Source organism: Metopolophium dirhodum, chromosome 4, assembly GCF_019925205.1.
Source record: "Metopolophium dirhodum isolate CAU chromosome 4, ASM1992520v1, whole genome shotgun sequence".
NCBI lineage: Eukaryota > Metazoa > Arthropoda > Insecta > Hemiptera > Aphididae > Metopolophium > Metopolophium dirhodum.
The window spans coordinates 29,335,875-29,593,744 of NC_083563.1; the positions used below are offsets into that span (position 1 = coordinate 29,335,875).

A 257,870-nucleotide genomic window follows, 5' to 3' on the forward strand; every position below is an offset into this window, starting at 1 on the left:
AGTAGGTTACTAGGTTATACGTACTCTTTTTATCTATCCCACACTGCAATTAAAAATTAAATAATTTTTCAAGGGAACGAACAAAAATGATTGGTCGTTTGAGTTGCCCATCTCTTATTATTGTATACCTATGGACTATGAATACCTATCAATATACCTAATATTAAATAAGAAACACATTAGAATAAATAGAATAAGTAGAAAATATATGTAATTACCGATAAGAACAGCTAATTTAAAATATAATATAATATATACATCTATAAAACATAAGGTATGGGCCTAATTGATCGTACTTGCACTTGAAACCGAAATATGTGCCGTATGCCTGTATATACCGCCCACGCCTAATGAGTAATGACTAATACCTTCATTATATTAATATATTATGCCACTATACAGGTATTTAAATATTTTAATTTATATTTTATTATATATAGGTACCGGATGACTGAGACATGTGACAATCGTATTGGTGCGACGCAGAGGTCTGACAAATTCGGTGCCGATTAATCGGTATGGCGATGTAATACCCGTCCCAGCGGCACCGTACTATTTTAATTTTTAATAGAGTTTATTAGAGTTCGAATGACATCAGTTGGTGTGCACCCTGCAGCCTGGTTGCTGGTTGGTACATAGCAGGTTGGTACATGTACACTAAATTACAGACTAATAAAAAAAATATTTTAATTCGTAGACAACCACAACTATTATAGTATTATTATTATCGTCTACCATCATAGTAATAGTTATTTTAAAAAACGCAATTGCCTACCTTACACGACTGCATCTGTAATCTGTACCGGTATCATAATCAGCTCCTTTGAACTATAAGTATTTATATCTATATCCTATTACAAAAGAGAAGAGTAGAAAACACCAAATTTACATAGCAAACCGGGTTTTGCCCGTAGCTGCATGCGCGACGTCTTCTCTTTTGGAACATGGTATAGTATTCTAGTATATCTACTATGTATATTATATTTTCAGTGGAGAGGTCTGACAAATTTGGCGCCATTGCTGCTACTGGAATCCACGCAAACTTTTCATTGACTGCTTACACTGTAAACATACGAATACTACTAATGTAGTGTCGTAGAAAAAATTAATATATTAATTGTCCCAAGGCAATGTGGAGTCATGATTTTCTAATTTATTTATTTATTTAGTTATATAGTCGGTGAATATTACCAAATGTTTTAATGTTTTAATATATACCTAAGTACTTTATTTAATATATCATGCAGAAATTACTACACATTTTTCACAAATTAATAATATAAACCATATTTTATAACTGTAAGTATATGTGTCAGTTTACCATTTGGAAGTCTAATACGTCCAAATACGATTAATTTACGTAAATGTAGAATGACGTAAATTGCATACAGGCAGAGATAGCTGTAAAATCGTATTCTTTAAATACGTGTCTATGAATAATTATTGTTTTTTTAAATAATAAAATGTGTTAAAATAACAAGAATAATTAATTCAGAAACTAAAATTCTTATGTTATTTACACAGTATTATTTACTAGATAGGTAGTCAAAACTCAAAATATTTAATGTTATATTAGATAGTCAATTCTGAACATTATATCTACAAAAACAAATAAACAATAAACATATTACAGAAAACAAAGAAAATAATATACCTAACATAATATAATATTATTTACTGAAAAATTATTTCCTCTGGAGATATTATACACAACTAGCTGATCCCGCTGGCACTTCGTTACCCGTTAAATGCACCAATTCTATATGACTCAAACTTTGTTCAATTCGTTATTTAATATTCGGTGTATGGTGTATGGTATTCAAAATTTATCTTAACTTTTCTGTTGCCCAGAATAAAAATTCTGATTCGCAGCAGTATATTATCAGGTAGGCAGTCTAACCTAGTCTAGCAACTATCAAGTTCCGATAAAAAAAAAAAATAAATAGCTTACACATTAAATAGCATATAGACGTTTGTTTGTATGTTCGGGATAAACTCCGAAACTACTAACTGATTTCGAAAATTCTTTCACCAATATAAAGCCACATTCTTTGTGAGTGTCATAGGCTAATTTAAAAAGGGAAGTGATCACCCCCGGTAGGTGCTCAAACAGGAATTTTGAGATTTACGATAGAAATTTTTGTTTTTTAATGGTTGCTATGAGTTATATGTATAGATAAAAATAATTGTATAGACGTTGTTGTTGTTTTTGGCCATGTCGCCAGGTGTGCACTTAAGAGACCATAACTCCGGAACAACTTATCCCATAGCGTACAAACTCCACAAAAACCATCTACATATCAATCTTAATATGTCCTGAAATTTTTATCGAAATCGGTTTCGTGGATCTTGAGTTATAAAATTTATTCAAAATGTACACTTATTTATATATATATATTATACATACACAATAACTACTCATAAATAAATAAATGGCAAATAAAAATTGATGCACAAGCAATATTATTTTGAATACTGAGTGAGAACTGAGAACATTTCATGCTGTGACAAACCTGACTATCTATAAATTGTTATACCATGCATTACTTCAAATTCATTAGTACATGTCACATGATGGTTTTACTTTTTTTTATGCTTTAGTCCATTGTGCAGGTTATCATGATTCATGCCTATCGGTGACGTAGACAAGGGGGGGGGGGGTCCGATTCCCTCCCATTGGCTTTGGAGTGGATAAATGTAAATCTTTAAAAATCTTTTAAATTTATTAATTTAAGTAAAGTTTGTACTTTGTAATTTAATCATAGGTCATAGTTAAATACCGGGAAAGATAATATTGTAACAAAATGTTGATAATTAAATAAATATTCTGACTGAATAATTTTATTCTGCTCAAAATCAACAATTTTGTCGCATTGTAACTTTTAAATAACAAATTTGACAGTCCTATATAATACATAATATATACAAACATACGATAAGACTATTATTTTAATTTAATTCGAAAAATGTCAATTTATAGTACCTAACCAGAATAGTATTTGATTATATTTTATTATAATAATAAACAGGAATAATCGATTTTTGGACTAAGTGTGTTATGCATGAACCGGGACGATATTTTGTTGTAAATAATTTTTTTCTAATGGTAGGAGAGTTCGAAAAACTATCTAAACAATAAATAGTTTTTTATCACGAATATAACGACTTTTGACCACAATACGAATAAGATAATAATACAATTTATAATATAAATAAGATAAAAATTGTTTAGAATGACCAAAAAACGTCAAATATTTTGGTTCCGTACATTCTCAATTTACTTAAAATATCTATGTTTACGAAGTGGCTTATATTAAAATATGTGATATGATTCATACAACGATACATACCAGTTTATACAACCACATTTTAAACGCACCGAAAATACAATTGGAAATAAACTTTAATAAACATAGTCGACTAAAAATTAAATCATAATTATTTATTATAATAACAAATACGACGTTGCATTAATATTTTAATATACATCATTATGTTTTATTATTGTAATTACGTATACTTTTCATCACGGTTTAATCTTTGTTAACATTTTACATCATTGAAATAAATTTAATAATTTCACGTAAATTCTAAATTATTACTTTTTAGGAATAAAAAATTGAGTTTAATCAGGTGGTACATAATAATTTAATGTGTGTACCTACAAGTAACAACGACTACTTTTTTACATTATTAGGTAAAAACTAAGGTTTTTAAAATAATTTTCCAAGGTTAACTAATAATATGTACAAATTCTACCGAATTTCAAATTGTCTATCAAAATATTTAGTTTATTACTTTGAAATTGTTATTTTTGTCTGTATTATATTAATATAAGATATCATTATTACAATAATATCAATAGTAATTTCAATAAGTGTATTATTTATTTGATCATGATATCGTTTTTATCTTCAAAATATTAATATTTTAGATGTCTGTATCTAATCAAGATCGCATTTGTTGAACAGTGAAAGGGCTTAAGTTTTGTAAAACGTCCATTCAACAATTTGGATGTTATTTCTAATTGAATAAAATTTATTAAACCATAATATTGGGTTTTTTTAAAAAATATATTGATTGTTTTTCTTTTACATATGATTTACAATTAGATGGTTAGCTGCTTAAATTCAAAACCACTCATAATAAAATAAAATTGTATTTCATGTCTGATTAGTAATAACTATAATAACACTTTCAAATTTAACCTACGGCTACAAGCCTACTACTCGCTGTTACAAACAGAACATATCGCTGACTGCGGTTAGCCAAATGACAAATACCGAGATATGTAGCAGCAAACAGGTGGCCGGTGGGTATAAAGTATGTATACTAAATTTATTATAATAATGCGATGTAATAGGCAATGGCTAAAATTGCACACGGTAAAACGTGTATTCCGAGAAGTGATGTTTTCATTATACTGCAAAAAAATAAATTAGTAAAACAGATTAAATCGCATCAGAGGTGTTCCCCAACCGTCACCTGTTAATAATAGAACAGGTCAACAGGAAGAAAAAAAGAACGTAATAACAATCAGACATACAATTAATCATTATTATATGGATAAGGTATTCGTGAGCTGTGATGAAAATGTTATAAAATATCCATGTTCATAAATATTATAAAATAATAGTCCTTTGTTTAAAATTAAATTATTTAGTATCTAATGTCTATATATTGTGTAATGTGTATATTCTAAACAAACAAAAGAATTGAAAATTTTTGGAGTAAAACAACAAATTAACTTTACTAGTTTAAACATAAATTGATAAATCTGTTTTAAAATCCAAAATTTATTTTTGAAACCTACAATAGATGTAGGTAGGTAGTAGGTACGTATAAAATATATTGTTTCAGATGAAATATTTTCTGTTGTTTTATTTTTAGTGTACCTATACATATTATATTATTCGAACTAAATACGGTTCTGATGTACTATTTTTCGGATTAAATACGGTTAGGAAAATATATTTTTCTTTTTTAGGATGAAATATTGTTGGTTATTTTATGCATTCTTGTTAATTTGTAGTTTTCACTATTTTTTTTCTCACAAAATATTACCCGATAAACCATTAATATAAAATTTTGCACATAGCAAATATAAATTCTTAGCAAATATTGTTTGTAAGCGATGAAAAATAATTGGAAGTTTGGAACATTTTTTTATAACAACTATAGGTTCTTTAGGGCCTTGATCGCCCCCCCCCCCCAAAAAAAAAAAAATCCCTGGAGCCAACCTAACCTAACCTCACCTGATATATTACTGACTATCACCTGCAGCCACTGTTCGCAAACGTTATTTGAAATTTGTAATAAAAAGAGTTAAGAGATGTCAGCACACTATTTGTTTTCTCTCTCTGGCCCACGCGCCACATGTACAAAACGCATTAACGCAGAATCATTTTTTCTATGTTTTTAAGTAATCTTAGAGTAAAATAACCTATTACAAAAAAGATACAGAATAATATTTTTAAAGGAATGACATATTGATTTTATATTTTGTTGTTCTTTGATTTTGTATTCGACTTTCAAAATAAACAAAGAATGTTGTAAATTTAAATTATGTTAAACTGTTTTGAGACAATATTTAGACAAATCGATATTTCATTCCCTTAAAAATATTATTCTCTATCTTTTTTGTAATAGGTAATTTTACTCTAAGATTACTTAAAAACATAGAAAAAATGATTCTTCGTAAATGCGTTTTGTATATGTTGCGCGTGGGCCAGAGATAGAAAACAAATACTGCGCTGACATCCTCTTAAGCGATAAACGTTAGACGCTATTGGTTATATATATTGTTGTGTTGAAAATGAAATTACCGTGAGGAATTCGATCTCTCTAAACGTCTATTACGATGATTGTCGAGTTTCTAGATCCATATGATAAACCACGGCTTTCGGGAACATTATTGTTAAATATAGTTTCCCTCTATTATAGACTACAGTTAATGATCTGCATTCTGCAAAGTTACTGACGTGATGGCGATGACAATTATCGCATTCTTAAGTATAAGTGTCTAACGCTGTAGTTGCTATAGTCTGTACACTGCGGGGTAGTCTTGACCGAACTTAAAACTTTTCAGATAATACATTCTACTATCGTTCAATTTGCAACACACAACATCTCTATACAGTATTTAAAAGCGACGGTTATATTATATGCTTCATACACTGTTTCCCCTAAACAGAGTGTAGGTACATACATACATACATACATACATAGTACATACATACATACATAGTACATACATAGTACATACATATTATGTTATTTTTATATTAACTACAATAGTAGGTATATAATATACTATGTGTGTATATGTCTTGTACACTGTAAAAAACTATAAACTATATTATTTTATACTACGCATGATCACCCTAATTTTTTTCCTTTATAATGAACTTATTCAATTTCTGATTTTTCGAATTTTTAAAACTATATTTATTATCAAACTTTTGAGATATTTTTATACTATGTAGTGCTATGTGGTGATACAAACTTCTGTTTTTCCACTCCCCCTTTTTACTGTAATATATTTAGTAGATCAACTTTATGATTTTTATAATGATGTACCTACTTAATTTCTTAATGCAATATTCGAAAGAGAAGTTTCTCAGTTATTAAAATGTTTAGGTATACTAAAAATAATATTCCTTATATTCCTATATGTAATATTAATCTAGTATTAATTATACTTGGACCATTTTCACAAATTATAAAATAATGTTGATAGATTGATATAAATTATTAAAATGGTTAAATGACCTAAATGATCTCCCTATCTTTTTAACCTATTAACACAAACCAATTATCATCAGTACTTACACAAAGTTAAATATCTCAAAAACAAAAATCGTTCAAATTTGTAATTTGGTACGTCAAAAATTTCAGAAAATTATCCATTAAATAATATACAGGAAAAGAGAGGTTCTCGTTTGAAAAACAGGAGTTTTTTTCCAAACCGGACACTCCTTAAGTAATACAAAAACATCTAAAAAAATGTAAAAATATGGTCTTAATGTGTATTTAAAAGTTCCAAAATTCATAATTTGAATAAAATTATTATTAAAGAAGAAATAATGGAATGAGCATAGAGCATGTGTGGTGAATCTATTCCTGTTTATTTATCATAGGTCAATCCAAGTGCAAAGCCTCCCCATGAAAACACAACAAACATTTTATTATGTATGTTATTAAATATAGCCTAATAGTTATAGCACGTTCAAAATACTCGACACCGCATAGACAGTTGAGACAATAGTCGCGTGGTATTGTAATATTAGTATTGCATAAAGTGTTAAATAAATACTTTTTATGGTTTCAAAGTGATTTTTAATATATTTCAAGTTTAATATTTATAACTTGTATCAATTAAGCTATAGGGAAATTTAGATAAATATAAAAACAATTTCGTAAAAATATCAGCCAGCACTTCCTGAACAAGTGATCTGCAGCCTATAGTGTCTACTGTCTATGATATTTAATGTGTAAGCTATTTTTTTTTCTTTTTATCAGAACTTGCTAGTTGTTAGACGTTCTTTTAGAAAACTCACGCGATATATATCTAATATATAAAATTCTCGTGTCACAATGTTTGCTACCATACTCCTCTAAAATGGCTTGACCGATTTTTATGAAATTTTATATGCATATTCAGTAGGTCTGAGAATCAGCTACTATCTATTTTTCATACCCCTAAGTGATAAGGGATAAATAATAATAGTGTATTATATATTGGTTGGTATTAGTTAATCGGGCATGTTTGTTGATATGTATTATTATTTTTTGTCAATATATCTATACTACTATATAAAATGAAGTCGGTTTTTTTTGTTCGGGATAAACTCCGAAACTACTGAACCGATTTGGTTGATTCTTTTTTTGTTGTGTTCGTAATTGTCAAGACAAGGTTCTTATAAAAGAATACTTTAAGAAAATCTACCAGAAAAGTAGAAAATAGGGATGTCAAAAATACAAGTGGCGCCATCTTTTCAGAAAAAAATAAACTAAATAATAAAAATTTTAGTTTATTGTTGCAGATTAAAATAATAATAGTGTACTATATACCTATTGGTTGCTGTTGGTTAATCCGGCATTTTTGTTGATTTGTATTATTATTTTTCGTCAATGTATATAATATATATATAGGTATATATAAATGAATGTTTGTGTGTAGATTAGACCTCTGGGAAGAAGATGGATTAATTTAAAAAGAGTTAAATTTGGTTTTTTTTATTTATCGGATTTTAGTACGGTTAGGTTAGGTTAGGATATTGTATTAATTGATTATATTAATCCACCGTAGGTGGAATTAAGTAAAAACGACAAACTTGGTGTAACTTTGATACTTTAGAGTTAAATCATACACTTATGTACAAACAGCACAGGGTCCGCGATCTACCGCAGGTAGATTGCCTATCTGATTATATACTGCTGCGAATCAGAATTTTTATTCCAGGCAACAGAAAAGTTAAGATAAATCTAGAACATCATACACCGAATATTAAATAACGCATTGAACGAAGTTTGAGTCATATACAGTTCGTACATTTAACGGGTAACTAAGTGCACGCGCGGGATCAGCTAGTTATATTATAATATATTCATTTCATCACTCATAATTAATTGAATTAAGTACTTAACGGCAATTGTATGCCTTAGAGCTTACATCGTGTATTAGTAAAATTATGGTCAATATCAAATAAAATGTATACATAATATAATATAGTAGGTATGTAATAACATTGAGTATATAATATTATATACTGAATGGCGATAATAATATTCTGGAAAAAAGTGATTGGAATTTGACAAAAATAAAAAAAAAAACCGTTAATAACAAGTTACCTACTTTAAGTTAATTTTACTTAAAGTAACTTTCGATTGCCTATGACGAGATCGTCTTTTAAAAATATTGAGAAAATATAAATATGGCTGCCCGCGGATATAATATATGATAATAATGCGACTTTGCTCTTTTTCATTGTTTGCAAGTGTTCTAATCAAGGCCGTATCTGGGGGGGGGGTTTTGGGGGTTCAAACCCCCCCCGAAATTGTTCGCGTTATTTTATGTCGTAATAAAATAACTATTTCAGTCTAGAATAATCGATAAACATTGATACGTGCATATACGAATGACAGCTATGGTCTACATTATAAACTTAAAAATAACAATTTGTACCAGATAAATTCACTTCGGGTATATCAGCCGGATTTCTTGATAATATTATAGGTACATACTGCATAGGTATATATATGTATAATACATTACCACCAGAATGTGTAATCGACAAAGAACTATTTCTTAGTATTTTAGTAATCTTATCTTAATAGTCTTTGATGATAGTTAAAACTTTTTCACGGGCAATATTCATTTCCAATATTTAGTTGACATTTGGTTTACGTTCTGTCGTTTTATTGTGCTACGATTTACGAAGTGTTTAATTTATTTATTTGAAATGGCAAAAAGACAAAACACTATGATGAATAATTTTTTTATAAAAAAGCCTAAATTAAATTTATTGGAAAATGAAGTCGAAGACACACCACATACATCAAGTTTATGTCCAGAGTTGAACAATGAAACATCTACCTCAAACGTTAATATTTATGATATTGGGAAATATTTGAATCAAACTGTAAGTAACGAATTGAAGTATAAATTATTAGTAAATAAATGGACACCCGATGAAACTTATAAATTTCCCATAGTTGGAAAAAGAAATTTAAAATTCCAGTTTAATTGGTTTAAACGATTTTCTTGGCTTGCTTACACAACAATAGGCGAACAAGGAGCAATGTGCACGTTTTGTGTTTTATTTGCCAGGGATTTCGGAGGAAAGGGAAATCATCAACAATTAGGAATCTTAGTTAATAAGCCATTTAATAATTGGAAAAAAGCTATTGAAACTTTATCCCATCATAGCACAACACAGTTTCATAAAAATAGTGTAATATTTGGTGAAAATTTTATTAACACGTATACCAAACTTCAACCAGATATTCGACAACAACTCGATTCCGCAAGAGCTCTACAAATTTCTGAAAATAGAAAAAAACTCATTTTTATTAAAAGTTTTGGCAACTTTACCAGTAACTACGGCGACACCGGAAAGAACTTTTTCGACGCTGAAAAGAATAAAAAATTACCTAAGGAATGCAACTGGAGAAGACCGATTGACTGGCCTAGCATTACTCAGTGTACATAGGAATATTGTTGTAGATCCAGAAGAAGTAATCAATCGTTTTTCAAATGAAAAACAAAGAAATATAGAGTTTGTCATATAAAATATAAACCATTTTTCAAACTAAATGTATAGAATTAAGTTAAATAATCTAATTAATATTAAGTCTAAAAATGTTTTAATGTGAATTTCATTAATAAATACTATTTATAATTCTACAATATTATGAATTTTTAACCATATTTAATTACCTACACAATATTATAATACAATTAGAACACACATTTTTGGATTAAAACCCCCCCCGAAATTAATTTCCAGTTACGGCCTTGGTTCTAATGCAGAATTTTATACGTATTTATTTTTCATCTGTTTCCCGTCGTAGGTAGTTATTACAAATATATATTATATAGGTACTACATAACATGCATGTACATTTATATAGAAATATAATATAATAAGGTAATCCGTTAACGAGTTACACTAATTTTCTCGGATGAATTTTACAGTTTAAAAAAAAAATAATACACATTTTTACAAAAAACCAATTGCAATTATTTATGCATACTACGGAACGGGGAGTCATATTATAAACATTGAGAGAGAAACGGAACTAACACGAAACGGACTGCACCGTCGCGGATGCGTTGTACGTCGGGTCGGTACAGTGTAAAGTTTTACAATAATTAAACTTGTCACGGGGATGACGAGCCGGATAATTGCGTGTTTATATATTGTGATTGCAATGTGGAACTCCGTCGGACCGTACTCGTACAGCATCAACACCCTTATAACAGCCCCTCTAACTGGCTCTATAATAGCATCACATAGATGTGTTTATAGGCAAATATACTTATGCACCTACCTATTATAATATATAACGCGCTGGGACTTTTGTGCCCCGTCCTTACTACATATGTATTTATCGTCCAGCGAGGCTATAATATGTACTATATATTTTATATGCCCCTATTATATTATTATATACAAATATAGGTGGGTACAACATTGTTTAAAAGCCAAATAGTTTGATGGCCGATGGATGATGTGTGTGAGAGCCTGCACTTGTGAGGAGGAGAGGTTGTATAGAACTAAATAATAGATAGCTATAGTCCTACAATAAATGATGATACCAATATAAAAATGTTATATAATATCATATAATATTTCTGAGCGTTGCGACAAAATAAACGCTCACCTACAGGACCGCTGCAAATTGCAATATATTATAGTAATTACAAATTTACGATGACACGTTTAAGTGGCGCGTATAATCGTATGGCAATAATAGAGGGTGCATAGGCGTAGAATGGGGGGATCTAAGGGGGTTATAGCCCCCCTGGATAAATTCATCACGCTACGCCTATGAGAGGGTGGTAAGAGCGAAATCCGTTCGGTCATATACCCGATAATATAATATAAAAAACTGCTCGGTACGCCTGTATAAGCAGATTATTGTACATTGAATCGATGCTGCAGGATCGTCAGAATTTGCGGTTCTTCGATCACATCACAATAGGTACAATAATAATAACAATAATAATAATAACTAATATCATCGGCTCGCGGGACCATATAGGTATATGATGAGGAAAAAAATACGCAAAATAACACGACGTCGACGACGCGCGATATACGCGTAATATATTATGCATATAGCTGCGGGGTCCGCCGGCAGACCGTTTCGCCGCCACTGACGATGGTGCACAGTCACGGCGGGATAAAAGCATAACGGGACATCGAACCCACACCCACGGCGGCCACTGCCATTGCCGTCGAAGAAACCCACAACACACAATATGTTATATACAGAGTGTTTCCTTTTAAAGGTAACACGAACTATTTCTGCCCAGCTGCGTGACATCGAATTGAAATGGAGTTTTTGAGAAAAGATGGGCATACCTACTGAAATACACATCATTAGTTGACGATTTTCAAATGTTTAGCCCTTTCATTGCAGGCGCAACAGAAATTGCATTTTTTTAATAGAGCTAACATATAATGTAATTGGGCTCGTCCCGTATTTTATATAAATATATGTATTGAAAACACCTGCTTTGGGTAGACAAAATGTTTTCAAGTAGGTAATTATACAGTTTTACCATGGCTCTGAAACCAAAATTAACTCAATTACAACGAGTTAAATTAATATTAAAACTACACGAATTTCTATGAAAATGTGTAAAAACCATAGAATATAATCGTTGTAAATGTCAATAATTTTGTCATTTGAATCGAAAATCGAAAAAATGTGCCACCGCTGAGTGGCTTCTTTTTATCAGTAAATTCATGTTAACCGTACAATCCGCTCATACGCTTATTGTACACGCTTATTACACTCTACGCCAGCACACTCTCACCGCTCCCGCCGTTTTTCCTGTGCGATTACGAGTCTTATATTATGTCGTATAATTGAAGTGAAATAGTAGAAATATTCAAATATAGTACGCGATTAAAACATGTTATATTGTGTTACGGTGTGTTTCACTTGGATACGAATCATCGTCACCGCCCATACACACGAGTATATATAAAAATATTATATATATTTTGCCGGACAGATATATAATATATTATATTATTATGTATATATTATTTTAGTCCTCGATATAATGCAAACACTGTAGTGTAGTGTAGTTTCGTGGTATATAGTTCAACATGTCTCCTAAACAAGTGATTATTTTTTCAACAAGAAAATTATAATCAGCTGTGGGGTACACATTTTGTTCACCAAAAACCTACATTTACGAGATCTGTTTAAAAAAATATACCTTTTTTAAGTTTAAACAATATTTCAAAAAGTATTATATTACATGGAGTTTTTAAATTCAAATATATTATATTATGTATACGATGGTGATATTACAACTATACGAGACACTATTATGTTCGAGTTACAACTATACAATTATTGGCCAATCGCCAATGGGAAATTGGAACGAAGTATGAATGACTCTTTATACCTATAAAGAATTGTCACATATTTAACAAATTTATAAGTAGGGCAAATGCAAATTAATATATATTAGTTATAGACACTTGATACATAATATATATATAGTCACTACTCACAACTATATCCTATACCTAGTTAGTACTCTCTTCTATTTAACATCATAAATTATTCTCATTTTTTATTATTGTTTACGTGTATATTATATAATATACCTATATTATTTCTAATATCTAATATAACGTGGCGAACGTGCGATATTTTAGAAACAGTCCAATCCATGATATATTTAATATTTTTGAAAAACTTGCTTGATTCTTGCACAGATTACTTTCAGACAAATAAAACATTCAAAACCGAACAAATTATTAAAATTGATCATATTGATCATGACATGTAAAATTTATTTTTATTGTGTATTGTGAAATTCAATTATTTAGCGATGATGATTCCGTGCTGATTATTGTGCTATTATATAGATAACTTCTGAATAAATTATAGCATTGCATTATGTATATTATATATTTATATATTATAATTTATATAATTTATAATAATAAGTTAATCGTCAGATACTTGGATAGGTACTACCTACACTACGTAGCGCGTAATTCAATTGTCAAACGCGATATAAAATTCACACGATTATTCGTTAAATAAAAAACACCCAACAATAATAAACATGAGAATGATTTCTTCACATTACACAAAATACTGATATGGGTACTTATAAAAAGTACATGTCAATTAACGTGACGAATAATACCTGTACAATCGTTATTTTAGAATTTAAACGGACACGTTTTTTATTTTTTCCGGCACCCGATCGTTTTAGGATTTACGTATATATAGTGTCACGTTTTCTATATTATGGTATATAACAAATATAACGTATTATTATCATACACCAATAGTTATCTTAAAAGCGCGCGCAGGAAATAATTAATAATACACACGACGGTCGTAAGTTTATATACATATTATACTATAATATTACAATAACGGAAATACCTATACTGCGTATATAACGTGCCACCGTGATTTTTTTTTAAAAATAAATTCGAGTATAAAAAAACATATCGAAAACGATCTTTGCTGACTGTATATAATATGGAGAGGAAATAACACATCGCAACACCATAATATTATATACATACGTGGTACCTAGGTGGTTTTTACGAGACCCAAAAATTAGTAACGCTGACGTACTCTGCGTCGGTCAAGTATAATATTATATACATATACACAGACGAAAATTAGACCAAATCATCGGAAAGCGAAAAACCAAAACGCGTTTCCCACGCGAATACACGTAGGGAAATGATATATTATATATACTTAATATATATTCGAGTCATGTCGTAGGCCTGCACCGCCGGCTCGTCCTTAAGGCTTAGGCTTTTAATCGTACTCACTCCGGAGTCCGAACGCATGTTAACTACACTATAACTCATAAGTACCTATTTTTTAGTGTTAACACCGTCAGGAAAAGAATTCAGGTAAAATTGGGTTCGTGTACAAACTCCACTAGGAAAAAAAATTAGGTGACAATATAGAAACTTACCTAAAATTGTTATAAAATATTCATAATAATTGCCCATAAATTAAATATTTCATAATAAATTACGCGTATTACTTAGTATGCCAAAACAATTATAAAAATTTAAATGAAGAAATCAGTTAAAAATTAAAAATTATGTTCGTCAAAGTTTAAGTACTATATGGGTACTAGTACAGTAGTACCTGATATTGGTAATACTGTTTTTCAGATAAATTATTTTTAAATAGCGATATAAATGAAACGATTCTACGCATTTCACTGATAGCAATTTTAGCAATTTTGACGCACTTACGTCACCGTAACGGATGTATTTAGTGTGGGAATATGTATTACACTGGTGGATTTTCCATGTGTTAAGCCGATTACAGGTAACTAGTAAGAAAATAAAACTGTGGTTCATATAAAAATAAAATTAAAAATAACGTTAACAATAATATTTCGTATAATAGGTTTGATCAAACTCTGTTTTACCTGGATGGCTGGTTTAGCTTATCGCCCATTTTAATACTTCGCCACATTTATTTAGCCATTGTGTATACAATGCCCGAATAATATATAGACATTTTCCTACTTTTATCATAACATATACATACCTATCATAAGCTATAGATATATTAGACGTTCGGGTAGACGCCACATCAGAAGTGTTTCAACTTTAAATGGCTTTATAGATAATATTACGTACATCATAGAGCTCTAACCTGGCACGTAGACTCGTAGCGATGAGAACACTCCACCACATCCCTCTACCATTTTGGACAAATTAAATCAGACGCAAGTATACAATGCATATATATACCACATACAGTTTACACCCCTAAAAATAGCCCCTCCTCACTTACAACCAGTGATAATTCTTATATTGAATACTTACTGCAGTTCACTCACGCCGATCAGCTGATCTGTATAATTGGTGACTGGTGGCCGGCGAGGATGATGGAAATAAAAGAGATGGGGCTCTAGATCTTAACATAAGTAATAAATCAGCTGTGCGTGTGAATTGTCGTCTTATGTATAGTACCTATCCTCGTGTTATAAGCATCAGTCGGCATATTATGATTATGCGGGGCAAACACTTTTACTCGACCCCGCACGCATCGTCGATTTACGCAATTTTATTTTTTACACGGTACCTATATTATCGTCGTAGATAAGCGCACTGGTGGGTGCGTTGTGCGTATACTGTGTTCACGTATATAATATATATAGCTGACATGAGTGGCATCGGGTGGTATACCGCGAACATCACGACCGACTGTTAAATTAATAGGTAATACAACTATTACCTAATATGTATACCTACCTATATAAGCGCAATCGTTTGATATTAATATTATATTACTTTGATCTCGCGCGTCCTCTTCTCATTTGAACGGTGCAATATATACTCCGTTTCTTAATTCCACTATGGTAATTTGTGTCTAGCGTTATTTAAATAAATACCTATAATTAATCATATTTTATCTTATCTAAATCAAAAAAAAAATTGTTACCTGATGAATATTATTCTATAAATAAATAATTCATAATTGTATTATCTCAACTAATTTATCTAAAATCTAAATAAATAAATGCTAAGTATATTTTTTTGCGAAAAAAAGAATGTGAAAGTTGAGAAACATATTATTATAATAGTCTCACTAGGTACCTATTCTTTGAGCTACAGATGTACAGAACAAAGTACCTATTAGGTAATAATAATTTTTCACATGGCTTATTAACGTAATTTATCTAACCTCTTTCGCTTTTGATTTTTATAGTACGAGTATATAGAATAATTATTGGACGAATACATCAACACATTTTCTATTCCAATAAACTGTACTCGCGGCTGCGGCAAGCGACGGCGTTTATATGTAGAATTAAAAAGATATAATATTAATATGATATAGAACAGCGTTTCTCAATCTTTTTAACGTCGTGACTTCCAAAATAGGTGAAAAATAAAATCAGTCACATCACGCCCCTCCCCTTATAATAAAAAATTGAATATAAACCAATCTCAAATATCACACACTTTTATACTATATTTATGCTTTTTACTTTATTATTCATAGTTTATAGTGTATTCCGTCCTCATTCATACAAAGCGCACCAAGCCCAAAAACATGATTTTTGAGAATCAGCTTTGGTAATTTTTTCAAACTTTAAATGTATGCCAAATGTAACCGAATTTTGCTTTTGCATGTTTTAATTGATTTTTTTTAAGCAAAGTAGTTATTTATGAACGTTTGTAAATAATATGACACTGTGAGAGAAGTACTTATTAAAGTAAAAATACAAATTATGAGGTTCGACTTAGTGACTTTTGCATAGTTTACATGGACTAACTGTGTGTTTTGCATGTTTGTAATTGGTGACCTGGCACAACCTAAATGTATCAAAATCAATTAAATTCCATACAATTAGTACTATTTTAATATAATTGTATTTTTAATGTAAATAAAAGGTTGTTTTTCTACATCAGCGTTTAATTATTTCTGACCGATGCGACCCTTCATTTATGGGTTTGCGACCCCCAGGTTGAGAAACGCTGATGTAGAACATATTATTATTATACATCGTCATTCGTGACTTTGTTGTTAACAGATATTTGTGCCCGCATCATGGGATAAACATGCAGCAGTTCCGTTGAAGTTCCGTTTACCATTGAAAACCATCACAAGAGATTACGGTTTGTTCGTCTCGGCAGCCGTCATAGTCACGTCCGTTTTATCGATTAAACACGAAGCAGTTCCGTATATTGGAAGAGATAATTTTTAGTAGCATAATATCACACAATAGGTACAAATTTTACTTTAAAATAAGTACGTTTAATATGGATAATTCAGAGTTTTAAACGATTTAGGCTCAATTGACAAATCATCTGGTGTGTCTCTAAACCATTCGTTGGCCCAAATCACGAAGGTCGTAACTCCATTTTTTATTTTATTTTGGGATGATTAAAATTAAGAAAAAAAAACTGCATCCATGAAATTGATGATTAGAAATGGTCAGATCTCCGGATGTGATAATTTTAAGACATAGAAAAAATCGTATCTCCAAATTACCATTGAAATTTTGCAAATTAGGAAACTAGGCCGACGAAATATTTGAAAAGTTTTTTTCCTCCTGTAAAATTTACCATTTCGGACTACGATCTCTGCGATTCAGGCCGGCGCGTTGCTCATACGCGATTCATTGTTTCCGATTGATGTACCTATATATTATGAATATACCCCATATATAAACTACCGCCTTTGCAACTATAGTTACCTACTATTAATATTACTACTACAACTAGGTGCTATTACTTTTACTATACTAAAACTAGGTAGTAGGTACTATTACTATTACTACTACTACTGCCTATTACTACTAAATACTAATACTACTGCTACTACTACTATTACTACTACTACTACTACTACTACTACTACTACTACTACTATTACTACTACTTCTAATACTACCATAGTACTACTACTATAGTATACGCTGCGTAATGAAAAAAGAGAAGTTGCATGCATGGCGTACGTGTAAAAGAGAGGGAGGGGACGTCTGACTGGGTCAACATCGTGTGCCCGTCCAGGGTGAAAGGTGAACAACCTCACACGCCATCGCGTCACGAGCCACTGTGCTACTCTCTCGGACGACTTATATTTTGTTTCGATTTTTTCCAATTTTTTTCGTCATGTTTCACTTGTTGTATCGTTATATAGACTCACGGAGACCGCGATATACCAACGATTTAATGTAAATCCGTAGATGTGTATATTATAGTAGTGTTTAGGCCGCGGTCTTTCCGTTTTCCAGCGCGTTTTCGATTTTTTTTTCATTTCATGCGAAAAAAATGATTTCCGAAAATCGATTCCGAGAACCGGCATTACTAGGCCGCGGCGCGCCGGCATCCAAACCCGTTCAACGTCGAATACCGGAGAGGGGGGGAGCGGACGGTATACCGTTTTTGATTTCTAGGTCAGCATAACGACCAGCTGACGGTCCAATTTAATAATAGTATATTCTGTACTTATGTATAGGCCATTGGTTGGTATACGCTAGGCAGGTACGACACAAAGACTGCGGTGTGCGCGTGTGTGTTTATACAGCCGTCACTTTTACTGCCGATTTTACCAGCACTCGGCTTAACGTTTAGTCAGTCATATTTTTGGGGTGAACGCTGTGCGATATTTGACCTCTGAAGGGATTTGAAGATAACCTGAAAACAGAAATTGCGAAAAACCATATCAGTTATAATTTTTTTTGCGGTCTTCGAGAGTAAACACCAAACCGTCATGATGAAATATTTTTGATTTTTACTTCACTTGGATAAACTATATGTACCTACCATTCATGTAAATATCCTACATGACATTCTGATGGGCCCCGAAAATATCCTAAATTCATAAGGTGGCAATCCAAAAATATTATTTGATGATCCCTGCAAAAAGGTATTACCTATGCAAAATTGTACAAAACGTATAGCCGATTCAGTTAATCAAACAATATTAAGATTCAGTTATTCGATTATTTCGATCGATCGACTATAATGTTATATTATTAAACAATTTTCAAATAATTGATCGATTTTTAAATTATAAGGTTATATACTTATACACGCTTATACGCAAACGCTATTATTATTGCTGAAAGTGACATATTGACGTAAATTATTTCAGTTTTTATTTTATGAACCATGCGTTACCACCAGTACAGAGGTTTTGTTTAAATATCGATTTATTATCTATATACATACAAGCCGTCGATTCAAGTTAAATTTCAACTCCAAGTCGGGCAAGAGTGCGAATGATTCTAGGATTTAAAAAGATTATATATATACCTATGATATACTATTAAAAGCTTTGAATATAATATTATAGTATTATATTGTGATTAAAAGGAAACAATAAACGAGCAACCCAATTCAAGAAATCTACAATAATTCACTTACGTTTTTATTTTTATATCAATAAATTAATGTTCAATTTACCATCATTTTCTAATAACTGTAATATATTATAGTCCAGTCGAATTAGGAAAAACATTGGAACTAATTCCTCGAAAGCTGAACTTTGGTACACAATCAGTCCATAGCTTATTGGTTGACATACTAAAAGTCCCCAGACGTACCTCTTGTACATACCTCTCCATCCCTTGAAAAGAGGGTGCTACCCTCTTTCAATTTTACACTATAACTTGTTTAATTTTGGACTTACGACTAAAAAGTATAGAACAAAAATTAAAGGCCGTAAAATTTTCCATAGAAATATATCATTTTTTATACTTAAGCAATCACGGAATAGCGGTAAGTAAAATTTTTTTTTGTTTTTTTAGTTTTTATCTAAAACTACTATTCGTACGTCAAAATGACCTATTCAAAAAATTGAAGACCTGATAATTTTACTTAAGATTACAATTTTATTTTTTTTTTATGTACATTACCGTAGTGTCAAAAATGTTTGATATTTGTGGCGATGTGCTATAGTTAATGCGATAATTCAGCTTTCGAGGAATTAGTTCAAATCATTGTAGGTTTTTTGTCTAATTTGACTGGACATGGAATATCATCTATTTTTTTTTTCGATGAGTTTTGCTGTACTTTTTGTTTCAAATAGGTACCTATTCTAAAAGTTATGTATATATTTACCGTCACTAGTCACAACCCAGCGATCACGCAGCACACACTACGACTACACGAATGAAGACACGAGAAATATTATTGTTTTTATAAAGGGTACTTTTTCTCTTTAATTCCTGAGATCTACGCATAATAAATATACACTCATAATATTATCATTATGTATATATTTTATGCATAACCAATTATTTTTAGTTGCATGTAAAAATAATAATAGTTCTTACAAAAGCGTTTCAATTATCAACACTTATTTTATGTATGTACTGTTATACCTGATACTATTATATACTTTCGACATACTTTGTTTGTGAACAATAATACTGCCATTTATTCAAGATTTTTGTCTTGTTTTATATGATGTAGAAACACAGGATTTAAATTATCTTTAATCAATTTTATTCAATTCTCGATGAGCAATGTACAAACACGCATATACATAACTAGTTTTTACGCAATATTATGAAATATTAAAATCATTTAACTAATCGTTTTAATATAATATTGATATCTTGATGATTTAAAAGTTTGATAGTGTAAAAATGGTAAACAAATTCAGTAAAAACTAAAAGTTACTAAGAAAGGTGGATATTTCTTTCAAAACCACTATAAATACATTTTTAAACCAAGTTAAAAGCTTATTCGAAATGTATGCAACGCTATAACTAGGTATGTAGTTACAAATACACAATACTGGATTACAGTTTATGTGTTGATTAAAAATAAGAAATGACACAGTGTACCTACAATTCAATAAAACATGATAATAATACTTATTATTCCTAGTCATTTCCATCGTCGAAACAAATTAAGTAGATTTCAAATCTAGAATAATTAGGTCTATGATTGGTTATAGGTTATATTTCTTTGTAGGTACGTAACCGGTTAGGACCACGAGAGTATAAGAAATCGTTCAAATATATATAATACACGGGTATAATAATTTAATATATATATATATATATACATACATATATTATACATGAATAAAACTCACTCAAATAGCTGTTCCGAATGAAAATAGAAAATTCTAAATCACGAACTAATTTGGTTTTTGTCCAAATTCTTGAATGTAATTATTTTTTATTTTATACTCGGCCGTCAAATCTAACGCACCCTCGTGAAGTCGTGGGCATTTATTTGCGCTATACGTGTACTAGGGATCCACAAAACTTTCTGCAGATTAAAAATAAATAAATGAAAAAAAAAAACCATTTACCAAGATTTACGAGTACATAAAAACAGATATGAAACCTGTGTTAATATGTAAATATTATTATATTTCTGTTTTACTAGATCGTTTCGAATACTATAATTGGACGCAAAAAATAATTAAATCTTATAAAAACGCACAATCGCCGAAAACCGGGAATTCAGCAATAACAGAAAAAAAAGAAGGCACATTATAATATATAAATGCGTACTAAAACGGCAGAACGTAATTACGACTCGAAGATAATGACGAGAAATACAGTGAATTTATGTGGCTTGTTATTAGATATTAGATTATTATATATTATAATAATATAATATATTAACACATTTAATATACAAAATGGAACAAGATTGGGCGACAACGAGGTTACGCGATGATTTTTGCAGCTATATAGTGTACCTACATAATAATACGCTATGTGTATGTGAGTTTAAGACAGAGATTTTTGTATACCCACATTATTTGTGTCTTGTGTGTAGGTACATAATATTATAATATGTATACTTACGGAACTTAATCATCACGCGACATGTTAGTAACTCCTAGACGGCAACGGACGTTGAGAGTTTGAACAATTTACTAATAACCATGGCTAAATATATAGGTATGATCGCACTGAGACGCATTTTCGTCATGGGCTGCGCACGTACAATTATTGCATGTTTTAGCATGGAAAGGAATCTCAGCTGGCAGTGATTTTTGGATTTATTTAGCCAAGAAATTAATAATTTGTATGGTTTTGTTAACAAATAAATCGAAGTGATAATATTCACTGCCAGTGGCGGCCATGACACCTGCGTATCGCAAAGTTGCGATCATAACTATATATTTAGCCATGCTAATAACCATGGCCACAGTGGTCGTAAAGAAACATTTCAGAAATATAAATCTGACAACGTTAATAAATAAGATGATCTTTGAACTATAATATAGTTGTAAAGTTAATTAGTTGTGAAAGTGATATAAAAACTAAAACGAAATCCTTAATATATTATATAGGTGTAACATTTTATACTAATAAGTAATAACTCATAAGTAATAAGTAGATATTTATAATAACGAAAGAACAAATAGACAACTATAAAATCACGCGTTATGCCCCAAATCGTTATTTATTTATATGGCCTGAAGCAAGACCCAACGCAGAAATGTGCCATATATATATATTGAGTGTGCCTACTGCCTAGGCATACCCTAAAATTAGTTTGAAAGCCGAAGGGTCTAATCTTATTGATTTATATTTTATAAAATATTATTGTATTATGGTTCCTAAAACATTTTCTTTTCAGGCACGAAGACAGATTTAATTTTACCCACCTGTCGTCCTCTAAAATTAGAGTTGGTTAAACTTTTTTTTTTATTCATTTAATTACTTCAGTAACTATTTAAATTGTTAGAAATTAAAATCAGTTATGAACTAATGAACATTGTACATGCGTTGAATACATTGAATGGTATATATCTTTTTAGCCTAATTAATAATTATACAATATCATTTAAATTGATTTTAGCCTTATCATATCTCATAACTCATAAGTAAATAACATAATCAAATTAATTTGTTTCACTTCACCTACACAACCAATAAATAAATATTATGCTAATCTAATTCAAATTGTAATGTTTAAAAATTATAATACAACAATTACCTAGCATTGGTTATGAATACTAGTATAAATAATAATAAGTATAAGTATAATTAGTATAATACTAGTATTTATAATCAAAGCAATTAGTAATAACATAAAAATATACACTACAATCATGAATAAAAAAAAAAAAATTAAGAGTTCTGGGCCTTCTTGACCTTTTTTATCATTTTTGAACAATAAATAATAATTAATTTTTGCTATCGAATTTGTACAATCCTACAGCTGACAGAGATGATTTAAATTTTTCATCAATAATTGTAGTTATGGGGTCTATTGACTGCTCGCCGGTTTAACTTTAGGGCACTACCTGCAGCTTTGATACTCTGCGCACGCAATAATATATGAGTGTATCAAATACCAGTGCCATTACACGTGGATAGGTACCGTTAACCTCTACATTGGTATAAAATAAACCTCAACTAACGATCCGACAGTAATATCTGAGGTCGATACGCTTATCTATATATATATATATATAGACACAATACACCCCAAGTAAATAATAATAAGGGTGTACAAGTACAAAATGGCCCACTTATCTGTGTGGCTCATTCGGTCTACCGTGAAAATCGAACTCCCGTACTATACGTACACACACACATATATTAATATAATATGTAAGTCCTATTAATACTACTAAAAGCTTAAAAAAGAATAAACTATGTGGGGGTAAGGGGTGGAACAAAAAGGTACAAATTGTTTTTCCTCCATCAAACTTTTTTGTAGCATTCAAAACAATATTATATATAGGTACAAGTGTGGGTAAAGTTTAATATATTATATTATTTGCCTATACAAGTAGAAACGTCCGCATACTCACGTTCTGTGGTACAAAATTAATCTGGACCTATACCTCCTATTCTAGCAGGAAAATATGATTTATTAATCTCCCTCGATGACCAGATAATGCAGTTACTCCAATTGTTATACCAATTTAAAACAACCATTATTGATATTTGTACGTTTTGAGCCCAAATATTATATTGAAAATCATATTATTATCAATATGCCCGTATAAATCCTTGTTTTATTTTTTAACAATTATTATTAGCCCTGTTTGGATTTATGAACCATTTGAATTGGATGACAACGAGACAATAATTATCATCATTTTTCGTCTATACCTATTTCTCTTCTTTTTGGTGTTTACGTAATTGTTTACGAATTGTACAAAACAATATAGTATGCATTGGGTTAGTTTGTAAATTTAATATGAGTATAACCCTCATTGTATAGTCTTTCTAGACGGCACATTTTAGAGAGTATAATTTGTTATTATAATAAGGGAACGTGGCTTGTGATGGGACAACCGGTATCCTCCAGAGTTGGGGATATGATCACGTATATAAAACCATTTTGGAATAGTTCTAGGTACCTATTAAATTAGATTTTTTTGAAAATATATCAATGATAACTGATCACTGATGTTAAATATTAATAGAAAACATAAAAAATATGTTTTTCATATTTCGTCTGCCAGTGACTTGTTATTATTATATTATATTATGAGAAAAGCTAATAAATTTTAAATTAAGAATCATCAATTATTTTTTAATTTATGAATTTTAAAATATATTAATGTACTTGGTTTAGCTTTTTTAAATTGTACTCAAAATAAATACAGTGCAGATTCAGTTCAAAATAACTAGGCTATTATGAGGCGTAATGGGACAATTCATATGGGATATAATGGCAAAGTCTCGTTGTAATTATATATTTAGAAAAAACTAAAACATAAACAAAAACAATTTATACATAATTTTTAATAACTGTGACCAAAGATTGGCTATACAACTAAACAGTATAATAACATAAAAGGTATGTTTTATAGATTCTATATAAGCGAAGCAAAGAATGCATTTATTGTTAACGTATTTGTTTTACATTTATGTGTTTATTTTATGTGTCTAACCTCAACTTTAGGTGTTGAAAAAAGCTTAAATTTATCACGTTGATGGCAATTTCTAGTATAAAAATGGATCTGGTTGGTACTTGCGATATGGTGTCAAAAGTAAACGCCAAGTAACGACAATATTTAGAAGATGCTTGTCATTTTTTCCATACTAAATTTATGTATATATTTTTAGGCGTCATATAAATAATATAATTATCAATACATCAGTACATTTTCATTTTTTTAGCTATTTATATGAATATTTTAAATGTTTTATTTTTAGTTTTTTTATAAATTATGATAAAAATTTATTTTTTAGTCAAAAAGACTAAAAGTCTATTACAATGTTTCTCAATGTAACAATCCTTATTTGTAACTAATGGCCTTTGTTGTCGACGTTATTTTTTTGAGATCAATAAAAAAAAAAAAAAAAATGTTTCTCAAAATATGTAAAATTATCAATTTAAAATTTAAAAAAAGCGGGTAAGTGGATGTCACTCTGCTGTGCAGTAGGTTACAAGTAGGTCATGTATTGTATTAAACTTGAATTCAATGATATAATATCATTGTATAAGAAAAATGATTCTGAGCGGGGACGGTTTGTCAGTCTGGATATTTTATATTGTTATTATTTATTATATCATGTAAGTTGAATTAATATTTTAATATTATTATTTTGTATTCGTTTCTATGGTGATAAACAAAGCGTTAGAAATTAAAATCCCATTTTTAGCGGTTTTTCGTAATTTTTCGGTGGTTTTTCCTGTGGCATTAAATAACTATTGATAAAATCGAAAAATTACCAGTCTAAAGTACCATCTTGATCCAATTTTCTAAAAGATAATAAGTACTATATGTTGAAATCGAAGCACTCCTTCGGTAGACATTTTGTATACAGGATATAAAAAAAAATAATAATAATAAACACCATTGTAAAATCACTAGCTTTCTTGCTCCACTCAGAATCTAAAATGACATGGGCATAATTTTTTTTTATAAGCATTTTAAATTTAAATTTCATCAAAATCACTAAAAAGTAAAAATTATTTTGTATTTTAAAATGTGTACAATTTTCAATATTAATAGCTAGTTACTTGAAAATCTAGTATACGATTCATCATGAATTGTTTTAACAACAATTTAAAATACTGAAAATGTATAAGTATACTCAATTTTTCTTATAGACATTAGACATAAGGGGTTATTTACAGTGACCTACCTACTCAATGGCAAAAATGACACTCTAGAGCAGTGGTTCTCAATCTTCTTTGATTTTTGTCACTTTTATTCATTAGAATCAAACACTGCGTTACCTTAACATCAAAATAATAAACAATCTTAACTGTATATTTTCAAATTATTTATTTATCAAGAAAAAACAAAGTACGTAGAAAAATAACAAGTTATAACACTTTGTTTGAGTTGCTGGGTTCAATAAACGTTAACACTTTAAACTTTAAATTGGTTAAATGTTGTTAATGGTCAATATGTTAAGGTTTCCACTGTTTAGATGAAATAATAATGTGACTTTGGTTTTGATTATTATTTGTTAGTATTACCTATATTAGTAAAATTTACTTACGACGTTTATCCTTAGTTAATAAAAGTATAAAAAGCTTTTATTGCTAAGTAATAACATAAAAGTAACTTTTATTCGTATAACAAACGAATAATACTTTTAAATTATTATTTCATTGCATTCCTCGTCAAAAAAACTATAAAGGTGGATATGTTTTATAATAAATCAAATAGACCAACAAATAATAAAGGTATACTAAAATGAAAAATACAGATACGAACTTTGATGTATGCTATTTACATGACAGTGGGGGTAATAAATAACGATATGATTTTTTTTTTTAAAAATGAATTATTATTTATTTTTTTACTTTTCCCGTGGAGATTTTGTGTCATCCCTAAGCTGGGTCCATGTCACCCGGTTGAGAACCACTGCTCTAGAGTCTAGACCAGTCTAAACCTACTAAGCAGCATGATTTTCTCGGTTTTGTTTTTGTTTTTGATAATTATACATCATTTGATTATTATTATATATTATTAAATTATGTTTAACAACATATTAAAGATGATAGAAACAAAAATGTTATTTAAGATTTTACCTATGTAGGTAACATGTAAGAATAAACTGGAATATAAAAAGGTATATTAATATTTAAAATTATACGTTATGATTTTTATATTTATTCATTCTACCCCCACTGTGTAAGTAAGACGGGATATTTTTAACTGTTAAAAATTTATTTTATTATTTTATTTATGCAAATTAAGTCTACTGAAGAATTTTTTTTTTAATTTTTAATACATAACAATTTTATCTTTTGAATGACATAATAATAGAATATTGATAATGTAGAACCAAATATTACGTGACCCATCATCATGCCCCAACCAACAGTACCTGTATACTTTATGTTTACGAGCTAGCTTAAATCTGTGTCCTGTGATGACAGGTTTTATGAACTACTGCTATAAATCTCGGTGCTCTGAACTGAATAATAAAATGTAATTCTTTTAAAGCCAACCAAAGTTCAACACTTAAAAAATTATAATTTTAAATTTTAAGTATTTACATGTTTTTGTTGAGTGACAACTATTCACCAAGCGGTAGTTAACTAACCACTTTATATTCAATATTGTATCTAAAAGTATTAAATATGTCACTATACAGTTTTATACTGCATGGTATACCTACTATTGAATATTAATATAATATATTGATAAATAAATCGAAAGAATTATTTATATTTTTCGATCATAATAATAAAATATAGACAACATTATTTTGAAAAACCAGACCATTCACCAAAATAATGAAATCTGCTATAGTGATTAATTGTGGTAAAAAAATCACCTGTATATGTTGTTTTGCTCTTATTAACATTAAACGAATAAATATAGACGATCTGTGTGTTTAAACCCTATAACAATAAAAACAAACAAATAACGCGTAAAATATTCAACTAATGAGAAAATCTCAGATAAAATCATGTTTGTTACAAAATATTTTTCTACACCATTGGCTTGAATAAATGTTTAAATTATCAATAAATTCAAAAAGCTAATATTATTTTTTTCAGAAAATATATAAGTATCTACAGAGGTACACATTACTGTTTCGCATTATCCGGCCAGATGTGCACTCTGCAAAAATAGCCACTCAACCAATTATAGAGGTTAGATTTTTTAAGCTATCGAAATAATATATGTAGGTAGTAGGTACACGTGTATCAGATGGCTGGCGTCCAGCTTTCTTTAATAATGTTACAATACACAACACTGTCAACTGCAAGGACAATAGAGTTCGACAAAATCATTAAATGCAGAAATCTCACCGATCGCAAAACCCGTACGATACTATAACCCAGGCCATTTTTTGAGGAAGTTTTCTGTACTTTCTGTCCATATTGACAAACAGTGAAGTCTAATACTCTAATGGATACCCATTGGACCCCCAGCAGTGGACGTATATTTTACTTACCTACTGCGTTTCTAATATAATAATTATTAAATGGTAAGTTTTTGATACCTATACCAAAAAAATCGATATATAGGTGTTATTGAGTTTTGGTTCTAAGTGGAGCGATGGATGTGTTGGTTTTGCCATGATATGTATATTATTTTTTATTTGTGTCCATCGGTTTTTAGAGGAGGTAGTAAAAATGATTCAATTTTCAACTTTGAGAGAGATTTCTGGTGGAATATAGGATCAAAAGTCAAAATTCCCAGTATTTTTTTAAATAATTTGGACAAGCAAAAAACATTTAGATGAAACGGGAATATTTACGCAGCACCAGTTTTTGACAAAATTTATCAAGTTTTTTATGTTGTAATTTAAAAATTAATAACCCTACTACCACAGATTTGAAATGTTCACCCTTGCAATATGTATATATTTTGCATTTTTTAGATGTTGTTTAATTTTTGTATCCAAAATATTTTAACTATATTTTGATAAATTTATAAATTTTCTCCTACAGCAATTTAAAAGTATCAAAAATACATGTACCCAGTAATCTTTTTAATATACATTTTAAGTTCAAATCTCGAAAATATTGAATAACCAAATTGTACGTTTAAAATAATTAATTTTACTTTGTTTTTTTTTTAATATTAGTTTAAACTTACTGATTATGAAAATTAATAGTAAGAATATTATCTGGGGTCACGTAGACTTGATATTATTTAATTTTGATATTTTGAAGCAAAGTTATGAGCATTTTTAAATATTTTAATTATTGTTTAAATTTAATGTAATTTATATGAATGCAGAATTCAGATGGTCATTGATCATAGTTTATTAAACGGTAATAATATAGTTACGCAGGTACGCTCCAAAAATACTAACGTTAAGAATAGCATTTTAATGGTGAAATAATGTTTGAATTTTTTTGTAATAGTTATTTGAAGACGATTTTCTAAATAACTCAGCATTTAAGAGAAAAGACTAATAACGAAAAATACAACTCTATCACATATTTTGATAGGTATTCACATTAACACGATAACAATATACTACGCCCTAAAATTCCATTTTTTTAGAATCGAAGGATGACTGATATTATAAAGATACCTATTATTTGAGTATTTCATGGAATGTCTAGACGTTTTAATAGCATTTTAATGTTACATTTTTTTTTTTTGATTTTTTTTTTAAATGTTATCTGAAGACGAATTCCAAAATAATACAACATTCAACAGAAAAGAACTTAAAAATATTAACAAAAGATATAATACTCTAAATGTCTCCATCACATATTCTGATATAAACATTAACACGATAACAATATTATATACTACGCCCTAAAATTCCAACTTTTAGTATCGAACGGCGACTGATATTAAAAAGATATTAGTTGAGTATTTCATGGAATGTCTAGACGTTTTAATAACATTTTAATGTTATATTATTTTTTTGAATTTTCTTTATGATATTTATCTCAAGACGAATTCCAAAATGATGCAACACTAAACAGAAAAGAATAATAACGAAAAATACAATTCCACGTCATGTTTCCATAATCCCATCACATAGTATAATATTCACAATTTACATTAGGTATGTTATTACTTATTAGTTATTAGTGTTATTACCGATTATAATAATATTGTTTATATAAGCAAAAGTGACACTATGAGAATACAATCTAAAATTAATATATTGAATCATTACATTAATACATTATCAAATTAAAAATAAAATATAAGACAATTAATGATAATCGCTCGTGAATCGGATTATAGTTTCGCCGTCGACATTCTGTGCAGCGTGCGCTCCGCGACACATATATTGTACAATGTTATCTACGTACCTACTCAAGTCATAATAATTACATGTTTACTTGTACATGGTGATTCACCGCCACTTATCAGGCCTGTTCAGTGCTCCCCCACCCCAATACACACATTTTTACTTTAATAATGCATTTATTCAAATTCTGACTTATGAAATTTTTTAGTACCTATATAGTATATACTAGTGAGAAATTACTAAAACACTGTATATTATTTCAACTACTAAAATTCCTTATACTATTTAAGGAGTGTCCTGCGGCGATAACAAGCTTTTGCTTGAACCACCCTCTTATACTGTAAATTATTCAGCAGATGATTTTTTTGGACATTTTTATGGCGTATCTAAACAGATATTCGATAAAGTAATTTTTAGTTCTTTGACTTTGTGTATTGAGGCTTAAGGATAATAGGTCTATGATAATAGGAGATAGGATAGATAAGGAATATAGGAATAAAAAGGGAAGCTATATGGTGATTTGAACATTTTAATAATTATGATAGGTACCAATCTAATATCTATCAATAGACAATATTTATAATTTTTAAAAATGGTCCAAGTATTATAACAATAAACATTAGATCCATTATTTCATCTATTTTGTATTTTTGTAAAATAATTTTTAAGGCTTATTATTCTTAGTATAAGCTTTTTAATAACTTATAAAATACCTGTTCGTTCAAAACATGATTTAACTAAATCATTTAGATAATTATGTACTTAACAATTTACTGTAAAAAGGGAAGGTTCTCATTTTAAAAACAGAAGTTTGTACAGGACACTCCTCAGTGGCGTAGCCTGCAGCCCCCCCCCCCTCCGAAATGTTGAGAAAATTAAAAAATTATTTTGATGGTCTATGATAGTCGCTCAAAAAGTCTTAAATTGTATTTAAAATATTTAAAAATGTACCATAAGTATTAACACTTTTCAGCTAGGTATCTATCTGTGCTAGTATACGTATTTAATGTGTAAAAGTGTAAAAGTTGATCATTCCCCGCCGAAAAAAAATCCTGGCTACGCCACTGACACTCCTGATATGGTACAAAAACTTAAAGTATTTAAAAATATAGCCTTAAAGTAAAATTAAAAATTCCAAAAATTTTAATGAAAAATATTAGAGGTGGTGAACATGTTTGGCAAATAATCCTTTATATGTATAAAATAAAGTATTTAAGTATTAAGTATCACAATTCAGAATAGACTATGTACAGACCCCGTGAGGAGGCTTTTTGTGTATACTCTACATAAGATCAATTTCAAATTTCAAAATTATTTTTGCGCCTTATGTTTATTAATGGCTCACAGAAAATAACCGTTTAACGCAGAAAACTGACTATAAGATGTCTAATTTACGTATCGAGGGACAAGGGGCGAGGGCTAATGCCCCCTTTAGTGCCCACCCACAAGGCCGCCTACGTGCGTACCAATGTATTTATATACGTATTGTATACAGGGTCGTGTAAAAAACATAAAAAAAAAAATAAAAGGTCAAGTCCAAAAATATAATAATTATATTCAGCCCACGAATTTATTCGACTTGCACGCGCGTATAATATGATGCACGCGGTCGTTTATGATGATGATAATATTACTATTACTAATAAATAATAATAATAATAATAATAATAGTATAATATAATACGTTTATAATATCGAACGCCAAACGAGTTCATCGAGGTGAACGTTTCGCGGCGGAATCGCGCGCACACATATATATAGCCGCCGTAGCCGCGACGACCCACTGGCAGTATTGACTTAACAATGGACACACTTTTTAAGGCTCGTACAATGGCACACGCCTACGTCGGCAGATATATTATGATTATGCATGTATACACATATATATACACACACACACACACACACACACACATCGCACGCACAAACCGACGTTTAATTCGGATTTCAAAAGACGTCTCGTACAGTGTTATAAGTCGGTTACAATGTTACACATATATTGTATGTATAATATATTATTATATGGTACCTACAGAGCCGGTCGTATCATGTTATCGTACACAGTTCACAAACGAAAAATAAATAATCCGGCGCCGATTCGCGTTCCGCATCATGCGGTTACCACGGGCCGAACTGACACTTTGAAACGAGTATAGTTGCATAATAATTATAACGGCGTTATTGTTATTACTGCTTGCAACCCCTTGGTATTATGCAGCAGGTGCAAAGATATGCAGATTTCGCACCGGCAATACTCGGCTGACTCTAATCCTATTAAAATAATATGCTACTGCTGTAGGTAGGTGTACTATACCGTCTCGTTGTTTTGTTAACATTTTTTGATAAAAAATATCACAACTGAGCGAATAATAAAATAACGTTTTATAATAGTAAATTCTGTTATCGTACTTCTAAATTATAGCCGTGTTATTATCATAGACTAATATAATATTATAGACTACATTTTAATGAAATACAATTTTTTCAATATTTACATTTCATTTTTATGTGCATATTTTTAATATTTTACAGTGTTTGAAATGTACAGATTATGCAGGAAATTATTTTTATATTTGTACATAGGCAATAAATATAAAAATAGCGCCATATTTAAATATGACTTAAATGTATGACTTAAAACGGACGAATGGAATTTTTACTCCTGCTGAAATTTAACGGAATTAAATCAATGTGAGTATAGAAACATATATATAATGCGTGTGAACAGTGCGCTCTCTAATCGTCTCTATAGTCGAACCTCGAACGTGTTTGAAATTTTCGATTGTTGGATTTAATGAGTCCGAAAACAGTTTCAGTTTTTTTTCGAGTACACCGCATGTTTTGAACTTTCAAACGCGTTCTGACGACTCCCCGTAATATACTAATATTGTTATTTGTTGGTGTATCTATACAATACACCAAACGCCTAATCCAACCTATAATATAGCCCAAACAAAAATACAGTAATGACGGTAAGTACATCTAAATATCTAAGATCAATGACCTTATATATACTGAAATACGGTTTTCTTTGTAATATCTTTGGTACCATACATTTTGGGAAAATTTCACATTCACAAATCAAAATAATATCTAGCTATTCCAATTTCTGTAACTAAGTTGATTTTAGATTTAGGATGTATAACGTACCTAATGGATCAAATATTTATAAATATATTTATACCTCGTAACAAAATTGACGGTTGAAATTTAAAAAAAAATAGTAGGATCAGTCAGTTTGTATCTTCTTAGAACACTTGACTGTTTAACTCTCCTTAAATGTTATAAATAAAAATAAAAATAAATAAAAATATGGCCTAACCTAACATAATTTAACCTCACCTAACCTATAGGTACTTAAAAATTTCAAAAATCAGAATCTGAAAAATACATTAATCATTGTTAAGGAAAAAAAATGGAGAAGAACATGCTTGGTGAATTATCCTGTATAATATTAATACGTGGTAAGCCTACAAATATACAACCGTATAGACTAAACAGACTAGACTAGGTACAATATTATCACATTAGTATACGTGGAAGCAATTCGGTTTGGCAAAAAAAATATATAATATAAAGACCGTAATATAACATTAAAATGTATAACTTACAGTTACAATAGTCATTGAGTCGTAGAAACTGGTTATAATAAATAAGTGTTATAATTGATAGAGAATAGAGATATTTTAACTATATTAACATTGTAGGTACAGACACCTTACTGCTGAACGGAATAGTTATTATTATTATTCTGTTTACCATTTTGATGTGCTACGTTCAAAATCGTATTTATTATTATGTTTACGATCGAACACCGCTTATTTAAACTCAGCAGTGCCCATATCGCGAACCATATTATAATAAACATCGTGGGAGGAGGGAGAACACGAACGCAGCTATTATAAAGTGTAATAATAATAGTATACATTAGCATTATTATAGCTTTGCGTTATTTCATGTATGCACCGCACTCATATACGTGCGAACGGAAAAAAAAATATCCATTTGAATAAATTATACTCGTTACCGTTAATCGTCTCCTTAGACTGCAAATAACTATTATAGTAAGGCATGTAGCCAAATTAGTTCAAGATTTAACTACCCATCCCCTCGACAGTCTTACGAAACAGATGTGAAAATATTATATATAATAAAATATCGATGGGATGAACTTTGCATCCTGGTAAATATTTTTGGGGAGATTAAACTTTTAACGTCTAACAGATTTACAGATCACAGATCATTATTATAAAGATCTAACTATTTACTTACGACCTAAACTCCTACTTTATACCTATATTCAGGGATCACAATTTATATTGTAACAATTATAAATATAAATATGTTACATGACACCTATGTATATAATACGAACTCTACCGTATGTACGATTAACTGCTGACCGATAAATTAATATTAAAACACACACATAATATTGTAAGGCCAACACACACAATGTATTAGTAAGTTAGTTCGCTGTACACCTTAGACCTCAATACACACTACGATTACCGGACTCCGTATGACTACGATACAGTTACATAGTATAATAGAACATATAGTTGATATATTTGTGAGTATTAATATTTGTAAGTGTTTAGTAGACAATAAAACATAATTATAACTGAAAAGAAATCCTAGTAATTTAAATATATTTAAGATACAGATATCTACATATCTGCCCGACTGCCCCTGGCTACGGTATTTATATCTATAGGATCCTACGATTCTCCCTGGATATCTTTATATTTAACTGGTCGTCCCCCGACCACGTTACAATATTTTTGTAGGGCCTCTTTAGTCTATAAGTAATCAGTAAGTTTTCAGAGGGCATAAAAATTGAATGTATATAGATGATTATCGGAAGAAAGTAAAGGTTAACTAGGTAAAGCCAATACCAAAAAAGATAGGCAAGTGGGAACCACTCTGCTGTACATTAGGTGTCGAGTGGGTCGCTGTAAACGATTCTAAGTGACGACGATTAGCCTATATTCCTAAATATATTTTATGATACTATTGCTAATAAAGTAATTTTTCTACTATTATTAAATAGTAGTTAATACAGTTGATTGAATTAATTTTTGGAAAAACATATCGTTTTAAAATGTCACTGTGTACAAAATGTAATAATATAACTACGTAATACGTAAAGCTATACTTTAAAAGTTTCAAGTAAGTACCTACCCACGAATAATATTTTTAAATTACAACAAAATAATTAAAATTATTAGGTATTCTTTGTTTAAATATCTTAGTTTGTCTACATTTGAACTTAAAATATCAAAAAAAAAATCTATATTCTTATATTTTTTAGAATTTTTGGTTACGGTATGGAACTACTTATAAACAACCTTGTTTTAAATATAAATGATCATAAAAAAAAAATCGTGTCTATGTATTTTTTAATATTTTTAAGCTGATTATATCAACAATTTATGAAAACCTTGTATACAATTTCCAAAATATTTAACCAAGTGAACAAATTTTTATTGACATTTCCAAAAAAAAATGAAAATTTCAAGTGTCTATAAATAGATCAAAAAGAGACAAAATATTTCTCATTAGAATAATAGAAGTTTGTATCACAACAGGACACACCTAAAGTAGTACGAAAAGTTCAGAGATTTGAAAATATGCCTTTAAATAGGTAGGTATACAAAAAAAATCCAAAAACCAGTTTCAATTAATTCATTATTAAATTAAAAAAAATTATAGGATCATGCTTAGTGAATCATACTGTAAAATTATATTATATTCATATAAAATTAAAAACATGTATAAATCAGTATACTGTAGTAATAGCCCTCGAGACTATACACTGGCATTGTACGATAACACTATGGACATATTAAACAAAAGGAGAAGATTATTATCGCAGGGTTTTGCTCAACGCAGCTGCTTAAATGTGGGGGAGCCGAGGGGGGGAGGGGGAAATTCAGTATACTAACTCCGTAGTCTATACTATACCGCCTATTGCATAGTATACATATAATACCATATTACCATATTAATAATTTATATGTTTTCCATTTTGTGTTTTGGTGTTATCGTTAAAAAATGTTGTATTGTATGACCAAATACAAACCAATCAACTGTGGAAATCATGGCGAGGGAAGGGGGAATTAGAACCCGAGACCATAGTATAAGGAATAAGTATATATACCATGCTCAAGACGGCGAGACCAACCACCTGCATACAAATCACACATCGCGCACGGCATGGCGATTGCCGATAGGGGAGACTAGATTTGTGATCAAATAAAACTTATCAGGTATAATGTTCTTTCAAATCAATTTTTTGGTTCACAGAGAAAGTTTTATACGAACAGATCATAATTCATAATATCAGATTGTTTTATTTATACGTTTCATCTGAATATCTGATGTACCTTTGTCCAGGTATACTATACCTACTGATATTATAGGATTTTTTTTGTAAACCTATTCAATAACAGACTCAAAGTCCAAAAGCATCGACGTGGCTTGCCCCTACTGCCAGCACCCGATGGATACGGCCGAACACACAATTTTCGACTGTCCTCACTGGGAATCAATGCGGCTGACAGTGAACAGGTTCATAGGCAACCGAAAAGTCACTCCAAGTGATGTACAGGATCTGCTGTATGGTCCCACCGATGTCACGATCTTCATTAACAATCGAATACAGACTGCCTCGCAGGCCTTTTATGAAATGGTTGAAGGCATACTTAGCTGCAAGGAACAGAATGCGAGGCTAGCTGAGATTGAAGCAAGAGCCGCTCAAAATCAGCAGAACGAGATTCCAGGTCAACGGGTGCGTGCAACACCGGGCCGAGAATAGGAGCGAAAAATTAGTCGACTATTTCCTTGATAATTATTAGTGTTATGTATATTATATGTATGTGAATTATTGTGTGTGATAGTTGTTATTCACCAATAAACGATGGCACCAGAGGAGTAGTATTGTGTAAATAACAGATCCTCCTCTGCTACGGAAAAAAAAAAGTCCAAAAGCATAATTTATGATTTATTATGATGTATTATTAATAATTGAACTCAAAAAATGTTTGAGGTAGGTACCTACTCGACTCCTACACTCGGTACCTCATCATTCAGTAGGGCAGGCGCGTACTGGCCCACCGGGATACCAGGGAAATCCCGAAAGGCCCTCTTAAAAATTATAGGACCTGGGCCCCTAACAAATAGGTACATAAAATTTCAGTCAAATTCAGTAATTTTATTATTTTTTAAAATAAATAATTATTATTTTAAAATTATTTTAATTGAATAATTATTGAACAATTAAAAACAGAAAATTACATAAAGGACAAATAACGAATTTCATTGGTTAGTTACTGATAATGAATTTTTGGTATACCTACTACTAACTGTACTAGCTTTGATCATATTATACTAATAAGTAATAACTAATACGTAATATATTCGTCGAAAAACAAATAATTTTTATTTAGAATGCTAGTGAACATTAGACGTCTAGACGGCATATGGGTACACGGTATACTGCGTCTGTTTCTGCTTATAATAAAGTTATTTATAAATATTGCTTAGATTAATAATAATTATCAACGATCATATTATTATTAACATAGTATTATTATACGTAGTTTATTTCATTCATTTGAATTCTTCGTCGGGTTTAGACGGTTTAGTTGTTGTCTTAAGTCTAGAATTCAACATTTTTGACTGATTGCCATACAGCCCAAACAGTTGTTTCTGATTTTTTTTTTTTAATTTCTAGAATAATACATTTCTGTATTCTTTAGTAATACAAACTATTAAAATAATAATTTGAATAAATTAAAAATAGTTAATAATGTTAAAATTATTTTATTATTTAGATTTGTGTGTTGAACCTAATTAGCGTTATACATATACTTATATATTATAAAAAAATAATAATATTAAGACTGGACTTTGAAATCAATACACAGAGAAGTCAATGTTAAAGTCACCTAATATTGGAACAATGAGATATCGATATGAGTGGGAAAAGTACAACTGTCTATTATTCAGCATTGATCATAATAAATAATAATATAATAAGATGCTCGTCGTCGGCTATATAGTATGAACAATATTTGGCTATTTATTAAGCCACATTTGAGTGCGTGCGGCTGACATAATTTACTTATAAATAAACCCATATCGAATTTAATTTTCATATAAAATCAAGGAGGTATAATATTATTATCTTAAATTGAACTAATCCATATGAATACTCAGAAGTTACTACATTTTTCTTTATTTTAATTATTTCGGTTAAAAAATATAGTTAGTTAAGTCAATAGGAAATGTCACTACTGGGTGGCTTCTTTCATCAATCCCAGTCATGTTAATGTAATATATTCTATATTAGCCTATATTCTTATTGTGCCCCCAGGATACCAGATTGTATATTTCATTAAAAAATAAAAAAAAAATTTTAATTATTTCATTCAATCAGATCAAAATATCATATTAATATATTATCACCAACTGACACTACGCAATCAAGATCACTTAAATAAAAATAATTATCTTAATATTGTTGTGTATTTATTTATTTTTACAGAACTTAAAATTAAAATGTAGATTTGGTTTATTATTTAGGTTCATGTTAATTGTATAGTTTTTTCTTAGTGTAAGAAATTGGTAGACAATCTGGCTATTGTTATAGGTATACATGGGACCCATTGCTATTAGTACATAGGCGTAGGGTGGTCGATTTTTTGGGGGGCTTAGCCCCTCTTAAATACACCTATGTATTAGTAAGTATATTGAATATACTAAGTGAGCCCTAATTATATCCAGTTTCCCGAGAGGGAAAATGGACCCAGTACGCGCCTGCTTTAGTATTGAAGAAGTTGATATTTCTAAAACATTCTTTGACCCTTCTTTAGAGAACGTGTTAATAATTGTCAGGATTGTTACAGAATCAAAATCACACCAACCTAAGTCTCACAATTTTGTCACAGCCGAGGTATGTTTTACTCGAAAAAGTAACCGTATACTTTTTTCTAATTTAATATATATTAACATGTACCTGCGAGTGCGAGAATGCCGGTTCTTAGAATGTGGATACGGATCGCGATGCGTTGACGTGCACTGCGGTGTGCCCACCATACACACTAATGTTAATTTACACTCGCACACATTGACATGGCCCGGTTGTACTTGCCACATAATTGCCTAATTCTTACTCAATAGAAAATGACCGACTTGAACCCCATTATTTTTTAAATTTAAACAGGACACTTGACTTGAATCAATGACTATATCCTATACATGAGGCCCCTATTTCTAGTACTAAATTGATATTTTTCAATAACTTAGTAAATTAATTTTATATTTAATTAATTTGCATATTTAAATAAAACGTATTATAAAATAAACTTATTATTGTTAGGTATGTTTAAAATAAAACAAATTATTCAGTTTACAACGTTATTTACATCTCTCAAAAAATAATAAAATACAATATTCCATGGTTCATTAATTATTTTTACATTTCATATTTAATTCGTCCCAAAACATGGACACGGTGAGATTATTTTTATCAACAATGAATTTAATATTATTAGTATCTATAAAATAATCATATATAAATTCAATATTTTTATTGAATGAATAGTAAAAATGGTCTATTTGTTGAAATTTTTTGATTGAAACATAAGGATACGGCAGCTCTTCTGCATGGACATTCGCTATATCAGTAAAGTTTTTGATACTTTCTTCATCTATTGTTTTATTTTCAAAGTAATCTATGTAAATGTTAATGAAATATAGTACAATTCTTGTTAAATATGTTGAAAATGTAAGACTTTGCTGGAGTTTTTTAAAAACTTCTTTTATAAAAACAATTTGTTCATTTGATGGTAGCCTATTTTTAATTCTGAACATACACAATACTTTTGTGTATGCTTGATATAAGTACCATTCCAAAACAGTCAATTGAAAAGTATAATCTATCTGATGATTGTCCGGTGTTTTAAAATTTTGGTATAAATCTTGACACATATTTAAAACTTGTTTTTTATATACATACCAATAAAAGTGAGTTCTATCCGAATCCACCTCATCTAGAGATTTTATTGTATCGATATACGTGTGTCCTATTTGTACTTCGGAAGCACCATCGTAGAGGTGACCTGTTATTCTACAAATTATCTGCATTGAAAAATCTATTTCTTCCTGAATATAGGAAAAAGGGAACTTACTTGAGCACATTAATTCTGCATGAAGTGTATTATTTTCTTCAGTTGCTTTACAATTGTTTAGTTGTTGATAATCCATTGTAATAACTGTGCTCAATATTAACTGTTTTAATATAACGAATTCTGAAGAATTGATATTTGCAAGTGATTGAGATGTTGAATCTTTGACATGATTTAATAAATTTAACAACGTGTTTTTAATCATTGACTCGAGATCTTTAAATTCATATAAATAAGTAACGTTTTTAAATATAGTTAATAAATATGAATCTAAAGGTTTCTTTAATTCTTTATCTGGCATTCTATCTAGCATCACCCATATCCAAATAAATCCAATCCGAATTTGAGACACAATCGAACACACATTACTTATCTCATTTGAAGCTTTTGTTATATTCTCGTAGTGAATTTCGTCAAGTAAATAGTAATCTTTCAACATATCTGGCTCTTGTAATAAAATTTCAAACGTTTGTTTGAACGATAGAAAATATGGACTTACTTTGATATTTGTAATCAAATTAGTTATTGATATAATAGTCATACTATTGTTTTTTTTTGTTTCCAAGTGAATTATTGATGATGTGCTTAATATATTATTTAGTATACCATTCAATGATTCAAAATTATCCTTATCTGATTGACGGTAATCAGTCAAAGCATTTTTAATATCATGTATGAAATTTAAAAAATCTGGTGGATAATTATCGGGTATGAAATCCATGTATTTATTGAATCCATCGTATAACTTATCAAGTTTGGATAATTTCTCATTAGGATCATAACTAATATTTTGTAGTACATCCATAATTTGTTGAGAAAATAGGCTCCTTAATGATTCAATTAAAAATATTTGGTAAATTAACACATTTTTTATGTCATAACTTGTTATTAATGATTTGAAAATGTTCATTGTTTTTTTTGGAACCGATGGACATTCAATCATTAAATCGTAAAATCCAATATCATTTGTGTAGTCATACATCAAAAAATTATACGGTTTGTACATATCCGAATTAATATATTTATCGTCGTATAAACCTATTTCACTTAATTTTTTCAACTGTGATAAATATTTATTCAGAGAATAGCTGTTTAGATTTTTTTTTTCCGTTGACATAATATCTAATTCCGCAAATTCGAAGAAACACATTTTACAAATGAATATCTCTATTAAAGAAATCATTTGATGAATCCATTTTGTTAGTAAAGTGTTTGCATATTTTTTAGGATTAATGCCGTTCTTATACAGGAACACATGGATACTCAATAACGATATTGTTAATGTTTGGTCACTAGATTTTAGATCTGAAGATAACTCTTTAAAGTTAAATAAATTGAAAATTACTTTGCCCAAATATATTTGTAAATCTTTAAGACTTTCAAATGTTTTTTTAGGTTCATGATATAAATATTTTAAGATATCACGAATCAAATATGCATACTCACATTTAAGAGCTGTGTACATAAAATTCAAAGTTTGTAGTACATTTGGTTTGGAAACGAAATATTTTGTTTGTGACGATGAAGTGCTGGGTTTCAATTGTTTAGGTAACTGTGTCAAATACATCTCTATCGTTTGAAATTCATGGTTGATTAATATTTTGCGACGAGGAATAATAACAGACATCCAATTTTCATTTGTATTGATCATATAATTTACTATAAGACTTAAATTGTCAGTTTCGTCGTATCTAATCGTTTCAGATACATTGATTAAGAGACACAAAACAAAAAATAAAAATATCTTTAAGTACTTCATTGCACACGCGAAACAAAGGCTAGTAAAAAATGTAATACTATACTGAAATTATAGTTGTTATAATGCTAATGGCATTAATGTTATTATTGAAGATATATTTTTAAACTGAAATAACACTTGTGATTACACAAGTGAATGTTCTCACATACATTTCGATTTATAAGACCTAGGCTTGTTCTCGATCGTTTTGAAAATGCGATTTATCTTTGCATAGAATTCAGTTCATATTTGATTTGCAGCACAAAATAACAAAATATGAATAAACGAATTAAGAAAGTGTGCATCCATAAATTATTTTCTCCTGTTGATTTATCTCCACCACATATACCAAGTTAGATTAATGAACAGAAAAAGTGTGTTGACCTAATTATACTTTATTTAAAAAAAAAATAAAATAATTAGAGCTAATTGTGTAACTGTACATTTTTTTGTAATTTAAAAATATTATTCGTGGATATCTACAAAAAACTTTTAAAGTATAACAAATTAAATGTTTTCGAGGAAATCACATGTAGAAATCGCGTTTTCTAGTGTTAGGGGTGATGTACAAAATTGTATAAAATAAAGTACATAATACTGTACGAGTTACATTTTGATTTGATAATAATTGGTCATGGGCAGTGCTAGGGTAACGTTACCGCAGCACAGACATGGGGAAATCGCGTTTTCTCATATTAGGGGTGGTGTACAACATTTTATTTTAGATGTTCAAAATTGTACAAAATTAAGTACATAATACTGGATAATTTTGATATTCAGTTTCAAACTTGGCAGTGCTGGGGTAACGGACCTTGGAAAAATATTATTATTATTGTTGATTATTATTGTTGCCTATTAGTAAGTTATTCTTCTATACCTATCCAGTAATCCTTATCTGATAATTGTTTCCGAGAATCGCCGTCACGAGTCGGGCAACCATGCCGGAAGCAACTCTCACACGCGCATATGCACATGTCAAAACATCGCAAAAAATGAAATATATTCATGTTTGCATAACTATAAAAACTACTAAAAGCGGTGGTGAATTAATCATACTTCCCGAAGTTCGATTGTAATTTCGAAAAAATGGTTGAATTTATAAATTTCTGGACTACGATTCTTAGGAATCACTTTTAGATTCTGAGCGAAGTAATGAATGTATTGATTTTACAATGATGTGTTTTTTTTTTATTTTTTTTTTGTGCCTGTCGTCACCTTATAGGACAGTAAAAGTGCTTGGATTTTCTTCAACAGTAACATTTCTGATAGGAAAGGGAATCTAGTTGTATACACGATAAAATTTTGAAAATAATTTGACTCTTTTTGAGTTGTTTACGGACATTTTCAGTTTCCTTTTTTTTCAGTTTTTTTTTCTACAAATATCAATAAAATTTTATTTGTTGGGTAAAAAAGCTTGAAATTTTAATAGAAGGCTCCTGCTATATTGTTACAATGACATTTGAAAAATATTAAAAATCCTTAGTCACCATTTTTATTTATAAACATTTAAAGTTCAAATATTGACAAAATACGAAAAAATTACGAAAATTAGCAAATTATTTTGAGTTGAAATTTCATAAAAATTTTTCTTTTTCAATCTAAGGTTTGAAAATGTATTACAAGATTAGTTTGTCTACCTTTATCAAAAAAAAACGTCTACAAGAAAGTTAAATTAAATTTTTATGAGCGTTTGAAATTCATATTTTTACAACATTTGATATTCACTCGATATCTCATGTAACGATTTTCTTAATTTGTTGAAATTAAAAAACGTATGACTGTCGATACTTGAAAATTTACTTGAAAATGTTTGTATTAGCATTTTCTATACACCATACAATTTTGAAAATAATTTGACTCTTTTTGAGCTTTAATATATACTTGGTAATATTATAGGCTGACTGACCGTTTTCGCTCAGAATCGTTTTTTTTATACAATGATATTATAGCATTGAATTCAAATTTAACACCATCCATTAAAATTACCCACTTGTAACCTACAGTACAGCAGAACGATATCCATTGCGCATTAACAGTTTTCAAAAAAATTTTATTTTTTTACCGTAAAAATGGTAGATCATTTTACAAAATATTATTTATTATAATAATATTTTCTAAGCATAATAGAATTTTCAAAATTTATTTTTGTATTTTTAGCTATTTATAAAATTATGAAATATTTTATTATTTAAATTTTTTTCTTAAATTAATAAAAATGTATTTTTTACATAAAAAAGAGTGAAAAATTAACACAAGATCCCGCATTAGTTGTTCAATTTACTTCTTAGAATTTTAAAATAAAAATTAGGTACCATGTAGGCGTGTAGCCACATTATTTTTTATGAGCTTAAAAATGTTGATGAAACTTGATATTCAAACGTAAAATATCAATTTAATCTCAAACGATTTTTGTTATTTTAATGTATTTCAAAAAGTATATTAATCGTAAAAACTTGGAATATTCTACTATTTCTAATAATACTTAGATAATCTATACTCTATGAAATTTTGAAATATTTAAACTAACAATTTTAAATTATTTATACTTGGAATCTTAGAATTTGTTTTATATTATTTTTTGTATGCCTAAGTGCTAATACATATTTTTTTCTCTATAAAAAAGTGACAATTTTGTATAAGGCACTACTTTATGTAATTGCGGTCTTACATCATTCTAAAAATATCGAATTACACGTAGTCACAATTTCTTTTTTTTAGACATTTAATTAATGTTAAAATGTTGATAGATATTCAAACGAAATTTAAAAAAATTAGTTATTTTATTGTTATTTAAAAAACTTTACCTTTACGTAGGCATATTATATTTGTACGAACACAATGAAATCAAAATATTATTTACTATTTAGACTAACTTTAAACTTTTAGTCTTTCACAAACCTATTCATGCCGTTCAGCGGTACGTACCTATTGAGTATTGACATAGGTATATAAATGAATAACAAAAATATATGATGAGTAGTAAGTTTCGGCCTTTTGGGTGTTCTGGGTCCCCAGCAAATCTCAAGAATCCTATTAGATACATTCTATATTATAGTCCTTTAAATCATGAACATAATATTATAGAAAAATATGAAACTGATACACTCCCAGCTATTGTACGGGATCATTCAAAAAATAATCTACTGGCTCAATCTAGTAGCCAATTTTTAAAACAATGTGAAACTTGAAAGACTAACAATAGTATAATTTAGTTGTAACTTATAAGTTATAGATAATAAATATTATCTTTGAAGTTAGTGGTAGAGATGGAAATATCGAAAGAGTTACGCTACCTATTTAAAACATCGAAAAAAAAAATAAAATTACAAGCAACTGGCAATAAACAGTAATTATATTTTTACTATTCGTTAAAATGAAATCTACAATTTTTTCTACTTAATAAGTTTCTTATAAGGCTAGGCCTGACTCTTGAACTTTTCACCAAATATATTGGTTTAAATAATAAAAACATTACAACACCGACACTTAATTCTAAATTCTAATTTATTATAACTGAATGTTCAAAGTTGATTGAAAGTTATTAAAATGTATCCTTTAGGACTTAGGCTTTAGGCTTTAGCCCTATAGGATTAGGATAATATTATGTAGAATGGTATGTAATAGGTACTTACCTATATGGATAAGTTGAATAAGTTAATGTAGAATGAAGTTAATATACAAATACTACCGAGCTAAATATTAACATGAATATATTTTATTATATAGGTTTAATATAGGTAGCAAATATTTAAAAAAAAAACTGTCAATAATTCAATAAATAATTTTAAAATGTTTGTTATAAGCACGGTTGTAGAATTGTAGATATAGTACCATGGTTATTACTTATTAGGCATTTTAGCATAGACATATTATACTTATACACTGTCTGATATACAATCTATTAGGTATATACCTACTTATATAGTTATATCACAGATTATCAGCCAGTTTTTGTTTACATCACAAATTTCTATGAGTCTGTGATTTACCTATATCTAAGTGCACAATCTGTGCTTATATTATATCTCTTATTACGTTTCAACTTTCAAGTTTCAACCGTGGCCCACGGGGGAATTGCTTTGCATTGCTTCCACCCAACCACACATCGTTTATTTTATAACAATAAAATGTACATCGCATTGGTCTCTCTAGTGGTTGGCCGCGCGATATCACAAGAAAAATCCTTTCCCGGGAGAGCTGCGACGGCGCTACAATTAAATAAATTTGATTTTAAGCAATTCAAATTTGAATAGGTATTATAATATTATATCTATGTTTATAACTGATAACTCTTGATAATTATGGAGTGATAAAAATTACTATCATTACCTCGGGGATGGCGTCTTTATATTACATGGTGCATGCTTATCAGTTATCACAAAGTGGCAGCGGTGGCCAGTGGCAGTCAAATGTCAATGACGGCCCGTCATAAGTCATAAGCACGGTTATTAACAAGCATATTATAATAAGCATGTTAACCATCATGGCTACTTGACCATTCATGCGACATGGACTACACTTTTATCGTGGTCATAATATCAATGTTTAATGTGACAAATTCAATAATTAAAAATTAAAATCATGGTTGTTACTTACAAATAATTATTACTTATTACTTGTTACCTACTTATTAGTTATTATTATAATTTTGTTTTAAATAAATCATTGTAAACGCCTAACGATATTTATATTTAGTTAATATGGAGGGTTTTAATTTAAAAAATACTTTTTTCTCGTGTATAACAATTATAGTATTAATATTGTCTATGCTCTTTTTCTATGAACCCGCTCAAAACTTACTGTGTAGCTTCGCGATTTTTGAACGATTCTTAATTAACACACCAAAAGTGTGTTCTCTTTTCGATACAACGCGATTAAGTCGATATAAAGGTGTTGATGGAGGCAAAATATATTTATCCATTCTGGGTATTGTATTTGACGTGACAGAGGGTAGAAGATTCTATGGACCTGGTGGTTCGTATAGTGGATTTTCCGGTAAGTAACTGGGCAGTAGGCACCTATTAAAAATAAGTTTAAATAATTTATTCTTTATATTATTTTGTTTATTTTTGTGTGAAACAATATATTTTTAGGTCGTGATGCCAGTCGTTCATTTATAACTGGCTTATTTGATGAAGAAAATCTAACTGATCATGTCAGTGATATGAATCCAAATGATTTAATAGGACTGGAAACTTGGATCAATACTTATAAGAAAAAATACAAAGAAATTGGTACTTGCATCTAATATTTTTATATCACCTACCAATTCAATATTAAGGGGATGTTGCGTGTGGATGAGAGAGAGTAAACAAATACAACGTAACATCCTCTTAAGTATATTAATAAGCCATCCAAGTTATGTTCTATTTATTTAATTTGTATATTATATCATTCTGTTGTTTTAGGAAAATTAATTGGACGTTATTACGATTCATCTGGTAAAGAAACTGATTACAGTAAATTGGTGTTTGAAAAAATACAATCAAGTAAAATGGCTAAAGTAGCTAAAAATGAAGAAATGGCACGATATCCAAGTTGTAATATAGAATATGTTCAAGAAAATCAAAAAAGTAAAGTCTGGTGTACTAAATTGAGGTAAGGTCAATAGGAATAAAGACATTGTCTAATTATTTAAGATTTTAATATAATGTTGGTTGTTTATATATATATATATATATATATAGTGGTGGCATTCAAAGAAATTGGATTGGAGTACCTCGTAAATTACAATCATTGGATGAAAATGGAAAGTTGTCTATACGCTGTGCATGTGTACAACTAGATACCCTAAGTAAAGCTGAACTAATGCATATCAATGAGTATGAGGATTGTGATGTTAACGCGACAACTTGTTATGTAAAAATTAGTTAACCTGACTTGATCTACAAATATGCGTCATTTCTTGTTTTTGTTATGCCATATTGCTATTGTAGTATGATTTAAATGCAAAATGTTCTCTCTGTGATAAACTCCCATATAGTATCAAAATCGTTAACCCCAGTGAACAATAGGAAATGCTATATTATACCGTTGAATAATATAGTTTAGAATAAGTTTAATTAATGTGCCTACAAACTATACTATGTACCAATTATGTTATGATGTTTACAATTTTTATACAAAAATATTCTTAAGAAAAAATTACTCAATGATTTGTGTGTTGTTGTTTTATAACACATCTTGATTATAACTTATAAATTTTAATATTATAATAATTATTGTCTTAAAAAATTTAATAGTCATACAAATAATGATAAATTAATATAGTTTTTTTTTTTAAATTGTATACAAAATATAAAAAAAAGCATTGAACATTAAACCAGGTGTTAATTGTTATAATACATTATGTTTTGAGGCTTTATATTATGAAAATTATTTACACATATTTAATCTGTGCCTAAACTATCAAAAAAAATGGAATTTAGTAACTTTTAATTAATAATGTTTATTAGTTATTTTAACTATAATTAGCTTATAATAATAAACGTAGCGCGCAACATAATATTAAGTAATACGTATATAGATTATAATGATGTTTTGCCAAGCCAAATTATGTTTAAGCTACCTTTTATTTTATATATTTTTATTAGTTTTAATTTGTAAAAATTAGCACAATAAGTTTATATGATAAGAGTAGTATATAACATATTAACATAAAAGCAATGATTATAAATATTAGTATTTATAATCAATGATAAAAGGTATGATTAAAGTAGCCATTAGTGAGTACATCATCTAGTGGGATAATTTCCATATTATATTTTGTGTAAACAACTAAATATTAATAATAATATCCTAGTTCCTAGATATGAGTCTAGATAATAATATAGTATGTCATATAAACACATATAAACATGTTTTGACATTTTGTCGAAATTTACAATAGTTGATAATTTGTTTTTAGAAAAAAAATTGAACAAAATTGAATGCATTTTAGAATATACTTAATTATAAATTGTTATAAATATTGGAAAAAAATTCATGGGGAGGGATCTATGCCCCCCCCCCCCGTTTGACCACCACTGTATCTAACAAATAAATCATTTTTTGAAAACTTATATTTTTAATACTTTTACTATACCTATGTATAACATTGAGTAAGTATTAAACTTTTTGCAGGTCAAAAAATAAATCGATGTTTTTTAAATTTGGCAGAAAGCTGAATCGGTCCAAAAGGGAAGGGTACAATAAATAAATAAATAAAAATAAATAAATATTACGTACAAAATATATATGATACATGCATAGGCGCAACTAGACCTCTAAAACGTGGGGTGCTATAATATAATATTTTAAAACATACAATTTATGGTATTTCAATATAATAATGATAGTTAGACCTAAAAAAACAAAAGGTGCTAAATTAGAACTTGGGGGCGCTAAAGACCCTTTTGCACCCCCCCTAGTTGCGTCAATGGATATATGTATATATATTTAATATTTATACTAAATGGACTGATTCAGCACACACGAGTAAACGACTATCATTGTATTTGCCATTTAGTAGGTACCTAAAGGATGGACTGGTCTAAACATAATATATAAAGGTCTACGGTTGTAACTATATTGTAACTGAACAAAACAATCGTATTACTATTTAATATTTATTATGAATATTATTTAGTAGGTATTAATTATTATATTTATTAACCAATGATATTAAATGTACACATATCAACATAAGGATAATAATATGTGTCCAGGTGACCTAAATATATAATATAATATCATATATTATCATATAATATTGTTCTATGATAATATCTGCTAAATATAAATATATAGGTAGGTAATATACTAACATGTATGAGTATAACAGATACCTAGGTACATATTATATAGAATTATAATTTATATAGGTGTACAGTACACCAGACACCAGTGTCCATATGTATAAAATATAAGTATAATTTATATACTATACAATATTTAGGTATATCTCTAAACTAGTAAAATTAATGTTAATTGTCAGTGACAGAACAAGTAACAACATAATATATTATCTCAATTATTTATCATATATATATACCATATGGTCGTTTCAATGAAAATTGTTGAAAATATACATACCTTATCATGCATTTAAATTTATTTCTGAAGATATTTTTCAACAACGACAAGCCAAGATTTAACTTTAACTATTTATCTTGTAAATATATATGAATTATAAATTATAATCATGCAATATATCTTCTATTCTTTTATTATGAACGAGGTATGTAAATATTTGAATGTGACATCAAGACGCGTGCGTGTTGACGTGTTGTTCATAATATTGAGTTTGTATTTTAGATTAATAATAATATTATAATCTTGTAGATTCTTGAAATATAATATATTTATATATGCATTAAAACTTAAAAGCTTGGCTATGAGATTACAAATCATTTTAATATTTAATGATATTTTAACAACTATTCAGTCGTACCTAAGTTATAAGAGTTTAAGTAGGTACCAGGTACGTTTAACTCGTTGAAGTATGAATGTATATCCACTATAATTTAATGTTTAGTTATTAGTTTACCAATGTAAAAAAAAGAATTATCGTTTCTTAAAGAAATAGTTGCACTTAAAATAATGGTAACCCTAAATGGATTAAATTAATATAATAATATGAACTGAAACAGATGAAATTATTATTTATTAAATATTATGATTTAATATAAATTATAATATATATAGTAATCAAAATATTAAAGAAATATTATTTTTAATTAATTCTATTTTGCATTTACCCGTTGGCCGCTAGTGTTGGTAATCGTAATTGGTATACAGTATACACTAATACACAAAGTTACGAATAAATGTACAATGCCAAGTGAAATTATAGTGTCTAAATGTCTAACGAATCATAATTTATTTTCCAAGTTGTAAGTCTCAAATGTTTGGTGTGAATGATAATTTGGTTTTTAAATTGACATGTAATAATATAATAGATAAATAAATGAATTGTACATCCCCCCCTTGAAAAAATCCTAGATACGCTACTGATACCTCTGTGTATTACTTATTGTATTGTGCCATTGGAATATCGCATGGTTTTATGAGTCTTTATGTACACATGCAATAGTTATTGTTTGCACAACTAATTGTTATATTTAAAGGCAATGGCAAAAAATAAAATACGTTTATATACCTATTTATTTTTTTCTTCGCTATTATTTAAAATCATAGTTGTAGGTTTATTATTTCTGTGTTGTAGCTATTGTAGCCTGTGGCTATCTACAATATTTATATTTTATATAGGTATACATACAACATACTACATGTCTACATACATAACATTATTATTGTAACCGCAATTGTATAATAATTGTAGTTCATACAATATATATATATATCTACGTATAGCCGTATAGGTATTAGGTACTACGTGTCTCCGTACTGTATATATATTATTATATTATGTTCAACCGTAATATAGCCTATAGGTATATTATGTTTTGCGTACAATGCACTGACAACTGTCAAGTGCAAAACACATAAATAATAGATATTAATATTTAATATAATTAATGTTTAACCTTATCGATGTTTGATAAACCGGCAACTGTGCACTGTAGTAATTAAATAATAATACTATTGGCAATTTTCACGCTAGTCTATGTTTGACACGTATTTCGTTTTCATTGTGTACCCATTACCTATATAGGTATCTACCACGTGTATTATATTATTTATATGTATGATCTCTAAATATATTTGGTAATTTTTGCCTTTTGATGATTTTAGATTATTTCTAAAATCTAAGTTCAAGCACTCTTGCTACAGCTGTGTACCTACTATACCTATAGTGTCCAAGTCCTAAAGAAATTCCTGAAGTGTGGCTTGTTTATAACAATCGAAATAGGAACATTTTTATTTCCTTATACGATGCCCCATTATAATATGTACGTTATATATCCAATATGCTATATATTTTATTGATCACCCTGTTTAGATACCTACATATACATTTTGCTCAGGAACACTAATTTTTTTCTATATTTTATTCTGTCTATAGATAACCGTCATTATTAGATTCCTATTGGCTATATTGTTTAAAAACAACGATTGGAACGATTTTTTAAATCTAATAATTTAATTATTATAAATTATAATTTTTTATTGATCATATCAAAACTTTGGCAACTATAGAGTCATTATTGTCACATAGGTAATAACTACATGGCAGGTATATATAACTAACATATAAATTGTTTGGTGCTAATTCGGTATGCGCTCTACCAGTGTTGGCGTTCTACACTCGGTCTACGTTCGGTACGCTATATTGTTTAAAAGCAACGATTGGAACGATTTTTTAAATCTAATAATTTAATTATTATAAATTATAATTTTTTACTGATCAATTTACCAAACTACTATATCTTTGGCCCCCCAATAAAATCCTCCTCGGTACGCCCCTGCTGAATACTGATATAGTTATTATTTACCTACTAATTATTATAGTGTTATAAACTTATAAGTATTAGCATTGATATTTGGTCTGTATGGTATTAGCAGCTACTACTAAAATAGTCCATAATAATGTAATAATGTAGTACTATACCAACAGGATAATATATAATATCTATATCTTTAGGCCTACAACCAGTAAATTAAATGAAGACTGCAAAATAAATAACAATTAGAGTTCTGCCAGACAGATATTAAAATATAATAGTTTGAGTCAATGTAAAATACGATTATTTTTAAAGAAAACGTTCGAGAATATTTTTAAACTTCAATAATTCAGTACAAAAACTGTAGACATCAGATAGTTTTTAAAATAGATTTTCGGACCCAAAAAATTGCTGGTTTACTATTAATTTTTATACTTCGTTACAATTATTGTTAAATGTTACCATAGCCCTAACACCTAAGAGATCTTTGTTTAACGCTGGGGAAAAATAAAATGTATAAAATATAACTATTTAATATAATAGCGTTTTCCACCATACCGCACTGTTGCACCTAGGTTGCACTGATAATCGTCCTGGGTGCAGGCTGGTGCAAGTGTAGATGAAACATAAAATCAATACTTATCACCGATATATTATAATATAATAAAGATAATTAAATATTTGATGGATACTTTCACGGCCTTTAGACTATAGTACTTTGGTACTTATCAGGAAAATGATAAAGCCCACCGTCGACTGGAGCTCGTGCAACTATCAATGCACTCAGTGCAAAAAATTGGCCGAGCGTATTATAGTGAGGTGAAACATAAAAAATGTCAACCAGTGCGCACCAGTATTCCAGATGGAACATACATTATGTGCACCAGACGCCAACAGTGCAGTCGGTGCAGTGTGGTGGAAAAAGCTATAAGAATACATCGTTATCAGCGTCACTGATAAAAGTGTTACGGTGATAACACAAGATTCAAGACATAAAGACATTAGACAATTAAATAATTCCAGATGGAAATATTTTGATGTCGAATTGCTTTTAATTTTTAGTTCTAAGTAGTAGTTTAGCCTCAATTAAGTGAAAATAATACACGAATCAATTTTAAATGAAGTCTTCATCAAACTGGCATAATATTATAATAATATACTAATTTGTTTCACCGTCAGTAGTTTTGAATGTGGTGCACTGGTGCACACTATACTAATACAGTAGAGATATTTTTTTATTGAAATATTTATATCCTCTAGATCATTATGAGTAACTCTAGTCCTAATGTTGAGTCACTTTACAATAAGTCATTAAATCAGTTTTGTGATTCCATGAACGAAGACATCCTGCAAAATGTGTTAAAGTGGTTACCACCATCAATCAGTTTACAAATGATATGGAAGGTTAGAAATACTTGAGTAAAAGAAATTATATTTTAAAAATAAAATTGTCAATTTTTTTTATAGATCTTACGTGTAAACGACGGCTGCGAAAAGTTTGTGTATAATCATATGATCAAAGATAGTGAGCTTTCTTCAATTAATCGAGGACGTGAAATTGCTCAAATGTCATTACAAAATTCAGGCTATGTAGCGCCTGTCTCTTATAGACAGATGAGTTCTGAAACTCATGAAGGATTTGCCACCATACAACAAGTGACTAACACATTTTTTTATTGTGCCTATCTAATTATTGTAGTGTTGTGTTATTCTATTCCTCATAAACTAGGTCAGTATATGGTACTTTGTTAGTATCTATTGAAACAAAAGTAAAAATCATAAGAACTTAAAATTATAATATTAACTTATGTATCAGCTATCAATTTCAAATTCAATACAAAAAATATCGACAAGATAAACATTTGTGTTATAATAATCTGTATAGATTTAAATCGGAAGAAAATTTTTTTTTGTATAAAACATCTAATAAATAATAATTATCTAATATTACTTACTTATTAACTGGTTGCTAGTCGCACTGTGGTCAAAAAACCCATACTTAATTAATATCATCTATTAAGCATATATTTTCACACCAGATATTTAAGCCTCAACATACCTTATAATCAGGTCATTATAAGTAATTTATTAAATATGATAAGAGATTTAAATATAAAATCATCCATAGGAAAAAATAAAACTTTAATACCCATAATATTGTGGTTACATCTACCAATATGTTTCTAATCAATTTATAACTTAAAATCAAAAAAATATAGATTAAATATTTTATTGTGGAGGCCAAATTGTAGCAATGTCTTCTAAAAGATTTGAAATGAGTATCTGGCATGTTTGAATTAATCTAAAATAAGAATAGTTATCAAAATAAATATTTAAAATACTATTAAATGTACAAATTTGTTCCTAATTCAGTTTAAATTAAAAAAAATTATATAATGTAATTTTGATATTCATTTAATACTATACAAGTATTTATTTAGTGGAATTTTTAAAATGTTTTACAACAAGATGTGTCCAATGTCCATAAATAGAGGTTACACAGAATCAATAAAAATAATACATCCATTAAATTATTACATATTATATAAATATATTGTAGTTAAACCGTTTAATAAGTGTACTATTATTCATGAATATTTTACAAAAACTGCCAATTGCCATGTATAGGACCTAGCCTATATTTATCATAGATGTTCTATACTCACTGTAGATTCTTGATAGTTTAAACAAAATTGTTATATCAGTATAACACCTACATACAGTCAATAATCAGTTATAGATTATTATTTGTCAAAATGTCACCTAACTTAATGTTTCTTATTTCTTAATAACTTGAAGTTAAGTCGTTGAATCAATAGTTTGAATATTTTAAGTCATAATATGAAAGTTATTTGTCATTAATCTAAAAAATAAAAATAGTATTGAAAAATATTTTATCATAAAAGAACAAGGAATATGTAAACCATATTCTTAAAATATAAGGTTAACATGTGGTGAGTACCTACATTATTTTTCTAACAAAATGTAAATATTAATGTAATTTTGTTTATAAGTTATTTATGTTTTTTTCGATTTTTTGTTCAAATTAAGAATTATATCTTCTAATTTAAATTAATTTTTATAGTAAAACAGCAAAACTATTATTGGTTTTTTTGTAAACTTTGTAAAATTAAAGTCAAAAACTTGTTAATTTTGTTTTTGGAATTAAAAAAGTTAAACACAATAAAATGTATTTTTATGATTGAATATTGTACATTTTTAAATTTAATTAAAAAATGTATAATATGATTTATATAATATTAGATAATACTTAAGTGTTTAACTTTTTTTAATTTAACTAAAAATGTTATGATATTTCAAAAATAATTTTAGAACTAAAAGTTTAATTGTTATTTTTAATTTTTTTAGACCAAATTTGTTGATTGTTATAATTTTTCTAATTATTTCAACTTAACTTTGTTTTCAAAATTGGTAGATGTCACCAATTATCGAAGTCAGCTGTTCACTATTTTCCAGGTAATATATGAATAAAACAAAACTAAAACAATTAGCTGTAGTTATATAAATGATACTACATATATTAAATATTTATTATTATTTTTTTAGATTTGTGTACAAATTAATGGATTTAAATTTCCCCAACATTTGGCTGATGAATGGATAAAAATAGAAATAGAAGATGACAATGACAATATAAATGTTCATCATATTGAACAAGGTCTCAAATTAGGTTTGTAGAATTAGATTTTTTTTTAAATTTTGAAAATCTATTGAAATTGTGTTTGAAAAATAGGATTTTTTCTTGGTGATGCCGGCTGGTTCAGTGAATGTGCTCTAGTCTTATCGCATACATACAAAATAATAACTACAAAATGGGTGTGTCTTGATCGAAATTTAGAACTGGTCAAAATTATTCAATGTCTAACCAAGTTAAAAAAAATCTTGAATTAAAAATTAATTAATTTTAAATAATAGTTGATTTAACAAAAATAATTTTTATCTCTAGGTGGTTATTAGTAGTGTCAAACTACCATAATTTTGATGAAGCTAAAATAGTATTACAACATATGCTACAGACCATCAATATCATTGAAAAAATAGAAGGAAGAACATTGTGTATAGCGTATGCATATGTGGCCGTTTCACAATACTACTATGTATTAATGGAATTTAATGAGGTATGACACTTTTTTATGAAGATTTATTTTTTTCACATTTTTATAATAAATGTGATTATTTAGGCTTGGTCATGGGCAGTTAAATCTGTCTATGAACTTCGGGATAAGAGTGCTGATATCTTGAAACTGCTGGTTATAAGTCATGCCATTAGGGTTTGTTCTGTTTTGAACAAATTGAGTACAGCAAAAAAATTGATAAATCAATTGCATACTTACGAAAAAGAAATTGATCAGAACATTCATGTTGATATGTTACTGAATGAAGCATGCTACTCATTAAAAGCTGATTTAGCAAAAGATAGTATTAACAGTTACTATGTAAGAATTGTTTGTGATGGACTTATGATAAAAGAATACTATTAATTATCATTATTACATTATAGATTGCATTAGACTCTAGAAGAAATTTATTTGGGTATTACAATTTACATACTGCAATTGTTTTTGTTGATTATGCATACGCTAGATATGTTTGTGATTATTCAACAACTGACTTTAATGAAGCTATGTAAGACATTATACATTTTTTTACTGTTGGGTAATGATCTAATAAAAATTTTTAACTTAATCCAACGATCATGACTACCTTTAGGCGAAGCATTTTACAAGGCATATTTATTATGGAAAAAATTGGTTTGCCAAATGATAATATGTTATTAGTTAATGCTGGACGGATAAAGGCATTGATACTAGAAGAAAAAGCATTGGACATAATGGATAGAGGTATCGATATTTACATTCATGATAGTATACGAGGTCTGTGCATTTATTTTTTTATTATTTTATTATTTTATTATTTATTTATTTTTTGTTTGTTTATTAATTTATATAATATCCTCAGAGGGGTAAATGAACAATGGTTAACTGAAATACAAACACTGAAACACTACAAAACATTAAATCGATAAATGTGTAGATGAGAAATCTTATACACATGGTTACTAATTATTAATTTACATTATTTTCACCAAGAATTATATTCTCTATTTAAAAATATAATTAAAGTTGAAATCGATTTTATGGTCCTTATGACCTTATTACTACTATGTGTCTAAGTACTAGCTAGGTTCAAGTTTTCGATTTAATGCTCTTATTGTTTTAATAATTATAGCGTCTAAGTGAAATGAAATATTAGCTGTAACATTGTAAGATGGGCATTTTAATTCCACTAATGCAAACATTTTTCTACCATCAATTTAAATAGAAATAAAATATGAAATTTGTGAGGGATAAAATACCAGATAGAAAAGCAAGTTACTCAGAAATTCATCAACTAAACTTAAAAGTCAATTTCTGTTCAGCATCTAGATTCTAGACGCGTCGGTCAGTGGTCACTTCATATCTAGAAGTTGACCATGTTCAGACCGGTAGTTAACTCTAGACAATGCAGGAAAACTGTACTTCTGTAGATATATGAAAACTTAAAATGTTTTAAAATACCTTCTTTGAATCTTATCTGAACTGCCTATACAATTTTTTGGGATAGGCACCAATGATTCATATTCTAAAATAGGTAAAACTCATAAGAAATTAAATATTTTTAAATAAATTAGATTGTTAGAACCCCAAAATACTGATTTATATTAATTTTATTAATCATATAATGGAAAATTGCTGGGTACTTCTGTTGACAAATATAAACATTAAAACTAATTTAATGTTAAGGACTTAAGGTATATTGTTCATAATACAGTCAACTCGCGGTATAACAAAGTTCGATATAACAAAAATCTTGGTATAACGAATAAAACTGTCGTTCCCTTGAAAATCTCGTGATATAACGAAAAATTAAATGCATTTTTGTCCCCTCTATATAACGAAGTTTTTTTAGGCAAAAGTTCTCGCAATGTAACGAATTGTTATAATTTTGGAGATTGATGTTACAAATTATACGAGTTTGTTTCGGCTATTATTATGCGATAAGATAATGTTCATGTCGTTGCTTATAAGATACACGTCAATATAAATTAAGCTATAACGGAGTTTATTTCAGCGATTATCATGCGATAAAATAAATGACTCTACAAAGTTATTGTAACCTCTACGTTATGTCGTTAACGTTTTAGTTTAGTTTTGTTGTTGTGTCAAATTTGGAGAACACTATTGACCGCATAAGCGCAAGTAACAAACAAAAAAAAAAATTACCGATTTTTAAAAAAAATAAATATGTCTATATATGTAATAAACTAAAAATAAATTGTAATTAATTAATAAATAATATGTATGTATGTATCTAATAAAATATGTGATAATATCTAGGTAATATGTATGTATGTAATTATACAAATCTAATAAAACCTAGATTTATTTTCTTTTAAATCTCGTTTAAACGAATTTTGTTGATATATGCTTTTGATATAACGAATTTCGGTGTAACGAACTTTCGATATACCAAACTTTTTTCTCAGTCCCTTGAAATTCGTTATATCGCGAGTTAACTGTATTCTCAAAATATAATTTAATATTGCTTGTAGTTTATTAGTATTGTTATTAATTACTAGAACTACTTTGCTTATATTATATTTTCATATCAGCAAAGATTTATTTGCATGACTAAAAAACACTAGTTATACATTAGTTTAAAATGAATTAATAAATACTATAAACAAATTAAAACAGAATATAACCTTTAGGTATTCCTGATACACTACTTTACAAATAGATAGTAGTTTAAAAACTAGGGATTAGTTAGATAAGTGTGATGAAAACAGTCCACCTAGACATATTTATCAAGTCTGTATTAAAATATTTCATGTTTGAATCAAGTATTCCTATGGGCTATGATTGATTTTTAATTACTCAAACTCATACATTTTCAATAATGCAATAATGCAATTATTTACATTAAGATAATTAATTAAACACTAAGATATTAGTTACCATGGATTTACCAGAGATCAAGGCTGTACATGTATTTGTATATTTATTCACAATACACATTGGAATATTGTGTTTAACAAAAACAAAATGATTAAATAATTATTTTGAGCATATTTTAATGATTTTAAGTGCGTAAAACCGCTAGTTATGAATCTATGATAATTTATTTTCAATATTGTACTTAATAAGTTCTTTAATATGTTGATAATTAAGGAATGGTGTCAAATTGTTTTATAGAATGTATTAAAAATACATTTATGTACCAAGAAACTGTAAACTTTATAAGTTTAATCAACTTCTCATACATAATTTACTGTAGGTTATCATCCGGTATTGTGTTTAAATTTGCATTTGATGGCTATAAGTAGAGAATTATTTATGAAAATAATAAATTTAGTTAAGAAATGCCTATACTATGTCCATCGAGAGAATATGACTACTTCACGCATACAACTATGAGTCGCTCTCTCATCTCCATTCTATTCTCATTCTCATTCTTCAGTCAGTTATCATTGGGGTTTGGATTTAAAGACAAATGCCTTTTATTTTGGATAAAGATAGAAAAATAATTCTTATATAAAAATGTGTTTGATTTAATTTCTATGCTAATGGTATGCTAGTAATTACATTTGCTTTATTTTGCCTTTTTTGATTTTTTTGCCTTTTATATTTTGTGTTAAATTATCTATTGATCACAATAATTATACTTATTTTTATAGTGCAAATCGATAAAAGCTTGTGTGGACTACGCTTTTGTTTGATGATATGGTTAAAAATACTTGTAATGACTAGAAAGTTCGCATAGTCAAGTCACATGGGTGTGTTATTTTCTATGCACAAAAATATTTTAAATTCAAACCATCAATGCTTTACTGAACACAGTTTGTTCAACTATAATAATATGGTAGTACATTTTTTTTCCCACACAAATTAGGCACTGGTGAAAAAACCTATTACATTTTTTAATTGTTCTTTATTTATAAATCATAAATATAAAATGCCTTTAGCATTTTAAGTACTTTTTTATTCTTTATAATATTAATGCCTTCAATTTTGAACCCTAGTTATTATCGATGGTGCTACGGTCGAGAACGGCTTTTTCTAGTTTGTGTGCTCTTATATTTTCTCTGTGAAGAGAATATACTATAGGTATTTTCTACCTCAAATATTCTCAAACCTTTTTTCCCCGTACCGCATATTGTGTACCACCAATGACTAAAAATAGAACTGTTCAAAATTTCAATACATATTTTATAATAACAATATTTAAAAATAATAATTTAGGTACATTTAACAGTATAATTAGTAGCTATTGGCTATTTATACAAAACATAAAATAATATTAGATTTGTTACAACCATATAAGTAAAAATATTAATTTATTAACTTTCCATACTGCCATCACAGTGTTTCCATGTACCACAATTTACAAATCACTGGTTTACCACATTAAAAAGAAAAATATAAATAGTAAAAATACGAAAGTCACTTTTGTCAGCAATTTTGGTTGAGTTATCAGAGTGTATTCTATTATAATATTTACTTATTAGTAGACCTAATTTTTTATTATTATTTATTATTATTCAATTTATTATTAAAAACCTCAAGAAAGTATGCATATTTTAGATTCTGAGTGAAACGATGAATGTATTGATTTTACAATGATGTGTGTTTTTTTTTTTATTTTTTTTTTTTTTTATTTTTTTATTTTTGTGTCTGTGTACACGATAAGTAGTCGAAATAATGCTTCGATTTTCGACTTCAGTATCTTGTTCGATGGGAAAGTGAATATCGTTGGTGCATTGGGGAGGTCAAAATTTTAATTTCCCAGTAGTTTTCAAAAGCGATGTGAAAAACAAAAGAAAAATTAAGGAAAAACGGGAATTTTTACGCAAAATCGATTTTTAACAAAATCGATTTTGGTTATTGGTGTAACTCTAAAACAAATGACCGTAGATGCATGAAATTTTCACTGGTTGTTTATATTTGCATTTTCTATACACAATACAATTTTGAAAATAATTTGACTTTTTTTGAACTGTTTACGGACATTGTCAGTTTTCAGTTTTTTTAAATTTTTTTTCTATAAATATCAATAAAATTTTATTTGTTGGGTAAAAAAGCTTGAAAATTTAATAGAAGGCTCCTAGGTTATTGTTTCAAAGGCAGATGAAAAAAATTAAAAATCCTTAGTCACAGTTTTTTTTTATACACGTTTAAAGTTCAAATCTTGAAAAAATACGGAAAAATCACGAAAATTTGCAAATTATTTTGAGTTAGAAATTCATAAAAAATTTTCTTTTTAAATCTAAGATTTTAAAATCTAATACAAGATTCCTCATAAGTTTGTCTAACTTTATCAAAAAAAAAATTTCTACAAGAAAGTCAAATTAAATTTTTATGAGCGTTTTAAATTCATATTTTTACAACATTAGATATTCACTCGATTTCTCATGTACCGATTTCCTTATTTTCTTGTAATTCAAAAACGAATAACTGTAGATACATGAAAATTTCACTGAATGTTTATATTAGCATTTCCTATACACCATACAATTTTGAAAATATTTTGACACTTTTTGAGCTGTTAACGGGCATTTTCAGTTTTCAATTTTTTTAGTTTTTTTTTCTATAAATATCAATAAAGTTTTATCTGTTGGGCCAAAAAGTGTAAAAATTTAATACAAGACTCCTGATATATTTTTACAATAGCAGTTGAAAAATATTGAAAATACATAGGCACAGTTTTTTTTTATAAGCATTTAAAGATCAAATTTGGACAGAATTTATCAAAATCTCGAAAATTATCAACCATTGTAATTAATAAATTATAAAATGTTCAGTTTTTATAGCTAAGGATTGAAAATTTAAAACAAGATTCCATGTAAATAGATAATTCGGTTACCAAAAAATCTAAAAAATACACAAGCACAGTTTATTTGTATAGTCATTTTAAGTTCAAATTTGGACGAAATTACATAAAAACCTAGAATAACTATTTTAGTTATTTTGTTGTGATTGTATAATATTATTCGTGGGCACTTGAAACTTCTAATTTGTAATATTTTCATCGATATATTATGATGAATGATGATAGTATCACGGTTTGTTGTTGATGTATAACGCGTTATATGTACCTAATGGATATTGTGATATGATTAATTTGGAATTTATTATAGGTCAATTTTTTTTTTAATACCATAGATAAGTGTATAATATGTCTTATACCTAGACTGACATATCGTCTCCACTCAGAATCGTTTTTCTTATACAATGATATATCATTGAATTCAAATTTAATACCATCCATTATACAGTGACCCACTTGTAACCTACAGTACAGCAGAGCGACATCCACTTGCCCACCTTTTTAATAAGATACTTTTCATATGTTTAGTATACATTTAAATAGTTAATGTTGCATTATTTAGATAATTGAATTATGATTATAATGCCTTTAAAAATAAATTATGGTTTTTCAGATTTACAAGCTGATGGAATAAAGCGTTTGTTGGAAAGAATGAAGAAGAACATGTTAAATGAAGCTGAAGCCCTCCATTTAAAAGCGTTAAAAGTTTCTTTACAAGCAGTTGGAGTGAAAGCCCTGCTTACAGCAAAATCATACTGCAATCTAGGAAGACTTTATCAAAGCCAGGAAAAATATACCGTAATATTTAAATTCTTTTTATCTTTAAATTACTGAATTTTAAATTGTTAATGTTTACAGCAATCTGAACAAATGCATTTAAAAGCTATTGAAATCAAAGAATCAATTTTAGGTAAAGACAACCCTGAAGTGGCTCTATCTTTAGGTCACTTGGCTAGTTTATACACATATCAGTTAAAAAAATATCAAGATGCCGAAGAACTTTATTTACGTTCAAAAACTATATGTAAGTTATAATAAGTTAAACCAAATCTTATAATTATATAAAAATATCGAAATATATAAGGAAAATTATTTTAATGTAGATGAAACTACCTATGGTCGCCAGTACACAGGATTACTGTATGATTTCCAAGGATTAGTAGAAGTTTATCGTGAACTAAATAATACTGAAAAGTTAAATCAATACAATGAAAATTTATTAAGGTTTCATGAAACACGTGAAGCTTGGTTACATCAGGTGCACACTGCAATTGATGAAAACTGTACTAAAGACGATTTAAGTTTAGAAAAATTTAAATGCATACTTAATGAATGCGCTTGTGACAAGTAATAAATTTAAATGTAAAAATAATTAGAAAACTAAAAAAAAAAATTCTATTTATAAATATAATATTGATTAATATTTAATTTTGTGTCTACAAGAGTAATATTAATAATATTTTATTCTGAGTGTTCAATTATTCTTTTTTTATCATGTTAATATTGCTTGTGCATTACTATTATTTTTAAATTAATAGAAATACAAATTTGTATTTATTAATTTATGCTATCAGATAATTGTTAATTTATTATTATTATTTGATATTCAAATTAATACCCTGTACAATATACTTGTTGTCATTACTTAAGGCCAGAGAACATTTACCTGAGGTCCTAATGAAGGATTTTTAAGATGACCCATGACAAGTATATTTATTGGTTATATTACCTATATTTTTTATATTCATCCAATAGTAATGTTTTTAAATTATAATATTTGTGTTTGGTCTACATACATACAAATATTCTATATTGTTGAATATCATTGATGCATACATAATATTTTTTAATCACATTTTTTTATGGTTATTAACAATATTTTCAGAGTATAGTGGAGTTATTTTTTATTTAGACTTACTTAATTATCTGCAAACTGTATCCAGTTTTGCAATTGATTAATTAATATTATCTATGAATAAATTAAAGTAATTCCACATATTTTTAATAAGAAATGTATAATTATTAAAAACATAATAATATGTGTTAATAATTTTAAATTAAAAATGTTTTTAAATTTTATTTTGTTTAATTTTAATATTAATAATTAATTGATATATTTAATGTAATTATTTAAATAAGTAAAATTAATTATTATAAGCAAGCAATAATGCGTATATAATTTGACAATTAATTGTGTCAAAAGACTATACTTGCATACTAGTTGCATAGTACAATTTATATCATTATTTAATATTTATAGATAAGAAGTTTTTATGTACCCACTACCTATAACATTTTTAGAATAAATGTATTTTCTGATAACATAAAAATAAATTTAATGGTACCTAACTCATTGTCTTAAATTATTAGATGAATTTTATTCTAAATATGAAATATGTTTGAAATGTTTATATTATGCAAATATGTTAAAATGTAAACTCTTTACTCGTTTGGTAGATATATTTAGCATATTATTATCAAAGCATAGCTTAAAATTAATGATTTATTTTGAATAGTAATCTTAGAATATTAGTATATACTCACATTTAAAAGGTTCTAAATTTGATCACATGTGTAATTAATATGTTATAATATTACAAACATCATCAATCTTCATTATATTCATCCATAGCGTCACAAAAAACATGCATTTTATACATAATATATGTATGTGCATTTAAAATGCAAGTGTGAAGTGGTTTTCATTTGACTTGTAATCCACTGATTGCAATTACATCAATAAATTATCATAGAGACAACTAGTTTTTGACACAATTTATATATATACAGGTTAGTAGTCACTGCTTATAGGGCTGACTTCGGGACCAGATTATTTGAGTATTATAAGTCAAAAGGTCCAATAATTAAAATATATACTTATGCTTCATAAATTCATAATACATAAATTGAATTTTGGTATGTACTAATAAATATTTATTATTATGTGTTTCAAATGTATGCTGTCCTTCATAAAGAAAAAATCACGAAAATGATATAATAATAATTATTACCAAAATAGAAAATGTGTTTTTTTTCTTCAAAAATGTCGATTTTTAATGACTTCAAACTATGTAAAATAAAATATTTCCAAAAACTTGAATACGTTTTGATGTTGTGAGTTGAGGAAATAGTATTAATTGTCAAAATATACGTTATGAAATCAGGTTAAGAAATCTTATACTATAGTGTATGTATATACAAGTTACTCTTACTGTATTTTTGTTTAGAATTTTACAACTTGTTTCTTGCTCTTTCTGGACACTTGTTGACTGTGGTGTTCAGTTGGTTTGAGAATGACATTTTTAAATAACGTAATTTTAGTACAACTTAAAACTGGTCAAAAAAAATGAAGGTAATTAAAAGAATACAGTTTATTATTTATTTAATCTTGGTAGTTGGGTACCTAGTATCAACATTATTTGACGTCATGCAATCAAATAAAAACTCATAGCATTATAGGTACCTAAGTACTTTAATTGTATATACTATACACGGTGACGTATTCACAGGGGGGAATCGCCACTCCAACTGCCTATGGAGTAAGGACTAATAAGTGTGCGTGTTATAATTATCTATTTTTATTAAAGGCAATAAAACTATTTTTCAAGTTTTTACTGTTATTATTTATTTTATGTTTTTTACACATAAATTATTACTTAAAAAAAGGAAGGAATTACCTATAAAAGCTAAGATATAACTGAGTTAAATATAATACTTTTCTTCAAATATTTCTTAAAATAAATTATCTTCCATAGGCGCAAAAAGCGTTTGAGATTTGGGGAGGCTGAAGCCTATTATAATATTGAATAAGCTTAAAAAAAGCTTCAAAAATATTTTGGAGGGCTGTTAAAACTGATGATGGTGGAGACTGGAGGCTTGGCCCCCAAATCCCCCCCCCCTATTTGCGCGTATTGTAGGTAGGTACGTAAGATTTTATGAGTCTCTTTGTGAAAAAACTGTGGTAAAACTAATCGACACCTAGATTCTAGATTGTACGAAAAAATTAAAATCAGTAGATAACTATTATAGGTACGTCTTTATTTATCACGGTGTTCTCATATTACGTTATTCGTTATTCCTTAACCCAGAATAGATATTCCAGTATTTTTAGAATAAAGTTGTTTTATCTCACGATAGTTTCAAAATGCCTAGAACATGCAATAATGTCCGTATGAATCAATATATTATATTTGAATTAGTAAACCCGTGTACAAATTATGTTTAGTACCGTTTATGTACCTACTTATTTTTGAGTTTTTTATTTCCAAAATTGTTATATGTTTTATGTATTTTTTTAAAGTAATATAAAAATTTAGCTGCATATTTCGATCATTTTTGTGCAACAATTAGTCCCAAACGACCCAAACTCTACTCATATGTATTTTTATAATATTATACACTTACTTATTTTTTAGATAATGGTAGAAACTATAAGTGGTAGTTAGATAAAATATTTCGTACATATTATTACATTATTTCTGAAATCGCAATACAAATTTGGTACAAAGATTAGTAGTGCACAGATAGGTATGCACTATAATAAATCTTGCAATAAACTATTGTATTATTAATATCTGTGGACTAGTGTTGACCATTGGCACAACTATACCTATAGGAATATTCTGAGGGGACTTGTGCACCCTCTGATTTAAAATGAGCACCCCCAAAAGATAAAAGACTACATTATACATTACTTCAATGTACTCGATGTACAGCAGTGGCGTACGCAGGATTTTTCAATGGGGGGAGGGGGAGGGGGGACTTGAAAATTAGTTACAATTTTATTTTTATTTTGTCCAGTCTAATAATTGGAGACGTTTATTTGAGGTATTTTAAAATGTTTGTAACTAATGTAACTTCTCAACTTTTCTAGTAGAAAAAATGCTCGATTAGAGCAAAAACTTTGATGCCCGATGAATGTTTTTGGAAGCAAACTGTACTTTTAGAGGTCGAATTTGAAAATGCTCAGTGCTTTTTAGAATAATTGCAGAAAAAAATGAAAATTTATTAATATTGTTTGGTAACCAGCTTGGTTATACCGTCCGCACTTGGATTGTATTTGATTAATTAAAATTATTTTTTTTCTGTAAATATCAATAAAAAATTATTTATCCGGTCAAAAAGCTTAAAAATGTTATACGTAAGTTTTTATTATAACTAAAATATTAACGTAGGCATCATGGTTATTTTTTATAAGCATTTAAAGTTCAAATTTCGTCAAAACCACAGTTAATTTGTAGTTCAAAACTTATAAAATATTAAATGTGTATAAGCTAAGACTAGAAAATTGAATATAAGGTCTTTCATACAAGTAGTTCATACTTTTTCCGAAAAATTACAGATAACTTTAAGAAAATTGGTATGCAAATACAATGTTTTTTCAAAAATGAATTCATTCTGGTAAGACGTTTATGTAATTTACGTCTTGCTTACTATAGTCGACAGTTGAAACTTGATAAATATTTATTTTTTTTAAGTAATAATAATACGTCAATGAGGGGGGGGGCTTCAGCCCGTTACCCCCCCCCCCCCCCTGCAGACGCCGCTGATGTACAGGATGATTGCAGTGTCGTGTAAGTTTCCGCACCACATATATGCTTGTTAAACGACATTATATCAAATCGTGCATGTTGTTCAAAAGCATGAGGTATTACACGTGGCGCGTTTTTTTTATTGTGGTGTCCCCTGTAGGCCTAATCCACATTGCAAGCGAGAACACACGAACGCCGGTCGACTACAATATAATATTGTAATTTACATAGATCGGTACAGCAAAAACTGCACTACTACTCTTGTACAACATTTTTCATTATTTATATACATCAATATAACATTATATCGAATTTAACGTTGAATGGGTTTTAATTTTGTCGCAGCACGGCATTCGCACATTTTCGGCTTACTATAGCGTTGAATTTTAGTGTGTTTCAGCCACTGGAAAGGCGAGCTAGGCTGCTGGTTCCGGGGGATTTATATTTTTGCAACATAGAATTATAAGTCCATAAGAGGAGTAAAAATACAGTAGTTTTAAATTAATAGGATAATATCCCCCGATTCTTATTTAAAATTCAACACTGTCCTAATATTATAATTTATAACTATAACTATATTATCATTACTATTATTATTATATTTATCATATTTTTATTATATATATTATATATATAATTTATTTATTATTATTTGGAGATTACCAAAGTCCTGTTTCTAAGTCTCCTAACTCTCATTCTTATTGGACCTCTTTATTCAACCTGTTTTAAATGTGAAAATCATTCATAAACATTTTTTTACGGTCCTGGAACAAAGTGTTGATTTTATGTGTGTGACGACGGCCGGCAATATAGTGAGTGATATGTTTAGTGTGGAGATAAAATGATGAGGGGACTACAATATTAAATAAATACATTTTACAAAAAATATATATTGGGGATAAATATGGGCCCCCAAAATCAATGGGCCCCGGGATCATGCCCCCCTTGTCCCCCTTTATCCGGGCTTGATAAATACGTACTAACATTGTCTTGTACTCAAATTGGATGTGAAAGAAGTTTTTCAACTTAAACATTTATAAAAACTCGATTAATAAATCGTTTATCGATGGATAATTTGGATGCCTGGATGAAGATGAATTTAAACAAGGATATTTTAGAATCTCTTTCATTTGAAAACATAACTAATGAAGTTGTTCAACAAAGTTCAGTATTAAAAAGTATATTAGTAGTATAAAATTAATAAACACAATACATTTTTTTAAGTTTTTCTTTTTTTTTAAATATATTTATATATGTATAAAGAAGCCAAGTACTAGATAAAAAGAATTTATGTTATCTTTTTGAAAGTTAAGTTTAATTATTTTCTATGGTGTACCTATTAAGATATTATTCATTATTCAATTTTTTTGAATCAAAACAAAATAAATAGGTTATTGACTTACTAAATATTATATTATGCAAACATTTAAGGTATAACATTAAATCCGAAAATATTCAAATGTACCTATGTATATATTGTTTATTGAGTTATGAAGATACATTTTCAGTTAACAAACATTTGATTAGGTACCTACATATTTATAAAGTTTCATTGAGGCCGTTCAAAATTATTTTCCCGGGCCGTGCTATAGACCTAGTCCAACCTTGACGTAGTCTTAGAGTTTATATATATACCTATATACATAGTCACAACAAATAAATTAACGTGTCAACATTGAAAGTTTATGTTATTGTTATATATTTGTGCCTTGTGGGTATAATTATAATGACATACAAACGTTTAATTTTTTTTTTGGTTATTTATATTATTGTTTGAATTTTATTACAATGAAATGTAATAGGTATATAGCATCTAATAATTTATTCTACAAAAGCAAATATTATTTATCATTATAAAATCATGTTTGATTAAAGTGATGTATATTTATCACTTTAATATTCGAATATAAATTATTATGATTTAAAAATGTTCAATACGTTTCTAGTCTAAATATTAATAATATTTTAATAATTGATTGTTAATCATTTTGAATATAATATAAATAATGTATAATAAGACTTACATACTATTTTAATATATTAATTATAAGGTACCTATATAATTATATAATTATATATTAATTTCACATTATTATATATACACGATTTTTTTTATGCTCGTATCGTTAACATTTTGTTGATTCAGACTGTTTTATAATTATTTATAAATAATACAAATAAGTAGTACATTAATAAAACCTTAACAATATATCGATTAATATAAAAACCAATGACTAAAAAAACTACTGTTTCATTACATATTTCAACAAATATTTTATTTTTTACTTAACTATCGTTAACTAGTACCTAGGTAATTAACTACTACAAATATAATATAGGTATATGCCTACCCACTAACTACTAACATACATTATTCAATTTATAAAAGTTTGACTATTCTACAACTAAGATTGGTGTCAGCCAAAATTCTTAACACAACGCTATTCGCTGTATGTAACTTAATTCCAAATTATCTTTAAATTATCAATCAATAACATGATTATATTTTTCTACCTAGCATACATTTGTCTAAACGTTTCTATGCATCTTGAAAATGTGTTTTTTGAATATAATATGTTTTATGGTATGTAATAGGCAATAGGTACTATAACGGTATATTATTTCGTATCGCATTTGTGCAACCTATTAGTAGGTACCTACTACCTACACTTATATAAGTTAAAGATCATCAGTGAACAGAGTTTTGAATATTAAATTATTACCTATCTACGCAGATCAGAAAAATTTAGATTGTTCCAGACGGTGTTTTTTTAAAAAAAAAAACCGATAAAAGTGAATTATTTGGCCCCGATTTCAACCAATTCGATTTATCATTCGAGTATTAGATTACGGTTCGAACTACATAACTTTAAACTTCACATGTACAACTTTTGAAGGAGTGAAAGAGTGATTTTGTTACATTTAAGAACGACTAGAATATAATTTATTTATGTACTTATACTAACGTGTTGAATACCTAGGCAACTATCGTCTATCAGTTATCACTAATTAGTATTGTACTTTTACAGCGTACTATATAGTAACTTCGATATTGGAATATACAATATTATTGTATTATTAGTCTAAAACAAAAAACTTAGATGAAAAGTTATTTTCAAACACGAATATCACTGATTGTTTACATTTAATACACTCAATACATTCATTGTACACATTTTGTACATTACAAAAACAAAAGTTTAGTAATTAGGTAAGATAACATTTAAGTTACCAGCTGAGGTACTATAGCTATAGTCTAATTGGTACCAAAATTTATTATTTATCAAAAAGCGTTAGGTTTCTATTGTAAAACTTCTATTGTGGTACCTACACTTATATATACTATTCGTTAAAAAAACACGATTAAAGATAAGTTTAATCATGTTAAAAAAGTTTTTTTTCCCAAAACTAGATTGTTTTATCAAAAAACCAACAGTTTAGCTCTTCATTTTTTTTTTTGTTATACATAATATTTTTAAAGCTATTATAATACGCCACATTCAATATAGTTTTCATTGGAATTATTTAGGCATGTTTAAATTTTATCAAAATAAAACAAAAATGGTAAACCACCTACTATAGATTACACAATATACCTATATTAACTGTTCATTCAATTTCAGATTTAATACTATTGTAAGACTTTTACTCCCCAAAAAATAGCCACTAATTAAAGATGTTATATAAAAGGTACTATTCTAATAATAATTAATAAAAAGAAAAATTAATTAAAAATTATGTACCAATATATGTAGTGTACATTATGATGGGATCTTTATCACGGTTATCTGCACCGGTAGATTACCGTCGTTTTTATTATTTGATATTACATTTTAACATTATGTATGTACTGCAGCTTTCGATACTAAAACTTACAGTGCTATTGATTATTATTAATTATCAAAATACAAGTTAGAAGTTAATGACGATTTGTTATAATTATTTTATTCGAGACTGAGATCATCGTAATTTATATAAGTATTCGTTGTCATTGACCCAAACAAAACAAATATATTTTCAGTTTAATCATCAACTTTGCAACTTTTCATATTTAAAATCTAAGAATGATTAAATATACTTATAATAAAATTAATATATTATAAAAGTTTTAATTACCTACTCTGTATATAATGTATTATTACGATAGTTACCTACAACTATTTTATAACCAATTAAGCATAATTTCGAAATGACCGTTTGATTTTCACACACAAGCACTTTTGGTGGCAGCACTTATTTCATTAGGCAAATTAAAATTATGAATGCAATCTTTTAAATTAAAATAACTAATGTAAATACTAGTGTTTAGACGACTGACGATATCAGCTGTTCACTCGCTCAAGGTCAATAAACCATTGGACTTCACTATTTCAGCAAGTATAATATTATTATGACATTTCGATTGGACCTCAAACGTCTACGGATGCAACTGGACTGGTCAATCTCACTTGCGCTGGATCGGAGAGTATATGCAGTCCGTTTATAGAAATCGGATCGTCGTCGTGTTCGTCACGCCAAGGTGTAGTCAGAATTTTCAATCTCTGGAGAAATTATTAATTTAAACGTTAGTGTCCAATTTCCATATAGGTAGGTGCGTGTACTTATAACAACAGCGAAACTGATATTATTTGAAAAAATTACTTGTAAATGCGTTCCCGATGTGTTGAAATATTGATAAAGGGCCACTGCTGGAATCATTGCGACACTACTGCCAGCGATTATCCAACCGAGCACATTTGCCCAAGCCGGATACACGTAACCTTCGTAAGTCAACGGTTCGTAACCCAACAGTCCGTACACTATAATAAACTATTGAAAAAACAATTAAAACAAAGAATTCGGATGCAGAAGGTTTTTATTTTCAATTGCATAATATGAAACGTTTATGCCGGGTCGCATATACAAATTGATTCATTTTATTGTTCACTATAATTTAATGGGCCGATCACTGGCCACTGCCCACTAGATATATGATTAAGTAACATGTAGCTCACTATTGATGGCTGTAGTCAATTTGCACCAAAATTGACCCAAAATATATACAACATGTGTAATTTGCACCATTTTTTTTAAAATGCATTTGTAATTTGCACCATCCTCATGTAGTAAGAAATAGGAATTGTAATTTGCACCAAAATTAAAATCGATTATTTTTTCGATAGTATATCGATATAGTACCAACTTACAAGTTGTTGTACATATTGTTGTAAGTTTATATAAAATCGTATTGTTATGAATATAAAAAAAAGTTGACCAATTAAAATAATTTTACATATAATTAGTTGTATAAACTTACAACAATATGTGTATAAGCTCAGCTATTTTATAAATAAAAACTAAGCTTAAGTTTTATAGGATTATAGACATTTTTATCGAAAACTATATTGTATACATTTGTTTTTTTTAATCTTACATATAATTATTTTAATTGGCTAACTTTTTTTTATATTCATAATTATACAATTTTATATAAACTTACAACAATATGTGTATAAGCTCAGCTATTTTATAAATAAAAACTAAGCTAAATTTATATTAGGATTTAGAAACTTGTAAGTTGGTACCATCAAGAATCGAGATACTATCGAAAAAATAATCGTTTTTAATTTTGGTGCAAATTACAATTCCTATTTTGGACTACCTGAGGGTGGTGCAAATTACATAACCTTATTTTGGTGCAAATTACAAACACTACTTTCGACTACCTGCAATGGTGCAAATTACATATCTTTAATTTGGTGTAAATTACAAACTCCCCTATTGATCCGTTAAATGCTTAGTGATTGTTTAATGTTTATGTGACCGGACAATGTTTTACTTTACTCACAACTAAGAACAGAGGAGCAGCAAAACGCCAACAAAATCTCCAGTAAACGCCAGGACTATGGCCCATCATGTCTTTGATGTCGTCACAAAATCTATCGACACCTATATATTACAATTTTAAAACAAATTTATTATTGAAACATTGTTGATTTATGTTAAACTTTCGCCATTAAACATAAAATATTATTGTTTTATGTGCAACCATACAGTAATACATTTATGCGGTGTTCATAAATAAAATGTAAAATGTCTTGCTATACTCATATGTGCAGTACATTATACATAGTATAATATATCTATTAGTATTGTGTATATACTACAGTATACCTATATTATAATAGATTTTTAGCGTTCTCACAACCTATAGGCCACGAATCTTCGTGTATGGGTCGCTAACAAATTATGTATAGTTTTTTTATTTTTAAACTATGTATAATATCTAGTTAGAAAAAATTCCTTTTTTTATCGACACTGATGAGGAGGTAAATTTTGAACATAGAATTATAGAACTCGGTAGTCAAAAGTATTTAAATTGTCGTTGTTATATAAAAACACTTGTACCTATCTAGAAAACAGGTATTGTGGTCTTGTTTAGGTATACGTTTTCCCGGTAAGGTATCTTATAGCAGGTACACCAGGTATTAATGTTAACATTTTACATTTTATATTTTTCATATAATGCGATAATAATTGACTGTATTTAACTATTTGAAAATAATAATGGTAGGTACAAAGAATGCAGTGAGCCCAGTTATACATTACTATTGTGCTTGGGTACCTATAGTTCCGTCAATTCGCCTCTCAATAAGATGTAATCTAATTGGAAAACTGTTCATCCGTACTTCTATCCCTCTATTGTGTAACTCGGAAAACTACCCACTATACACACGCCTAACAGTGTTAAAACAAACAATGAACAGATTTATCGATGTTCCGATTGAAGTACATCCAAAAGACTACTTAGTTTGAACATAATATATTTTATATTCTGGTTTTACGAATAAATCTTTTCGTAAAAAAGCTTGTTTTTTCTGGTGGATTAGCCGATTAGCGTTTAAATAATATTTACTTTATGGTTGAAACACAATGAGCACTAAACCTATACTGTGCTTTGTTAAAAATATATGTTCGTACCGTAGATCCACGATACGGCAATAGTTTCAAATAACACGGCGATGAGCATCGAGTAACCGGCGGCGTAACGATCGAGTAAATTAAAGAAGTAAAATCCTCCTTGAGCACATGATGCGAGACCGACCACAAAATAGAGAAGAAACAATAACGCCACAAACACTTCCCGATTGCGTCTGATCAATGGAAATTCGTCGCTCATCGCAGTTATGATTGCTTCGGATCCTCCAAACTGAAACGGATCATAATGGTAATTATACTTAAATAATATACTCACACACTTATAATAATATATTATATTATAATGTCTGTAAATTGTAATAATTTTCTTTAATACTTAAACATAAACTGATTCAGCTTGTACAATTAATCATGATTGACGACGATGTGAAAAATATACCTACTATATTGTTGTTATTACAATTTGTTATCGTACCGAACTGTCGAGACCTAAGTTGAGTAACATCATGAAGAATATCAAAGCCCAAAACACTGATCCTGGCATGGCTGCTATGGCTGCAGGATAAACGATAAACACTAGCCCAGGTCCTTCGGTTGCCACATGTTGAATTTGTCGACCAGAAACATGAGACATATAACCCAGGACAGTGAAAATAACGAAACCGGATAAAAAGCTCGTTATTGAATTGCACATAATTGCCAAATATGCATCTCTAAACAATCATACATATAAAACACACATATAGTAATATTCATGGATAGTGGACATATAATAATATTATAGTACAGTGGTGGCCAAACCGTGGCTCCCGTATTATTACAAAACGCAAAACCTTTTTTCTGATATAGTAACAATTAATAGGTGGAGACAAAATTAACCATGCAAAATTTAATCTGACATTGTTGTACGTGGGACGTGCATGAAAGTTGTTATGTAGTATGTGTGTATTAAGTTCTATATTACCGTCAAACATCTGATTTGATAATTAATGGACATTTTTCATTAAATATTGGAAAATAACTTTCCAAATATTATAAATTTTAGTGTTTGTAAAAATAAAAAGAAGTAACACTTACCTCAAAACGTTGTTATGATATTTGTTATATGAAGCATATGCTAATAATACTCCAAATCCAGGACCTAGTGAAAAGAATACTTGTGTAGCCGCATCAACCCAAACCTAACACAAATTAATGTTATTAAAGACAAAAAAATGTAATCAACATTGTCAACGACAAATTAAAATGATAGAATTGTATCGAATAATCTTAATGTAAGTAAAATTAAAATATAAGAATTTTTATCGTAACAAAAAATGTATAACTCAAAAAGAAAATTTTAATATACAATTTAAAAAGTCTATAACTATAACACAAATTTGCAACGAAATTAAGTCATCAACTAATAAAATGTTTTGGTCACTTTTTACTGATTTTACTCATATAAAATAAAATACAAAAGTATATAACTTGAGCCCTATATATTATCAGAAATTATCTTAGATCTGACCACTTAAAAATATTACAAAGAAAATAATAATTTTCAGAAATACTTAAGTATGAAATATATCTTTCATTTCATACAATCGATGTGCAGATCGATGTACCTTTATAATTTTCCAATTTTTAAAGTCTTAACACTAAAATTAAATCAATAAATTAATTACCTACTCAAATATATATATATTTAGTGTGAAATTCAAGTACTTGGCTAAAATACGAAAGTAAATTTTAATTCCCTATTACACTTAATACACTTACATATTTTTAACTCGACTACATATTTTATTTGATAAATATAGCAACGAAACTTTTAAATATGTTCGAAGAAAGACGCTAGACTTCATACTTGTATAATATAATATATTTACTTATATGCGGCACGTACGGTGTTATGTTTATATTATGTATAATGCGACTATATATATTTAGACATGAGTCACATGACACACAATATAAAATAATATATAATATCGTGATATATCTGGTACGTGAGTGTGTATGTGTGTGTGTGTGTGTGTGTGTGTGTGTGTGTGCGTGTGTGTGTGTGTGTGTGTGTGTGTGTACCTACATACATTATAGTGTCTGATTTATTTTGATGTCAGTGGTTCATAATAAAATTCAGTTAGTATAAGTAAGGTACGCATTTCAAATTGTCGAAAGGTTTAGTGTACGTATAATGCATGTATACTTAGGCCACTGCTTATAGTGGTCAATATAAGATTCAGCAAGAAAATGAAATCTCATTTTGACACGACAATTCCATTTCCTCAATGGGGGTGTTCATAATGGACACTACTTTATCCGTCGCAATGTTAGGGGAATACGTAAACAGCTGTATAATTTCAATCATAAAAATATGTGGTGAATATAATACTATTAGTATAATATGGTGTGCCATGTGGAGGTTTTTGATGTGAAATTGTTTTTATTTTCTTCAAATTCTAGTTTTCAACTAGTAAGATATTTGCGGAATTAGATCGACTATAATATATTCAGTATATAAATCGGTTCATATTACTAAGTATAAATTGTTAATGTTAAGTCAAAAATAATCGATTATAAGTATATAATATAAGTGTAGCACAATTAAAGAATCAAAGTCTAATAAGCAGAATAATAATTGTATGTCTGAAAACGGACTTAATTATAATAATAGTATTTATAGGTACTTTTCGAATATTTGGTTTTTATAGTTGGGTGCCTATCCGGAATCTAGATTTAATGTCGATATATTATACCTCATCATTTTTATCCTTAAATTATGCATTTACTAAAACTATGATTTTTGCAATTTTCAAGTTCACTTATAAAAATCATATTATTTTCAAAACACTTAGATAAAGATGTTGAATACAATTTAACGAGTATCCTGCTGTACTTCCAGGGCAGTACAGAACCATCTGTATTTTAAATTTTTAATGCAATTTGACATCATAACGATTAGACGCTAACTCTTCTAAACCTTTTTTCATAGACTGTTTACAGACCTATACTTTATACTTTAGATTTAGAATAAATAAATAATCTTACCTCTGGTTTAGCAATCATGGAAAAGTTCGGATACAAGTAATAACGGACGCCTTGTGCTGAACCGGGTAAAGTGATTCCTCTGATGAGTAAGAAAATTAATACTACGTATGGAAACAATGCAGTAAACCAAACAACCTATGTAAAAATATTGTTTTATGAATTATTAGAATGTATCTATGTATAAAAATAATAATAAGCAAAATGTCCAACTTTTCCTGAAGTAGATATTCCTTTCCATAAACTAAAGTAGCATATAAGGTAAACCAAAAACAAACATCCTGCCATATCCCATTTAATGTATCCCAAATCATGAATACCTTCACTGTGGTTTAATTCGAGCACTCTCCGTCTGAAAAATAAACCATTTTTATTTTGTATATTAAGTTAAAACAAATTAGGTACTTACAACCAGTACTCTGAAGATGCAGATGCTAAGCGGGAATCATTTGCTAATACTGTAACGTTGTCTATTGAGTTTAAACTTGAATCATTTGACCATATCGTTAACTAATGTTTATTAAAAATTCATGTAAAAAAATATACGTTAGTCAAAAATACTATTAATAATCATAAAACTCATTTACGGTATAAATATTTAATAATAGTAATAAATATACCATTATAAGAACAGTATTTTCATTTTTATCTTTAATAATCATAGTTTAACAAAACTTAATGAAATGTATTGTTGTAAGTACAACCAAATTTGTTAACAATTAACTAAATATTTATAAATAGAAGTAAAAAGAACAGAAAGAGTTTTTAAATAAGTATCCGTAAATAGATTTAGAGAAATAAAACACAATTTACCGGTTGGCAGAAATCTGTATTCCAGTCGTTGTCACAGGTGGTCCAAGGTAAAATGTTCGTAAACGAAGCCAGAAAAAATCGTAATGCCCATGCTATGATTACGTTGTAATAGAAGTCCACATAAAACGCAATCAAGACGACTGAGTAACCAATGCCTAAATTATTCATAAATAATTCGGATTATTGAAAATGTTGTCTTAATGTTCAATAAACTGTCAAAATTATGAAAACTTACCTTTGAACAGCGGAACTAGCCTACCCCAGCATGTTATTGCCCCAGTTTGATAAAATTGCCCGAGGGCCAATTCCATATAGAACAAAGGAATTCCACCAACCAACAACATGGTACAATAAGGTATTAAAAAAGCCCCTTGAAAAAATAACATGAGTATTAAAAACGATAAAAAAATACTTGAGCGTTTTCATTTTTACTTTAAAATAAAATATTACAACATATAATAGAATATATGCATGGTAAACATTTAAATTCAATATTTACAAAAAATCTTAACAGTTTAAAATTAAAGCATAACGACTAATGAGTAAAGATTATATAATGATAAAGTTCGTAATATTATTATCTATCTCGTATTTGATTTTCAATAACAACTTTTCAGTACTCGATATCCAATTGTCTTTCAATAGTATTATTCTCACACACGTTTTACAATATTTGGTAACAAGTTTGATGAAAATAAATTAATATTTTTAATAATATTGTATTATTACATGTCGTGAGTCGTAATTATTATTGCGGTGATGAGGACTACAGCTATAGGTAATAATAGTATCAAATAGGTTAGCTGCAGGTAGATACTTAATGTATCTGGTGGGCCACATTAATTTTTATTATTATTAATTTCCTATTATGATTTAAATATTTATATCCATATTTTATTTTTTTTAAAGCTTTACTGACACAATTTTTCAACTAAAATTCTAAACTATTAATAATTTGTATGAATATAGACTACATAATATATAGGTTCATATATTTATTGAATGCAGTGGTATTAGAGTGGATATCAAATATGACAAAAATAATTAAATAATAACTATTTAATATAGTTAACAACAATTATTTCATAAATAAATATACCCATACAGTATACAGATGCTACGGACTACAGCTATACCATTAATATTGTATTACAATACTGCTTACCTATCTATTTATTTAATTTAATTTAAATTATTGAGATTGCATCTTTTGTAAAACTCCTTTTTTTAAAAGAGCTGTATTGATCGAAATAACATAAACAGAATAATATTTAAAAAATTGAATTTGAGGATTTTTTTTTTTTAATATTAATACTTATTCGCAATGATACATTTCAGGTGTTTTATCACCTATAAATTGTATTATATAAAAGATTTTTTTATAATAATATTGGTCTTTGGACTTGTTCGTTTACTGTCACAGATAAATAAATAAGTAAAATTACATGTGCCGAAAATAATTTGATTTGTATACCTTATACATTTCCTATATAGATAATGTAAATCCAGAATGTAAAGGCCCTTTGATCTGTATGACAAAGTGGTTTGAAATTCAATATAGTACATCATACATTATTATTAAAGACATTTTAGGTGTAAAACGAGTGATGGCAGTAAAGGAAACTTCGTAATAATTAAGGTTAAATCAGTAATGATAAATGGAAGATGACAAAGTGCATGTGAATATTGCATTAAAACTAATAACTATTAACGCTATAATAATATCATCATCCGGTTTAGTAGTAAAATTTGGCGAATCAATTAACTAACTAAATTTAGTGTATAGTTTATATGAAATTAATCATTTATTAAATATAAAAATCAAGAAAGTCGCTATACTCACTACTATAAAGTTAAAGTAGATGTCGACTGTCGAGTAGGTCACTGTAATTACTGTACTGTCACAGTAATTTTGTTAAATTCGAACAGGTATTCAATTTATTATGTACTTTAAATAAAAATTATGAATGCGTATTTTCAATATGATTTAAATTGTAATTGCTATAAGAAAAACGTATGAGGAACCTGTATTAAATATTCAAGCCTAGGTATTTATTAATAACAAAATTGTTTAGAAAATTATTGTGGAATTTTTCTTTTGACCCCAACAAGCGCATTGACAAGACCTAATATTTGCTTAGTTTTCTACCACAACAAGTGTTTAGACACAAAAAATTAAGATAACCAAAAATTTAAAAACACATCATTGTATACCTAACCTAACTAATACAGTCTTCGCTCCACTTAGAATCTAAAAAATTAACAATTTAATTATTTAAATTTATAATCGTTATTGTTTATGACGTAGTTATATGAAATGTAATTGCTATTTTGTCACAAGTCACATAATTTTAATATTTTATTAACAACAATTTTAGTATACCTACCTACTTGAAAACTCGTGATAAAATTAGGAATAAAGATAAGTAGTGCAGTGACTTTCTGTAACAATCAAATCACTATAAATTTAATAAAAATACAATTTTATAGTAAATGTGTTTGTAGATTATATAGTACAGATTTGTACAAATTAATTTTCCGAGACTATTACGTTCTACAAAGAAGTATTATCTGCCGCAATTTCATTTCATAAATACAATAATTCCACGCCGGTAAGAGGTTTATCATAATGTTGAAAGTACCTTATACCTTATACCTACACGGTGTAAGAAAGTCAATGGAATCACTTATGTGCAGAATATAGGTACGGATAGTAATTGTTCAATAGATTATTTTTCATTTCCTACCAAGAAGAATGAGACGGATATCAAACTCAGGGTTTTATTTATTATATTATATTATGAACGCATTATTCCAATAACTTATAATTTTAAATCTAAAAACCCAAAACGTATTTTATTTTTCAAAGAATAAAATTGGAATCAAGTCAATAAATTAAAAAATATTGAGTCCAATAATTCTATATTCTTAAAACAGTTACATTTGGTACTGTATTACCAATGAGTGGATATGCTAGAAAACATATGCATTGAAATATGCATTATTTAACTTGTAAATAAAAAATTTTTATTGAGTAGAATCAAAGTGATCTTGTAATTTTTTTTTTTTATCGAACAAAACGCTTCAACGGTTATGGTTATTAGCATACAGTTAATTATGTAATAACATTTTTTTTTTAAATGTTTTACTAAATTAAATTATATAATTCTGACATTTTCAAAAAGTGTTATACTTCGAAGTTCAATATTTTTTCATTCGATAAAATTTTTTTTTTTATCTTAATTTACCTGTATTTATAGCCCTTATTATACAGTCTAAATGTGTTTTTGAGTTTAAGTTTAAATTTCTTCGTAATTATAAATTATAATCGTACAAAAAACGCAAATAAATTCACAACAAATCATCAACATTTTAATGTGATTATGATGTAAAAATCTAGGTAGTATTACCTACATAAAAATGTTAAATATATTTTAGACGTTCTAATATACCGTTTTACAGACTAAGGAAAATTTTAAACTGTGCCTGTATGAATACACCTATCCGTAAAGCTTACCAAGATATAGTGCTGTATAATCTGAAAACCGTGATTTAAGTTTACACCTTTTGATTCTCGATATGCCTAAAGGTGTATAATATATACGAGTAGACTGTGCGATTTATCTGCAGTAATGAACCATTTCCGTGTGTTCGAACATTATTTCCTGTCGGTAACAAAATTTTCTCATTTCCCGTAGGAAGTTCCCTTTGATCAGCTGTATACGAACCACTACTGATCTGTATACGAATCACTGGCTGCAAGAGTTTTGCATATAATTTCCATGTACTCTGCCACCAATTTTTTTCTTCGATTTTTCGAAAGAAGATAATCACAAAATATTATGATTTTGCTGGGTTTTTGTTTATTGCAGCCCTTTGTATAATTTGCAACCTCCCCCGTTCGGTGCATATAGTATATACTTTATAATATAATAAATAAAACGAATAAAATACGTCCACACGTGCACGGGTACACCGTGTCCGGGCACTTATGGTTAAAAACATCAATAATGGTTATACTATATTATTATTTTCCAGAGAGTGTCCCCTACGGCCCTAACCTATACTCATATAATAAAATCCCATACGCTGTATCTTTTCGTAATTCTGATGCAAGTGAAATGAACAAAGTGGACCAAAAGTCATGGTCTGACAAGCACATTATGGATATGTCATGTACCGCGCTGTTCATAAATCACTTTTGTCACATGTATTACTCAGGGCGCCTATTGTTTTAAAATATTTCCGGTATACTTACCCACTTTATACTCGCTACTACGGGTTGTATTAGCTATTTTTGGCGGGAGGAAATAAAAATGATGTGACGGCTAATTAACGTATATTCGTTTGAAAAATAAAAATGTGCTGAGTAATAATACTCTCGTTACGGCCTGCACCCTTTCAATGATGGGAAAAACTAACCCCTATACCTATATACATGTATACACCATCTATTATCAAATGTGGGCAATAACTAGTTTGCAAGTTAAAGCTAGGTTAAAAAATTAATACGTTTAAACTTTTAAACTTTACTAGTTAATTTATTTTCTAATTTAACTACATAAAGAATCCATATTGTAACAACTTAGATACTTCCAGTTAATTTGAAAAATAGTACGGTAGGTTAAAATCATACTTAGGTATACCGTGTACATTATCTATAAATGCAGTTTAAACTAATAATAGTTCATAATTTTTTTGTTTAATTACTGTAAATGAAATTATTTTTTATACATAAAAACAAATAAAATGTATTTATTTAATATTCCTTGATTTCTAAATTTAGTTGACACAAATGTCTGATTACGTAAACAGCTGCTAGTGTGTAATAAGAAGGAATAGTATAGGATGCATTTTTAACAAAATATTTGGTTGTAATAAAAAAGTAATTGAAAGATACACAATGACTAAGTGTGAACTAGGTGGTGATTAAAAAAAAAGAGATTGAACTTCTTATTGACAGAGTTAAGTTCATATTTTCTTCTTAACCAAAAAATGTACAGTTGAATACGGAATGTATTGTTTGATAACAATTAACTTATAGACAAACGTTCTTAACGTTGATTTAACTTCACTAGCTCAAGTTAAGTATTTTCATTAACTATCTCAACTTTAGCTATTATTATGATATTGTATTATACGAGTCGTGGCATATACTACACGTCATCAGAAGAGTTAAGAGTAAATCGGACCATGTCATATGTATTACTATATGTATTATATATCGTGAATAAATCGAGAACAGATGTGTAGCCTATATGTATTGGTGATTAGAATTTAAACATGCAATACCTAACGTTCAAAACAAGCAAAACTGCACACAATAGGCTGTAAATCCGTCATATATTATACATTATTGTGTCGTGAAAACGATTATCTCGAACACGTGCAAATTAACAAAATATATAACGTTGGGCGTAAAACAATAAAAAAAAAAAACATTACAATTAACATAACACTCGTTTATACGGATGATGAAAATACGAAAGTACGATGACGAATGAATTTAGCAAACAAACTTTAATTACTAAAATTAGTATAATATTTAAAAAAAAAAGCATCTACGTAGGTATACAATTAAACCGCGAATACTCCACGGTACAACAGTTTCATGTACCTAACAATATATAGGTACGAGTTTAGTCGTTTTTTTTTTTATTTGATACAAAACCAAAACTGTAGGTATATACGATGATGATGAGATTGATAAGTGATGACGTGATGTGTACAAGCGTTTTGGTGGGTTTTATTAGTAAAACGTCAATCTAGTTTTGAATAAATAAAAATCGAACTCATGTCAATAAAATAACATGTAAATGTAATGGTTCTTCTTTGAATACGCGTAGTATAGGTATGTACACCTGATGAATAAACTATATACGTAGGTATTGTTTGTTTATACAATGCCATAGTCAGCTTGCTATTTTTTTTTTAAGGGAGAGAGAATGATCGTTAAGCCTATTACCCACATCAACTAATAAATTATTTTCGGTTTTAATAATAATTATGATAGAGTGACTCTGTGTGGACGGATTAATTGGAAAATTATGTATACTGGTGTCGCTTATAGTGTGTATATAAAAACAAATAAGTCATAAATCATATATTTGTCTCAAAACCAAATTCACCATTTCCATCATTTTCAAAAATCATGATACACACCTACACACATACCCCTAACACAAGTTTAAAATTATCATTTAAATCTGTAAGTAGGAACCTCCTACGGTTCACTGTACAGTTTTACATTATTAATTCAGTTCTTATAATATATCAAATATTTTCAATCCTGAATAGTTACAATTTTACTTTTACAATAAAATTGATTTAAATGTATAGATTTACTTTCCTAGTTTACAAAATTAAAAATTAAACTAAATAAATGAAAATCAAAATATACTTCATTTATAATATTTCATATTTCATAAATGAATAAATTCACTAATGAAAAAAATTACCTTCCTCTTGTCTGTACAACTAAAAAGTAAAAGGTAATGGTTTTTTATTTGAAAATACTCAATCGCATAAACTTTTTCGTCTTGATAAATAATAATAATGAAAGAGGTGTAAATGCATTTTAACATTTCAAAACCTTTTTACTGAAATGCGCCAGTCAATGAAATACGTGTTGGAGAAGGCGATCAAGAGAGAAAATTGTCATCAGTTCCGGTGCACTCGCCCTACTGATGTTCATTCTTCTTTTTATTTTGTATTACATCTTAAACGGTTCAGATTTTACTTCCCCTTCTCCGAGTATTTTATACTTAACCGTTGCAAGATTCGTGGAAAGAAGCTTACAATAAAGAGCCCCTCTTTTTCACCCAGGTCACAAAAGTAAGGGTTTCCGTTCAATTTTTATTATTCCATTTTAACAAGCAAAATAATGTTTCATATTCATATAGTATCTGTTGATAAATTAAACATTCGTTGAAACGTGATTTGTACTTTTCCTAATAGCTGTCTATACAACTTGATTGTATATAAGTACATTTTAAAATAACTTACTCTACAATATACAAAGATTAAATGTAAATTCCTAAGGCTTTAAAAAATACAATCTCTGTTCAGTTTTCCTTTCACAAAAAAGTTATTACACCAGACATCACCAAATAGTTAATTTTTATTTAAATTCGAGAATTATTTAGCAATAAAAGATAATTTTAATTATTAGATAATAATATATTATTATGTTTTTTAAAATATTATTTTCAATCCGCCATAAAAATATTGATATTATTACCGATTGCATGTTTTAATTAATTTAAATTATATTTATCACCCAAATTCTTTTAGTCCAAATATTCCAAACATAATATTATGCTTTTTTTGTTTTTATATAGAAATCAAACTGATACTTCCGTAAAAAAGTTCTCTGTCGTTCTCATACTATTTACAATGAATGTATTAAAAAAAACAAAAAAGACCAAATTTTGGAATTGAAATCTAAGAATAACACTGAAGCTATATAGCGACGGGTGACTGGAATAATATATAGGTAAGGTAAACGATAGTCTCATAATTTCATTTAAGTCTCATACATTTAATTAAACTTGGGCTATAGCTTATAGTTATAATTATTATTTCTTGCTTAAGATGTAATTATTTTTGTCCGTTGTATATGGGTACATAATTAATTATTATATAATGTAAATTATAATTAATTCTTATATGCGACATATGCGTACAAAATATATAGCTTTATATAATTCACACAGTATCGACAATAGGACTCATGTTTTGAGGGTATAGCATTTTAATTATAATATACTAATAATAATTATAATATTTATAATAATATAAATTGTATTAGGTACTGTATAAGGTACAATCTTTCATTTTAATATCGCACAGTGCCGTAGTCACGTATTATTAGGGCACGTGCCCCTCTCCTAAGATATTATTTTTTTAACTATTAGCTATGTAGATTATAATAACAACATAAGGTACCTATAACTATGAATTATGATATCTACATTAAAAATGATCATCTCTACCACAGTTATAGATAACGTTTCACACCAGCTGTAGTTGTCTTAAAAAATTTAAGAAAACAATATATTAGAATATAGAGTTTTTGATTTTACTAGCAGTAAGTTATTGCAGTAAGGTGTCTTTCCTATACACAGTTCCAAGAATAGAAGAATAGTAGGAACTCAAAATAACAAAGGTAATTATAATATTCAATAATAATTGTTGCACTTAATACATGGTTTCCATTTGTTTTATCCATATTTTGATGATTTGATTTCTTCTTTTAATGAAAGGGTTAAATCAAATTCAGACATTTGAACTTCACTGTCTTGTTTATTACTTTCTAAAGTATGCAGTAGATAATTTTATAATGTTAAATTAGCTTATGATTTTTATAAAGACAATTTAAATGAAAGTGTATAATATGCTTCCATATTAAAAGGAGAGTTCAAGTTATGGAAAATAAAACGGAAAACAGTAAAAAAAAACATCGCTAGCTAACCCACTGAGTGTTTTAATGTCCTGAATATATATTTTTCTTTAGTTAAAACAATAAAAAAAATGGACAACTATAGATAATCGCTGTACATACTGTACAGTGTACATGTAGGTGTACATATTATTAGGTGTCTAATTGTTGAGTGCGCCTCGTCATTGATAGGGTCATTGCAATGGATATCATTGACGAGTACCTATCACGAGTATCGACGTATACGATTATACGAAAAACGATTCTGAGTGGAGATGGTTAAACTTTTTGGTGACCATGGTAGATTTGAACTCCTGTAAATTCCTAAGAACGATCCTGTGAAGGAATATTCCATTCCCAGAAATTCCCAACAATGGCTAGATAGGAAATTCCTGGGAATACCAAAAACTGTGTAAAAATTACAATTTTGTTCAGTTATTATTTTTTGTTATTATAATATTAAACAGTGACATAATATTTTAATTTATGTATTTTTATATTAGGTAGATATGTATAAAAAAAAATTTATGTCATAAGTATACGTGATAGTAACCGACAAAATAATCGATTAGCCATAAGTGATAGCAAATATTTTTTGTGGGCACGTGAAAATAATGAACGTTTTCTTCGTCAATTATTGTCTACACCAAGCCAAGAAAAAAAATTTTAAAATTTAGTTCATCATTCAATCAATAAATCTATTTTATTATTTTATAATTTATTAGAACAGTATTGTTTTTCTAGTACAAATATTTAGTAGATACAATTATACAACATTTTAACATAAATATTACCTCGAATATTACTGAGGTTTGATTATATTTATAATTGTACCTATTACAGTGAAACTTACATATTACGAAGTCTCATAGAGCATAAAAAAAATTCGTACTATAGAGAATTTAGTTTAATAGAATTGAATAAATTTGGTTCTCAAAAATATTTCGTTAAACGGAAAATTTTGTTAAAAGGAAGTTTCACTGTATTAATACAAGTTATAAAATCTTCGTTGGATTAAATTGTTATATTTAGTACTTACCTACAATGTTCACGGTTTGTTTATTTATTTTTATGCGTATTACCTAATGTAATAAAAAAAATCAAAGAATTGTAATGGGAGTATATGGGACCCATTGATTCAGCAACAGCAGATACCAATTAAACCTATAGACTTTTGTTTTTATAATTATACACTGCAGTATAAATGATTTTGACGTTGAAATTTAGCATAAAAATTTGAATATACAAATAAAATACACCATTATTTAGCCTTATGATTCTCACAAATTCCCGACAATTCAAATGGTTTCTCAGCTAGATTTACCCATCCTTATGTTTACCAAATAATTATTGTTTTAATGGTAATATTAAAATTTTAAACACTATACTATATCTGTATAATATACGCATTACGCGTGTTCAAAAGTGCTCACCTCCGCCGTTCTTATAGCACAGGTATGGAAATCGCCATACGTTGGCCAAGTCCACGGCGAATCCAATGACCGACATCAGGAAATCCGTTTTGTTTGACCACTGTTCCCTGCCCGGTCGCCTACGCCGCTCCAGCGGGTCAGCCGGCGGCGTGTTGGCTCCGGCACCGCCGTCCTCGTCGTCCGTGCCCATGTCACGCGATTGCCCCCCCCAATCTGCGTCTCCGAACTATCCGCCCGCTTTCCTGCAGAATACAAATTTTGACTTATCGTATCGCAGACAATATAATGTATGAACTACGAACGAGAATATTGAAATTATTAAATTCGTGGGCTGGCAATCGATTTTAATTTTTTACGCCGATGAACGAATTCCGATTGCGGTACGCACCGCAATAACTGAACAATGTATACAACATACATTATGCATTATAATATAATACGTTTTTTTTTTCAACGACGGGAGGGTATACAGCAGTAATAATATAGTAATCTATGCAGCGGGATGATACATGAAGGCTTTAGCCAGCGTGATTGAACTGTCGTCGACACATTATATTATGAGTAGGTATACTGGACCCGGTGCCCGCGTTCACTGCAATTTAATTAACCAGCAATTATCAAACAACAAAGCCCTTTGCCAAAGTAGGAAAACATAAAGCCTATTGTACACACACTCACAACGCATATTATTATGTTTGTTCGTTTTTCATTCGTTAAGTTCGACGTGGTAGCTGTTAAACCTATCTATATTACCTAATACACCGAACATACAAATATAATAATAATATAATATGATATAAACACGGGCGATATGAGAGTGTCTGACTAAATCAGTTATTGAGTGGTTCCTCAACGCGTTTTATTGACACACAAAAAAAATGTTATGTGCTAATCAAACGTAAAAATAATGAATTGTCCACCACTGTAATGTACAATATATATTATATTACTATATATATATATATATCAGAGAATCGATGAATTTTAAAGTATTGTGATATAAATATATGTAGTTTTATAAATAATACAAGAAACCTGAGAATAAAATATGTAATGCGTGTGTAAAGAAGTATTTCTCTGATTTCTGAAGAATGTTTTTACTTCAGTAAATCCAAAGTCCGTGTTACCGACTACCGTAGTAGAACTATTACGATTGAAAAATATTGTTAGGCATTCTTTTGTCAAAATTTGTATAATGTTACTTATTGATACACTGATGCACACGTTACGTTAAAGATAACGATATTTCTAATACATCGAACCAACTAAAGTTATAACATGGTAAACTTATGAATATTAAAATCAAATTTAACGAATACTTTTAACACAAATGAAAAAATAAACAAGATATAATTTGAACGATTATTATGGAAATTGCATACACACTTTAAGAATTAAACATTTTTTTTAATTGGTTACATTTTCCAAATTTTAAGAGCAAGAAATTAAAATAAAATATATTGTTACACCTAGTATGATTTTTGTTCGTTTATCTACAAAGCCAAAATATATTCTGTTCTGTTTCATATTATAATTATATAGTTACTGTGCATTTTAAAATAACTAATAAGCAATACAATACAAGACATATCTAATTTAATTTTAATATATAATATTGAAAATATTATATCAATGTATTTATTTACAATATAAATTAGTTATAACATGTACTCGGAATATTTTTTAAATTTTAGTACTGGTATTATTTATTTGTATTTTCATTAGACATTTTAAAATATGTCACATCACATGAGTAAGGAAATTAATTATCTTATATTATTTTAATCGAAAATATCATTATAAATTACCAATTTATATCATTTCCAAACGAAAATTAATGAAAACATGAGCAATATCGACGCCCTGAACGCCAGTTTATTGCGTTTATAATTGAATTACACAAATAATCTAACAGATACGCTCCATCCACGTACTCATTTAATATTGTTGAACATGTACGTAATACTCCGTGACTAACTAATTACCTATTTCGAAACTTATTCATTTTTTAATTAAACAACCATGAAATGTTATCGAATAGCCGTTAAATAAACAGGGAATAACACAAGTATAATTAAATAGTGCGATAGTATGAAATTTTGGAAATCACTTTTACCCGATCTTCTAAATTTATTTGTAAAAATAATATAGAAATATGGTTATAAAGCTTACATACTAAAATACAAAATGTAAAAGACAGAAATATTATAACACTCAATATCGTTTGAAAGTATTTTATTCCGATACACTGGTTAAAATGTTGTAAATATTTCCAAATATTATTAATAATTTAAAAGTACTTTTATTTCATTTTAAATAAAAAATTAAAAGACTGATAGGTTACCTTAATATTTTGGAGAAATTAAATAAATAGTAAAAAATAAATCACTTTTTTCACAAAAGGGCAGTATCATCAAATATTGAAATATATACAAATACAATATTCATAGAATCGAATATGCTTATAACTCAATAAAATGGATTTAACTGAACAATAATGTATCTTTAGATTTAGATATTATTTTATGGTTGCTGAATTTTCATCCCTCCAGTACTCACTACTTATTGGCTATTACCTAACAGCTAATCGTTTAATATTTTTTACTATATTATTTATTTTTATCGTATAGTTTTAATTATTGAAAAATTACAAGATGTAGATTATTTGTTAAACAATGATCCAAACACACGAAATAAGAAATATTTACTTTAAAAAAAAATCTAAATAATAAAAGATTAATTGAAGTGTTTAAAAAGGTAGCAGATTTAAGAACATTAGTAAGTATACAACGCCAGTTAATATTATCATAAAATAATTTTGTATATTATGTACAATTTATAAAATTACCTAAAGTTTACATTGTATTAATAGATAAATTTATTTTTCATCATACAAAATATAAAGTTTATTTTAAACATCCTGAGTTTCTTTTGATACGATAAATAAAACTGATATACCAACTGATATCTTAATATGAATTATCGTGCAGTCTTACAATATTGTTATGCAAATACTTAATTCATATAATATTAATTGTATTGTTATACATGCATAATGCAAATTGCATTTGAATAACGAACGTATTATACAGACGTAAAATCATAAGTAAAGTAGGTAGGTGCCTATATTATCAACATTAATTTATTTAAACGTACAAAATGTATAATATTATACCTGGTGCCTTTCGGCTGGTTGGATACCCGTCCCCGAAGCATCAGCACACCCGCGTAAATTGGACGTCGTATGATTGTGAAGATCAAATAAGGCGCGCGATCTGACAAAATAATATTGTCGGTGGTTTCGTGCATTTTCACAACGCGTCGACCAATCGGAGCTGTATCTTCTGCGGCGCTTGCGTGTTGTTTCGCTAACATTTTAGGCTGACGGGATGTTTTTTTTTTTTTTACAGAGCAAAATTACACGTATACAAATAATTTTTAATTGTAGAAATAATAGCATAACATTGGATTCGTTCAGTTTTCCGATATTTTCCGACAAATACAATAGTCTGTTGCATTTTTTTGACAAGTTTTTCAATTTTAAGGTAATCTTCCGTTTTAGAATTTTAACCATATTAGAATATATTTATCTATTCTATACCTATCTTATAATAGTATAATATTAATGCTATTTTCGTTTTTATATTTTATTTCAATGTTAAATAAAAAGCATATGACTATAAATTAAGTATATATAATATATTATAATATATAGATATTATATTACAGAGTGCCTACATTTAGGTAATTACAATAAGTAAATATCATCATTAGAAGCTGAATCTTAAGAATATTGTTTTTGCGTTACACGGATCAGCAATATTGGTGAATTTAATAAAAACGTAAACCTCTCTTCAAAGTTCAAAGTTCAATTATATGTTTATGTTTTTATAAATGAAGTGTAAAATTGTATATGTATAATATATATATCAAATTTTGAAAATTATAAATACTAATAAAATTATCTTAATTATTTTAAGTTATAATTAATGATAGTTATACTGTAACAACTAATTAATAACTCATAATCATAATATTAGTCTTCTATAAAGTTAGTTACTTATTAGTTGTAATAACTGTATAGGTAATCTATACCCATTATAACCTATCAGCTATAATAATATAATAAAGTAATTATGCCCATTATGGAGTAGATTCCTATATACTTAAAAAATGACAAACAAAATTAAATTATCCATTTAAATATTTTAATTTCAAAATTTCAAATTATTATGCTTGGATGATAGAAATCTATAAAACTAGAAGGTAATGAATTTTAGCTTTACCCAACTACGTGTTAATAATATATTTCATAATAGCCAACTTAACATAATTTACTATTTAGCCTATACCTAACCTACATAAATATTACAATTTTATTCTCAACCTATAATAACTGTTAGTAAATAATTGCATCATTCAATATACGAATAAGCATAGCTTTATTCAAAAATTGGTCAACAATTATTAATAATCAACGTTTTTCACACAAATTGAAAAATTACAAATTTATATTTTAAATTCGTGTTAAGTTTTCAATTTAATAATCAATATTGGACGTAGGTCAGTGACATATTTATTTGTACATTTATGATGATGTGGTGTGTAAGTGTGGACGAACGTATATATTATGTGTTCACTGTCCACTACGGCGCTATGATACCTATATCTTAAATGGCTACGTATAGGTTGTTGGTAATAGATACTTAAACGTACTATATACGTAGTAGGTATAACTATATACAATATAGATTAAACTGTTCAAGCCCATATACTTTCCCGGAAACAGAGTCCAAATAAAAGAAAATTTAAAAAGCTCACATTATAAAACTATAGCTGGTAAGTGGTTATATATAAAACAAATTCACGCCAAATCAGAACAGTAGGAATAGACGTTTAATGATTTTGATTTTTTTGTATCTATAAAATCAACATTTGACTAAACAATATATTGAAAGTATGAAAACTAAGTAATACATTTATTATAATTTAAAGAATCGTACTAATGTAATAATGTAATATTCATTACGTACATAGTAGGTATATGACTATGAGTATATTATATAAATAATAACATTAACATGTTTAATGTTATGTATTATACAATATCTATGTCAATAAATTTATTTTACTTTTGTATAATTGTATAGCGTTCACAGCTCACTAATTGACTAAAGTAATTACATTTACATACCTACATATATGTTTATTGTATAGTAAATACCTACATCTTAAACGTCATCTTAATGACTTAATTTACATTAACTCTTAAGACTCGTGGAGTCATTGGTGAATTAATATTTATGTTATATTAATATGTAAAATAAATAAGTTTTAAAATATTTGTAACGTCCGACATTTCTTTAGATAAATAAAACTAAAATAAAATTAGCTTTTAGTTTTTAAGTTCTACTCAGATTTAAAATGGATCCTATTAATGCAATATTCAATTAAAATGTACCTACATAATATGTTTTACATTCGAATTATTAATTATGCATGACATTATTTAAATACATTATTTTATAATACAAAAAAAATGTTCGATTGAATTTCGATCAATATCTATTTTTCCTTTCGATGCGTTTGAGAACTTTTTAGGCTCGTAGAATATAAAATCTGGGGTGAATTTTACTCTACAAAATCGAAATGTAGTAATACATTAATATGCATTAATATGTGTGTCGTACATTTTGTTGGTATAACTATAGGTAAGTGTTATAAGTAGGGTTCTGTTTTGAAGGCAAATTTTTTTTTTAATAACAGTAGAAAAAAATTTTTAAATTAAAATGTGTTTCATTTAATTTCTTAGATAATTTTTTTTGGCCTTTTTTCACATTTTAAATGCTTTTTTATTGAATATATAGCCTTCATATCCGAACCCTAGAGCAGTGCTCGAATTGAGAAAAATTGAGTGGGGGAGCTTCCTATTATTCAAAAACTCAGTTCCAAGTTTAATATTATTTAACACAGACTCGTGGGGGGCTTTGTCTAAGTTCCTAAATGTTGAATATTACATTTCAGTTTGGTTATGATATTTTAGCTTTATTATACTCTAAATAATATAATATATTAATATGTAACTATATGTAACATACTAACATGTAAGTGAATGTGGATTTATATTCACCCAATTTTTCCAAATTTTTCCCATTTACATTTCATACATTCAGTCACTTAAAAAAGACTGGTTTACAAAAACAGGTTTTGCGTAAATAATCCCGTTTTTGATGATTTTCAAAGCTTTCTAGAATAATTTTGAAATGTACTGATAATTTTGTACTTATGACTCCTCAAAGTACAATCTAAATCCAATTTGTTACCGGAAACCATATTAAAGATTGAATCATATATTGTTTCAGATACAAACAGTATCTTCAGACACAAAAAAAACACACACATAATTGCGTATAAAATTATTACATTCACCGATCCTCTCAGAATCTAAAAAGTAAAAACAATTTAAAATAAGTATTAGTTATTGTTAGAAACTAATTATTTACTTAAGTTTTTATTTTATATATTTTTATATTTAGTTGCCACTAGCTTGCCATTAATAAATTACCTACTGTGTTACCTAATAGTTAATACCTACTTAGGTAATACAATTAATTTAATGGATGAGGTTTAGTTTGCTAATTTATTTTTTGGTTATTTCGAATAGTTCGAATAATTTGTTTAATTGTTTCTTTAGTAGGTATGTATTGTTTTAGGACATAAGTAGATATACAATTATACGTGACTTACACACGTACCTACTTAGTACTTGGTTCATATACAGAGTGATTTTTTAAGCATGCTCAATGCTCATACTATGTTTTATCCTTAAAATATGCATCTATTCAAATTCTGTCTTTTGGAATTTTTAAATACACTTTAAGAGCATAGTTTTGAATCCTTTAGTTTTTTGTACCACAGGAATGATCTGCTGAGCGTAAATTTTCTATGTTATGCACTTGTAAGACGGAGACAACTATTATCTATGTAGCGTCCTCTTTATTCAACTTACCGGCTACCGTATTAATAATAATTAGATAATAATTAATAAGTAATAACAATATAAAATATCCACACTGACAAACCATCTCCGATCAGAATCGTTTTTCAGATACAAATACAATGATATAAGATATTATATCATTATTAATTCAAATTTAATACCATCTATTATACAGTGACCCACTTGTAACCAACTGTACAGCAGAGCGAAATCCACTTACCCGCTTTTTTTATAAAACCATTTTTAAGGATTATTTATATCCTAGGTATAAATATTTTAAAAACTCAGAAACTAATACAGTGGTAAATGTAATCACTTTGCTATGGGATATAACTGATAACATAATCCGATTAATAACACTAAACAAAAGTTGAAAAAATAATAAAACATACATTAAATCAAAAAAAAGGTGGATAAGTGGATGTCGCTCTGCTGTACAGTAGGTTACAAGTGGGTCACTGTAATGGATGGTGTTAAATTTGAATTCAATGATATAATATCATTGTATAAGAAAAACGATTCTGAGCGAAAACGGTCAGTCAGCCTATGATATTACCAAGTATATTTGATGATATTATTGTGAATAAAGTAATTTATAAATAACCTATTTACGTGGAGCCTTGTTTTCAATTTTCAATCCTTAGCTATAAAAGTTGAACATTTTATAAATTTTTAACTACAAAATAATTATTAAATTATAAATTTGATAAATTCTGTCCAAATTTGATCTTTAAATGCTTATAAAAAAAAACTGTGCCTATGTATTTTCAATATTTTTCAACTGCTATTGTAAAAATATATCAGGAGTCTTGTATTAAATTTTTACACTTTTTGGCCCAACAGATAAAACTTTATTGATATTTATAGAAAAAAAAACTAAAAAAATTGAAAACTGAAAATGCCCGTTAACAGCTCAAAAAGTGTCAAAATATTTTCAAAATTGTATGGTGTATAGGAAATGCTAATATAAACATTCAGTGAAATTTTCATGTATCTACAGTTATTCGTTTTTGAATTACAAGAAAATAAGGAAATCGGTACATGAGAAATCGAGTGAATATCTAATGTTGTAAAAATATGAATTTAAAACGCTCATAAAAATTTAATTTGACTTTCTTGTAGAAATTTTTTTTTTGATAAAGTTAGACAAACTTATGAGGAATCTTGTATTAGATTTTAAAATCTTAGATTTAAAAAGAAAATTTTTTATGAATTTCTAACTCAAAATAATTTGCAAATTTTCGTGATTTTTCCGTATTTTTTCAAGATTTGAACTTTAAACGTGTATAAAAAAAAACTGTGACTAAGGATTTTTAATTTTTTTCATCTGCCTTTGAAACAATAACCTAGGAGCCTTCTATTAAATTTTCAAGCTTTTTTACCCAACAAATAAAATTTTATTGATATTTATAGAAAAAAAATTTAAAAAAACTGAAAACTGACAATGTCCGTAAACAGTTCAAAAAAAGTCAAATTATTTTCAAAATTGTATTGTGTATAGAAAATGCAAATATAAACAACCAGTGAAAATTTCATGCATCTACGGTCATTTGTTTTAGAGTTACACCAATAACCAAAATCGATTTTGTTAAAAATCGATTTTGCGTAAAAATTCCCGTTTTTCCTTAATTTTTCTTTTGTTTTTCACATCGCTTTTGAAAACTACTGGGAAATTAAAATTTTGACCTCCCCAATGCACCAACGATATTCACTTTCCCATCGAACAAGATACTGAAGTCGAAAATCGAAGCATTATTTCGACTACTTATCGTGTACACAGACACAAAAATAAAAAAATAAAAAAAAAATAAAAAAAAAAATAAAAAAAAAATAAAAAAAAAAACACACATCATTGTAAAATCAATACATTCATCGTTTCACTCAGAATCTAAAAAAAATAATATAACGTTGCATCAAATTTAATACACACATAAATACATAATTATTAAAAAAATTTACCATGTAAAGTAATTTATGTCTGTTTTTTTTTGTATCGTTAAAAGATCATTGATACATTTTACGTATTTGTAATGTAGTTCAAAATTTGACGAGTGATGTTGCACTCCTCTTTGTAATACTCGTATAGGGCCTCTCTTTCAAAAGGTTTTTCAGTATTCGTTTGTGCCTTGTGGCTCGAGCTCAATCTCTTAAATTTCAATTTCTCCGGGTTCATTTGTTTGTGATAAAACATGTAATAATAATTAAAAATAACTGATGTCATCCAAGCATTTGTGTTGGCGTAATAATCAACCGGTAAACATTTTACTGATTTAAATAACGAGAATTTTTACTTTTCCCTATAACCAAAAGTTTTTGTTTTTTACCTGATACATTCACACAACATAGGACGGTGATACACTATTTTGATATCTTACAGCCTTTTGTGTTTTCATTTTTGAATAAATAAGTATGGCTCAGGTAAGGCACGCGTTTTTTCCAGCGATGGAACCAATATGGAGGTGATGGAGGCAATACAGTTTTCTATACCCATTTTTTTTCAAGGTCTTCTGCTTGACGCAATATTGGATCAACGTACAAGCATAATTTTTTCTAATAAACCATAATGATAATACTGATTCAACCGGTTTTTCTTTCCCACTGCGTTCCGTTTTATGCTTAGATTTTTATTAAGTGTTGCTGAATTTTCCATTTCAATTCGCTTTTTTAATAACTTACACAATAATGGTTGGGAAATTTGTAGTTTTATAGCTGCTTCTCGATGTCCCATTTTTGGTGGACCGTCTTAACGTTGTAGTATTGTTCACTAATTGTCAAGTCTTTTCTTTTTCGTTTTTCACTCAATTTTTACACACACGCGACACCGATGCGTGCAAACATACTGGCCGACGGGCAACGACAGTCTTGATGGTGTACCGTGTACGAATAAAAGGTAGATAAACAATATGTACATTTTTATCTTTATTATGAGCCATTTGACGAAAACTTTGATCGTGTGTTAAATATATTCGTACATATAATGTTGTTTTTATGACCTCGAACTGATAACATTATGCGGAGTATTGATTACAAAAACCGACATAATTACACATATAACTATATAAATATTAATAAGTATACATCCGGCCTGTGATTATAATAAGTATATTATATTAACTGTGATTATAATAAACGGTAACCACTGTATATAGTTAGAATTTTGATTTAGACACATCAACATATTTTAAGAAAATCATCAGTTAAATAATTTATAGTAGAAAAGTATAGCGTTCTCATTTGAAAAATAGAAGTTTATATTGCCACAGGTACTCTTTAAGTAGTAGTCACGAATTAAAATATAGTATATTTTAATTTGTGGTAGTAGGTTCAAAAAATATCAAAAATTTGAAAATATGGTATTTAGGTGTACTTAAAAATTCGAAAAATCTGGATAGATCCTCCTTTACCTTTTTTTTTCGTATAGTTAAGTTTCTCATTTTCTGTATTTCTCAATATGATATTACTTTTAAGTATGTCTGTTTTTCAGTCAGTTGGTCTGTCAGACAATTTCATGATATTTTTTAAATAATAGGTATAATACACTTTAACAATATTATCTTAATTTACTATAATAATAATAATAATAATAATTAATAACAAAAATTATACGCAAATGTATAACTTTATCAAGCATATAGGTACCATTGTACCAATATATTAAACAGGTTGGATGCCACAAATTACGATACATCTATAATATAACGAATATTTTGATCTTCATTGACAGCTATGCAGGATATATCCTAGTTCTGAGGGGGGGTGAATTTCAAATCCACAGAGGTAATGACGTTCAACCCCTCCCATTATTTTATATTGTAATAATGTATAGTGGTGGTGAAAATCCCAAGGGGGGGAGGCGGTCCACCAATTACCCCCTCCCCCGATATCCACCACTGCAGCTATCTGCAGGCTGTCTCTTGGTCAAGGTGTACACTGTACACTTTCAAATTGCATCTAAGGTTATGAATTTTTATAATGTTCTTGTGTACCTATGATTTATTTTATTTTATTAAGTTTGATAAATATATTATTCAAAGTTATACTTACAAATTAACCATAAAAAAATCTATTTATTTTAAAAATGGGAAATAGCCGGCCAATAGGTAACCGCTCTGGCGCTCTGCTGCACTATAAGTTTCTAGCACGATTAAATAATTGAAATATAATATAATATGTGTTTTATTGTGATTTCTAGGGTACCCCATCATTGAGTAAGGCACTGTAATGTTTATTGTACTGAATTTGAATTCAATAATAAATCATTACATACGAAAAACGATTCTGAGTGAAGACAATCTGGACATAAATCTAGTTTAGCACCCACGCTAATTTTTCAATTTTTTTTTTCGAAAACCTATGCATCACATCGAGTTATGTATGGTGCTGAAATTAATTATCGCAAATCATTCAATTTTTATGTTATAGCCTTACGAAGTCCGCGATTTTTTGTGTCTTACGCATGCGCACAGCGCTAGAATTAAACTCATTCGTCGCGATCTCTCCGTTCAAAATCTAAAATGTGTATTGACTATTGACCGTTTGTAGTATTGTGGTGATTGGTGAATGATGATGTCATGATGATACTGTAGTAGGTAATACTTTGATACCTAAATCTTTGTAGTAAGAATAAGTTAGTAGGTAAGTACAAACGCGAAAGGCTATATTATAATATTAGACATAGTCGTGGATATATTTAAATTATATTTCGATAGACTTTAAAATTTTCCTAATTTGTAGACATAGGCCACTGCACGTAGACGCCTGCACTGAGTCGATATTCAGTTTTTCGAAAAACGCGATAATGACTAGAAATATAATATAATACAGCAAAGCTTACTTATTATAATATTCTACCTATATTATAATATTGCGTTTGGTCCCAAGTGTGGAACACCAATGCCCCATTGCCCCCCACCTTCCCAAATTAATAAATTTTATTAGCAAGTGAACGGTGTACACGTATGAGGTTTTATTATTTTTCGGCATATTGTTATTGATGTTTTAATATTTATCGGCATAAAGAAAAAATGAATACTATGTTGGCATGTTGCCCACCATATTTATGTTGTAGGTACACAGACCATAGAATAGGTGTAAACGCAGACAATGTTTTATCAGCTGGTCGAGCCACAGTTCACCAGGTTTAAAAGATAATAATATTATGATTGTTATCTTTGTTACAACTGTTACAAATTGTAGCACTTTAGTGTAATACCCATAATATTGATGGTGCTAGGTTTCTACCACCACTAGTCGTGTTTACAATGTTTACATTCGGGCATCGTTAATTAATAATTATTGTTAAATTATTATACTAATATACTATATTACTATTATAATATAGTGATTAGTCCAGTCTGTCGTGGCTCTGTTGAGTATTTAAGATAGACATTAATTATTAGATATTATTGTTATTTGTTTTTAATAAAGCGCATTAATACATCTTATTAAACGCGTAATTATTACCTGACTACCGGTTTTATAGTAGTCGCAGCCGATATTCTAATTGCAATAACTCGGACTATTTCTGTTTGCAATACTACAGGTAACGTCATGTACCTATAATATACGCGTAACATTGCCAACATTTGCGACTTGTGTTGTCGGCGAATTTGGAAAATGGGTACATCGCAGTGAGTGGCCGGGGTAGCTAAAATTTCTATAATATGCTTTCAGATAAAGTTGGTTTTGAAGTTAGCATTTTTACCATGAGCGATAACGACCCGTGCGAATGTTTTTGGAATCATGAGCTATCTATGCAACGACTGCTGTCACTGGTAAGTAAACAATGTATTGTTATTTAAAAACAATACTTTAAAGAGTATCTGTTCAAGTACTTCCTATATTATAACAAACAAACATTGGCCGATAACAAATTATACCTAATACCTTTATACTTAGTTAATTTATTTTTGATTTATCTCACATTAAATAGGCTATTAATTAATATTAAATATATAAAATTCAATCAATATAATGTCACATACTTATCTGTAATATTCTGTCTCTGTGAATTCCACCTTAATATTTAATATTGTTATATGTTAATACAAAACAATATGTCATGACTCATGATACTTAAATTTATTGTTTTAACATAATTTATGTTCTAAATAGTTACTTGATTTAAGTACACATAAAAACTAGATTTTTTTCAAACAATTCCATTGTGTACCTACGCTTAATGAAATATAGTCTATAGATATTCTAGTAAAATTAATAATAAAATACTTTTATCGTAAATATTGCTGAATATAAATAGATACATACCTAAGTAGTAATGATTATTGAGGTCACATATGGAATGTTCAATTTATTCATAGTTACTAAATTCAACTGTATAAGATAATTTTTGTTGTCAGTGATGTATATAAAGATCATAATATGACCTTTAACTGATATATTTTCTACTCTTGATCCACGAACTACAAGTTTTCATCAAAATATTTCTCTACTTTAACTGGCTAATTGAGACTTAAAATTCTACAAAAATCTGTCGCTGCTATTATAAGTATACTATCCGAGCAATGAAGTAAATAATATTCAAGACAGTAAATAGTGACCTAATGAAGACTGAAATAATATTTTACTAAGATAAGTTTATAAATTATTAACTAATAATGGTGGCTGTCAGTTTTAAACTGCCTAAAATTATATTGATTGTTAACCTGTTAGTAGAGAGACTATTTAATGATTATTCAATTTTGGTTTTTGACTACTTTTATAATGTAAATAAGTAAATATTTAATTTATTTTAATGTAAGTATGTTTAAGGCCTGTCACACTTGTAGATATTTTCTGTGGAATTTCCGCATTATCGAAACATGCAAAACATTTTGCCTGCTCTGAATTTCCGCTCTAGTATATGTACATGTATTTAAAACAACGTGTTTTGATATTAGCTTAAATTAAAAAAATAATCCATATAATAAAGTAATAAAAAAAAATTGTTGTAGCTACGTCAGTCACAGTCGGCATGCACGGATATTGATTGCTTGGAACCAGGTAAATTTAGATTTTAAGTTAGATGATTTACTAAAAACTTTTATATTTGTTGTATTAGAAAATATCATAAAAAATTTTCAGTTTTTAATTTTTAATTTTAAATGTTTTTTTTATCAAGCAATTTATTTATTCTTAAAATGTATTTGTTTACAATTTAATGAAAATTTGTTGTTTTTTTAAATAACAGAGTATTAATACTTAATATCAGTTAATTTTAATGAGAAAATGTTGTTTTTGATATTTGGTATTCTTGCACAAACTTAAAATTTAATTATTTTAAAATTATTATGTATTCAGTAGTACAGTAGACCTATATGGCTGTACTTATTCTGTTTGATAATGCTTATGACTATTATATAACCTATCTAAATTATAATTTAAAATTTAATTTTTATAGTGCAAAGATTGGATGGACCATTGGCATCAAATAGTGAAGATACTAATTTCATCTTATTAACCGGAATTTGGGTTGTTGTTGCTTTGGCTTTGTACTTTATGCGTCCTAATCAGGCTCGTGCACAAGAGGAAACTATAAAAAAATTACCATTTGGTGGATCTGACAATAGTGGATCAGATGTATGGATTACATTAAAACTCATTAAGAATATTTCAAATATTAATAAGAATATTTTTATTTTCAGGATCCACCATCGCCACCTCCTCCATCAACGGGAGCCCAGTGATAATATAATATTTTGACGATACATTCTACAAGAATTTTGAGCTCGCTCAATCTAAAATTCCCTTCCATTATTCCACAGATAATCATTATAATCACATAGATTTAAGAACTTAAAAATTTTAATTAAAATTTCCCACTTGACTGACAAAATCCACTGCACTAAAATTAAACATCTATTCATTGTTTTTAAATAACAAAAAAAAATATACCTTAACTTTAAACATGATAAAATGTTATTATATACGCACACATAAGATAATACGTTTTCTTTTTCGTCTATTATGACTAGAGACCAGAATAATTGTATGCATTATCATATTAATACTGCGTGTATGCACAACTATGAGAGTTCTAATGTGGGCTTTTCAAATCAAGCCGATTCCGTAGACGAAATTTTATTTTGTGATTAAAGCATATAATTTGTATATTTTATACACTTTTCATAAAAAAAACTTTTTAATCTTTCCTTCCTCCTCTTTAAAATAAAAACGAGGATTATTATGTTGATCAACAGTGATTAAATAATCACGGAAATCTTTTTGATAATTGAAATTTATATTTTTTTTGTTGCTTGACATAGTTTTGTTTTCAAGACTGTATTTATAATAACTATGCTCCTTACAGAAAAAAAAGAAATAAAAACATTTTTACTACCGCAGTTTACAATGAATCTTTGACCACTGAACTAAATATAATAAAAATATAAAATGAATACATGTATAATTTTTGGGTTAAAATTCTAAACATTTTTTAATGAATAATAAATGTGATTTACTTAAAGTTTTTATTACAAAGATAATTTGATTATCTATACAGTCTACTTAAGATATTCTGTATTAAAAATACTCTGTATCATAGACTTAAAAAAAAACTATTAACTTCTTTTTTATTTTGGTCCAAATGTTTAATGAATATACTGCATATTTTGTCATTTTCATTATATTTAACATTTTTTAGTGCATATAATTCCGGTCTCTAATTATGACAAACAATGAAGTTATATTGGTGATGTGTGTTAGTTGAGTGGAAAATATTATTATTAATTATTATACATTATAATACTATATATTACTTTTATCATATGCAATAATAAGGAGAGGAAATGTACAGAAATGTATTTAGTATTTGAGTGTGTGAATTGATTGATTTATTATAGCTGTTTTATTTTTAATTTAAATCTTATTTTATTGTTATTTTGTTAAATTAATATTTTAATATATTTACAAGAACCGATAAAGCATAATATTGTTAATGATGGGAATGAATTAAAATTTTCCATAATATGTATTCAATTAAGTTTTTACATTTTCTTAAACTAATGTTTAAAAATAAAACTGGAAAGTCACTCTGTTGTATAGTAGGTGTGTTGAGTGCACCCAAGCCCAGATTAATGATCCATTGAGCCCTGGAACACCTGACACTTTTGGCCCCCTTTTACACTCATACTTCAAACCAAGTGTTTCAACATTTTCACTAAAAAAAATTTAAATTACTATTTTTACTTTTAACTATATATTTAGTTTTTGAACGGATGTAAATGTAATGACTAATGATTTTATAATAATAAGTATTTTTTTTTTGTGTCCATCTACATTTTTATAGTAGAAAAAATGCTTTGATCATGGTATATGATAGCAAATTAAATCTAGTTGGTATTTTAATGAGGTCAAAATTTAAAATTATCAGTACTTATCAAAACAAAAGGGAAAATAGGTAACCACTCTGGCCTCTTACGTTATAAGGTGTGGAGTGTACCTCGTCATTAAGTCACTGTAATATATGCGTTAAATAAACTTAAATTAATTTCTATGATAAATCATTTCATATTTGTATACAAAAAATTATTCTGAGCAAAGTCTTGATGAGCATTAGCCTTTATTACTAAGGATCTTATAAACTATGATATTATATTTATATTACTATTAAAGTAATATATTTTACTAGATATTAGTAATACAGTAGGTTAAATCATTTTTTGCCAAAAACATTGCACTATATAGTAAATGTCATCGTGTACCTACATAAAATATTATAACATTGGTACATATACTTCCGAGTGTAGCATACAAATTACAAATTAACAACTGTGTATGTGATATTGTGAGTTGGTACATAGCCACCGGACAGTGCCTGACCTCCCATGTGATGGCTATTCGTTCTGTGATTGGCCGACAGTCATTGCTGGCCGTTTTCGATCGCTGGTGCTGGCCGCCGTGCATACGCTCCCACCGGTGTCTGGAATGCGCGATAAAAACATGTTTTGGTCGTGTGAGCAGTTCAATATTAATTTGCACAGAGTATATTTAGCATCTACATGGCCGTTTTTTAGGTAGGAAGCAAACTTGTCTTTAAGGATATCACGAGCATGGTGCAATAAGAACAATCATCACAATAATATTAATTATTATTATAATATCTTACGACAACGTCACAATGATATCCACCAAAGTACCAAAATTAATAAACTTCACGCTTCTATATAATATTCTAGAAACTTGAGTAGGTACTAGGTACCTACAACCTACTATATATTATGGTAGTTGGAAAAAAATCGTCAAAAGTATAAAAATAAAGCAATAATGCGACTAAATTTATTTAAATATAAATAATTTATAATAATTTTTTTACAAATTATAAAATAATATACTATTATAAACACCTAAAATTAATATAAATTTATTATTATAATTGTATCTAACGCGATTACACACATAGCATGTTAATATTTAAGTTGATTTTAATTATTTAAGTAAGAATTAAGAAAATAATATAAGTGATGGTTATATATTAGACTTATGTTATGAGCAATTGATTTTGACAATTGATTGACAGTTGGAGTTACAAATTTAGACCCTGAAAAAATAACACTACCTATAATTAAAACGTATGTGTTACACATATATTCACGAGATTTCAATGTCAGTCTATGTGTGATTAAAAGACAAACATAAATAGATATTCGATTGTTACTCATAGTACATTTATATAATCTTAATTTTTAAATCCATTATAAATCTATGTATATATAAAAAAAAATGTTTGTCTGTCTATTTGTGTGTGTGTCCTTTATGCATTCCTAAATGGCTGGACTGATGTTGATGAATTTAGGGTATAGAGATAGATTAGATCTCTCCGCAGAAAATAGGAAAATTTAAAAAGGGAGAGGACCAACCCCGAAAGGTGCTCAAACAGGGATTTAGAGATTTCCGATGGAAATTTTTGTTTATAAATGGTTGCCATGGATTATTTTGTAAATAAAAATGTATAAAATGGAGTATAAAATAACAATTTTTGTTCCTCGGTCAAAAAGCTTAATTTCAATTTCAGGTCACTCATTTAAATTTTTTTTAAAGCAGTCACAAAAAACAGAAATTACTAGTCACAATATGTTTATATGCTATAAATTAATTTTACATAGCGTTTTGGCGTTTACTAATAATACATAAAAAAGAAACCAATTGAATTATTCAACGAAAATATATATATTTGTGCTAAATTAATACAATTTACAGTAGGTTAGGTTACCTATTTAATTTACTTTTTATATGAAATTACAATCATTCAATCTCATCCAATCTACACATCATTTGATAATTTTATTAAGCTTTGTCAATATATAATTGTATGATAAATGATAGGTAATATTGTACAAAATGTCAAAATGAGGTACAATGTTAAATTAATAATTTGAATCATACACATCTACTTAACATTATTTATATTTAAACTATTTGTAATATGTTTACGTACCTACCTGTTACATATATTATATTATATAATTTATTGTACATATTATAATAATATATTATATTTATATTATAATTTCGATACATATTCTTGTATGTAAAAGTATTTAAAATAATTATATAAATATATAAACAAACATATATACATAATATATCAATATACCTATACAATATAATATAATACACATAATAGTATTATAAATAGAAAATATGTTCGAATGCCGCATTAATTTAACATTATACATCGTTGTGGTAATTTATAAGATTATTTCAAATATTTTTACATAATATACAGAGATATTTATCAAAAGTGTAACTTATACATAATAATATACCTCTAATATAGGTAGGTAGATAGATTATAAAACTCTAATTGTAATCACATTTATTCTTATTTTCTTGAACACTATGTTTCAAAAATTATTAATTAATATATAATTAATTGTTATAGTATTTATAAATTATTGATATAAAATAAACATACCTGTTATAATAATTAATTAGTAATAGGAATAAATCCACGTATAAACTATTAAAATACAATTTACAAACGAATAAACATTAAAGAGTATGATATTTTCCGGTAGTCGAGTTCTAGTAAAGGTCAAAAGCAAATAGAGTTAAAAACATTTGTTGCTGTTCGTAACTTAACTTTGAAACAAAGCTTGGTATCTTGCAAAAGCATTCGGTAGCAGCATGATCTCTCTCTGTTCTCAAAGTGATAATTAACATATCCAATCCTGCAAATGTATTTTAATTAAGTCTAAGTTGTAATCTTTAGTTCAATGAAATTTACCTTCAAATAATTGATCAAGTCTACAAAACGTTGTTACAACTTGTGTGATTTCTTGGTTTGAACTCTATAAACAATTATTAGTTCTGTTTCCTAAATATGCATGGATAATTCATAATTATAAATTTTAACAGTTTTGACTTGAGTTAAATACCTAATGTCTTATATTTTGAAAATATACAACCCATTCGTCTTTAATTGTAAACTTATCTTACCAACTTATCTCCTATAACATTAGGTCGCACACATATCATCACAGGGCAATTCGAACGATATAAACTAAATGTATTAATGTATCGACAAAATATTTAGATTGTTAAAAAATGTTAAAAAATATATGTTGTAGTTAGTGCCTCATAATATTATTTTACATTAGATCTACTTTTATATTGACCTCCTTGAACACATATAATTGACATGAGCATATTCCAATTCTGGATTCAAATTCCTCTTCAACCCTTTTCATTTGACACCTTTGATTGTCCAGTGTCCTCGTGTTGAATTAAAATAAATTGCAGTTTTCACTGGTTTCAAATTTCTTATGACCTCCTCTAAATGTACCAAATTACAAAACTCATCACCTATTTTTTAATATTTTTCGCAATTAGATTGAGTATCTTCTGCCATAACTTATGATTATAATATTATATTCACTAATAACAATATGATTGACACAACATTTCAATAGTTCACTCAAATATAATAAAACAGACTATAACAGACTATATATCTCTGTACTGTCTTGAAAATAGGAAAATAATTTTTACAAGAATAATTTTCTTATCTGTGGGGTTATCCACTGAGGAATATATCCGGTTTAAGATGTATATTTTATAAATAATAATTTATCTTAAATTGCACATCCGCTTTAAGACATTATACATTATGACCCAAATTAAGACGTAATATTTTTATGAAAATAATAGGCCAACTGAAAAAGTATATTATATCTAATAACATAATAAATATAAATAATTATATTATTTGCACAAATTATATACATAATAATTAATCTTAAACTTAAATTAAGGCGGTAAAAATCAGCAATGATAAGATGATAATAAAATGTTATCAATATTTAGACCAATCACAGCGAGAACATAAGATGCATAAAACAAAAAAATTAAAATATCCCTTGACTTGTTGTGCAACACCGTCCACCACAAGTCATTTTAGTACAAGACAAGTGCTTATCACTCAGTGAAATCAAGTTTTATCGAAAATCGAAATAATATAATATAATATTAGGTATTTAAGTAATTTTAAGTAATTTACAAGTGTATTCAATATTCATCTTAAATAATATTTTTCCTAACTACTAGGCATAATGCAACTCAGTATTTTCACTTTAAATATATGGTATTTACTATTTTGCTATTTTGATTTTTGCTTTATTACTTAGGTACTTATTATATTATTTTGATAAGAGACAAATATATTTTAGGGGTTTGAAACTTACATCCAAAGATCGTAATGCTCGAGTAAGGGCATTAGCTGACAGTTTAACAAACAATGGATATGATGTTGTATGCTTACAGGAACTATGGTGTGAAGATGATTACAAACATCTAAAAGCATCTTGTAACAATGTATTTAAATACATACATTATTTCCACAGGTATTACGTTGGATAAAATGCTTAAACTAATAATTGATACCTAATTTAAAATAGTTAAGATAACAATTAAATGCATCAACAGCTTCTACAAATGATTAAGAAAAATGGAACATCTTTGATGGTAAACAGTCAAAACAGTACTATTTGACTTACGATGATGTAACACTGGCATTTGTTGTCTCCTTACAAGTGCGTAACATTGTAAATTTACGCTCAGTAGATCATGTTTAGCTTTGTTAGTTTAAAATATTGTGTGAATCGACCTATTAAATAACTTGATGGTAAGAACAGTATCTGTGTTTGTATGTGAGTTTTTTACGATAATTCAGTTTTTAAGAGAATTAAGATCGTTTATAATTTATGCTAAATTATTTACTCAAAACTTACTAAGAAATTGCTAACTATCATAAAAATTTGACATACAAACACAGATAATGTTCTTGTCATCAAGTTTCATAATTGGTTGATTCACTCAAATTTTTTAACCAACGAAGCTAAACATGATCTGCTGAGTCTAAATTTTCCATGTTACGCATTTGTAAGACGGAGACAACAAATGCCAGTGTTAAATCCTCTCAATGTAAATTTCTTAAGAATTTTTTGAACTCTGTATACTATATACGATTGTAGACCATATATATAAACTGTTTGAAAATCCTCAAAATGTTACTGGTCGTCACAAATTTTTACTTTCGAAGATTAATAAATTATAATGTAATTAGGTTTTTACAGCATTTCATCAACAGATTTCCGACGTCATTCGATTGACTTACATTTCCTAATTATTGCAAGATGTGTATAGTCTGTATTAGCTTATATATATAGTTTTCATTAATCTTGCAATGTTAAATATGGAGATAACTATCACAAAAATAGTTAAAAATCACTTACAATGGATACCTATATTATATTCATGATTCATCATATAAATATTTAATTTCAATCAATTAGTTCCCAACATTTTGATACCAGTTTTTTTGCTTCTTCCACACTCGTAGTACATCTTACCAGATCACAATCTCCTTAAAACTTCCTTCATAACAAAGACAGGCCTTTTAATAATTATTTTCAAAAATTCCTATTATTATTAGTACTTAATACCAGTGTACTATAATAATTGTTTTGATAAAATATTTTATAAATAAAATCGATTTACTATTTTATGACCCATCTGTAAATACGGTTCTATTATGGTCTCCCTACCAGACAGGAAAAAAAACAAGATTGGAAAAAGTACAGCACAAATTTTTACGCTACATCTCATTTAAATGCTCCATACCTAGAGAACCTCACACATCTTACAATCCACTCCTATCTTTATTAAACCTCCAGACGTTGGAACACATACGTTAAGTCTTGACTTATGTTTCCTGTATAAGCTTTTGAATGGTAATGTTGACTGTCCTGATTTTTTAAGCCGTTTAAGCATACAAGTTACTAACTATGCAAATAACACTCCCTGCAATAGATTAATGTAAACTGTTAATAAATTTAAAATTGATATGTTAAGCTCACCAAATTAGACTCATTCAACAAATCGTATTGTAATTATTTAATTCTTAACACTTTAAAACACTATGTTTATTTCAATAATTATTGTACTTTGTTTATTATTTTTACCAATTTCCATAGACATATTTACTTAAATGTCTATGATTAATACTCTTAATACTATTATTATTATTATCATTAATTTTATATTCCTATTTTGTTATACATTATCATAATGATTGTAATTTTGTTGTCTATTGTAACAGGGCCTTGCCCGTTTAATACTTAATAAATAAATAAATAAATATAAGCAGTAAACCACATAAAAAATAAAAATCTAAAGTTTAATATGACATTTAATATTGTTATTTTTTTTTTAAAGTGGCATGTTAGGATCAGGAATGTGCATCATGTCACGTTATCCAATAATTGATCACCTTTACCATTCATTTATTTTAAATGGTTATTTACATATGTTTTGGCACGGAGATTGGTTTGGTGGAAAAGGCATTGGCCTGTGCCGTATCAATGTCAAAGGCTTTATTGTAGATGTATACACTACACATGTAATTTATGTTTTTTTAATTATTGTTAAATAAGAAACTAAATTTTATAAACGATTAATATTTAACTTAAAAATAAATAACTTTTTAAGATTTCTTTACTTCATTAATATCATAGGACCTAATTAAAAACAATTCAAATTGTGACATGCCAAAAAGCATTTGTAAGGCATTTATTCATATTTTTTAGTTAAATAGCTTACATTTAAAATATATATAGTCTACAGTCATCAATTATAACTGAATATTTTATATGGTGTCATAGTTTGAATTACATTTTACTACCTATGGCTTACACACTATGGCACAACACAAAACTAGGTGTGTGGTAGAATTTTAATAATTTGTTTCAGCCTTAAAAAAAGTTTGACATGTCATAGTTTGTACTGTTAGATGGTATTTCAAATTTCTTGGTACTCAAATTAAAAATATGCATGTTTAATTTAATTTTAATTTCAGTTACATGCTTGTTATAATGCATCAAACGATAAATACACAAATCACAGAATAATACAGGCTTTTGAAACTGCAAATTTCATTCGTGTTACATCGTCTGGTTCTGATTTAGCAGTCTTAGCTGGTGACCTTAATTCTAATCCAAATGACATTTGTTATAAGTTAATATGTTTGGGTGCAAACATGATCGACTCTTATTCAGCGGTAATTTAAAAACATGCATTTTTAGATCCAATATTAAACCACTGTGGTATAATATTTTTTAAAAAACTGTTATAACTACAGACTATAGTAAACTCTTGATTATCCACAGAATTAAAGGAATTATATAAAAAAAAAACAGCAATGATTAATAAACACGTGTAAATGGCTGTGCACAAACTTATATAATTTAATGTTCAACGGAAACTGTCATCTCTACGGTTAGTTCCATAAATTGGTATAGTCTGGTGAACATGTAATAAAAACTTCTAGCTGTACGAATATTTTGTTTTTTAAGTCATAGTTGTATGTCGTTTGTGTAGGTCCCATACTATTAATTAAAAATGTTTAATAGCATTCATGTGTTGATTTGTATCTTTTTACGTCGGATTAACCACGTTTACCACGGCACTCAAATTTACAGATTCTAAGGATAATTGGGTGTTTACTGTACAATAATAATAATAATAAAAGTTGATATAAATTATTAGTTATTGCTTTTTTAAATTTTTATTGATAATATCATAATTATATATTATATTATGTTTTAGTGTTTAAACAATAGTATTGAGTATACTTACAGTCATCCTGAAAATTCATACAAAGATGCTAATGAAATAAATGATCGTATTGATTATATATTGTACAAATTTAATGAAAAGAATTTAGTAAGTTTATTTTTTATTTCTTATCCATTTGTACCCATGAATATGAAAATATCAAGATAAACATAGTATAGAAAATTAAAATTCTTTTGTACTTGTGTGTATTGTTTAGACTTTACTTTTTGCACATTTATAAGGTATAAAATGTCTAATTTTTAAGTATAGGTGCAATTAGGGTGGCTTGACGGGCATAGCCCCACAGTTTTATCCATAGCCCCCCCCCCCCCAACCAACTTTTTAATCATATTTTAGTTTAACACGTTGACTGCCATGTGACCGCCGGCGGTCAGCTGTAATTCTAAAATTGTATACGTTTTTGACCGCCGGCATCCATAGATGATCATTACTACCACGTCACATGACCACCGGCGACCATAAGTGAATATGGTTTTATGTTATTAACTTTTCCATGGCGCTAAAATAAAAAAGCACCGTGGCGGGAATCATTAAAAATTTTTTGATATAATAAACATACTTTTTACAATTCTTTTCAAATACAATAGTATAAAAAATTAGGAATAACTCTAAAATATATATTTGGCAATGCCAAGACCAATGTTTTTAATGCCTATGCTGCTGATACAATTCTAGCCCCCCAGAAAAATTTGGTTTCGACTAGGATAAAAACATAATTGCCAATTGGTATCATTAAAAATAAAAAAATGTACTGAAATTGAACAATCCTGTGTTATTATATAATAGAATGCTACATTTTTTAATGTTGAACCTTTAAGGCTTAAACTATTCATAAATAAAATACTACAATAAAGAAAATATATGTATAGATTTGATTAATAAAAAGTTACACAAAATATTTAGGTTGTTGTAAAGGAACATAGACATTCATTACCACATCGCGTTCCTGGACAAAATTTTAGTTACTCAGATCATGAACCAATCGAAGCGGTATTTGAAATATCAACAAATACATTAAGTTTTGAAAGAAATATTAAAAAGAATTCCGGTAAAAAATATTTTATATTTTTACAAAATATTTATACTTAATTTTTATTATATTTTCAGGTTTAATATTTGAAAATGAATTTTTAAGTGTTTTAAATATTTCTTTGAACATCTGCAATGAAAAATCTATAATAAACCCACTAATATCATGGAATTTTATAATATGTGTATTAATATGTATAATACTGAGTATATATTTGCAACTTGTCTCATATACTAATACCATTGTTATTATTACTTTACTTATTTTTTTTATCATGTATATTTATAACTTAGTTATAAAATGGACAGAAAAAAATTGTGTTCGCGGATTTTGTAATCATATTGAAACATTATTTTCTAATCAATAAGACAAATTTTTGCTTTCATAAGATACTGAGTGTAACAGATAGAACTGACAGATGTAATTAACTAACTATGTAATATATTTTATTCCAATCAATTCTCTTAAAATTAAATTATGATTATTTGTTAATTACCTACATTTAAAAAAACGAATGTTAATATTTATAAGAACAAAAGAACAAAGTATGTTATTACATAATTAATTACACAATCAGTTATTTCTGTTACATCCTGTTTACTTATAATTTTTCTTTTTTTTAAATGCTTCAAGCAAAATTTTAGGATTATTAACATTTAACATTACCTATAAAGTCATAGGAGACCTAAATACCTCCTAAATACTCAGAAATGTATTTAATCAATGATATCTTAAATCTAAATCATTATCATTCCTTAGCTCTTAATTTACATTGGTTATTTATTTATTAGTTAGTTAACTCAATATAATGTTTTTCAAGACAAAATGTCAGTTTAATTTAAATATTAAATTGTATTACAATAAATATGTAGGTAGTTTCTATAATTAATAAAGCTAGATTTAAATAAAAGTTATTTACTTTTATTCAAAAATGAATATAGTAGGTATATTTATTTATTTCTTAATTTTTTTTTTTATTAATTAACACGCTGCAACTCAGGCCATTGGGTGGTTTTTAACTGTGGGGGAGGGTACTGTAAGGTATAAACATGTATGTGTTGTTTTGGCAGATTTTCAAGTGGATACCTGTAGGTATCTGCCATGCCCAAATAGGGGATGGCAGCACTTGTTTTCCGGACACCGTGACTTGCCTGAAGAAAAATGCCGCCCGCAGCCAAGGTATCAAACCGGTGCTGGTGTGCATCGCAACCAACGCCTTAGTCCGTCGGCCACTCCATCCACCTATATTTATTCTATTATAGTTAATATTGATTGTATGATTAGTAATTTATAATTTTTCATCTATTTTGCTAGTATTGAATAATACCATTATACTTATTTATACCAATTACTAATACATGTGCATCAACAAAGTATTACCTAATGTTCAATATTTTTTAATGTTAATTGTTTGCTCTTATTAACATTAAGTTCATGTTTTAGTAGATTAATAAATATATTTTAAAATAGAATTATCATATTATAGTTATCAATTATTATATTATTAGATTATTTTTTTTTCTATATTTACTATAGCCAAATCACTGAATCTGTTTTGGGTCGTAGTGGACCTGATGTTTGTTTTGATTTCCCTTATACATATTTTTCCTTATAAATTCATACTAGGTATATCCACAATATTAATATATTTTATATAGGTACATAATATATAATTATTAAATATCTTACACATTGAACCCATAATAGTTTTCTTTATGCAATTATTTGAATTTTAATCAGGAGGTGCAAAAAGTAAAAGTGGGGGTTAAAAATATCTATGTGGAGCTAAGCTCCCTCTAGACCCCCTATCCTAGTTACACTGATTCCTATATAGCAGTTACCTGTATATATAGGGTGTCCTGTGAGAATATATCCATTAGCCATAGAAAAGTACTCGCTGCCCGGACAAAAACCGGTTTTTCGCTGTTTTACCTATAAATAAACAAAAAAAATTATATAGGAAATATCACTATGAGGAAATACTATAGACATATAACAGAATATTCTATTCTATGGTAAATCCTCGCAAGACACTCTGTATATAAGTATTTTTTATAATTCCGGATGATAGTGTCATAAAAAGATGATGAAAAAAAATAAACATAAAAACATATTTGTATTGTAGACATCAAATTATTCAAAAAAAATTAATATTTTTCGAAAAATTAAGTGTTTTTACCTATAAAAAAATCATCTCTGTATATAATAAAAATAATATATATTATTATAATTATTATTAAAATGTAAAATATATTTTTTAAATTTTAGTTTCAACCAATAAGTGTAATTATTTGTATTTTAAAACAAACAACATTTACTATGTAATTATACATATGTCATATGTGGTGGGATATGTTCACAAATAATCATTTTTATTAGTATTAAGCAAGGAAATATATATGTATATTTTCTGTGTCAAACTTTAACCAGAAAATCTGACAAATGGACAATCCACCATGTTTCTCTCCCACAGAAGAATGTTTTAACTTTTAGTTGACGTACAAATTTATAATTATAAAAACCAAATCAGAAAATTTTTCATTGTGAAATATTTTATTAATAGCTATTAATTATCTAGATATCCAGACAAATAATTAATGAAGTACTTACCTATGTACCTTTTTTTTTGAAATTCCTAAATTTTAATTTTATTTAATTTTATAAAATAAGTTAGTATAATAATGAATATCATTTGATGCCAAAAAAAAAATGTTTTTCCCGTATTAAGGAATGATAAACTCTTGTCAAATAAAACAATTACATTTTCTAGAACTGTTACTTGCGCCTTACCAGATAGGTAGCTACAATTTACAAATGTTTTTATTGGTCTGGAATTCGCAGACTCTAATGAATGTTCTTGATAAATATTCGAATACCTAAATATCGAATTTGAATGAATAGTTAGTTATATTATAATTTATAGGTACCTATTCGAAATTTAGTTTTGGTACAAGCAAAATGTTGATTACTATAATTTTTTTCATCTTATAAGTCTATGGCTATCCGGCAGTATTTTTATGCATTCTGGTATTCAAATGTTTCTTTTTCTGCAATCAAAATTATTAGTTATCAGTTATGTGTATGTCTATAATTTGGCTCGTTTTGATAGTTGGACTTTTTTTTTTTGCGATCAATATCCATAACAGCATAAGTATTTCAAGTATTTGACACATTGATCACAAAATTCTCGAATGGCACTAGCCAGTAGCGACTACCTTTTTACCGTATGGCATATACGAATACGACTATCGAACGATTTTTTATTGTTTTCTATTCTTTTACCAAATTTCATACAAATCGCTCGGTTCCGGGACATTTGCGGTCGGGACATTTGCGGTCGGCACCTTTTGCGTGCCATTTGCGGTCAATTTATTTCTATCTACCTGACTATAAGATTTGGGTGCTATATATAATATTTTATATACTATATACTTAATTTATGCTAATAGGTATAATATAATACTTTTTTACTATAATTGATATAGGTAATTATATACTTGTCAATCACAATTCACTGTAATTACATAAAGAACATACCCTAATTTTTTTTTAAATCTAATGACAAACACAAAAATAAAAATTAAATTAAAAAAAAAAAAATTATAAATTAAAAAATTAAAAAAAACACACACATTGTAAAATTGTAAAATCAATACATTCATCGCTCCGCTCAGAATCTAAAATGCACATAATAATAATATTTTTGTCAATCACAATTCACCTACTTACACGTTATACGCCATACTGCCATAGTATGAAAATGTGTTAGCCGTGATATTTATTTATACTGGATAAACCAATTTGTGATACAGCCGTTTGGTTGATTGTGGATATTCGATGTCATTATCATTTATCGAGTTTAAATATGTAATGAATTATAGTAATAAAGTATTATATTATACCTATTAGCATAAATTAAGTATATAGTATATAAAATATTATATTTAGCACCCAAATCTTATAGTCAGGTAGATAGAAATAAATTGACCGCAAATGGCACGCAAAAGGTGCCGACCGCAAATGTCCCGACCGCATCGGTGCCGACACCAAATCGCTCGATAAAAGTCGTAGGTATGACTTCAAATCGTTTGGCTACAACCACTTGTCAAGAAATAGTCGTATACTACATCGTATTCCTCCGTGGATAATATTTTCATACAATTTATTTTCCAGATCAGATTAGGTTTCTAGTTTTGGCGGTAGTAAAGTCTCTCGATTGTATTATAAACTCTCAATTTTTAAAACTAGTGAGCTCTCCCGGGTTAACTTTATGCTGATAGACCAGATATAGGGACGGTCCAACGTGTTACCCGTAATCCTAACTGGGAGGAGCAATTAGCGGTGATCACGCTTATCTGCGAAGCGGAATCGACAAAGACACGTACGGTATGCAACACACCGCCGCAATCACGAATTTGGACTAAATCGTCCCTAAAATGACCGACGATGACTGCTGAGAACCACTACCAACACAAGACGATGGAGCTGGAGATTCTTCGCTGTACAACTGATTGTCGGATGTTGGACCTTGATTCCTCGCACTATTTATTGACCATGGTGACTTGAGACTTGATGTAACAAAGGATGGTGTCTGCGAGGGCATTTGTCACAATGTAATGGTGACCTGCAGTCTGGGGACCAATGATCAACGCGCAAGCAACGAAAACAACACCTGTTTTCACGAAGCCAATTTTCGCGGGTCTCTACGGACCAACCGGTAAATTTCTTACATGATGACACTGCGTTTTTGAGTTGAGAATTCATAAAAATTTTTCTTTTTAAATCTAAGATTTGAAAATGTAATATAAGATTACTTATAAGTTTGTCTACCTTTATCAAAAAAAATGACTACAAGAAACTTAAATTAAATTTTTATGAGCGTCTGAAATTTATATTTTTACAACATTTGATGTTCACTCGATTTCTCATGTAACAATTTTCTTATTTTATTGTAATTAAAAAACGAATGACTGTAGATACTTGAAAATTTCACTGAATGTTTTTATTAGCATTTTCTATACACGATAAAATTTTGAAAATAATTTGACTCTTTTTGAGCTGTTTACGGACATTGTCAGTTTTCATTTTTTTTAGTTTTTTTTTCTATAAATATTAATAAAATTTTATTTGTTGGGTAAAACAGCGTGACAATTTAATATAAGGCTCCTGATATATCATATATCGTTCTAATAGCAGTTGAAAAATATTAAAATTACATAGGCACAATTTTTTTTTTATAAGCATTTATAGTTCAAATTTTGACACTATTTATCAAATTTATAATTTATTAATTATTTTGTAGTTAAAAATGTATAAAATGTTTAACTTTTATAGCTAAGGATTGAAAATTTAAAACAAGGCTCCACGTAAATAGGTTATATATAAATTACTTTATTCACAATAATATCATCAAATATACTTGGTAATATCATAGGCTGACTGACCGTTTTCGCTCAGAATCGTTTTTCTTATACAATGATATTATATCATTGAATTAAAATTTAACACCATCCATTACAGTAACCCACTTGTAACCTACTGTATAGCAGAGCGACATCCACTTATCCACCTTTTTTAGTTTTTTTTTCTATAAATATCAATAATGCAAGTCTCCTGATATATTGTTGAAATAGCAGTTGAAAAATATTAAAAATACATAGGCACAATTTTTTTATAAGCATTAAAGTTCAAATGTTGACAAAATTTAATAATTATTTTGTAGTTAAAAATTTATAAAATGTTCAACTTTTATAGCTAAGGATTGAAAGTTTAAAACCTGGGTCCACATAAATAGTATATATATAAATTACTTTATTCACAGTAATATCATCAAATATACTTGGTAATATTTACTAATATCATAGGCTGACTTATCGTTTTCGCTTAGAATCGTTTTTCTTATACAATGATATTATATCATTGAATTCAAATTTGACCAACTACAGTGACCCACTACTTACTTTTGTGACCTACTGTACAGCAGAGCGACATCCACTTACCCACCTTTTTTATTTTGAACGTAATTTTTTCATATTTTGACGACATTATTCCTATTATTATACGTAGGTATTTTTTTGTAATTTTTGTACACATGTACACATTGTAGTCATTTTACTTGGTCATCAAAATTCTATCTCTAGTTATGTACTATCAAAGATAGATTACGTTTTATGTAGTTGAACCACGTAACATCCTATTAAAAGTAAAATAAATACAAAAATATAGGACCCAATTTGCGTGTTAATAAATAATACCTAAGACACAGTTATTATGTTAATTGTATATTCTCCGATTTTTAATCTAAACTTTACCGCATATTATTTTTTTTCATATAATTATATCCTAGAAACAATATAATTTCCTTATGATTTTTTTCACGAGAGTTAGTAATGATTAATAAGTAATGACTAAAGTAATGGCACTATAGTACAAATTGAGTAGTAATAAGCACAATAGAGTGATTAGTGATTACATGTAATATACTATTTTAGTCTTAATATATCTTGTTTTTATTTTACAAATTTACAACTGTACAGTACTAGTGTACTACAGCTGTGTCTAGCTGGTACGTCGAGTGCAACCCGCATAATATACAGAAAACGCCTCATTTATGACATTGCGGAGTTTCAGTGTCGTAAATCGTAATAATAACAGTCTATTAATAACCTTATAATTGATTTTTTTCTTACTGTATGTAATAAAATAAAAAATGAAAAATACATAGTAAATACTAAAATGATTGACGATTCAGTGTCTTTATATGTATACTTTAATCCTTTAAAAATAGCAAAAAAAAATACCAAGGGGGGGATTAATCCCCCAAATCCCCCCCCCGTAAATACGCCGCTGGGTTCACTACTATTTCGTCTGTCGTATCATGTCAATAAGTTTGAGCTCGACCAACTGGAAATTTCCTGATAGATCAGGGTTTCAGGTTTGTGAATGATACCATGATTACCACGGTCAATCAAAATACAATATAAGCCAAAAGACAGACTAGAGCCTTAAGAGAGGTTCACACTTGAATGCCTAACCTCAGCATGTCGTTTCGTGTCGCGTGAACCATTTTCTCTGATTGGCTGAACCGCGTGTTTCCATTAAGGTATACCATATGGTATTTTGTAATTTTATCACACGATACCACAGTAACCAAACGATACCGCATAGTTGAATATATTCAACTTTTGGCCGTGTGGTTATAGATTTGTGCAGAAAAATAATAACTAAAAAAAAGTTATAAAATGTTATCATCAGTTACAATATTCATATCCAGTGGTGGCGCCAGATATTTTTTATTGAAAGGGTGATACAGGGGCAAATTTTTTTCTGGTGGCGCATTTATGTATCGCTACTTGACCACCCACTAATTTGCTTATATCATATACTCAGAAAGTATTGCTAAAAATATTTTGGGTATAATATGCTATAATTCCAAATAATCAAAAAAAAAATAATTAAATAATTAATTAATAAAATGTCTTTATTTACTTACATATTTTTAACATAATAATGGAATCCAAAGTAGGTATAAGGTTAAGGTATAACCTAAAGTACTTATAATATGTTTTATATAAACTTGTAATAAGGGTTTATGACTTATGACATACCTAAGAATGTATTATTTGTACATCCATATTTTATGTTCATTGCAATTAAACAAATAAAGAGAGGGCTTTTTAAGTATCTAAATAGCAACATATTGGTATTACCTATTAAAATAAAAATCAATAAATGCAATTTATTATGTTAGCATTATTCATTTTATTTTAATTTTATGATTTATGATAATATCTAAATATCAATTATCAACATACCATTAGTTATTAGTTAAAAATATGATTATTATGACACACGTCAGGCGACGGCCGTAGCCGTCCTAAACGAAACAGGAATCATATTATTAATATCATGGATTATAAAAATAGAAACATTGCCCCGAAACCCAATAACAATCAACAAATTAAACCTAAAAATAATCTAATCAGCGATAACAGAACAAATTAATAAAATGCATTTTCAGATTAGATGAAAATGTTCAACATTACATTATAGGGGGGTGAGGGGGAAAGGAGAGGAGATATCAAATGTTGGGGGGAACTTGCCCACCCAGGCCACAGTGTAGCACCGCCCCTGTTCATATCATTGGTATTGTGGTATTGAATTTTGCTATTTTGATATACAGACACAGATATATACTATAATAGTATAGTACTATAGTAGTATGTAATATGTGTAAGCAGATAAAAAAACGCACGCACGGGCATGACACTCCGTGTTACCACTAACCATGTGATTGCAATTATCCAGAAAATAATTAAAATTAAGATGACTCGAAAGTTGAAATCTATTACTATAAAAGATTATTATTATATAAGTACGTAAGTAATCTGCCGTATCCTTATTTTCAAACTTAAATTCAAAAGTAAATAATTTCTAATAATTTTCCAAAGCATCAGGAAGAACAAACAAAAAATTAAAGAAAAACTGAGTTTTTGACGCAAAACCAGTTTTTGAAAAAATTGATTTTGATTGAAAATGTAAAACAAAAATTCTCATAAATTCTCAGTTCATACTGTAACCAAAAAATCTAAAAATATATAAAATGTTGTCACTTGTCACTATTTATAGATGTCTGAATGGTATTTACCTACTATTTAGTATTTAATCGCAGGCCGAAAGTGAACGTTTGACACTCATAAAATATGATAGGCAGATTTGGTTTATGATATTTTTTTTTAATTTAATAGATTATAAAATATTATTATTAATATTTATTTATTACAACTACTTAATACGAGTTATTCCAAAGGAAGTACCTAGTTCTATCAACCTAACGGTAAGCCGTAAGGAAGTAATATACTAGTACGTAATAACTATATTACTATAATATGAATGTAGGGAAAAAAAAGCCAACTTATTCGTTTAAAAAAAAAATTAAAACATTAAAACAATTATCACGATGAAAAATTGTAAAATATTTTCAAAAATGTAAATGGTTTTTGAAATAAATAGTGTCATACGTATTCTTAGTATTGTACGTAATATACAAAAGGGAAATAAAAGGTACGAGCATTTAGAATAGATAGAAGATACACTATATTATAGATGATACACTTTTATAAAATATACTATAATATTATTACAGTTTCCATAAGATTTTTCAACGGGAGGATTTCACGATTGCATGACACCGGGCATAAAAAATGGGCATTCCTACAAACATAAACGTATTGTTATGCGTATCCAATTTTGATGAAGGGCGGTAGTGGATGGCGGAACCCGTCGCGAGGAATATCCATCAGCACGGAAATATTATGAAAAAAAGTTGACGATGGCAGTCGAATGAAAGCTAACGCAGGGATCGACGGTAATATCAATTATAATAGTCGTGACGAATCAGACCACAGCGTACCTTAGAATAACTGCAGTCGGACGCGGTGTTAATAATAATCATTATCGCGGTGGTAGAGGCGGGGTAGGGTACCCATAATACTTACTCGTATTCATACCCGTACGTATATTATTATTACGGACGAGGCACGTCGGGTGGTCGCGCAGCCCCCCCCCCCCCCCCCCCCCGCCTTGGAGTGGCGTTAATGTAATGTGCGTTCCACACCTGCCGGTCGGCTGCGGCGGCTTCGTCGTCGGGCACTCGGGCCCATTGGTTCCCAGGATGCGGCAGCGGCGGCGGGAAAAGAAAGAGAAATAAAAAAAACCGTTGGGCCGCCGCCGTCGCCGCCCGGAACGTGACTGCCTTCCTGGAGCGGATATCCAGGGAGTCAAAGTCCGCTGGGGAGGAGGGAGAGGCGGAGAGCCAGTAAAATATTTTATTGCCGGCGTGTTTCTTTGTGGCCCGCGCGCAAAGAGTCTTATAATAATAATAATAAGGCGACCCCGGCGTTACTCCGTGGCGTGCCTTCTCGCCGCCGACAACCAGTTTTTGGGTTCAACAAGTTTGTCGAACGACCGACGAGCGCGCGCACCGCGTATCTCGATCCTCGGCCGCCGAAGCACTCCCACCACCACCACTGCCGCGTGACTGTTGCCGCCACTGCTGACAAGGCACCGTACATAGTGGCGTGTGTAGTTGCACTGTTCGTTGCGTTCCCCGGCTACGCTTAATATTTTTTTTCGTTATTATTATTTCCTTCTTCTTCTTTTTACCCCAAACCCCACTCGGCACTCCGTCGAAACTCGAAATTCTTTCGTTCGTCCGTCCGCTTAGTGGTGTGCGCGCGCCGCGTGTGTACATAAATATTAATATAATATATTTCATTATTATCATCGTCGTGTACCTATCAGAAATTCGTACGGTGTCGGTTTTTTTTTTTTTTTTACGTCCGTTATTATATTGCATTTGTATTATTATTATACACCAACGTCGAATTTCGTTTTCCGTCCGATTTCAGTGCGGCGGATGTGCGTGTAATGTGTTCGTGTTATTTGTTTCGTGTTCAGTACAGTGCCAGATCACAGGATTAACGCGTAGGATTATCGTTCGTTGTTATGCCGGTGAATGTTTGGAACGGTAAGCGTACCTTTGTTAAAAAAAAAAAAACATCTCACCTTTTACTCAGATATGACATTATATTATACCTATAGTAATAATAATAATACAATATAAATCGTTCGACGACCTGGGCGTTTACACCGTGGTGTTGATTAGACTGAAAATACCTCGGAAAATACTTCAAACATATTTTGTCTAAAGATTTGCATTTGGTTTCGGACACGGGTATAATATTACAGTATTAATATTATGTTGTTTTAGTGCGTGTGTGTGCGTGTGAGTCTGCGCGCGCGCTCGCGAGCGTGTGTTGGAATGCGAACAGTTTGCCCCCTAGAAATCATAGCTGTCCACCAACCGGCTACCCAGAATTTCCTAGTGAATACTGAATTCCAAACACTGGTAATTGCATTCCCTGTGACAAGGTTGATGACTCTGTGTGTGTGTGCGCGCACGGAGTATTATAGCGACTATATAGCAAGACTTTAATGCCCCGAGGCTGTAGAGTATTTAATCGTAATCATAGAATTATTATTATGTTAATCCGAGGTAACTGTGGGTTCTTCTCGAAGGTTTTTGTTCAAATGTTGCCGTCGATATTTTTTCTTCGTCTTATAATATTACTCTGTATTGTTTTATTATAAGTAGAATTGTACCTATAATATTATCACGTAACATTGAACCATTAAGTTCATTGATCATATAAAAATACACGGGTATTTTAATAATACAATTTCGAGTTTTGATAATTAGTTTAGGTAACTATTTGAATACAACGTTTAAAATGTAATTTGAATACTTTTAATGTTACCAATTCATTGTAGCCTGGAAGTATGTGGTCTGTTGTCTGCATGAGATGGTTTGAAGTTGGTATACTATGGTATTTGCTTGCCTCGGCCTAGTATTGTACGTTTGAACCTTCAATTGTTAGTCTTATTCAATAAGTACGTGTTTTTTTGAAAGGAATTGATTCTCGAGAAGAAATAGCATACCTTCTGGCTGTAATGATGTGTGGATAAGGTGAGGGATAAGGTTTTTCAAATTTTTAAAGTGAATATTATGATAGTTAAAAAAAATATTTTGCTAAAGATTTTTATATGATAGAATATAGATACATAACTGGTATGATAGATACTTAACAGCTAACTGTATGTATACCTATTCAACAATATTTAACATAACAGTAGTTGATAGTACCTAATTAATACTTTATTTCTTATAAGCTAATATTGGAGCGTGGGACAAATTTTACTGAAAGAACAATAAACGTATAATTAATATTATTACAATACCTATTCATTATAGAATATTTAGTACTTATTATAATAGATACAATTATGTAAATTCCTAAAATAAATAAGAACCACTGGAATATTGGATAGTTCATGCCTACAACATTACAACATATAATAATTTATAGTATGTACATTCAGTAGGTACTTATTTTTCTCATTTTGATACGATTAGATTATTTATAGATTTGGATAATTTATATACAATATGCATAGTTAATCAACAAATTGTTACCGTCCTAATAATTTATATTAAATGATTCCAAAGCAAGGATATGTTGTCGATAAAACACTAATTTGTGGCCCAGCCCTACGTGGTTTGGAACATTTTGTAGATTTACTAAAAATTAAAAATGTGTATTGACTATCTGATCCAGATTTAGTAATGAGACCCCATAAATAGGATTTTAGAAAAGTACAAATATGATTTAAATAGTAAAGCTTAAAATTAATATTCTAATATTAGTTATATTAATTTGATTTACCTGTATATTATGTATATACTCTAAAATGTATGAAATACGAAAATAATTACCAATAGGTCTTTTTGTTTTAATTGTATTTCTATAAGATATTAAGATTTATCTAGTATGTAGAGAATGTAAATGTGAAAAGAGTAAAAATCTACAAGTGAAACTTTTGATGGAAGAAACCACCCATTAATGTGACCTTTTTTCCCCTGTTTGAAGTGTTACTTTGAACCGGGAGTGGCGGGGACGGAACTGCTTTCGCATTGTCGAACCCCGGCCTCATCGTTATTTATTACAAAACAATAATAATAATAATCAGCAATTACATTAATATACATCTATTAACCATTAATGTGACCATTGTAACCTATTTAACATTAAGTTTTTAAAATATAATTTATTAAAGTTCTTTAATATAAATAAATAGCTTAAAAATTTATATTATATGTAAATTATAAAAATCATTTACCTATTTATATTGTGAATTAAAAATATTTGATATTAAAAAATGTGTTAAATAATAGAAAACTATAAAAATATAAGAATCATACATTAGGTAAATTTGGGTGACGGGATCTTTTCGACGGGAGCCGTTTGGAATGCACCGAATACCTATTATATTATGCTCTAAAAGTCTAAACAGTCTAAACAATTTAAAAACTAAAGAATAAACTTCTGACAAATTAAATAATTAAATTAAACTCCCTAAAACTGTCACCTTCTAGATACTTGCAAGTTGCAGATGGTTTTTATTATCATTTATAAACAGTCGATACTTCGAACTAGTATTATTCGTATGGAGAAACTTGAAAAACATTTTATAAATTATTTAGTTGCTAGACAACAACTGTCTTGTACATTACATGCTTCTATCAAAAATGAAATAAACAAAAACAAATTAATACAATGTAGGAACAAATTAATAGTCTTACTATTTTTATAGTTAATAGCTCAGATTATATTTGTACAAGTATTTTTATACTCAATGTAATATACAATTGAAATAAATTGTCAACATTGTTATACATTAGGTATATTATTGGCCGTTCTTACAATGTCCGGTTAAAGTTAACCGACACTTACCGGCCGAATCCTGCCGGTAATAAAATCTGTTATCAGTCGGTTAGCGTTAACCGACACTTAACCGGACATTGTAAGAACGGCCCTAAGTATTTTAAAGGCAATATTATGATTATAGTAAATTCTTGAAACTCCAAACTGTAGAGGTTAAACCCTTGTAAAAATAAATTCCGGTTATCTGCATTTTGAAATAATAGTTTGAAATACCTAATAGTTTTAATTAATTAGGCATAGCAGGTTATATCATTGGTTATAAATACGATATAATATCTATATACAGGGTGTAACAGAAAGAACCGGAAAGAACTGACTTTTAAAATAACTTTTGTTCTAACCAATATTTTAAAAACATTTTTATATATAATTTATATCCACGTTAAACGTGTAATAAAAAAAATATTTTTATTTTTAACACTGAAAATAAAAAATTTTAAATTAGTTTTAAATTTTTTTGAATAAATTCGAAATAGCCAGTTTGTGAATCTGATTATGAGAACGATTTGGATTGTAAAATTATTTATCTAAATCAAGTAGTTTATTTTTTAAGATAACGATATTTTTTTGATTAAATTAATTTGGTACGCAATAACATTTTTAAAAATATTATTTTTAGAAATTTGCTAACATGGGTATATTTCTTAAACTATTTACTAATCATATAATTTTAACAATTTTTGTTGTACGCTTAAGTAGCATCAATTTTTTTTTTTTGGTCAGCTCTTTCTGTTACACTCTGTATACTCCATAATACTAGTTATTATAATAATTGGTTAAATATAAATATATTATTCATTAAGGGACGCCACACCTGCATGACGAGTTGTCTTAAGGCGCATCCAGGCGTTTTTAGTGCGTGGCATTTGTTTTGCAATTACAATTACAATGATTTAAAAAATAATTTTAATATTAAAAATGTATAAAAGTAAGTACTAATGCTTGCGTGGCTTTGCCGAAAATACGTCCACACACACGCAGCATAGCCGATTGAAACAAGCCGCGTGGCTTTCCTTTGGTGTAGACCGCCTACTCGGAAAAGCCGAAGAAAACGAATTTGTGACATCACACTCATGACGCGCGCCTTTAGAAACTTTCAATATAATATCACATTTAAGAATTATTACGTTCTTAATAATCCTAATTAACTCGGTTAATAATATCATACAATTTAAAGGTAAGATTATTATCTAGGACACCTTATTGACCTTATAGGACCTTAAGGATATTATAGGATATTTTAATTACAAAGTAAGTTTCAAAACTACATTTTTTGTAAATTTTCTTCAAAATTAAAATGGATTACTGTAAACGTAAAATACTAAAATGTGCTATGTTGTACGTTTGGAAGACGGATAAAACACAATCGGGAGTTCACACGCGGTGGCATCCTCTTTATATATGTACATTTTCACGAAAAAAAAGTAAAACAGTATTAATAAAATTAAATATGTAATTATGTCATAATAATATCAACTGATATCCCCATCGTGTATAACTCTTCAAATTTCTAATATAAGCTAGTACGTCACTACATTACAGTAAATGATTACCTTGATTTCAAATATCAAGTTGCAATGTTATCGGATAGATCCAGGGAAATAATTCGTCTTCTCAAAAATTACTCTATGGGTTAATAATAGTAAAGACCGCATTTTTTTATGATTTTTGAGTTATTATTAAGTGGTTTGGTTTATTGAGGTCGAGAAATAACTACAGTGAAACTTCCATATAACGATATATAACTTCTATTTAACAACATTTTCCGTTTAACGAAATATTTTTGAGAACTAAACTAAATTAGAACCAAATTTATTCAATTCTATTTAACGAAATTCTTTTAAATTTGAATGTTTTTTATGCCCCATGATAATTCGTAATATGAAAGTTTCACTGTATAGTATTTATCTCATAGTCGTACAGAACGTGCGTATTTTAGGAATTTAATAATTTGTCATTTAAATGGAAACTGATCCTTATTCAAATAATAAACATACGTGTTATTCAATAATACACATCATTCTAAGTAAATGTAAAGGCATAGACGCATAATACTAACAACCAACGTATTATGCGCTGGCAATGAGCCGCAATGCATATAGTATATTATACTATATTATATTATATTATGTATATATTTATAAAACATCAAGTACAAGGTCATATAAAGATATTTGCAGAACTGCAATATAATAATATAATATAATGTCCACCCATCCTAATATCCTTTTTAGTAAACATTAAATTGTCAGGTTAGTTAGTTAATTGGAATTAGTAATACATAAATCGTTTGTTTTAATTCAAATATTCAATGTCTAATTTTTATTATTTTTACCTATGTAGGTATATTTTTTTTATTAATTTATTTGTACGGAATTTCGTTTGTATAATTATGAGTACAAATAATAATAATATATTTAATATCATGTAAGTACTAGGCTATACTTAATATACAAAGAAAATTAATTATCAAATTTTTTTTTTCATTGCATGTAAAGATCTACAATCTTTTATTTAAAACAATAGGTAAATTTTTGGTGCATAGTATAAATAATAAAAGTTTCACATGAATAATTTGTGGAGGAAACTAACGGTCCCTCACATATCATTAAGTTAAAACTTAGCTTAACATAAGGAAATAATAAAAATAATTTATTAACATATTATAGCTGTATAGGCGTATAGCTTGATATTTGATTCAATAATTTATATGTAAATTATTTTACGTCATAGTGCCTGTACGTTGTTTGATATTGTGAAGGGTCACCAAATTTAATTTGAAAATTGAAGTAACCATAATTCTAAAATGGCAAATAACGAATAACGAATATAAATTTAAGTTTGGTATACTATCCAATCAGTACAATAAAAATAACCTCACACGTTTCAATAAATATTTTCAAACAGCATGGTTTAAACTAAATTTGAAAAATATATATCCCATACATAATTCAATTTTACTTATCGCTAATTATGATTTTAACACAAACAATATAAATTATTATAATAATATTATGACAAATTAACGTTAGGTATGTTACCACATTATTTGTTTTCTCTCTGACCCACGCTCAACAAAGCAGATTTACATTTAGCAGAACTAATCTTGTGTTGTTTCTTGTTAATTTTATAATTAGAGTGAATTGACTTATTATCATACTTCAAGTTGAGAACTAAAGAACATTATCTGTTAGTAGTGTACACTGTACCTACATTGACTTTATTTCGATATTTTAATTTTTCTGTGAACTGTGATATATAAGCATGTTTAAATTTTAATATTTAACATGCATACAAAATTGAAGTATTGTAAAAAAGCCAATGTACAAACGCAGATTATGTTCTTAACTTTAAGTTTTACATTATGATAGATCAATTTGCTCTGATATTAATTCTAATAATAAAAGATTGTTTCTGCTGAACGAAAATATGATATTATGTTGCCATGGTGAGAAAATAAAGAGTGCGCTAACATTCTAAAAATTTTCAATTAAATAAGCATAATATTAACATGATTTTTTATTTTAATATCATTAATATTACTAAAATAGAAAATTATCTTTCAACCCGTCCAGTCTTAACAAAAACACAATCTTAGGTTTACCGGAATAAAAATATATATTAAAGTAAAAACCAATACTAATCTATCTTTTGCATAGAGATTAATATTACTGTATCTGTTTCATGAAACGAATGTTAACTATTCATAAACTTTAATGATGTCTTCTGGATTTATCTTTCAAAATGCGAACGTTATTTACGGTTTAAAAATCACTCGTCTGTTATTTAAGGATTCATTTAACAAGATATATTTTTGTCGCATCGTTGACACGGCTCATTACCTTTCTAATTTTATCTTTTAACACACTCCATTAATTACATATACATTATATAATTATATATAACATGTGTCTTTGTTATCGTAATAATTATAATATTACTTTTGTTAAGTAAATACTTACATTATTTTAGTAGTTACAGTTTGCTGTAGTTAGTTATTTTTAGATTAGGTTTATTATGATATTATTTGATCTTACTTTTAAAATTAATTTGTTTACTCATTAGTCATTTACCTAAATACCTTATAACGAATTTACCTACTTATGTATTATGATTAGGACTAAGAAGTTCACCACTTGCATGTTTTTTTGTGGGCTATTTAGCGTTCAGTAACCTAGAAACTAAATCACGAAGCTACGAAAACATAACAAGTTATAGGTAATGCATTTTATTGCATATTATTGCATATTAAGTGACTTTTTAATTCCTAGAGCATATTTCTGTATTAATGTAAAACATTTTTTCGATGTCAAATAATATTCAATCTTGTATTTGTAGAATGGAATAAAATGCAACTTAATATAAAAATATAATTATTCGTCTTAATGAAGTATTTAAAAATCAAAAATTTTCTGGTACGACTTATTCTTAGTACTTTGTTTTATAGTGTTTTATTTTCCCAAATGTTGACTTCTCCAAAAATTTAAATATTCTATTTTCTTTTTTAGTACACATTTTTTATGATTTAGGGGGATAAAACCAACAATTTAGGAAAGACGACTATATCAAGTAGACATGACGACAAATTCAAATCTGCTTTTAGAATTCTTATCCCTTCACTAGATCAATCGGTACGTTGGAATTATAGCACGTCTAAATTCCTATGCCCCACGTGGGTTAAACAAAGAAGTAAATCACCGATTCCATTTCCTTAACCAAAAAATGTTTCTGTTAGATACAAACACGGTGTACTGTCTGATTTGATTACTGTTTAAAAGTGTTAGGCATAGTATTATATCGTATTATTCATATTATATACCAATTTCCCAGCTATTTTTTTTATAATATAAATTATTATTAGTTTATAGTTTTATACCTTACAACATGAATATACACGTATTATAGTTATGTAGTAAATAATAAAACTATTATATTAAATAGTTGTTTTGGTATAAAATAAAATTATACAATAACTGTTTTTTGTTTTTAAAAACAGACGTATATATTGCGTTTCGGTAAAAATTTAAAAAGTTTAATTTACATATTTTTTTGGTAAACAGAAACGATTCTTTTTAAAAGTAAGCAACTATTTTTTTGATAAGTATTACTATTGGCAATATTTTTGTTCATTTAAAGTCATTTACATTACCTTTAAAATAATTACAATGTATAGTTAATTAGACTAATTGAATACGTACAACTAAATAAAAAATAATTGGTCAATTATTTTCCAAGATAAAACTGCTATTTATATAAATATAATATACACAGTCTGATAATCGATTTGTGTGTAATATAATATAGCGTATTATAATACTGCTATCTACCGCTGTTCTATAACGAATTTTCCCCCAGAAAAAGTATTAATCTGCAAATGACTTTAGTAGCCAATATCCCTAGTCCCTAAACCTAGGAAGTAAAAACACTGTGCAGTATAACTACACAATATAGATTCTGTCTTAGCTTTTTTCTAAGTAACTTGACTTTCCTTTTTTTCAATTTATCCAAGTTTCTCTTTAATCGTCGAATAGTTTCACGCATTCCCACAACATCATCATATACTTGCTTATACTGTACTAGGATAAGTATATTTTTATAGAAACCTCACCATTTCTATGTTTGTCAGTGGTTATGGACACGGAGACGACAAAACACAACAAGTGTATCTAGGCCACAGCATTTGGACGCATGTGCGAACCTGCTACCCACACTGTTCCTCTTTTTTTTTTTGCGCGCGCATGCGGACCCTTTTCCATTGCTTGGTAAAATGGTAACATACGGAAAATCTCGTACAGTCGATCAGTGCATTTTCCAATGTGCCGCGCATCGGATAATCGAGCGAGTAGCTCGTTAAACGTTCTAGGCATTAAGTTGCTAGTTTTTAACTACACAAATACTCATTAGTTGTTTCTCCTAGCATTCATATTCTGTTTTACCTTTTTCAAAAAACTAATATTGTTAATTTTTATTGTTTGTCATGTTCCCAATCAATGGATTTAATAATATTATGATTTGAGTGTCACATGACCTATATTTTGTTCGGTTAATTGGTCTGGTGGGTGGTTGTCGTGATTTGTTCGAAGCGCCATCCAAAAATGTTATTGTACGCTCGCCTCGAGTGTAACGACCTAACCGTTCGATACAATACTACTGTAACTCAAAGAAATAAAAAACGCACCATAGTGGTTTCACAGCATTCCATCAATATAACAGCGTAGAATACGACGAGATATCTACATACAATGTTTCCCTGTTTTTGGAATTTCTGGTCATGGTGAGTATAGTGAGCGCTATGTATTTTGTGTGTCATATCGAAAATTACTATTTAATTGTGTGCGTGTGTGTGTACAATGTACACTGTGCAATATACCTATACTTATTTCTTTTGGAGTATGTATAAAAATAATACACTGAAGTAGGTGTACCGTTGTATGCGTGTATGTGTCAAACACGCATGAATGAATGCCAAGGTGTCGTAAAATACGTAAAATGTAAATGAGAACCTACCGCTATGCGTCTAATCGATAAAATGGTGGACAACTAGTTGATGGTTATTATTTATACTATAATATATTGTATTCCCGGCACATGTTATTTATAAAATGCATATTATACCCACTTATTATTTCCTACTTTTTTCCTTAGATTTTAAATTTTTAAATAATTTTAAAATATTTAGTGTGATAACTGATAAGTGATAACTATAGATGAATTAATTGTCATAAGCAAAGAAATATAAATTATATTGATACATTTTTTAAACATTCAATGTTTTTACTGAGTATAATATTTGGTATAATATGTATGGTACTACGGTATTGTGTGTATAATATATAATATTAATTTTTTTCACTAAATACCTATAGAAAATCACAATAATAACAATCAAACAAGATACCTATGAATACTAACGATTTAGTAATGGTTGTACATTTTTTAAGTGTAACATAACAAAACCAAAATTATGCGGTATAATTTGAATATCAATTTATTGCATAAAAATGTACTATAATCTGCACAATACATTTATATAACCTTATAAAGATAGCAAGATTTAATTGAAATTAATCGTTTTTAAAAAGAAGCCACCCATCATTATTATAAAACAATTTTTTTACTTATTTATTTCTGTTAATTTAATAAATCACGTTACCATATCCACTTCATATTAATATCAGAACTAAATGTTAAAACGTCTATGCCAATAAAAATGAAAACTAAATTTCCGAGTGCGTTTTATGATCTATTTATTATTAAAAATGATCTATGTTTAAATCTCCTTATGTGCGGTCTACCAATAAATTATGATCTAGCATTATAATAATACAATAAAATTATAGTAGATATGTTCTCTATAATAAAAATTGTATTTTATTCAGTGATTTGGCATAAAATAAATAATTACCAAAACAAAAACGAAATAATCAAAATAAAATATAAGTATTCTTATAGATTAAAAAAATACAAACATTAATATGATTATTATTAATAACTGTGTAATTTTAACTTAAATATTTTCAACTTTAAACTATTTTATAAACATTTTTAAAAGTTGACTCTAAAATATTTTATACTATTTGGAGTTGAAAAATATATTTCTTATAAAATTGTATGTTTGGTGTTTATATTTTATATAATTTTTAAAAGGTTATGAAACGCCAACCCCTTCCTTTCGCCCACTTTTTTCTTTGGTTTAAATAATATGTGTTTTTGCTCTAAAATCCATTACTACTTTATAGTAAATCACTAATCAGCGTGAAGTTGCTTGTTAAAAAAATACACATGTGAGAGACGCATTTTTTTTATTAATAAGAATTTTATCATAAATCAAGAAAATATTTCTTATAAAAATACTTAATGCGCATTTAAATTACATAGGCATGGGGTGAGTGCTTAGTCGGATATAATATCTCCGTTATCAGCATAATTAAATCAATTGCCAGCATTAATGCACTATTGTTGATTGCTAGTATTAATAAATATTTATTTCGAATGCTGCTAGTCAGCGGTAGTCGTCAATTTTATAATTATATAGAATTTCTTAAAAATGTATAGGCATTTCATTTTTAAATACCAATGAACACAAGTATATATTAGACATAGTAATTTTATTGTTTTAACTTATGCGTAATAATTATTCTAAATATTGTGTTTCTAAAAAAATAACATAATTTAATTATTATGTGATAATGATATTAGAATGTTGAAGGAAATTACTCTACTGGTACTACATTTTAGAAGTTTATAAATAATGAGTATACCACGATACATCACTGAAGTAAAAATATGTGCAAATTATAGCCATGTTGGGGTAAAAACGTCCCTTGTTAACAGGAGGGTTGTTATAAGGGGGCTTTTGTGTACACCCTTGTTTATTGTACGGTGAAGCCTAATATTTTTAGAATTCTGGTCTCGAACATTGGCATACGAAACATACGACGAACAACTGTTTGAAATATAATACAATTGGAAACCCCTGAGTTTTAATTTATTTTTGCTTGTTTTAAACATATAATATGAAGACATCATTTAAGTTTTTAACAGTTCTACTCAGAATAAATAATTAATAAAAATGAGACATTAGTTGTGCGGACCACTAATTATGTATAAACAACTTTGTGGCCCACTTACCTAATATACAGGTATAAATGTATAATCGTATAAAATATAAACTCACACAAGAAGATAGAAGAAATATAGACGTGTATAAAATATTAAAATCATATAAAAATCTTGATGTTGATAGGTACCAATTAAAATTTGCTTTAACTCTCGGCCTGCATCGCGGCCCAGTAAGTTTATCCCGATAATTGTGGTAATTTTGGGTTTACCTACCAATATTATTATTATTGTATACAAGACATTTTTTTTTTTGACATTTTGTTATAGGTATATTGGTTAAAATACCTATTAGTTTTGTTCATTTTTATTTCCCAATTATGTTTTAATTTTATTCAAATCAACAAAAACATATAACATTTGATATTTTTCTATTTATTCTCAGTCCACCCTTAGATATCGAGTTTAACGTTCGCAATTCCTTAAACCCAGTAGCGCCGAAGTTTTTAAAATGAGTCCGTCAATTTCAAAATTTCGTGGTCTCAATATCTTAACTATTTAATTAATATGGTGGTAACCTAAAATACATTTACACATAATAAAGTTATAATGCAAATAAAATGGAGACTACTTGCCACATTTTTAAAAAAAACGGTCAAGCCATGGCCCGACCTTAACATAGACATCGGTGCCACTGCTATTATACCTGTTGACAAAAATTGCCTAAGTATCAGATCGATGTATAAATTAATTTTGGAAGAAGACATAATTTTTACTTTCAGAAAATTTTATAGAAGTTTAAAATAATACAAACAATAGCATAAGTAACAATGTAACATGATGAGAAATGTTTATTCGTTAATAGCACCTCAGAATTTTTATATATATTTTATGATTATGAAAATTTTTAAATAATAATAATAAACATAATTTACAAGATAACAGAAACAAATATCTTCTATCTATAGAGCACCAATATGAACTGAAGCCTTGCTTGTTAGGTTGCTTGTTTGACTTTTTTCTGTTAAATGTATACCCGAAATAGAGCTTTTATTTAGGTATATATTTTATCATAATATAATATATAATATTATAGCTATACATACATGCCCATATAGGAAATTAAGATTATTTTTTTTATTGAAAATTATATTATAACACTAATTTTGTCCATTGATTGATTTTATTGTTTTTAATTAAATAGTTAATTGTTAATTGAATTTAACTTAATGTTTGAAAATTTATAGGGTAGAACCAGCTACAACGTCAGCAAGTTCCACAGTTGTAACAATGGCCACATTAAAAAAGGTAAGGAAAATAAACTATTTTAATGAAAATAATATTTGTTAAACTACAAGATTCTGTCAGTTTAGATATAAATGTAGACATGGAGTATTAATTAAATGTATTTGTTTTTAGTCATAGTAAGGTAACCAAATTACTGAAATCTATAAATAATTTAGTCCAAAGAGAATAAAATGTGATTATTTGAATGTAGTAGAAAATAAGAAATAAGAAATTACAGTAAATACCTAATAAAGAATTTATTCTTCCTAGGAAAGATGACCTTGTAGCTTCAGAAAACATGACCACCTGTTATAATAGATATTAAAAAACCATCATGACATGTACACTCTTTTTCTCTAGTCCAAAGAAAAAAAATCCCAAGATATTGTAACGATTCACTGAACCGTGATTTGTATATTAGTGGGGGACTGGGTATGATTGTAATTTGTAATATCTTTCATGTTATGATTTATTTCTAACAAGATTAAAATTGTTATGTTTGATTATACTTTCAATAGTACATTTATAAATATATTATATGTGTTACTTTTAACTCCCACTGGTGGATTAAAAAAAAAAAACATTTACTATTGCGCTTCATACAGGGATAGCCGTAACATGTGTATTATTTTTTCAATTTTAAATAATGATACTATTACCTAGTACATTACTAGTACATTGTACTCAAATTGTTTAAATATATTTAACTATTATATGGGTACTAATTTAACATAAATAAAAAAAAACTGGTAAAAAAAAAACATTAAATTACCAAATTGGGGATTGTTGATTATAATGTGATTACCTAATATACTTTAAAACGACCATAAACAAAATTGATTGAATTAATGAATTATTTTGATAAAAACTTTATACATTTATAGAATAATTATTTAGGAGGGGTTTCTTAAATTTGTTTAGTTAAACTATATAAAAAATATTCTGAACAATTTATTTGTTGGTTACTACCTTAATTTAATTTACTTTGTACATTTTATTGTTAATTACTAATTAGTACTTCTTACTTATAATATGTATCTATTGAGGAATAAAAGTTTTTTAATCTTGAGCATTTACTATGTTAATTTTTTTCACAATTTGAGAATAATGAATGTGTCTTACTCAAAATATATTATTATAACATTATAATTTATAACAGTCAAAGCTCAAGTATATAATATACAACTTAGGATTGTATTGTAATTTAATTTGTGATGAATTATTTCAAATAATTATTATATGAAATAAATTAAATATACCTATCATTGATAATGGTAAAAATGTGAAGGTTAAGCATTTTAATAATATTTTTTTTATAATTTTTAGAACTCTGTTGTGGTCACCCAACCAATGAGGAGAGCTATGATTGGATCTAGTCCTTTGAAATCACCTCTCATCAAAAGACCACCATCTGCTTCTGTTACGTTACAAGGCTGGCTTTACAAGCAAGGAAGCGAAGGTTTAATGTTATGGAAGAAACGATGGTTTGTTCTTTCTGAATACTGTCTTTTTTATTATAAAAGTAAGTCCTTGTTAAACAAATTATTTTAAAATTGAAAATTGAAAACTACAATTTTATTTGGTTTTTTGTTGATCTAGATGAAGAGGAAGAAAAACTTTTAGGTTCAATATTGTTACCGTCATATAAAATATCTCCGTGTTGTCCATCAGAAGATAAAGTTTACAGAAAATTTAGTTTTAAAGCTGAACATGATAACATGAGAACATATTATTTTGCTTCAGATACCAGAGAGCTAATGGTTCAGTGGATGAATGCTTTAAGCTTAGCATCAATTCTTCAACAAAACTATGGGTAATTATTTATATTAAATTAATAAAAATACAATTTTCTATGGACTTGATTTAAAATTAATGTGTTTAATAGCAGGTACAATGAACGAAACAACATAAAACGATCCCAATATATTAATAAGTTAGATGATATGGATTCAGGTTTCCTAAGTTCATCTTTCTATTCAACACCACGGTCATATTACAACAATGATATAACTTACAAAGCTCAAAACAGTCAAATTGCTCAACCTCTTTATGCCAATGCACCCCCAAAGCCTAGGCGGGTGACTGAACCACACGAAGATCATCCTCAAATAGCTCAACCTCAGTATAAGCCATTATCACTAGTCCAAAATTTAAATAGGTCTCAATTAAATAATTCTGAACGTCGAACACCCGATACATATGGACGTCATGATGTCAAGTATTCTAATCATAGCGAGTATGAAGAAGTTATTGATGAATATGTACCAAGTCCTATTAAATATAGAGAAAAAAAATATTCTTACAGACCCCATAGTGCTGATTTTTTAGAATATGATGTAAGACGTGCTTACCAAACACCAACCCCAAGCACAAATTCTTCATATAAATCTCCTGAATATTACAATACAGTTAAACATGTTAATAGACCAAAATCTAGTTTAGATTTTGTAGATAATTCAGATAGTTATTGGTCAGAAAATGCATATGCAGAAAAAATGAGACAAGCTTCTCAGAGTTTGAGTAAAGAAACAAACTTAAATCGCACAACTGCTTTATCATTGAGGCAACTTGGAATTTATCTAAATGATATAAAAGCTGAGCCAGTAGATGGGTCTTCCACACAAATGAAAAGTCATCGAAACTATATTAAAGAACAAGAAAAAAGGTGGAGTGAATATGTTAACTCTTTCAATAGATCAGCTAGCGCTAGAGTTGCTAGGAATGCTGACAAGCGTAATTATGAACAGAATGAACATAAAAGAAGTACTAGTTTACAAAGAAGAAATAGCATTGATTCTAGAGATAAAGAACGGAAATCACAACAGGTTAGTAAAATTAATTGTTTCAAAAACGCTTTAAAAAAAAATGTATACTTTACATAAATTTATTTTTAGAGAGAAGAATCTATGAAACGTCTTTTAGATTGGAAACAGCGAATGCTTCAATCTACGTTAACTCGCAAGTCTTCCGGATCTTCTAATCGTGGTTCAGCTCAAAATGAGTTATCTAAGTATTACAAAAAAATAACTGATAATCGACTTAAAAATGAAGAAAATGCTATTGTAAATTGTACTAATAATTTCTACAACAGCAAGTATAACAATGACAGTTTTAGTTATTCTAAAAATGACTTAACAATTGAAAATGATTTCAACTATTCAGATGATGAAGGTAAGAAATATTAAATATTAATTCTATATTATCAGCTTACCTTTACTATAAAATAAGTTAAGCAATTCTAATTACTTAATTTGTAGAATGCCTTTGTTTGTGGTTAATATATTCTTCTTATTCTGTCAACTAACTTTAAGTAGTACTTAATATTTTAACCCAATATTTACAAATGGATGATGTCCTTTAAGGATTTGTCCGAAGCTCGCTCTAACTGCATGTGCAAGAGTATTTTACAATGGATTATTTAACAATTTTGGAAAATTATTTATCCTAGAAGTTAAAGACAGAGAAAGTCAAGTAGATACTCCAGTGTCAGCAGTAAAAAATGTCAACGAAATCACTCCAGACTCAAAATACACCAACACAATTAACTTTTATACCAAACCAGTGGTCAAGCAACATCTTTCTGATGAGACTGCAAGTTCAACAAATTCCTATTTTAAAGATGATACATTATTAGTAGACAGTAGGCATTCAGACAGTGGATATGACACTTTACAAATGGGTAGTGTTCTTTCATCTAAAGACCCTGATATTGATCGCCTATTGAAATTTGATTTTGGTAAGAAAACAAATGGAATACAAAATCTAATTAAAAATTTCGAATTTAATGATATGAAAGAACCACTTCAATCATCTTCATATAGTTCTAATGAAGCCCAAATTTCGTCATTGAAAAAAGAAGACATAAGGTATTCAACTGCCCAAAATCCTCAATCCGTTAGAGATCTACTAGCAAATTTTGAAAAGAAAAACGAGCGTTGTGTATTTAGTGACACGGAAACGCTGCTATACGAAACATCAAGTGATACAGAACCTATTGAACCTATTATACCAAATTCAAAGCGTACTGAAACACTATCAACTGACGAAGATGATCCAGAAGTTGTAGATGTCTTGAGACAAAAAGCTGATCCAAATGATGAACAGTACTATTTGCCTATGACACCATCTAAAAAGTCAGCATTAGAAGAAGATATTTCTAAATCAAAGTTAGTGATAGTTGATACTGAAGATCAAGAAAATTATGTTGAAATGACACAAAATTCTAGACCTATACTTGCTCCATCACCCAAACTAGACAAAAAATCACATTATGAATACATAGCTTATAAAAATAATTCTAATTATGAACCAGTTTATACAGAGGTAAAAAATAAAATTTTACCCGACATTCTGAAATCGTCGACCAATATTAACAGTTCAATCAAATCGGATAGTTCAGATGCTGATGATGAAGCCTCAAAAGATTTAGATTCACTTGATACTCCTTGTCATCCTAGATTTAGTTTATCTGATACATTTAGACCAGCTTCTTATTATTTAGGAGCTGCAACCAACGAAGATACCCATGACTCTTCAGATAGTGATCTAGTTTCTCCACCACCCATGAACTTTGATAAAGACAATGAGCTTAAATCTATTAGAAAAAAAATGGAATCACTAATACAATCTGCTTCTGAATCAGATTCAGATTCTGGTAAAAAAGAAAAACAAACAGCCTTTAATGGAGATTTAGATTCAATTGGAAGTAGAAATGGCATGTATGAAATAGATATAAATTTAGATGATTACCTCGATAAACAGAATATAGAAGAATGTGATAGGTTCTATGAAAATTATTGTAAAAGTTTAGAGAGTAGAAGATTAGAAAATTCTGAACCAGCACCTGGTGCCCCTTATTATTATTCAGATATTTCAAATGGAAATTTGAGGTCACTAACTCCAGAACCGCAAGGTGCAGAAGGATTTACAATGCGTCGCCGAAGTCGTTCACTTGAAGGTGTGCTGGATGATAGTGTTTATTGCAATTTGGAACCTAGAAAATGTACCTCTCCTAAAGAGGCAATATCACGATTATTACGCACAGCAGAAATGAAATCACCTAGAGCAACTGAATTGGCAATTGTAAACTTACCGTTGAGATCAAGGTCTTTAGATAATTTGGATGCCGAACCTGAAAAAAAGACTGGTCGTCAAAGTGCAGATATTTTGAATAGCAAAAGAAACGAAGCAATGTATGTTAATGAAGCTGTATTTGACCGTCATAAAGAATATAAGGACGATTATCGGTCAGTTAAGAAGGGTAGATGCAAGAGTGGATCCCAGTCTTTTTTAGAGGAGGGCCTATACCCGATGACCCGACCACCATCAATGGAACAACTGGACAGGGAGAAGCTAAGACAGTGGGACCTCATGTCTACTGTCCCTGCCGTGATGTTGGGTGCAACGCGCGTGTACAGTCGTACTTCCGAGAGACAAGTGATATTGACGCCTGCCGAATCAAACACAAGGCCGCCATCGCTAAGTCGCCGTTCAGACGAAACACCAACAAGCTCGCCAGGTTATTAAACACAAACATTTTTCCTCTTCTATAAAATTAAAAATAAATAACATATTACAATATGTAGGTTATATAAAAATTATACTATTAGTTAACTATTAATGTGTACATTTTAGAAGTAATGATTATAAGTATCAATATCGATATGATGTATACATAAGGTTGTTATAAACTAAGGTATTAAATAACACTGATTAGTGACGTAATATATTATGAAATTGAATGAATTAATATTTTAACTCTGTGTCTATCATATTTATTTCATAGTGTCCGGTTGCGGATCAGCGATTGGACAAGGTCCAGTTCATCGAGAATACCAAGAAATCAATAAAATGATAAATGAAACAATGGGCAGTAAAAATATTTATTCCAGCAATAGAAATATTAGGGTAAGTCGCGTTAAATTAAAAATGTCCCAAATAATAAATTGATTTTATTTATGCTTGATTTTGTTTTATTGCAATTTTCATTTTTTTATTTTTATTTTAATTTATTATTTCTTTATATACATTTAAATCATTAGAATAGTCAATGGAACTTGACAGTTTCTGCTGGTGAGCTCCTAGGCCAAACGCATGAAGAATTAGTTTTATTATTGATTCAATTAAGAAGGCAAAGAGTTTCTATTTGTAAAGCAATGGAAATGTGCCATAACGATATTGAGACCCAGGTTTGTTTTAGTTATTCTAACATTTATAAATGCTTAAATTTCTAAAACCCATCTGGACCTACAGGCTCCAGCTCTGGGGTAGTGCAAAAAAAATCAAACATATGAAAAATTTCAAACCTTCCAAAACATTTCCCTAAGAAAAATAACAAATGCTCCTCCCTTCGTTTCCAATCTTACACTCCATAATGACTTAATAATAGCAATTGTACTTGATGAAGCAAAATTTTTCTACAAAAGATTTCACATGAAACTACCTCTCCATTCTAACCCCTTATTAAAAAATGATCTACCTTATCCATTCCAGGTAATTCCCCAAGACGCCTTAAACAAAGATGGTGTCACGACCTTTTATCTGTAACTTAAATAGTTTTGATTAATAAGTTTAAAAAAAAAAACTCAAAATAGGTGGTGTCACTAATGGGTAGCTTTTTCCCTTAAAATATTCATATGTAAATACTCTTATCACATTTGCATTATTTTATTATTCAAATTAAGAATAGATTGTAAATTTCTTATAAAAAAGTAATAAAAAAATGCTTAAATGCTTATGAGTGATTTATTCAAATGTAATATTTATTTTTAGAAGTTTTATTAGTAATTTTTTTGTTTCACTTTTATAATACTAGTAGTGTTGTACAATTATGGCCAATTTTTTTAAAATGAATGCAAAATTATACACCTTAATTATTGCTTATAAGTTATAAGTTAGGTATATGTAGGGTCCGGATTTATATGCAATAGAAATCTATGATATATGCAGATTCATTTCATAAATATGCAAAAAAATATGCAAAATGATTTTTTTTACAAATTAATTAACCATACGGTTTTGAGTAAAAATATTACACAGTCTAAATATATGTATAAAAAAGTTTATTAAAAGAAAATGCAAATTAACATTGTTTAATGACATTGTGTTAGTATAAAAGTATTATAAATTAATTAAAGTATAATATATATTTATTATTTTAAAATTCAGAATAACATTATTTTTATGAATTTTGTTTAAAAGTATTATAGACTTATATTAAATTATTATTGAGGGACGAGTATGAAGTAATAAAAATTGATTTCTTAGAATAAAGACAGAACTATAATATAATAATAATAATTTATTTTAGAATATACAACTTTTATGCAACTGTCAAAAAATATGCTAAAGTATGCAAAAAAAAAATTTACTGTACAATCTACACATTAAGAAACATTTATAATCAAAATTATTCTAGGTGAATCATAGAAGAATATTCATTTGCAAATAAATCCGCGACCTAGTTATCAGTAATACATATAGTTATAAATTATTGTAGAAATAAAATGTTTTAATGTTATATGTTTATCATATTATCAATGTAATGTATACAAGTACATTTTATACAAATAATTAAAAACTTTGTTTTATTATTATTAAAGTAGCAGGGGGATAATATTGAACTATTTCCATCAGGGTTAATAGATTAAAATTATATAATTTTTCAGGTCTTCTTGTTACACCCTTATAGTATAAAGATGATGGAATTTTTTGGTTTTTATAAGATTTAAAGGTTGAACTATTATAAAAGCTATTTATTTGTTAAAATTCAACTATTTTTGTTTTATGTTTATAACTCATTTATAGTTTATACACATCTCTATTCTCTACTTATAATATTGAATTATATTTTTAATGTAATTAAAATTGAAAAAATATTTAATTTAAAATGTGATATTTGTTCATAATTGCATACAGGGTGATTCATTAAGCGTAAAACAGTGATTATCTCAAAAAGTATTCATGTTTTTGAAAATATTTGTGTTACAAAGATCCAAGTTATTAAAAAAACATATTTTTAAATATTTTTATCCTTATATTTTTTTAAGTTTTTTTAATTTTAGTCATTCAAAAAAGTAAAAATTTTAAAAATATTTAAAATATAATTTTTTAATAAAAACGTTGTTTTTTTAACAACTTGGATCTTTGTAAAAAAAATATTTTCAAAAACATTAATACTTATTAGATAATGAGTGTTTTACGCTTAATGAATCACCTTGTATATTATCATGTTTAGTTTTAGCAAATATTACTTTTAACATTTTTATTATTATTATTTTAGACGAGATTGACTGAGCTGGATACCCCAACTAAATTAGAAAACTTACAAAGATTAGATGAATTAAAAAAACATTTGTTGGAACTTGAAAAACAAGTAATTTAAATTAATGATTTCTAATTCTAATGTTTAAAATAATATTTGTGTGTAATTATATCGCGTCTATATTGAAATTTACAGTATGAAAAAGGAAAACCTCTAGTTAACCTTGTTGATAATATGGTAAAATTGGGTTCGTTATATCAAGCTGGATCTGCACTTGAAAATCCTGATGGACTCTCAACACCAACTATATTAAAAGAGCGTCTAGAGTTCAATGATAAAGTACAAGAAAAACGTCTTCTAGCAGAAGAAAAGAAAGAATGGCAACGAATAAAACCAAATGTAAACGATCTACAGGAAAAAGTTGATAGATTATATGACTTAGATCAATTAATGTTAGAAGAATCTGGGAATTTATTACATTTGAGACAAGATAAAGAATTATTAGAGAAAGCTTTAGGAGGCCTTAGGCATAAAATGCAAGGTATACATAGTCCAGCTGAGGAGGAACGTTACAGGAGACAGCAACATGTACTAGAACGCGAATTAAGTTCAGTTAGATCCGTATTAGCTAATAATTCAAAGGTAATATTATACTTCTAATATTTTGGTTTTAAATAAGTAATAACTTATATATGTTTTCAGAAACTGGAAGAAACAGTGGCATCAAATGCTAGATTAGAATCAGAATTGGTAGTCTTACGTCAAAAATTGCAGTCTTCCAGACGTGTACCAGATACAGGCGCAGGAGGTCCAACTGTAGCTGCATTAGAAGCAGAACTCAGAAGAGTGCAACTATTGGTTGGAGATTTACAACGGCAACGTGAGGATTTAAGTGTTCAAGTTCGACAGCTTACAGAAAAATCAAATACACTATCTATGCAAATGGATAGTGATGAAAATGAAATAAGGGGTAAGAAAAGACCTGCAAATGATTCATGGATTGAAACAGATTTGGATGATTCAATTCAAGAGGATAAAAAATGTAAATTACATCTAAAATGAAATGTTTTTAATAGTACTTAATAAAATTGGAATGTTTTCATTTTCTTTTAGTTTACACTCCAAGAGAGAAGCCACAAGAAATAAAAACTGTGAGAATTGTCAAACGAGAATCAGAGAGGCGACAGAGAGATAGAGATAAATGTGGTGGTAATATTGGTCTTCCATTAACAAGTGTTAGTGTTAAATGTGTACCTGTTATTGAAGAACATGACTATAGAGTAAGAAATAAATTATTTTAATTTATGATTATAAAAATTATTTTTTAACTGTTTTCACTATTTTCAGGTTGAAGATAATTACGTCAAAAAATTATCAGCACAAGAACAGTTATTTGGCACAACCCAAGAAAATATTACATATGATATGTATTCAAATTTTAACATTGAAGATCATCCAAAAGATGACGCACCTTTATCACCAGTGTATCAGAGTGAAGCAGCCAGGCAAATTGTACAAGAATTATCAAAAAAAGATCAAAATGATAACATTGAGCAAAATGAATCATTAACAAAAAGACTGGTACCAAGAGAAAAGCGCAGACATCACACTGTGACAAGTGTCAGACCATTTTCTATAACAGAACCTTACAATGTAAATTTAAAAAATATATTAGTTTATAATGTTTACATATTATACATTAATATTACACGAAACAATAATATATATTTATTTAAAATTAATATTATACAATTTTAGAGAGATGGTGGTTGGAGAGCTCGAGATGATGTGGATATGGAACGAGCTCTTAGGCCCGGTGCTCCGGATGTGGTTCGATCTACCATGAACAAGACTGATCCTGCAAAATTTAGTGCAGAAACTATAGATAGTATATTAGGAACACCTGGAAAAATATGTATACCAGAACGTTATATTCCAGAGTCAGCCCCTGTGTCGCCAGACGAACGTAAAAAGAGAATGCACAAAGCTGAAGCTATCAGGAAAATGTTGTCAGAATCTACTCCTATACTTACTACAGGTACAACTTATTGTTCTCTTAATGTATAACATATGAATACTAAGTGATTGATTGACATTTAGAAGGAGAAAATGATGAATATACAACCGTTGGCAGAAAGAAGATGATTGAAGAAAAAAAGCAAAGAGACCATTTGTTACAATTGAATCAAATATTGGCACAACAAGTTATGGAGAAAAGTAAATCAGTTGCTTGTAAGTTGAACCTAATAAAATATTCATGAAATAAGTTTTATAAATGCATGAGTTTTTATGTTGTTTTTATTTTTTTGTGTTTTTATCTACCCTGCTTGAGTAGTCACACGTTTTGTTGTAGGTGCAAGCCCCACAAATACTAGAGACTGATTGATTAAAAAGCATGAAGGTGTGTTTAAAATTGTTTGACTATTGTTGTTTTGAATATTTGAGTAAACAAAATATTGATTCTAATATTTTATTATTTATGATTTTATTGTAGTGAATGCTATGGCTCAAGTGGGTAATAAAAAACGTTATTCAATAAATGATGATGATCGAGAATTATCACCAGAAGAACCTCTTCCATTATACCAACAAAGAGAAAACTTTTATTCTTAAGAAATTAATTAAAAATATTTAGGTTGTGTACCTGAAATGTTTAGGTTGTATAATGCAAAAAAATTAGACTTGAACTGTTAAAAATATTTTTTAAATATTTTAATCTTTGTTGTATAGTTTTATAGATATTGATGTTTTAATATTGTGGTTAACACATAGGTAAAAAGTATTATAAAACATAATATGTTAATTAATTATTTTTATTTTTTGTAAATAAAAAGTTTAGTTTTAATTAATATTTCCTCAACAATTTAGGAAAAAAACGTTCTAGTTTTTATTATTTATTTAATTTGAATATTTTTTATTAAAAAATTATAACTATTATTATATTATATGTATAATTTTTTTATATATATTATATATATAAAAATAAACAAATTGTTACTTCAGCTGTTAGAAAATAATTTATAATCAAAACATGTTCCTTATTAGTTATTCACAAATACTTGTGCCAATATAAAAATGAAAAAAATAAAGTGAAAACGTAAATTCGTCTTTACTTCTAATATTTTATGTACTGATAGGATAGATTTATTGTATCTTGGATAGACATTTTTATGAATAAATATGATTGCATTATATGTATAATTTTTTTAAAGTCTAATTTTGTATTTTTAGTTTTAAAAGTTAAGTTAAGGATTTTACTTTTGAATATGAATATCTCATACACACCAATAACTTGATGGTTGATATTAATTTTATTGAATTAGAAATGATAATACGATTCTTACGTTCATTTGCTCATAAACTGACTACTGTAAGTTTTTAAAAAAAGATTCAAAGCTGTTCTTTTTTTACAAGTAGGTACTCGTTATCATCCAGTCTTCTATCTTTTATTTACGTGTCCATCGCGTCCACATGACCACATTCACAGACCTGCATAGTTCACATCCGACACCTGATACAATATAAACGTTTATTCAACATAATGTATCCCCATAGTTGTAAGACCAATACTCAATTAATAATATTTTGTAATTTTTACAGGCTAATAACCTCAAGAGTTGAACCCTTATTTAAATAAAAAACAAAAAAAACGTTTATTCGCAATTAATGCGTACCTATATGCGATTACCGCGTATACGCCCGTTAATTGTTCGAATACGAGTATTAAATAAGGTGTCAGTTATAACGTATAGCCAGTATCTACTATGCAAATATTACCCACCAGGTTTTATATTTCTTAAGAAAAAAAAAAGAGGTGATTGGAAATCTAATGAATCAAATTAAGAATGCATAGGCATTGATTAAACATACATTCATAGGTTATTAGGTATATATTAATTAATCAATGACATAGGTTAGGTACCTATTTAACGAGAACGATACGTGTACCTATTGCTTTGTTAGTACATTTTTTTACCATGAGATTGAAGTAAGGCAACTATGACATAAGACATCGCGGTAAAACAAAATATAATCTTAATAGATACCTACCTACATAATATACCATATTTCACATTTATACAAATTTATTATGCAATGCGTGTTCATATATTAGGTAAGTATATTACCTACATTATTACCAATACTATCCTGAGTGAGTAAATCAAATAATTAATTAATTAATAACGTTCTACAATTTGTATGGCATCGGTGTACTTTTACCGAAAACTCGGAATTGTTCAATTGATCGAATGAAAATAGAACGACACAGTAATAATAATAATAATAATAATAATAATACGGTCGTTCGTCGGTGCATGTTGCCGTGCCAACCATAATAATATGAAGTAAACACAATATTATCGTTGTACCTACACTATAGCTGTGTACAAACATTGCAGCCATTATAAGACTTGTATATATTTTTAATAGTGCAATCCGACGCGACTTCATAGTTACATCTAAATATTTCAATCATCGATGGAAAGTTATAAGATCTTGGAACGGATCGGGGAAGGAACTCACGGACAAGTGGTTCAAGCCATGGAACGGTCCACTGGTCAAACAGTGGCTATTAAGTGCGTACGTTCATCGGACAAAGCGTCAAAGAACTTGCTGCGCGAAATCGAATCACTGAAAGCGCTGGATTCCGATTACGTCTGTTATATAAATATTAAAAACCAGCCAATGGCCGATCGGTGTAGGCGGAGATTGGTGGAGTGGAGCTTGGCAGTCTCCCTCGAATAATAATTTACGAACTATCCAGGGCCCAGACAATTTCACCATTATTGTTATGCTATGGCAGTTATAACTTATGATTTTAGAAAAACGTTTTGTTACTATGAATTGGATTCTTATTGTTTTTGATTTACACGACATTAGTAATATTAAAATTATAAAATTAATTTATGATATTAATTATGGCAATAATGGAACAAAAATATTTAAAACATTGATAATCGAGGACATGCGATGTTACATAAATAAATACCATAAATATTTATTGCCCCCCCCCCCTCCCGTTAAATTTCGACTAAACTCCGCCTACGCGGCAATGTACTTTAGATAAAGCAATAAAATAGGAACCTAAAATATTTGCCGTTTTTCAGGTCGTAAAGTTGTTGGATCATTTCTGTCACAGTTTCAGTTTGTATTTGGTACTCGAGTTCGTGGCGTCCGGTTTGCCAGAGATGTTGTACGATGACGACATACGGCTCGACGATTTTCATCTGAAAACTTACGCTCGTATGCTCCTCGCCGGTGTAGTGCACATGCATGCCACCAATATCGTGCACAGGGTAATAGCCAATATGAAAAGTCGCGGGAAAAATAATACATTTTTTCCAGTACCTATTTTTAATTACCTATATATTGTATTTTCCGTAACACAATTAACGATTATTTTTATTATAATTAAAATTCACATCATACAATATGGGTAGGTACTCCAAATCTATACGACACTGAAATTTGAATATTACTGAAACATACCGGAAAGTGGAGATAAATGTGCGGGACTGAAAGTATTTTATATAGGTACCTCTAATCGTAATAGTTTAAATCTTAACTTAATTAAAGTTATAAACTTCTAAAGGAATTTCTTTTAAAAAATGCCAACAAATATCATAAATTGAATAAAACCCAGGTGTGCAGAGTGTGAATCGCGCAGGGCACAGGCCTCATAATATATTGGAGGGCCTCAAAAGTTCTAATGCGTAATGACTCATATTAAAATTATTAAAATATTAACTTTTTATTTTTACCATCAACCGATTTTAGCGCGATTTTCGCCACCAACACCAAATTATTCCAGATTATTTAAAAATATTATTAAAAAATCGGCAGACAATAATTCATGCATAAACATCGGTATAAACATTTTTTTTTAAGTTTATAAAAAAATGATTTAACCTTTTTTGATGTTTGATTCCACATTTTTGTTTGCCGATTTTTTTATTAGTTTTTGTAAAATTTATTGAAAAAGATAAAGATAATAAAGGGCCTCAGTTTTTAGTTTGCACCACGATTTAAGATTGTATGGTTGCACATCGACTGTACTACCTATCTTAGATCAGTTAGATTGTGGTTTGCACACATACCTCAGCCCTCGAATAGTCTAGTTACGGCACTGATTCGCGCTAGCTATACCGAAAATTATTAGTTAATAATTATACAAACGATTTCGTTTATAGCATTCTGTTTAATGAACAAAAATATAGATGTTTAAGCTAAAATCTAGTGGCAATGTGTCATTGAGGTGTACAAAAGAAAATATTCTGCTAGAATAGATTGATAAATCAATGAATAATGATTTATACAATGTATTTGTCTGTTCGTATAGTGTCAGCGATGAGCATTTACACGATGTACCTACCTAGTGACGCTGCAGAGTTAATTTATTTTAATTTATACACCCATTTATTATATAATTCTTTTGGTATCACGATTTTAATTTTTCACAATATTATTTAGATATTGACGATTTTAAATACTTTGATATTACCTATATAGGTATAGGTATTAAAATATTAATATTGATAAAAAATTTTTTTAATTTTTTTTTTTATATCTAGTGCTTTTGTCATATTATATTGGCGCAAATGATACCTACATATGTAATATTTACACTTTTGGCGCTTATGCCCTTTTTTTAGTCATTCGATAGGTGTCTAGGTTCATGCCATACCTGTACTATTTTTCATTTATTATTTTATTTTGGGTTCCAAAAAAAACCTTGGGTATAAGTTTATGTACGATGTACCTATTGACTCAATTACTGTACACAATTAATAACACAATTCATTTTCATAGATATATATATATATGTCAGTGTTTTCCTATACTAGATTCCGCGTGCACTCTGTGCACATAGTTTGTTTCGAATTTTCGATCATTTGTATGTTCTACGCGTCTCGTTCTTCGTGCCTACGTCCTCAATACAATATTAGTTTTAAAATCTTGTCGTGTTTATTAGGATCTGAAACCGGCGAATTTACTGATAAGTTCCGAAGGCGTGTTGAAAATAGCGGATTTTAGCTTGAGCCGTCTGCTGCTGACGACCGATGTAGCCGACGATGATCAAAGCAACCGATGTTACACAGGCCAAGTAGCGACGCGCCGATACCGAGCACCCGAACTCTTGTTTGGCTCTGTCCACTACGACCAGTCAATCGATATGTGGTCTGTCGGTTGCATTTTAGCAGAGATGCAAATGAAAACACCTTTATTCTCGGTTAGACGATTAATTGTTTGTTTTTTGCAAACACTTGAAACTGCAATTACCACATACAGCCGGAAGTACCGGGGTTATTGTGAATTCAATGCCTTAAAGTTCTTCGAGATGTGCATTTTTCTTTAAAACAAATTTTACTATAATCAATAACATAATGTTGATGACAGTGGCGGCTCGTGCTGAGAGCATATAAGGGCACACGGGCACGTGCCCCAATCAACATTTTGAATAAAAAGAAAGAACTTAAATTAAATTCAATCATCAGATCTAATAATTATCATAGCCGGAATCAGTATAACAGACATATATCGTAAATTATCGAAAAAAATAAAATAAAATGGTAGCGGACGCGACGTTTCAAGTGATCAATTGTGTAATACGATTTTTAATATTCGTGGCGAGCACAAAATAACCACTGTGCCACAATCTACTGTATAAAATCGTTCGCACGAATTACACGGCGGTGCCAGAGTTGTATTTTTACTTGGGGATAATATTACTGGCCGTCTTAGGTCTTATCGTCATTTTGTTCATGTAATTATAATATTATAATATGTTTGAATATGAAAATTGAAAACAATTAGACACAATTCGCACATAATACTACTCAAACACAATTGTATTATTACTTATAATGTTATTAAGAGTTTAAGACTATATTATGTTTTTGTTAATTGTTTATAGGATATTAGGATATAACTGTATAAGGTGTGATATACCCATTAGCCGTAGAGGACTCACTGCCGAACAGAAACTGGTTTTTTGGCGTTTTACTTACCTATACACTAAAAAAATGAATAAAAATCACGAGATTAATGAAAATAAGTTAAAATGTTCTCAAAAATAAACTATAAAATGGCTATCATCAATTGTTTCAAAAATAGAAAAATAATTTTTTTTAACTTTTTTACCAACAAATTAAATTAAATTAAAAAATCAAATCTGTGAGTCTAATAAACAAAACAGATTTATGATTTATTTATTATCTCAGGAGACATGAGTAAATCCTTACGTGACAACCTATATAAGGCATGAGTATATTAATATATTGTATTTCATAGAGCGCTACACTCGCATGTTAGTTTAAAAATGAGTGAATTGACCTCTTATACAATTTAAAGATAAAATTATCATCTTTTTTTTTTAGATTTTAATTTTAAAGCAAGTTATGAGTATTTTAAAATGCATAGACAATTTGCTAAATATGATCTGCTGAGCATACAATTTACTATGTAGTGCGTTTGTAAGACATAAATAACACATGCGGGTGTAGCACCCTCTTAATATTTTTCTTTTAATAATTTTCACCAGTGAATAAATAAATTATAATTTTAAAATCATCAGGAATTAGAGAGGAGGGGTTTAAATATTTATGCTCCACATCCTGTGAACCCCGCGAGCTGCCACTGGTTGATGAGGTCAGTTATTTTTGACTTGTGTATCTCAATGTAATTTTTTCAAATCATTTAACTCTTATCAGTAGTTTTCTGTTGGCTAAACATAAAATTTTATTAACATTTATTACAATTTTAGGGAGATTCTGACATGGAACAGATTGCAATCGTTGTACATAATTTAGGGACTCCAACCGACGAAACATGGCCAAATAGGAATGAAATGCCAGATTATAATAAACTGAAGTTTACACACTGTAATCCAGTACCAACAAATGTATTGTTGCCTGATATTGATGAATTGTTAGTTGATCTAGTGGGAAAATTAATTTTATACAACGCTGGTAAAAGATTAAATGCACAAGAGGTACTTATCAATTATTTTTTCTTTCAAATTAGGTACTATTTTAGTATTAAACTGTTTTAATTTAAACTAATCAAGAATTTTGTAAAACAAAATGTCTATTTCATTAAATTATAATGAAGTGTATGTACCATAGTAAATTAACAAATTAAATACTATTACTAATATAATTAATTTTTAATTTTTCTAGGCGTTACTGCATCCTTATTTTTTTAACGAACCGTTGCCATGTTTAGAACATCTAATGCCAAAACCACCAAAAGATCATAGACAAAAACTTTTACCCAAACCAACCGAAGTGATTGAAAGTTTGGATAAAAATTTTAGTTGTTTATATACAATACTTGATGAGACGTTGTAAGTTTGTAATTGCCTACATAATGTTTTTTTTTGGAACATTAAATTAATATATTAAAACTAAAAAAAAAAATCATTTCAGAGTAGTTATTATTTTATTATTACACATTATTATTTATTACACATTAGAAAAATATAAATGCAAATTATTTATTAAAATATAGAAAGAAATAAGAAAACTAAAAAATAAAAAATAAAATGGTTAATAATAATAAATAAACACTTCTGAAAAAATAAATAAATATAATATATTTTTCATTGATTGAAATCTATAATATTGGCAAAAACATAAACCTAATTGTTATTTAATAATAATAGGACACCATTTAACTGTGAGTGCAATTTTTTCATTTTTGGATTTTACTTCATTAAAAAAAATATCTATTGGTTAATTAACAATTCTAAAATAAATAAATAAAAATAAATAGTTAAATAGATATATATAATATATTTTAATAATTTTAGACTTTTAACTTGTAGTACCAGATTAAATGGGCGTAACATTCCAGATTTTTGTATTGCAGTCTTGTCCGACCGACACTATAGTTTCATCATCCAACCACAGTACACGTGTAATTTGACTTTGTGGATGAGCATCTAGAATAAAAATAAAATATATATATCATCTTATTTAATAACATCACAAGCCAGATGTGAACTAAAAGCTTTAATACTGACTTTTTATTATTGTATGTTTGTTTGGTGAAGTAACGCTCCATACAATGATAGTAGTGTCCAAACTTCCACTGGCTACTTGTTTTGAATTTGGTGACCAGGCCACACTGTTAACACGTGCAAGATGGAAGCCCCAATCTTGTTTATGTGCCAGCTAAAGTATAAAAAAAACAAGATATAAAATTATTGAAAATCAATTAAAAAACAATATTATATTATATTTCTTACCGACTATCCAATTGTAAAGTAAACAATAAAATCAAAATAAATAATATAGTGGCTATTTCAGATTTAAGGTATTCACTTTACTTACATTGAATTCGGGCACTTTATATAAAATGACTTTTCTGTTCGCATCACTTGCTACCAAGTACTCTCCATCAGGTGAAAATGAACAGTCTGTAATTGGTCCTAAATGATCACACTCCGCGACAAATTCCAAAGTGTAAGTGGATTCATTAATTTTGTATACGTGCACCTAGGATTACTTATCAATTAAACCATGACGAACATTGTGTGTTGTGTATGTAATTTGAAGTTGTTATGTACACATACTTTATTATCCAAAGCTCCCCCGACAGCAACATAACCAGCGCCTGGACTAACAGCAACAGCAGAAGGTTCATAGTCCACAGGCAAATTAAATACTTTTTTTTCGTTTTTTAATACTATTATCTAACATATAAAATGTTTATATTATAAATACTATTATTATGCTCATTAATATGTTCTGTATAACCTCTTTAATCGTAACCGTGACGATCACATTACTGTTAAAGTCCATTCCCCTTGGTTGAGCATTTAGTTTAACTTGCAAGTCTGTGTACAAATTGGATTTAACGTCAACTTGTCTAAGGCTGTCATCAATTCCACATGTATACAAATAATCATTATCCAGTTTCATTCCATTGATTTGATTTCCATGACCAACGCCTTTTACTCTGTCATTTTCACCTAATTATATTTAACAGAAATTAATAACTATTAAATTTTTCTCAACTGGAAGAAATAACAAAATAAAACTTTTCAAACATATTATTGTCTAGTCAAAATTTTAAAAAGTTTATAATCTCAATAGTTACCGTTTGCAGCATTCCAGTTTGTAATATAGCCATCATGGGAACCAGTATAAATAGTACTACGATCTGGACTCAGTGCCAATACTGTAATTGGTTTATTATGACCCTAAATAATAATTATAATTATGATAAGTGTACTTATTCTATTTTAGCTCTCTTAAATCTATGATTGCTCAACTACATTATGTATTTTAATATTATATAACTACTAGAAATTGTAATATGTTAATTTAATTTTAACACTATTAAATTAAAAATATTTTCATTAAAAAAAAATTATCTTAGTATAAAATTATATTGAATGTAATTTATTTTATATATTAAACGTATTGAAGAAAATAATAATACTTTTAGAACATAAGTTAAAATTTTAATTAATAAAAAAACATCCAATGTCTTGATCTTTTTTTATGGAAAATTACTACCTTTAAACATTATAAATGGTAATTTGAATTACCTTAATGATTCGTATGGGTTTCTCAGGATTGTTGACATCTAGGTAAGTAATAAAGCCATTAAGAGAGACGGTTAATAAATAATTTCCTTGCCACAAACAAGAAACCTATTAAAATATACAAAAAAATATTATCTTAATAAATTATCCAATAAAAAAATCTCAAACCTGTTGATCCTCTACTTGGTTCCCTATCACAAATTCACTAATAACAGATTTTGTTTCTACATCCCATAGCTTACAAGTTTTATCACCAGAAGACGTTAATAGACGTGTACTGTCTGCACTCCAAGCAACCTAACATTTTTAAATGTTATGTAAAAAAAATTGTTAAATATACATTTTTTTTTTAATGTTGAGAGTTTCTTACTCCATAAACTCCTCCTTTGTGCGCTGGACTACCAATTTCAGACACAAGATCAGCATTAGTACCTTCATATAAGAACACTTTACCATCAAAACCTGCTGATGCGAAGAAATTACCATTGGGTGAGAAACGTACTGCTTGAACAAATCTTGAGTGATCCTGTAATGTACAAAGTTAAAGAATTAGTTAGACTTTATTCCAATAAAATATTTCAAGTTAAGTAAAGATAAAATTTACTTGTTTGGTCATCTTGAACTTGAATGGTGGACCTTCAAAAACACCAATTGTGTTATCTTCACTACCAGTCACAATTCTAAATGGACGACTAGGCCGAAAATCACATGAATTAATTGGTTTAGACTGACCCGTTATTTCACCAACTGAGGTACCAGTTTCTGACATAAATACATGACCAAATCTATAAAAAAAATTGTATAATATATTTGAGGAAATACTAAACAAAAATCCATAAAAGCATAAAAAGTTAAATAATCCCATGTACCTCTCTCGGCCTTCACCAACAACTACCATCCGTTGATTGTCTGGAGACCAAGAAATGTCTTTAATTGGCCCTCCAAATGGATGAAACTCATTTTTTAGTATGTGTTCCTTATTCACAGTATCCCAAATCCTTACTTTGCCTGATTGATCTGTAATTATTAAATTTTATTGGTCTAATGTTTTATTTTTTTTAAATATATTTGACCTCGTACCACCAGATGCAATGTAAAATCCACTTGGGGAATACTTGGCAACATTTACAGCACAGGAGTGTTCAGTGTACACATCCGATATAGCCGGGTTCTTGACAATAAGTGAAACAAACGAAACAAATTAATTAACCGTTTATTGACAATAAACAAAATACACAGGCTCACCTCAATGTCACGTATAATGACACTGTTACCATTTGTATAGAGAAAATTTTTTCCCTTAGGATCGCCGCCCAAAACAATCGGCTGCCCTCTTTGCGTACGTGGTAGTGTTGAGTATATGTACTCTATAATTAAACAGCAAAATTATATTTTGTTACCAAAAATCTATCAATTACGATGATTATTTGTGCAGATGACTCACTGTTAGAATAGGACATTGTGTATAATGATACTGTAGTAAGTAAAAATAATTAAGCACTAATACTTAATAAATCAATAAATGATGAGTTGACACAGATTTCTAGTGGTGACGGACCTATTAAGTGAAGAAAAATGAGAAAACAGAATAATAATAATAAAACTATATAATAACGATGCGGCGGGGCTGTTTGTTGTTCGTAAGGTATTTAGTGTATAAAATGTAAATGTGCAACTCTTTTTCTCTCGCAGACTACAGAAACCTGATACGTCTGAACTCTGAATGATGATGATAAGCATATTATTATTATAAAGATAACTGTACCGAGTCGACCAGGATTACCATATAAGGAATAGCAAATAATTTATTTCGTGTAATTTCAAAACGATGATAAATTATTATTGTTTGTCGCGATGCAGACTTAATTTAATTAGTTATATTGTTCTATGATTTAATTGTGGCCATAACGCAACGACTGCAAAGGATATAATTTTACGGTGTGTGTCGCCGTGTAGGGAAAGTTGCATTCCTTTGATCTTGAAAGCACAAGACTGCACAACTGTAGTGTTCAGAGATTGTAGCTCGCTAATTTATTGATTTCTTATCTTGGATGTTTCTGCAATGGCACAACAATAAATACTCGCAAGTTAATCATTCTTATCATATGCGTCGGCCGGGCCGGAATCATGGTCGATGGGTTCCTTATAATATTATGATAGTAATTACTATAGTATTCTGTGATACTACTATGGTTTTTGGACTTTTGGTTAATACTTTATATATAAGTAATTTTAAATATTGGTTTATTTGGTTAGAGGCATGATGAAATATATTATAATAATCAATAATATTACCTAACTTTAATTATGGTTTTACACTTCCAATAATTTATTTATTCTGTGTTCCAATTTCCAACTGACAAATATACCAATTAGTATAGAATATGGTTAATATCAATCAGTGACAATCGCGGTTGTAGATATATCTTAAACCGTGGTGACAATCACTATGAAAATTCGATACTAATAAATAGTTACTGGTTACTAAATATTAATTATTTTGGTGGAATCACGTTGTATCTACTATCTACATGATACGGGATAGTAGATACTATAAATTCTTAAATAATCTGAATTCTGAAGATTAACTTCAATGAGTTTGACACCACATCCGCATATTTTGTTCTCTCAGACTTGTATTACAATCACCCGATCGCGTAATATGGCATAACTAAATTGTCCGCATTCCGTTGCAAGTTTATTTTTAATAAAAAATTTTCTAGCGAGTAAACATTTTGTAATATTAGAATTAAAAAACAGTTCAAAATTGCTTAATAAATCACAGTCAACGTAACATGTTGAATCTGAATGTTAATTTGTGTTACAAACATGCAAAGCGCAATACAAAGAAAAATTATTTTGTTATGTTAAATGAGATAGTAATAACTAATAATAGTATCAGATATTTTATTATATTAGTAATGTAATTGCTAAACGTTACAAACGTACAAATATATTGCTCATTTAAATAATTATCATACAATAAGTATTGGACCATTTAGTTGAATACTATATAGTGATGCTTAAAGCTTATTATTATACAGTTCATAAAATTTAGATATAATATAAGGGTTCATAAAAGGGAACAATATTAGACAATCAGATCTTAAATACTTATAAATAGGTGTATAGCGATAAATTATTACTTACGAGTTTTTTTCTAAACTGTAATAATGATTATAATTACGATCATTTGATTCTAATAATCATGTTAAACAACTTATGACTTACAACGTTTTTCATTGTACTTCCTTAACTATGCATTTTATATTTATTGGAAGCACTTGGTACATATAAATTAGTTATTACATTTAGTTTTTATCAATAAATTACATAGGTCAAGCAGAAAAATATATAATTAAATTTTCGTTGTTTGGAAAAAAATGAGATACTAATTAGACAATTATTATGTAAATAAATATGTCAGTAAAAACAAAATGAGATTAAAAACAAGATCATCAATTAGGTGCTTGAATTTAAAAAATAAAAATAAAGGATACATGTCGACATTTCTATGTTCTTATTTTGACCTGTCAGTGAAAACAAATATTTTCTCTCAATAATTTGTTCGTCAAATTAGCAGTATATAACACTACCATTTAAAGTACATTAAGTACTTATCAACTATCCAGTATAATCAAAATTATTCCAAAGTTCTAACACACCAAATTTTAGTAGCCAGTAATTGTCTTGATTATACTAGATTATATGCACCCTAATTGTTGAACAAAACTGATTTTTTAAAAACTTTTCCATAATAAACAGATAAATTAAATAATTAAATTTTTAAAGATACTATCAGTAAATGAGATTGTAATTTTAAAGTCCTTTATTGGAGTACACGATAGCTGGTGGGTCCTTGCAGTTGCTCACTATGTCACAGTATGCAGTATTCTCGTATTTCTCCAATGTACTTAATTTAATGGAGCTGAAAAAAGACATAATGGTTGAACATAAAAAACATAAACTACTTTCAATCATATACCTGAACTGAGGAAATAACGCACACGCAGTTGGCACCATACCAATCAGACTGAAAATAAAAAAAAATCATATTTAGTCAAATTTGCATGTTCCAACAAGTATAAATGTTAGATATATTATGTTATACATATAATATAATTATAATTTGATAAGTTTATATGGATAGTTCTATGTAAAAATATAATACTTACAAACAACCAACAGCAAGTGTTTGGAATGGAGCATGGATCCATGTATTACGCTTGAACCATGTACTTTTGTTTTCAAGTTTTTCCATTATGACAGGCAGTAATACTAAAAATAATAAACATAAATATACTTTAATTTAATAAAAATACATTTTTAAAATTATAAATATTTATTGAATTACCCATTCCAGGTGCACACATAACAATTCTTGATACTATTACTTGAGATATTCCTTTAGCAGCAGCTAACTAAAAGCAACCAATATTTTTAAATTGTATTTTGATAATAAGTAATTTAAATATAATTTTAGGGTCCAATGTGTTACCTTAGAACATCCAACTCTATTTTTATCTGCATCATAAACATCTACACCTTTTAATAATTCAGTCTGACGCATCAATGGTATGTTCACACAATTGGCTGCCGCAACCGCGGCAAATGGAACATATCTCTAAATTACTGATCAAATTAGGAACATTTCAACAGTTTGACAAATTATTGATAATTTACTTGAAAAAAGGGTGAAGCGTTGTTTGTCAGATATTGTTTGAATTTTATGGATGTTACACATGCAGCTATTGTTGCTGAACCATAAGCTGTGCCCATTTGAGTTTGGCTCAAAGGAGAGTTAGCATTTCGATTGGTATAGTTGACTAGAGCATTGAACGACTGATTAATCCATTGCCAAAACACAACAGCCGGAACTGTCCTAGTAAATTAACAAAGTGAAATAAATATCAAATACCTATACATTACATAATTTTAAACTTTAATAATGTCATACTTATAAAAAGACAACATTGCTCCAGTAATAGCCATACCCCCGGGGACTTGAAAGCACATTCGACCAAATACATTTTGTTTTTGTCCAGTATCTGGGTGAAATGAACTTTCATAGATCTGTTTAGCAGCTAACAGTTGTTCAGTAGTTGTCCCAGGTGGAAGTGTACCATTTCTGTAAAAATTTTAAAAATTTAAAAATTCAATTAAGTTTTTAAATAAGTCATATATTATACTAATACTATTATTCTTCATTACTACTTACAAATAGGATGAACGTAAAGACTTGGCTTCTTCAAGCTCTTGATCGGTTTTTAAACATAACATAGGGTTTGTCACCCAAAAGTAATAATGCCACCGTCCGACATAAGTACTCTGATCCCAAGGACATTTTTCCATTTCAAATGGCGTGTTCATTGTATAATGTATATTTTCTTTACTAAATAATATTGAAAAAAAACAGCAAATATATTTAATTGATTTTTTAAAAGAGCCAAAAACTCACTCAACTCATTAATTATTAAATCATTACCAAAGTGCAAATAAACAATACCTAACAAACCAAACAGAACATCAGAATAAATAACTGTTAACTGTTGTCTAAAAATGTTCAAAATAAAATTGTGTAGGTCGGTATGACGTGTATTTTAAAATATTTACAAGTAGGTACCAATGTCCTTAACTATAATTAACGTCGATTGTGTTTCAGAGTTTCAGACTACCAAAACAATCATAATTGTACGTTATGTAATGTATGATAATAATGACGAGTCTTAGACGTACGGTTTGACTAAAAACAAATGTAAAACTCGTAGAATAAATTTGATCGAATTAACATCGTGGAATGTATTGATGTAATATGTAAATATTAAGTTATTAAAATCCCAGACGAATGGACAATGATGAATGAATAATTAACTCGTAACTACTAACTACTAACTCGATCAATCGGAATCCTGAATGGCTAAATCAATGACCTAAATGATAAAATAATCATTAAACACGCAATTCTGACCAAAAATTAACTCGGCTATAGCTTTTTCATAATAATATGTGAGTAGGGCTCGTGGTGGCACTGTGACAGCTGCAGCTCATCGCACGTCATATATTATTATTATTATTACCTTTGAGTTTTGACAAATATTATTTATGTCCGTCCGATTCTCCTGTATACTGTTTTCCGAATCGCACGTCTCCTCTGATATTTATAACGTTTTTATTTTTATGTATTATTCACAAATAGACTCGTGAGTCGTGACGGCGATAGTAGCTATTAAGGTTGTATCTATATACTTGTCTATGGTTGTATCGCACCGCCGCAACGTCTATAACCTTTATCATTAAATAGTAGAATAGTAAATACATCAATTCATAAACAAGCGCGTTGTGTTATTGTTTTCCGGTACTCTTCCGGTACATACGTGGTAATTGGTATCATAGACCTTTAATATCTATGGTAGCCGGGGGTGCGTTCGAATGTGATTAGAATATGAGTAGAGTACGTTTTAATCACGGACTAAGCTATTATAATGGACTGGAAACGACATGGTCGGCGGGGGTCGGAGGATGGCCACGAAAAGGTGTCACTCAGCTGATAAGAACACAGTTCTTGAAGTTTTCAGCGCTACCGGTGGTTTTATTTGGCAACACAATTTGTATCTTAGTCCGTGTTAAATGCAGAGGGCGCTGTGAACTCCAGGAACACACAGAGACCCCCCCAAATTCGTCACCATAATAAACTGCTCGTTTCCAGTCCATTATATCTTAGTCCGTGGTTTTAGTTGAGTTGAGAAAAAAATTAAAAATCTTTGGTCACAATTTTTTTTATAAGCATCTAAAGTTCAAATATTGACAAAATACGTAAAAATGATGAAAATTAGCAAATTATTTTGGGTTGAGAATTCATAAAAATTTTTCTTTTTAAATCTAAGATTTGAACATGTAATACAAGATTATCCATAAGTTTGTCTACCTTTATAAAAAAAAAATGTCTACAAGAAAGTCAAATTAACTCAAAATATTTTGCTAATTTTCGTCTTTTTACGTATTTTGTCAATATTTGAACTTTAGATGCTTATAAAAAAAATTGTGACTATGGATTTTTAATTTTTTTTATCTGCCTTTGAAACAATAACCTAGGAGCTTTTTATTAAATTTTCAAGCTTTTTTACTCAAACAGATAAAATTTTATTGATATTTATAGAAAAAAAAACTAAAAAAAATGGAAACTGAAAATGTCCGTAAACAGCTCAAATTAAGTCAAAATATTATGGTGTATAGAACATGCTAAATATAAATGTTCAGTCAAAATTTCATGTACTTACGGTCATTTGTTTTAGAATTACACCAAAAACCAAAATCGATTTTCTCAAAAACAGATTTTGCGTAAAAAATCCCGTTTTTTCTTAATTTTTCTTTTGTTTTTCAAGCAGCTTTTGAAAATGACTGGGAAATTTTTCCTTTTGACCCCCCAAAGTACCAACTAGTTTCACTTCAAAAATTGTGACTGGATTTTTAATTTCATCTGCCTTTGAAACAACTACCTAGGAGTCTTCTATTAAATTTTAAAGTTTTTGTAACCAACAAATAAAATTTTATTGATATTTATAGAAATAAAAACTAAAAAAAACGGAAACTGAAAATGTCCGTAAACGGCTTAAAATAAGTCAAAATATTTGGAAAATATTATGGCGTATAGAAAACTTTAAAATAAATATTCAGTCAAAATGTCATGTACCTATGGTCATTTGTTTTAGAGTTGCACCAAAAACCAAAATCGATTTTCTCAAAAACAGATTTTGCGTAAATTCCCGTTTTTCCGATGCCGTGTTTTAAAGTACCTAAAAAATATAAGTATGTACATTTTAAAGATTTTATGTGTTATTCTTATTAAAAGTTAAATACAAACAAATTCTAACACTATGCAGTAAATAAATAAGTAAAATTAAATTTTTTTTTATGAAAAACGGGCAATGCATGGTATTTGTATGGAATGAACCGTGATAACGGTTTGTTTGGAACCAGACGCGTTATCATTATAGATTGTGACGTAACGGTTTTAAAAAAAGCTTCACCGGGAACTAATATTTTTTGAGTACCAAAAACATCTTGCCATCTTTGTGCTCTAACACTATTGATCGACACTCTAAAAAGTGTTAGATCATTTTTTTCTTTATATATTGATCATACTCTAGGCATTGTGAAATGAATTATTTTCAACAGCTAGAAACTAAAGTACTAAACAAACTGTATGTCTTGTATATTATCAATTAATTTTATCATAAATTGGATGCACAAATAATTTTTAATATTTATATTTAATAATTTTAGATTGGTATATAATATTATTACATTATTATTATATTATTATATCTCCCATAATAGCTTGTATATGATTGTTTCGCCATCTATCCCGCCAAAATAGTAAATGTATAATACTTAGAAAGCTATACTATGAATGTAGATAGCGCCACTTGGCATTCCCCCCCCCCATATGCTGTATACAAAAACAGCACACTCCGACCACGTCGTACAAACACAGACTGTCGAGTTGCCAGCTCTATATGTTATCTATGGTTGCCAGACCTATCTATATGGCTGTGGGACCAGACGGTAAATAAAAACGCTATGCTGACAAAATATAGATCCCGGTAAACATTCTGATAAATATGTTTAGCCATGGACACGATTTAAGATATACAGGTTAAACATCGGCCCATAATGAATAGTGCTTTACGGTGAATGGTGAACCAACTATCTGACACTAGCGCTCGTTGTGGTTTAAATATGTTAAATATATATATATAATAACATAACGATATAAACCACTTACCACGGTTATCTGCTTTTGATACCAATAATACCTACAGTATATAGTATTATTGAATCTTTAAATATGTCCTCAGGGTGTGCTAGTAGTACCGTGAACAGCTGTTTCAGATAGTTAGTTCACCGGTCAAATTATGAGAGTTCGATACGCAACCTGTATATCTTAAATCGTGGCCATGGACCCAATCCCAAACTTAGTCAATGTCTGTTAAATATTTAAATATTCTTATTTCCTAGAGCGCGCCGACGCAGGTTACCCACACCGAGCGTGTGGAATACGGATGAATGGACGATTCGAAAGCGTGCAATATCTTACATCACTGCCTCGGCGCCCGCTAAAAGTAAAAACGCAAAACGTTCTGATACGTCATAGCCTATGTAGAGTGTAAATCATATTTTTTTGTTGTGGTGTAAACCATAGGTTATGTATGGCACACCGACTTTACTATAATCATTGATTATAAATACTGTCTATATAGTGTATGTTTGAGAACCTATATAACGCTTATATAGGCTCTCTAGTGTATGTCAATAATATAGAAAACTAAGAATGATAATTGATAATATAAAAATGTGAACAATTCGAATGCCGAGTGTTTGACCCATAGACATATAAATATATTTATATTTACTATCAGTGGCGTGGCGAACTAAAAATTTTCCAGAGGCAGGTTACAAATATCCCAAGTCTTAATGCATAATAATGTATTAATATAATATAACTAATTATATTTCAGATCGTTATTGAGTATATTATAATAACCTATTGAGTATATCATATTACATTTACTAGGAGACCTACCGGCTACCACCCACCCCTCTATTTAAGAAAAATCTCAGAGGTAATTGCCTCTGAAATAACTATTTGCCACGCCACTGTTAAATGTTCGTGGTCTATGATTTGACCATTTTGAGCGCGCCATGACTTAAGACTTAACGATTACAATTTATGAGTTCATCCTGTTATAATGTAACGGGAGAGGTGCGAAAAATGAAAATAACAACAGCAATTTTTTCCGCGTGATAACGTGATATTGCGGTAATTTACTATCAGATCTATGGTGACTGCCACGGTCTTAGAAGATAATATCTTCTAAGACTGCGGTGAATGCTGGCGCTGTCCCTGTTATCAAGCGGCAACCGGAGGCGCCCCCGAAATTTTTAGGTGAAAAATTTCCAAATCAGGTGAATTTTTCTGACAGTACCGCGGAAGTATTGGACTTGAAATTCTGTGACTGATACTGCGGCAGACGACCATCGAGCTGGAGGTCGCGGTAGGGTCCGAGACTCGGAGCCCCAAATAACGACAATAACGGTGGCGGCGGGGCACCGACTTGATGTTGGCATCGGTCTCAGCGCGCGCGTATAATCACAGCAGCGATTATTGTTGTATTTTTTTTTTACCGTTTATATACACTTTACACTCAACACTGGTCCCGCACTTATACGTCCCGCCACCGTCGTTGGTACCGGACGGACGCGGTTATGTTTTGTTGTTTCGTTCGTACGATCTTTCGCGTTGATTTTCACTCGTCGTTGTTGTTGCACACAATATTATATTCTAAGTTTTGCGGGCGTCCATCAAGCGATTGAAACACGCTCGTTGTGCCTACGCTAGTGGCATAAAACAATCCGGAGATCAGCTACATTGACCGTTGTTGTCAATACAACCCTTGCGGGCAGGTACACAACAGTAGACCCCGATACTGTACGAGACGTCGCGCGCGCGGACCGGGACAACGGACCACCGAGGCAACCGATCAGCAGCTGGCCTTCCGGTCGTCGCGCGGGACCACCGCCGCCAACGCCGCGTCTGCACCAGCGGCAGTTGCATCTGAAGCCGAACCGACGACCGACGGTTGCGTTTCACCGCCGACCACGACTTAATTATTTCTCCGCCGCCGCCGCCGCCGTCATGCCACTGCTCCATAGAAAACCGTTCTCCAAGAACCCTGTGCCCAGGGGTCTGAGGGACACGGATGAGGTGTTCTACTGCGAGCTGACCAAAGAAATTTTCCTCAGTTACGAGTGAGTCGAGCTGGGTTTACCAAGGTTTACTTTGCCCGTTGACCGTGTACTATTACACCACCGTGTCATTACGCGCGTTTCACATGGTGCTCCGCGCCCGATCGATTCTCGCGCGGCGCCCACGTTTGGCGACCGACGAGTCCGGTCCGCCCGCGTCCGTTTTTTCAGTCCGTTTCCGTTCGATCCGTCGTTTACGTGTTTCGTCTCGAAAGTCCGAACACCGCTAACCTGCGTCCACCGAATAGTTAACGGATCACTTTCACCGCGCTTTTGCCCCCGACCGTGTTTCGATAAGTTTTTTCTTTACTTATTCGAGGTTAATCTTGCTTAGATTTTGGCGTCCAACAAGCGAGTGAGATGGAACATTATTCATCGTTTTTGCCCACAATCAATTTTCGAAAATGCGTTTTACAGCACACACATTTCGAACGACCTTTCCCTCCTGTTAACTTAACAACTGTACCTATTTTTCTGTTGAAGGCTCATGAGTCATGACTAATGTTAATATTGATGTTACTGTCAGATTTCCAGAATTAGACCTTATATTATTATATTGCTTTAATATGGTAGGTGTATTAATATCTCTATGATATGCATTAAATCTAAACCATTAAACAATAACTATCTACAGAATACAACATTTTTAATGCAAATGTATTACACAATACCTGTTTCTTAAATTTACTTTAAAAATGGCCTAACATTCTTGAGTATAATTTGTAAGTTCCTGAAGTCTATTGTATGTTTTGAAATTGACTGGTTAGTTACTTTTTTTTTGTTAAAATTTAAGTTTATTTCTCCTAGAAATCTTAGCATTAATATTGAATATTTAACATTGAATTTATCTGGGGTTTATCATTAAAATTAACTGTTTTTTTTTCTTATTTATCTATGCAGGCATTATGTAGAAAGAATTATTTTGTGTAATTCATTAGTGTGGTCATGTGAACTTACTGGTAAAAAAAATATGACCTATAAAGAAGCCTTGGATTGTGAATTAGACTCAAAAAAAATGTTGAATGACTTTCCGAATGAGGTAATGTTATAAGGCCTAAATTTCATAGATTGTTTCATAATTTTTTATTTTTCTAACAATCATAATGATAATGACTACATTTTAATTTTCAGCTTCAAAAACCCATTTTGTATTTATTATCGTTGACAAAATGTTCTTCTTTGAAAGAGCTCATTGAACAAATATTTAATTACGTAAGATATAGATATTTTGTATCAGAAATTGTGGATGTTGCTTTAGAACAAGATCAATGGTAAGCATTGTTTAAAATAGAAGTAGGCATATTGTATAAAGTATTAATTTTTTACAACAAAACGTGGTATTTTGTTTAATTCCGTTTATATTTATAGGTTAAAATGTAGAGTTTTAGCTGTGCATGCACCTTCTGACCAAAAAATTGCTGAAAGAAATCATCATACACCAAAGTAATAACTTAAGCTTTTGAATAAGTACATCATTAGAATTACAATTTATACTAGTATTTTGTTTCCATAGAAAATCAAATGATAGTAATTCAAGTACAGCTCTTGCATTTTATAGTTATGATGTAGAACTACTCAGTCCTAAAAAAAAACAAAATCCAAACACTGAACCTATATATAGGGTTGATGGTGTTCAAATTCGAAGATCAAAAGCTTGTTTTACGAGAGATCGTTGTAGATTTTTTATAACTCATAATGTTGAGTTTAAAAATGGTTTGATTTCACTAAAGGTAAATTTATACACTTTAATAATTAAAATAAATAATATTTATGTTAAGTAATAATAAAAACAGAAATTCAAATTTGGGGAACTTGTAAATTTTTTTATAAATATAGAAACTATTCTTGACATTTTAAGTTTAAATATTTTTGAAATATTACGACACAATGTCATAATATTCCATAGTCATTTTGATACCTAAATTTAATTGGTTGTGTTCTTTTCTTTTCTTTTTAACTAATCATATTATATTCTAATTGTTTTATTCTATTAAGAAAATATATTTGAAATCTCACAATCTTTTGGATATTATCCTCATTGATATCAAGTGTAAAATTCTATGAGATGATGTTGTGAAATTAATATTATTTTAGGATAATGTAGCAAGTAGTATTGCTAACTTAAAATTTGAAGATATATTCAGTGGAGAATCTCCTCAATTTTCTGAAACAAAAAAGAACAAAGTATTAGCCAAAAATGGATTAACTAAAAAAAGTAATAAATTAATGAATGGAGGAGAACCATCCAAAAAGGACGATAAATCAATGCAAGAAACAGTTGAAAAATTGAAAGAAGAAAAATTAAAAATTAAAGAAAAGCGAAAGGAAGAAAAAGAAAAACTATCCAAGTTTATGAAAGAATGGAACAAGAAAAAAGAAGATCTTGAATTGGAAGATTTAAAAGTAAGTGTAACTCTTTATTTTAAGAATTTGCATTTAACAAAGTTAGTTTATTTATTATTACTATTTGGCATTAAGTTGCACCCGCATGTATTAATTTCATCTTACACATGGACGACATATCACATTTTCGTTTACCAGTTTTAATAGTATGCTGTTTGTTTTGATATTAGAATAAATATTATCAAAATTTTCGGTAACAACATTATCTGTGTTCTCTTTGTTTTTTACGATATTTTAATTTTTAAGTGAATTATGAGCATTTTCAAATACTAGTGGTGTACATACTCCATATGATTTGATTAGATATGATTTTTATTTTTCATGCAGTTTTTGAAAAACAGTTTTAGGTAGTTGAAATTGTTTATGAGGTCTAAGACATTTTATGAATTTGACACAAGTAAAGTAATTTTTTAATTTATTCAATAGTTAAATATTTTAATATTTAAACAGTAAAAAATTATAAGCAAACAAACAAAATCATTATTACTTGATAACTCAAATTCTGGTCTGTGGTTTTGAAAACAATGATTAATATTGTGTTAAAGTACATTATTGAGCCCATCACCAAGTATTTATCTTGGTTTATTTTCATATAATTGAATATTTAAGTTTAAGTTCTGCTATGCTTGTGTTTATAATGGGTTTTATATTTATTCTTTTATTCTGATAATTAAATGTGTAATATTGTATCGATTATCAATATGATTTTTTTTATAGGAATTACCCAATGTAAATCCAGTTAATTTGCGAGTTCCAAATGAACATTTTGGGGACTTCATTATGATCTATGAGTTTTTTCATAATTTTTGGTCTCAACTTGATGCAGGCAGTTATTTCCCACAAGGAATGAATATAGAATTATTAGAAAGATGTCTAGTAGAAGAGGAAATAACAGGTACAGAATACAGAGTCTTATAAGTTCTGAATCTTACAATTAGAATACAGTTGATATATTAAAATAATTAATTTTAATTTCATAGGCCCGTTAAATACTTTGGTTCAAGTATTATTAACAACAATATTTGACCTTGAAGAAGATGAAGAAGCCGATATGAAAGATAGTCATATTTCAGGTTTAGTTTTAAATTTGTTTTAAATTATATTATATTTAATAAAAAAAATAATAATTTAGGATGTGAGCCGGTTTATAATATTAGTGATGATAAAACAAAAACGGCAGTAAAATTAGCAACCAACGTTAAAAATTGGACAACACAGCATTTGGGCCAACAGTTGAATAAAATAACATTACAACCAACTGTAATTTCGGAAGTTTTGAGGATTCACATACTGTCATCTGGTGGAAAATGTTCTGATAGAATGACAAAGTGGATGTAAGTTATTCATCAATAATAATTAATACAATTCATTTGACTTAATATTATGATTTATATATTTTGAAGATACCATGAAAGAGGAAACTATTGTCCTACAGATGATCCTGGACTTAATATTAGATTAGAACACCCAGAAGTATTAGCAGCTCTTAGTCGTCATCATATTTCGTGTTTGCCAATTTGTAAGTTTTTAAAATAAAAAGAATTTGTTGTTGATTGTAATGTATTGTATATGCGTTTAGCTGACAAAATAATGTTAATTAATTGCTTGATGAATCAAATATTAACTTTTTCATCGTATCGAATACAACTACTGAATACTGTTGTTAAAATGAAAAATGACAGACTAGAAGTAAGAAGTGCATTAGCAGCGGAAAAGAAAAAAACCCTAGAAATAGTTCAAAAGTAAATTTTTAATTTGTTATTTAATATAATTTTAGGTTACGTTTTAAATGTTTATAATTGTTTTGATGTTCTCTAGAAAAAAAGAAATGAAACTATTGAACGGTGAAGCTCAGAACATAGAAACTTCTGACCAAAAGGCTATTAATAGTAGATTAAACGAATGGAACAAAAAACTTTCTGATTTAACTGATTTAGGCATGACTGCTCAAATATTGCCTCTTGGAACTGATCGAGCATTCAAGAAGTATTGGATGTTTGCATCTATGCCTGGACTTTTTATTGAAGATGATGAACCTTATCCTGGAACTTGTCTACCCAAGTATTAATATTTTTTAAAAAATGTTTTCATAGAGTAAATTATAGTGTTTACTGTCAATATTGAATATTTTATTGTTTTTTTCAGTGGTACTCCTATTAATAACATTAATGAGAACGATCCTGTGTCTTATGTCAAAAAACTGTTTGAAATGAATGAAAAAGAAAATGTTAGTGAATCAAGAGTCAGTTTATCCAATACACCATCAAAAAAAAGACTTCTTGATGAGAGTAACAATACGTCATTTATGACCAATGGGAGTTATGTAGATCAAAAAAGGTCACTTTTGCGATGTTTTGGTCCAGACAGTCAATGTCCAGTGCACGATAACATTGAACATAGGCTTGCTTGGGGTTATTACAACACTCCAGATGAATTAGATGGTTTAATTAATAATTTAAATTCAAGAGGATTAAGGGAAGGCGAACTTAAGAAAGTGTTGATACAAGAAAAACCACGTATACTTTCAAGCATGGAAAAATGTACTAATTGCCTTTTAAACCCGTCTTTGGTAAGTAATTTTCCTTTTTTAAAAAAAATAAGTAGTTGTATTATACTCTATTCATCCTACTTAAATATTTCACACACATCTAGTTATACTTCTCTTAAATAAAAAATTATAAAATTTAAGTAAAATGTATGTATACTGTTTATTGACATTTTTTTCTTTTAAAATGGCTACAGTAAAACTTTGATAATCTGGGCGAATTTAGATAAAGTATTTTACTGGATTACTGGAGATTTTTCAAAGGACTCGAATAAGTCCAAGAAATTTTGTTTTAATAATGAATTACAAAAAAAAAAAAAAATTGAACAATAATTTCATCAGTACATCAATCTTGATACGGTAAGGTGAAGAGGGGGATACCAAATAACAAAATTGTTGTAAATAAATTTGTTTTATATGTTATTTGTTTTCCCAGAATTTGAAGAAGTCATACTAGGGCCTGGATTTTAATGCTCTATTAACCGTTGAAAAATGGCTAAAAATGTCCATAAAAAATGTATTTTACCGCAATAATGCCCTTTAAAATTGACATAAAAATATTTTTTAAGGCGATGTTACACAAATATTTGTTGTCTGCATTACCACTGCATAACATAGAAAATGTATGCTCAGCAGGTCATGTTTATCACAGTTAGTTTAAAAATTGGAGTGAATCGACCTATTATGAAACTTGATGGTAAGAACATTTTCTGTGTTTGTATGTGGGTTTTTTACAATAATTCAGTTTTTAAGTGAATTATGAGCATTTTTAATTTAGGCTATATTATATACGCATAACTTCCTAAAAAATTTAACTATTGTGAAAAACCCACGATCAAAGACAGATAATGTACTTACCATCATATTTTATTAGGCACACCTACCTAATTTAAAATAATTTACTTAACATTTATAAAAAAAAAAAACCTAAACTTGATGTAAATTTGATTAGAAGTTCAGTGTTTATAAATTATAATCATCAAATTTTACTATTGGATACATGTTTTCCCTCTGTAAAGGTTTAAGTGGGTAAATAGTTAAAAGTCGAATTTTTTGGACTAAAAAGGTATTCCCCCTAGAAGACATATCAAATCCGCTACTGAAGTCGTATGATATACTAATATGCATTAAAACTAACAAAATTACCAAAAAATAACTAAAAAATATCCAAATATGTAACAAAATGCAAAATAAATGTTTTACCGTTGAATTTTCTGTTTTATGATACAAATTATGTACTTGGAAATAATTGTCTTAAATTATATAAAAAAGATGCAATTTTCATTGAAATCCGGGTCCTAGTCATTACTTATTGATGTGTTGTCGAGTGTCAAGACTACCGAGATTTCACTGTATTTAAAGTGGGGACTAGAATCTTTTGAATTGATCCGTTTTAGTTTTTGTTCTTGAAACAAACTTGATGACCGGTTTTCGGCTTTACTGTTTCGGTTCAGTTACAAATGTTAGTTTATATTTAGGTACTTCCTGTATCTAAGATTTAAATAGATGGTTATGACTTATGAATATTTACAGTGTACTTTGTGCTCAGTAAATAACGACAATTTTTTCTGACTGGTAGACAATGTAGCATGTAAATGTATTAATATATTCATGTGATATATTTTGTTTCAACAACCCCCGTCCAGTATTTTAAAACCATTGTTCATTTAAGACATTTTTTCTTTTTTGTTAAAAATTTAAATTCTACATGTATAATTTAATCTTTTAGCTACTTAAACATTCATTTTTGGGATCAGTTCATAATATTTTAACAATAAATTATTGAATCATTAAATAAGCTTATGTCACTTTTTATTATGTTCAACATATTTATTTTGAGATGGAAAATAACCTTTTTAATTTGTTTTTAAACAATGTTGAGTGTCCAGTTCCAGTCCCTGATTTACTATCTAATATTTTTTAAATATTTTTAGATGGTCGAAGATGATAAAAAAATTCAAAAACGTTTGAAAACTGATTTTTCTGAATTCAAAAAATTAAATGTGAAATTTCTACGTTTAGATTCTGATGTTGACACCTCAATGGAATTAACTTTAAGAGAGTATATTTTATATTTAGAACGGAGGTTAAATACATCAGCACTCGGTAGCATTGGGTTGAAAGTATGTTTTCATTAATTGTAGAGTTTATGGTTTTTAGTCAAATCTAATAAAAATTATATTTATTATAGTCTTCAAATAGAGATCAATGGAGGGAAAATATTTCTAATGGCATTTATAAAGTCTCTGGTCAATTGTCATGGGGTAATAGGAGTAAAGTGGTAAGTTCATTATTTTCAACATAAAATATAAATTGTTTTAATAACTAATACGGTTGTATTTATTTACTACCCATTATCTATCTGTGAATAAGTGTATGTATTAATTTTTTTCTTAGAACGAAGACAACTCTGAAAAAGCTAGTTCGCCAGAACTTATTAGTAAGTTTATAAGCAACAGTAATTTTAGTAACTTAGATGCATTACAAAATATTGTTATTTTAGATTACCAAGATCCAGTTACATATATCATTGATATTAAAGGTGATAAAAAAATATTTGAGTTGGCTTCAGTTATCCTTAAAATAGAACAATCTATTGAGCCAAAATTTCTCAGAAGACCATTAGGTAATTGTATAGTAATGTTTAATCACTAAATTTGTTGATGAAATTAATTTTGTTTGATATTGGAGAAATAAAATTATTTAGCAGTACACATTCCTTTATGTTTGTTATACATTTTAGATTAAAGTAATAACATATTTATTTTTAACACAGTAATTAATGCATAAGTAATAACTAATAGTGCATAATTTCATCATTAACCATAGATTTTTTATTTTATAAATTGTTTTAGGATTTGACAAAAAAGAAAAAATGAGTTCAGCCATAAATCCTTTAATGGATAAGTGGGAAATGTCACTGATGAATTCATTAAATTTTTCACAATTATTCTTACATTTAATTACATTAGGTAATGAAGATTATATTTTAATGTATTAAAATACTTTGAATGTATATTAAGTTACATTTAATTGATTTTTGATATAATTTTTTTTTTAGAGAAAAGTATTGAATGGTCAAAATCAATTATGAAAGTCAATTGTGTGTTATGTCGAAGCAATAAGGACGAAGATGTTATGTTGTTGTGTGATAACTGTAATAAAGGACATCATATTTACTGTTTAAAACCAAAACTTAAGGTACGTTTGTCGTTTTACACATTTGTTTGTGTTATTCATATATATAAACAATGATAAACTTTTATGTTAATAGAAAATTCCCCAAGGTGATTGGTTTTGCCAAAAATGTGTGCCTATAGTAAAACATGAAGATGAAGACGATGAACCTGAGGAAAAATCGTTAGTTTTTAATTATTAAAATGTCACCTGTACACATACTTGTTTAAACAACAATATTAAAAAAGATTAAGAGCCGTTCTTACAATGTCTAGTTAAAGTTAATCAAAACTTTACCTGACAGTGTAAGAACGACCCTAAGTATTACTTAAATTGCTGTTAACAGGTGTAATAATTCTAATAATTTGTTGAGCAAAAAATGATCAGTCAAATGTACATTTTTATAATTTTTTTCATTTAAATTTTATATCACTTCATAATTTTTTGTTTTTTTTTTCACTTGGTCTCTTTTTGCATGTTTGCAACTATGTTGTGATTTAAACATGTAAAATTGACCAAGCAAAATAAATAAATAATTATGGAGTAATACAAATTTCAAATTTCATAATAAAATTTTAATAATTTTTACTTGATCACTTTTTGCATAGATACTAGATAATATATATCAGATAGTATCTATTTTGTATATTTAATAACAAATAATTTGTTTTATGTATGGTTTTTTTTTTTTTTTTGCAGGAAATTTGATATTTGTCACATTTGTAAGGAAGAAGGGACAGTGATAACTTGTGATGATTGTTTGAAAAATTACCATTTAGCCTGTCTTAATCCACCAAAACGTGCGCCGCCTAAACGAAATTGGACATGCTTCAGTTGTCGACAAACATCTTGTAAAGGTACTAATATTGCATTAATATTGTTTTGAATTATTAAGTGTGGTTAATATTATAATGAATTACCTTATACAACCATCTTAATATATTTAAAAACATTTTTATAATGTGTCTTTATGTATAATATACATATACATTTCAATGTTAGAGAATAACATTAAGTGGTTTTGATACTTAAATATTAAATATAAATATTCCATTGCTCTACTAATATCTAAGCGTACTTGCTGTTTAAGAATACAGTTTTTACTATTATTTAATAATGTAAGCAAAGGTTGGTATACAACTAGAGTTTATAAATACTTAAATCAACACTTTTAATAAAACATTAAGATAAATTATTTTTTGTTGATAAAATAGTAGTTTTATTACTTGTATTCATATTTTGTTGAGGTTCCATATACTGATATACAAACAACTGTCAACTGGGATTAATTATTATCAAGGGGGATGGAGTTTTTGAATGTGAGGTAGTAGTGCCATTGCACAATGTTGCTTAGTTACAGACATACTATAAGTTTCTCTTTCTAGACTAAGTCTATTAGCTTATAGCGTTTTTGATTTGACAAAATAGTGTGCACTAAAATTCCACTTGCACTACATGAGTGTTGCACTAGTTTTCTATAAATTGAATTGGAAAAAAATATCATTATCAAATATTAAATATAATTATAATGATAATAATATGATAAATAGGAATTAGAGGCTTAAGTGTCTTGTTATAGAGAAAAATGGTTTATATTTATAAGATGCACCCATTGCACTCACAAAATCGGCGGTGCAGAAAGTGTGCAATGAGTGAACACGAGTATTGCGTCAGTGCAATAAATCGAATAACACTGCATCAGTTCACTGAATATTGGTCAAATCAAGAACGCTCTTAGATAGTTAGATATATAGATTTTAACCCCTCTTGGAACGTAAGAAACCTTTATTGTGCTTCTTTAAATTTTATCGGCAGGTTACCCCATCCTATGCCAGAACTTCTTATCAACAGCTCCTACAAAAAATACATAAATAAGATCGACGGTTTGCTAATTCATTTACAACTATTCCTGGTGATACAATTAGCTTAAGATATTCATTACTTAAAAAACTATAAACGTTTTTGAAAATATTTTTTACTTAATTTTGAAGAATGAAATATTTTCAAAAAAAAAAAACATATATTTTTTATTGTTGTCATTTTTAATGACAACATGCATTTTTCATTTCTTATTCGGTATTCCATAGCACATTATTTTTTGAAGTACTTTGATATACAGTAGATTCTTGTTTGTTGAACGTCAATATATAAAATTTGTTGTTACCTCAAATTCTTAAAACTTACATAGTAACTATTTACATTCAAGCCCTATGAATTATTAAAAGTCAATAGATTTCCAAATTAATAAAATAATATTATGCCGAATATAAATGTTTTATTTATGGATGAATATTGAATAATTTTAATTCGTTTTGGTGATAAAATAAACCAATTATTTCCTGGTCCTATTTCAATCTGTTAAATATTATTTACAGATGAATTGGAACAGGTTGAGGTGGAAAGGTATAGCAGGCGTAAGAGTTCGCAGGCTGCCACTGCTAAAATATCTGAATTTGCCCGACAACTGTTACATGCATCAGCCAGATGTTATGGTCTGTCTCTGATGTCATATTATCTAATTTTCAGTGTTTATTAAAAATATAATAATGATAACTATTATCCATTGCAGATCCAGGCCGTATTCTTAAAATGCTCATTTTAATTTTCTTTTACATATTATATGTCTATAATTAATAATACAGTTCATTAGGTTTGATGATAAAATTATAAATGAAATAGGTACTAAATACTTTTTTACTATTAAAATCTAAAATATATATTTAAACAAGACATGTAAAATATAGACTTGAAAATTTGAATTCAGTTGATTTTGTTACACCTGGATCTGTATTATAGAATACAATTTTAATAATTATATTGCATGTAAATAATTGTATTTCAATATTTTAAACAGCTTGATATTATGTGTATCTATTTATACTTGATGGTTTGTTTTTGTAGGTAAATATTTGTTGTTAATGATAGTGTGTTTTATGTTAAATATTATGCTTTGTTAAAAAAAAAATTGTATGTATATATTTATTAATATATTACACATATAATATTCATATATAAGTTATGATATATTACATCAGATATGGCATGGTTAGATTTTAGTTGGTAAATACTAAATTGATATTCTTATTTTGGTTATTTTGGTTATCCTTGGCATGATTGCCTTTAGGATACAGTTTAATGTTTATTAATTATTATGAATTTTGCATGGTAATAATTTGTTTTAAATGTCTAAATAGTTAATCCTAACCAATTAAGTTTTTATTTTATTATTATTATTTTAGGGGAAGAAGAAAATATTACTGAAGAGAAAAGTCGAAGAAGAGGTAGACATACTGAACAAACAACTTTAACTACATCTGAAGATCTGCCCTTAGATAATGCTCTTCTTCAGTTACTTTTAAACCAAGTCATGCATCATCCAGATGCATGGCCATTTTTAAGGCCTGTTACTAAGTCTCAGTGTCCTGATTATCATACAATAATAAAAACTCCCATGGATTTGGGCACCGTAAAGTATAAACTTAATATGCTATCATATAGTACAAATGCAGATTTGCTAAGTGATATGGAGTTGATATTTGAAAATTGTTTTTACTACAATTCAGAAAATTCTGAAGTCTTCAAGTTAGTAATTAATACATTATTATAATATTGAAATAGTTAATAAATGCGAGTATATTATATTTTAATAGGTGCGGTGAACAAGTATACAATTACTACAAAAAATTATGTCAAGAATGCAATTTGAAAGATTTCAGTGAAGATGGTGTATATGATGGCCCTCCGCTAAAGAAATCAAAACACAGCTTATAAATTTAACTTTTGACTAAATGTTAGAATTTAAATTAGGTTTCTTTACATATTCAATAATTTACTGATCATGTCACTAACTGATTATTGTCACAGTGGACCTGTTAAATTATTCATTACATCTTCCCCTTAGATTTTCAAAACATTATTGAGTAAGTTTATTTACCAACAGTCTGATTCATATATGAGTCATCTGTAAATCTGTTTAATGTATAGTTCATAAGAACTATATAAATATTAAAATATTAGTTAGAATAAGACGTATAGGTTAAATTAAATTAGTTAGAATTATTTTTTCTACTTGGCAATGATGCTTTTTCCCCAACACGCAAATGACGAAAAGTGTATTGTGATCCATTCTATTATTACTAATAATAGATCGTACTTGCTGTATATTAAAGCTAACATTCATTTAGACTATGAAACTGTTTTTAAGATCATTGTTGTATTTCCTTATTATATATTGTGATTTTTAAAGAAAATAATTTTTTATTCATACAGAATTCAATCAATTACATTATACTTAGGCATTTTGTAAGGCTATGACTTATGTGAACAGCACATCATAATTCTATTTTATTTTCAGTTATATGAATAGTGTTTATATAGAAAAAAATTATTAATTGTAGTAGATATTTTGAACTCGATACAATTGCAGTTTATTTTTAAGGTTGATCTATCAATGTTTTTTTTTAATTTATCGTGTATATTGATCCTCAGCTCAAACTTTTTATTTTGTTCTCTGTAATATAATATAATGAGTTTCTTTTAAAACATAGTGCTAAGTGCTATGTTTTGTCTATAATTATAATTAAAATAATAAAAAAAAAAACAAATTTCAATGTAATTATGCGTTTATGTATTAGATAAACGTAGTCTATCTTTATTTTCTATATTATTTAAAGTATTTTATTTTTAATTTGTGTAATTCAATTCCTATTTTCGTATTTTTTACTTATTAGTATTTTAATTTCTTTTTTTTAAGTTAAATATTAGTATACATTAAATTTTTTTAAGAAAAGATGTTGTTTTATTTTGTTATTTTAAATTATATTTAAGTATTTCAGCAATTTCCAGAAATCTTAAATAGGACATGGTTAAATGGTTAAAATAGTGAAAAAAATATTATAAGATAATATTTTTTCACTTCATGGTATGTGTTTTTTTGTATATTGATGTAACAATATCTATTTTAACTTTCTAAAGATTAAAAATTGCATACAGATATATTTTCTTTTAAAAAAAATATTTTAAATCATTTGTTTGATTATAAAAGAAAGTATAGAGTTCAAACTGGATCCACAAAATATGACATTTACATAGATATATCACATGTAACTAAAATAATTTAAGAGGACGTCACACCCGCCATGTGTTGTCTCTGTCTTACGCACGTACGTCATGGAAAAATGCGCTAACGTAGTCAGTAGAACTCGCTCAATTTTGGTTCTAGAGTAAAAATACCTAATAAAAATTGAATTGTGATAATATTTCTGAGGGCAAGTCGTAACGTTTTTTTAATTTTGAAAAGTTAAAGGTTTTTTAAAATGTTGTAATTTTTTCTATTTCTAAACGATATAATGAACTTTATATTGGGTATAATGAAAAATTTGCAACAACTTGCCCTCAGAAATATTATCATAATTTAATTTTATAGTTGGTATTTTTAATCTAAAACCAAAATTGAGCGAGTTCTACTCAGACTGTGAAAATGCGTTTTGTCCATGTCATATGTATGTAAGACGGAGACAACACATACAGGTGTGTTGTCCTCTTAAGCCTTTTGTGTGTCATACTTAAAATATTTTCTATAAATCTTTAAATTGTAATTTGTAATGCATTTCAGAAACGCCAATAACCTTAGCAGTTGAGGCATATATTAAAAAAAAAAAAAAAAGTAGAGGTAGTTAGAAATGGGTTTAAACTATAAAATAAACAAAATGTCTAGAATGTCAAAGTCAGGATTTGGGTGAAATTGTTATTTTTCTTGTTTATATTTTTGTTCTTATTCCTAGTAAAATAATATGTGATTTATTAATTTATTGATGGAGCAAAAAGTATCAATATATTTTTAATAACTTGTTTGTCTCGCCGAAGCTCCTGGTTGGTCTTGTGTTCATATTATAAACCCTAGTCCAAAATATAGTTCTAGTTGTGTTCATTTTTATACGTGTGAAATTGATAGTAAATATTAAGTGCTAGTAAAATATACAAGGCACGTCACATATTATGGTCACACAATATTCCGATTTCCAAACACCATTCCTCTCTTCAATCATTATTTAAATTTCCATTTAGTATCTATTCAGCAATAAATATAAATTTAATAATAATATATAATACTAGCTGATCCCGTGCACTTCGTTGCCCGTGAAAATGAACTCTGATTCAAACTTTGTTCGATTCGTTATTTAATATTTGGTGTATGGTGTTCAAGATTTATCTTAACTTTTCCGTTGCCCCGAATAAAAATTCTGATTCGCAGCAGTACATTATCAAGTAGGCAATCTACCTGTGGTAGATCGCGGACCCCGAGCTGTTTGTACGTAAGTGTATGATTTAACTCTAAAGTATCAAAGTTATATCAAGTTTGTCGGTTTTACTTAAATCTACCTATGGTAGATTAATATAATCAATTTATACAAATTCCATCCTAACCTAACAGTGCTAAAATCTGATGAATAAAAAAAAAACAAATTTAACCCTTTGTAAATTAACCTATCTTCTTCCCAGAGGTCTAATCTACCCACAAAAATTAATTTATATATATATATATATATATAAATTAATAATATAGATATTATCTAACTATATAAATACAGACTAAACTATTAAACACTATTATAAACTATTATACACCGGTGGATTTTCCTAAAATTTTCTTTTATATAAACCTCCGTAAAATACTCTTTTGTTTAAAAAAAAAATTAAGAAGATCTGATGGGTAGTTTTATAGTTTAGCCTGTACAGAGATTTTCATTTTACATTTTTATAGTTAGATATTATATTATAATTTATATTTAAAATTGTAAAGCAAATAGTTTTTTTATTATTATTATTATTGTTATATAGCTTAAAAACCCATCATTGCTTATAGACGCATAATAATAATACAGATTGAATATATATATGATGGTTTGCTTGTTCTCGTGGCAACAAATTAACGATTCACTATAATTCTGGATTGAAATTTCTAGAACGAATTATTTTATACGACGTCACTCTTGGCAACCATTTATAAACAAAAATTTCCATCCAAAATCTCAAAATTCCCGTTTGAGCACCTCCTGGGGTTGATCCTCTCCCTTTTAAAATGAGCCTATCTTTTAAGTTCAGCCAAATTACACACATTGTACAAATTTCATCAAGATCGGTCAAATAGTTCCGGACAAAGACGTGACACGGGATTTTTATATATAAGATTAAGTGAGTGCTACCATTGTTATATTCTGTAGTGCTACTACTACATGTATACTGGTGCATGCATTCTCTATCTTTCAAACACATAACATGGCAAATTGTACGCTCAGCTGTTAGTTAAAAAATTAGAGTGAATTGAATTTTAAAATTTAAAGGTAAGATTATTATCTAGTGAATCTCATAGGGTGTTTTAGATTTTAATTTTAAAGCAAATTTTAGAGTATTTTTAAATGCACAAACAATTTACAATTTTAAAATGATGCATTGATTTTACGTTGATCCATTTTGTAAAATTTGAATTTTGAATGCTTATAAGTTTTGAGTTATAAGTTATTACTTATTACCATAAAAATCGTTCTAACTGTAAGAGTGTAAAATCAACACACTCTGAAATATTGCATTTCTTTCTTTCTTAATAATATATCTTTCCAATGATACCATCAGTTTTTCTCTTAATCTGTTAAACGGAGTTATTGGTATGTCAAAAAAGTGCTTAATTATTAATATATAGATTATATTTGTTTGTATTTGTTTTATTTCAGCTACGGTAGGCCTTTTATCGCTCCCACAAAACCTTTCCAACGTTAACGATCATCTTGAATTTTCGTCGTTCCCAAATATTTTTACATTTTATTAAGCCATCACTGATGAGGCCTACCTTTTGGCCTCTTCTCACTGGGTTTATTGATTAATAGTTAATACCTTATACTTTGTCCTCCATACATGTGCAGCCGACTCTAGTATTTTAGCTTTCAGACATTTTTGTATGTTTGGTCTATTGAACTCTATTTAAATTTATTCGGGAAATGTTGGTATATTGTCATATCATACCTCGGGACGTCTTATCTCGTGTCTTACTATCAACACTATCAATATTACGACCAATCAGGTCGTGGACGTGAAAATATCTCTAGCCATCATGGTGATTATATAAATACTAAATACCCACTGTGTTTCATACATCATACCGCAGAACAACAGACTTGTGTCGCCCTTCGAGACATACCCGATTACAGAGGTCAATTCATTTTTCTGCTGCCTGCGACAAATACGATTCACGGTGAGTAATGCAATTGTCTAAATTTATGTAGTAATATTGAGAAAGTACACCTCTGATCATCCCGACTGAAATGTATTAATTAACTTCCGACGGTGGTATATTATGTATATCTCGGCGACTCGTTTCTGTCTCGTATCTATCGAATAATATAATCGCAACGACGTGTACCCCAGTATCTGTTGTTGAATATTATATACGGTATTTCCAATAAAATATGCGTTACCAGCATAATCGAAACTAAGTGTTTTCATTCGTTATTGCCAAACTAAATCCTAAGGATCTATTTGGATTTAGATTTTGAACACCTCCCCCTCATTCCACTCCATCCATAAATAGGGTGGTGTCGATACTTACTGTTGAAAGATGTATAACTTGGCATCTATCTCATTTTTAAATATATATTACTTATTGTAATTTCTGCCTAAGAAGTTAGCCTAGCCGAAATTGTTAGAATATCTCAATACTTGATTCCAAATAAGAATACACCGCCTAGCAATGGAAAAATGATCTACGATGTTTGGACCTCTTGTCTAAAGGTAATGGCCAAACCAAGATCAGTTTTAGGCCGCCACCCGATTTATTCCTGAATAGAATATAGTCTAAGCATTGATTATAAATACTATTCATAATCAATAGGTTAGGTTAGGTTAGCAAGTAGTAAGAACCTACCTATTTATAATCAATAGTATAAGCTTAAATGTCCATTATTTTCACTATTGATGATATTTTTGCCTTGTTAATACCTGTTATTATTTTTTAGTAATGTAAAGTTTTTTAGTAATGTAAAGTTAATTCATTAGTAGCATTTCAGTATGCTTAGAAGTTAGATTTACTGTATTTAATATATCAACATAGCTAATCTATTATAATTTTACCTACTACCTTTAGATGGCCGATGAAAAATTAAGCCGCAAGATGATTTTCCCATACACATTTACATCTAAGGTTGCCCAGTTTCCGTTCAAACTACATTTCAATAATCATTGGATGTTTCCATGGTTCATTGGAGCAGCTGTAATGGTTTCACCAGTATTTTATCTAATTCAGAAAGCAGGTAATTATATATTTTATAATATACCAGTTGTACAATTATGTGAGCCAAATAAAATTTATTTTTTTTAGCTAACTGTGAAGCTAATGTAAAGATTTGGGCTGAAAAAAGAAGGAAGGAAGAAGAACACCACAAACACAAGTGGGATTAAACAAGATTCTGAGGAGCTGCGTAGAAAATAAAAACAAAACAACTGTCATTCAATATTTAAATTTAATTTCTAATAGTGTTACTGCGAATTTTATAAAAGTATTTAAAATAATAATAATGTAATATACATCATAGTTCAGTTTACATTTTCCTTGACTTTAGTCCATTTTTCACTAACTTTCCACAACCATTCAACTGTCTTTTGATCGCGTGCTCGATACGGCAATGGTATTATTTCAAAATTACTAAAAAAACACATAATAATATTATATAGATATTTGGTATAATTTAAAAATAATACATTTCATTACAAAATATATTCTAATAAAACAAAAATTGCATTTTGGTTAGTTTGATAAAAACTATAATTGTGACTTTGAATTTCAAAAAGTAAGGTGAAAATTACCTGATGAATTGTCCACTAATGTCTTCAAGCTCCGGGTCTAAAGCTGCATGAACCAAGGTCTGCGATCCTTTAGCTGGTGATTTCAAAAACAGCCATGCAATTGGTTTTATGAAAAATCTAGTAACACTATTGTAAAACGGTAAATGTCTTGAAATATCTGTTGTACTGATACCAGGATAGATGGCATTTACTGTGACTCCAGTATCTGTAAATTGAATAAAAATATAAGCTACAATTATTATAGTGTATTTATAACTAAAAACACTAAAGGTTATTTTACGATAAAAACCTAAATCACGTATAGGCAATAGGGCACCCAAGGAGAGGGAGGGGCTTTGGGGCTTAAACCCCCCTCCCCCTAAAAAAAATATTTTTTCATTAAATTATACAAAATTATAGCAAATATGCTATAACAATGATAAATAATGTTTTATTTTCAAATTTTATTATTATGTTGGATACACATTAATAGTTCAATAGTACGCGATGAGGTTTGTGGCAATCGTTGATTTTTTATTTCGTTGAAAATTATTTTAAGATTTATAGATACTAGCGATTATGTAAGATTAACTTTGATTGGTAACTACGATAACAATGATAATTATGACTTTCGACTGTCAGTGGCATGAAAATCTCGTTTAGATAATGCAGTCTGTTCGATTTTTTTTTTAATGATAGCTGTGTTGAATGTACGTATGTGTAAAAAGAAGTTGAGTTAAAATGAGTCAAAAACAAAAGAAACGTGAAGTTAGTACTCTTCTTAAATATAATATTAAACCAAAAATGTCAACAATCAATGAACCACCCAGTCGTCAAAAACTATTTGCTTCCAACACCGTCAAAATCTGATATTCTTGGTAATTATGAACATTTTTCTTCTTTCAATATATCATTATTTGTAAATAAAAAACTCAACGACAAACAAAAAATTCAAGTTTTACAAAATGTGTGGGTCCCAGATAATTATAATTTTCCTAATCAACAAATTGCCAATCAAAAAGAAAATTTAATATAGTATGGTTAACTAGATACAAATGGTTAACATATTCAAAAATTGAAGATTGTGCTTTTTGTAAAGTATGCGTATTATTTTCATCTTCTGAGGCTGATTATAGTTCCAACTAAATTCTGAAAAGGGACCCAGAAAACTTAAATTTTAAATTGATTTGTCATAATATTTAGTTATAAATATTAAATACATAATAATATAACATATTACATGGTAATAATAAATAAAAATGATTATTTAAAAACTAGTTTTAATTGTTTACTTGTGTGTAAGGAAAAAAGAAAAATTATAAGGCCCCCCAAACAAAAATTCTGGGGCGGCCTGCATATAGGTAATGTTAGTATTATGACTTAATACTATATTTAAAATACGTGGGTATAGTTCATACACAAACCTTTTAATACTTCAGCTAATTTAGATGTAAACATAAGATTTGCAAGTTTACTTTGGTTGTATGCCTCTTCTTCACTGTACGACATATCAGAATTTAAATCTTCTTTGTTAATTTTACTAGAACCGTGTTTCAGCGTTGTCACATTGACAATTCGACTGGGAGCACTTTTTTTCAAAGTGTCTAAAAGTAAATTGGTTAACAAGAAATGGCCCATATGATTGACACCCAAATGAGTTTCAATTCCTTCTTTGGTTGAGGATTTACTGCACCTCATAACACCAGCATTGTTGATCAAAACGTCCAATCTATTAAATTCTAATTTAAAAGTTATAATTTAATTATTTTACAAGACATACAAAACATTAAAATGTAAATTCAAACCTTTCTGGAATTTTTTAGCGAATTCTCTGACTGATTCTTGTGATGATAAATCACATTTTCGACAGTATAGTCGTTTGTTTCTAGACATAAGTGCTAGCTCAACTCGACTCTGTTCTAAGGACATTAATCGATTAAAAAAAATATATACATGTAGGTATAAAGTATAATTTAATATTATATTATTTAATTAGTGTAAATTCTGAACTTATTATACATAATTGAACTGGCTAAACTATGAACTAAGTTAAAGCACAGGAGGTTCAGGAGTATCAATGTAAGTTTGACAAACTTCATAAAACGTCATGTAATACAAAGTCAATATATTATGTTTGCATTAACCTTTTCACATTTTACCATATCCCGACACGCCATTACAACTGTTGCGTTTTTAATGGCCAACAACCTAGCAGCTTCTTTTCCTAGGCCAGTATTTGCACCCGTAATTATGATTACTTTGTTGGCAGCTGAAGTTTTGATTTTGTAATCTTTTCCAGACAACGTCTCCCTAGAAGAAAATAAAAAAATAACAATGGTGCGGTAAATTGCTTGGCAGATAGCTGGAATTAGACATAAAGCAATATCTTAGCAGTAATATAAGAACGTACTTGATCAAATAAGCACCACCGCATACTGTACCGAAGACACTGACATAGATCAAAGGTTTAGGTATTCTGATCATATTGCGTTAGATATATAAGGTCCCAATGAAGTAAATCTAGAATTCGAGAACAATAATTACTGTTTTCTAATATATTATTATAGGTATTACTTAATAAAATATGGTAATTAAATTTTTTTTGTATTTTAGATTTGAACTTGTCTAGAGAGTAAGTACTAAGTAGTAAGTAGTTGTCTTTATCCGTTATCGGCTGCGGTGTCGGCGTGTTGGATAAGTGATAAAATAAAATAGTTCTGTGACAAATGACAATATAGAGTACTACAACTCACTCTAGTTGTAGTTGTATGTTCTGTGATTAATTTGAAGACCACTGTGACCAACTCAACGGCGCGACTAAGCTCACGTAGCGGTAATCCACCAAGAATCACACGGTCACACCCACGGACTAAGATATAATGGACTTGAAACGACATGGTCGGCGGGGGTCGGAGGACGGCCACGAAAAGGCGTCACTTAGCTGATAAGAACACTGTTCTTGAAGTTTTCAGCGCTACCGGTGGTTTTATTAGGCTACACAATGTGTATCTTAGTCCGTGTTAAATGAAGAGGGCGCTGTGAACTCCAGGAACACATAGCGACCCCCCGCACTTTGCCTTTTGTACATACATTCGTGGCCGTGATAAGCTGCTCGTTTCCAGTCCATTATATCTTAGTCCGTGGTCACACCCATTTTTTCCTCTGATAATAATATGAATAGGTAGGTTGGTAGCATGGTGTATTGATATCAATAGGTAGGTACCACGATTTAAGATATATCTTAAATATATAAGATACCTAAGATATATCTTAAATCGTGGTAGGTACACAGAATAGATTAAATTTAAACTATTCTGTGGTAGGCACAGATTTATATATATCGGTGATGGTAGGTATTCAAATTCTGATCCTTGGAATGTTTTGGTAGGTATCTGGTACCTATTCTGATTTCATGAGCCATAAGGCCCATATTTTCATATACTTCACAAGTACTTAGAATTTTTATACCATTTAAGGAATGCAGATAACAGAAACAGCGAAACACTGAAATACCCGTCAGCTCATCCTCCCATATACAATAGCATACAAGATACTGATGACCTGCACTGGTTGGATTGGCTTTTATTTCGAATCTTTAAATAGTCTTTCTTCTTATTTAATGGGTGGTAGTAGCCAGTAGGTAATAGTTTTAATATAAGAAATTGGTATTAATGTTATTGAATTAAAAAAAAAGTATTTGTTCAAGTATTTTGAATACTTTTAAATGGCATTTGTATTAATATTTAAATACTTTTAAAAGAAAGTATTTGAATACCTACGTATTTTAAATACAAATTACACCAAGTATTTGAATACGTATTTTGAATACATTTGAAAAGTATTCTTAACAAGGCTGTCATCACGATAACAGAATTTAATCTCTTCTCATAATTCACAAGTAAAAATAAAACCAAGGTGAAACTTAAATTTTGTAACGCCAAAAATATTGATTTCGATGATTTAAACTTTAAATTCAGAATTAAAACTATTTGCGAGAATGTGGTCATCAACTAATATTACTGAACATATTGAAGCCCATTTAAATTTGTATTCGGAAGAAGACTTAGGTAATTGACAATACCTATATACTTACTGTATTTATAACATTTTTCTATCTATTCCAATGCTCAATGAGTTCTGTTTTAACCTTTGAGTAAACGTTCGTTTTCATCTCTTCGGCACATCAAAACATTTACGAGAAATACCACATTGGCCATTGGCCAAGAAAGACTTAGTCAAATGGCTATTTTACATATTATTCAAAAGACTTTTAAAATTAATTTTGTTACAATTATTGATTAGTTTAATGCAAATTCAACAGAAAGAGGAAGAAGACTTAAATTGATATAGATATTTTAATTTTAATTTTAATATTGGAATGTTGCAAGGGTACAGGCATGGATCCAGAGTAAAGATCTGGGAGGGGGGATTTCCTATAGAAATCAATTTATTTTTAAGGTTGTTCACGTTTGTGTTCAACAGGTTATAAGAACTTTTAACCATTTCAATTTAGGATTCAATCTCTACACCCTTTATATCAGCAAGGCAGCAACCGACACTTGGATGTTGTAAAATCTATCTATCCTGTCGGCTGTCTTTTACTTCACCGATAATTGAGTTACATCCGTTGGCCGTCTGTACGTGCCATATTTTGTCAAGATAAAATTTTCTTATAGTCCATTGTATTTACTATTTACTTATTGAAATAAAAGAACAAGCTATTTAACAACACTGCGGGACGTGGGTAATTTTTATTTTTAATTAAGCCAGACATGTCCGGTCCGTAATAAGCAGACAACAAAGTTTGAAAGTCTCTTGCAAAAACTGTATGTCTTACAAGTTTACGTATAGATTTTAATATTGTACATAAAATCATATACTGATAGGTAAACAAATAGTCTGTATAGACTGTGTCACATGTGGTCGAAAATTATTTTTCACAATCTTGTTTTTATATTGCTTTCTGTGGAGCTGTGAGATGTGTAACCAATTAATTGTAATATTCTAATAATGAATTTGATTATTATAATATTTAGTTTAGTTGTGGACTATTATGTAAACAAATAGGTTCATAAAAATAATTTAATTATTTTGTTGCTAAAGTAAACCCGTAATAGTAGTACTATAAGTAGGTACCTACCCACAGTTAATAATTTTAATACATATACATTTATTTAAAAATTATAGACATTTAGGTATTGAATTACTATGTTCTTTGTTAGCTTTAAAAAAAAGGTACCTTGGTATAATTATTCATTTTGTGTGACAAAAAAAGTAACGGGTTTTTTAACTAAGTTAAGTTTTATTTTCTAATTAACTTGTAACTTTTATTACTACATTGTACTTTTAAAATCTTAATACATACCTATATTATAGGGGAGAGTTGGGTAAAATAGGGTAGTCGGGTAAAACAGGGGGGTATTGGTGTTATTGGTCACACTGTGGAATCGATTGGTGATAATCAAATCGTAATTTATCAATAAAAGGCTTCTAAAAACATGTGATGTTTAAATATTTGTTCTTAATCAAATATTCTTAACACAAAAAATTATTTTCGGTTTAACATGAAAAGCGTGAAAATTATTTTACTGTCAGAAATTACGTTTTTATGTTCTCCTTTAGTATTTCTTTAGTACTTTGTTACCTTAGTTTTTTGAATAAATTCCTAGTAAAAGAGTTAAATCAGCATTTAGAAAAAAAAACATTTTATTGAATTTATAGTTTTGTTTAAAATGGGGTACCCAAGAGATGAGTTACATTCAAAAACTTGAATTTTTTTTATTTAAATTTTTTTTTATACAAATGTGTTTTGTGTAGATAAAAGAATATTTAATCAAGGCCGTATCCAGAAATTTTTTTTCTGTGGAGTCTATACATGTAGGTATATTGTAATTTTATTGAATTTAGGTTTTGATATTTGGTTAAAAATAAGACATATTGAAGATATTTCGTGGGGGGGGGTTCAGGGGATATGACCTTGTATATAATGAGTAGAAATATTAATTTTCAGGTCATTTTTAATCACTCCTCATTTTACCCAACTACCTACCTCATTTTTACCTACCATAAGGCTAAAATGGGGCAAACTAAAATTTTTTAAAACAATTAAAAAACAAAAAAAATTATCAGAGGATTAAACAATTTAAAAACATAGATGCTTAGTGAACATATAAGAGAAAGTTTTTGGGTTTAGAAAAGTTCTTGAAGTTAAATGGTTTAAAGGATGGGAGCTTTTTTCCCTTAGGGTCCCCATTTTACCCACCTCTTCCCTATAGCAGTGGTTTTCAAACTTTTATTAAACACGGCACACCGTGCTCCTCAAAAAATGTTCACGGCACATTGACTTTTTTTTGCACTAAATAATTAGTTGAACAAAATTGTTTTGAATTATAATTATATAAATTTAATTAGAAATGTGTGCTTGATGGGCTAACAAATTTGTATTAATTATATTGTTATAATTTTATTTTTAGACGAATAGCTGATATTTTTCAGAAGACTGCAGCAAACTTAGTGCGAATGATCGTGGCACACCATTGTGCCGCGGCAGTGGCGGAATCCAGTTTGAAAAACCACTGCTATATAGTATTAACACTTAAAATAACATTGATATACGGGTGTCGTTGATAATTTATTAGTTTTAATTATTTCATGACCATTTAAAATTGTTCACCGATATTTAATATTTTGAGTTTCAGATAAAATTTATCTTTTGATCAATGTATCTATAGATACCGTTTTTTTTCACTTAACATTAGATAACTTAAACAATATTTATCTAGATGAAATAAAATATAGAAAGTTATTATCTAAATTAATTAATTTAGATAAGCTCAACTCTGGTTATCAGTCATCCCGTGTGAAACTTGATACTTGGCTGGTAGCTGGGCATTCACTTGCGATGGATTGGATACGGCGCCTGTGTAATTAGGTTTAAATGCAATAAATTCGGTTCGTGTGCAACTGCTATTAACTAACGTAGGTGGGGTAGGGAGGGGTGTTTCTTAGACAGCTTCCTGCCCTAAGTGAGATGTCACCCGTGGTTGAGATTGAATCAGCGACGGTGCGTATTGTAACCACAGTCTTAGTCCAGTCGGTAACTCATTATTTTTTTTTTAAAGAATTTTGATTAGGTCACTACATACTTTATCAACTTAAAATCTACGACCCTTTTGCATTTGTTATCTAATATTATTTCCATCTAATATTCATTAATAGTTTTAATTTTTTTTAAAATTTTTTTTTTTTAATCTAGAGTTTATACAATCTGTACATAAAAAAGTACAATAAGCATAAATGATGTTTTTGTTAAAATTATAATATACGTAGTAGCTTGAGTATCTTGAGGGAAGAACCAATCAGTGAAGGCACTTCGGCGTGAATTTAATAGTTTTAGTTAAAATAATTTTAGAATAAATACTTATTTTTGTACCTAATCTAAAAATAAATGAAATATTTTTTTGTGCTTCATTAGATTTCCAATTAAAGGTTAAATAAATATATAATATTGTACTAGAAGATAGTTTAAAAAAATCATTATTTAATTATAGAAAATTACATTTCTGTTGAAATTTCACTAAAAAATCTTATAGTAATGTAATATGGTTGCAGAATATAGTTGAATTCATATGTAACCTGCCCCTCCCCGAAACTCATTCCACCAAAACGTACTTTTATTCATGATCAAGATCCAAAAATTGGAAATTATAATAATTAATGAATGTAGAACAAATAGCATGACTTACTTCACTATTATTTTTTATTTTTTTTTTATGTAAAAAATATTTACAATCTGTGTTAGAATGACACAAAAAGTAAATTTAATAATTTATGTACACTATTTTAACTTTGAATAATATGAGGAGGGATCAGTGGACTCATTGTGATATTATATTATTTTCGAAATTTGCGATACTATAATGGTATGGGAAAATAGTTTGGAATAAAAAGATCTGTACTGTTTGGTGGTTAATTGGTCAACTGATTCAATTTTAAGGTCAGAATATAGTGTGGAGTTGGATACAAATCAAGGTGCGTAATCGACTGGAATGCTTGTATAGTGCAAATTTGGGACGACTTAGAACAGTCCTAAATTTGAACCGCATATGCCCACATATTGGTCGCAAAAGAGATTTATACATAATTAATTCGATGTGCATTGGGAGTTTTGATTTTAAAATCGTCTGAAGTAGACGTAGTCGGCTGTTGAGGGTTTTTCTTTTTAGTACTATAAATTATTATTTTAAAATAATAAAATAATGCATGTATTATAATTGGACATTGGTACGGTATACTTGCGTTATTTATGAAAACATATTATTTTGTTATTCAAACAGGTCTACAATGTAAGTACTAATCGTTAACTTAAAAAAAATATACAACCACTACATATTATTATACTTTAAAGTAAAGTCCAACTCTAACATAATCTCGCGGTGAATAAATTAACATAAGTTAAAAGCACAACTTTACAATTTGTCTTTACCTTGGAATACGCATTAAAAATTAAAAACTTATTTTAAATACTGTAATCTAATGTTTATTGTACATAGGTACTATACAAGCATGGCGGTTGCAGGAATAGTACTTGTGTGGTTATTTTTTTTTTTTGGTGTGCACGCAATCTTTTTGTGTGATGTCCTAGATTATCTATATTATATGTCTTACGTCAAATTTATGAACGTTGGCTGTATTAAATCTAATTTGAATATAATTAATTCTATTTAGGAAAAATGTTTTATTCTTTTCACAATACAATGTTCTTAAAATACTACAATAAATTAATAATACTTTAATTATCTTGTACTTATCTCGACGATAATATACTAATATTATTCAGTTGATATTATTGTTATAATTTACTGGTAATATTTTAATTTAATGGATGTATATTGTATAGCATGAAACTTGTTATGCATTCGTTTATTACTATGGTGTCTACAAATATCAATGGTTTTTTGAATTTTACGCTATGCAACGCTCGCTTTAAGCCTACAAACCCTGTAGTGGAGGTTACATAAGATTGTTTTGAAGTTTGACCTTTACTTTACACCCTCCCCTTACATTTCACCTGAGCGCCCCGACATGAATTACGGAAAACTGGTGAATCAATATCTATTAAAACTGTAGGTATTTGCGATGACTGCACGCATTAATTTAAGCCCACGTGCGATGTAGTTTTGGGTCGTTATTTATTGTGTAATAAACATTTTAACTGTGGTAATAATTCATTCTTCTTTAATTATAATTAAAACAATTCTCACAATAAGTGTTTGAATTTAAATGATAAATCCCGTTTTGTACGGTCGTTAAACGATTGCGCGTGTGATATAACCAATTTTAAAAAGCCATCCACTATAATACCGGTCTGAATATTCGTAGCTACTAGCTGTACTATAATAACTGTAACAATGTATAACTACTGTGTCATATTATATTGTGACAACGACGGTTATAATGTTTAGTGATTATAATGTACTTACCATCAAACTCATTTATACTGCACCGAAATTTTATCAATAGTTTTTACTAAAATATAGTCATAAACGACACATAAGTAGGTCATAATTATTTTAAATAGCTTTTATATAAAGTACCTCCTAGGTGATTTGTAAAGTTTTTAACATTGTTAGACATGATTTATCAAACCAATTATTTGTATCAAAATTCAGTTAAAACATTAAATCATTTAAAACAAAAGTAAAAACCAGGCAAGTAGCTCTGATGTATAATATTTAAAAGATAGAGTTAAATTCGAATTCAATGATATATATAATACCATCATCGTATACGAAAAACGATCCAGAACGGAGACGGTTTGTTAGCTTGTATTTCTAAAGATATTTTACATTTTGTATTTTTCTATTAGCTAAATGGAAGATTGCACTAATATTTTGCAAATATTATTGTGTATAATTAATAATAATATTCTTACCTAATGGCAAAATATTTCAACCCCCCCTATGAATAATACTTTTTGATTTAAAACCACTAAAATCGTTTTCTCACTGTTTATTGTTTAAATATATCAAATATTGATGAAATTCGAACTTTAAATATTAATTTTGTGCACAATAAGTAAATATGACAAAAAAAAAATTGTGCACATGTATTTATTAGATTTTTATAATACTATAATTTGTAAATACAACTTATATTTTAAAGCTTTTTGATAAAGTACATGTTTGTTTATCTACACTTATAAAATAAATGAAAAAAATTCAAATGACTATAAAGCTTAAAATTAGTCTAAATATCTATTGAAAATGTCTTTGTGTATAGGAAATGATAATTTAAGTAATAGTGAAATATTTAAAGTTTCTTGAAGAAAAATAGTTATTATACGTTTGAATATCTAGTGTCATCATAATATTAACCTCAATTATTCATACACTATTTATTTTTATTTTATTTTCAATTAATTATACGGACTGGGTCCTTTTGACTTGACATCAAACAATTCATATTTGTGATTACATAAGTCGTTACAAAAATAGTTATTATAATTTATAAGGCTTTACTCTAACTTTTTGAAATTCCAGAAGACAAAACTTATGAGTGACCTTTTATTAATATTACAAGCTTTTTGGCTCACAGATAAAAATTGTGTCATTTGGACAGGTAGGTGCGTGTAATGGCAATATGGCATTGTAATAATTGGTGTAGAGTATAATAATTAAATTTTTTGTTGTTGTGAAGTTTCTATGTCATCAGTCATCACTAATTACTCATTAATGAACGATTTTTTAATTAATTCATTAATATTAAATGCAATAAATTTTGATTTATTATAATAAAGTCATATTTTATGATTTTGCGGCTGGCGTGGCGTATAAGCAATTTCGGTAAATCGGCATGTAGTCAGGTCTCGAACGGTAGGTACATGTGGCATGTCATGTATCGTTGTCAGTAAACGAACATTTCAATAAGTTGTGCATAATTACGTTAATAATAATAATATTAGATATGCATTATGTTACAACGAACACAGAACGTAGGTTTACGTGAATTACCGACCGTTTGAACATGTCATAATGATGCAGATTAAAATGGGTTATCATTGGATGTGGTGAGATTTAAAAAAAGTCTCCTAACAGCCGTCAGGGTTTGACACGTATGTTATTAATTATTATTAAAAAAAAACCTATTTGAAAAACATTACGCAGTTAAACCAGAGATTTACAGTGCAGATAATATAATACACTGCAATGATCACTCAGCAACAGACGAGTTGTGCATAATATCATATCATAATACACAGAAAATGGGTTGTCATTTTTAAATTCGAACACTTTATAGGAGAAAGGTTTTAATTGGAAATAAACACTTGGCAGTTTGAATAATGACGATGATAAACATTTATTATACACGGGGAACCTGAGCCGAAAAATAATGACTTCCCATATTATACACATATATGAATAATATATGCAGAATACATAATATTTCCTAAATTTATATCCACATATCGTCGTCTGTTATCTCGAATAACAATCGTTGTGTGTCCTACTGTGTTCATTATTATATAATTAATATTATTAACACATACTATAATACTATATAATATGTATTGTAATATTTATACGTACAGTCCACAATTTAAATAAATATTTGCTATATATAGTTTATAAAAAAATTCAGTTACTTTACATTAGCTTCATTGCTAAATATTTTTAGGTAAGTATTCTGCGTGACAGTCAAAATTGGTAGAAATAAACAAGTAGGTATTCTAAAACTGAGTGTTTTAATCAAATGTCCTATTATTATGGATGCTATAAAAATAAAACTGAATGTTGTAAAAATCATTGGTTATAAAAATAATGTGTAAGTATTTGAGACGATACATAAAATGTTATCTCAAAATTTAAAATGCCGATATAATAATTATGTTATAGTCTAGAATTGACCATTTTACAATACAATATTTTTAAGGTACCTATATAAGATAATATTTACATTTATTTTAGATTCTAAACGGAGCGAGGAAGTTAGTTGTTTTACAATGGTGTTTATTATTTTTATTTTTTTATTTTTTAATATCCTGTATAGTGTATACACAATTTCTAACAGATGGAGTGCTTCGATTTCAACATATAGTACCTTATCTTTTAGCAAATTGGATCAAGATGGTACTTTAGAGAGGCCATTTTTCGATTGTATCAATAGTTATTTAATGCCACGGGAAAAACTACCGACAAATTACGAAAAACCGCTAAAAATAGGATTTTAATTTCTAACGCTTTGCTTATCACCATAGAAACGATTAAAAAATAATAATATTATAATATTAATATTTAACTTACAGGATATAATATATAATAACAATATAAAATATCTAGTCTGACAAACCGACTCCGCTCAGAATCGCTTTTCTTATACAATGATATTAACACATACTAATAAATTAAATATTACTATTAATTCTCTGTTAAAATTTAAATTTTTCAAGCCAAGACTAGCTCTAGACTAACCTTTAAGCGTGTATGTTTATTTATGTTTAATTATAAATGTATTGTTGAAACTTCTGCACATAAGCATAATACAAGATTTAATAATTTAATTTGTATTATTGTTCCAAAAACTCAAACAAATTATAATGGATTTTTAATGTATTTTAATTCTGTAAATTTTCTATTACTTTAAAAATGAATTTCATTATTTTGGTAACAATTATATACTATTTAAACTGTACATTAATACTATAGATTTTGATAATCTCTCACTTAAAATTATGATATCAAGTTAATCTAAGTTCTTATTATACCTGTTGTTATATTTTCTGTTAAATATTACAATATTATAACTCCTTCTTACATCACAGCTATAGGCTATAATGAGTAGACCAATACTGTTATACATTCTTTTAAAAATGTATTCATTGTTGTTATTGGTGAAATATATTTTATTATTATTGTTATTTAAAATATTTTTTTTAGTTAGAAAATTTAGGATTTTGGTACTTTAGTCTTTATTCTGAGTAATAATTTTGAATCATGTGTTGAGTTGTTAAGTTGACTTGACAATTATTGAATTTGGTAGGAGGATATTATTTGTTAAAAAGAAATGTCCAATTTTGGCTCTCATTGATTTGGCGATTTCTTGTAATTTCTTGTATTTCAGTGACTGTTGGACGAAGGATTGCTCTGGTCGCAGAACTTTATAGGCTATTTCGTTACCGGTTTTACCTACGAGAAATAATACTCATATAAATTTTATATTACTTGTCGAGTTTAATTCATTTTGGATGTTTTGGGTAATTTAGTTTGTCGGGAAAGGATTTTAAGTGCCGGGAAATCACTGACTGAGTCGTCTAGAATGGGTGTATATTATTTAAGGTATTTCAGTTTACATTTTATCTTTATAATAGATTAGGTAGGTATATTATAATTTTATCCATAATAATATGTGTTTAATTATAACTAATTTGTTTGGAATATACCAAAATAAATACGTATTAACTATAGTAAATACTCTACAGTCAACAATCTAAATGTATGCATATTTGTGTAATTTATTGAGTAATTCAAGTTTATATTGTATATTACCCTGTAATAATACCAACAATAAATGTAAATTTAAATAATATTTCCTTCCCCCCAAAAAAAACTCGTGATAGTTCTTTTAATGGGGCGAAACCTGTTTGAATCGAATTAAATTCATAAACTTCCATCACATGTAAATAGTCAAACTTTCATTCAAATTCAGATGAATATTATGAATTTTTGGAAAAGTGTGAATTTGAAATTTATAGCCAGTTATTTAAACAATTCTTTATTTCTAATTGAAATGTTTTCTGTGTATTCTCCTACAATGGCTGGTTGACTTGTTAGCTAATTTTTAAAAAATGTTTTGACCCTGAATACTCCAGAGAAGAGTTCATAAAAGCAGTGTCATATAATGTAAAAATTTGATTTCTATACACCGTTGTGTTTACTGATAAGTGATTTTTAAATTTTATTTTATCAAAAATATATTATTTTTATAACAAATTTAATAATAACACTCCCATGTGAAATCGTTGTATTTTTTTGTTTATTATGTAGACAACCATGTTACTAAGTACTTACAACTAGATAACAAACAGAGTAGGTACATGATTATGGCATATATAAATATATAATACACACTTCCATTATATTATGACACATGTTTTATGAACCCATTAAATAATTATTGTATGTTTAAATATTATTTTGTATGTCATAACACCATTTAAACGACCATTGAATCAACTTCATTATAACGATGTTACTAAAATTCATTAAAAACAAAAAAACATTTATACATCCATTTTGATGTTTTTATATAAATATAATATATAATATTAATTTTATAATACACTAACAAAATATTGCATCGAGGTACTACTATACATTTTAATGTTATTACCTGTATAATATTTTAACCTAATTTCCTAAATATTATCAATTTGTCTCAACTATTATACAGTTTAATGATTAAATGCAGTTAATATTGTTTACTTAACATAATGTATATTTTTATTTCCGTTTAATAATATTTCTAGTTTATATCGTATAGTGATAATTATATAATAATATATTATATTTATATTTTATATCTTTTTAGTTCTTACTCGTGATTCTTAAATAATATGGGAACACGGGGCAAGACGAAACACTTAATATTTAACTCATTGTAATATGTTGAATTTTTCACAAAAGTTCTGAATTTATGTACCATTTATAAGTCAATGTTCCTTAGTTTTAATCAGTCACTTTAAAAATATTATGTAAATCAAAAAAATTATGTAAAAAAAAACGAAATTTGTCCCATATTACCCACACTATGGGGGTAAGATGAGACAGATAAATGCCCAATAGTCTAATGGCAATAGATAATTTTGAAAAAATATATCAACATAGGAACTTATTTATAGGAATTTTATAAAAAAAATACATAAATATTAAACAAATATATTTTATTTTATAGCCAGACTTTGATAATACTTTAACAGAACCCCTCATAACTTGTCTCATTATGCTCCAGACTAATTATGTTCAATGCTAATTTAAATTCTTTGTAAGTATATTTTCAGTGACGATGACGCGAATGGGCTGAAAGTTGAGACCATAAAATTTAACTTTTTCTTTATTAAAGTATTATGAGAAATTCTGTATTAGATCAACTAGAAATGTTTGATTGACCATAAGTTTTAAATGTATATAAATATTACATGAATGCCATTAAAAGGTGTTGTGTCGGGGAGTTGGTCCGAAGGCGTGTATAGGACTGTTGTCTGTTGTGGCTCTTGCTACAGGTTTAATGTGTTTAGATTTGAAATACAAGCATGTTTAACGCATTTGGTTTTCTTGTATTGTTTGCGTGTGTGTTTGACGTTTAACATACATTATAATTGTCGTGTGTACCTACTAGTGTGATAACACGATATTTGGTTTCAGTGGCGCAGCCAGAATTTTTTCAAGGGGGGGGGGGGTCTTATTAATACTTATTAGAACGTTTAGAAATGTTATAAACGTTAGAAGGTTTTTCATACTATTTGGGCAGTATGCCCCCCTCTCTAGTTGCGTCACTGTATGGTTTTATACTAATTCATTGAATTTATGAATGCTCGTTGTTAACGACAAAAGATATGTTTAATTCTGAAGACCTAACCTCTAAACTTCTTCTAAATTTGTTTCGCTTTAATTGTACAATTTATTAATTAATATTTTAAAATTGACTGTTTGGATTAACCTAACCTACACAATGGATTTATGGATCTAATTTATATGTTCAATGTATTTTGTTTCATCTTTATTTACATTTTTAAATTGAATTTCCATAAACAACTATTTTAGCATACACGATACACATATATTTATATATGCATTATGCATATTATTACCATTTACCATCACGAGTTTACTTAAAGAGAGTGTTGCAAATATTATTTTTAGTATTTACTCAATATGTATAGTGTAAACATATATTTTGTTTTGTAAAACTAAATCAATTAATTTTCCTTACACTCATAAAGAAACAATATTTAAAAAATTTCGTATAAATAGGCAGTTTATTAACTATAATAATATTATATAGTGAATTTGAATAAATTATTAATAACTATAAAGATTAACTTAATATTGTCAAATTTTTAATTTTTAAAAATATATAATAAAAAAAGGTGGGTAAGTGGATGTCGCTCTGCTGTACAGTAGGTTACAAGTGGGTCACTGTAATGGATGGTATTAAATTTGAATTCAATTATATAATACAATATATGATTCTGAGCGAAAGTCAGCCTACGATATTACCAAGTATATTTGATATTATTGTGAATAAAGTAATTTATATATAACCTATTTACATGGAGCCTTGTTTTCAATGTTCAATCCTTAGCTATAAAAGTTGAACATTTTTAACTACAAAATAATTAAAATTTTGTCAACATTTGAACTTAAGTGCTTATAAAAAAAATTGTGCCTATGTATTTTTAATAATTTCAACTGCTATTGTAATAATATATCAGGAGCCTTGCATTAATTTTTCACGCTTTTTTACCCAACAAATAAAATTTTATTGATATTTATAGAAAAAAAAACTAAAAAAATTGAAAACTTACAATGTCTGTAAACAGCTCAAAAAGAGTCAAATTTTTTCAAAATTTTATCGTGTATACAAAATGCTAATCTAAACATTCAGTGAAAATTTCTAGTATCTACAGTCATACGTTTTTTAATTATAACAGAATAAGAAATCGTTACATGAGAAATCGAATGAATATCAAATGTTGTAAAAATATGAATTTCAAACGCTCATAAAAATTTAATTTGATTTTCTTGTAGACATTTTTTATTTGATAAAGGTAGATAAACTTATGGATTATCTTGTATTACATTTTCAAATCTTAGATTTAAAAAGAAAAATTTTTATGAATTCTCAACTTAAAATAATTTGCTAATTTTCGTGATTTTTCCGTATTTTGTTAAGATTTGAACTTAAAATGCTTATAAATAAAAACTTATCTCGAAAACAGATTTTGCGTAAAAATTCCCGTTTTTCCTTAATTTTTCTTTTGTTTTTCACGTCGCTTTTGAAAACTACTGGGAAATGTTTACTTTGACGCCCTAAAGTACCAACTAGATTCACTTTCTTATCAGAAAAGTTACTGTTAAAAAAAATCCAAGCATTTTTACTGTCCTAAAAGGTGATGACAGACACAAAAATAAAAAAATAAAAAAAAAACACATCATTATAAAATCAATACATTCATCGCTTCGCTCAGAATTTAAAACAGTTATTATTTAAATGATGAATTTCAATTTATTGTGTATAATGATGTATTCTGTTTATCGATTTTTAATTAAAATAAAGCAATTTTAGAGCAATGAATGTATTGATTTTACAATGATGTGTATTTTTTTTGTGTCGTAGGTACACGATAATTATTATCCTTTGATTTTAAACTTCAGTATCTTGTTTGAATCAAGCGCTGGGAAAAACAAAAAAAAAAAAAAAATAGGGAAAAACGGGAATTTTTACACAAAATAGGTTTTGACAAAATCGATTTTGGTTTTTGTTGTAACTCTAAAACAAATGACCTTAGATACATGACAATTTCACTAAATATTTATATTAGCATTTTCTATACACCATACAACTTTTAAAATATTTTGACTCGTTTTGAGCTGTTGACGGACATTTTAAATTACAATTTTTTAAATTTTTTTTTCTATAATTTTTAATAAAATGTTATTTATTGGGTCAAAAAGCGTGAAAATGTAAGACAAGGTATCACGTAAATAGGTTATATATAAATTACTTTATTCACAATAATATCATGAAATATACTTATTAACATCATAGGCTGACTGACCGTATTCGCTCAGAATCGTTTTTCGTATGATATTATATATCAGTGAATTCAAATTTGAACCATCCATTACAGTGACCCACTTGTAATTCACGTACAGCACAGCGACACCCATTTGTTCAACTTTTCAGAGTTGGGTATTAAACATTTGGTATTCATCATAATGCGTGCATACCTATATATTGTATAAACACGATTACACAATTTTAGTTTTAAAGTATATACATTTTTTATTGAAAATAAATTAAACATACACAGTTATACCCAGATTTTTTGCAAAAGTTAACAGAACACCTTAAAAAAATTACTGGTAATGAATGTTTGAACTTTAATATAAGTCCTAATTTCAATACATGAGAGATTGGTATCTATATTTAACCGTGGTAACGCAGAATTAGTATGAATTGGTGTCAATGATGTATTATATATTGCAAAAATGAGTAAATTGATTAACTTAATGTAAAGTAAATATTAAACGTAGGACATTGTGATAGCTCGATTCCATGTCATATTGCAAAGGTAATTATTATTGGGCAAACCCCTTACCATTATATAGTATCCTTAAAATATAACCGTGTCTTGAGGGCTTTTGGCAACACTGATTGCGCCTTCGGTGGGTCCTGGCGGCAGCTGCGGCGACCACAGTAGCTTTAGCAGCTTCGAGTCAAGTTGTTGGCACCGCTCATGACTGTGCTTTTAGTTAGTCCATGCACATTATACCCATCTCTTCTGGCAATTTTCCCAAAAATAGTTATTCTTTAATCATCACTAATAATTTCATTTTTTTTTAACCAACTTAACACTTTTCATTGGCACTGTCACGTGTATAATTTTTCTACAATAGTAAAAAAAAAAATTCGAAAAGACTGGTGAGTGATATGTAAATATTATTAAATACTATTTTATTTCGCGCCATTGTATATTATTTATAATTTTAAATTTATTTCACCGTTATAATATCTAAACAAATTTGATTTCAAATTACATTTTTATTTTGTTTTAATATATTTATAGCTATATCTAATATGTTTAATATTATCTGAGAATATTAACTATTAATATTAATACAATAAACTAACTGTTACTTGAGGTGTATGAAAATGATTTGTACACTATACAAAATACAAATGCAATGTGTTTATACCTTTTATGTTATTATCTTATAGTTATTCATTCTCTTACGGTAAATATAATAATGTTTTTAAATCATATATTATGTTGATTAAAGTTTGTTTTTATATATTAGATAATAATTATAAATTAAATTATACTAATTATTATACTTCTGAACATTTTGTGAATAAGTTTAAAATACGTTGCTATCATATTTTCATTTTTGAACCTAATGAAACTTCGATCATTTATACATAATATTACACACACACACACACACACACACACACTAACCTACCTATCGTGTTTTAAAAATTATGTAATTATGTTTTCTAATAATTAGAGATATCACTACTATATTAGTATCTAACCTGTTGCTTTGTGAATAAAAGTATTGTTGTAAATAAAAAGAAAAAATATGTATTTTATTGTCTTTGTGAAGAGTGAAGAATAATAAAACTATAAATGCGGCTTATTGAAAAGTCACACGCAATAAAATCGTTATACTTATATTTCTTGAGTGAATATAATAGATTAAATAAATATAAATAGTATATAATATATGAATGTTTCTAATAACTTAAAATTATAAAAAATAACTTTTAAACAAATAACTATTGGAATTTAGTCTTTGACTTTCCCAGGAAAAAAAATAGCTGGAATATAAGAAAAATGTTTAGTTTTATTTTGTAAAGAAGTCTTTTATTTATGTGTTTAAAATGTGTAAAGAGTACTGGAGACTATAAAATATATTTTTTACGAACGGTATAGAGTTGTTATGACGTATTGTTTAGAGCTTTTGGCCTGCACATGATAAGAAGTATTGTCTAATATATTTTCTTTATTGTGATTCATAGTCTTTCGTATCCTTATAAGTTATTGTAAACATTATCCATTGAAGGAACACCCGGTGGTTTTTGGCATAGTTCCTGAAAAAACTGAAATCTAAAGCTTACCAAAAAGACGTCTTAAAGGACTAATTAAGTTTCTTCATCCTTTGTTTTTTTATTGCACTCTGTTCCGACTGGACAGAGACAGAGAATAAAACTCACTACTCGACAGAAATTAAACATTTCCACCACTTTAATTTCGGAACCAACCGCATTTTACCCACTTATCAGAATTAAATCCTCCCTGGAATTCTGTTGGCTGCAATTTCAGTAGACAAAAAAAAATTAAAATTAAATTAAAAACGTGACGGGCCGTGTTTTAAAAAAATTATCATTGTAAGTTATTATATTATGATATTTGAAGTTTAAATGTGTATTAAAGGCATGGATAAAAGTCATACAATGTGTTATAGACATAAGTATTATATTTTGTAACCAGATTTAGTACTTACTTTAAAATTGAAATAATCATGGTATGCTATAATTTACAAACATAAATTCCTAAAATAAAATATTATAATATGATACTGTTTTCTCCCTAGTTTGTTATCATATGAGAATTCTGGACTTGAACATTTTTAGAGTAGTGTATGTGTATGAAATATATTTTCATACACAAAATATATTTTAGTGAGTATAATATTTTATAAAATTATAAAAAAAGTTGAATGTTTAAGTGTATAATATTTTATCTTGGTCACTTTGGCGCAGGCAGCAGTCCATTTTTGTTGTTACTTTAAACATTCAAGTTAAATATTAGATGTAACAAAATAATATATAACAACAGTATAGTAACTTTATGCACCTCCGTGTTACGAGCAATAAATCATTTATTGGCAGAGAAGCAAGTAAAAGGTAAAATAAATCAAAGTTTGTTTTGTTTTTGTTAAATTTAACAATAACAAAGGGCCAGTTCAATTGTTAAATCATTGTAAACATTCCAGTTGAATATTTAATACATATCATATGCTATATTTAATAAAAAACTCTCATAATATGATTTTGCAGTTTATTGTACTGGGACTGTTGGTTGCATAATGTATTTAACTACGTATAGAGGTCATTGCATTGAAAGGGTGTTTCCATTAAACTTAAAAAGCTACTTTTTCCTATCAATATTAAATTGCATGTGTGTTTATTTGTTCGACCTATTTAAACATTATTATAACACATTTTAGATGCAATTTTAAATATAGGTTAGTATCCTCTATAGATAGATTTACGTGAGGAAATTGTATTAACTTTTGATTTTGAAACTAACTTAAGTTTGATAATTTATTGACTTCATATTAAAGTAGAAAATATTTTTCTTAAAGTTTTTATATAATAATTATGTACAATGTACTCGTTAATTAATTATAGCTATTTTAAAGTTTTGATGAGAGATTAGGTAAATTCAAACATATAATATATTGATTGGTTACATATACCTATATTCTACTTCTGCTGTCTAAATTCTGATTGATTATTATTATAAGTAAACTATTGCCTTATACTTATTGTTTAAAGCTAAATATTTTATTTATTTTTTATGTATCGCTTATATAACTAACGAATTTATCGAAACAATTTTACTCTGAAGAGTAAAATGTATTAAATAAAAATATATTTATAGCATACTTATATTTTGTAAGGGTAATTAATATTATTTTTATGTTTGAAAAGAGTCAGGAATAAGTATGACAAATCGAAAAGAAGGTTCGTTTTAAAATATAGTAAGTGGTTTATAGTTATCGGCTTATTTTATAAATACATACCTACTTACAATTACCTGTAGTAACTGCGTAAGCCGTAAGGTTATAATTTATATATTAGATATTCCTTATTACCTATTATCAAGAGTTTAGTTATCAAAAATTTTAGGTTTGTGATAATAATTTAACAACTTAAGTTTATTATATATGGTCCAAACGGGCATAGGAATGAAAATAGGTACTATCAATTATATTATTGTATTCTTGTAAATGATAAAATAAACATTTTTTTACCATTCTGAAAAATATTTATAAAAAAAATTGACTTTGGGAATCGATTGGTATATTATCACCATTTATTTGTAATGTTGTTTTGAAGCTCTATATAAAAGATTAAATACATGAATAGGAATATTTAGCTTCTAGTAGGTAATTCGATTTCTAAAATGGATAAAATAATTTAACGAGTCTTATGAAAGTAATATTATTTGTACGATTTTCTAAAACTGTAGGTAATATTAAAATGTTATGTTTAATAATCGTTTGTTCTTAAAGTAATAAAGTATGATGAGGTTGTATCATTCGGTCTGCGCTCATCGATGAAATTCAAAATATAATACCGAATTAATCTGTTTTAATTAAGTTATATCTTGCGAATTTTATTAAGATAACAAAGTGGAAATAGTTTTAGTGAAAATATAATTAATTAATTCTAATTCTTTATGCCTGCATTAAAAAATATTTTAAAATTAGAGTTGAATTTAGGTTTACGCGTGTTTAATATGTATTTAATTCGTCGTGTATATCATTTTTAATATATTATTTGAGAGTAATATTATAGTGACTATAGCAGAATTTTTTTTTAAACGTTCGTGATTCATATTGATTATGTCCAAGGCCTCGTATTTCGGTATTTTGCTATTTCGGTCATATAATATATTGCAAGGTAATTTATCTCATTTTTGATTAATTGGACTTTTATAATTTATTTTCAACTATAGCCATGGCGTGCAGATGATATAACTATAGCTGTGTACATAAAAATCCACATTGCATTAAAACGTACCGCAATCTTTAAACATTTTTAGTTATGCCAAACCACCCACAATCGTCGACGAATTATTGGTAGGTATATACGAATTAAAGTTGCCATCGACGTATTACATTTTGCGCATTCGATCGTGTCAGATTGGATGGAATCGGATCTGCCGGACGGGTGGACAGATTTTAACAGTTCCTTTTATTTTTAATATCGTTTTCGTCCTCTCATATTAATATTATTATTATTCATCGTGTTTTAGGTGACCCACAGGCCATTAAAATATTGAATCGAGCAACGAAATAATTGGGCGGTGGCCGCCGCCGCCGATCGCTCCGGTCGTCCTTGTCGTGGACGATGACGTGCCGGGACAACTGGTGCACCGGGGCGGACCATCGGGTGGCCAGTGCGTGTGCTGATAGCGTGCGACGACCGGGAAAACAGCGCAAACAGCAACGACCTCGCCGTCAGGGGCAACGACAGCGGCTGCAGCAACAGCTGAGGCAACAGCGGCGGCAGCGGCAGCAACAGCAGCAACTGCAGCAACGGTGAACGATTGGGGGGCCACCGTGCAATGGCGACGCCCCCCGACAGCCCGATCATCGAAGAGGCGACACTAATCGAGCTCGAGGAACAGCTGAACAACACGTCTGCGTTTCCGCACCCTAGGCCCGTCGCCCTAGAGGACCTGTGCCGGCAGACCAAGTTCACCAGACAAGAGATCCGCATCATGTACAGGGGATTCAAACAGGTTGGTGGCGATTTCGTATATTTTTTGTTTTAATTAACTGTCTGTTATTCGTCTCGTGTACGTCCGACGACCCACGTGACATTCCCCAACACGCCGCCAGTCGATTTTTACATCGAACTACTACTGGTGGCGGGCCGACCGCTATATATTTACCTATTTGTTATTTTGTTATAATATGTGGAAAACACGATTGAAAATGAAACCGTTTTATAATAAAAATTTTTTTTTCATACTTAATGCTTAAGATTATTTGAAAATTAAAACAATAAACGGGGGTGGACCCGTACGCGGAAAGGCATGGAGTGAAGCGTCCCGAATTCGTTATAATTGCGTATCCCACCCCCATCCAACCACTGACACACGATCAAAATCATATAAGAAGATATTAATTATTAGCGTAGATTATTATTTGCATAATAACAATAATAGCATTTACGGGAAATACTAGTACAAACGACCAGAGCAATTATTATCTATTTTGCGTGTAAAATAATAAGAAGTAATGCCAGTATTGAAATATAGATTTTCGTCGATGTAAAGTGAGTATCAGTATTCCTACGAGACATATCGTATGTTTCGGAAGAATTTATATTATATTTTCTTATAATTATTATAATTTTTGTTTGTTATAAATAATAAGCATATTTCCATGTAATTACGAGCGGGTTTCGTTTTTTCCATAGTTGTGATAATTTGGCTTTATTTATGATTGTCCTTGAGATCTAACGATAACTTCTCTAGCCTTGAAAAGGTTGTTTAATGAGTTATGATATATTTATACTTGTATTTTTAAATATACAATTAACATTGACTGTGTTTTATAACGAGTACCTAACCTACATTTATTCAGTTTTATATTAATATAATAAAAGTTTAAAGTAGGTTATGCAAAAGTTATAGGTAGTATCGCCTATATATTATCCAAGTACTGTTATAATGAAAAATCAAAGTTGTCCATAAAGTATTGATAATATTGTTGGTTTAACTATTCCGTTATAATATTATAAAGGTACTGCAGCGTACAATAATAAAACAATATTATCCATAATGTAATAATTTTGTGATCGTGTTTAATAAACGTGGATGGTTGTGTCTTCTTTGTGCTCAGCCTGGTACTAAAAAGTATGTTACATATTTTGTAATTTTGGCGGAGGACTTCTTTAATGAAATGTTTCATATGGCACTATTACTATCCCCGCTTAACCAATACACTTATTGTATTATATCCAGTGGATATTTTGTCTATATATTACGTTTGCAGGTATTACAATTTTACTAGAGTATATTAAAACAAAAAAACCAATTACTAAACCTAAATGAAAATAAATAATAATAGTATCTTTGTGACGTCGTGATATGAGTTACTTTTAAAGGGATATTTTTAATTTTAATTGATAATTATTATTTTACGGTACACGTGATTTTAATTTTACATGGGTTTACTTTGCTTATAGATATTGTAATTTTTTTGATGATTTTCGTTTGAAAGCAGAAGTGGCCAACTAAATTCGAACATCATTGGACGACGGGTCGGTTCATTAATAAGCTTAATTAGCGGTCATGACAGTTACTCTTATACTGTTTCAGTATGTGAGTGTTTAGTACTAATGATGTTTAATCAAGTAGGTGTACGTCGTTCATTTTCACTTTTAAGTGCATAGAGTGTGTTGGGAGGAGGAGAGGTGGAACTGCCCTCGTCATTTTTCACTGGTAGGTGTTAAGTCGTGGTATACACATGGGAAAACTATGATGTTACAAATGTCTGCGCTATTTTCTGTCAAAAGAACCTATAGATTCCCATTCTTATTTTGTGTTGTACTGTTTAGTTCGTTCTTTCTAAAGGAAAAAAGAAAACGAGAAAAAGAGTAACTGTGTGGAAAATAATGTAACATTTTTAACGAGTGAAAAATAGATATTGCCGACTGAAAATGACCTTGAGTCAAGTAATTAACATTTTAATGCTGGAAAAATCTCATTTGACGTACATTTTAGGTACTTTGTAAGTTTATTCTTAGACAGTGGTAAACAAAATGAAACAGTTGTAATAGCTTATAATACTATTTTTTTTGTGATTATTATTAGTTTAACAATTTAAAATATAAATATACCAATACCATACTCGTAGTTTGTATTTTTACAATTGATAAACATTATTGTTAGGAAATAAACCAGCCTTAATTTTTGGGTTAGTTATGTTTTATATATATATATATTTTAAATGTTTTTATATAGTTTAGTTAATATTAACCATAAATTAGTCAGATTTAATTTAATCAGTTCTTTATATTTCATTATTTTTGGTATTTTTTAATACTTTGATTAGTATAATATTACCACGGTTTTATTTTAAGTTGAATTTTCATATATTTTTCTTGCAAACAATTATTTTTATTTTTAACTGTAAAAACTAAAATAATCACAATAAGAATCATAACAAAATACCAAAATTGATATTTTGGAGTATTATTAATTTCTATAGATATTATTTGATATTTAGAAATTAAAAGCTGCTTTTAACAACTTGTATTATCTGATACGTTTTTTGATTAAATATAACATACTTATGACCCATACTTTATTACTATAGCTATTATAATTTAGGTTAAGTTAACATTTGATATACTTTTTACATTTATTCGTACATTATTTATTTTTGGAGTATCCTATCATTATAAATATTATAGTTATTATTGTTATTAATTCAATTTTCAATCTTATTATTTTTAAATTTACTGTTTCAAGCTAATATTTTTCGTCACTTAATATGAGTTTATTAATTTTTAGATTTAAATTATAAAATATATTGCTTTCGACAACGATATTTAAAGAACACAACAAATTGCTAGTGAGATAATTTAGTTTCACATTCTATTGGATATAAAATATTATATTTTATGGACTTTTTTTCTTAAAAATAACTGATTTTTTTTGTGTTGTTTTTATAATAAAATATATTATACGTAGTATTTACGTATGTATCTACGTATTTACCCATACATTTCAGATTAATCCTGAAATTTTCATTATAACACACCCTTTAGATTTCTTATTTTGTGTACACTGAAAATATGTACAACTGACAGGTAAACATAATATATATTCATAAATCATGAAAACAACTCGGGTATAACATTGTGTAAAGAATAAGAATAAATATGTTTAAGTAATAAAGTGTGTGAGATACATTTCCATATCATAAACTAACAATATTTTCTAATAATTTATTTATTCATGTATTTTTCGTGATGTTTGAAATATTTTTTTTGTTTTTTTGTACAATTATGACGTATGACATTCTACCCCACTTATATTTGTTTAGTGACACAAAATACGATACATAGGTACAATTTTTTTCTGAACACCTACTACAACAATCATGTAATTACACTTCTATAGAATGTATTTTAGAATAAATGTAATAGATATATTCAATGAAAGTTCTGAAAAGTGATTCATGATGATGCATGTACAATTCTTTTTTTGCGATGGGGTATTATAGTTTCCATTAACCCATCCGACTAATCGGATATAATTAATGAATTGCCTTATACATTTCTGCGTGTATATCAGTACTTTTTAGATATATAGATAATAAACTTTATATGCGAGTACGTGACCATACATAATGAGTAGGGTCGGGCATTTGTGTGACTTTTTTTTGTACCCTTAAACATTACTGTCCTAGTGCAAAATTTCAATCATGCCACATTGAGAGTGGCTTTTCATATCAAAATAATATTTTTACTATGCATATAAAAATATAAATATATTGTGGAATATAAAACGCCTGCTAGCTGTTACAATATATATAATATAGCTAGTAAAATAGAAAATAAAAAAATGTAATATCTTCTGCTTGAACATATCCGTATTGTTCAGGGCGTGTTTTATTGTATTCTAGGTAGTTTTACGGTAATTATATATTTATATGTAATATTATTTCAGTTACTTTTGTTTTAAATTTATATTAGAAACGCGTAAATATAAAATAGGCATGAAGTTGATAATGAGTATTATTAACACAATTAAAAAAAAACCCTAATAATTTTAAAAATAATTGCTTGCTTAAACATAAATTATTAATGAAATGCATTAACAAAATATTATAGTTATGCAATACCGGGAAACCATTATACGACCGTAATATTACGTGGTGTAGCTATAAAGCCTACTCTGAACGCCGTGTGATCATAATTTTATAATTAAAATGCATTTTTATTTTACTTAATATTATACCATTTATTTTGTTTTGTATTTTTATTTGTACGTAGGTATATTATTATTTTTTTTTGATTAATATCGTTATATTTTTGTAATTACATAATATAATCTATATTATTTGAAAAAAAAAATTCAAAGTAATACGTGAAACAGAACAACATATATCTACCATATCCACCAAATTTATTAAATAACTTTCACACATGTGACATGGTAAATTTTGTTTCACGAAACCAAAATTATTAATTTAAAAGCACAGTTATTGGAGTATAGGAATCTACTGAACAGAAAACTTTAAGAGCAGAACTGTTTCTACTTTCTATGACTTTATGGAATTATACTTTCCTTTTATACTCATTAGCACTTTTATATGTGTGATAAAATACTGAAATATAAATTATATATTCTATAAATACCCAACTATACAGTATTATAATAAGTTAGAGTAATTTTTTTTCTAGGTATAAGTCTATAGTTTTGATATTATACTGAACTGGAATTGGTTGTAATATTACGCACGTGATAGACAAAGATGACAATCTTGATGGGTTCAAAGTGGCGTCCACTTTATAATTTATATATGTTCGTGGATTTAATACACAGTAGTAACATCAAACAAGCCCTTCACACTTCAACTTTGTCATTATAAATCGTACTGAAATCAAATGTTACACATATTTTGTGGTCGGTTAACATCATTTTGTAAGGTTAAATTATTGAACGTGATAGTAGCAAGCAAATGGTAGGATATAGTTAAAACATTTAAAACACAATAAATATTTGAAAATTCTTAAGATTTAAAACGATAGTTAAAATAAAAATTGATGGGATTTTAAGTAAATTAAAAATAGTTACACTGAATTTGTTATTCTATAATTCAATGAAATTCAAAAATTGAATAGTGAATACTAACATATTTTGTTCCTGTCATTATTCATTATCCAGAATTTAAAAATGTAACTTTATTTCTATATTGTGTAATTTATGACTTGAATGTAAATTACATTACTGACTGATTTCTAATTATTGCCCCGGGTTATTGTAAACTGTAATTGCCGAAGGGACGAACGCTTTCATTCAAATGACACGTTTCACTAGAGTTGCGAGTTATGATTACATAAATGCATTACATTTTTTTGTTTCGTTTAAAAATAGGTATTTGTGATTTTATTGCGATAGCCTATTTCCACTTACTGATTTAATAAAACAACACATTTATAATTCTCATAGGGTTTTTAGGATTCGTATTTTATTCAAATAAACGAAAGTTAATCAAAATAATAAATTTGTTGAAATAATAGAATAATAATGATTGGTGTATAATCTAATGATCTTAGTATGTTACACGTTGGTGCAAATCAGTGATCACAGTGGAGCTTGTTAACGGATATTCCGAACAGAGGATAAATCTAAAACCGAAAGAGGGCCGATTATCGTATTTCCGATCGGATGTCCGTCATGTGAACCATAGATTCCACAGGGGGTGACCTGACGTTCAATATATATTGTAACGACAGCTATTTGACGTATATTGACGGAACGTTGAAAAATGATACTTCCTATTATCTCTGCGACCCGTGATCATTAATAGATAAATGTTCTTTTGTTACACTTTGCGATTGGACGAGTTTGATCCCTTTTCTATTGTTTTTGGACTTTTTAAATACAAACTAGCTTGGAAAATCATGGGACACTTATATGGGACACCCAACTCGTTAACTTACCATTGAGTTTTAATTTTGCGAATATAACTGTTCATTTTCGTACCTAAGCTGTTTCATAAATTAATGAGTTAAATATTACGTACGTTTTGAACTAACAATATGTAAAAAAACAATTTTCGTTTAATATATAATAATTTATTTACATAATATATAAAGGATTCGCTGTTTGAATGATCATAAATAATTTTAGCGTTGATATTTTCTTTTAAAATTGTAATGAAAAATTAAAATAATAATAATTACATTTTTAATACAAGGTAATACAATATACATTTTTTTCTTTACCAATTCTTTATACTTATTTATTATAATATTTAAAACATTAAGCATTTTGATGAACATTACATTTTAATATGTTTAATTTTTACATACAATTGTGTGTATATTTATCCCAATTTAATAAAGTTTAGTTTATAGAGCTAAATTTAATAATTCCAATTTAATAAAGTTTAGTATTCATTGAAGTTTAGTCAATCTTTTTAAAGTTAAGTTTATAGTGCCATTAAATTTTTTAATAGTTTCTGAAAAATTAAGTCTTCTTAAGAAAATATGTTTTTATGTAAGCTAAAAAATCTGAGGTTTGTAGTAAGGTAGACATTATTTCACTGTTATAATAAGACCAATAAATTGTCAATTTTATTATAAAAAATACAAATAAGTAAATAACAACTGGAAAATAAACACGATTGTTTTTAAAGAGGGGATGAAAAGTATTGATTAGACTTCAGGGGTGTGTACTATCAGTGTCATTTTATACTCAATATAAAACTTAATAATAAATACATTTTGTGGGTACTTATATACTAAATAATTTGTAGGTATATTTTATGAAATAATAATTGACGATCGATGTGTTGGACAATACATTTTGTTTGTTATTGATTTAATTTAAACTTAAAAACTATGTGAAGCGTCAGTATGGTCTCTTGTGTTATTATCATTACTTTTTTATTCACACGTTAATGTAATTTGATCAAAGGGAATACTGGCGGCTGGCGTGACCCAATAAATTGAAATATTACGTCCAATGGGAATCACATTAAAAAGTATAATGCGCACTTAACACGTAAACGAAGCACACGAACGGTTTCTGGCGTTTTTTAACCACCTGCATAGTGCACCTCACGCCATTTGATGATTTTATGCAAATTAGGAGGCCAGTGTAATAATAATAAACTCTCCCTTCCAACGCCTTTATGGTTTATAATACTAGACAGATATTGATTTTTCATTTTTGTTTTATCAAAACAAAATATCTAATGTCAAATAACTTAAGGATAGTGAAACTATAAAATAGTAGTATTACGCTCCTCCAAAACCTAGAAAAGATATAAGTGTATTGGTTTAATTTTCTTTACACGGCTATATCTAACAGGCACTATTAATTCATGAAGGGTTGCATGAAAATATTTTTATTAATTTTAATTTTTAAATCTCAGATTTGGAATTATGAGTAAATTTTTATTGATTTTATAAAACGATTTTTAGTGCAATGAACAATTTGAAAAGTTTATAGCCGCTTTCTCTTTATTATAAATGAAGATAGATAATAATTTAAATATTGTGTATTTCAAATTTCTAATAATTTTCGTTCGAAATGTCGACGAGAACAATAATGTAAACAAGCGTGTATTTGACAAGTCAAATATTTTGTGTAATCCTTTCTATGAAGCTTTGTTTTTTTTAAGTCAAATGTTTTTTTAAATGCTACTGGAGTATAAAATACAAAAATTATCAACCAAATGGTATTATTTTTTTTCTTATGGAACAAACTATTTTTATTATGTGTTGGGGAGGATTTAAAAAAACATTTAATAGCGATGCTCATAAAATAAAATTTTATTCTGGGTGACGCAAAAGTTTAATAATTTTGATACGGGACAGTGATTATACTCAGTACCCACACGGTCACATGTCATACTCTCTAATTTACCACTGATACTTAAAAAAGAAGTTTGTTTTTAAAATGTACTGAAACTAAATGTAAATATATGATTTGGTTATAAGACGTTATATACTATATTTTATGATATAGATCTTATGGTAAAATCATAAACTGTTACCATAGTCTGTATAATCTGTGCAGTTACTACGGTAATATCAGAAAATGGCTTTTTTTATTGTTGAAATTAATCTGTGTTTATGTACGAACACAATCATTATTTCCTTCCTTTCATTTTGTACAAAGTGGAAAAACATGTTTGCAGTACTACGCTAAAGTATTTAAATCATTGGAATTTATTGGTGTAATATTTCAACGAACAACTAACGATTAAAAGTCTTGACATGTTAAAAAGTTTTGTTTTATTTTTATCTCAAGGAAAGCTCGTCGTAAATCCGACATTTTAGGAGAAACATATCAAATTTAAATAAAATATATTTATTTTTGATAAGGTTAATTATATATAATATTAATTTATCTTTAGCTAAAGGTACTCACTTAATTTCTGTAAAGGGAGGTAACACAAGTTTACCTTCATCCTTTTGGTACCTATTCTAGTTGAGTGTAATGTGCTTAAACATAATATGCCCTTGTTTTTGTTACTTTGAGTTGATTAAACTTAAATCATTGTGAAATATTTTATTATTAAGTAAAATTCCAGCGTACAAAGTCAAAATACAAACCAGCTGTACTTATAGTTTGATTTAGTCAAGTCTTACGGCTAACTCACAAGATAAAAAAAAAGGACAAGATTAAAAGTTTAATTTTTCCTTCTTAGGTTTTTGTTAACGCTAGAATTTTGTAAAGGAACAATATAATGTGCTCCATCATCACAATAGATCTGAAATTCTTACCCTTATCCGTCAGTTTTTAGTTTGCCAGACCTTCACTGTTGTATAGTAAATTATAAATATATAGCTCACTTAATTTACGCACCCTATGCAGTTGAAGATTACGATGTGCTATGCCGAATGCCTTCATAAATATATAATATTATCAAATAAGCACGCGGACATTTTTTATCACTACTTTTTTTTTTGTACTTTTTTATACATCTCATAAATATGAAGTATAATATATAAATAACTGTACTATATTTATAGGTACATATATTATATATCCTCAGATTTTTTGTGTACTGATATAATAATTTTGCGTTCGGTATGATTTTTTTCAAATCTGATTGAATTGAACTTATTTAAAAAAAATATAAAACAAACAGATAAAACATTAATATTCAAACTGACCATCTAGAAAAGACAGTAGTAAATCCGAATGATAAACCATAAAAGGTCCATCGGAAAAATAAATTCTCGTTTATTCGAGACCCAATTCTAATATTATTGTATGGAAGTCAAACCCAGAGGCTATTCAAAGATATTTATGGCTTTTTGAGAGTACAACGTTGGTTATGGAGTAGACGAAGGATAGCCTTTATTTGCTATGTCAGGCATCGCATAAAATTCCATGTGATTAAAATTAATGACTTACTTTTTTAGTTATCCGATAAAATTGTCATACTTTTTTTTATTTATTAACGTAATATAGGTATGATATGTATATCACAGATGTAATTAAACAATTGGTACATTTTATAAATCTGAATAAAATGTTTTATTTTATAAAACCTTTATATTATATAAATTATATATTTTTAATAAATATATCATTTCATCAACTCACGCAACGGAAAAAAATTATATGATAGAAAAAAATCTATTTATCTTTATTTGGTAGGTAGGTAGGTAGGTATATTATAATGATAAGATATCTAGTTACAAAATATTTAGTTTGTAGATAATATTAATTTAAAAACTGTGTAATTTTTGGCTACTAGTATATTTGTGAATCTCTAAAATGCCACTTACAATTAATATTTTATAATATAGGTTTAAATTTTTACAGGTGTGCATATATAGGCATATTTTTAAAATTATTTTAAGTAAATAACATAATATTGTATATATTTACCAATAAGCTTAATTTTCATATAAACATTTATCATAAGTCATATTATTGTTATTTATTAGTACCTTATTATCGACGTAGGACCATATTATTAAGCAATAAATTTGGCATAATCATGTATGTATTGTCATAACTCATAAAATACATCCATTAAATTGTATAAATTAATTTTTTTCAGCACGAACATTAACATTATGACCAACAATATTTTGAAATTTATGTATAATCGATTATTAATAATTAGGTTTGTGTATATTATAGTTACTGTAAACACCGATAAATATAAAATAATGCCAAACGTAACAAAATTTTTTTTTACCATAATGAATTTAAACTTTTGTAACGTGAACATTGATAGGATCATAAAAATGTATAATAATAAGAGGCTGGATCAAAGTATTTAATATAATATGTAGTGATTAACAAAAAGTCCTGTATAGGATAGTGTTTACCGTAGGGTAGGTTCTCCAATTAAGATTTTACTGTATTATATGTAAAATAAAATATGTATAACACTTGTAAAATATAATAAGATCAACAGTAAACAATATTACAAACGTATATTTAAAACAAATACAGTTTCGACTGTAACTAGTTCTACCACAGGTATAATCTTTGGACAATAATATGTTTATCAATGATCCTACCTCATGTTTATAGATAACTGTTAAAAACTTTTTTAGAAATACAAATCTAAAGGATACGATTAAGGATACGGGAATTCGTATAAATCAAAATCGAGCTTTTGATTTATGTTTTTAAACCCTTAGGTATCTCATTACAACGAAAATAATAAAACGTTTTGTCTTAGACGTGACATATTATTGCAGGTTTTATGGTTATATAATAAAGGGAGCCAATCACATTTTTCTAACATTTTTCTAACGTAATTTGATTGGATCACCCACTCTGTTGTTTATATATTTATGATATCAGATAACAAAAAAAAAATAAAATAAATAAATACAGACTTGAAAATACATTTAATCGAAATAATATTAAGTAGTCATACGGTATTCAATCCTATGTTTTATGAAATTTCAATGTAAGTATTATTGCAAGATGGTACTTTATTTATTATTAATAATTATTAATAATATTGAATTGTTATATATTGGGCTAGGATTTCTATAGATTTTGGTGTTTTTTTCTTTTAGTCCCAACTAACTGGTTATCAACCTACTACACAATTTGGTTCATTCTGAGCCAAGTAGAAAACAATTTTGTTTTTGCATATTTTTATTAGCAGAAAGGATAACTTAATATTTAGAGCTATTGAGAATTAATAAAAAAAAAGAATGCAGAATCTTATTGATATAACTAACGTCTGTAATCACTGTTTTATTCGACTTAAATATAATACTATTATACAACTATGATTCTATTATTCATTGGATCTGGCATTAAAATTAGAGTTAGTAACATTATGTGATTTTAAAAGTAGTTTCAGGTGTTTTAGCCAATATTGATCTACTATAATAGGTTTTATTCGAAGGTCGCTATTTTTAAAAAATCAATCTGATACTGCTGAAAATAACGTATATCAGATAATAATAATTTAAGATTTAAACTTATTATGTCTGTATGTGATAACTGATTACAATTATTAATTACTAGTTTTTTGTTTTTATTCAAAAAATTATACATTTTAATATTTTATTATTTATTATTATGTATAAACCCTAATCCTAGTATGAACTAAGACTGTTGATATACGGTAGTAGATAATATGATAACCATTGAAACTTGCAAGTCATAATATACCGTACGCAAGAATGTGAAATAAATATATAATTAGTAAATTTATTTTAATTTATTTGAATTTATACGTTATACGTTTTTAAGTCACAATGAATTAAAATTTATTTTATTCAACCCATTTAATTGCCCAATTTACTGTGCCAGTTTTCAAAATAAAATATAAAAATAATATATCTATTAAGATCTATAAAAATTTGTATTCTAATTATTGTTGGTTTTATAAAAATACTATTAATATTTATCTACCTAAATACATATTATAATATTTATTTTGCTGAGGATTTCACCAAACCCTCGAATGTTTTATCTATAAGGTTTTTATATTTCAATCCTAATAACTGTTTTTTTATTATTATTATAATTATTTGTTTATTGGTTGGGCCAAACAATTATTATAAAAGACTGGAAAATATTTTAATATTTGTTCGTATAATATAAAAAGTATTATCATATACTATATATTAATATAGTTAATTTTTTAATTAAGTATAACTTTGTTAACTCTTTTATTTTATTCTTATTTTATAAATCATATTATATTTTTTTTTTGTAGGGGGTTATGGTTAGTTGAGGAATAACACATGTATGTGGGGCGAGGGGATTCGTCACAAAAACCCCGGGTGTTCAGGCGGGAACTAGCGACGTCTGCCGATGCTTGACCTCAGATCACGTTAGTGACTGACGCCAACCACTGAGCCACACCAGGACCCCATATTATATTATTATTGTGATTTTCTTAACGTGATATAGTAATGTTGCACTATTAGCTATTAACTGGCAGTGACTAACCCATAGAATTAACCAAGTACCCATTTTCGAATCGTCAATTCCAAAAGTTTAGCATAACTATAATTACCGTCTATTTATATTATTATAAAATTGTATTAATAATAAATACACTTCAAGTGGCTTGGCGTGGCTGGGTGGTTGTAATCACTCACGAAACGTGATCTGAGAGTAAGCACAAGCCGGATTCCCGCAAGCCTAGTTCCCGGATGGACGACCACCCGTGTTCGTAGTGACAAATTCTTGTCACACATACACACACGTGTCTAAAACCAACCGTATCCCCCCCCCCTAGTAACAAGCTAATGACATCAGTTGTCAAAGCCTTAAATAAATAAAAAAAAAATAAAAATGAAAAATACACTTCAAGTGTAACACCTTAAGTAAAATATTATGATCTATGCCTCTACAAATTTATTAAATAAATATATGAAAGTTTTATCTATGAAAAGGTTAAGCATACAGCCAAACGTTCTACATTTAAAATAACAAAGGTTTAAAAAGTAAATAGGAAATGTAATTAATTAATTGTACCTCGCCTATTTTAACGATTCAAAATTGTTTATAGGTAAAAATATACCGTTTGCATTTCATGGATTTATATATTTTAATTAAAACAACCGGACACTTGTATTCGAAATTTAATAAAAAAAACTCATACTTGCATTCACTACTATATAGTACAGACGTACAGTTTTAATTTGTAAGTTCGGTACTACTCAATATTTTGTATAATATTTAAAGTAGGTACTCACATATATAATTTTATCGTTAGAGATTTATCAATACAATTTAAAATTAGAGTATTAGTTATTAGTTATCAATAGGTACTAAATTTTAAATTTTTAGTGGAACATTGTAGACGTTAGGTTTGATTTAAATTGTTTTCAAACAAAACCTCTTTCCGTTTTTTCAACATCATTAATCTCTATATGACTATATTCGTATATTGATCAAATATAAAATATATTGAAATAATATGAAACTATAACTTTTAGATGACGTATTTTATTTCGAAAAACAAAACTTCATAAATATTAATGATGGCCAATGAGGGAGTAAATTTACTACCTTCTTCGTAAACATTATACCTCTGGAATAAAATATATACGAGTATAAAACTCCGATATGAATACGAAGTAAGAAGTAAGAACGCATTTGGATAAAATAAGTAGAAGAGAAAAAACATTACATAATCGATTGAAATAAAGTATAAAATCATAAATATCGTTAAGTACCTTTGTATATTCTTCTTAATAATGTACCTACTCTGAAAGTCTGAAAAGACTTGCGTAAATATTAATCTTGGTGTCGAGCATCAAAACCAATATTATTATTGTATTCATAGCCGTTATTGTAATTTTATATACCACTTTATTATAGTATATAGTGAGCATGTTCATACCTAATGCATGTAGTCATGTAGGAAATATAAAGAAAGTCATATTTTTTGTTGTTCAGTTCAATGAACACTTTTATGTTTGGGGACACGGAGTACACTTTGCACATGTTATACCGCGAGTTAAAATGGAAAATATGGAACAATGTGATCATAAATAAATAAAGGAAATTTAAAATAAAAAAATTGAATGATATATATCAAGTTGAGTTACGTGAGAAACGATTGAAACTGATGATTTTTAAATGCCATACATTTTAAAATCATTCTTTGATATTATAATCAATATTATGTTTAAGAGGACGCTCTTGAGTTAAGCTCTTAAGTCAATACACTTTAATATCAGAATACTAACAGCACACTATTGAAACTAGTGGACGAAAATTGTTCTATGTCGTACGTGCATAAAGACGGTGACAACAAATGCAAGGGTAGTGTCCTCATAATTATAAACCTACGTATCAATGAAATTAATATTTAGTTTTTTATTAATTTGAAGGATAATAGCTGAATAATACAAATTAGAAATTCAAAAGAGAGCAATATTTTTTATATACATATATGATTACTGATTAGTTATCATGCCATGTCATAATTAATGGTGCACCGCGCACAAGTGTTAACGACATGATTTATGTCAAGCCGATTATTTGTATATAATTGTAGGTACGGACATGATGTAAAACTATCAGGCCATCGTGTCAGGCGCGTGGACCGATGGCTAGGATTTTGTATTAGTTGTTGGTTTGGATTTTCCCTCCATTCCGAGAGGACTATCGAGTGCCGAGGACTGCGAATCAATCGAAATACTCGGGCAAACAAATAAAACGTTGGAAGTAAATCAAGTCGAACGGACCAAGTCAAACGCTGCTATTGCCCCACAAATATTTATAAAGGATCCCTGTCTTGATACTTCCGATCTAAAACAATTCGCGTCTCTCAGTTAAGTTTTATTTAAAAAAAAAATAATAGATATAGTTTTTGTTTATTGAACATTACTTTTACCGTTCTTAAGACCCATTCGCAGCGTTTCCGAAGAAATATTGGGCTTCCTCGAACAAGCGTAGCTACGTTATAATACTAAAAACAACCCGAAGAATGTAATATTATATTAACTGTGTACTGTGTATATAAAAATGCAAATTATTTTATTACACACTCGCTAGAGATTCTCACACGATAATGTTAGTAAAATATGTTAAATTACTAACAAATTTCTCTAAAGTCGAGAGTAGTTTTCTTAATTATGAGCACACATTATGCGTAATTTTCTTTTATGAAACACTTTATCTATTTATTTCACGATGCATACGGACGGGCAAGTAAATAATTTTTAATATCGATCGAAAATAATGAAAAAAAATATTTGTTTGAAATTATTCTGTGGTATTTATAATAACCACAGAAGAGCAATAATAATATTCTATATGGTAATTATATCAAAAAATTAAAGGTTGATTGAGGGATCGCGATATTTTTATTTTCGAATAAAAGTTGTGATAGCCTCCACCTAGGCTACCTCTTTTGAACTGTACATACAAACACACGATCATTTATCAACCGCATTGCCGTTTCATGTCAAATAGATGTCGGCGTTGGAACATCACTGATGAGGGGAAATTTAAACTCAGAATCGTAAATTCCGAAAGTAAATACGATTGAATTACCACTTTTCTTCTTCGTTACCTATTCATCTTGAATACATGTATCCCTTACTATCCTGTCAAAGTTTCATACCTACTGTCGTTTATGAAGTTAAAGTTCATAAGAAGGCATTAATAAAAAATAAGAATGAATTGTTGTTATCAGTTCCTTAGGTTTTCAGTTACAGACTAAATCACGTTGAGTTTCAAAACAATTAATTACATCATGTCAATAATGAACCTATACAACAATTGTTTTTAAACATGAATTGATTATTATAACTATAACTTTGTTTTTACAACTTTAATGTGGTTATTCTAAATAAGTTTAGGTAGGCACTAATATTAGTTTAAATTGTAATTAACATAGGCGTAATTAGGGTTAAAATTCTGGGGGTGGAGCTATCGCCCACCTAATAAAACTATTAGTTTAAAGTAACCCATAGGGGGCTTATATTTAAATAAACAAGGCATATTTTTGGGGGGATAAATTGTAGTCAGGGGGATAAACAGCCTAGCCAACCTAGTCAAAGCTAAATCGTCAAGGCGTTGGTTCTTCTTTTTCTTAATATTAGTATATTTGGTACCTACTAAATATTTTAATAAAAATAATGTACTTATATCTTTAATATTTTTGTCACAGTTATTAAAAACAATTTAGATATTGTTAAAAATTTGTAAACGTTATATACTTTTTGTGCTCTGTAGCAGTTGGTAATTACATCATATTATATGTATAATGTATACATATTATGAATACATTATATAGTATAATGCATCTGAAACTTATGTCAAGTGTTAAGATGGACATTAATTATAAAGCAATACAGTGTCTTAGTTGGTGATTAATTTATCTTCTTCGTTTACAAACTATAATATACCTACTATATAGTACAGAAACTAAGTATTATATATTTATGTAAAGTACTCTTTAATGATTAATTAAATTATATTAACACACATCAATACTTACGACATAAAAGGCTTCAAAGGATATTTTCTAGATCGCGGTCTTAAATGATAATCTATCTTTCATAAACCATGATCCAGATAATGTATCAGTTATCTTATTATTATATTGGTAATATTACAACTTTAAAATTTAAATATATAAACAACAAATTAAACTATACTTTGTCGTTTTTTCACAAGTTTTATAATGTAAACATGCGTACATTTCTTATTGGGGGAGGGGGATTAAATTATATACATAAGTGTATGCAACGCATAAGTTATATCAAACACCATATTTGTAATAATATTTTTATTAGAAAATTGAATACAACTTATATATAGAAAACAATTACTTAAACAATTAAACAAATAGATAATAGTATATTGAATATTATTCTAGTACAATAAAAATTGCAAACGTCGCTTTTTGTTTGAGAATTGAATAAGATATAGATACCTACTTGTGATTCCATCATAATTAATAATTGATAAATAATTATACACGCGTATAATTTCATACACACTACATTTTATACACAAGTTGAAATTTTCGTGACGCGTATATTTTTCATTCTAACCATATCCAGTGTTGGGAATCATCTAGATAAAATTATTTCTTTAATTATCTTATCTAGATGAAAATAATTAAATCATCTAATTATCTCATCTAGATAAATGTAATGTTTATCTGTGGTAATTTATCTAGATAAATAATATAATAATAAGAATATTTTTAAATACTGAAATAGCCAATAATTTACGAGAACCGAGTAGTGATTCCAAATTCCAATATTATTACAGTTAAAATAATAAATTTTTACTGAAATATTGTCAGTTTCATTTTGTTATTTTATTTTTATTCAAGTTGTATTAAAAATTTAAATTGTATATTATTTTAGCTGAGAAATGACATTAAGGATTTATTAACTAATAAATATTATCTAATTACTAATTAGGTACTAATAAATTATATTATTTATAATATAATTTAAAAAAAATTATTTATTTTTTTATCTAGATAAATGTATGTGTATTTTTATCTTTATCTAGATAAATTTTGAATGAATTATCTGTTATCTTATCCAGATGATTTTTTGGTTATCTTTTCCCAACAATGACCATATCCAAACAGGATTTTTTTTTGTCTTGGGGGGGGGGGGGGATTTATTCCAACCTTTTCCCCTGGCATTTGTACACCACTGTAAACATGTATTTGTCCAATAACGTTAGTTGGATGAGTAGTTAGAATTTTACTCAACGTGTGAGTGAATATCATTGAAATATTCAAATACTAGTTCATTGATACCATTTAATGTCTATTGTAAAGCTATTGACGGTCATGACTAAAGATTTAATATAAGCATATTATTTTAATTTTCTTGAAATGTGATTTTTTTTAGTAATAATATCATAGATAATTATCTTATAAATTAATAATTTATATGAAATAATTTTTTTTTTTTATTGAGCTTGAGCCCGGAAATTAAGGCCATTGGCTATTTTTGTTTGTAGGTTTTTTGTTGGTAGAGGGAGGAACACGTGTGTGTTTGTTTTGGTAGAATTTTTGATTTGGGCACCCTTGTTCTCCGGACACCATGACTTGCCCGAAGAAAAATGTCGCCCATGGCCGAGGTATCAAACCGGCGTCGGTGTTCGTCGCAACCCACGCCTTAGTCCGCTCGGCCACTCCGTGCCCTGAAATAATTGAATAATTATTTAATACTTAATAATCTATCATAAGAAAGTTTAATTTATTTAAACATATAGGTACGATATAACAATTAGAAAAAAAACGATAAATAGTTTATTCTTTCAAATATTTCGAATTAGTTTCCACGAACTTACATGATTAACTATAAATGAAATATAATTCCTAATCTCTTTGTTCCATTTCAAAACTTTTGCGAAACATTTTACACAAAACCCCATTGCCCCCGATCATTATCTAAGATGTAGAGTCGAGGCGCATGCTCTTGTGTAGTTGAAACTTAAACGTAAAACATTTACTTATGTAGGATGATAAAAGGAAGGGTAGTTAAAAACAAAAGTTTGTGTATCAGATATACAAACCTGAAAAACGCAATAATTCGACAAGGATCTTCTGGGAGAATATTATTAGTTTTATTTCAATGTTCTTTGAAAACGAGTCTTTGATTGTATATATTTATCTATTTACAAACCACATTTACAAACGTTAAACACATATACCAATATGCAATTAAATTAATCAATAAGATGTGATGAGATGACATTTAATTTGCAATTAATAATTTAAAGTAGAGTTAAACATCTCTAGTGTATTAGATACAATTGTTGAACGTGATAGTATGGTACTTTTAAACCTCAGTGACTAGCTCTCGTGGTTAATGCGCAATTTGGGAATAACAATCATTATGTTGATCTATAGGTAAGGTATACATGATTATTGATTATATATCAAACAATGTATTCATGAAGACTTAGTACCATATTTTATACACAGAAAAATTATGTTTTAAGTCTGATTCACTTAAAATTAAAAAAAAAAGAGAGTTTAATTTAGACTGTTATTAATTACTTGTATTACTATTATTTACCTACCGTATTTTAAAATTCATTCGTTTAACTTTAGGTGCATCGTATCGAATTATCGAAAAGCTGCAAGGTAGACACGTACCACTGGAAAAATATATTATTCTAGCGCGCATCTCCTCTCTAACAGGTCACCTTTACGCAGTCACGCATCTGGTGGGTTACACGTAACTTGCACAAACTGTCTAACTGTAACAATAATGTATGTAAAGTATTGTTTCCAATATTTAAATATAATAGTATGAATAACATGATGTTATGGGATATAATATATAAAGTTGAAATTGTTGCGTAAAAGTGGAGGGTTGTTTCTCTACCGATAAATACATAGTTGTTTTTCTTTAAGATTCTTAATTTAGATCGCCACCTACATTTATAACTGAAAAAAAAAATCGTGTAGAAATCTTCAATTTAATGTACCTACTTTGGTAGTTTTTTTCATAATAATGTTTATTTTGTAATATTATTGTACACAACTTCTATAATATCTACACAACTACCTACTTAAAGTATTAATCGTGTGACGGCACGTAAGGCTGCAGCTAAAGGATCTCCCTTAAAATCACTTAAAATTATTTACCTTCGACATCATTAACAGCTGAAGTTTTTAATATACCTAGGTACCTACAGACGGATTGTGTTCCATTTTTAATTTTTGTTGGTTTAGTAATGATGAGTAATGTACAACTGATTATTTTAATCGAAACGAGATAAATAAAGTGAATACCTAATTTAAGTTGTATCTTTACGCGGTATGTTTCAATTATAATAACTTATAAGTCGTTGTTAATATACCAAGGTAGGTATATATAGAAAATTAATATTAATACAACGCACGGGTTGCTATTAAAAATAACAAAAATGTATTTTTAGTATGAAAATTTGACAAAAAGTTTTATTTATTACATGTTTTTTACTGGCCATATATATTTTATAGATTTAAGCACTTTGCGGAATTTATTAACCTTATACATACATACTATTGTGTACATACATACTATTGTTTATGTATAATGAAAGCAAATTCAATTAACGATGAGTGTATCGATAAACAATTTGTAGGGTTTAGTCATATTTTAAGGTCTATGATAGCAATCATTAATACTGTACCCTCCAGTGGTAGATAAAATGATACTAAACGGTATTTAGTTCACCAAACTTAATCAAATATAGGCCACTGTAAGTGTTGTATTCATATAATTTATTATATTACAAATATTACATTCTATTACATAGTGAATTTGCATGCATTTGTTTAGCATATTATATTTGGCGCTCAATAAGACATTTTAAAAATAAGAGTAGTACGTACTTAATAGTTAATGTTATAAAAATTACATATTATATTATGTATACTTGTTATAATATAATATTGTTACCATTGGTGAAATTATAATTTTATCATAATATTTTACTCGAGAACAACGAGAACATAATATATTTCTTTATTGTTGTACCGGTGTATGTAATCGGAAATTAATTTTAGGAAAGTGTTAATAACAATTTCAAATACAAGTATACAACTATTCAAAAATCAATAACTCGTAATAATTTTCAACAAGTAGTTAAACATATAGAATTTTAATTTTTTGTTTTCGAGTTTTATATTTTATATACAATGTGCTTGGACAGGTAAACAAATATGTACTTAATTGAATGGAAACTGAATACAATAGAAAACGGTACAATAATTAAACGCAAAGTCACTTACAATACCAGCAGCAGTGGAAAATTTTAAAATTAATTTAGAAGAATTTCCCTGCTATAGGTTGTATTCGAGATTAATAATAATAGCTGGTGAATTTATTAACGATATTTATTTCGTGGCCGTTCGAGTACTTACAGTAGAAGTTTACCTAAGGGACAAGAGACTTGAGTAGTATTTTTTTCAAGGATAATAAGGTTTTATTCGTCGAAATGTTCGTTACTAAACAGTACACCATACAACGTTAGTATTTCGTAAAACCACGGCTAGCTCGTTATTCGGAGGTTTTTGAATGATGTATTTTTTTGTAGGCAGCGTACGAAAAGTACGCTGCCTACAAAAAAAGTATTAACACGACCGTCGCCGTTGACGCACAGCGAGATTGAACGGGGCTTACGCGCGTGATAGTCAACGTCGTATTATGTATAGCGCATGTCTAATATTACTACAAGTAAAAATGACGTTTTTCAAAACCTCATGGATATAATAATATTATATGCGGTTGTGTTCGTTTTTGTAAATCTTTTTTGATACTGGCGTGGTCGACAGCGTACGATTTCGAATAACTAACATATTTTGTTTAATGTTATAATCTACTTATAGAGATTTATAAAAGTGTATTATGGAGAGGAGCGATGACGAAGCCAATTGGAAAAGTCGATAGTGCAGAGTGGCAGCTGTCCAAAATGTGTATTTAGGACAGTAAGGTCTGAGGTATTTAGATACCTTTAATCGTAGACCCTAAAGGCGCTTTTTTACTCTATTCATACTGAACACGATCTTTTGTCTTATCATGATGTTCCAAACATTGTTAGATGTATTCTGAAAGCAATGTTTACTTTGTTTGCGATGTTTGCTTTAGTTGTCACTGTTTTTATATTTATTTGATTCGTTAATTGACTGTAAACATTTGATTTTGGTTCTCGAAAGCTCTTAAAAATTTTAAACTTATTTACAAAATATGACGTGTCTATTGTAATGGTGTCCTATTGATTGGCTCCAGCTTAATTGTTCGATTGTATTTTTATTTCTTCATCCTGGTGTGTAAAATATTAAAATATTAAAATACAATATAACTCACATACCTAAAGGTTGTCGTTAAAAAAAAAACATGTATTGTAGGCCCGGGACACAAGGGTGACACCCCACCCCCCTCCCTCACCGGTCAATTTTTATTACAACATTATAGTAGGTAAACAGTAATAGTTACTGATAAACCTAAAAATTCAAAAATTTAATTTATGATAACTTCCAAATAGAGTACCAGTATAGTCAGTACCACATTATTTACAATCCGTTGGGTATACGTTTGACAAGGTTGTGGAATGGGCGTATTATGTCGTAGTGACTAGCACCTACATAACGTGTTCCGAATATAGTGTCGTTGCTCAGACAGGAAATTTTGAATAGACGAGGAACTTATCTTCGGGTTTGGTTTTCGCGTCACGCGTAATGTGTTTGTGTTCGAGTTGGTTGCGTGCTGCGCATCGTATACGATATTATATTATGTCCGTCAATATTATGGGCGTGATTGTTCGGGTACGGCGACTACAACGACAATAATATATCGGGGAAAATAAAATAAAAATGTAAAAAGGAAAATCGATTTTTTTTTCCTTTTATTTTATTCATTTTTGTTTTTTGTACACAATAACGTTCACGAATTGAATATCGTTCTCTTAGTGTTTTTCGACTACGCAAATATAATATATGAAAATCGGACGGTGGATGAAGTATGAGTCAGAATCGGGACGCGGAAAAACGGGTAACGTCGTGCATAGATATAATTCGAGAGTTGTAACTTGTAGTCGTGTTTTTAATATTTCTAAAGTAGGTAATCTGTTGTTTTCATTTATTGTGTTTGTGATTGTGTTTCAACATGTTTTTTAGTTTGCGTTTAAATCGACATTCGACTGTAGTTATACATGACATAACATTGGGCGACGGACGTCTAATGAAATCGATAATCTGGAATCACTAATTTGTAAAATATCATCGAGTCATAATATCGAATGATTTGACTTAATATTTAAGAATCTAATTTACGTAGGAAGTGTTGTTGCTATTCCCTACGATGTCGTCGGATGTATTTCGGGATGAATACAAAAACAGACCGTGTTTCAAAACCCGTTTAGACGTTTCGTCTAGTCCGGGAGACGTACCTACGGAGACAACACCGAATCACTTGCTGCACTTTATTATAATACAATTATGATAATCACGATGTGCGTACATCGGCAAGTCCGTGACGTCGTCGGATTGCGTCGTTCCCTTGTGCGTGAAGGGTGGTGGTCGTTCGCTGTACGTATTTCATACTATACTCTTCCACCCACCCAAAACCCACACGCGCGAACACACACATGTATATGCTCACGCACACGTACAACAATCGATGAGTTACGGTGACGTCACGGACGCGTGGTTTCGTCTCAACCCCTTCTGCATGCCCAACCCACACCAGGCTGGGATCCCTCGCGCCGTCCCACCACTACCAGTCCCTCGACGTATAGGTCATGTCGGACGAGCGGCAGACGGTTATGACATCATATACACGGCAAGCCGTTCCGAAACTAATCCAAAATCTCCAGATTTGGGGGGTGGCCAATTGAATTTGACACCGTCGGCGCTAGTGAGCGTGTGTGTGTGTGTTTGGCGGAATCGGATTTTCCTCTATAGTTTGTTCGCGAGCGGCGGCAGCGGCACCTGTGGAAAGCTGACAATAACGACCGATTATTATCATCGTCGGTTCGGTTGGCGTATGCCCTCTCCCACTCTCCGACATTCATCTAAATGTACGTGTATATAATAATAGTATATTATAATCACTCACGACGACCAGGTGTGTGAATATTAGGTACACTTGTCTTACTGCAGAAAGCGCAAAAACAGCTAGTTTGATTATTATGTGATGTACTACATCGATCATCGATGTATTAGTAATGTGTTAAAAGTAGTTCTGTAACGGAAGTAGTGGTGGGGGAGAGTTGAACGATTTTTGTGGAGGACAAATATGAGTTATATTTTGTTTCGAAACGCCTATATTGTTATATCGGTGAGCAGGAATTTACGCGAACTTCAATACCATTGTTTTCATTCGCGGTCTTTACGGTTTGTTTCTTTTATTGTCCTTGGCATTTCCGTTAAAGTCATTAGATAATAATATATTTTTCTGCGGGGAAAACGAGTAAAAAATGATACTTTTGTCCCGCTCTGAAACACGCCACCCTCGCCCACCCTCTCAGATTACGTTTATGGCGGTGAACGAGAAAACAATGTTTATTTGGGACATTGTGGAGACGTTGCCATAACGCCTTTTCTACATGTATCTAACGCTGTCGTTGGCCGCAGGACACGAAAAATACATATACAGGACAAACACGACAAGAGAAACGTATACGCTGTAATGACTACCCCGGGGGAAAAACATTGAAAGATAAAATACGTCCAGGAAAATGTAGGATCTAAAATAGAAAACATTCTAAAAAAAAAGAATAAACACCCATTCTTTGCAAACGAATTTATGCGGAAAAAAATTGTGCATACAATTTGATCATAAGTAACGCACTCAGATGCGTCTTTTTAATCATCGCAAAAATGTTTTCCATCACATATAATAATTGCTCGATGTCATTAATGTAGGCACGCCTTGAAATAATTCAATTTATTCGTTAATTAACACGAATGACTACAGTTTGTTTAATTTTTACATCGTGTTTTGCCCGTTTTGCGTTTATTATTTTTGTATAAATAACTCATGTGTTATTACTTATTAGTTTTCCGTTTTCCGTTTATATATTATATAAATAGTAGTATTAATAAAAAGAATTCAAGTGGAATGCATGCGAAAAAAAATTATATAAACATGACGATTTCAATTATAATTTATAAATACACGTTTGGAAGTTAATTTAATTTTAGTTTCATTTAGAGGTAATTTGTATGAAACTAAAAAATTATCCAATTATATTAAATTTTTATTTGTAGTTTTTCTTCATAATATAATACTTATATTAAGGTAGGTATACTGTTAAATATGATTCATTGAAAATTGAATTTTTAATGAATTATGCTTAACTTAACAAATTATAATGCAATTCAAAAACAATTTATAAATGTATAGGTTCGATTATGTTATATTATCATTAGATTGATATTGACAGTTTAGATTCTGAGCAAAACGATAAATTTATTGGTTTTAGTGTTTTACAAATATCAGTTTGTGTATGTGCGTATGGTTTTAATTTTTGTGTCTGATAACATTATTTTAGTTGTAAAAAAGCTGTGCTCTTCAACTCCAAGGGAGTTTTCTAGTAAAAAAGTGGATTTATTTGTACTTACAGTGGTAAAAAGTTGAAAATTCTCAGTACTTTTAAAAATAATCAGGAAAAACAAAAAAGGGACTATTTTTGGATCACAAAATCGATTTTGTAGCTAAAAAATGAATAACCGTAGGGACATTAAATGCTTAACAAATGTTTATACATGCAGTATCAAAACATAATACAATTTTAAAAATATTTTTCTTCTTTTTGGACTATTTTAATATATATTTGAAAATTTCAACTTTTTTAAAATTTGTTTTTTATTTGCGTGTGATGCAATTTCAAAACAAGTTAGGAAAGCATACTCCTAAATTATCGAATTCAATTATAATCACCCATTACACTAGTCAGTAACCTACTCAATGACTAGGTACACCTAATATACAGGCATATAGCCGAACTTATTTTTTTTTTAAATTAAGTGATTCAAGTATTTTATTATCTATATAGCTTATTCAATATAATATTAATACTTCGTTTTAGATTTTTAACAAGATAAAAATATTGTCTGTTATAATATATTATTTGTAATTTGCTATCTAAGTACTTTTAACATAGAAAATGTGATCCATCATTCTCATAAATGGGTAGGTACCCAATTTATCGGAGATTGATGTTAATGTAAGTTGATTGTATTTCGTGATTTTATGAATTTCAGTTGTATTTTTTTCCTCGGCGTATAACGAAAACCGTATTCATTACAAATATTGAAAAAACTTCCCATGTGAATCCGTTCAGATTCATTTATTGAATATGATGATTTATCACTATAAATATTAAAATGACAACATTCCTCTTTTATATCCGTCAAACGATCTCCTTCACTTCAAAAAATATCGGATTAAAAAAAAAGAACATACTTCAGTATTTTTTTATTGGAAGGTGGAAGCCATTAAAATTACATTTCCGAGATGTTTGTTTAATTCACTTTAACACGAAACATCAGTCCCTAAAATATCCAAATTTTCGTACTACTCACATAGGTAGTCCCAAATCGGTCAAATCTAAATTATTTCTAGATAAACACTTGTATACTATATACCACCGTTTACTACTAAGCTATTAAAAATAAAAATAGCTACTCTCAATAACAATCACGAATTAAGGTATATCTTAATTCGTGATAACAATGTATAATAATAACTATAATAAGAGTATATGACGTAACAACACAAAATATTGTTTACTGTGTGTCTGTAAAGTAGATAACAAAAAACCATTAAATATTAAAAAAATGTGAAGATATAAAATTATACATAGGTAATATTATTAGAAAGGTTAAATTAGAATAACACACTTTTAAATTTCGTACTACACAAAGTGTGTCGTACTACACACGATTTTAGGGACTGCGAAACACCAATAATATATCATGACGTAATTAAATGTGTTGACTGACAATACGATACAAGACGTATGATACAACGGAATGGATCATTATTTTTGAAAATTGTCATAAATCAATTTACTAAGGAACACAAATGATTGAACATATTATACTTAATTACTTTTATGATTGATGAACCGTTGATAATGGAGAAACGTATTATTTTTTTTTAGTCCGATATAATATTGCTTGAAGAAAAATAGCAACTACGTAATGAGAATTTAATTATGATGATTTATTTAAACCAAAAATATTGTGAAATAATAGACGATAAACAGAGTATAGTGTAGTTTCAAGAAATAAATATGGAAAAAACGGTTTTTAATTTAACAATTGTTATTTTGTTGAAGCAATTAATGAAAAGAAATATATTGTTGTTTTCGGAACACTACGACTCTTGGGTCTAATTTCACTACTATAATTTCTATACACCATTATTACAAATAAGACGCTGTACAATAAATACGATCAAATATTAACCAAAGATCATTTGCTATAATAATTAGCGTTTTACCATTATATTTTAGATTCTGAGCGGAGTGAGGGATCTAGTGGTTTTACAATGGTGTTAGTTTTTTTTTTAATTTTTTGTTCTGTATACAAAATTTCTACCAGAAGGAGTGCTTTGATTTCAACATATAGTATCTTATCTTTTAGCAAATTGGATAAAGATGGTACTTTAAAAAAGTCATTTTTTGATTTTCTCAATAGTTATTTAATGCCACGGGAAAAACCATACACAAATTATTACAAAAAACCACTAAAAGTGGGATTTTAATTTCTAACGCTTTGTTTATCACTGTAGAAACGAATAAAAATAAAAACTTTAGTTATTTTGTTGTAATTTATAATATTAATTCAACTTACAGGCTATAATAAAATATAATAACAATATAAAATATCCAGACTGACAAACCGTCTCCGCTCAGAATCTTTTTTCGTATACAATGATATGATATCATTGAGTTCAAATTTAATACAATCCATTATACAGTGACCCACTTGTAACCTACAGTACAGCAGGGCGACATTCACTTACATGCTTTTTTTTAATTCGTTTTGTTTAATGTTTTAAAAACTCCCCAGTGTTCTTACTTTTGGATTTCGATGCATTCCCATTATTATGATATTTTATTGACATTATGTTGTTATTTCCATACATTCTTTGTTATAGTTTGTTATCGCATCGTTGGTCACCGGCACACCGTCTATTTGATATTTCGCAGTTCGCGTACAATATTATGTATACCTTGTAAATTTAGTCCGTGACTGTTTGTACAATAATACCTAATTGTGTTATCAGGGGCATATTTACAATTTTGGCCCCCTAGGTACGCATATTTTGGCTCCCCTTTTTTCTCAGTTTCATTTTACTCATTGTCACAAATCATTTTTAAGACCCCTCTAATTAGACAATTTACTTTTTCTCTCCGTTATTAGTGATAACCTAAAATGTATATTTTCCCCTCGTATTTATGCTTCCACTAATTCAAATAACAGTTTTATTTTACCATTACCACTCAACTTATTCCTAATACCTTACCTTTATAATCAAATAAAACAAATTATAATTTTATATTTTAGGCTTTTTTTTCTAAATTGTACATATGACAATATAATAAAATACATTATATATATTATATATATATATATGTATAGAAATGTAAAAGATATAATAAGAAAGATACAGGCATCACTAATATAATTTCTCAACAAATCCAATAAAATAAATAATTTTTTTTTTGTTATAATTTCACTTTGAAAACAATGTAACCTCTAGCGACTGTGCCCCTTTGAGGACTCAGAATTTGGCACCCCGGGGCAATTGCATCCCGTCGCCCCCCTAAATACGTCACTGTGTGTTACCATTTTTAAATCCATTTGTTTCACGGATATCGTGTGTGCTGTTTTTAGAAATTTTGTATTTCGTTTAAGTTTGAACTTACGCCACGGCTCCTGGGATTGTGTAAAGCAGCGTTTCTTAAACTTCGGGGTTCCGCGAAACTCTCATTAAAATTTAAGTCCTGTTTGGCTGTTATTTAAAATATTTTTTGAATTGAATACAATACACATCATTATTATTATATTTATTGCCAATAATCCTTACATAAAATTACGCTGAAAATTACAATTGAAACAAAGTAAGGGTTATAATTGTCGAGCTGTAATAACTTATTGTTGAAAGATAAATAAAAAATCTAAAAAAGCTAAAAAAAAGTAGGAGTTTCACGATAAAAGTGGACTTAAAAGAGGGTTCCACGGACAAAAAAAGTTTAAGAAACACCGGTGTAGGGGGTTCATCGCCATAACGTGTTATTTATCGTTCATGCTGCTCCTCCTCGCAACCTTCAAGTAGTCTCGCATCGTCGTCATCACTGCTCGGTGGGATTGGCGCAGAGTCCTATAAAGTTGATTTTTTATAAAATTACAGTTAAAAAATAAATGCATAGATATTATTTCAATATATCTATATTTTATAGGTATACAAATATTATGAATTCGGTATTCAAACCAAATACAAATTATGAACATTTCAACACATTTAACAGTTGTCACTTATGAATATTAATAAATCATACAACTTTTCAGGTTAGGTAAATGAGCTTTTTTTAGTATCTTATAACATTGACGGGCAATCATGAAAAAGCACTGCTGTGGCAGTATTTTCGTTTGGTAATGCCAAGGGACACTTTTGAATTCATTTGTAATAGTACTGCTATAACAATTCTCGAAAACCGACCAAAAATGGACACTACTGCGACAGCAGTGGTTTTTTCAATAATATCATATGAGAGACCAAGTCTACTGTACATATACATCATAAAGTGACATTGGTCACTGAAAAAATAAAGCAAATATAATTTTAAAAAAATATTGATTATTTCTTTTATAAAATTGATTAATTTAGGCATGCTTTTTATAGTTATTTATAATCTTCACTGTCCGTCAATGTGTTATAATAATGTGATGAGTATAATCCCAATATTGTATATTAATATTGTATTTGTATTTCTTTTAATTGTTATAACTTATAATATATTATGCTTTATATTGCACACAATAATTAACGATTATAAAACATAACCTAATAGCAGTCTGACTATTTCTCGGTTCGATTACTATTTTCCTGGTCGTTATGACTTATGATTACACATTTGCTCTGCAGTTGTTGGTAGAGACGCAGAGTTCAACTGTTATTATTATTTCACGTGTGTCGTGTGTCGTGTTACATAAACGAAACCCATTATTATATTTCTAAATAAGAAAATTCTGAAATCGTCAACCGTTTTCTTTTAAACGATAGTATAATGTCCACAAAGAAAATACTACTTACTAGGGTACGTGTAAAAACTCACTAAACGAAACGGGCTTATCACATTTCTAAAACGTGTGACGTCGTAATGTGAATGCTAATACAGGTGACAAGTCATATTTGGTCCTAGAGTTTTCCCTGACACTTAACATAGGTCTAAGGTCTAATCTTGAAAATATATTCTAAACATTTACAAACGTGAATTTAGGTAGGCTGATATGAAGTTTGATTCTTATTAAAAAATATTATTTTTTAGGAAATTATAGCAGTATATTATTAAGCAGTATTTTTGTTTTGTTTTATATACCTTTTAATATAATTATGATACATGGTAATAATATTATTATAAAATTATTTTAACATAAATAATATTTTATGGTTAACGTATGTACAGATGTGTATGAACTTACTAGGATAATGTTATTTGTTTTCAGAAGAAACATTCAAAATTCATTTAAAAATTAATTTTTAAATTTAAATAGAGTTGTGTATAAACTATAAAGGGTCTTTTTGGATATAAAGCGGTCTATTACACTTTAAAATATATTAATAATGAGAATTGTATGACATTAATTACATAGTTTTACAATTAACCAATCTACTGTAACACTGTTCCAAATTATTGTTCCCATATTTTTAAATCTTACAGTTTTATATTTTGTTTAGTGACCCCGTGAATTGAATGTTAAAATGATTGAAACAACTGCTTTGAGCTTTTCCAATATATAAAATTATTTATTTATACGTGATGAAAATAATCCTTTTGTACAATGTTAAAATGTAAAAATAGATTTTAGTGCTTGTTTAAAATAATGTATAGTGTATCTTAGATTAACCAAATATTGTGAAATTGCATAGAAACGGTTGACTAAAATTTACATTCACAACGATAATAATATGTTAATTAATTTACATTAGGTAATTTATCATGTAACTAGTCTATGCGTACAATACAATGTTATGTATTGTAGTACGATTATGTAGGTACCTACTCTACTCTCACGATAAATTGTTCAAAGCTTTTCTCTCCTGTCCTATTATTTTATGGTGACATTAATGTTTTCTTTTTGTTATTTTATCACATTTTTTTATCATCAATGTTTCACAACTGATGCCATTAGTTACATTACATTTATAATTTATTTTAATTAGACTAAGGTTAGGTAAAGTAAATTTTACTAGAACAAAATAGAAAGAGAAAATCAATTGTTAGTTTAAATCATATAATAGTTATGTACAATTTTCGCTACTACTGAATGAAATATTATTAATCAACGATATAAGTTAAATAACGTTCAGACTAATAATTTCGTTGTTTAATTTTTTATGTACATGTAAAAATGTGATTATATATATTTATATATAAAAATTATTTTCCATTTAAAATTCAAAACACACGTATAGTTATTTTCTTTCAATATTTTTGTAATATTATATTAATACATTTTTCATGAGGATTAGGTATTATAATATAACAGTTATTATAATTGGTAATTATGTAAGGTTTACTACACAATTTGCATAACATTTAATGTTATATGCTCACTTGTGATCTTACTAAACAGCCTCTCCTTTTGATGTAAATGTTACTTACAAAATAAAAACGATAAAATCGAGAAATGGACTAAAAATCGAGGAAAGATTCCCTTAAAAATATACATTCACCCCATTATTCAGTGTAGTGAGTCCATTAACCGAATTTGTTTAATATTTATAAGTATACATGTAAATCGGGACGAGTCTGTTTGAGTCCAATAGGCGAATGAGTGCATAACCACGAGTCCAATAAACGGCGACTATAATATGTATAAATATATATATAAATGTATATATGTATTGCTGTGTTTATGTTTGGTATTATATTATAGACACGAGAAACAAAGTGTTGATATTGAATTTACAGGATTTGTGTAATACGGCGTTTTTTGTAGGCAATTGTGGTACATACGTGTTTAGGTTGAGTTTTATATTTGTGTTCTATAAGGGCAGAATGCCAATATAGTAGTTTTTAGTAGTATTTGTGATACTACCCATTTTAACTTGTTGAAGAACTTAATGATTACCGAAGAGCACAGATTATATTAATATATTTAGATGCAACGTACAAAGTATTTACAAGCGAATGTTACTTCCTTAACCAATATCATTTAGTTGGTTATTATTGTATTTTGCATTCACTTCAAAACATAATATGAATTATAAAAATATAACAAACAATTTTTTCATGAAAAACTTATATATATTATATATTTATAGTTGATTGATAAAAAAAACGAATTGATTTCGGGTCATTAAATAAATTAGCAAGTCGTATGGGCTAAGATAGAGGAGAATAGCATAAATATTTTCAAGTAGATAACTTGGTAACGGAGAAAAAGTTATATCTAGTCTGGTGAGTAGGGACTCCTCTGATATTGTTTATTTAAAGAAAACATAGTAGGCATATAAATCTGTTTAATAACTCTATACAACTCTACTTGATAATATTATGAATTATTCAAACATCCAGTTGCTGTTATTGTTCATAATACTATTAATGAACTTAATGTAACTTAATTAAATTATTTTAAATCTATTATATCTACCTAGTATTGTATACTAATTTATTCATTATTTTACCCTTGGTTTAACAAGGGTAAAATAATAATAATTATGAATGTGATCATTGTACTGTTTTGGGTTTTTGGATGCTACCCAATAATGAATATCATTGAATAATTCGTTTGTTATACTATAGTGGATTATGATTTTATAAGCGTTATATGACTAAAAATCCTTGGCAACAAAATTACGTCTTTTGTAATTTTACAATGACTAAAATCATTCACAAATATTTAATGAAATATACGACTTTATATAATATGTCACTGAATGCTAAAAATATCTAATACCTTTACGTATAGTTATTTGAATTCAATTTTTAAAAAACTAATAATGTTTATAATTTCTAAATATATTAATTCTACACATGATTACAATAGTAAAAATACGTTTTATTCTCATAAATATTTCAAATTATAGGTTATAAAAACATACGAACCTTAAAATATATATAAAAAAAATCACAATACAGTTATAACATACTATTGAAGAATAAACAACTTTGATCTAGATTTATTCAATTTAAAGCTATATTAAACTTTTTTTTTTTTTAGATTTGGAATTTGGAATTGTGTTTAGATGCGTAATAATTTCTTAATTAATTTATGTATAGAAACGCTGTAGAGGCTCACCCTTATATAATTGTAAATTCAACTATTTATAGACCCATTAGATTATTGACGACTTTCTTTTGTAAATGTCATTGATGTCATATAATGAAATACCATTTAAATGTTATTTTAGTTTGGTAATCAGCAAAATATTATCAATTGATCGCTCAACTGAATGGCTTTAATATAATGGAATTTATTGTATGTTCAACATTTGGTCTGAATAACCGTAAAAACTTTTCGAATTAAAAATATTTGTAATTTATACTATTGAAGTAATATCATCAGTTGTACATGATTGTTTCAGAAATGTCCAGAAGGAGTAGTGCACGAAGATCTATTCAAAGATATCTACTCCAAGTTTTTTCCACACGGAAGTATGTGTAATTATATACAATTATTTTATTGGTGGGGTATTTTGGTTTCTAATTACATTTTAAAAGATATATTTGTATACTATACTATCGTATGTTTTAAAAATATTTATAATATTTTCGCGTAGACTTATTCAAACTGTAAATATGTATATATTATATTATATGTTGAATTTATATTTATTTATAGATTCGAATTTATATGCTCATTTTGTGTTCAAAGCATTTGATGTCAAGAGCAATGGTGCAATTAGTTTTAAAGTAAGTTTGTATTGTACTCATTTGATAATATATATTAACATCTGACGCAAATAATATTGCGTGCAGAATAAGCCCGTTATTAGAATATTAAAAGAAGTCGTAAAAGTGTTTTTCTATCCATTTTGTGGAAGCCATTTTAAACCTTTTATAGTCTAAATTAAATTGATATGTATATGCATTAAGCAATTTATTATAGATACCTATACGTCATATTTGTTGAAATAAAATTTTAATATTATATACCTTGTCTACTCTTATTATATAATTATAATTCATATGCACGTAAAAATCTAAACTAGTTAGAAATATTTTTTTTTGTCATAATAATACTATGTCATTCTTAACTTTATTATAATATATAATTATACAAATATAAACATTGTATTCTATAGCCCGGTATAGGTACTTCAGATTTTTACAACGGATAAATACATTTATATATATTATTATGTAATTTTAGTGTAGACGAGTCTAATAAGAAAAAGAATTGGGTAAATAATATACAGAAAATAAATTAGTTTTTTTGAGAATATTTGAAGTTTACATTTGTAGTATAATTTGAATGAATAAAATTTAAAGTTTTTTAAAATTCAACAAGACAATAAAAATATATAATTATGCACAGTTTTTCTTTTTACAAACAATTAATCAATATCCATTAATAACAAAAATAAATTGAATTTATTTCTATCAATAAAAGTTTATATTTTAAATTTTAGTTTCCACAATTATTTTTATACATTTTTTGTTTAATTTAGTTTAATTTAAAAAGTCTTATGAATTATTGGATACGACTTTTTCGTATAAGTTATGAATAGTAGATATGTATAAATCGTTAATGTTCTTGGGTCTATTATGAATATTTATTTTTCATTTCTTATACAATTAAATTGTGTGGTTCGAACTAATGCATTAGAATAATTACAATTTCAAGTTTAAATGTAATATTGAGAATGAAATCTACTTCCATTATTGAAATATTTATAGTACGTTTGTATAAATTCTTTGATTTACTAAATGCACGATAAAACACTTTGTTCCTAAAAGACAATAGATAAAAACTTTTTTTGTTATCAAACAAATTCTTGAAAATGCTTCATTGTTACAGTCTAATATCATTTAATTTCTGTAATATTTCCCAGAGTTATAACGAATTATTTCATTTGGATATCATAAATCTTCAAAATATATAGTTTGAACATTACTAACCAGCTGTCAACGATTTAATACTTTGAACATTTACTAAGTATAATTATATAAATCAATTTTATACGGTAAATTTGTTCGATATCATTTTATTTGTATAGCGCGTTATTTATTATAATTTATAACACAAGCGAAAATAATTCAAATGCATATATCGTATGGGATTTATCGAAGCATAAGTATAATAAATCGACGTTCTCTCAACGATGACATAAGATGTGCAAACGTCGAATGGTTTGATATTTTTTTTTAGTATTTCATTGTATTCTGAATGTTTCAAGATGCCATTCATTTTCGTGCGTTAAATAATTCCAATATTATAGCAGTTGGGAGTTTGGCCTCTCTTCGGATTTCCCTTTTCCCGGTGTTCAAAAGCGTTAAAACTATCGATCGCGGGTAAGATGATGAGCTCTCAAAATTCTCGGTGTGAAACTTTACAGATACCGGCAGTATAATGTAAGCTTACTTTTTGTTTTGAATAAAACAACACGAATTGAAACGTAAAATATGCGATTTACTAAAAATGAAAAACTCCTCCCTCGCCGATTTGCTTGTGCGGATCGTATAAGACGTGCAGCTGACCGTCGTTTCATCCAATTTCAAACATGGGTACCTATATTGCTTATTCAATTAATTACATTAACTATGCAGGACATGCTGATGACTCTGTCTACTCTGCTTCGCGGGTCTATTTATGAGAAACTCAGGTGGACATTTAAGCTGTACGATCTAAACGGCGACGGATGCATAACGAGGGCGGAGCTCAGTCAAATCGTGTTAGCCATCCACGAGCTGATGGGCAAAAGACCACAAGTACGTATAATATTTCAACTCGTGTTTATATTACACATACATATATTATATATATATATATACGGAGTGGGAGTATATGTATGTAAGTGTGAGTGTATGTGTGTATGTGTGCATAAGCAAGTGAAGTATATATTTGCGTTATCTTAATGGATGTCTTACAGTTTCCCGAATAACTAAGTATGAGAACTTTGTGCCGAGTGCCAACTAATATGCATTGAGATCTAAGTGACATATATTATTATCTACTAGAGCTGTTGTTAGTTAAGCGACGGATGTACGAGAGATAATATTATTCAAATGTGTTCGAGAACAAATGTTGAAAAATGATGTGGAATTTATTGTGAGTTTGAAAAGACGGGGCTAGTTTCAAAGATTTATAATTTAATTTAAATATTTTATAATGGAGGTGTTTGGAGTTTGTCAAACTTATTAATAACTTCATACAAATTTAATTTATTACTATTCATATATTTTATCCCTAAATAAATTAAATACAAATATAATTCTGCTCTTTTATAAGCGATATAAAAGAGCAGAATTATAATTCTTAAAGAAACTCAAGTTGATTGATTAGTTCAAACAGTAAACATTTGTTTTCATTATAGCGTTTTTAATTGTGTATTAAAAACGATGACACCAAAAGTAATAACATATAAATTATGTATTTATTAGCAATGAAGAAATATATTTTTAAATAATAAAAAAAAGTTTCTCCGAATATGTAAACAAAAATAAAATAGCAAATTACCAAAATAATCGAATAAAGAAAAATTTGTCATATAGTTAATGTTAATTTAAATACAGTGAGATTTCATTTTTTTTAAATATTTAAAATAAATGTCAAACATTTAGGTAAGTATAACAACAATATAATATTTAAACCAAGATTTTTTTATGTGTATTGTCCAATTGATAAAAAAGTTTAATATTGTATTTTAAGATAAGTTATTTGTCTTACACAAATTTAAATACTGAAACTTAACTTCCATACATTTTGTTGTTGGCAAAATATCAGATCACTTGAGCTACAAAACTTTTTTGGTAGTTGTTGTGCACATATATCATCTTAAAATTAGATATATAGATGTTATGCACATTCTAAATCCACAACAGATAACATAAATTAGCCTTTTGAGAAATCTCCATTATATATACCAATTTGACATTAGATTAAAATTCATATCAACAATTGTTATTAGATTATATTAGTTTAATACCTCTGTGTTATAATATGTAAAAGATTAAGACCATAATATATTTTTTTATAATGTTGTTACACTTAAATAAATATCTAGAGAAATGGTATGAAAACATTTAAATTGCAACTTAAATGAAAAACTGTAGTGGATAAATCATAAAATATATGAATTTTAAAAAGGTGGAATTATAATGTTGCAAGATTTATTGCACTTAATGTAATAATGGGTAATGGGTATTATAAATTATAGTTTACTTAAAAATCTGAAGATTAAATTATTCCAATATAATATACCAGTTTAATTTAATAAATTATTTTTTTAATTATCTAGTTATTAGTTAATACAGGTACAGACAACTCAATAATATATTAATGTAAAATGTATTTTGATTAAAAAAAAAGTTAGAATTGGAGTTTTATTTTTATAGATTTTAACCATAACCATATTATATCACTATGACGTAAGTACCTACAAGATAGTATTCTTTTATACTACAATTACTTTAGTTTACATATTTCAACCATTAAAAGAAAGAATGAAACAAAAAAAAATAATAATTTATCAAGCTATTCAAGATAAACATCTATCTAATAAATCTTACCAATACACGGTATAAAAAAACTCTACTTGCAAAATGTTTTTTAAATATATGACATATTGACTTATAGTATATACTGTACATAATACGAGTTCAAACTTACGAGTAAAATTAATGATTATAAGATAATTTTTTATAAATAAACTTCTTATTGAATTACTCGTTACTTTAAAGATAAAATATCTAGGAGTAAAAACTCAAACTGTGTATGCACAGGTATGTGGCTTATATATATTTTAATTTTGTTTCGAGTTTGTTGAGTGGATTAATAAAGTTTGAAAGGATTTTCATAGTCTAAAACTCATTAAGAAAAATATTACATTTTTTTACTCGAATAAAGATTTCGATTATTATTACCTTTTTGTGTGAATACTCTATTTATATTAAAACTATTTGATTTTTAACTTTTTTAATTTCTTTAAGTCGTACCTATATATTTTAAATTATACTTTTATTAGATTACCAAACCAAACTTTTTCTGTAAAAACCACTTATAATATTACTTCAGAATTTTTTTTTTAAATTTAAATAAATCCGTCGCAACTGTGGCCATTAGGGGATATTGACAATGTTACATTACATGTAGATACGTGATAGGGCTAGAAATTCATGCATTTGCATATTTTTACTGAATGGACCAAAAAAATTGATAGATAATATAGCTACTAATTTTAATTAAACCTAAACAAATTCAATTAAAAAAAATAAAAATAAACACCATTGTAAAACCACCAGCTTCCTCGCTCCGCTCAGAATCTAAGATGCATTTTGTATAATTATGCATATTATCAGATTTGCCGTTGTTAACTGCATATTATAGTACCTATATAATATAATATGATATGGCCGTATAATTAAATAACTTTTGAAAGGTATTTTTTTGAAAATATATAATAAATAAAATAGGAAATGTATACATTATAGTTGTATTATAGATACCTACAACAATTAGGCCATTGCGGCGACCTGATAATGGCTATACAAACCCGTATATTTTTGGCCAGATAACATGTTAAATTTTTAATTATAATATGTTAAATACGCACCAATTTTAGTAGTTGAATTGGAGCGGAGCTTTTCAGTGTACAAAAACATTTTGGCCGATAACCGGCGCTCCTTAACATTTTAAAATTTATGATAAGTTTTGATTGCAATGTTAAGTTTAAATTTTAAAAATTTAAGTTTTATCTTTAAAATATGTATAAAAAAATTATGTTTATAATTACCAGTAAACTAAATAAAAATTGTAGTACTAAAAGGTTTTTTTACTGGTGTACATATATATATATAAATATTTGAGGGTAATTCAGTGTTTTAAGCGTACATTTCGGCAGTTTTTAGTGCATATAATCTTAAGCCCTATAGATAACGTATAAGTTTACCTAACAAATATTGAATTTTTTGATGTGTTGTAATTTGTGACATACCTTTGATTAATTCAAAGGTAGTAATACCTAACATTTAAATTATGTTATTGTTACTCAGTTGGTACCAATTCACAAATGTTGATATTTATTGTTGGGTGGCATCTGCATTCTTTGTGAAGATTATACATTGAAATTTATCGGGGAGAAGGAAAAGCCCGATTATTAAGAATATTTGGTCAGGCTATTAATAGTGAGCTATCGGAGTCATTGGCGTATAAGGTAGATTGAGCGGTGAAAACGATATTGTTTATAATGCTGTCGATGGTAATTAAGAATAGAGTGACTGAAATTGTTGAAACCTGAGGAACTCAATTAATTTGTGAACAATGTTTGGATAAGGATTGACCAAGTCTTACTTGGAAAGTTCTAGTTTTTAGAAAGGTGCATATAAATTTAAACATGTGACTGTGACTGAGAACTGGGTTGATTTTGTTAACAATGAATGGTTTCCAGGTTGTGTGATATGGTTTTAACATATTAAGATTGCGGTTAGTATATAGGCATAATTACTTGCTAATGGACACTTTGGGTGATAGTAGGAGTTGAAAAGGACAGGTCTATAGCTGACATAGTGCTGTTGCTTAGATTCATTCTGATCGATTCATTTTTATTGAGTAGTCTATATTGCTATCTTGATTGAGTTGATGCTCAATAACTATTCTCCTAAGATCAGTTATATATGAGCCCCACATATTGTGTCATCCACTATAATGAAATAACGACGTAGGGAGTTATGAGATAACATTTGAATTTTGAAATGTCTTCGAGCTTTAAATTGGTTGGTTAGGTATGTATGATATGTGTCGTAGGCCAATCAAGAAATTAGTATTTTTGCGAAAATCCTAGGCTCTTATTGCAAAGGGGTAAACCGTTTTGAATCATTCATTTCCCTCTGAAGGAGCCTTAATTTTTTAGGTCTTATACATAGAGACAGACAGCAGTCAGGCTCTTTAGAAATATTATTTTAAAATTATGAAAAGTTATGGAATGAAAATTGTAAGACACAATATTTAAGATTATTTATTTTATTATGTATTATTAAATATTCTACTACTAATTGTACTATACAATATTGTTGAGTAATTGATATAATTAAAAATAATGTATTTTGTAACTCAATATTTCGCGAGAAAACAATTTGTAAACGTATTAGGTGTTATATTGGAATTTGGATTAGATGGGTTAGTGGATTTTTTGTTGGTGGAGATTAAGAAATTTGCTTGTGAAGATATTACCGTTGGTTTCTATGTGAGTAGATTGATTTGAAAGATGGTTGTATTTTGAACGCTCTGTATATGATTATTATTATTTTTGTTATTGATAATGTTAGTGGTTAATTGCATTATTATTTTCAATATTGATGGTATTGCAAAAATATTATCTGAATGTTGTGCGGACACCATGGACAATATACATTAATTATGGGATAGAAATATTAGTTTATTTTTACTTATAAAGGAATAATATGTAATGTGTTACATTAAAAATTATACTTAAACCCTTTTTAATAGTTTTTTAATTATAATTTAACTATATTATAGGTAAAATATATAATTACCTATGTAATATATTATATTTATATGTATTGTCATTGAATCTTGAAAATTTTAACATTTAAATTTATTGTATATTATATTTGATAGGGTCGTGGTAGTACTAAATCCAAAGATCACACCGATATGGTTTTCCAAAAACTCGATATCAATCAAGATGGCGTGATTACGTTTGAAGAATTTATCGAATCATGTTTAAAGGTAATGACCCATCGGTTATCATATAATATTTTTAAATTTTGCATATTATTATTTTATTAATGAAGAATACACAATTTATAACTTATTATTATCTTATATATATTTAATTATGTCATTGTATTAATTATTTTAAATTATGTATTATTGTATTATGTTAAACTGTTGAATAGGGCCCAGCCCGTCAACAAATAAATAAATAAATAAATAATATTATATTATTGGTTAAATTTCGACAGGACGAGGCAATCACGAAATCATTACAAATTTTCGACTCCAGGTCCCTATGATTGTCGCTATCCTCCACCGACTCTATGGAAGTATCACTTCTGTCATTTGATCAGTCTGCTGGTCAGTCGGAGGAGGAGCAATGCAGCCAACTACGACAAGCAGACAACGAGTCTTCCCAAAACAATATTTTCTTTGATTTTTAATGTAAATAATAATAAAATATTATTATAACGACCGTTTTGGTTAATATTCGGGAATATTCCTTCCAAATGTATATGGCCGTCACACTTCTATATGCATGTGTGATTATCAGTTCATTTTTGTTCTATTAAAAGTGGCATTTATTTGGCGCCATTATTGCTCGGTCCGTCCTATATATTGTTACCGTGTTAAACGTAGGTACATTATATTACATAGTACATACCAAACATTCATGTCTCGATCTTTGTAGATTTATTATAATAATTGTTTACTGTTGGTGACTACCGACAATTTGTGGTCTGTTTTTGTCATCGCATAGTAGGTAACTCAAAAATATTGAGAACCATAATATTATGTTTGGGCGAAGACAAAACATTATTGTTACTTGAACAACAAAAAAAAAAAAAATGTAATCGTTATAAGTATTTAAGAATTACGTTGGGTAGCATTAAATGATTGTGTCGAAATATTATTGAGTGATTACTATATAATATACACTTTCTTATGGACATGTCTGTATAATAATTATCAATATGTTTGTTACACACATTTAATATTGCTCACATGTTATATATATATACGTATTATACACGGAATGATCAGAAATGTGTGACTAAAACGTAATCGGGATCTCACGAGATTCATATAAAAATCTATACAAATTTTCTAAAACAAATTTCTCATCAGAACGTCTATACATTTATATATATACATGTACGTGCGTGTGTGTGGTGTGTGTGTGTGTGTGTGTGTGTACTTAGTTCATGGTTTTTGTTCCTGAAGCGATATTATTTAAATTGGAAATTCTTGTTCATTACGTATACATAGAAAACTAACTTGTATAATAATCAAGCGAACATTTCTGTACCTATTAAGCCTGTAAATATTCAATTCTTAATTGTTATGACTATACCTATATATTCGCACCTCAATATATTTTAGTTTAAATTTTAAAGTTTAAGTCATGAACATAAATTCTATAATATGTTAGTATTGTAAGTAGGTAATGAAAATAACAGTTTTTATATTACTGTATTTGCAAGTCGATTAGACCTTTTTTCAAATTTCTTATGTGTTGGATGTTTAATTAATCCAATTTAATAAGCACATACATAAATAGTCTATTAGCTAACTTTGTAAACGTATATTATACTTATACGTCAAATCTACGCTTATAGTAATACTATAATAGATTTGGTTTAGATGAAATAACATAATATTGCACGTTGTTAATGAGCAAAAATGTTTTGTTAGCGTATAATTGAGTATATTGAGCGTATAAACGAGTGATAAAAATAATATTTATTAAATATTACTTTTTATTTTTTTTTATTTACACCTAACTATTGTTGCAAAATAAATTAAAAGTTTAATATTGTGAAGTGTAAATCACAATATTGTATTATAATCATTTAAAAAAAAAAAATATTTTATGTTAATTTTTTTTTTTTTATTTTGATTATTTGAGTTTGATGAAATGTAATTTTTAAATTTGTTTTGTTAGATTTTGGGTGAAATAAATAATTGTATTGGGCCTATAAACGATTGGGTATTTAATTTAATATGTTCTTCCAAATATTATAAGAACATTTATGTTTATTTTATATTTTATCCCTACCTAGATCCCTAAAAAGACATTATTCATAAAATCAGAAATTATAATGGACGTTTGAATATAAACATCGCTTATAATACGGTATAAATTATTGAAATACACAGATTTTGATAATAACAATTACCGCATAGCCCAAATATAATGTTTAACAAATTTTTAAATTTTATTAAATGTAATTATAGATTATCAGTCCAGATATCACCATCGGTTATTTATAGAATAATTATAACGTAGATATATTTAATATTATAAGTTTCAGTAGACGATCGAAAGTCATCTATTATACTAGGAGACCATTTAAGTGTCTACTTTTACACAGATTATTACTTCTACTCATTATTTCAGTTTTACATTTCTTATTCATTTTTTATCATAGTTTTTTAATACTTTATTTTTTTTTAATGTATATTATCAACTATAATTTTTTAACAATTTGATACAAATTGATAATTTATTATAATTTGAATTTAGTAATTTATTTATATGTATAGTAAATTGAATGTACGTAGGCAATGATAATATTATATGTTCATACATTTACGCCATAATAATAAGCTACTTACTAGATAATAATGATGAAGTTTTGCGGAATCGCGACATTTTTGTACCAAATTTACATTAGTTATACAATAATATAATATTAGAGATCACTATCACTATAATATGTGCGTAATATGAATCGCACTTAAAATATTTTGGTACTTAAATTGCATCCAAATAAATGATTGCATATTGGTAATAAGAAAAAAATTTACGTATTTAAAAAATATAATAGGTAGTACAATAACTAGCTGATTTTTATTAAAATTAAATTACTATAAATCGACTTTAAATGCACAATCATCTAAAATAAACAACGAAAATAATAAACCTAACCTAATATTGAAGTGATTGTTTTTAATTAATAATAATTTAAGTGCCCGATGAATTTACTTATACGTAGAATAATATAAAAATAAATAAAATACAGTGTAACAAGAAGACCTGGCAAAAAAAAAAATAAAAAAAAATAATGCTATTTAAACGTATGACAAAAATTGTGAAATTTATATTGTTAATAAATAATTTAAGAAATATACTCATGTCAAAAAATTCCCAAACATAATATTTTGAAAAAAGTTATAACGTTCTAAATTAATTTAGCTACTCAATAAAATTTTATATTTTAAAAAATTCTTAAAAATAAACTACTTGCCTTAGATAAATGTCTTTACCATACAATTGTTCTTATAAACAGATTTACAAATTAGCGCTATTTTTAATATTTCCAAAAAAATTGAAATCAATATTTAAAATTTTTTTATATTATACGTGTAGCACAAGTGACTATAAATTATATATATATATATAAAAAATTAAAAACATTGAGTTGAACAAAAAGTTATTTCATCTGTCAGGTCTTCCTGTTACACTATGTATACAATATGTACTTGTATTACCAAGAAATGCCTATTATTATTTTTATTGTAATAATATTTTACTGTAACCCTAGTCATCATTGAGTACTTCGAGGGTCACGGTCTGGCAATATTTACCTGCAAGCTTAAGCTTATTACTGCTTTTTAATTATCCACATTTGTTAATCGTTATTGAAACGCGCACCTTTTATATTCTTATAACTTGTTAAAGTCCGTTTGCATCTACGCAGTCGTGCGCTCGTATATCTATGTAAACTATTATTTATTACCTTCTGCATTGCAATATAATCATGTTTAGTTATATTCTTTTGTATTTGGACTTGTGCGTGGTTCGCCATAAATTATGAAATCGTATACTATTGTAATATTTTTTCCAAATAATATATTCACTTGCGTGCAATTTATTTACATACAATTAAGATTTTCCATTGCAATTAGGTGACACCCTAATCATAGAAATGTATGTGCCATGTTTTCGAGAATATATCGGCTATGTCTTTTAATTACGAAATTGGATACTTCAAGCTTACTCTTTAAAAACATGGGTATCGTGTAGCAACTCGTATGTAGCGTCACTTTATAATTTGATTAGACAGTTTAGAATCTAGACTCTAGATTTAATTGTTTTCTTAAAATGAGTGTTAGTACTATTAGCAATGATTTAGATATCGGATCCAATTTCTATTAAATTTTCTAGGAAGGGTCCTTGGAATAGTGTCAGATTCAAGAGCGGATAATATGATAGCAAGGATATACTGGTATGGTTCCATTATAGTACAGAAATTTTTCTTTATATATTTGTTGTATATCCTTAGATATAAAAGTTCAACATTTTATAAACTTTTTAATTTTAAATTTGATAAATGTCGTCAAAATTTGAATTTTAAATGATCATAAAAAAAATGTGCCTATGTATTTATAATATTTTTCATCGGATATTGTAGCAAAATTATATCAGGAGCCTTGAATTAATTTTTCGCTTTTTTTGACCCAACAAATAAAATTGTATTAATATTTATAAAAAAAACTTAAAAAAAAAATAAATAAAATTTGAAATTGTCCGTAAACAGCTCAAAACGAATCAAAATATTTTCAATATTTTATGGTGTGTAGAAAACGAAAATATTACCATTCAGTGAAATTTTCATTTATTTACACTTATTCGTTTTTGAATTAGAAGAAAACAAGAAAATCGCTACTTGAGAAATCGAGTGAATATCAAATGTTGTAAAAATATGAATTTCAAACGCTTACAAAAATTTAATTTGACCTTCTGATGGATATTTTTTTTTTTTTGATAAAGGTAGACAAATTTTTGAGGAATCTTGTATTACATTTTCAAATCTTAGATTTTAAAATTAAATTTTTTATGAATTTCTAACTCAAAATAATTTGGAAATTTTCGTAATTTTTACGTATTTTGTCCATATTTGAACTTTAAAAGCTTATAAAAAAATTGTGACAGTGGATTTTTAATTTTTTTTATCTGTCCTTGAAACAATATACTAGGAGCCTACTGTTAAATTTTCAAGTTTTTTTTAACCCAGAAATAAAAACTAAAAAAATGGAAACTGAAAATTTCCGTAAACATCTAAAAATAAGTCAAAATGTTATGGTGTATAGAAAATGCTAATATGAACATACAGTAAAAATGTCATGTGCCTACGGTCATTTGTTTTGGAGTTGCACCAAAAACCAAAATCGAATTTCTCAAAAACAGATTTTGTGTAAAAATTCCAGTTTTCCTTAATTTTTTTTTTTGTTTTTCATGGCGCTTTAGAAAACTAATGGGAACTTTTGACCCCCCAAAGTACCATCTAGATTCATTTTCCTATTAGAAAAGATACTGTTGAAAAAAATCTAAGCATTTATATTGTTCTAAAAGATGGTGACAGACACAAAAAAAAAAAATGAAAAAAAACACACATCATTGTAAAATCAATACATTCATACCTTCGCTCAGAATCTAAAATGAACAGTTACATTTAAAGATAAAATTAGGATAAGGTGTTAACTATTTATATAAATGTTGTACAAGACTTGATTCTTGGTTTGTATGGTTAAAGACGATGTCCATCATGAGACACATCATGGTCCAAACTCTTAATTTTTAGAGAAAATACTTTAACTTTAAAATTTTAAAATTTTAAAAGTGATTTCTTGCTTTTGTATTAACACATCGATGGTCATGACTGCAATAGAATTACAACAAATTCTGTACATTTAGCGTTACTTTGAATTGGCCAATACTATGGCATTCATGGTCAGTGTTGAATTTATCTAGATAAATATTCTTTTACCTTTTATCTTATCTGGATAAATAGAGATTATTAATTTACACAGTTATCCAAGATAAAAATCACCGTTATCTAGATGAATTTATCCAGATAATTTAATTTATTGAACAGCTTTTATTTATTATAATTTATAGGTAGACAATTAAGTAATTTATTAAGTAGGTAGTATTTACTAATAACTATATCGACATCTTCGATAACATACTATTAAGTTATTCTATATTGCTACGAGCTTACGGAGAGTGCCATAAACCAATATAAAAAAAAATGATCCGATAATTTATCTAAATAAAAAAAAAATTTTTCATCTTTATCTAGCTAAATAAATAATTTAGTTATCTTTATCTTTATCTAGATAAAATTATATTTATCTCGGTTCAATACTGTTCATGGTATCCTATGACTTAAAACACATGACTGCTATATCATGGTGTGGCCGTCAATGTGTTAAAATGTGCGTTGAAAATCACGTGTTTCAATAATATTTCGTACACAATCAAGGAATTTATAATTTTTATAATGTGCGTAATACTGTATTTCAATACCTACCTACTTAACGTACATGTTTTTTGTTGTTGTTCAAGATTATAGCTAATTAATCATCTTAAATCAACTAGATATAAAATGAATTATATTTTATTTAATAATTAGTGCGTAATATAAGATGAAATGTCCATATTATAACCAATTACACATAATATTATCATCGTATCGTCAAGGTTGAGATGGTAGTTACTTAATTAAATTAGCAATAAATAAGTATATTACTACAACAAAGATATCATCACATTATATTTATAGTATATAGTAAAACGCTTCTATTATTATATTAATCTCATTCCAATACTTTTTGCATTATTTATCAAATATCGTATACTTAATCATTGTTTTAAGTATTCGTCGCATGAAAGGTGTCAATCATAAAACATTCTAAAATCAATAAAGACATACTATTGAGTATTGACCATTTACGAACTTGACCAGAGATTGTTGATTGAAATTATTTGGTTTGACAATCGACATACGTTGACGTAAATAAAATTTTCTGCGGATCGTATGATAATGCCAAAGTTTATTCTTACAATATATTGTTATGCCTGCAACTCGAAAGTGGATGGTACTGGTTCCCACAATAGTTTTATTTTAATTTATCTTAATAAAAGTTAACATAAATCCCTCTTAAATCTTAATGCTGAAGGTAAAAAAACTCTATTTTATTAAAAATTCACAAGTTTAAAATTTAAAAATATCTGTTATCCTTATATTTCCTATAACTGTTATTGTAGACCATAATATATTAATATGACCAGTTACCTGAAACAATGTTGAAACAGTAGCTATATCGTAGAGGAACAACGCCTAAGAGGTTTGAGTCACGAAGTTGTTATAAAAACTAAAAATTATTTCAAATTATACACCGATTTTGCGTGAGTGTCCGCGGTTAGTAAAATAATAAACATTCAGGTAATTGGTATAAATAGCCACCCTAGAGCTCTATTACCCATCTCTAGATAATTATAATCTCTGATTGTATACATCTCTAGACCCCATTTAAAATACGTATACAGAAATCATAATGATTTTTTAAGTAAGCTCAAAAAAATGTTGTGCTTAAATTATTTATTTATTTATAGATTCTGATTTTTGGTATTTTAAAATCTATATATTATTATAATATAATCGAACGTGTCCTGATTAATGAATAATAATAATTTAGGTTGTTTTATGACCACCTTCATAAGGGTTATACTCTTTGTAAATTGATTTGTTAAATGTTGTTATTATTGCCATCAAATATACAATTTAAAACAATGTCATATATTAATTACAATTTTAGATTTTGAGCGGAGCAATGAACATATTGATTTTACAATGATATGTGTGTTATTTAAATTTTTTTTGTCACCACATTTCGGCGCAGTAAAAATGATTTAAATGTTTACTTTATCATCTTTTCTGGTGGCAAAATAAATCTAGTAAGTACTTTAGGTGGTAAAAAGTAAACAATTTCCAGTAGTTTTAAAAGCGTCGGAAAAAAACAAAAAAAAATTAAGAAAAATTAGGAATTTTTACTCAAAACCAGTTTTTGTAAAATCGATTTTGGTTATTGTCGCAACTCAAAAACGAATAACCATAAATACTTTAAAATTTAAAGTTTAAATGTTCACAATAAACTTATATGGTAATTTTTTATAGGTACATGAAACAATTTTAAAAATATTTTTTTACTTTTTAAGCATGAAACATTTTGAATTTTTTTGTATTTTTTTTACAAATTATTATAGATAAATAATTGTTTGCTCAATCAAAAAACTTGAAAATAATAGCACTCAGAATATTTTTTCATATATATACAGTATAAAATAAAATTTCAATATATTTACCATAAATTAAAATTTAACACATCATACATTACAAGTGACTGGCTTGAAACGTACTTGAATTACAGCAGATTACCTACTTGCCCACCTTTTTTAAATTTGTTATCAACCACGTAATTCTAATAACGTTAATTTAATTAATAGGTACTTTAATAGCTTAAATAGCTTAATGTTAATATTAAGTAGGGGTATCATAGCAAGGTTAGGTTACAACTATTACA

The 257,870-nt window shown here is 28.3% G+C and overlaps 13 protein-coding genes across 34 annotated transcripts; 9 read left to right on the forward strand and 4 right to left on the reverse strand.

The window, feature by feature from the left end:
* Positions 1 to 46,627: 46,627 nt before the first annotated feature.
* LOC132942834 (neuferricin) lies at positions 46,628 to 49,338 on the forward strand. Its single transcript, XM_061011488.1, has 4 exons — positions 46,628 to 47,272; positions 47,371 to 47,511; positions 47,686 to 47,875; positions 47,965 to 49,338. Exons 1-4 carry the CDS (start codon positions 46,978 to 46,980, stop codon positions 48,149 to 48,151), a joined length of 813 nt encoding a protein of 270 aa, XP_060867471.1. The 5' UTR covers positions 46,628 to 46,977; the 3' UTR covers positions 48,152 to 49,338.
* Positions 49,339 to 53,549: 4,211 nt separating this feature from the next.
* On the forward strand, positions 53,550 to 64,891 carry LOC132942969 (amyloid protein-binding protein 2). 3 transcript variants are annotated; one of them, XM_061011704.1, is made up of 13 exons: positions 53,550 to 53,836; positions 53,923 to 54,066; positions 54,130 to 54,318; positions 56,032 to 56,139; positions 56,230 to 56,353; positions 56,417 to 56,552; positions 56,630 to 56,801; positions 56,865 to 57,119; positions 57,185 to 57,309; positions 57,394 to 57,557; positions 63,164 to 63,348; positions 63,409 to 63,574; positions 63,654 to 64,891. In XM_061011704.1, the coding sequence occupies exons 2-13, from the start codon at positions 53,929 to 53,931 to the stop codon at positions 63,899 to 63,901; spliced, it is 2,010 nt and encodes a 669-aa protein (XP_060867687.1). In that variant the 5' UTR covers positions 53,550 to 53,836; positions 53,923 to 53,928; the 3' UTR covers positions 63,902 to 64,891. The 3 variants fall into 3 exon arrangements, with proteins under 3 accessions (XP_060867687.1, XP_060867686.1, XP_060867688.1); XM_061011703.1 differs by having other exon boundaries at positions 53,551 to 54,066; XM_061011705.1 differs by having other exon boundaries at positions 53,551 to 54,066; positions 57,394 to 57,524.
* A 4,860-nt stretch (positions 64,892 to 69,751) lies between these two features.
* On the reverse strand, positions 69,752 to 92,033 carry LOC132942374 (sodium-dependent dopamine transporter). Its single transcript, XM_061010692.1, has 13 exons — positions 91,891 to 92,033; positions 88,716 to 88,957; positions 79,078 to 79,212; positions 78,843 to 78,997; positions 78,439 to 78,539; positions 78,243 to 78,381; positions 78,033 to 78,167; positions 76,077 to 76,180; positions 75,475 to 75,712; positions 75,042 to 75,270; positions 73,909 to 74,009; positions 72,723 to 72,890; positions 69,752 to 72,622 (listed from the first exon to the last, which is right to left on the reverse strand). The coding sequence occupies exons 2-13, from the start codon at positions 88,903 to 88,905 to the stop codon at positions 72,491 to 72,493; spliced, it is 1,827 nt and encodes a 608-aa protein (XP_060866675.1). The 5' UTR covers positions 88,906 to 88,957; positions 91,891 to 92,033; the 3' UTR covers positions 69,752 to 72,490.
* A 104-nt stretch (positions 92,034 to 92,137) lies between these two features.
* LOC132942375 (uncharacterized protein C34C12.4) lies at positions 92,138 to 104,686 on the forward strand. 4 transcript variants are annotated; one of them, XM_061010694.1, is made up of 5 exons: positions 92,138 to 92,260; positions 101,389 to 101,489; positions 102,669 to 102,717; positions 103,115 to 103,293; positions 103,359 to 104,686. In XM_061010694.1, the coding sequence occupies exons 2-5, from the start codon at positions 101,421 to 101,423 to the stop codon at positions 103,398 to 103,400; spliced, it is 339 nt and encodes a 112-aa protein (XP_060866677.1). In that variant the 5' UTR covers positions 92,138 to 92,260; positions 101,389 to 101,420; the 3' UTR covers positions 103,401 to 104,686. The 4 variants fall into 4 exon arrangements, with proteins under 4 accessions (XP_060866677.1, XP_060866678.1, XP_060866679.1 ...); XM_061010695.1 differs by lacking the exon at positions 92,138 to 92,260 and adding an exon at positions 100,268 to 100,304; XM_061010696.1 differs by lacking the exon at positions 92,138 to 92,260 and adding an exon at positions 100,316 to 100,350.
* Positions 104,687 to 108,953: 4,267 nt separating this feature from the next.
* Positions 108,954 to 115,371, forward strand: LOC132943270 (putative neutral sphingomyelinase). Of its 3 annotated transcripts, none has more exons than XM_061012191.1 (7): positions 108,954 to 109,297; positions 109,366 to 109,556; positions 111,430 to 111,613; positions 112,070 to 112,270; positions 112,819 to 112,935; positions 113,752 to 113,896; positions 113,956 to 115,371. In XM_061012191.1, exons 1-7 carry the CDS (start codon positions 109,295 to 109,297, stop codon positions 114,243 to 114,245), a joined length of 1,131 nt encoding a protein of 376 aa, XP_060868174.1. In that variant the 5' UTR covers positions 108,954 to 109,294; the 3' UTR covers positions 114,246 to 115,371. The 3 variants fall into 3 exon arrangements, with proteins under 3 accessions (XP_060868174.1, XP_060868173.1, XP_060868175.1); XM_061012190.1 differs by having other exon boundaries at positions 108,961 to 109,297; positions 109,383 to 109,556; XM_061012192.1 differs by lacking the exons at positions 108,954 to 109,297; positions 109,366 to 109,556 and adding an exon at positions 109,615 to 109,677.
* Positions 115,372 to 123,948: 8,577 nt separating this feature from the next.
* LOC132942509 (uncharacterized) lies at positions 123,949 to 148,514 on the forward strand. Of its 7 annotated transcripts, none has more exons than XM_061010954.1 (18): positions 133,022 to 133,495; positions 137,028 to 137,088; positions 138,394 to 138,589; positions 138,667 to 138,880; positions 138,953 to 139,892; positions 139,962 to 140,238; positions 140,516 to 142,585; positions 142,853 to 142,974; positions 143,109 to 143,255; positions 145,349 to 145,441; positions 145,526 to 145,972; positions 146,033 to 146,372; positions 146,444 to 146,610; positions 146,678 to 146,983; positions 147,089 to 147,368; positions 147,431 to 147,562; positions 147,666 to 147,731; positions 147,825 to 148,514. In XM_061010954.1, the coding sequence occupies exons 1-17, from the start codon at positions 133,464 to 133,466 to the stop codon at positions 147,710 to 147,712; spliced, it is 5,871 nt and encodes a 1,956-aa protein (XP_060866937.1). In that variant the 5' UTR covers positions 133,022 to 133,463; the 3' UTR covers positions 147,713 to 147,731; positions 147,825 to 148,514. The 7 variants fall into 7 exon arrangements, with proteins under 7 accessions (XP_060866939.1, XP_060866937.1, XP_060866941.1 ...); XM_061010958.1 differs by having other exon boundaries at positions 147,684 to 147,731; positions 147,825 to 148,512; XM_061010956.1 differs by lacking the exons at positions 133,022 to 133,495; positions 147,666 to 147,731 and adding an exon at positions 123,949 to 124,406 and having other exon boundaries at positions 147,825 to 148,512.
* Positions 148,515 to 149,724: 1,210 nt separating this feature from the next.
* LOC132942663 (cyclin-dependent kinase 20-like) lies at positions 149,725 to 154,896 on the forward strand. Its single transcript, XM_061011239.1, has 5 exons — positions 149,725 to 149,986; positions 150,439 to 150,627; positions 152,304 to 152,561; positions 154,095 to 154,322; positions 154,510 to 154,896. Exons 1-5 carry the CDS (start codon positions 149,810 to 149,812, stop codon positions 154,678 to 154,680), a joined length of 1,023 nt encoding a protein of 340 aa, XP_060867222.1. The 5' UTR covers positions 149,725 to 149,809; the 3' UTR covers positions 154,681 to 154,896.
* Positions 154,897 to 155,001: 105 nt separating this feature from the next.
* On the reverse strand, positions 155,002 to 158,613 carry LOC132942661 (actin-interacting protein 1). 2 transcript variants are annotated; one of them, XM_061011238.1, is made up of 15 exons: positions 158,329 to 158,613; positions 158,130 to 158,251; positions 157,965 to 158,055; positions 157,754 to 157,901; positions 157,489 to 157,669; positions 157,255 to 157,410; positions 157,053 to 157,181; positions 156,888 to 156,992; positions 156,434 to 156,536; positions 156,091 to 156,305; positions 155,907 to 156,026; positions 155,665 to 155,829; positions 155,355 to 155,505; positions 155,160 to 155,273; positions 155,002 to 155,077 (listed from the first exon to the last, which is right to left on the reverse strand). In XM_061011238.1, the coding sequence occupies exons 1-14, from the start codon at positions 158,342 to 158,344 to the stop codon at positions 155,164 to 155,166; spliced, it is 1,812 nt and encodes a 603-aa protein (XP_060867221.1). In that variant the 5' UTR covers positions 158,345 to 158,613; the 3' UTR covers positions 155,002 to 155,077; positions 155,160 to 155,163. The 2 variants fall into 2 exon arrangements, with proteins under 2 accessions (XP_060867221.1, XP_060867220.1); XM_061011237.1 differs by lacking the exon at positions 155,002 to 155,077 and having other exon boundaries at positions 155,104 to 155,273.
* Positions 158,614 to 159,767: 1,154 nt separating this feature from the next.
* On the reverse strand, positions 159,768 to 163,284 carry LOC132942664 (sideroflexin-2). 6 transcript variants are annotated; one of them, XM_061011240.1, is made up of 9 exons: positions 162,962 to 163,284; positions 162,103 to 162,276; positions 161,842 to 162,012; positions 161,568 to 161,766; positions 161,383 to 161,508; positions 161,239 to 161,305; positions 161,060 to 161,162; positions 160,870 to 160,917; positions 159,768 to 160,812 (listed from the first exon to the last, which is right to left on the reverse strand). In XM_061011240.1, the coding sequence occupies exons 2-9, from the start codon at positions 162,252 to 162,254 to the stop codon at positions 160,704 to 160,706; spliced, it is 975 nt and encodes a 324-aa protein (XP_060867223.1). In that variant the 5' UTR covers positions 162,255 to 162,276; positions 162,962 to 163,284; the 3' UTR covers positions 159,768 to 160,703. The 6 variants fall into 6 exon arrangements, with proteins under 6 accessions (XP_060867223.1, XP_060867229.1, XP_060867228.1 ...); XM_061011246.1 differs by lacking the exon at positions 162,962 to 163,284 and adding an exon at positions 162,778 to 162,798; XM_061011245.1 differs by lacking the exon at positions 162,962 to 163,284 and adding an exon at positions 162,391 to 162,764.
* Positions 163,285 to 167,060: 3,776 nt separating this feature from the next.
* Positions 167,061 to 180,604, forward strand: LOC132942317 (bromodomain adjacent to zinc finger domain protein 1A-like). Of its 2 annotated transcripts, XM_061010621.1 has the most exons (24): positions 167,061 to 167,693; positions 168,591 to 168,729; positions 168,822 to 168,961; positions 169,059 to 169,133; positions 169,204 to 169,420; positions 169,785 to 170,093; positions 170,811 to 170,988; positions 171,074 to 171,166; positions 171,226 to 171,427; positions 171,497 to 171,612; positions 171,673 to 171,835; positions 171,912 to 172,154; positions 172,239 to 172,662; positions 174,573 to 174,761; positions 174,830 to 174,919; positions 175,036 to 175,078; positions 175,142 to 175,264; positions 175,494 to 175,610; positions 175,700 to 175,839; positions 175,913 to 175,998; positions 176,515 to 176,672; positions 178,191 to 178,307; positions 179,055 to 179,397; positions 179,466 to 180,604. In XM_061010621.1, the coding sequence occupies exons 1-24, from the start codon at positions 167,581 to 167,583 to the stop codon at positions 179,584 to 179,586; spliced, it is 3,939 nt and encodes a 1,312-aa protein (XP_060866604.1). In that variant the 5' UTR covers positions 167,061 to 167,580; the 3' UTR covers positions 179,587 to 180,604. The 2 variants fall into 2 exon arrangements, with proteins under 2 accessions (XP_060866604.1, XP_060866605.1); XM_061010622.1 differs by lacking the exon at positions 178,191 to 178,307 and having other exon boundaries at positions 167,063 to 167,693.
* A 3,298-nt stretch (positions 180,605 to 183,902) lies between these two features.
* Positions 183,903 to 185,410, forward strand: LOC132942320 (uncharacterized). The gene is made up of 3 exons (XM_061010625.1): positions 183,903 to 184,063; positions 184,952 to 185,117; positions 185,186 to 185,410. Exons 2-3 carry the CDS (start codon positions 184,952 to 184,954, stop codon positions 185,263 to 185,265), a joined length of 246 nt encoding a protein of 81 aa, XP_060866608.1. The 5' UTR covers positions 183,903 to 184,063; the 3' UTR covers positions 185,266 to 185,410.
* On the reverse strand, positions 185,309 to 188,421 carry LOC132942318 (retinol dehydrogenase 13-like). Of its 2 annotated transcripts, none has more exons than XM_061010624.1 (7): positions 188,403 to 188,421; positions 188,060 to 188,169; positions 187,794 to 187,959; positions 187,455 to 187,563; positions 187,074 to 187,388; positions 185,671 to 185,875; positions 185,309 to 185,509 (listed from the first exon to the last, which is right to left on the reverse strand). In XM_061010624.1, exons 2-7 carry the CDS (start codon positions 188,131 to 188,133, stop codon positions 185,401 to 185,403), a joined length of 978 nt encoding a protein of 325 aa, XP_060866607.1. In that variant the 5' UTR covers positions 188,134 to 188,169; positions 188,403 to 188,421; the 3' UTR covers positions 185,309 to 185,400. The 2 variants fall into 2 exon arrangements, with proteins under 2 accessions (XP_060866607.1, XP_060866606.1); XM_061010623.1 differs by lacking the exon at positions 188,403 to 188,421 and adding an exon at positions 188,224 to 188,380.
* Positions 188,422 to 204,141: 15,720 nt separating this feature from the next.
* Positions 204,142 to 249,972, forward strand: LOC132943150 (Kv channel-interacting protein 4). Its single transcript, XM_061011994.1, has 7 exons — positions 204,142 to 204,351; positions 208,481 to 208,969; positions 242,185 to 242,254; positions 242,442 to 242,512; positions 244,370 to 244,531; positions 249,399 to 249,509; positions 249,746 to 249,972. The coding sequence occupies exons 2-7, from the start codon at positions 208,793 to 208,795 to the stop codon at positions 249,794 to 249,796; spliced, it is 642 nt and encodes a 213-aa protein (XP_060867977.1). The 5' UTR covers positions 204,142 to 204,351; positions 208,481 to 208,792; the 3' UTR covers positions 249,797 to 249,972.
* The last annotated feature ends 7,898 nt before the right edge of the window (positions 249,973 to 257,870 follow it).

Excerpts from the sequence above, each read along its gene's own strand:
- LOC132942509 (XM_061010952.1), top strand. The coding sequence starts at position 133,464 with ATGTTTCCCTGTTTTTGGAATTTCTGGTCATG. Across the intron at positions 140,239-140,515 it reads CAACTATTCAGATGATGAAG|AAGTTAAAGACAGAGAAAGT; the intron begins GTAAGAAATATT and ends TATTTATCCTAG. Across the intron at positions 145,442-145,525 it reads TGTTGGAACTTGAAAAACAA|TATGAAAAAGGAAAACCTCT; the intron begins GTAATTTAAATT and ends TGAAATTTACAG.
- LOC132942318 (XM_061010624.1), bottom strand. The coding sequence starts at position 188,133 with ATGATCAGAATACCTAAACCTTTGATCTATGTCAGTGTCTTCGGTACA. Across the intron at positions 187,960-188,059 it reads GGTGGTGCTTATTTGATCAA|GGAGACGTTGTCTGGAAAAG; the intron begins GTACGTTCTTAT and ends ATTTTCTTCTAG. Across the intron at positions 187,389-187,454 it reads CGCTAAAAAATTCCAGAAAG|AATTTAATAGATTGGACGTT; the intron begins GTTTGAATTTAC and ends CTTTTAAATTAG.
- LOC132942317 (XM_061010621.1), top strand. The coding sequence starts at position 167,581 with ATGCCACTGCTCCATAGAAAACCGTTCTCCAAGAACCCTGTGCCCAGG. Across the intron at positions 176,673-178,190 it reads TCGACAAACATCTTGTAAAG|ATGAATTGGAACAGGTTGAG; the intron begins GTACTAATATTG and ends TATTATTTACAG. Across the intron at positions 179,398-179,465 it reads GAAAATTCTGAAGTCTTCAA|GTGCGGTGAACAAGTATACA; the intron begins GTTAGTAATTAA and ends ATATTTTAATAG.
- LOC132942320 (XM_061010625.1), top strand. The coding sequence starts at position 184,952 with ATGGCCGATGAAAAATTAAGCCGCAAGATGATTTTCCCATACACATTT. Across the intron at positions 185,118-185,185 it reads TTATCTAATTCAGAAAGCAG|CTAACTGTGAAGCTAATGTA; the intron begins GTAATTATATAT and ends TATTTTTTTTAG.
- LOC132942834 (XM_061011488.1), top strand. The coding sequence starts at position 46,978 with ATGGAGGGTTTTAATTTAAAAAATACTTTTTTCTCGTGTATAACAATT. Across the intron at positions 47,512-47,685 it reads GAAAAAATACAAAGAAATTG|GAAAATTAATTGGACGTTAT; the intron begins GTACTTGCATCT and ends CTGTTGTTTTAG. Across the intron at positions 47,876-47,964 it reads GTCTGGTGTACTAAATTGAG|TGGTGGCATTCAAAGAAATT; the intron begins GTAAGGTCAATA and ends ATATATATATAG.
- LOC132942664 (XM_061011240.1), bottom strand. The coding sequence starts at position 162,254 with ATGAACACGCCATTTGAAATGGAAAAATGTCCTTGGGATCAGAGTACT. Across the intron at positions 162,013-162,102 it reads TCTTTACGTTCATCCTATTT|AAATGGTACACTTCCACCTG; the intron begins GTAAGTAGTAAT and ends AAATTTTTACAG. Across the intron at positions 160,813-160,869 it reads GCGTTATTTCCTCAGTTCAG|CTCCATTAAATTAAGTACAT; the intron begins GTATATGATTGA and ends GTCTTTTTTCAG.
- LOC132942969 (XM_061011704.1), top strand. The coding sequence starts at position 53,929 with ATGAGTAACTCTAGTCCTAATGTTGAGTCACTTTACAATAAGTCATTA. Across the intron at positions 54,319-56,031 it reads GATTTGCCACCATACAACAA|ACCAAATTTGTTGATTGTTA; the intron begins GTGACTAACACA and ends TAATTTTTTTAG. Across the intron at positions 63,575-63,653 it reads TTTACGTTCAAAAACTATAT|ATGAAACTACCTATGGTCGC; the intron begins GTAAGTTATAAT and ends ATTTTAATGTAG.
- LOC132943150 (XM_061011994.1), top strand. The coding sequence starts at position 208,793 with ATGGCGACGCCCCCCGACAGCCCGATCATCGAAGAGGCGACACTAATC. Across the intron at positions 242,513-244,369 it reads ATGGTGCAATTAGTTTTAAA|GACATGCTGATGACTCTGTC; the intron begins GTAAGTTTGTAT and ends TTAACTATGCAG. Across the intron at positions 244,532-249,398 it reads TGATGGGCAAAAGACCACAA|GGTCGTGGTAGTACTAAATC; the intron begins GTACGTATAATA and ends TATATTTGATAG.
- LOC132942375 (XM_061010694.1), top strand. The coding sequence starts at position 101,421 with ATGAGCGATAACGACCCGTGCGAATGTTTTTGGAATCATGAGCTATCT. Across the intron at positions 101,490-102,668 it reads TGCAACGACTGCTGTCACTG|CTACGTCAGTCACAGTCGGC; the intron begins GTAAGTAAACAA and ends AAATTGTTGTAG. Across the intron at positions 103,294-103,358 it reads CTGACAATAGTGGATCAGAT|GATCCACCATCGCCACCTCC; the intron begins GTATGGATTACA and ends TTTTATTTTCAG.
- LOC132942374 (XM_061010692.1), bottom strand. The coding sequence starts at position 88,905 with ATGGGCACGGACGACGAGGACGGCGGTGCCGGAGCCAACACGCCGCCG. Across the intron at positions 79,213-88,715 it reads GTGCTATAAGAACGGCGGAG|GGGCTTTTTTAATACCTTAT; the intron begins GTGAGCACTTTT and ends TATTTTTTCAAG. Across the intron at positions 78,998-79,077 it reads GCTAGTTCCGCTGTTCAAAG|GCATTGGTTACTCAGTCGTC; the intron begins GTAAGTTTTCAT and ends TGAATAATTTAG.
- LOC132943270 (XM_061012190.1), top strand. The coding sequence starts at position 109,266 with ATGCAACTCAGTATTTTCACTTTAAATATATG. Across the intron at positions 112,271-112,818 it reads TGATCGACTCTTATTCAGCG|TGTTTAAACAATAGTATTGA; the intron begins GTAATTTAAAAA and ends ATTATGTTTTAG. Across the intron at positions 113,897-113,955 it reads AAATATTAAAAAGAATTCCG|GTTTAATATTTGAAAATGAA; the intron begins GTAAAAAATATT and ends TTATATTTTCAG.
- LOC132942661 (XM_061011238.1), bottom strand. Across the intron at positions 157,411-157,488 it reads AGTTCAAGATGACCAAACAA|GATCACTCAAGATTTGTTCA; the intron begins GTAAATTTTATC and ends TGTACATTACAG. Across the intron at positions 155,506-155,664 it reads ATAAAGTGCCCGAATTCAAT|CTGGCACATAAACAAGATTG; the intron begins GTAAGTAAAGTG and ends TTTATACTTTAG.
- LOC132942663 (XM_061011239.1), top strand. The coding sequence starts at position 149,810 with ATGGAAAGTTATAAGATCTTGGAACGGATCGGGGAAGGAACTCACGGA. Across the intron at positions 149,987-150,438 it reads AAGCGCTGGATTCCGATTAC|GTCGTAAAGTTGTTGGATCA; the intron begins GTCTGTTATATA and ends GCCGTTTTTCAG. Across the intron at positions 152,562-154,094 it reads TGAAAACACCTTTATTCTCG|GGAGATTCTGACATGGAACA; the intron begins GTTAGACGATTA and ends TTACAATTTTAG.